This window comes from Daldinia loculata, assembly GCF_022478755.1.
Source record: "Daldinia loculata strain CBS 113971 unplaced genomic scaffold F4817scaffold_23, whole genome shotgun sequence".
Classification (NCBI taxonomy): domain Eukaryota; kingdom Fungi; phylum Ascomycota; class Sordariomycetes; order Xylariales; family Hypoxylaceae; genus Daldinia; species Daldinia loculata.
Genome location: NW_026054877.1, coordinates 1 through 238,190, shown reverse-complemented (window position 1 = coordinate 238,190; position 238,190 = coordinate 1). Strand labels below are relative to the sequence as shown.

General features: G+C 46.1%; 69 protein-coding genes across 69 annotated transcripts; 38 read left to right on the top strand and 31 right to left on the bottom strand.

Annotated features, from left to right (window-relative positions):
* Positions 1 to 2,469: 2,469 nt before the first annotated feature.
* Positions 2,470 to 4,004, top strand: F4817DRAFT_101782 (uncharacterized protein). Its single transcript, XM_049297346.1, has 2 exons — positions 2,470 to 3,240; positions 3,298 to 4,004. Exons 1-2 carry the CDS (start codon positions 2,737 to 2,739, stop codon positions 3,892 to 3,894), a joined length of 1,101 nt encoding a protein of 366 aa, XP_049159270.1. The 5' UTR covers positions 2,470 to 2,736; the 3' UTR covers positions 3,895 to 4,004.
* An 847-nt stretch (positions 4,005 to 4,851) lies between these two features.
* Positions 4,852 to 8,703, bottom strand: F4817DRAFT_336957 (uncharacterized protein). The gene has a single exon (XM_049303233.1). It carries the CDS (start codon positions 8,409 to 8,411, stop codon positions 5,211 to 5,213), a length of 3,201 nt encoding a protein of 1,066 aa, XP_049159269.1. The 5' UTR covers positions 8,412 to 8,703; the 3' UTR covers positions 4,852 to 5,210.
* Positions 8,663 to 10,214, bottom strand: F4817DRAFT_101841 (putative oxidoreductase). Its single transcript, XM_049297348.1, has one exon. The coding sequence runs from the start codon at positions 9,815 to 9,817 to the stop codon at positions 8,915 to 8,917; it is 903 nt and encodes a 300-aa protein (XP_049159268.1). The 5' UTR covers positions 9,818 to 10,214; the 3' UTR covers positions 8,663 to 8,914.
* A 2,157-nt stretch (positions 10,215 to 12,371) lies between these two features.
* Positions 12,372 to 13,756, bottom strand: F4817DRAFT_101839 (uncharacterized protein). Its single transcript, XM_049297347.1, has 3 exons — positions 13,686 to 13,756; positions 13,536 to 13,604; positions 12,372 to 13,412 (listed from the first exon to the last, which is right to left on the bottom strand). The coding sequence occupies exon 3, from the start codon at positions 13,307 to 13,309 to the stop codon at positions 12,743 to 12,745; it is 567 nt and encodes a 188-aa protein (XP_049159267.1). The 5' UTR covers positions 13,310 to 13,412; positions 13,536 to 13,604; positions 13,686 to 13,756; the 3' UTR covers positions 12,372 to 12,742.
* A 7,012-nt stretch (positions 13,757 to 20,768) lies between these two features.
* Positions 20,769 to 23,635, top strand: F4817DRAFT_315709 (ARM repeat-containing protein; the record flags this gene model as incomplete). Its single annotated transcript, XM_049300575.1, has 5 exons — positions 20,769 to 20,907; positions 20,974 to 22,292; positions 22,347 to 22,625; positions 22,681 to 23,236; positions 23,292 to 23,635. 5 exons carry the CDS (start codon positions 20,769 to 20,771, stop codon positions 23,633 to 23,635), a joined length of 2,637 nt encoding a protein of 878 aa, XP_049159266.1.
* A 4,502-nt stretch (positions 23,636 to 28,137) lies between these two features.
* Positions 28,138 to 29,488, top strand: F4817DRAFT_336943 (NAD(P)-binding protein). Its single transcript, XM_049303232.1, has 3 exons — positions 28,138 to 28,647; positions 28,726 to 28,839; positions 28,944 to 29,488. Exons 1-3 carry the CDS (start codon positions 28,212 to 28,214, stop codon positions 29,348 to 29,350), a joined length of 957 nt encoding a protein of 318 aa, XP_049159265.1. The 5' UTR covers positions 28,138 to 28,211; the 3' UTR covers positions 29,351 to 29,488.
* Positions 29,489 to 29,776: 288 nt separating this feature from the next.
* Positions 29,777 to 31,990, bottom strand: F4817DRAFT_101368 (protein serine/threonine phosphatase 2C). The gene is made up of 3 exons (XM_049297345.1): positions 31,912 to 31,990; positions 31,758 to 31,831; positions 29,777 to 31,701 (listed from the first exon to the last, which is right to left on the bottom strand). The coding sequence occupies exon 3, from the start codon at positions 31,428 to 31,430 to the stop codon at positions 29,904 to 29,906; it is 1,527 nt and encodes a 508-aa protein (XP_049159264.1). The 5' UTR covers positions 31,431 to 31,701; positions 31,758 to 31,831; positions 31,912 to 31,990; the 3' UTR covers positions 29,777 to 29,903.
* Positions 31,991 to 32,337: 347 nt separating this feature from the next.
* F4817DRAFT_315706 (ClpP/crotonase) lies at positions 32,338 to 33,231 on the top strand (the record flags this gene model as incomplete). The annotated part of the gene is made up of 2 exons (XM_049300574.1): positions 32,338 to 32,522; positions 32,589 to 33,231. The coding sequence occupies 2 exons, from the start codon at positions 32,338 to 32,340 to the stop codon at positions 33,229 to 33,231; spliced, it is 828 nt and encodes a 275-aa protein (XP_049159263.1).
* A 39-nt stretch (positions 33,232 to 33,270) lies between these two features.
* On the bottom strand, positions 33,271 to 35,807 carry F4817DRAFT_101365 (uncharacterized protein). The gene has a single exon (XM_049297344.1). The coding sequence runs from the start codon at positions 35,712 to 35,714 to the stop codon at positions 33,309 to 33,311; it is 2,406 nt and encodes an 801-aa protein (XP_049159262.1). The 5' UTR covers positions 35,715 to 35,807; the 3' UTR covers positions 33,271 to 33,308.
* A 4,473-nt stretch (positions 35,808 to 40,280) lies between these two features.
* Positions 40,281 to 41,882, top strand: F4817DRAFT_315704 (uncharacterized protein; the record flags this gene model as incomplete). Its single annotated transcript, XM_049300573.1, has 1 exon — positions 40,281 to 41,882. The coding sequence occupies one exon, from the start codon at positions 40,281 to 40,283 to the stop codon at positions 41,880 to 41,882; it is 1,602 nt and encodes a 533-aa protein (XP_049159261.1).
* Positions 41,883 to 44,063: 2,181 nt separating this feature from the next.
* On the bottom strand, positions 44,064 to 45,083 carry F4817DRAFT_358600 (glycoside hydrolase family 18 protein; the record flags this gene model as incomplete). The annotated part of the gene is made up of 1 exon (XM_049306052.1): positions 44,064 to 45,083. The coding sequence occupies one exon, from the start codon at positions 45,081 to 45,083 to the stop codon at positions 44,064 to 44,066; it is 1,020 nt and encodes a 339-aa protein (XP_049159260.1).
* Positions 45,084 to 47,175: 2,092 nt separating this feature from the next.
* On the top strand, positions 47,176 to 51,261 carry F4817DRAFT_336927 (SNF2 family N-terminal domain-containing protein). Its single transcript, XM_049303231.1, has one exon. The coding sequence runs from the start codon at positions 47,527 to 47,529 to the stop codon at positions 51,052 to 51,054; it is 3,528 nt and encodes a 1,175-aa protein (XP_049159259.1). The 5' UTR covers positions 47,176 to 47,526; the 3' UTR covers positions 51,055 to 51,261.
* F4817DRAFT_336926 (40S ribosomal protein S14-like protein) lies at positions 51,262 to 52,432 on the bottom strand. Its single transcript, XM_049303230.1, has 3 exons — positions 52,229 to 52,432; positions 52,090 to 52,162; positions 51,262 to 51,903 (listed from the first exon to the last, which is right to left on the bottom strand). The coding sequence occupies exons 1-3, from the start codon at positions 52,293 to 52,295 to the stop codon at positions 51,591 to 51,593; spliced, it is 453 nt and encodes a 150-aa protein (XP_049159258.1). The 5' UTR covers positions 52,296 to 52,432; the 3' UTR covers positions 51,262 to 51,590.
* Positions 52,433 to 52,549: 117 nt separating this feature from the next.
* F4817DRAFT_101189 (60S ribosomal protein L7) lies at positions 52,550 to 54,545 on the top strand. Its single transcript, XM_049297342.1, has 4 exons — positions 52,550 to 52,737; positions 53,299 to 53,410; positions 53,590 to 53,756; positions 53,812 to 54,545. The coding sequence occupies exons 1-4, from the start codon at positions 52,724 to 52,726 to the stop codon at positions 54,269 to 54,271; spliced, it is 753 nt and encodes a 250-aa protein (XP_049159257.1). The 5' UTR covers positions 52,550 to 52,723; the 3' UTR covers positions 54,272 to 54,545.
* A 147-nt stretch (positions 54,546 to 54,692) lies between these two features.
* On the bottom strand, positions 54,693 to 56,219 carry F4817DRAFT_336920 (uncharacterized protein). The gene is made up of 2 exons (XM_049303229.1): positions 55,618 to 56,219; positions 54,693 to 55,521 (listed from the first exon to the last, which is right to left on the bottom strand). The coding sequence occupies exons 1-2, from the start codon at positions 55,993 to 55,995 to the stop codon at positions 54,940 to 54,942; spliced, it is 960 nt and encodes a 319-aa protein (XP_049159256.1). The 5' UTR covers positions 55,996 to 56,219; the 3' UTR covers positions 54,693 to 54,939.
* Positions 56,220 to 57,252: 1,033 nt separating this feature from the next.
* F4817DRAFT_101155 (uncharacterized protein) lies at positions 57,253 to 58,338 on the top strand. The gene is made up of 2 exons (XM_049297341.1): positions 57,253 to 58,023; positions 58,094 to 58,338. The coding sequence occupies exons 1-2, from the start codon at positions 57,511 to 57,513 to the stop codon at positions 58,163 to 58,165; spliced, it is 585 nt and encodes a 194-aa protein (XP_049159255.1). The 5' UTR covers positions 57,253 to 57,510; the 3' UTR covers positions 58,166 to 58,338.
* Positions 58,339 to 58,633: 295 nt separating this feature from the next.
* Positions 58,634 to 59,825, bottom strand: F4817DRAFT_101106 (uncharacterized protein). The gene is made up of 3 exons (XM_049297340.1): positions 59,477 to 59,825; positions 59,124 to 59,399; positions 58,634 to 59,067 (listed from the first exon to the last, which is right to left on the bottom strand). Exons 1-3 carry the CDS (start codon positions 59,657 to 59,659, stop codon positions 58,699 to 58,701), a joined length of 828 nt encoding a protein of 275 aa, XP_049159254.1. The 5' UTR covers positions 59,660 to 59,825; the 3' UTR covers positions 58,634 to 58,698.
* Positions 59,826 to 61,523: 1,698 nt separating this feature from the next.
* On the top strand, positions 61,524 to 63,306 carry F4817DRAFT_101062 (uncharacterized protein). The gene is made up of 4 exons (XM_049297339.1): positions 61,524 to 61,811; positions 61,874 to 62,044; positions 62,101 to 62,391; positions 62,445 to 63,306. The coding sequence occupies exons 2-4, from the start codon at positions 61,910 to 61,912 to the stop codon at positions 63,057 to 63,059; spliced, it is 1,041 nt and encodes a 346-aa protein (XP_049159253.1). The 5' UTR covers positions 61,524 to 61,811; positions 61,874 to 61,909; the 3' UTR covers positions 63,060 to 63,306.
* Positions 63,307 to 63,604: 298 nt separating this feature from the next.
* F4817DRAFT_336910 (6-phosphogluconate dehydrogenase C-terminal domain-like protein) lies at positions 63,605 to 65,437 on the top strand. Its single transcript, XM_049303228.1, has one exon. The coding sequence runs from the start codon at positions 63,762 to 63,764 to the stop codon at positions 65,175 to 65,177; it is 1,416 nt and encodes a 471-aa protein (XP_049159252.1). The 5' UTR covers positions 63,605 to 63,761; the 3' UTR covers positions 65,178 to 65,437.
* A 6,984-nt stretch (positions 65,438 to 72,421) lies between these two features.
* F4817DRAFT_101042 (uncharacterized protein) lies at positions 72,422 to 72,807 on the top strand. The gene has a single exon (XM_049297338.1). It carries the CDS (start codon positions 72,518 to 72,520, stop codon positions 72,773 to 72,775), a length of 258 nt encoding a protein of 85 aa, XP_049159251.1. The 5' UTR covers positions 72,422 to 72,517; the 3' UTR covers positions 72,776 to 72,807.
* A 465-nt stretch (positions 72,808 to 73,272) lies between these two features.
* On the top strand, positions 73,273 to 73,892 carry F4817DRAFT_336906 (uncharacterized protein). The gene has a single exon (XM_049303227.1). The coding sequence runs from the start codon at positions 73,327 to 73,329 to the stop codon at positions 73,765 to 73,767; it is 441 nt and encodes a 146-aa protein (XP_049159250.1). The 5' UTR covers positions 73,273 to 73,326; the 3' UTR covers positions 73,768 to 73,892.
* Positions 73,893 to 73,911: 19 nt separating this feature from the next.
* On the bottom strand, positions 73,912 to 77,887 carry F4817DRAFT_336905 (uncharacterized protein). Its single transcript, XM_049303226.1, has 3 exons — positions 77,137 to 77,887; positions 74,661 to 76,998; positions 73,912 to 74,586 (listed from the first exon to the last, which is right to left on the bottom strand). The coding sequence occupies exons 2-3, from the start codon at positions 75,354 to 75,356 to the stop codon at positions 74,431 to 74,433; spliced, it is 852 nt and encodes a 283-aa protein (XP_049159249.1). The 5' UTR covers positions 75,357 to 76,998; positions 77,137 to 77,887; the 3' UTR covers positions 73,912 to 74,430.
* A 3,048-nt stretch (positions 77,888 to 80,935) lies between these two features.
* On the bottom strand, positions 80,936 to 90,012 carry F4817DRAFT_336903 (pre-mRNA-splicing factor spp42). The gene has a single exon (XM_049303225.1). The coding sequence runs from the start codon at positions 89,731 to 89,733 to the stop codon at positions 81,358 to 81,360; it is 8,376 nt and encodes a 2,791-aa protein (XP_049159248.1). The 5' UTR covers positions 89,734 to 90,012; the 3' UTR covers positions 80,936 to 81,357.
* Positions 90,013 to 90,201: 189 nt separating this feature from the next.
* On the top strand, positions 90,202 to 91,678 carry F4817DRAFT_336902 (ribosomal protein L34Ae). The gene is made up of 3 exons (XM_049303224.1): positions 90,202 to 90,327; positions 90,415 to 90,538; positions 90,804 to 91,678. Exons 1-3 carry the CDS (start codon positions 90,290 to 90,292, stop codon positions 90,990 to 90,992), a joined length of 351 nt encoding a protein of 116 aa, XP_049159247.1. The 5' UTR covers positions 90,202 to 90,289; the 3' UTR covers positions 90,993 to 91,678.
* Positions 91,679 to 91,781: 103 nt separating this feature from the next.
* On the top strand, positions 91,782 to 93,289 carry F4817DRAFT_336900 (uncharacterized protein). The gene is made up of 2 exons (XM_049303223.1): positions 91,782 to 92,403; positions 92,466 to 93,289. The coding sequence occupies exons 1-2, from the start codon at positions 91,950 to 91,952 to the stop codon at positions 92,672 to 92,674; spliced, it is 663 nt and encodes a 220-aa protein (XP_049159246.1). The 5' UTR covers positions 91,782 to 91,949; the 3' UTR covers positions 92,675 to 93,289.
* Positions 93,290 to 94,330: 1,041 nt separating this feature from the next.
* F4817DRAFT_358594 (alpha/beta-hydrolase) lies at positions 94,331 to 96,290 on the top strand (the record flags this gene model as incomplete). Its single annotated transcript, XM_049306051.1, has 3 exons — positions 94,331 to 95,619; positions 95,678 to 95,848; positions 95,897 to 96,290. 3 exons carry the CDS (start codon positions 94,331 to 94,333, stop codon positions 96,288 to 96,290), a joined length of 1,854 nt encoding a protein of 617 aa, XP_049159245.1.
* An 801-nt stretch (positions 96,291 to 97,091) lies between these two features.
* Positions 97,092 to 97,871, bottom strand: F4817DRAFT_365232 (uncharacterized protein). Its single transcript, XM_049306846.1, has 2 exons — positions 97,700 to 97,871; positions 97,092 to 97,641 (listed from the first exon to the last, which is right to left on the bottom strand). Exons 1-2 carry the CDS (start codon positions 97,757 to 97,759, stop codon positions 97,228 to 97,230), a joined length of 474 nt encoding a protein of 157 aa, XP_049159244.1. The 5' UTR covers positions 97,760 to 97,871; the 3' UTR covers positions 97,092 to 97,227.
* Positions 97,872 to 98,961: 1,090 nt separating this feature from the next.
* Positions 98,962 to 100,751, top strand: F4817DRAFT_336894 (uncharacterized protein). Its single transcript, XM_049303222.1, has one exon. It carries the CDS (start codon positions 99,439 to 99,441, stop codon positions 100,468 to 100,470), a length of 1,032 nt encoding a protein of 343 aa, XP_049159243.1. The 5' UTR covers positions 98,962 to 99,438; the 3' UTR covers positions 100,471 to 100,751.
* Positions 100,752 to 101,417: 666 nt separating this feature from the next.
* F4817DRAFT_336891 (glycoside hydrolase family 105 protein) lies at positions 101,418 to 103,326 on the top strand. The gene is made up of 2 exons (XM_049303221.1): positions 101,418 to 102,582; positions 102,657 to 103,326. The coding sequence occupies exons 1-2, from the start codon at positions 101,539 to 101,541 to the stop codon at positions 102,741 to 102,743; spliced, it is 1,131 nt and encodes a 376-aa protein (XP_049159242.1). The 5' UTR covers positions 101,418 to 101,538; the 3' UTR covers positions 102,744 to 103,326.
* Positions 103,327 to 103,512: 186 nt separating this feature from the next.
* Positions 103,513 to 104,577, bottom strand: F4817DRAFT_365228 (uncharacterized protein; the record flags this gene model as incomplete). The annotated part of the gene is made up of 3 exons (XM_049306845.1): positions 103,513 to 104,029; positions 104,082 to 104,232; positions 104,562 to 104,577. The coding sequence occupies 3 exons, from the start codon at positions 104,575 to 104,577 to the stop codon at positions 103,594 to 103,596; spliced, it is 603 nt and encodes a 200-aa protein (XP_049159241.1). The 3' UTR covers positions 103,513 to 103,593.
* F4817DRAFT_336889 (kinase-like domain-containing protein) lies at positions 104,545 to 106,047 on the bottom strand. Its single transcript, XM_049303220.1, has 2 exons — positions 105,281 to 106,047; positions 104,545 to 105,214 (listed from the first exon to the last, which is right to left on the bottom strand). Exons 1-2 carry the CDS (start codon positions 105,789 to 105,791, stop codon positions 104,655 to 104,657), a joined length of 1,071 nt encoding a protein of 356 aa, XP_049159240.1. The 5' UTR covers positions 105,792 to 106,047; the 3' UTR covers positions 104,545 to 104,654.
* A 1,647-nt stretch (positions 106,048 to 107,694) lies between these two features.
* Positions 107,695 to 109,410, top strand: F4817DRAFT_336888 (C2H2 type zinc-finger-domain-containing protein). Its single transcript, XM_049303219.1, has 2 exons — positions 107,695 to 108,135; positions 108,192 to 109,410. The coding sequence occupies exons 1-2, from the start codon at positions 107,975 to 107,977 to the stop codon at positions 109,150 to 109,152; spliced, it is 1,122 nt and encodes a 373-aa protein (XP_049159239.1). The 5' UTR covers positions 107,695 to 107,974; the 3' UTR covers positions 109,153 to 109,410.
* Positions 109,411 to 112,213: 2,803 nt separating this feature from the next.
* Positions 112,214 to 120,226, bottom strand: F4817DRAFT_315683 (polyketide synthase; the record flags this gene model as incomplete). The annotated part of the gene is made up of 4 exons (XM_049300572.1): positions 112,214 to 119,474; positions 119,534 to 119,771; positions 119,850 to 120,083; positions 120,136 to 120,226. 4 exons carry the CDS (start codon positions 120,224 to 120,226, stop codon positions 112,214 to 112,216), a joined length of 7,824 nt encoding a protein of 2,607 aa, XP_049159238.1.
* Positions 120,227 to 122,984: 2,758 nt separating this feature from the next.
* On the bottom strand, positions 122,985 to 124,684 carry F4817DRAFT_336862 (NAD(P)-binding protein). Its single transcript, XM_049303218.1, has 3 exons — positions 124,016 to 124,684; positions 123,499 to 123,956; positions 122,985 to 123,441 (listed from the first exon to the last, which is right to left on the bottom strand). The coding sequence occupies exons 1-3, from the start codon at positions 124,412 to 124,414 to the stop codon at positions 123,318 to 123,320; spliced, it is 981 nt and encodes a 326-aa protein (XP_049159237.1). The 5' UTR covers positions 124,415 to 124,684; the 3' UTR covers positions 122,985 to 123,317.
* Positions 124,685 to 124,848: 164 nt separating this feature from the next.
* Positions 124,849 to 127,411, top strand: F4817DRAFT_100828 (uncharacterized protein). Its single transcript, XM_049297337.1, has 4 exons — positions 124,849 to 125,107; positions 125,168 to 125,464; positions 125,571 to 126,193; positions 126,267 to 127,411. Exons 1-4 carry the CDS (start codon positions 125,033 to 125,035, stop codon positions 127,324 to 127,326), a joined length of 2,055 nt encoding a protein of 684 aa, XP_049159236.1. The 5' UTR covers positions 124,849 to 125,032; the 3' UTR covers positions 127,327 to 127,411.
* A 2,255-nt stretch (positions 127,412 to 129,666) lies between these two features.
* On the top strand, positions 129,667 to 131,492 carry F4817DRAFT_358587 (cytochrome P450; the record flags this gene model as incomplete). The annotated part of the gene is made up of 2 exons (XM_049306050.1): positions 129,667 to 130,731; positions 130,800 to 131,492. 2 exons carry the CDS (start codon positions 129,667 to 129,669, stop codon positions 131,490 to 131,492), a joined length of 1,758 nt encoding a protein of 585 aa, XP_049159235.1.
* A 790-nt stretch (positions 131,493 to 132,282) lies between these two features.
* On the bottom strand, positions 132,283 to 134,760 carry F4817DRAFT_100807 (cytochrome P450). The gene is made up of 7 exons (XM_049297335.1): positions 134,125 to 134,760; positions 133,536 to 134,068; positions 133,116 to 133,481; positions 132,944 to 133,054; positions 132,719 to 132,879; positions 132,540 to 132,653; positions 132,283 to 132,484 (listed from the first exon to the last, which is right to left on the bottom strand). The coding sequence occupies exons 1-7, from the start codon at positions 134,327 to 134,329 to the stop codon at positions 132,439 to 132,441; spliced, it is 1,536 nt and encodes a 511-aa protein (XP_049159234.1). The 5' UTR covers positions 134,330 to 134,760; the 3' UTR covers positions 132,283 to 132,438.
* On the top strand, positions 134,761 to 137,125 carry F4817DRAFT_100810 (oxidase/Diels-Alderase). Its single transcript, XM_049297336.1, has 2 exons — positions 134,761 to 136,488; positions 136,545 to 137,125. The coding sequence occupies exons 1-2, from the start codon at positions 135,192 to 135,194 to the stop codon at positions 136,808 to 136,810; spliced, it is 1,563 nt and encodes a 520-aa protein (XP_049159233.1). The 5' UTR covers positions 134,761 to 135,191; the 3' UTR covers positions 136,811 to 137,125.
* Positions 137,126 to 142,743: 5,618 nt separating this feature from the next.
* F4817DRAFT_365226 (uncharacterized protein) lies at positions 142,744 to 144,203 on the bottom strand (the record flags this gene model as incomplete). Its single annotated transcript, XM_049306844.1, has 3 exons — positions 142,744 to 143,245; positions 143,297 to 143,740; positions 143,806 to 144,203. The coding sequence occupies 3 exons, from the start codon at positions 144,201 to 144,203 to the stop codon at positions 143,134 to 143,136; spliced, it is 954 nt and encodes a 317-aa protein (XP_049159232.1). The 3' UTR covers positions 142,744 to 143,133.
* An 816-nt stretch (positions 144,204 to 145,019) lies between these two features.
* F4817DRAFT_358583 (uncharacterized protein) lies at positions 145,020 to 146,172 on the top strand (the record flags this gene model as incomplete). The annotated part of the gene is made up of 4 exons (XM_049306049.1): positions 145,020 to 145,715; positions 145,796 to 145,869; positions 145,925 to 146,097; positions 146,147 to 146,172. 4 exons carry the CDS (start codon positions 145,020 to 145,022, stop codon positions 146,170 to 146,172), a joined length of 969 nt encoding a protein of 322 aa, XP_049159231.1.
* Positions 146,173 to 146,429: 257 nt separating this feature from the next.
* On the top strand, positions 146,430 to 147,629 carry F4817DRAFT_100789 (uncharacterized protein). Its single transcript, XM_049297334.1, has 2 exons — positions 146,430 to 147,369; positions 147,430 to 147,629. The coding sequence occupies exons 1-2, from the start codon at positions 147,176 to 147,178 to the stop codon at positions 147,614 to 147,616; spliced, it is 381 nt and encodes a 126-aa protein (XP_049159230.1). The 5' UTR covers positions 146,430 to 147,175; the 3' UTR covers positions 147,617 to 147,629.
* Positions 147,630 to 147,828: 199 nt separating this feature from the next.
* Positions 147,829 to 150,091, top strand: F4817DRAFT_100777 (S-adenosyl-L-methionine-dependent methyltransferase). Its single transcript, XM_049297333.1, has 2 exons — positions 147,829 to 149,871; positions 149,953 to 150,091. The coding sequence occupies exon 1, from the start codon at positions 148,010 to 148,012 to the stop codon at positions 149,828 to 149,830; it is 1,821 nt and encodes a 606-aa protein (XP_049159229.1). The 5' UTR covers positions 147,829 to 148,009; the 3' UTR covers positions 149,831 to 149,871; positions 149,953 to 150,091.
* A 2,401-nt stretch (positions 150,092 to 152,492) lies between these two features.
* Positions 152,493 to 154,932, top strand: F4817DRAFT_100745 (glycosyltransferase family 90 protein). Its single transcript, XM_049297332.1, has 2 exons — positions 152,493 to 153,734; positions 153,810 to 154,932. Exons 1-2 carry the CDS (start codon positions 152,795 to 152,797, stop codon positions 154,907 to 154,909), a joined length of 2,040 nt encoding a protein of 679 aa, XP_049159228.1. The 5' UTR covers positions 152,493 to 152,794; the 3' UTR covers positions 154,910 to 154,932.
* A 952-nt stretch (positions 154,933 to 155,884) lies between these two features.
* Positions 155,885 to 156,572, top strand: F4817DRAFT_100708 (uncharacterized protein). The gene is made up of 3 exons (XM_049297331.1): positions 155,885 to 156,074; positions 156,145 to 156,244; positions 156,309 to 156,572. Exons 1-3 carry the CDS (start codon positions 155,978 to 155,980, stop codon positions 156,337 to 156,339), a joined length of 228 nt encoding a protein of 75 aa, XP_049159227.1. The 5' UTR covers positions 155,885 to 155,977; the 3' UTR covers positions 156,340 to 156,572.
* A 168-nt stretch (positions 156,573 to 156,740) lies between these two features.
* On the bottom strand, positions 156,741 to 157,481 carry F4817DRAFT_315671 (uncharacterized protein; the record flags this gene model as incomplete). The annotated part of the gene is made up of 3 exons (XM_049300571.1): positions 156,741 to 156,841; positions 156,934 to 157,208; positions 157,288 to 157,481. 3 exons carry the CDS (start codon positions 157,479 to 157,481, stop codon positions 156,741 to 156,743), a joined length of 570 nt encoding a protein of 189 aa, XP_049159226.1.
* A 1,232-nt stretch (positions 157,482 to 158,713) lies between these two features.
* On the bottom strand, positions 158,714 to 160,592 carry F4817DRAFT_336839 (arginase). Its single transcript, XM_049303217.1, has 3 exons — positions 160,238 to 160,592; positions 159,575 to 160,158; positions 158,714 to 159,503 (listed from the first exon to the last, which is right to left on the bottom strand). Exons 1-3 carry the CDS (start codon positions 160,319 to 160,321, stop codon positions 159,191 to 159,193), a joined length of 981 nt encoding a protein of 326 aa, XP_049159225.1. The 5' UTR covers positions 160,322 to 160,592; the 3' UTR covers positions 158,714 to 159,190.
* A 1,659-nt stretch (positions 160,593 to 162,251) lies between these two features.
* F4817DRAFT_358579 (ankyrin) lies at positions 162,252 to 163,917 on the top strand (the record flags this gene model as incomplete). The annotated part of the gene is made up of 2 exons (XM_049306048.1): positions 162,252 to 162,286; positions 163,212 to 163,917. The coding sequence occupies 2 exons, from the start codon at positions 162,252 to 162,254 to the stop codon at positions 163,915 to 163,917; spliced, it is 741 nt and encodes a 246-aa protein (XP_049159224.1).
* Positions 163,918 to 164,786: 869 nt separating this feature from the next.
* Positions 164,787 to 166,204, top strand: F4817DRAFT_358578 (uncharacterized protein; the record flags this gene model as incomplete). The annotated part of the gene is made up of 3 exons (XM_049306047.1): positions 164,787 to 164,823; positions 165,045 to 165,254; positions 165,327 to 166,204. 3 exons carry the CDS (start codon positions 164,787 to 164,789, stop codon positions 166,202 to 166,204), a joined length of 1,125 nt encoding a protein of 374 aa, XP_049159223.1.
* Positions 166,205 to 166,850: 646 nt separating this feature from the next.
* Positions 166,851 to 167,630, top strand: F4817DRAFT_100610 (uncharacterized protein). Its single transcript, XM_049297329.1, has 3 exons — positions 166,851 to 166,946; positions 167,018 to 167,418; positions 167,588 to 167,630. Coding segments are annotated over exons 2-3 (393 nt in total). The 5' UTR covers positions 166,851 to 166,946; positions 167,018 to 167,026; the 3' UTR covers positions 167,589 to 167,630.
* A 501-nt stretch (positions 167,631 to 168,131) lies between these two features.
* F4817DRAFT_315667 (deoxyribose-phosphate aldolase) lies at positions 168,132 to 168,908 on the bottom strand (the record flags this gene model as incomplete). The annotated part of the gene is made up of 1 exon (XM_049300570.1): positions 168,132 to 168,908. One exon carries the CDS (start codon positions 168,906 to 168,908, stop codon positions 168,132 to 168,134), a length of 777 nt encoding a protein of 258 aa, XP_049159221.1.
* A 662-nt stretch (positions 168,909 to 169,570) lies between these two features.
* Positions 169,571 to 171,489, bottom strand: F4817DRAFT_315666 (uncharacterized protein; the record flags this gene model as incomplete). The annotated part of the gene is made up of 2 exons (XM_049300569.1): positions 169,571 to 170,226; positions 170,277 to 171,489. 2 exons carry the CDS (start codon positions 171,487 to 171,489, stop codon positions 169,571 to 169,573), a joined length of 1,869 nt encoding a protein of 622 aa, XP_049159220.1.
* A 941-nt stretch (positions 171,490 to 172,430) lies between these two features.
* On the top strand, positions 172,431 to 173,969 carry F4817DRAFT_358575 (DUF1479-domain-containing protein; the record flags this gene model as incomplete). The annotated part of the gene is made up of 3 exons (XM_049306046.1): positions 172,431 to 172,818; positions 172,870 to 173,592; positions 173,647 to 173,969. 3 exons carry the CDS (start codon positions 172,431 to 172,433, stop codon positions 173,967 to 173,969), a joined length of 1,434 nt encoding a protein of 477 aa, XP_049159219.1.
* A 2,950-nt stretch (positions 173,970 to 176,919) lies between these two features.
* F4817DRAFT_336788 (transmembrane amino acid transporter protein-domain-containing protein) lies at positions 176,920 to 179,190 on the top strand. The gene is made up of 5 exons (XM_049303216.1): positions 176,920 to 177,562; positions 177,613 to 177,684; positions 177,746 to 178,099; positions 178,153 to 178,365; positions 178,430 to 179,190. Exons 1-5 carry the CDS (start codon positions 177,084 to 177,086, stop codon positions 179,124 to 179,126), a joined length of 1,815 nt encoding a protein of 604 aa, XP_049159218.1. The 5' UTR covers positions 176,920 to 177,083; the 3' UTR covers positions 179,127 to 179,190.
* On the bottom strand, positions 179,191 to 180,389 carry F4817DRAFT_336785 (uncharacterized protein). Its single transcript, XM_049303215.1, has 4 exons — positions 180,197 to 180,389; positions 180,126 to 180,143; positions 179,936 to 180,047; positions 179,191 to 179,879 (listed from the first exon to the last, which is right to left on the bottom strand). The coding sequence occupies exons 1-4, from the start codon at positions 180,227 to 180,229 to the stop codon at positions 179,779 to 179,781; spliced, it is 264 nt and encodes an 87-aa protein (XP_049159217.1). The 5' UTR covers positions 180,230 to 180,389; the 3' UTR covers positions 179,191 to 179,778.
* Positions 180,390 to 187,800: 7,411 nt separating this feature from the next.
* F4817DRAFT_100446 (uncharacterized protein) lies at positions 187,801 to 191,122 on the top strand. Its single transcript, XM_049297328.1, has 3 exons — positions 187,801 to 187,863; positions 187,940 to 188,989; positions 189,041 to 191,122. Exons 2-3 carry the CDS (start codon positions 188,005 to 188,007, stop codon positions 190,735 to 190,737), a joined length of 2,682 nt encoding a protein of 893 aa, XP_049159216.1. The 5' UTR covers positions 187,801 to 187,863; positions 187,940 to 188,004; the 3' UTR covers positions 190,738 to 191,122.
* F4817DRAFT_100412 (uncharacterized protein) lies at positions 190,750 to 193,004 on the bottom strand. The gene is made up of 2 exons (XM_049297327.1): positions 191,674 to 193,004; positions 190,750 to 191,620 (listed from the first exon to the last, which is right to left on the bottom strand). Exons 1-2 carry the CDS (start codon positions 192,828 to 192,830, stop codon positions 190,762 to 190,764), a joined length of 2,016 nt encoding a protein of 671 aa, XP_049159215.1. The 5' UTR covers positions 192,831 to 193,004; the 3' UTR covers positions 190,750 to 190,761.
* A 292-nt stretch (positions 193,005 to 193,296) lies between these two features.
* F4817DRAFT_100402 (ribosomal protein S1) lies at positions 193,297 to 194,035 on the top strand. Its single transcript, XM_049297326.1, has 2 exons — positions 193,297 to 193,690; positions 193,762 to 194,035. The coding sequence occupies exons 1-2, from the start codon at positions 193,422 to 193,424 to the stop codon at positions 193,844 to 193,846; spliced, it is 354 nt and encodes a 117-aa protein (XP_049159214.1). The 5' UTR covers positions 193,297 to 193,421; the 3' UTR covers positions 193,847 to 194,035.
* A 189-nt stretch (positions 194,036 to 194,224) lies between these two features.
* Positions 194,225 to 195,990, bottom strand: F4817DRAFT_358569 (uncharacterized protein; the record flags this gene model as incomplete). The annotated part of the gene is made up of 3 exons (XM_049306045.1): positions 194,225 to 195,523; positions 195,574 to 195,881; positions 195,939 to 195,990. The coding sequence occupies 3 exons, from the start codon at positions 195,988 to 195,990 to the stop codon at positions 194,225 to 194,227; spliced, it is 1,659 nt and encodes a 552-aa protein (XP_049159213.1).
* A 571-nt stretch (positions 195,991 to 196,561) lies between these two features.
* On the bottom strand, positions 196,562 to 198,224 carry F4817DRAFT_100374 (glycoside hydrolase family 5 protein). Its single transcript, XM_049297325.1, has 2 exons — positions 197,382 to 198,224; positions 196,562 to 197,279 (listed from the first exon to the last, which is right to left on the bottom strand). Exons 1-2 carry the CDS (start codon positions 197,974 to 197,976, stop codon positions 196,570 to 196,572), a joined length of 1,305 nt encoding a protein of 434 aa, XP_049159212.1. The 5' UTR covers positions 197,977 to 198,224; the 3' UTR covers positions 196,562 to 196,569.
* Positions 198,225 to 198,627: 403 nt separating this feature from the next.
* On the bottom strand, positions 198,628 to 200,756 carry F4817DRAFT_100331 (cytochrome P450). The gene is made up of 4 exons (XM_049297324.1): positions 200,503 to 200,756; positions 199,839 to 200,438; positions 199,542 to 199,774; positions 198,628 to 199,483 (listed from the first exon to the last, which is right to left on the bottom strand). The coding sequence occupies exons 1-4, from the start codon at positions 200,566 to 200,568 to the stop codon at positions 198,799 to 198,801; spliced, it is 1,584 nt and encodes a 527-aa protein (XP_049159211.1). The 5' UTR covers positions 200,569 to 200,756; the 3' UTR covers positions 198,628 to 198,798.
* Positions 200,757 to 202,878: 2,122 nt separating this feature from the next.
* Positions 202,879 to 204,276, top strand: F4817DRAFT_336773 (uncharacterized protein). The gene is made up of 2 exons (XM_049303214.1): positions 202,879 to 203,499; positions 203,604 to 204,276. Exons 1-2 carry the CDS (start codon positions 203,303 to 203,305, stop codon positions 203,962 to 203,964), a joined length of 558 nt encoding a protein of 185 aa, XP_049159210.1. The 5' UTR covers positions 202,879 to 203,302; the 3' UTR covers positions 203,965 to 204,276.
* Positions 204,277 to 204,284: 8 nt separating this feature from the next.
* F4817DRAFT_336772 (uncharacterized protein) lies at positions 204,285 to 208,285 on the bottom strand. The gene has a single exon (XM_049303213.1). The coding sequence runs from the start codon at positions 208,036 to 208,038 to the stop codon at positions 204,814 to 204,816; it is 3,225 nt and encodes a 1,074-aa protein (XP_049159209.1). The 5' UTR covers positions 208,039 to 208,285; the 3' UTR covers positions 204,285 to 204,813.
* A 4,398-nt stretch (positions 208,286 to 212,683) lies between these two features.
* On the top strand, positions 212,684 to 213,728 carry F4817DRAFT_336762 (uncharacterized protein). Its single transcript, XM_049303212.1, has one exon. It carries the CDS (start codon positions 213,178 to 213,180, stop codon positions 213,529 to 213,531), a length of 354 nt encoding a protein of 117 aa, XP_049159208.1. The 5' UTR covers positions 212,684 to 213,177; the 3' UTR covers positions 213,532 to 213,728.
* A 2,314-nt stretch (positions 213,729 to 216,042) lies between these two features.
* Positions 216,043 to 216,654, top strand: F4817DRAFT_315653 (uncharacterized protein; the record flags this gene model as incomplete). The annotated part of the gene is made up of 1 exon (XM_049300568.1): positions 216,043 to 216,654. The coding sequence occupies one exon, from the start codon at positions 216,043 to 216,045 to the stop codon at positions 216,652 to 216,654; it is 612 nt and encodes a 203-aa protein (XP_049159207.1).
* Positions 216,655 to 217,244: 590 nt separating this feature from the next.
* On the bottom strand, positions 217,245 to 218,334 carry F4817DRAFT_365216 (uncharacterized protein; the record flags this gene model as incomplete). Its single annotated transcript, XM_049306843.1, has 2 exons — positions 217,245 to 218,140; positions 218,208 to 218,334. The coding sequence occupies 2 exons, from the start codon at positions 218,332 to 218,334 to the stop codon at positions 217,245 to 217,247; spliced, it is 1,023 nt and encodes a 340-aa protein (XP_049159206.1).
* Positions 218,335 to 219,991: 1,657 nt separating this feature from the next.
* On the bottom strand, positions 219,992 to 221,096 carry F4817DRAFT_365214 (GroES-like protein; the record flags this gene model as incomplete). The annotated part of the gene is made up of 1 exon (XM_049306842.1): positions 219,992 to 221,096. The coding sequence occupies exon 1, from the start codon at positions 220,997 to 220,999 to the stop codon at positions 219,992 to 219,994; it is 1,008 nt and encodes a 335-aa protein (XP_049159205.1). The 5' UTR covers positions 221,000 to 221,096.
* A 4,295-nt stretch (positions 221,097 to 225,391) lies between these two features.
* Positions 225,392 to 229,252, bottom strand: F4817DRAFT_365203 (AAA domain-containing protein; the record flags this gene model as incomplete). Its single annotated transcript, XM_049306841.1, has 3 exons — positions 225,392 to 227,564; positions 227,682 to 229,141; positions 229,202 to 229,252. 3 exons carry the CDS (start codon positions 229,250 to 229,252, stop codon positions 225,392 to 225,394), a joined length of 3,684 nt encoding a protein of 1,227 aa, XP_049159204.1.
* Positions 229,253 to 230,838: 1,586 nt separating this feature from the next.
* F4817DRAFT_336756 (uncharacterized protein) lies at positions 230,839 to 233,021 on the top strand. The gene is made up of 2 exons (XM_049303211.1): positions 230,839 to 231,525; positions 231,604 to 233,021. The coding sequence occupies exons 1-2, from the start codon at positions 230,979 to 230,981 to the stop codon at positions 232,422 to 232,424; spliced, it is 1,368 nt and encodes a 455-aa protein (XP_049159203.1). The 5' UTR covers positions 230,839 to 230,978; the 3' UTR covers positions 232,425 to 233,021.
* Positions 233,022 to 233,799: 778 nt separating this feature from the next.
* F4817DRAFT_100153 (glycoside hydrolase family 3 protein) lies at positions 233,800 to 237,826 on the top strand. The gene is made up of 5 exons (XM_049297323.1): positions 233,800 to 234,496; positions 234,799 to 234,953; positions 235,008 to 235,396; positions 235,450 to 235,636; positions 235,701 to 237,826. Exons 1-5 carry the CDS (start codon positions 234,425 to 234,427, stop codon positions 237,514 to 237,516), a joined length of 2,619 nt encoding a protein of 872 aa, XP_049159202.1. The 5' UTR covers positions 233,800 to 234,424; the 3' UTR covers positions 237,517 to 237,826.
* Positions 237,827 to 238,190: the final 364 nt, after the last annotated feature.

Sequence of the window (238,190 nt, the reverse complement as noted above, 5' to 3'; positions counted from 1 at the left end):
TGTTAGACTTTTGGTGGTATGTTCGGATATTGGTTTATGCTGACGGGATGAGAAGCCACAAGGCATGTTCATATACCGTGTAAGTTAAGTGGTCTAAGCAGTGATGCGATGTTGGCTTAGCATTTACTATGGAGCAGAATCGCAGATGTAGATCACGATGTAGGGCTAGATCGTTTTTAACTTTAAGTAACAATCTCCGTCGATCACTTACTACTAAAGGGGTATGAGAGATTGACGATCGATCTGCCTGAAGTTATTTCACGTTTTATATGCTTTATGTTAGCCTTACCTTTTTCTCATTCTCAATATCCTCGGCTGTGACAACATGAGACTGCATTGATTTTGGGTATAATGTTGCGAATAATAAGCCGCAATACGAGTCGGTGAAGATATAAATGAAGTACACAGCGGTGCCTCGGAAAGCCGCGTGCTTGCATCAGTCACGCATATGACTTATATTAAGCTTACATAAAATTGTTCATCTCAACACTTTTGAGGGTCTAATCTGCATATCGTGATATATTCCGAGGCCTCTCTGTACTACAGTCTACATGGTCCCAGCGGGCAGTCGAGCTGCAGTCCGCTTCTTCAAGTGTCTCGAAGGGACGACCAAGTTAATAAGACCTCGTTAATATACCTACCCTAGAGCGAGGGGGGCATAAGTCTTACATAGAATCTCATTGGTAAGAAGGAACCCGGGATCCTGGGTTCTAATATGTATGTATGTACGAAATGAAGAGAAATCTTGGGTAAGCGAAACCAATCAACGGAGCGTCTTGGCTCGAGGCAAGGAAGGAATATGGACCTACCTAGGTATGTATGTACCTGGGTATGTATGTACGTACGCGTCTAGCCTTGCAATATTGCGACCCGATGCTACCTTGCACTACCGATCGTGATGATCCGGGCGGATGAACCGGAGCTGAAAAAGAAAGCTATGGTTTGTAGCACCCTGTTGTCTTTGAAGATCTAGGTATATGATTGTTTATTTAATAGGTACGGTGCTTGCCGGCTGCGTAGTATAGATATGATGTGGTCATCTAAAGAGTTGAAAATAGTAACAACTAGTCGACTTATTATTGCGTGTAAGTGATAAGAACTAGGCTGGACTTGGCATTTATGGTCTGGTACGATGGCAGGATGGTTAACAAGAACAGGGGCAGGTATCCGCTACGCTAGAGAAAAATAACCCTAATGGCTGTTAGCGGTCCAGGTCCAGGTAGACACGAGGAGCTGCAGAGTTGCAGCTGTGCCTGGCATTAGTGTTGAATAATGCAGTACTAGCACGTTTTAAGTACAATTTCTCTAGTGTAATGAACACAAGCGTGGTAGGTACATAAGGTACCACAGTTTAAACCGGAAACTTTATGTACCTATCTAGGTAAGCTTTATGATTCGTTAGAAATTACACTCATGCCGTGTTCAGCCATGTCCAGCCATGTCTAGCAACTAAGAGCGAAGTTGACGAATTTGCATTAAACAGTAAGATTTCGCTTATGCAAACCCCGTCCAATCCCATTAACCAACTTCCCAACTCCATCAACAACACCTCATGCATCCTCAATCGGGATCGAGTCGAATCGGAGAAAAAGACTTGGTTCTAGACTACTTGCGTACTAGCCCTTCTCGAAAACTCCTAAAAGCCAAGATCCCCCCTAGGTAATCTTCTGCTTACAATCTTACTCGTCGGACGCTTGGGTAAGTAAACATTTCATCAAGCAAGGAAGTCCTTGTCCTTGTCCAATTGCTAGCTTCACCTCCTGAGATGTGCCGATGTGATGGAATCCGGCACCTTTCTAAAGAAATGACATGTCGCCTGTGTTATGTTACTCATGACTGTGTGGTCATATTGGCTATGCCTATCGAGGCAGGCTAAGCGGCACACAAGAATATGACAAGAATATGACACCACGACGGCGGGACTTATTATGGCTTATTTGGGGTCGGTTCTTTTACTGTACCAAGGGCGGCCAAGGGCTATAGGCCACGTCTTATTACGCTACGAACCCCGATTGCGATATCTTCTCCGCTGCATTTTGACAGGCGCCCGGTCTAGACTAGCGTTTTGTCTTCTTGGATCTTGGGAAACACTGGATAGGCCAACCGGCCTGAAGACCCAAAATGGGAACGCTCGGGACCACTCGTACATACGCCGTCGCCCCATGGCCAGTGTCATTTCGAACATAATTTCATTTCATTGAAAAAGCTCGGGCGTGCTGCTTGTGCTTATGAACGAGATCCTCCTGCTCTTTTCGTCGTTGGGTCTCCATAGCCATTATCTATCCCCAATACTCTGATAGTGACCAACACATCACATATCACGGGGTGGATTTCCCAGCTTCAACATTTACCCCCGCACGCTGCTTTGGATTTGCTACGGCATTTTCGTTGCATAGAAGCGCACTATCTCATTGGTATTCTGCTCTTCGCTACGGGACGCATTCATTTACCCGTCAGTTTTTTATATTGGCCAACTCGTCCCCGCAACGGAGACATTTGTTTTCACCGTCCGCAGGATCATACCGGGTTCGGGTGGCCAAGGATCTGTTGAATATAATAAGAGCAAACGGTGGGAACGGCCAGAATTTTCCTACCGCAACTTCACTTGAGGCCTCGAACTCGAACCGCCATTAGCTATCGTAGTATTCGCCGGGCCACTACCGGCCGGAGGCTCTAGCATCACCAAGTAATGTACGAACAAGCCGCTGATCGGTTGCCTGCTTCGGGGACATAATAATGCATTCAAATCGCTCCTTCAGGTCCCAGTGGCAGTGGTCACTGCGCCGCGGGTGCCCGCCCTACCCTGCTGCCGTTTCACCATACCACAAACAATGGATATATATGGCAGTGATCATCCTAATCATTTCCTCTTGGATCCCCCTAGCTGCTGCTATTTCACTGGAGGACACCCCACGATCGACTGAGACAAATCTGCTAATTGATACGCGGATACCGGTTTTCGTCAACGGTCACTGGCAGATCATGTCCGAAGACGAGCATCGCCAGCTCGTCCCTCGGCAGGCAGAGACGTTTACAGTCGACGTCTCGACAGCTACAGCCACTGGAGACGTATCTGCTCAGACAACCGTCGCGACAGGCCCTCTTCCCACACCCTTCGACGGCGCACTCGCTGCGAACTTCTCGGGCGAAGATGGGGAAGGATCTTGCCTCGATTTTATCAATACCTTTTTAGAGGACCCGACATTCCAAGCTTGTTATCCTCTTTCGCTACTTTTGAAGGTTAGTCTTAAATGTCGATCGTGTCGTCGGATTGCAATTAACTAACAAGGTTTTTAGAATTCCAATTCATTCTTCCAGGCTATGAAATCCGTGGTCAAAATTACGCAGGTCATCGAAACATCGTGCAAAGCTGACAAGCAGTCTTGCACGGCCTATCTCAATGATCTCGCTGAGAAGCTCAAATCCGATCAGAATTGCGGAGAGGATTACGACAAGCGAAATGACCTAGTGATCCAGGCCTACAAGGGAATGAAGTCGTACGAAGAGATATACGGCGCAACGTGTTTATATAATGTGGACACTTCGACGTATTGCTTTGTCAATGCGGTTACAAACCAGACGACTGCTTCCAACGTCTACCTATACACATTACCTTTCAATTCATCCCTCCCCGAAACAGCTGTACCCGCATGCGATACTTGCACAAGCGAAACGATGAAGATATATCAAGCAGCGGCGGCTGACCGAACGAAATGGATATCGAGCACGTACGTAAAAGCAGCCGAGCAAATAGACGCAAACTGCGGTGGGAATTTTGTCAGCGCAACACTTCCCGAACCACTTCCGGACAGCGCCGCGACATCTATAGCGCAAGCACCGTCTCTACTTATGCTGTCATTCTTATGCGTATTCGTTTCACGCTTGCTTCGGTAGCATTCTATAGGCCTACGGTCGGTACTTCCATCCGACAGTAATTCACTTCTTGGGCGTCTTTGGAACGGGGTCAGGCATACAATATGCTTGTTTTGGATACAGGCTTCGGATACTGGATTGGGACGACTGCTTTTACGAATCGGTAACACTACATATATACCGGCGCTTTTTTTGATACCCAACTCGATATTCTCGGCCTTCTTTTCTCGTAACATAAAACTATTTTCTATTTCTATTTCTATTGCTAATTAACGCCAACTTCCTTGTTACTATTATGGAATAATGGATGGAGGGGGGACACCACACGATCACATACGAGGTACATCTTGAGGCTTGAATTAGGTAGACAGGCGTGTTAAACTCATGGTGGCGGTTGTCGTCGACCTGTATGTGTGTCTGAGACATGGGGCGAAGCATGCTCACCCAACGCCATCCTACGACGAAAATAGGATTCCTGTACATAATTGCAGCCGACATATATAAGTACTTGGTACTCGACATGTGGATAGGCTAGCTAAATAGTAAAAATACAATTGAATATCTGTATATACTTCATCATGACCTAACACTATATACTACGTTGCCGTATATTCGACCACTAATTATATATATGTACATGTATGAGAGAAGACTACCTAGGTTTGAATACTGAAAAAAACTACTAAATCGCAGTATGTCAGAAAATTCCCTCGCTTAACCTCTGGGTTGACGTATACGGTATATTAACTTTGTAATTAAATGTCTCGTGTAGGTACATAGATCACGGGTATTCGCGGATTAGTCGGGAGGATTCATTCATTCACATTTTCTGTCAATCCGCTTAGCTCACTAATATCGTACTTTAAATCGATCGATACATGATCTATTCGCGACATGTTCCTATGGTGGATAGCTAGGCAGGTGGGGTTTGAAGGATCGTGAATGCGTGGATAGACTAGAGGTAAGTACATGTAGATAGGCAGTATATGGTCAATATATACAACATTACGGGTACTTACATAGGTAGGTACCCAACTAATGTGCTCTCTGACGGGGCCTCGCCTTGAGGTCTCGTTAAGACTCTATGTAGGTATCTACTATTGTGACGTACACCAAAAAAGAAAAATGAAGATGAAAGATCTTTTTTTTTTCATCTATTTCCTTAGTTAAGTTAGGTACCTAGGTGTTTCCTATCCTATCCCATCATCCACAAACCTACTACATCACACGCGCGCATACCAATGCGCGCCATCTACACCGACTCCCATGAACATCCACCACCGGTACTCTACCGGCATCATAAACGCCACCCCGGTCTCCGGCGAGTACGCGACGTCCTAGTCCGCGAACCCGAAAACCTCGCCGATGGCGAGGACATTCGTCCTAACGCCTAGCAGCGCGACCCCGATAGCAACTAAATCCACTACCAGCAACACCGTAGCCGCCATCATGAACCGCGGGTTAAACACGCGGTACAGCATGAGATGTCTTCGGAGGTGGCCCGCCCACGCCATGGTCGCAAGGCTCTGCACGGCATAATACGCGACTAGCGCGGCGAGCGCGCGGCTAGCAGTCTCTAGGGCGCCGCGACGCTTAGGCGAGGTTTTCCATAGGGCTAGCAGGGGGGCGGAGGTCACAGCTAGGATTTGCCCGGCGAAGGTGTTGAGGGCGACGGCGAGGGGGCTCCAGGGGTAGCGCAGGGTAAGGAGGGGGATGAATGCGCTGTCCCATTGGATGGATGCTAGGACGGCTTGGTGGCCCGTCTTGAAGTAGTAGAAATTGCCGAGTAGCGCTAATGTTACGGGTCCGATGGTTTCGGCGGAGAGGTCGTTAAGGTCGATAATCTCAGCTAGGGAGAGGATTTGCCAGAGCATGATGGCGAGGGCGCCGCCTCCCATGGGTTTCGAGAGGAGGATGCAGGCGGCGGCGATGTTGATCGGAAGGAAGAGGTAGCGCGCGCCGTTGGCATTGCCGAAACCGAGGACGGTGATCTGTGCTCTGCTGCTGTTGGGTGCGGTTGTGAAGATCTTGACGCAAGGAGGAGCCCAGATGAAAGCTGTAGTGCCGGCTACGATGGCTACGGCTAGAACTAGTTGGGCGATGGAGACGTGGATGGTCTTCAGCATCTTCTCCGGGATCGAGGTGAGCCAATTTGCATTATCCGCCGCATCCAGAGTCCAGTATACGGCGGCTAGGAAAAGGCCTGTTCGGAAGACGGTGCCGATCCACATAGGTGCGAGGCCCTCATATGACCGCGAGCTTTGCAGGTATGATTTGATGATAGACGGGAGGATGAGGAACACGAGGAATGGGATAATCAATTGCCAAGGGGCTGAGGTTGATGAGTTGGCGGATGCGTAGTACGTCGACGTGCAGTATGGCATCTGCTCGTCTCTACATAGTTTCGAGAAAGACGCTACCCGTCCAAGGATGACAAACAAGATGGAGTGATAAACGCCTAGAGTTCGATCGCGTACTGATAGTAGTTGAAGCGAGGCGACTGCGCTTGCGAAACCAAATGTCGAGAGGAAAAATAGTGAGATTGAATCTTCCCAGATAGTGTACGAGTTAGATGCAAAGCCGATAGATTGGCTTAACGTGAAGACGACGGATAGCCATCCCCAGGGTGTATTCGGTAGTAGGTTGAGTATGCGTATCCCACGAATCTGTAATAGAACACCAGTCACAGCGAGCATGCTTCCAATTGCCGTTGCGGCAGCTGCTAATATCCATTCGTCAGATCCGGTGATCTGAATAAATCCTAAGCTTAGAACTCCTATTATGCCACCGCTTAGAAGTCCAGTCTTAGCGAGCGACTTGCTGAAACTTTTGTAAGATGTACCCTCCGGCTCTGCCAATGAACTCTGTAATTCCAGGCTCCTCTCGGCAAAGTCTAGCTCGGCGTTATCCAGGACTGCAAAGTCATCGTCTTCATCCCTCGAAACGTAGAGTAATAATACGATCACTCCAAATGCCATGGTTACGATGCCTAGTATCATCTTCGGGACATCGAAGCTAGCCCATAGCTCTTTGCAGATTCTTAGCGTCTCCTGCTGATACGTAGTATAAGCATCGTATAGAGCTTGCCACGATCTAGATTTAGTGTCTGCTTGGACGAGGGCCTCGGCATCCTTCCAGAGTGTTGCAGGAGACCCAGGCTTCGTGCTCTGCTCGATACCACGGGCTTTGAAGTATGATGCTTGATACCTCCTGATTCCGGCCGACGTTATACTAGAGGCGGCTGCAAGAACATCCCAGGCACTTCCTTTAAGACCAATGAATGCTTCTTCGATCGGTCGACCAAGATTATTATATGGTATAGGAATACCCAAGAGAAGAGCCAAGGTTGGGACCAGATCGATCTGGTTTACGGGCCGGATCTTGGCCGTTGCTGGTGGAGTTTTGAACTCGGGTTGAGTACGACCGAATACTGGCTTCTTTGAATACATCCATAGCGCAGCCTCAACCTCATCATCACTTTCACCACCGTGATCGCCCTTGCTGTCCATTCCATGATCACCCATAACGACCAATAACGTATTATCATCGATTTCCTTCGTAAGGTTTTGAATGAAACCATTCATCTGCTGAAGCTTGGCAGTCATCGCAGCATGATTGGGTCCGTACCGATGGCCAGCATGGTCTACGCCAAGAAGATGCCCTATGAGAACGTCCCATTTTTGTGTCTGATCGGGCTTTAATAACGGGATTATGTGGTCCAAGACTCCATTGTCAACAGTGTGTAAATCCCAAACATTAAAGCTGTCGTAGGCCCTGCTGATGTTAGGTTGGAAATAATCGGGGAATAGTGCGGTCCAAGTGTCGTCTCCTAAATGAACTATTCGCTTTCCTTGAGCCCTCCACTGCATTAATAGATTATCCTCCTCTATGGCCGTCCCCGCAAAACTGGAACCTATGTCCATGAACGTGGGCAAAGTGCCCGTGGTTAGACCTTTCAGTCTTTGAAGAGTAGAAGTCGGAGGGTCCGCAATAAATGGTCGTAGAAAAGCATTTCCTGGCGATTTAACGGAAGTTTCGTAGAGGAAAGGAAGCGCATTGTGGTAAACTTCAGCATGGTCGTCCTCCTCAACCGGGACCGTGAAATCGTATCGCAAAGCATCCACCAATACAATAACAGCTTTGTCGAAGGTCTTGGGGTGCCAACAGCCACCATCCACAGTGCCCTTCCCCTTCCATTCCAATAACGGTTCCATAGGTGGGTTATCGCATTCTGACTGTTCATCCAAGACCAATCTGGTCAAAAGGAAACCGCTGGTAAAGAGTAATATGCCAATGATGTGGATACAGAGCAGCCAGCACCAAAAGCCTATAGTCCAAAAACAGCGGCGCTCAAAAGCCTTCTTTCGATGAGCTTCGAGAGCTACACGCCGCGCATCATCAGAGGTAGAAGATTCTGGCTTCTTCTGTATAGCATCTTCAAGCTCTTTTAATTGTTTTGCGCGGGCCCATTCTGCCGCAATGGCCTTGAATTCGTTCGCGGGGGGTTTTGATTTTGGGCGGGCATTGCGGGAGGGCATCGTGGGTCGGAGGGTAAGGTAGGTAAGTAAGGTAATTAACGCGTCGTGCAAGGATCAATCGCGGCCATTGGCTTCCCTATAAAACATCTACGGTGAAAATATGGACAAAAGGAAGGCTAGAAGAAAGTTGCAATTAGCCCAGCTTCAGTTGCGAAAAGAATTAGGTATCATAATGTTAAAAACACCGCAAGTTTTAAAAACACATATCTGAAGCTGTCAATGAGAAAAAGAGCTTGCGGATACTTATGGGGACCCTTAAAGTTTACTAGTGATACCTAAGTCTGCAGCTAGCAGGTGCACGTAACTGTCCACTAGGTATGACGAACCCCAGCAACGTCAAGTGGATAACCTGGATAACCCTATTATCAGTTACATAAACACTCCACTAACTAATGAGTCTTGTTACGAACTTTATAGCTTCTAGTTACTTCTTTACTATGTATAGGTAGGTATTGACAAAGACGATAACCAACAACTTAGCAACAACATAGGAGGTAAAGAAATTAAGCTGAAATCGTCAACCTAAACTTCAACAAATCCCCCTTAACTATCTCGTCTTTTTTAGCCTCGAGCTCTTTCATATCCCACTTGACACTAATAAATCTCCCATTAAGCCAAGGTCGCCTCTCAGCTCCCAGCCATGCAAGCGTATCTGCCGGAAGCGCTGGTTCGTCAATCAGGACCTGATCATGTACATCCTTGGGCATGTGAGTCGCCAGCTCCGTCTTGACGCCACCGGGATGCAGGGAGTAGCAGACTAGGCCTTGGTCCGCGTACTCGGCTACTATGTGTTCCGCAATTCGGCAGATAGCGAACTTGCTGGTTTGATAGGCCGAAGCGGTAGGATAAACCGCAACAGCGCCCATGCTCGATATGAAGATATTGGTCTTGGTCTCGCTTGCGAGGAGCAGCGGGATGAAATACTTGCTACATAGGAAGACTCCCTTCACGTTGACTTCGTACGTCTGCCACCAGTGGTACGTGTTCGCCTCGGCAATGGGTGCCCAACCGTCGAGGTAGCCAGCGTTGCTAATCAATATATCCAGCTTTCCTCCGAATGTGGCCGAAACAGCGTCTGCAGCAGCCTTAACGCTGTCTTCCGATGTGACATCGAGCTTCAGGGAGAGGACCGTCGGTTCGGTCTTGCGACCGGCTTTTTTTGCTGCTTCTTTGATTTCGGTCACTAAACTTGACAAGTCCGACCGAGCCCCGATAATGATTCCGGAAGCGCCGGCCTTAGCATAGCTAAGTGCTGTCTCCCTCCCAACGCCCTTGGAAGCTCCAGTGATGAAGACCGATTTTCCACTGAGGTCTAATTTCTTTGGAGAAATATACTCGTACGTATCAGTGTATCTTGTGTTAATGAATGAGGCAACTGCCGCTAGATTCGCTCCTAGTGTCATCATAGTGATAGATTTAATAATATCGCTCGAGTTTCGAATATGTAGGATAGCAAAGTCTATCTAGAACACATTGAAGCAGAATGGTCCGTACTAGGCTTTATAGTAAGTGATGGATTAGATCTCATTACAGTGGAACGACACACAGCAGCACACTACATAGCCATTACTACATAACTACTCCACCATTCGCTCAACAGCAGAAAGGATATGCTATACCCTAGACACTATAGCGTGCTACACGGGAGATGCCGGTGCTAGTACAATGGCTGAGATTTCTTGTCTAAAAGTCCTCCGAAGAGGAAACCCGGGTATAAGAAATCGGTTTTAGGTCCAACTAATGTTACCTTGGTACTATTCCAATTAACTAGGGCTATTCATACATCCGCTAATGCCTATATCCGCAGGAACATTGATATCTCTAGATACGACTTCATGGCATTTATAAGCCAAGCCTATTGCAAAGGATTTATTACGCTACATCCACGTATAGTATGAAGTTCGGCTTGGAACTACTCGGCGAATGATGCCCGACCCGGACCTTCTACCGGTTGGGCTTAACCATGTGTCGGCTACTTGGTGCTGTATGCGGCTATACGGACTATATATCGCTATGTCCGCCGCCCTCCCTCTTCGGATTTGGGATAATACGGAGCAACTATACGTCACCTATCACCACGATTCGGTAGAATATATTGTGGGTAAAGGAAGATCCTTTTCGCGAGCTGTTGCATTGACCTAACCTAGAACTTAAGACCGAGACACGACATCCATTAGCTCTTTTCGCAACTACTCGCTAGCCGAGTAGCTTGTAGAAATATTAAACACTGTGTGCTTGCCGAAGACGTAGTTATATTTCTAAACGCCCTTATCTCCTATTTCCTATAAGATCGTTCGCTGTCATAGTTGGGAATTCATGGATCGCAACTAGTCTTATGATGCTTTGCGGGGATTCACTGCTATTTCCGCCTCATTAGACATCCGGGTCGAGCACTTGGTAACGTCCCAATACCGGGCCTTGAATTTGCCATACTACATATATCATTCCCTCCATATTCGCTTTTCATCCGCTGGCCTCTCTCCCTTTTTCTTTTTGCCAGGTACACTCCGAATATCGGTGAGGTTAGTATATTACATCAGCATCGAAATAGAAAAGAAATGCCGCTCGGGTTTCACAACATCGAGATTAAGGCTTCGGTTGTACTACGATTAGTACATATTCCTACGGAGATTCTTGGATGCCGAGAAAAGTGGCTGAGATATTAAAAGCAGCTTGCATATATGTATGCGTAATCAGGCAACTATCTAATATTTAGGTAATTAAAAATATACGTCATGACAGTATGGTTCGAGGTCGAATATGGTGATATTGAGATTAGGTACCTACCAGTTATTTAAATGCTTTAGATATCTTAACGGTGAATCTGTTCGGACGTACGGTTTTACCGTTAATGAGGGAGATGGCCTGAGATCCGCAGATTTTTCGAGTGGCTTTCCGCCCCAAGTACTCTGTTCTAATATTATCCCCCAAAGTGAGTTGACCAGTGTATGGGACGTTATTCGAAATTCCAAAGTAGTTCGTATAGAAGTATAGCGATGAGATTAATGAAGCATTGTGAGCTACTCTCACGCTCGGACAATGATATGTATGGGAGGGTTTTTATATTTTTATAGCAGCACATCGTCATTTCCGTCTGCGAAGCAAACGAAGTGGGATTGTAGACAGATGAAGCATTATATAGGTCGTAGCAACCTTCGAAGGCCATGATTATAAACGCTCTTGTCTTGAATTCATTCAACGACGCCTAATAGAAGATGTGAGTGAAATATATCTCAACGAATAGTCTGCAGACGCGTGTTTCGGATAACTTCTCCATGAGAACGCCATGACATGTCACCGGCCGACAGCGGCAACCGAGAAATCGTCATGCCCGCATGAAACGTATCTACCGCTACTTAACAAGCCACATGTATGCACGACAAAAAGCCTCGTCGACGCGCAAGTATATCATTTGTTTCTGGACTGTCTAAGAATGACATGTGCGGAGAGGCGGAGGATAATGGTTCTTCATCTTAATTTCTCCGAACTTCATTGGTTTACACGCCGTACCTTCAGCGGACTGACTAACTAGCTCTGCGGGCATTAGTGCTACGGCCTTATATAGTATGGATATAGGTAATCGCTACGTGTGGGCGTCGTGTGGCTGTCGTCTCTGACTGGTCGCAGCAGTCTGAGATTGAATGCTCGCGGTATTATGCTAGTAGTGATCGACTAGTATGTGATAAGTCCTGGTGAGCCACCCAAAGAAGAGAGATACGTCTCGATTCTGTAGGCACTGTCTCATTTCGGTTTATATGTCCGATGACCTCGTGAAGCTGTATGTCCTAATAGTTATGTATAAGCTTAAAGTTCGAGTTACTGAGCGCTCAAGATACCACCAACACTGTGAACGTGGACGCGCCCAAGTAGAATTAGCTATTTTCAGTAGAAATAAGTATTGCTGAGTTGGATGACGGAATTAATTTAGCTATACAACTGAGAATATATCTCGTGACTGGCGGTCTCGTCTATATTACTCGCACTGGAAGGCTTAGTTGTCCGTGGTGGCCCCGGAAAAGTGAAGACAAAAAAGCAAAGGGGTATCGTTATATACAGGACCGAATGTACCTAGAGCGCCGGATGGTAAACATATGGCCATCCAGACTCGCCTTCCACCGCGGTCCGTCCTTCCGCATCCCCGCCTCCTCCTAGAGGTACTTATAGAAGGGTAATATAGACATTTGCTTTGTAATAGGTACACCATTATTCATGCATATGTATATATATCGTTCAAACTCCCCCATCATGTTAAATTAAGTCGGTTTAGTGGCGATTAAGTAGCGTTTCTGAACTTTGAGAAATTTTGGCAGGAAGGCCAGGCTAATCGTAGCTCAGGAGAACTGGCTTCGATCCTTCTCCTTCAGTCCACCGATTTGATCCATATCGATCGAGTAGAAACCGGCGCTGTTCTCCTTGGAATACGCTGGTAGTTGCTCCTCCTTTACAGGCTCAAGACCAACAGTGGTCTCGCCGACTCGGACAACCACAACACGGCCGCCCTTGTTGCGACCTTGCTCATCTTGCTCGTCGGGGAAGGTGATGTGAATCTCGGGAATGTTGTTGGGCGAGTAGGGTGGCGAGCTCGGGTCATTTAGCATTGGACGACCATTCAGAACTAGAATACTTGATCGCCCATCAGAGGTCTGGATGGTGAGATGACGAGTGGTATCATCGTGTTTGATGTCGTTATACTGCGGTAGGCCATCCTTCTGGAGCTGTCGCTCGCGCTTCGCACGCCGCATCATGAATAATAAGGCTACCAGAACAAGAGCGAAGAAAGCGATGCCAAGAAAGGCAATCATAAGGTCTATGACCCCGTCCGGCTCGCCTCCCATCTCAAGGTCCCGCCTGGAAAGGACAGCATTGCCACGGGCAATAAGGTTGCTGAAAGTAGACATATTGACGATAACTGCTGATCTGACGATATGAGTATTGTCGTTGTTTAATGCCGGGTGTCAAGGGATTATGTCGGTTCAGTTGAATAATCAATGAATGGCACGGCTATATTGAGACATGAGTTAGATATTTGACTCAATACGGTCTAGAACATAGAAAGCCAGATAGCAGACGGATGGATATGACCATCTTGCCTCCTAGACTGGTTCAAGACATCGATGAACATACGTAAGGGAGAGTAAAGGTCTCGAGACTTCGGAAGGCTTCGGAAAACTCCAGAAGAAAAAAAGACCGGACGGAATCAACCCAAAAAAGAGTGAAGTCGAAACCAAATAATGAGTGAATGAGAGGGAGGGGCTCAAAGCCAAAGGAATGGACTCTCTGAACCGACAGAGCAACAACAGGACGGCAACGACAACGACGACGAAGATCGTGAAGAGAAAGGAAAGAAAGGGAGGGGGGGGACACGGAGAGTTGAAGAGGATGAGCGAGATCAACAGATTGTGGAGCTCATCTTAGGAGAGCCGTGAAAAATGATTGGCCATAGATGAATCTCATTAGCAAGGGGGTACGGATCCGTAGTTGCTATCATTCACGCGTTGCGGGAAGGGGCTCGACAGGCACAGGCTTCTGATTCGGTGCATTCATCGAGAAGCTCCAAGCTAAACGCTGCTTAATTTCAAGATCGACCAATGAGACTTGAAGCGGCTCCAGTAAAAGCGGGTAACACAACACAAAAACGGTCAAGACCCAATGACGCTAGGAATTGTACATGGATAAACTACCTAAAACAGGACGAAATCATATCTCGAAGTGAGCTTCTAGACTTCTTTAGGAATCTAGCCAATCACGCATACCTGCACTTTCTTCTAAGCTCCCCAGCAGCAAGTAAATGGGTTAAATGGGTTAAATGGGTCCCCACATACTATTTCAACACTTCAATGCAACACCCACAGTGGGAAGATATTTTTAAGGTCGTTTAATGGTTGGGATCAGTTCCGTCCCCCCATCTGACGAACATTGCAGATAATTCTACGAGATCGAGCACTTGGCACTAATTCCAGAAATATTTATGCAGATCTAATGTAGCTTTAAGAAACAAAGCTATCGATAAGTCAGCTTGAGTTCGAAGATAGGTGGATTAACAAACTACAGCGAATCAGCTTGCCTCATTCTATTCTTAGTTTCAAGTTAGAGATATATGAAGAGGAGCCAACCCGCCTGCCTGCGTGGCACAAGCCTTTACGTCGGATAACCACCTACCTATCTGCCTACCTGTCACTCGATGTTGAGTATATTTACTCACAAATAGCAACTCGGCCCGTTCAAACTAGAGCCATGTACAAAAGGATCAAGTAACGTAGGAAGAAAATACTCACGGGACCACCTCTTAGTCTTAATCAAGTAAATCAAGTTCAAACACACATACAAAATGGGTTGCGTATGCACTAGTGGAGAGGACCCTAAGAGTACTAAGAGTACTAAGAGTATCACAGTCAGAACTTGTGATCATTAAATGTCAGTTTGTCAGTTTGAGTTCCCTAACTCGGTTCAGGATGCTCCGCTGTCTGCTATACACAAGCTTACCGTATCTAGGATAATTTCGACGGAGAATGATACTCTCAAGGTAGCAAGGTTGACCATCAAGTACGAATCCTCTTGCATAGCTTCACCGGTGAACATCCACTAATCTGTACATCGGCGATGTCAATATGCGCATCTGCTTGTATAATTCAGAACGCTCTCAATATTCCCCGCAATGGCGTCGGTACTTGATTGCAGCTAAGACATGGCAGAGGTCGTGCCGAACGATGTACCCGGTGCCATATTTTGTGTTGGGCCGCTATTTCCCCGTCTGTGGCAATCTCCCAGCCCGGAAATCCAAGCATGCAATCTGTGGGTTGCTGGATCGTCCCAGGTATTCATCACTACGAAGCCTTTCTGTGTTACTAGGGGACCTGCTCGATAATCAGGTTTGCTAGTCAACTAGTCAATCTTCTCCGTCAAGTTCTTCGTCGGTCCGGAGAGCAGCTCTGTGCATAAACCAGGCCACCCCACGTCAAATGTCTCACAGAGATCGGCTAGAGACGCCTTCTCTATGGCTCGAAAGCCTGCAACTATCCGTGGAAGGGGTCCTGCGGTCTGCGCTTGTGCAATACGTTTCATTGCTAGGCGCGCGTCGGATACACGAGAATCGTAAGCAACAAACAAGAGCCCAAGGCTACCGGTATGAAGCCGCTACGGGACTCACGCCTCGGATCTTCGATCGGGAAGCCACATTCAAATCAACCACAATTATATCTTGCTACGAGTGGCTACATCCTAACCCCGCACCTACTCACTGTGATATAGGTTGTGAATAAACGAGGTAAGGCGGTTATAAACGCTGTCGCTATGGTGTAGCGTCGAATAATTCGACGAGTAGTTTCAGGGGCGCATATATTATTACTCATCCTAGCATACTAGCATACCTCAGACAGCCTTACTCCTATTACTCCTACTACTAGGGCATCACTGCCCTAAGTCCTAACTATTAGAGAGGGATAGACTACCTAGACACGTATGACTTTGAAGCGTGGGACTTGTGTTACACTAAAAGGGAACGTAAGGCAAAATCGTCAGGCTCTCACTATTGACGATAATTGACACTACGACTTCAGTAGACTTACTCCCTCCTCTAATAGGAGACGGCGAGCCAACGAATTTGTTCGTCGAGGCGAGTGTTCGCTGCGGTGTGACTGTTTAAGAGTGACAATGAAGTCGACAAGAGCTCGTCATGCCGAAACTAACGGGGAACACGGTGTCACGAGGAGGCGGACGAAGAATCACATAGGTGATGTAAGACCGCGACACGTCGTTCCATAACGGGAGATTGGCATCGGGCTACATTCCCCAAGGTAGTCATCTTCATTCCTGCGGCATATGATGAAGATTACGACATTCCTAAGTCACCGGCGGTCGGCTAGGTGGGGTCTGGAACTGGCATCCCTTTGCTCTACCTCTACGGTTGCGTGGAAGAGGACATCACACGTCTCAGGGCGAAACTACAAGGTAGAGCGACTGGCGCACATACCAAAAGTTTGATTTATCGTAGTTTTCACCGTATTGTTTTTGCATCGTACACATACAGATATTTCGAGAATGCAGATACGGGTAGCGAGTAAAGAAGAGTAGCTTAGGCAAGCTTTGTCAACGAGCCTCCCAATGAGCCAGGCTGTAAGTTATTACGTGATACATATCTCTAACGAGTTCCTGATCTTGCTGTGAGGAGCGTGCGATAGGGCACCGGTTAATGCTACTACGACTCATGATTCGAAGAGAATGCCGTTCTCCCAGACTGTTGGGCTCGTGAAGTCGGTCCAATTGGGTGGACAACAAGCAAGCGGTTGTCTCCAAGACATGTAGGAGAGCCACATAAGTGATCTGCCCCGTACATCCGCAGTCGCCCCTGTACCACCAGCTTTTATTATACATGCTTTGCTGGTAACTGCGGCAATAGTGTATCTTGGCCATAGCAACTAGGACCTGATAGGACTTGATAGATAGAATATTAGTATCGTGGGCCGTCTACCCATCTCCCCTCTCCCCAATCCTCCCTTCAAGTTGAATATATCACTTTTTGTTTCCTTCGCCCTTGGCCAGTCGAAGTCATTAATCCGCAAAAGGGAGCGCGGCTCGAGGACGGTAACGCTCAAGTGTCGATAAAAGGATATTTCGCATCGTATAAAACAACCACCCGTTCCTTACAGTTTTTTTTTGCCCCTGTTGATTTGTGCCTTTCATCCTGCACGACCATTTTCTATTGTATCAAATTCGAGGCGATGTCAATGTAAAACAAGTTCGAGGACATATACCAAAAACATCGATAGCCCCCAAACGCACATATCAGACGGCGCAGCAACAAAAACTCTGCATGTTACTATTCGCATATACATAACCGCCACCTCTTATATATTAACGTTACGACATCACGGAGTTTGAGAGTATTTCGATAGCCAGTAGTAGGCTAACGCCGCCACCAACGGCCCCCGATTCTTGATTTCAGAGGTTGCAGACATTGTTCGTAACCCGGCAACTAATATATTACGCATTGGTATTACGCATTGGTATTCTCACGTTCAAACACGATATAGAACCGTGGAAACAGACAGCTTACTCATTTAATATACTCGCTGCAGAGCTTAGAAGTTGTCTCTGTTAACTCCAAAAATACCATAATACCACAGTTCCACAATTCGGTCGAGACGGAGCAACAACTAGCTAGCCGGCACAGAGGGCTTGGCTGCAGTGAGGCGTCGCCTATCATATTCAACCTGGGATCTCGTCGAGAAAGGAACATCCCGCCATCGACTTGAACGAATTAAACGCTAGTTTTCCAACGAAGTATACCGCGCGACACTTAGTATATTCCGACTCGGTGGACAAGCACCCGCCCGTACCTTGTCGAAAAAAAAGCACCCTAGTATTTTAAACGGGGAAAAGCTATTATCTCAACCAGTTTGCATCTCTCGTCGAATAACATAAGAGTGCTAAGTTGGTTTAAGTGGTTTTAAGTGGTTTTAAGTGGTTTTAAGTGGTGGGTGTCGCGCGACCATCGGGATAAGCATCTTGGAAACCACGCCACTAAAAAGAAGATACCTACTTAAGTGTACCTACCTTGGAAGTACATACCTAAACTAGGTACCTAACCTAGAGAAGGACACGGCAAGACGACGGGAACGGGAGTCCCATTCAAGACCCATAGCCCCATCTGCACCCGCGCCTCACAGATTCGCACCTGCATTTTGGCCCTTCAAAAACCGAAAACCCGAAGAAATAGAGAAATTTAACCTTGGATCCAAGCTTTTTGCTCCATTGGGGAAAAGGGAAGGAGTCAAGCTACTGAAGCAGGCAAGGCAAAGCAAAGCAAAGCAAAGCAATTACAGAACTTAAGACACTTGCACTTGCACTTGCACTTGCACTAACTCCGCGGAGCTCCCTCAGCTCCCTCAGCTTGTCTTAAGCTCGACAAGTTTAGCTTCTTTTATCGATCAGACCGGTCTATTTTTCCTCTACCTACCTGTCTTCCCTAAGCTGGCGCCAGCTCTCTTCCTCCTTGTAACAGGTTAAGTACTACAAGAGAGAAACTGGGTTAACTGCACGCTCATTACCTGCAGCCTGCAAACGCTAAAGGTTTAGTCACAGTGGAGGATTGGACCCAGATTCAAGTCTATACACTATCTCTGCGTCTTTGCACTTCTGCATTCTCTGCCTGCTTTGCGTAGCTCGCACCCGTCAAAGTTCAGAATCCTCACCCAACATATTACTATTTCGAATAACCTGGGGGTTTGCTGCGTGAAGCACCTACAGAGAAGCTTGGATGGTACATGTACCAAGTTGTCCAGTTGCAGGTACTAATCGAGGTACATACTGGAATACATTCACCCACAAGCCATATTGAGGGGAAGTCGCACTTGAAAGTGCTTGCCTGTCGCCGAACTATTTAGGTACACATGTACCCCCGCTGTACACTGGAGCCAGGTCGTCGCACAAAGCACGAGCAAGAGCAAGAGCGAGAGCGCATTAGGACCCGTAACTGATAATACCTTACAGCCCAACCTGAATCGCTGCAGCATTTACATTTGCATTTGCATTGCCCGCGTCGCCTACATAATAAAAAATAACAACATACCTACATATAATCCACAATCCACAATCCACAATACACAATATACAACAAGTACCTACCTTCACTTAGGTACTTCTCGTTTTAACGCCTACCATACCTCCCCTGCCCTGCCATTACCGTCAAGTTGGCTGCAACCCTCCCCCCGAACATCTTTTCCCCCAGATCTATCAGATTCACACACTGCCAACTCTGTGAATCGTCTCTTTTGGGGGCCCACCCCCCTACCGATTCTAGCATCTTACCGTATTCTAAGTTTGGCCCTAGACCAGACTCGAGACCTTCTACTACCTCTGGGCACTGTTGGTTTAGGACTGATTTCTTTTTTGGGGCTTGATACATCCCTGTCTAGCTCTTAGGCCGGTCAGAACTGGGCAAGTCTCGCAAGACTGTGACTCGAAGCCGTTTTTGACTTTTACGAAAGAGTCCAACTCCATTTCGTAAGCCAATAAGCCAACCAATCCAAAGCACAAAATCCGTCCTCTGGCTTTGCGCAAAACACGCCCCAAAAGAGCGTGGGGCTCATTGCTCGTTCAAATAAGGCGCTCTCACGTTCTCATTGAAACTTAACACTTTTAGTACAACGGCCTGACCTACTTGTCTACGCTCAGTTGAGGCCAGCCCTCACGGGGTAACCTAACGATCCTTAGGCTGTACAGCTAGCTATATTCTTAAAACATTTCAGACCTTTGCGAAAGAGACACCGTGCCGCATCTGCATATAATAACTTTCGCTACCTGCCCCGTCAACTTCGAAGGAACAACTTCTACCTATAGTTACCTACGTAGTAGTTTATACGCTCGCAGCCGAGAACGTCTCTTGTTATTCCTCTCGGACCAATCCACGCCTACCCGCGCACAACCTACGTACGTACATTAAGGTACATCAACCCTTCCTTCGACTGCCTACCTGCCTGCACTTGACTAATTCATTTACTCCAGTTCTCTCGCTCCTCCTCATCGACCCTTCTCCCTCTTGTCCTGGCCTATTACCTCGCCATCTTGCCAACATATAACGGCAGTCGACTTACACGGTCCATTTTACCCTTGGGATACATGTATACAGAGACGTCATTATATCAGAATTTAAGTCGAGCTTCAGCTTACCGGCTTCTAGCGATATAGAAAGATAACAGAAGAGCAATCTAGGTAGGCACACCTCTCCTTCATAGCCTCGTCTGATTTATGCCCTATCTTGCCTGGTGTTGGAACGTCCCTCGTAGCATTCCGTCAGCCTTAGCATACTACTTGACTCTCCCCTCTCTTCAAACCCCGAACATATAGGCCGGCAATCTAATTTGTTCTTTGTCTCATAGTTCCGTATAACTAGAAGAATATTCTCGCATACATTTAGCGTATATAATAGATTTCGTCAAGCGGCCGGACATCACGATCGTTTCACCACGAGTATCACATTTCGAGCGTTATAGAGCCCGACAGATATAGAGCCCGACAGAGACGGCGCGGCACGCCGCTTCCTCCAACATACGGAATCCTTCTATAGGATACAAACAGACACCGCGGGACAACGTGGAGCTATGACTACAGCGGTAAGTGTTCATTTCCTTTACCGTTCCCTAAGGAGATGCAGCTTGGCACAACTGCCGTCTAGCGTCCCATAAACCAAAGTGTAGACGATGGATTCTCCAAGGCTGTTCTGGCCGCATGAGTGGTCGGTTGACTTCCAGATCATGCATGGCCACTTCTTTCACCCCGTTTGAGCTGTCACGAACCTCTGTTGCCAAGCTGACATGTGGCTGCATATAGACACGGCCCAACGGCTTTCCTAATCTCACCATGGCAAATCCCTCGAACGACAAGGCTGCGCAGCCTATTGGATCGACTTTCACCCAACCAACCTGGCAACCACATGGTATTTGGGGAAATGGCATTGGTGGTTCGTTGAATCCACGTCGGGATGTGACAGGCGCAAGAGGTATGTAGTGTGATACAGGAAGAAAGCAGAGGTATACTCCAAGGATAGACCTAATAAGTGTTATAGAATTAGATGAATTCTCGCCCGGCGCCACCTCTAGTTCTGGACAACTAAATCCAAACTCTCAAGCAGGTCCCTGGGGTCCTCGGCCTGGTATATGGACCCAGGGAAATGGTGCACATCAGGGTCCATCGTCTTCTGGAAGCATTTCTCCAACGCGCACGAGAGACGGCCTTCAACTCAGCTTTTCGGAAGCTCCAAACAACCCCCTTCTCTACCCGCCCCGAGCGCCAGGAGGCCAGAACGGGTCAGTTCCGACCAGAACATTACCACCTGGCCCTACAGATCACCCAACGTCATCTTTGAAGTACCCCACAGGCTTTGGAGATTCGGTTGGCGACGAGAGGGGGAACTCCAACAGATATGGATCAAACACCAACGGACAACTAGATTTTGAAACTGCTGTGCCCTATCGGCATAATTCAAATGACCCGTCCTTCCTCAACCTTGGGCATAATCGAAGCCTCAGCTCACGGCAGCCCGAGCCCGATGTACAGACCTCCCATCGTTACGGTGATAGCTCCCACTACTTTCCAAAGGCGCCTGGCTATTCTAAAACGCAGCCCCAACGTCCTTCTATTTCTGGAGCTTCAGTCACATTGCCATCGGAAACAAGCCGATCCATCTCTTTCCCTTTCGGGACAGTGGGAGCAGTAGATACTCCTAGTCATGACTTTGAAGAGAATTTCAACCGAGTTACCTTGGAAGATAGCTCTGATGCCGTCACTGGCACTTACAACGGACAATACAATCCCACCAATCAACACTCCCAACTGAACCCCGGATCTCAGACCTGGCAGCACGACCTAGGAAATAATTCGAGGGCATTCGGCCAGAACCTACAAGAGTCTTGGACGGACAATCTTACTGCTTCGCCCTATACCGCTAGGAGGGGTCCAGACGAAAGAGGGTCATCTGCCGAAAGACCGTATCGCCCTAGCGTCAATAGTCCGAGGGCTCTCTCAGGTACTCCAAACCCGAGGGCTGACCCATGGAACAGACCAGGTTCGCGGGATCCGAGGGTGCTTCAAGATCTCGAGCGGGCACCGCAGGGCTCCCAATACGTACACCCCCAACCCTTATTTCAGACATCTTTCTACAGTAGCAACCTCCCTCCGTTCTCAGCCCCTTACGAACAATATGCACAGAACCCAGGTTTCCGTCCTCAAATGCAGGTTCCGGCATATAATTTCCAAATGAATTTCCCCAGCCTTTCGGTCCCAGTGAGACCTAGCAGGGACCAGGATCCTGGCAAAGGTGTTCGTAGCGTGCTTCTCGAGGAGTTTCGGGGCAACGGTAAGTCTAACAAGCGCTACGAACTGAAGGTATGTTGCAGTATGCCTAAACGATAGCAGATTCAGGAATTAACCAAGGCGTAGGATATCTACGACCACATCGTCGAGTTTAGCGGCGACCAGCATGGCTCGCGGTTCATACAGGAAAAACTTCAGACTGCAAACAGCGATGAGAAAGATCAAGTCTTTCGAGAAATCGAACCTAATACACTTCAACTTATGAAGGACGTATTCGGCAATTACGTCATACAGAAATTCTTCGAGCACGGAAACCAAGTCCAGAAGAAGATAATTGCAGCACAGATGAAAGGGAAGGTCGCAGAGCTTTCGACCCAGATGTATGCGTGCCGTGTTGTACAGAAGGTAAGGCCAAGGCGAACAATATTACATTAGGAGCAAGCTGCTAACTGGCTATCAGGCGCTTGAACACGTGCTTGTCGAGCAGCAGCACGAGATCGTGGAAGAGCTTAAACCTGACATTATGCGGATCGTCAAAGACCAGAATGGGAATCATGTGATCCAAAAGATTATCCAGATGGTACCGCAGCAATGCATTCCTTTCATCATGGATGCTTTCCAAAACCAAATTGAATCCTTAGCATCCCACAACTACGGGTGCAGAGTCATCCAGCGAATCCTCGAGTATGGGACCGAAGCAGAGAAGAAAAGTCTCATGACGGATCTCCATGCTTGCGCGGCCAAGCTTATAACGGACCAGTACGGAAATTATGTTACCCAACATATCATCGCCCAGGGCGAACCGGAAGACCGGCAGCAAATAATTCAACTGGTGCTTCAAAGGTTGATAGTATTCTCGAAGCACAAATTCGCATCGAATGTGGTTGAGAAGTCGATTGAGTACGGGACGACGGAGGACCGGAGGGCAATCAGGTGCCAAATTACGGCTCTGCACAGTGACGGTACTAGCCCGCTCCAGCTCATGATGAAGGATCAATTTGGAAACTACGTAATCCGTAAGTTCGAAGTCGTACTCTGTTCAGTAGCACGTCATGACTAACCGATAGACAGAGAAGCTTATGCAGCACCTGGAAGGTCCGGACCGCGAGTCGTTTATAGAGGAGATGAGGCCTCACTTTGCGAACTTGAAGAAGTACAGCACCGGGCGACAAATCACAGCTCTTGATAGGCTGATGTCCGCAAGCTCGGCCGCTACCAGCCCCACTACGCCGAATCTATTAGTCGATGTTAATTCAGCTGCGCCTACTCCGTCGCTCACCATGGAGCAGAATAGCCCGCAGAGTAGCAGCCCGCCTAGCACCAATGCGAGCGTAGAGGAGTCTATGGATGAGAAGAATGGCAAGGCCTCGCCCCTCAAACAAGCTTGCCGGCCAGTTGAGGTTAGCGAACCGTAAGGCACCAGACGCGTTTTCGCCACGAACCAGCAGAATGTTACAGTCTTTCACCTCTTCGGACAAGGTCATCTAGCCATCTTGTAGGTCACGCATGAACCTATCGCCTGCAAACCCCCTTTCGTCTGTCATTTTTTCTTCGACGAGTCGAGATTAGCCCTGGTTCGTAAAAATATCATAGCACTGCAAATAACGCGAGAGATGGGAAGATCTCGGGTCGGTCGACACGACACTCTACGACATACAACATAGTAGCACATAATATCTGGTTTTAATGGTCTCATTCCGCATCAACGGATTCCCTTCTTGCGTGTCTTTTTTTCTCTCTCGCAAATTGGTTTATTGGTGCCTGCGGCTGGCTTGGGAGACGGCCATCGGCTCCCATTTGTGCGGGTTTAGGCGTACGGTGTTTGGGGGTGAAGGTTGGGAAATGTGGGCAAATCATAAGGCATTTTGGCGCGAGGTCTCGGAAGGAAATAAAGAGTGGCGAGCCGCCCTGGGGAACAGACCGACGGCCAGACGAGCACACAAAAAGCGAAAATTCACAGAGCAGCGTTTGTATTTTTCTATCTACTCGACAGCATGTGTTTCTCCCTTGTCGGTGTTGAAACGTAGATGAGCCTAGATATGACACATAGAATCGAATGCCTTACTCAATAGGTTAAAAGTTAGGGTAGCTATTCTGTTTGTTCTGGTGAAGTGGTTGTGGTGGTTGTGGTGGTTGTGACTTGAGAAGAGGTGGTGGCTTTTTGGGTAATAAATTGAGAAGTCCGGCCGTACCGCCGGTAGCCAGACGCCAAGGCGATAGGGCAAGATAGGGCAAGACAGGGCTGGTACTGTACATTATTCATTATTTCTATTATCGTTGGGCTCTAGGCTGGGGGAGGCCGTATGAGGATCGGAAGGATCTAGGTGAAACAGAGGCGTACGGCCACAAACGTCACTACCTCTTATCGATGGAGAAATGATGTGCTCGGTTGGCTAGTTGGGTAGCCTGCCGCGATAGATATTGAGGAGGCGTCGTATTGGGGGGATTGTGCTACTTAGTTAGTATCACGTCGCGCAACGGTACATAGGTAGATAGAGAAATGTATGTCTAAGCCTGAGGTAACCCATTTAATATATACACTACCTAAAGTATAAGTGCTTTTTTTCAGCCCTACGTTGGAGATTGATTCACTAGACTTGGTAAAACAAGACTAGATTAAGCTAAATTTACAATACGTAGTGTACATTACATATATGTATATACCTACCTAGGTATGTATGTATCTTGGTTGATGCCATGCATGTACAGTCCGAGACCCGGAAATAGAATCGGGAGGTTTTACATACCTTAGCCTACCTAAGGTACCTAAGCTAAAGTTAGGAGGTACATGAAGGGCGCTGTGCTTGTTGTTGGGGCTCAAAGTCTTACTATCTAATGCAATGTAGGTGAGTGGATGGGGCTTATGTACATATGTAGTTACCAATGCAGTATACATTAGGTACGTACATGCATGTAACCCTAAGGTACCGAGCCCCCGTCTCGGATCCTTCCTCCAATTCCTCGGAATCGTGTTTAGTAGGTATGTTGGCTGGTTGGTTGGTTACGTTGAAGTTCCAGGCGGGTCGTTAAAACGCCTATAAAATACGGGTATAATGTTTTAGTGAATGCGCGGGTGGAAGACCTACATAGGTAGGTAGGTATGCGTATGTGTATGTGTATATGTAGGCGCGCCTCTTATATTCGTATTCTAGACTTTTACGATGATGGGGAAATTAGAGGGAATAAGTAGGTAGTCAGTGGCTAGCTTGATACGTACTCATTCTTCGACCTCCGTGAAAACAAGTACCGGACAAGCAATCGGCCTGGCTAGGCATACTCGTGGCGAATAGTGGCGATGGAGAAAGGAGATTACTAACTTGTTCTAGTCAGATATATCGAAAGTCTAGACTTTCTTCCAACCGACCTCGTCATCGTGCTGCTTATGTATATACATACATATGTATGTCCTATTCGTCTTCGATGATCTGGTTTAACATACTAGGTTAAGTGGTGGGAGAGTCATCACTGCCTGGCATACTGCATATTTGCATCACTTGATATGTGAGATATCACGGCGCACGACGGGACGTTGGTGAGCGATGCAGTGAGGTGATATACATCGGATGCGGTGCCGCCTTCAATTGTCTACATTTTATGTCGTGCTACCACTTCCCAGGTCGTGTAACATAGGTAGTCATCATATCTGCCTAAGGTGTACGTATCACAGCCATCGAGGTAATGTGTCTATATTTAGTTCTTCAACACTTATGCGTTATTGTTGCTTTCGGGGACAGACCCCTCCCGAGCGTACCGAGCCGCTGCAGTGTTGTATTCGGCGGATGACGGATGTAGACTCGGGTATAAGATGAGGGTATACGCAGGCAGCAACGCTATCAATACTAGACATGTCTTTCGGGGCTAGGAGTGAGTAGATAGGATAAGATACGGAGATGTCGGGGTTAGTGTAGGAAATATTCAATAAATGGCGAGGATAAAGCTGGCAACACCTGCAAGCTAATATATAACTAGCTGTACTTCAATTAACTTAGATCATAGCTATAAGTCAAACGCTATATACTTCTATAGACGTAGACTTTGTTGAGTCCTAAACCTGAAAGTTAATCTGCTGCTGTTTATTAATCTTAAACAGCTCTGTGCCTTCTAGTTATTAGAAAAGTTAAATAGTCAAATCTCCCGAGTTGTAAAGGGGTTGGTTGCCTTATACTACGAATGGCGGTATCAATAGTTTTTTTTTTTTGAAAGTCATGATAACGTTTAAACCTATAAGTCAATACTAATAATGCTCTGATATCATAGAATATATACCAGTTCTTGCCAATCGTCGTTTTTACTTGCGTGTCTTGACTATTCGCCAAGTCGACTCTATTCTTCTGGGTCTCAGACAATTTAAACCCCTAATTAATTCGTAAGCTCTCTTTAAGATAAAAATTATAGTAATCTATGCTATATAAAACCGAGTATTTCATCCTCATCTTTGCCCTCAAAGACCATCTAGTTAGTAACCGGTTCTTAGCCGCTACTGCTATGATCTAGAAGGGTTAAAGCCTAACTGGTCTTTCCTCTTATTAGGGTAGTCTCTACAACAAATTGATTTTTCCGATCACCTATATGAGCCTACTCTAGCAGATTAGTTAATCATTCATGCTTTCCTCAGCTTTGGAGGTGGCCTCTGGAAGAGAAGAGTGAATTTCATCTTTAGGGTGTATCTCTACTAGACAACCCTTTGAATATAATAGGAATGATGCTATAGACGATGATGACGACGATTTGTTGACGGTTATGTGTGAATACTCATGTACTTTAGAAACTGCTATAGACCTTAATCCTCAAGACAATCCTAACTTCAGTTCAAGGAGCCCCCTTAGTTGAAAGGAATAACAGGGTTCCTGATCTCTCCCCCTAATGGTCATCTTGATGGGATAGAACTAGCTATTAGATGGCTAGCCTAACTGCTCTTCTCCCAGATTCCGACCCCCAACTTCAAGACGCTACCGAGAAAGCCTTCTTGGAGACGACTCGCCTTCGTATATGTACCTAATCCCAGAAGGTATTTAGTGTTATGCGATATTTGATTCTATCCGACAACATATTCATAGACAAGACTTCCACTATAAGTTGTCTACATAGAAAGGATGTCTTACGAAACCGCGACATGGCCATTAACGCAGCAAAGAGAAAACACTAGCAGGTGAGTTTTCGTAAAGATAATGTTTTGTCAGCTTTTTATCGTTTATACATAGCTCCACGATAAATCTTAAAAGGATGCAATGACCTTTAACTCCCGAACATGGCGCTCGCAAGCCTTTCTTCTTCCGGCATGAAGCGTTTTGCATGTCGCGATCCAGGCTAACAAGTTCCAAACAGTAATGGTTGAACCGTAGAAGATGAAGTTGTACATGTCCCTTGTCCGAAGCTGAGATGTAAAACGAGAAAAATTACGTAGTAAGATAGAAGTGGGCTTATGTTGTCTGCAGCCAATCATATAATAGCTACCCCGGACTCGGATGGTCTTCAAGAGCGAGCGATCCAAATGAAGCCTAGACCAACGACATAGTTGTCGTAGTAGTGGCACTTCCTATCCGGGATTCGGACTCGCCGTCAAACCGCTCTGGCGGATTCTGATGGTTCTTTCGAAACTATGAACGGTTGACAGGCTACCTAGGACCTAGGGGGTCACGAGGCGATGTATCTTTCGTCACTAACAAGCGAGGAATGTTATATGAAATCCGCCTTGAGCACGACTCCTGAGCGTAGGTATGGCGAGCTCGATGTAAGGCAACAGGATAGGGATGTATATGTATGTATGTATATCCATATAAACATAGACAGGAGTGGAAAACATATATAGATCTCAGACTGCTGCTATTCTCTACCATCACCATCTCTCAATTCATTCTCAGAAACACTTAGACACACAACTCAACAAATAGGGGCATATATACAAGTCCCATCTCAACACCACCACCACCACCACCACCACCACCACCACCACCACCAAACCAAACCAAAACACCCCCAACCCCAACCAAAATGGTCAAAGTCCTCGTCCTAGCCGCAACAGGCAAACAAGGCGGCGCCACCGTCCGCGCGCTCCTCGCCTCCAAAAGCCAACTCCACTCACACTCACACTCAGTGCGCGCGCTAGTCCGAGACGCCTCGTCCGCCAAGGCCCAAGCCCTCGCCGCGCTAGGCGCCGAGGTCGTCGTCGGCGGCGACTGGGCGACGGACGTGGCCGCGCTAGACGGGGCGTTCGCGGGGGGCGTCGAGGCCGTCTTCTTCCCGTCGGTCCCGTCGTTCACGGACTTCGAGGCCGAGCTCAGGGGCGCGACTAACGTCGTCGAGGCGGCGAGGCGCGCGCGCACCGTGCGCCATGTCCTGTATAGTAGCGTGGGCGGGCTGGACAGGTACCAGACGTTTAAGGGGTGGGATAGCACGCCTTTCTTTGCGAATTATTGGACCGCTAAGGGTATGCATACCCCCCCTTTTTTTACTTCCTGGGTTACTGTTATGGGATGGATGATGCTAATGTGAATAATGAATGTAGCCAAGAGCGAAGACCTCGTCAAGAAGGGCGGCTTCGAGCACTATACCATTCTGCGCCCGACTGAGTTCATGTCCAACTACACCGGTGAAACGGCGCACTTCCAGGTCCCCGATCGTAAGTCATCTCATCTCATCTCATCTACCTACCCTTCCTTCCATCCCCACCTCGCTCAAAACAGCAGCCGATAAAAAACAGCACATACTTACACCTCCCCCCAGTAATCAAACAAGGCATCCTCCACACCGCGCTCCCCCCATCCTTCCCCCTCAGCGAGATCGACGTCGACGACATCGGGCGCGTAGCCGCCGCAGCCATCGCCTCGCCCGCCATCTTCGCACGCGGCCGGCGGGAGCTGCACGTCACCGGCGAGGTGCTCACCCTGGGCGAGATCGTCGCGCAGCTCGGCGAGGTCCTGGGCAAGAAGCTTAGCGTCAGCACGTGGACGCGGGAGGAGGCTCTCGAGGCGCTGAGGACGAGGGAGGTCGTCGCGGGCCAGCTGATGCGCCTGGATTCCGACTGGCCGAACCCGCCGGCGGATGACTTCGGCCTTGGGTTTAAGACGTTTAGGCAGCATTTGGAGGAGCATAAGGAGGAGATTAGGGAGTTGTATAAGGCGGTGCCTTAGGTTGCTGGTGCGGTGTTGCTTGGATGTGGGGAGAGTGAGATTGTTGATTATTTAAGGGGTATGGGAAGTAAGGGTCCCGACGGAGAATAGTGCTATAGATTGGACATTTGATACTATTATCATATTAATTTCCTTTCGGGGTTATAATATATTTGGTTAAGTAACTGAATTATGTTTCTTTTCTTTCCGTGATACCCCGTGGGGAATATAAATATTTCCTTGAATTCATAGAGGGATCTCTCTGACTGATAGGCGCAGTTAAGATGATAGTGCTTTACCACCACCAGTCCTACCTTCATGGTTCCTCAAACTAAACTCTAGGTAATAACATATACACGAGCCACAACATCCCAAAATCCACAAGACACGGCACAACGGTCCAAGATTTCGTATCCGTCATTCATGGCTATTCTAATGCATCCTCCTTTTCATACATGCCATCTACCACATCCAAGAAATCAACAAACGCCAGTGGGTATACACAACGCCCGCTATGAGCATGTACTGTATCATCACCAACCCCCCCTTCCCCTACGTCTCCCTTTACTTTACTTTACTTCCCCCCCTTCCCGCTAGCAGGCGCAAAGAAGACAACCTGAACGGTAATATCGTCCCTAATATCCCTCGAGTTCGGGTACCTAAACGTCAGCGCGCCCTGCACCATTTTCTCGTCGCCGCCTCCTAAGCCGTTGCGCACGAGATGCACAGCCGCGTTGTTATCCTGCAGCGTAAGCTTTTGCTCCTCGAATCGGCACTGCTGCTTGCGCCCAAGAACTACCTCGCCAAAACCGTCTGACTTCGGTTTCACCGGCTTTCCTTGCCCCTGAGCCTGCCACTCGACCCACTTCCCTACTAAGTCAACAGCCTGTTCGCTTGTCATCGCGTCCCACAAGCCATCTGTCGCTAAGATTAGAAACGAGGGTCCAGATTCTGGGATCTTGGTCGTAGTGACCAACGGCTCGGCAGTCAGGTACGGCCCTTCCTTGTAAGCGCCATACCGTATAGCAGACGGCAAGCTTAGCCCGTTGTAGTAGTTACGAAGGGTCTCCTTCAGCGCCGCGGGCCACTTCCACATGCCGTCGCCGAAAGTCCGGGACGGCTGCATACCCCACACCCGGCCACCTTTGACTATCTCGGGCTCGTCGGGGAACTGCGCCTGGATGCGGGCGACTTCGCTCGGGGTAGCACCTGTGCAGTCCGTCGTAAGTTCCGTAGCAGCCCATTTGCCGTCCGCGGTCTTCTGGCCGAGGACCGCCCGACAGTCTCCCGTCGACGCTACCGTGAGTTTTCTACTCTGCGGATCGAGGAGAGCTAGGAGGGCGCATGAGCCTGCGTACGCGGCCTCTAGTCTTCTAACTTTCTCTGCAAAAGAAAGACCGCTCTCGATAGTTGCTGCGGCGGACTTGACCAGGGTGTCATCGAGGGTTGTAAAAGCCGATTTTATGGCTTCTTGGATGTCCTCGTCGCTGAGTTGATTTCCGTCCTTGGGCTTGGCATTACCGAGAGCATTCCGGACGTACGGGATTAGTTGTTTGGTTAAGAGATTTGATAGTTGCCAGCCGCAATGGCCGTCGAAAACACCCCATGCGAGCCAGTCCTCGTTGTTTTTATCAAGGGGATTAGAGAAGCTGCCGTGTATGAAGGCATCTTCGCAAGGACTATTAGAAGCCAACTGAGCACCGTCGTATCTCCTCACCGGATTCCCTCCCCCGGGTACGGAGAAGGCATGCTCGTTCAACTGGCGCGTGACGTCCTCCGAAGTGGGAGTGGGGCTATAAGCAATCTGATCGGACAAGCCCAGCTTATTTAGGTCTGGAATACCATTGCCCTTGTCGTTTAAAGCACTAGATGCTTCTGCAGGACCTGGTGTTTGGGTCTGGCTGCTACGAGAGGTAAACCAGTACACAGTTGTAGCTGATGCTAGTCCTGCGGCGAAGGAAATAGCCACGGTACCGGTTGAGAAGGGCTTGGAATGTGCTCCGTTACTTGCAAAGCGTGCTAGGGGTCTCGGTGCGAGATGAGACAGACGTGTTATCGTAGTGAGACGAGGCCGTTGACGAAGTAGCTGGGGGAAGAACATGTTTGCAGATAATGCATGTAGCTGAGCTTAATATGCCGTAGGAATTAGCTTGTAAGAATAGGACACCTTTCTACCTTTAGTTCTACTGCCTCAAACTAAATCTTGGAGTTGGCTAACAGAACAGAAGATGGTATTGGTGAGGCTGCTTTGAATATCGGTGAGCGAATGCATGTACTGTGCGTCCTCGATACGGTTTTATTCTCCGATGTAATTCCTTAGACATATGTCTTTTATGGCTTATAATAAATATGTCGGCTTACCAATCTAGAATCTAATAAATGTCAATTTCAATTGTAGAACTTCTCAGAGTGAACCATCATTTTATACATTGAAGAATATAACAATATAACAAACACGCCGTTTGCTGGGGTCAGAATATCTAACCTAGAATATTTGTACACCTGAGCTAAGCTTTAGCTTGATGTTGTGTACCCTTCAATTACTATAAACAAAAAGGAAATCTTAATAGAAACGTACGTACCTTAGTCACCCAAGTAGCCAAGATCCAAGATAGTAACGCTCTAACCGACAGTACCGAGTCTGGAGTAGGTAAATCATGGGGAAGCTGGGAAGTTGGCGGGATGGGATACAAGGGCGGGTCAGTGTCACTAACAAACAACCGAGGTACCCACTTAATATAGTTGGACAATAGCCCTTGGAATATATGGGGCGCGGGGACCTTAGCTGCTTAGGAATCTCTCTTACACCTATCAAAAGGAAGCCATTCCACTGAGCCAAGGCAATAACACCGTCCGCCGTCTTAGAGGTATTTATATATAGGAATTCCAATTCCCTGGGTTGATATAGATAAGACTTTAATATTTTTATATAATTGGTATATGGTATATATGTATATATTGGTAGATTAATAACAGCGTAAGAGGCGGGAGAAGATACAGCTACAGCAATGGCCGACGTAATCAAACTCCAATACGCCGGCCGCATCGCTACCATCACCATCGATAACGACAAGAAGCTCAACGCTCTCGGCTTCCAAGGTTACTACGCGATAGCCAAAGCATTACGCGAGATTGCCGCGCGCGACGACATATACATCACAGTACTAACAGGCAAGGGCCGATACTTTTCCGCGTAAGTCCACCTCGTCCATAGGTATATCTACCCGATACACGATCACACGACTCACAGTTACTCCAGCGGCGCGGACGTCTCCATCCGCGCCAAAAAGCCCGATGCCAACTCAGGCCCCTCCGAGGCCGACGTCTACATGCGCTGGCTGCGGGACTTCGCAGCCAACAACCTGAACCTAACACGGGCGCTGTACACGCACCCCAAGATCCTAATCGCCGCGCTTAACGGGCCGGCCGTCGGGCTCTCAGCAGCGATTACCGCGCATGCCGACTTCGTGTACTGCGCGCCGCACACATTTCTGCTAATGCCGTTCTCGTCCTTGGGTCTCGTCGCCGAAGGAGGCGCTTCGCATGCCATGGTGCAACGGTTAGGGATAAGCAAAGCCAACGAGGCGCTTATCCAATCCAAAAGGATCACGTGTGAGGACCTCGTGCGCACTGGGTTTGTGAACAAGGTGTTTGATTGCGCGAAGGGGGATAGCGAAGGCTTTTTGAAGCAGGTTATGAAGGAGATTGACGATACGATGGGCGATCATTTGAATAGCGATAGTCTGCTGGGTATCAAGGCGCTGATACAGAAGCCGCATAGAGATACCCTAGAGAAGCAGAATGTGGCTGAGGTTTTCGCCGGCCTGGACAGGTTCGTCAGTGGAATTCCGGAGCAGGAGTTTGAGAAAATCGCGTCGGGAAAGAAGAGGCATAAGTTATGAATATTGGAGACGAGTTTTGGGTGTATTAGATGTTTCCATTTTCTGTAACTATAGCTGTTCGGTTCTTTTTATGGGTATCATGCAAGCAGCCCGAATAGCAAGCTTGTCCTCTTCCAATATTCTTGAGATGCTTTTTTCAGCCTGTCTTTAGCACTACTCTCTAGTCCGGTCCTATTAAATACTTCCTCCGTGAATTCCTTAAACGAGTCTTCCGAGTAGACGTCGGTGCCAAGACATTGTTGGAGAAGGTGAATATCGTATAGCCACTGAATGAGAACCTCCTTGCTCTTCTCAGGCCTCCCCTCACTAGACTCTTCCTTCGCTGATGGACCCTCATTGGGTTCTGTAGTGGTTTCTGTAGGGTCCTCCTCTGTCCCGTCTGTCTCTTCCGTTGACTGCTTTTCCTTGCTCGCCTCGTCCATTTCTTGGCTGTTTACTGTTTCCGAATTACCAAGTTCCTTGCGCCATACTTTGACAAGCTGTCTGCCGAAGATTCGCTTCAGAACGTTTACAGCGGTTGGCGTCCAGAGGTCCAAACCGGCGTCTCCCATGGCCATGATGAGATTGCGTAAGAGTTTAAACGTGCCGGGGGATGGTTGAGCCGGTAAGGCAGGTTCCCCTTCCCATAGAGCTCGTCCAGCCACTCGTTTGCGCGTTAGAACTGTTAAAGCGAATTCTTCAAGGGGTGAGATTGAAACATGGGCTGCGAGCTTCTCATGTAGGGATGGAACGCTTTCCAAGCCAAAAGACTTGACACCTTCAAGCTTAGGCAATCCGCCACGAATATCCCTGAGAATCCTTAAAATGTACATGGAAATAGGGCCATTGTCTGTGCCCTCCCGTTTGGACTTCCAGGCGGTTGCGAGGTGCTCATTGAGGTCTTGAAACGCGGCAGTGATGGCTCCATTAAGCTTGTTTTGTAATAACTCGGGATCGTCCTTGCTCAATAGCTTTTGGCGTTCTGTAATAACATCTTCGTCCTCTATCTCATCCACGTCGTTATCCCAGCGTTGACGTTTAAGCTGCTCGATCGAATCACCAACATTGTCTATAAGATGGTGCCACGATTCGTAGCTTGTGACTACTCGTGCCACTGCATCGTTTCGTCCGTATAGGCGAGAGGTAACTTCGTGAGCGATCTGATTAGCACTGCTCGAGGCGTCCATTTCCAACGTCTCTTCATCCCATAAGCTGCGACGCTGGTCGGTAGTACCAGGCTGCCATGCGTCGAGCGTCGCAGTGACCTCGGATCCAACAAGCTTGAGCTTAGCCACTTTGTTCTCTAGAATTTGTAAAAGTCGATCGTCAATAACCTCCCGTAGTCCGTTGAGCAAAACTGATGGATCGAAACCCCTGGCTTTTCCACCATCCTTGATCCAGTGCTGAAGAACGCTTGTTCGCAGATCCACAATGGTCTTGAACTCGGAAACATGTTCGAGGGTTCTCTTTAGACCCCGGAGGAGAGTCTCTCCACCTTTAGTCGCCCAATTCGTGAGCATTTCTCTGGCCTGTTTACCCTCCAAGTCGTCATGCCGGATGAATGGGGTGAAATATTGTATTTCATCTCCGCACCACTTCTCGAATATATCCAGCCGGAGACCCTCTAGCCCCTGAAGTGACTCATCTGCCAACAAATGCTGCTTCTTAAGTTGGAGCAATGCGTCCGAGAGCTTATTTGGTATCAAGGCTTGGACGTCTAGTAAAGTCCTCGTATACAAGTCAAGACCTTTTAAGACGTTCTTAGCGTCTCTTTCCTTCTCGTGGTCCCCGAGATCGAATTCGCATGTTATAGCTTCCACTCTGACACTTAAAAAATGACGCAGAATGTCCCTCGCACCAGAGCTGGAGGCCAAGCTATACGCAGTCAAAGCTTTCAGAATATCACCTCGATCGACCTCATCACTGATCTTCTCCAATACCTTCTCGACTACTCTGAGTAACCTCCTCCGCAAGCTACTCAGACTCTTCTTCGATCCCTCAACTATGGCTCGAATATCCTCGCCAACATCGTTGTCGGTCCCGAAGCTTGAGACTAGCAACCGTTTCAAGACGAGGACCTTAGCTGCTAGAACCAACCGATCTCCTCTGCCCTCTCCACTCTGCTTCAATAGGCGCCCGACAGCAAGTCCGCACGCATTCAACAACTTAACCCTCGCGATCTGGCTTAATTGCGCCTCGGTATCCTCCCTGCCGCGAAACTTACTTAGCCCCGAGACCTTTGCGCCGACAATGGTGCGCCCACATATACCACCCATATGGTTTAGGATATCCTGGGCGGCCAGCATGTCCCCCCGCATCTGCACGATAGTGTCTGCCGTTCCTAGCAACTCCCTATAGCTGTTTCCGACCTGGGTGCGCAGGCGCGCTGATTTCTCGTCGATCTGAACATGGAGGCTTTTGTGGATGGCGCGGATCTGAGGTAAGGTGTGCGCGGCGAAGACCTGGGCCGAGTCGGTAAACGAAGAAGTGTCTAGGGCCGCCATTGTACGTCTGAAGGAGGGTTCGCAGGGTAGCGGGGGTTGGAGAGTTATTTATCGCATTGGATTCCTGGGGTTTACCAGGTTGGATTTTCTGGGTCGATGTTGCCTGCGTTTCGCATTTAGGTTTAAACTTTGCGGTGCTGGCGTTTTGACAGCGTGACAGCTTGACAGCTTTGTGCTTGCTCAGGATGCACAAGTACATAGGTACCTTTCTTAGGTACGTACTCTTAGCAGCTGACAGGATTTACGTCTGTTGCTCAACTCACTCTACCAATTCTATTATAAACATTCAACACATCTCGCATTTAATAACTACAAAACATAAAGAAAATGAGAGAAATTATATATAATCTCATAAATGTAATCTTAGATACTAATAATAGTCTCACTATATATATACCTCTATCATCACTCTCGATACTACATAAATATTAAATGTTATAAAACAGTGAGATGAAATAAAGAGAGTAAACTATGTTAATATAGATCAGATATTTCATTTATATATATATATATATATATATATATTACTATCGTAAAAGCTGCATTTCTTATAGAGTCTTCTCTTAGATTAGTTTTCTTGATGAAACACTCTAATGACAGCCAACTCAAGAAACAAGTGTAACGAGCGCGAGCAACATCTTGCTTAACCATGGCAATTAATGCCCAATGTACGTTGCTTTCACATGTCTTCCATTGACTTAAATCTCCATATACTGTGTGTATCTGCATCGGTAACTGTACCTGGTTTATAAAGACTTTGGGAGCACCTCCGATAGGATCGACGAGGCTATCGCATAATAAACCCACGGCGCCACAATAGCTGCAATACTACGGACCCAGTATTGATAGAGTTTTGAACCCGAGAACCTGAATAAAGGTGAGTATTAGATGTTGAAATCTGTCAACTTTTATGAGTGAAAGTGTTATCTATGTCATGTTCCACGCGACATCAAACGATCTTGGCAGTCTGGGCAATATATAGAAAGAGCTTGCTCAGAGGTCTAACAAACAGAAACGTTGCAATTTGTGATAGTGGCGCTCGAAATGGCTTGCTTGATCTTGACGCATGCTCCCCCAGTTATACATACTATTATAGTATATCCAGCCATTTGGAAACACCGCGTGTGGAAATTAAATGTCCTACCTTTATGCTGTACTACCACCCCTCCGATAAATACAATCGTGGCATAGATAAGCCAAACTCGAAGGCGCCTTTGTGCTGCATTTGAGTTTTAGATTAATTTTCCTTTGGCGATCGATGTAGGTATGATCTACAGGGCAGAGTCTACACCGACGTCAGAATATAAGCATCTGGTCTCAGGAGTCCGGATACTGGTCCGATGCCTGGAGTAGACTCTAGGTATCTAGCGTCCCACGGAGAAGCGCCCCTACCAGCTTAAGCTAACAACGTCATCTCGCGCTATAGGGCCTCCTGATTTGGTAACGGGACCTTGCTAATGCGTTAGTCGTCGAATCTGTCCTAAAGGCTCGTGATGTCTAAAGGCATCGTGAACGATGGCGTCTTACAGTAGCGAGGAGGGATCAGCTCGACGAATTCCGGGGTCCCCAGATCGGTAAGTTATTTACGAAGTAGAGTTATTAGTTATTATCTATGTTCATCAGCTCATTCGCAACCCCCCCGCACTATTGGTAAAGTCTCAGACAAAGACAATCACAAGTCCAAGATCCAAGGCGTGGGCGCTGATTAATGCTAAATTTGGCGATGAGGGTCCACCTACGCTACTATGGCGTATGGGTGTTGCATATGAAGGTTGGTTTGCTAGTATGCGGGGGAACGAATCAGGATGTCTTGATAAGAATACGGCTGAAAGGGTTGTTGAATTGCACTATGCAATATGGAGTTTGAGATGCATTAGGCCAATTCCTCTTTGACCAGTTAGTCTTATAAAGACCCCTTTGTTCGTGCGTATGATGTAAAATCGTGTCTAGAATGCTGCAGCTAGGTAGTCTTCTACTTACAGCAAAGTGTTAGCATTGGGTAGGTAGGGTTACAGGTATGCAAGATACAGTTAGAGCATCAAACTCTGGATTTCCCAGAATGAAGTAAAGATAGCGCGCAGTGTCGAACTGCTACGAATTGGTACGCTCAGGGACGCGGTAGTTCGGCATGTCTGCGCAATCATATTAGATGGATGAGTTGGCGGGATGCGACTCGCGACACTTTGGCACCAATCGCAATATATAGCTCAAAGTCTTCGGCGAGAAGGTAGAATAGAGTAAGCTCTTATTCATAGAATCGCAATCTGTCTTGCCGGAAGATGAGTTTGATACGTAGGTATAACATTCCGGTATCTACCGCAGACATGACTCATGATGCTCTTCAAAGCCCGACACCCTTCGACGATGATTTCTATGAGAATGCTCAGGGTTCCCCACAGAATCTTGTAATAAATTGACTTACAAGTAATGGTTGCATGGAGTATCCGTACGATGCTACCCAAACGTAGCATGTAGCATGGGCTAGACTGACTTACTATTAAGGTAACCTGATAGCTAACGTAGCTTCGAGTAGCTTGTAGGTAGGCATTTGTCCTACAGCCTGATTTCCGCATTCCCGTCAATGGGAAATTTGATGTATATTGAACCTACAAAGTAGGAATAGCGCTTTCGGGCTTTGGCTCCGAATACGACTTGGCCTTCTCTCAACTTGACAAATTGTAGTCTCCATGGTTGGAAATAGCCTCACTAATGATGATCTGTGAGCAAGCCTGGTGGTCAATATTCAGGGTCCTACCCCCAACAAACCCCCAAGCCCACCGTTCTGCAAGGGCGGAGAGTGGCGATGGCAAGACATGCTGTGGTTCCCCGTATGTGGGAGGCGGGAAGGGCGGCTTGAAATACGGTGAAGTTGATTTGTGGGGGGTACTTGGGTGCTTAGGTGCCTTGATGCCTTGGGTACCACGCCTGGGCATCCGGTATCCCACGAGGCAAAGGTGTAAATAAGTTAAGGGGTATCAGATCAGCCGATCAGCTACCACACCCGCACTCTTTCAGCAACGTAAGTCCAGTGACAACGCATACATAAAGACAAGCCCTGGCTTGGTATTTGTATTTGGGATACGGAATATAGCCTAGATCATCAGAGATCATTTAAAAAGGAGTTTCTTTCCTTTTTGGGCACATTAATCGGAGTTGAGTTTTTTCAACGACTGTGATGTTTAAGCGCATGTAAAAATGTAAAAGGTGACGAAGTGACCGAATGTGCGTCGATTCAATATCGAAAAAGATGGAAGTTCTGGATCTGAGCCACTTCTAGTCGATTTTAGGTACATACCAAGGTACTTCGGTAGCATTGCCTTATCAGCAAGCATCTACATTCCAGTGGTTACAGCACCTCAGCTCCAGTGTGTTGGACGTCAACGGACCCCACCTTTAAAAAGATACATAATACTTGTACCTGTATTCCGTACGAAATAGGTACATGGTACGAGATGTCCCTGAGCTGGCGTGAGTCTACCTTGTAAGAATGTCTAGAGGAAGGAACTATGAAATACCTGACTCAAGTTAGAACAAGCGACTATCTTACTTGTTCCCTTTTATCTTTCCCCCGAATCAGGCAGGCCACATTTTATTCTCTTACATACATAGTACAAGTCCCTAAGTCACTAAATCACGATGAGAGGGTCAGTCGGAATCCTGTTCGACAAGTCAGAACGATAGATATGTCACCCCCCGTGTTATCTGCTTGGCTCGCTTGCAAGGTAGTCCGTTCTGGTCTTGGCTGTCATCAATATCCGTTGTTCCCGTCCTCTTAGATCATTATTATTACTTGGGCATTCAGATAGCTGTATAATAATATTAATAATATATTCTCCCTACCTCGCCTCCTTCATCATTGTAATCTTCTACACGTTCCCTTCGATAATACCTAATAAACACCGCAGGACCTGTCTGATCCCGAGGTATTCAAGGAGAGAAGACGTATACATCATATACATCATCTGGAATTACGAGTTAATCGGTCGTCACAATACGCGTTGTCATCATCATCATCCATCCATCTCAGCTTGGCCCCCAGAGCGTTCGTGTTGCATGTCTTCGTCGTACTTCCTGTAATGCCTCGTTATTCTCACCAGATCCGGCTACTCGAAGAGCTGATGCGCCTAAGAGAGGACAGGTGGTAACAGTTGAAAACCCGAGAGCTGCAAAGATCTGCAAAAGCGACATCATTACTTTATATTCAGTTTCCACGTCTCTGGGTTCCTGCCGTGCATCTGGGCTGCATCCCGCGTTCGACGAGAGATTTCGCTATTACGTACGAGAATCGTGAACCCCTGGCGGAGCCTGCACACGACCACCAGTACTGCACGACCACCAATCCCATACTCACTTAGCGTACGATTCCAGTTACGGTAGCTTGTTTCCGATTCGGTGGACGCGACGGGAGAAAAAAAAGAACTACAGCGAACTACATCACACTTAGATCCACCGTTCCTTGCCGCCCCGCTAGACTGACTAGTAATTGCTTTAATAGGGTGACGGATATTTCCTTTTAGTAACGGGAACCGTTTAAAAAGTCGGGCTCTAGCTCGACCCTGAGTAATGATGATGGTCCCGAGATCCTTTTTATACTCACAAAAACAAACCGTGCCCCCAACCTCTCTAACGGCTACGACACCGAAGGTATCTTCACCTAAGAGAAAGGATGCACTATCGACGGAGAAGGACGTCGCCTCTTCTAAGTCCGTCGACGCTAGAATAAACTCAAAAGAGCGAACCATGGGTAAGCGGAAAGGTTTACAACCAGACAGGTTGTCTCCGCCAAGCGGCAGCCCGCCAAGTGCGACAACGACAAATGCTGTCGCGCGACCAAATACTCCTTCGAGCGCCGTACAGATCCCCATTAGATCAAAGCATGACACCGCGCACTCGCACAGACCGCGACCCCATGCGCACGCGCATCGAGCTAACTCTTCCCCAAATCGAAACTCTCGAGATGTGCACTCACCTGATGCTATCCCGCCGTCGGTGGCGGCATTGCTCGCCATCACCACTATTCCCCCACCTAAAAGGCGTGGGGGATCGCGACAAAGGCAATCTAGGGACTCGTCTAGAGACTCGCGGATGACGGTAAACTCGATTGTACCTCGGTCTCAAGTATCAGAGAAAGAGTTAAGCCGGGAACTGAGTGAAGAATTCGCACAAGATTTGAGCGATATCAGCTTCACATCCTATGATCGCAGCCCGATGGAAGTTCTGCTCAGCCCGCCGGACGAGCTCGACGAGGATGAGGCATCTTCAAATAGCGATAGCGCATTCGCATCACCATTCTCAACCCGCGCAGCATCGTTTGACAGTATACCCTCCCTAGGCGATTCGGTTGGAACTAGTCTAGTTACTTCTATCGACTCTCCCGTTACCCCACGCGGGAGAAGGATACGACCACCGAGGCGTTTGCTAGAGCCGGTGTCTTCGCCTCCCGGTCAACATTTAGAACATCCGCTTTCTACTATGAATAATCTAGACGTTGACGAGCTTGATTTCAGAGTTTTCACCCCAAAACCAAGCCCAACAGAGCAGAAACAGACTACTGGGCTCATGCCACTTAAATCCGTCTTCAAATCGAATTTGACGGCGTCGCTTCGTGCACTACGCTCTGCCGCCCGATCATTATCTAATTTTACTTCTTCGTCGATACCCCCAGATGATTTCCTTACTAGATCTATACTCACAATCGACCCGCGAGTCCCATTCACCGACGAGAGAATGCCTCCTGTCTTAGGAGAAGAACCCAGCGAAGCCATGCGTCGTTATCTAAATCCGACCAGCGTACGCCCAGAATCGCGTGTACGGTCAACATTTCGCAGTTATACAGCGTCTATTCAGATGCAAACCTATAAGGTGCAACGATCAAGGAGTGCCCCGGCAGCTAGTCGTTCAGGCGGTCAAGCGGGCAATTCTAACAAATCACCGAACGCGTATGTCCTTCCACCGGGTCCTCGCCAGCGGGAAATTCGGGAGAACTCGGATTTCATTCGAATTGCTGTCTTGGAACACCTAATGCGCAAGCGCGGTAAATTAGACGACCAACGCGAAGGACACGCACGGTGGCTTCTACCGCCAAGGAAGTCTACAACAAAACCCTACGAGATTAGACCCGATGGTGTCCCCGCGAGATGGGTTGCAATTTCACAGGACGTCATCTAAATTCGGATGGAATAGGCATTGTCCGTCATCAGCATACCGCTACGAGGTACATTACGATCATCGAGACTGCAAAATTTATGACTACGCTCGAGCACGCTCGTGGAGATGATTGTAAATAAAATTTTGAGGGTTCAATATTGTGGGTTACCAATTTTGGCTAACAAGTGGTCGAGACTAGATGGAGGTGAAAGGAAAGGCCTTTGTCCCACATCCTACGTCAACGGCGAATACCGACAAACACATTAGCTTCGACTTCCACGAATCCGAGCCATTTTATTACTCCGTCTTGCCGACATCGCCAGTCTAACGGGATCCACAATGGCATCCTGGAATGTGCAAGCTCAACAACGCTATGATACATAGTTAACGGCTTGTGGGGTGTATTCCCTGCCTCTTTCTTCTCCCTAGTCAAGGGCACTGCCGAGGAATACTTCGACATGCGACCTAAGCGACTTGATTAATTTTTTACGACCGGGTTAGGATGTCGAATCGTGTATCCCTTGGGTTGTCGCATGCACAGCACACAGAGTGCATTATCTCGCAGGGTCTTCCAATGAATCAAGTCTATGACGACCGTGAAGCCCCGCAACATCAATTTGGCGGGCACGAGATAGATCTTTCGCAGGTTTAGATTTCTTCTAGACCCACGAAAGATGGAACGTATCAGCGGTCAGAACAAAAATTGCGCATCCGACATGCCATCCCGCGCTCCTTGACATTTATGTCGAAACAGAGTACACTATGCATATGGCCAGTCTGGTTTTCATCGCGTAGCTGTTGCTACGTTGATATTGAATTTATTTCTATACTGTGTACCATTACCAAAATACCCTTGACAATTTTCTTTCCCTTCTCATGTTACGATTTGGTACGGGTTCATGTTTGTTTCTTAACACTTCACTTACAGCATCAGGCGAGCGAATTTTTGATACGCATTTGGGAGGAGTAGAACAGCTTCTATTCTCGAACGCATTGAGGAGGCATTATTCGGATAGGTTGGGTAGCCATTGCATTGCCCGGCGTTGGACTTGAAGGTCATTTTTTTTAATACATTAGGCAGCTTGGAGCGGCATAAATGGGGGGGGGGGGGGGGGGGGGTCAGACATCTGAGACGTACGATTGTGCGCACATTGCGGGAATTTAGATCCGCCCTAGAAGACGCAGGGACTTTTGGGCCACTTTGGACCCTAAAGAGGGTTTGGGACTACTCATCCTGCATGAGTGCCCAACTAGGAAGGAGATTGGAACGGTTATAGCACGACGAGGAATTTGGTAGAGCCTATAAATCAGAGGCAGATACACTCAGGTGCTCTAGACGGGGCGTGAGCCCTAGAGCAAAGCAAGCGATTTGCAAAAAAATATAGGTAGCGAAACTCGGAATTTGAGTGTGCTATTTCACACGAATTACTATATGAGTTAAATATATATATAAGTCTTAAACCCCTATTGAGTGATGTTGATCTAAGTCAAGTCTCATGGAAAGTGGACACTCACTCATAAGTCTATAATGAAATATACACGTGTTTATCCCACTACGGTTAATATTGTCTCAGATTAGATTCTTATAAGTGACGTAGTGAAAATACTACCCACTATATACTATAGCTTTTGAGTGAAGGGAGAGTATACTAAGGAATTCCTCAGGTCTACCGTCTAGGTAGCATATTGGTTTTATAGATTAGGTAGGTACCTATCTAATGTATTTCTCCTCAATGATATTCTGTATTCTCTTATCACAAACCCTTTGCTAGATTAACTATATTTTTATTTTCGTTAAGACTAATTTCCTTGACACGCGACAATTCGGCACGTTATCTAATCGAATAAGATCTCGAGTAAAAAGTAAGACATTAGTGTTATGTCTCACTGCGTATGTACGCAGTATGTCCCCTTAATACCAACCATAATATACAAACCCGAAGCTTTCACAACAGGAACGCTTATGCGCTTTGGGCAATCACTCACGAGACCTTCTAAACGCGGGGTGAATACGAGTGAGAAATTCAAAACACAAATCTCATATGTGAGTGCTTTCATCAAGCTAGATATCAAATATATGAGTGAGTATATACACGCGTATTCAAGCCGGAAAATATCACTTCCCAAGCAAACTTATACTAGCTAATAACGCCCACCCAACGGACCACACGCGTCAACGCTATCCACCGCGCGCGCAAGCCCTTAAGCAATGTAATCCCGATACACCTTCTTAGCATCACGGCGCACCCGCCGCCCAGCCTTACGAATACCCCTCCAGACCTTCTCCGTCGTCGCAATCTCGCGCTTCTCGCCGGTAGTCGCAGCAGCAGATCTAACGTGGTCCGCCATCCAAGCAGCCCACTCCCAGGGGGAACTCGAGCCGCCGGGCAGCGAGTTGAAGTACTCCCAGCCTGCCACGCCGCCGAACGTCGGGTTCTCGCTTGTAAGCTCCTGGAGAACCGGGGCCTCGTTGTCCAAGCTGACGAAGCCGTACCCGTTGGACGGGTCGGTGACTAAGCCCAGTACTACTTTTTCGGCGGGGAAACCGTCGTCGAGGATGGCTTCGTAGTCGCCGGCGCTACTGGCGTCGCCCCACCCGTAGTAGAACTGCGCGTTGTAGAAGGCGATGGAGCTACCGCGTTGGTTTTCTAGGTCGAAGTAGTTGAAGCCGCTGAGGTTGCCGCCGCCTTCGGTCAATGCAGAAGCTACGGGAGCAAGAGAAATGATGAAATCATTACCGAAGTCCTTCTTGAGCCTGTCGATCAGCCGGATGACGCCGTCTAATGAAAAGGCCTCCTCAACATCCAGGTCCAGACCCTGCAGGTTGTAGGTGCCGATCATGTCGTGTAGTGGGGCGTAGAACTTCTCAAACGAGGCGTCGTCGCCGTCAAGACGCTGGTAAGAACCTGCGGCGGCACCGCCTAGCATGCCCATTACAGTAACGCCCTTAGCTTGTAGCTGTGCCGCGTCGGTCCAGACTGCGTCGAACATGGCGTTGTCAGGGGGCTCGTTGTTAAGGTGGACGGTGGCGTCATCTTGGATGTGGATGGCGGCGATCAGGACATGGGTGACAGAAACCTCAGGGGCACTGTCGACGAGCGGTAGCAGCGAGATATGCGCTGTGGCACTATTGTTGGCTTGGGTCGTCTGGTAGTAGACTACGACGCGGTGGTCGTTGGCTACTGCTGCCGAGGCACATGCCACTGGGACGAGGAGCGGCATGAACCTCGCCATCCAGTTGGACACTTTGCAAAACAGCATCTTGGGCAGCTGTTATCACCACTCTTTCTTATCGAAGGCTGTAAGGTAAGCTGCTGGGTGCCTACAAGAGATGAGGGGCCTGTAGATGTTGATTGACTATGGCAGAGCTTCCTTTAGTCTGAGCTGCCTGGGACTCGTCTCTCTAAGTACCTGAGGTTTAACTCGCAGTTCGAATAAGCTCTCGCTGCGCGGATCCTCTAGGATAGGGCTATGCACCGAGGGAGCGCAGCAAGCTACCTTAAGTAGCTCCTAGAGAGGCGGTATGGCGGCTGCTCCGTTCCATGGGATCTGCATAGTATAATTAAGCAGACATGGGTAATGCCGGACGATCAGTTGAAACATTTTGTCAGCACGGGGGAGAGTTTGTCATGGCTGGCGTCGGTATGCAGGTAACCTATTTCCTGCGAACAGCTCGACGGCTACTTGCCATGATGCCTGTCATGAAATCCACTTTGACGCGGGAGTCTTTGAAGTCGACCAATAGAACGAGGTGCCTCGCGCCCAGCTAACGAGAAGGGCAGGTAGTTCATTTGGGGATCGATTGACCCCGTCACATATGCATCCCGCGATAGGAAAATACATATAGTCGAGGGTACTATTTGTTTCTTGGTCGTACCAGGCGATGGGTGCATGGCCGTCGAGGGGTTCTGTTATATCAATCAGAAGCACTCGAGTCGGGCCTTTCTGACCTTGCTCTGTAGTAATTCAGTACTGCTGCCTGTTGCCTACTGCATTTGCGGAAGTCCGGATGCTTCCCACCTATACTACTGCCGTAATGGTGGGATATCTCGACCTAGGTAGGTATATACCTATGTATATATCTCCGAACATAGACTTCGGTCAGCATCACGTCTTTCACCGCATATGACATGTTACTGTTCTGATCATATCGGGTATCATTATTGGCATGAGGAGAAGGTGATAAAATCGGTGGAGGTGACGTAGCATTGTATTAGCCCGACAGCTTTGAAACTGAAAATAACTAGTTCATTCCCTTGTATACTGTTTATTATCCACGGCTGGGATCGATATATTCAGATTAACAAAACCAAGCAGGAGACGGGATTTCGTTAATGATCGGGTAAGAACTAAAAATCCTCCAGGGGCGACGCTAAGTCATCTATTCTTAGATACACTAGTCTAGCAGCCCTAGGAATATTATGTAATATCATTGGTTCATGCTTATTTAAGGTGGGTTTTCGTGTGATCCATCTGGGGAAATCCTAAGTTCTGGTGTAACGACTAATTCCATCATGTAACCTCTCACCTGCACTTTCGAGTCCCTTGAATTTAGAATTTATCAAACAAACTATCACGAGAATAAACCAGATTCAGATACCCTTAACGATACTGATTAAGCGAGATGAAGAGGTTTGATATAAGTTGCTTCACTGTAAATATTAATCGACTAGCTTCTCGGCCCATTAATGCTAAATCTAACTTGACTCAAAAATATCGTATGCTCTAACCTAGGGAAATAATAGGAGTCTCAGTCTCTTATAGAGCGCTTAAACTATCTCAGTAATTCAGAATTACCAGATAATCTTTCACAGACTCTATTAACTTATCTTACTTGACTGCCTACGCATCTACGTACAGCTAATGGCACGGAATTCTAATAATTATCTTATATTCCGACTTGCGATACCTTTGATTATCCCAGTATCTGAATGGACTTGACTGTGGGAAGGCTATACTACGGACTCGTAACATTACATTTTGCAATACTCACCACTACAAAGGGCACCTAGTGCATCAGCTTTTTGTCTCCTAGATTATACTTATACCTCTAGTAGATTACATATAATTGAGGACTATCCTATAAATACTTAACTAGGTAGTATCTGAAATATGTTTAATCATGTAAAGGCGGGTTTTTATATTCCTCAACAGGAACTTCAGCACGGCTCTTGTAATTGGCAACCAACATCTCATAGTGCAGTGACCTTCAAGCAACGTAAGATCTGGGTGGCACTTGCTATGTAGATTTGGTCAATCTTTATCGATAAGATGCGTTAGCTTCTAACGCTAATTTCATTGACTCACCGGGCATGCGTCATTCGTAATTCCAGAGCTTCCTTGCATATCCCAACCAATAGTGGCGTCGGGTGGTTTACAAAGAGCCTCAATCTCTATCATCTCAATTTTTATCTACGCTGGTGCCTATTTCATCTTACCTAACTGTTTTTTACTCTGCGCATGGTTTTTTATTTTCCAAGTTGTTTTCTGCCGTTCAAGTCCCTATGCGCCTTCTTTTGCGCTAATAATCATCTATCTAAGTTCCCCAATCCCCCTTCTTTGTTCTCTTACGCCGGCACATATCGAAGCTTTCACGTGGCCCATCCCTTATTTTCTGGATTCACGTTTTCAGCTCTATGGCCGTTTCATTTTACCAGATCTCACCATGACGCCTAATCCTACTAATGAGGATAGACCGAAGGCAGAGTCGGACAATGAGCGGCAGTCCGACGGGTCAATTACTGAACAGATAACTACGATCGCACAGGAAGCCTCCGCTGCCGACCCTGTCTTAGAAAATGATACTATCGATATTACAGACGAGGACTCCGCCCTGAGGAATCTTACAGCAGGCGTGCGCGATCAGGATGACCTCGAGCGAGACATTACCTATAAAGCGAACCTTGCCTTGATCGATGTCGAAGATAAGCGAGACGAAAAACGTATAGAGAAGGTGCAGGCTACTATACAGAAGCTCAACGCCCAGAAGAAGACGCAAGAGGAGCAGTTCCGTAAAGCAATTGGTAGACCTCAACTAAAGCAGACTATACGAGAGAAGATCGCACGAATAGACGCAGAAATTGAACTAGCAAATAAAGACATAGTAGATCTCCGCGCTCGCATCGAGGGACGACATCAAGATAGTGAACATGCCGAGCACATTCAGGGTGGGAACAAGAAGTTGCCGAATGAGACTCATCGTGAATTCTTGATTCGTACCGGCAAAATTACGCCCTTTGCGGATTTCGGAGGACCTCGGCCCCAGGGCGTTGAGGGAGAGTTAGCGGACGCCTTGATCGACGCGGAGGACGAGGCTGCGGCAGAGCAATTGGAGGAGCAAGATAGCTATGAGCCACAATCTCACCAAAATCTACGTGCGCCTGGATTTGACGAGAATCCCAGTCTGGCCATAGCAGCGGCAGAGACCGAGTTCTCGCTGCGCCCACGAAAGAAGCGGAGAGTGCAGCGTGATGTCGTATCATCAGATGAATTCGCACCGCACGCTTCTTCTGATGCGCTTGATGTGGATTCTACTGTTGGCCAAGAGTCGGAAGACTCCGAGCTCGAACGACCTCGTAAAAAGTCTAAGAAGGTAACAAAGGACGACGGTAAGGTAGATCTCAGTCAGATTGACGATGGAAACGAGGCCAGCTATCAGGCTCGACTTGCAGACTGGGTGAACAGGCGTGGCAAAGCCAGACGCCAAAGACGACAAGAAAGAAGGGAGGAAGACCATGATGAAGTTGATAGCGGAGATGAAGAAGAGTGGTTCAAACCTTCTCCAGACCATACCGACCATCACTTCGAAAACGACTTAAAGTTACCCGGCGATATATACCCTGCTCTGTTTGACTATCAGAAGACCGGGGTGAAGTGGCTAGCCGAGCTTTATTATCAAAAAGTAGGGGGCATTGTTGGTGACGAGATGGGCCTCGGAAAGACTATCCAACTCATCTCGTTTGTCGCCACTCTGCATCATAGCAAGCAGCTTGACAAACCAGTCATCGTTGTGGCACCAGCTACTGTCTTGAGACAGTGGGTAAACGAATTCCATCGCTGGTGGCCTCCTCTTCGCGTGTCAATTCTCCATTCGTCTGGTAGTGGTATGCTCAATATGAGAGCTGAGGGTAAGATTGAGGATGAAGAAGAGATGTGGGATGAAAGAGAAAACAAGAGGGTTAACCAAGCTGCTAAGAGGATTGTGGATCGGGTGGTCAAACACGGTCATGTTCTAGTCACCACCTACGCTGGCTTGCAGACGTACGGACAAATCCTAACTCCTATCGAATGGGGCTACGCAGTCTTAGACGAAGGCCACAAGATCCGGAATCCGAATAGCGCGGTCACGGTATATTGCAAGGAGTTGCGGACGCCAAATCGAGTCATTCTTTCCGGTACTCCGATGCAAAACAATCTTATGGAATTGTGGTCATTGTTTGACTTCATCTTCCCAATGCGACTAGGGACACTTGTGGATTTCCGTAACCAATTCGAAATACCTATACGATTAGGAGGTTATGCCAATGCTACGAATCTCCAAATCATGACAGCTCAGAAATGTGCCGAAATATTGAAGGATACAATAAGCCCGTTTCTACTTCAGCGATTGAAAGTCGATGTTGCAGCCGACCTCCCGAAGAAGAAGGAACAGGTTCTCTTTTGTAACCTTACAAGACCTCAGCGCGATGCCTACGAGTTCTTCATCCAGTCAAAAGAAATGGGCGCCATTCTCGTCGGATCAAGGAACTCACTTTATGGAATTGATGTCCTCCGAAAGATTTGCAACCACCCTGACCTAGTTGATCCTGGATTAAAGACGAAAGAAGGGTATGAATGGGGAGCCTCTAAGAAATCGGGCAAGATGCAGATCGTAAAAGCGCTTCTCCAAATGTGGAAACGATTCGGACATAAGACTCTTCTATTCAGCCAAGGTATTCAAATGCTTGATATTCTTGAGGCATTTGTAAGGCGCCTAGGGTACATCAATTACCTGCGAATGGATGGCGGCACTGCTATCAAAGATAGACAAAGCCTCGTTGACCAATTCAATAACACCCCAGAAATCGACCTCTTTTTACTAACCACAAAGGTTGGTGGCCTAGGAGTGAATTTGACTGGCGCAAATCGGGTTATTATCTTTGACCCTGATTGGAATCCTTCAACAGATGTTCAGGCTCGGGAACGAGCATGGCGTCTTGGCCAGAAAAAAGAAGTCACAATTTACCGACTTATGACTGCTGGTACGATTGAAGAGAAGATGTACCATCGTCAGATCTTTAAACAATTCTTAAGCAACAAGGTATTAAAAGACCCGAAACAGCGTACTACTTTTCAGCTTCAGGATCTCCATGACCTCTTTACGCTAGGATCTTCTGGAGATAAGGTGACAGAAACAGGGAAGTTATTCGAAGGCTCGGAAGTTCAGTTTAGTAACACTTCAACTAAAAATATCCCGAGCCAGAAGGCTGGCGAGGCAGCAGAGCCTACGGAGATACAAAGTAAATCAGCTAGTGAAGACGGTGATCGTGATCTCCATACTATAGCAGGTGTAGCTGCTCTCGAGGACTATGAGCCTGACCCCGATACAAAGCCGGCGCCGACAGAAGAAGACCGGATCATGGAAGGTCTTTTTGCCCGCTCTGGTGTACACTCGGCACTCGAACATGATAAAATAGTCAATGGTAAGAAACAACTAAGAGCCGATCCAAGACTACTTCAGCAAGAAGCAGATCGCGTGGCGGCACAGGCAGCTGCATCCCTTCGACGAGCAGGTGAGCAGACGCACTCGGTGCCTATTGGCACTGTTACCTGGACCGGTGAAGTGGGCGAGGCCGGTAGACCATCTAACATCCGTAGGGGTCGCGGCGGCCCCGGTTCAGCTAGTATCTTGGCCGGGTTAGCCGATAGGCAAGGACTGAGCTCACCCGCAGGCAGTTCTCGCTCAGGATCAGCAACGCCTACACCAGCCAGAGGAACAAACTTAGGGGCTAAGGATTTCGCGAAGATGATTCCGGAGTTCATCAAAGCCCACGGAGGCAAGGTCCCCACGAAACTACTGGTTGACCATTTCAACCAATTCTGTATTACGAAGAAGCAGTCTGGCGACTTCAAGACCGCCCTGGACCGGGTTGCTCAGATGGAGAAAAGGGGGTCTACTATGAGGGGTATCTGGGCCCTTAAACCAGGACACTGATTGATCGGCGTTGACGTAATCATTGATCTAAGAATAGCTTCGTTTTAGATAGGGGACTTCGAGGGCGAGTCTTCATGATCGGTTTAGCAAGGTGTTGCGGTACGGTCTATATACTTCAGCATAGCACAGGTGCATATATGTTCACTAGAGTTTAGGAATGATTGCTTCAATTAGCGTTATGAATTAATCTTAATCGAAACTACAATTACGAGCTTTTCGTGACAATGCTATGCGAGTTTTAATAAATCACGTAGGGAGATGATATAAGAGTAGGATTTTAGTTGGATCAATGTTTTCTCATTTCTGTAGCCGTGCCAAAAGGCATCATGTGACAATAAGCATAGCTACCCGAAGTATCATGGAGACCAGGCATGTCTTATTCCTTTCTAGATGCACGCCGTTCTCCTCGTAATTGTCAACGCCACAGAGATGAAGAAGTCCTCGTGCCAACCCTTGATTCCGCCGATCATTGCTTCTGGATCGCCCCCCAAAACCACCAGCCGCAGCCGGTTGATATATAGGTAAATATGGCGCGATCACAGACGACGACCACGGCGACCACCCTTTCTGCGGGTGCTGTCGGAGGGAGTGGGGGTCACATCCTCGATACGGCCGATCTTCATGCCGGAACGGGCAAGAGCACGGAGAGCAGACTGGGCACCGGGGCCGGGAGTCTTGGTACCGTTACCACCGGTGGCACGGATCTTGATGTGGAGGGCGTTGATGCCGAGCTCCTTGCAGCGGGCGGCGACGTCCTGAGCTGCCAACATGGCGGCGTAGGGGGAGGACTCGTCACGGTCGGCCTTGACCTTCATACCACCAGTAACTCGGGTGATGGTTTCGCGGCCACTGGAATCACCCAGAATGTTAGCCTATGAACCACACACAAGAAATTTTTTAAAGAGGAGATATATAGAAGTCATATGTATCTAAGTATAGCGAGAGAAAGACGTAGAATTCGTTCCTCCTCATTCGCTTATACCTCATAACCTCGAGACAATAGGGATTGATTTCGGGAAATTTGTTTAGACGAACCTGAGATCGGTGACATGGACGAAAGTGTCGTTGAAAGAGGCGAAGATACGGGCAACGCCAAAGACGAGCTCACCTGTGAACGCGGGGCACGTTAGCAAACCTGACGATGTCTTACACTTTCAAGAAGATCTTGACTCACCTTCACGGACCTGAGGTCCGAGGGAGATGTTCTCCTGAGCGGGACGGGTGGTCTTCTTGGGAGGCATTGTGAATGATCTTTTGGTGTTGGTGGTGGGGGTTGGACTTCGGGGTTGACGGTTGTTGAAATGAAGCTTGACCGCGGGTTTTTTTCCCTTCGAGAGAAATCGATCGTTCACAATAATTCAGTGTGTTTATTTGTGGGGTGGGAGAGAAGCGCAGAAAAGGCGGCGGTGGGAGACGGCAGAAATAATTAAAAAGTGGATTAACCCTAACACCTTTCCGCTTCTCGCTTGGGGCGGTGTACTAAGTAACAGCGCAGCGCACAGCTTTGACCAACCCCCGCCTAAACCCTTTTTGGTCACACCAACTAAAGAGTCCCGCACTAAACTTTACCAAATTTTCTCGTGCCTTTTTTGAATTTTTCTAACCTTTCCATATCCCAAATCCGAGTCGACAACCCACGACCAAACGGCCATCACCCAATTCGACAACAATGGCTGCTACTACGTATGATATATCTTCCTAGTTCCTTGTTCTTGAACGAGCGAATCGATATCCGGTCCAATGGATTTTGCAGATTGTCGTGGTCTTCTCGGCTGGGTTGCCTTGTTCTCCTGAACATCTGAAAATGGTGCGAAGAGGCATCGCAAGTCAGCTCGATCTTTCCCAGGCTTCTCCCTCTGTTTTTCATGCTTGATATAAAGCTTGGATACAGAGAGATGTTGTTCTGGGGTGTTGGAGATGAAGGCCTGGCCCTTCTCTCTTAAATTCATCTGCCGCTTTCACTATCAGCAGACGGTCAAGAAATTGCTGTCAATCTAGCTGGTATAGAGCGAGCATATCTCCTGGACTTATGTTCAAGGCGTTGTCGGATGAGAGGGAATGCTATGAATACAGTCGCACTTTCTCGAAAGAGGTTACGGGCTCTAGCATCTCACCGATCAAAATTTTCCCACCGAGTTAGCTACCGCTGAGAATGTCGCGTGCAGTCGGCAATTCTCCAACCGGCGCTCTATTCATGCATTCATGTATGATTGTGGACTACGTACTAATCTAATTTGACAACAGTTCCGTCCCTACCAAGGACCAGGTCCTCGTCCCCGAGACCCTCCTCAAGAAGCGCAAGAGCCAGGAGAAGGCTCGCGCTGAGAAGTCCGCCGAGCTTGAGCAGCGCAAGAAGGTTAGTCATTTCTATTAAATAAATAAAATAAAATAACGACGTGATGCATAAAACCACTTGCAACTAGACAAAGTCAATGCTGTTGCAAAATACCATCTTTCGGGTCTGATCGACAAATCTATACATATATTGTCATATGCTTCTATGTACATGGGCTTCAAGCTGACATTGATATATAGCTCAACAAGGAGAAGCGCTCCGTTATCTTCAAGCGTGCTGAGAAGTACGTCAAGGAGTACCGCGATGCCGAGCGTGAGAAGGTCCGCCTCAACCGCCTCGCCAAGCAGGAGGGCAGCTTCCACGTCCCTGCCGAGGAGAAGTTGATCTTCGTCATCCGAATCAAGGGGTATGTTCATTCTAACATTCCCAATACAATCAAACATTTTCTAACGAACGAGTAGTATCAACAAGATTGCCCCCAAGCCCCGCAAGATCCTCCAGCTCCTCCGTCTCCTCCAGATCAACAACGGTATCTTCGTCCGTATCACCAAGGCCACCGCCGAAATGATCAAGATTGTCGAGCCGTGGGTTGCTTACGGTTACCCCAACCTAAAGAGCGTCAAGGAGCTCATCTACAAGCGCGGATACGGCAAGATCAACAAGCAGCGCATTCCCCTCACCGACAACTCCATCATCGAGGCGAACCTCGGCCAATACGGCATTGTCTGCATTGAGGATCTCGTCCACGAGATCTACACTGTCGGCCCCAACTTCAAGCAGGCCTCCAACTTCCTATGGCCCTTCAAGCTCAGCAACCCCAACGGCGGTTTCCGAACGCGCAAGTTCAAGCACTTCATCGAGGGTGGTGACCTTGGCAACCGAGAGGACAAGATCAACGGCCTCATCCGACAGATGAACTAAGTTAAGGGTTATGGGTTAAATGGGTCTGGTATTAGGGGGTTTGCTTCTGTGCATGGTTCACGGCGTTCATAAAAGCTTCGGATGCTACCAATGAATTGAGACTTTATGATCATGGCAACCCCATACTTTCGTCTGTCCCTGGCTGTCTAGTCGTGAATAGTAGCATGAATAGTAGTATACTTCTCTTGAAGCCTTACCAGGATATTGCTGCCAGTCTTCAAATACCTTTTAATCCTTAATTCATAATAAGTCGCCGACATCTAAGTCACCATGATAAGGCTTATGATGGTAGGTACATAGTGTGCATTATACTAGAGAAGTGCTTATTAAACCTAGCGTAAGTTCTTGCTTATATGGGTTCATTTGTACGAATACCTACAGTAATAAAAAACCTTGGACCGCTTAGGAGAAGTCGAGATTGTAATTTATATAATTAATGTATTCTATGTTCATATCTACGGCACTAACCTCGTTATATGCCGTGACAGTAGAATATACAGTTGTCTCCCAATGAAAAATATGATACCACCGCCAATTTCCGCGGATCTCATCCCCCCCTTCTTTCCTCTTTCATGCAAATATTCTAATATAAACTGTGAATGGTAGACAAATATACACAAGAACCCTCGGCCAAACAGGGAAACATCCAAGGCCCCAAGGCGGAAATGTTATATCTTGATGTCGAAGCTAGTGCCGCAGCCGCAACTGCTTGTAGCAAGCGGGTTATCCACGATCTTGAACTGGCTCCCAATCAGCTCCATCGTGTAGTCCACCTTACTCCCCTTCAGCAGCTCTAAACTCGGCGAGTCTAGGATGATCTTGGGCGTTGCGGTGCTTGTTAAGTCTTTTGCTTCGGCGCCGACAGATGGAGACGGCTCGGATGAAGATGACGGGGTTGATGACGAGGGCGGCGCGGAAGCTTCGGTAGAAGATGGGGGATCATCTTTTACAAACGCGAAGATGGTATCGTCCTCGCCGATGCTGGGCGCGGAAGGCGCGGCGCTGGTGGTTGTCGAGGGCGCGATTTCGGCGGTGGTTTTTTGCCCCTCTTGGTTGGCGGGGGTGGGAGGGGTAGATGAGGTTTCGGGGGGCGGATGCGCGGATGTTGTCGACTCGGGGGTGGAGGGCAAGGAGGGCGGGAGAGAGGTTAGGGACATTAGGTATTGGAATCCGTGGCACCCGCCGGATTCGACGGAGATGCGCAGCGCTAAGTTTGGGTTTTTGTCTTTGACCATGATTTGCGAAAGTTTCTGGAGTGGGGGGAATGAGGGGTTCGTGTTAGTTGGTGTTGCTGAGAGTCGCGACGGAGGGAATAAGAAGGGTGAAAAGAGATGTGCAAGACTCACGTTGGCGGCGCGCGGTGTAATCTCTAAGACCATGTCGTTACCGTCCTCGTCCTTCTGCGGGTTATACACGACTTGGGTCTTGCGCCAGGGCGCCGTGGCGCTAAAATGTCGTCGAGCAGTACCATACGGGACATGCGATATAGCGTTCCTATCATTCCGGACCCGGAGGTTTCGCGCCCGACCGCGGATGTCCCGTGCGAGGTGGAAAGCTCGGGTGCGCGGCGGCAACAACACATCGAGGATAGGAGTGCTGCTGCTATTATTACTACTACTACTACTACCTATAGGCGACGACGATGCGCATAGCAAGCGCACGAATAATCTCGCAGCCGAGGGCGAGGACCCGTGGGTGCAGCGTACGGCGAGCGGAGGCGGCATTTTCGGGGCTGGAGGTTAAAGCGTTGGCCGGAGAAGATGTGGGCGTTTCTAAGCAAGAGATATTAAATTATTTTTTTTTGGAGGTGGGATGATGTCAAGGGTCAGTTTAAGCTCGGCGAAAAGCGGCACAGAAGCCAATTGTGTTGGTGCAGGTTGAATGGCAGGACGGGTATAGTTTGCGGCATTAGTAATAGGATAGCCAATTATGTAACCGCGATTGTAAATGCAGGAACGTTGATTATATATACCTAGTACATAGTTCATAGAATTGGAAGTGACAACGGAAGGTTCACCTCGAGCAAGGTGAGAATTCGGTTAAGAGAGTATATGCATTGGGAGGGACATTATACAAGTAACATGATTAATCAAAATATACGTTTTTCATCCCTTCAACCTTTAGAAGTGTGTTCTGACTTCAGTCTTCACCACGATTAAAGGTGTTGAAGAGTTATACTCATGAGCAGCAACCATCAAGACAGTATGAATGAACAAGCCTTTCTCTAACTCATCCACAATCTCAATTCGCCTCATTGGAGATAAGTTATCGAGCCCCATTTTCATATGAGGCGATATGATGTTCAGTCGCAGAGAAAGAGGAGAACCCGCGATTGAAGTTGAAGCGGAGGATGCTCTCCAAATCCCCATACTCGCTGAGGTAAAGAGGAGAAGCAAACCCCCATCCCTACCATCGATAAACATCATCAAGTAATATATTAACGCTTACTTTAGTCTCCTAAAATAAGAAAAGACCCCCTTCTCTCGCATCTGGACCCCTAAATGATCATATCTCAATCCGGCATCCCGTCGTGGCTATTATCAAACTTTACTCCGACGTCAAGGACCTAGATATCATCCATCCCACGCCTAGCAGACAGAGAGATATTGAGGCATCTCGGCGTTTGCTGTCGGCGATTACGTGCTGGCGAGGAACAAGCTCATCGAGCACGTCTAGTTTAGATGCTAGGAATGTAATGTTGTCTGCGTTATTGACCCTCTAGCGTGCATCGCTCCCGCCGGGAACAGGTCGCTCCGCGGGAGTACTCGTTCCCTTAGGTTAGGTACCATGCAGGCACGGATACCTCGACGGGGCGCGGCCTACGTGCCGGACATGATTGAATTGGGGACTTCTGGCCGTCGATTTCGCATATCCTTCTTTTTACCCGCGATCCAGTACGACGACGTCCTTATTTTACCGGCTATATGGGCGACGGATTCCCAGCACCCAGCACCCCCCACGAGCAGGGCCCGCCTCTTCAAATATATTGTCTGCCGGGCGAAATGGAAACACCCTGCACGCTGAAATATTTTTTTGATTAAATCTCCTACTAGAGACAGGGTTCCGAGCGGAGGTATTTGGAATCAGAGGTAGAGGCTAAGGGGTTACAAAAAGAGCACCTACGCCCAGCTAGCTTAGCCGTCGTGTGAGACACACGGACTGGATATAAGCGCTTCGATAATTTCTCCCTTACGACTAGAATAGACTCTTTACTTCTAATCACCACCAGCACTGTCAGAATGTATGCGCAACTTCTCCCTCTCGCCGCCCTGGCCGCTACCGTCTCTGGCCACGGTCTAATAACGACGCCTACTCCCCGCGGCCCAGGAGACGCATCCTCCGCTGCATGCGGGTCCTCCGTTGTCGCCAACATCAAGGGCGACCTGACCTCGCACGTCGAAGGCTTACCCGAGCTCGCCGCCAAGGACACGGGATACCACGGCGAGCTCTGCAACCTCTGGCTATGCCGTGGCCTGCAATACGCCGACAACGCAGCCAACGTCCAAGCCTACAAGCCCGGCCAAAAGGTCACCATCGAGGTGGATCTGACGATCCCGCACGTCGGCTCTGCCAACGTGTCTGTCGTCGATACCAAGACTAACACCATCATCGGCGAACCTCTGCTTAACTGGCCCTCCGGCTATGCCGACGAGCGCCAGTTCTACGCTCACCAGACCCCTGCCAACCAGACCAAGTTCGACGTTACTATCCCCGAGGACCTCGGCTCCAAGTGCGCTGATGCTGGTTCTTGCGTAAGTTAACCTTGGGGTTTGGGGTGTTGTATTGTGCTATGTTACAGTGTGGCTAATAGAGCGTGTATAGGTTCTTCAGTGGTGGTGGTACGGAACGGGAGCGAAGCAGACCTACGAGAGCTGCATCGACTTCACCGCGTAAGGGCCGCCGCATCGACGATACCAGTGAGATATGAAAGGGTATTTGGACCGAAACAATACATATAGGAATAGATGTGAATAGATATCTCTTCAAAGAAATATTGAATACCAGAGTCAACCATAACTACCTACCTCGGATGAACCAGTGTCATATGAGCATGAAGGACCATATCGTTGAAAGCTTATACAAATATCATCCATACTATGAAGACTGAAGGAGCTTATGATTTCAATATTTTATTCTGTTTATGAACTACTCGAGGAAATATTTTGGTACTGCAAATAACAGGACGAAAGCAAATTATATAAAAGCGCGGATACTCCTGAACACATCACGGATCGTCCCAAGATATAACCCCAAACCTCCCTATTTTCCCTCGTTACTTGTATACCACGTTACGTGAAATAGCGTCCCCGATATTAAGTCGAGTGAGCCGGCCCCGGTCATCCTCAATACCTACAGATTTCCACATTCCGTCCCACACAACACCCCATCCCCATCCCCATCCCCTATCCCGACAGTTAATTCACAAGTTAGTATGGTGGGTTAGGCCCACCGATTGAGGAAGGAGGGGGATAGTCCTGCTCGGGTCGTCCACCCGCCACGGAGCCCGATCGTCCGTCGCCGAAGTGCTTCTTGCGCAGGGCAGCAAGACGCTTCTTCTTAGTCATGGTGTTAATATACGTGCCGATGGTGAAGGCGACGACGTTAAAGAAGGGAACCCAGGCGGCCTCGGGTAGGAAGGCCTGTGCGAAAGCAAGACACAGCGGCGAGCTAATCCAAGATACCTTCATGACTTTCATAAAGCTGACGCGTACCGTTGCTCGGACCTGGTGATAGGTTCGGGCACCGGCGATGAGAGCCATAGCGACGAGGTAGACAGAGTTTTGGATCGGAGCAACCTAGTTGATGCACGTCAGTTATGCAGTTAGTTTAGGTGGCGGTCTGGGGAACACACTATAAGGTTGCTGATAAGAATCTGGAGAATCTTGGCACGGAGACTCGTGCGACCCTTGAAGGCCTTTTGAAGACACCAGATCAGGAAGTGGCCTAGGGGCGCGCTGACCAAGGCGCCGTATGCCGCCATCTTGGGGACACGGGCCGTGAAATAGTTTCCATGCTTATTACGGTCTCTAGCTAGCCACGACGCAAGAAGTTCTTGTAGACCGGCGAGGGTTCCAGCCGTGAGCATCTTAGTCCGCAGAGGGTTTCTCTCCAGCTGATTGATGTAGGCCTAGTAGAAAGCCGAGGTCAGCTCGGTTGCGACTCGACACATCTTAAAGTTAATAGCGACAAAAAAAACCGACGTACCATTAAGTAGCCCCTCGTGCCGGCGTTTCGTTTGCCTCCAGTGATCGCGGTACCGATCGCCTCTGCGATAGGATGCTTGCCGGTCGTGCCTGGGAGAGGGCCGTCACGAGGAATGTGCGCGAGAGGGCCGGGCACGATCTCGGTCGCATGGCGGATCGTTTCTTTCTCGATCTTAAGCGACATGATCGCCTGAGTTTAATCGATAACAGATGGTCTAGTCCAGAAAGTCTAAGTAAGAATCGAGTTAGTGATGAAAGTGCGGTCGGGAAAGAAAGGTGTTCGAGTGTGGACGGCGGGTACTTGGGACTTTGTTGGTGTCAATTGATTTGTTTACCTTGAGCTGACGGGGGGGCCTCGGTAGGATTATTTCGGATTTCGGACGTGAATTTACAGGCTTTCGCGTATCTATCAATCAAAGCATAAGAATATTCTCGCATGTGGAAGAAATGATAGCTAGCATTCTACATGAGGGCAGAAGTCACCGGGAGGGAATTGCGGGTCTTTGGAAACTCATCCGTATCGGTCGGGTTTGAAAGATGAACAATAGGATGTAGATTTGGTGGCAGATTGTGGAAGATGTGGAGGAGGTTGGTGAGGATGAGGTTGGACAAGGTTGGACAACAGGTCGGGCAAGTCTGGGGCCGCCAGCACCTGCTGAACCTTGCTGGGACCTGGCTAAGACCTGGCTGGGTACCTTCCTCTCCTTGCGCTTTCATTCGCCATAGTCCCCTCTCATTCGTTCGTAAAGTCGCGACCAGGAGATGACCACGCCCTGGTGGGTCCCTTGCTTTTTTAGCAACCTCGAACCAAGGGGGATCAAGGGGGGGGCCATTACTGCACGACAGCTGCGACCCACAAAATCCACAAAATCCACAAAACACTCGGGCTCGATCTACATAGTATCTTGACCTTGAACGTGCCCCGTTCCTCATTGGTTCGATTAGCCGGTTTGTTCGTTCTTCCGTGGTCTGGGCTACTGCTTCAGTACGAGTGCACATGTAAGTATCTTCCTTTTTCGGTACGCAGCGAGAACCACAAGAACCACTAAGACCCAAAATCGCTTTACATGCACACCTTTGAGAGTATCCTCTAATTGGTAGCTAATAGGATATGGAGAGTTATTAGGTACAACTACAGTGTCTATCACGCCACTAATGCATCTTGTGTGCCGAGGTACGTAAGGGTATGATATGACAAGTGATACCGTAAAATAGGGTTTAACCACGCAGCACAACCCACGAGCTCGGAAGCCAAAAGGAAACTCGGGGGAGGACGATATCGTTGGGAATAGCTTCAAGCGTGTAAGCTGCTCGACACTAGTAAGTACCTAGGTAGGTGCCTATATCTAATGCTACCTAATGGGGAATGAGCGAGTTTAGCCTGCACTGCCTATAGTGTAGTGTAATTCGTAGTTTCTATCCTAGCCTCTAGGTACCTAATCTAAGGCAGCACCTACCTAAACTTTACCCACATAGTTTCATCGCCTACATGCACGGAAGTACCTAGTAGATGTACACTATGTTAGGCACCCAGAAGGCCCGTACGCACCCAGTCGAACTAGCAATCGGAATAAACATTCGTAATTATTTCATCACTAGTTCTCCAGAGAGTCCAAGCAACCTTGCGTCCTTGCGTCCTTGCCCCTCCATCTATCCACAAATTCACATCTCCGTCCGTGGGTCTCGAGTCGTAACATTCATTTCAGATAATTTTGACTTATAAAGTCTTGCATATCAAGCACAGAATTTCTTGAAAGCCACTTTCATTTTTACTTTTGCTCTACGAAACATAGTAGCGTATTTCTCCTCCGTCAATACGTCAATACCACTTTCGTTAGTATTGATAGTAGTGGGGGAAATATTGGTCATTTTGACCGCTCTACGGAATATTGCTAGAATACTTTCGTTACTAGACGCATTCAACCCAGGTATTCTTTTCGCAGTGAACCAGCATCTACCTTTTTCATCTCGACACAAAACACTACACAGCAACTTCTATCCAGCATCATCTCTCTTTTGGTATATCATCACGCATTAATACCCAAGCCATGGAAAGAGGACATCGACAGGGTCTAGGGGCACAGGAGGCCCAGGAGGCCCAGGAGGCCCAGGGAGCCTCGTCGCCTGTACCACGACTCGACCGTTTAACACAAGCTACGCGACAGCCTCAGCAATCACGTCTTCACACCTTGTGTTCTCACCTAACTATGACGCGTACTTTCGATCCCGTTTTGACTTGTGCTCTGTGCGGTAAACCAGGCCAATAGGGATGGCTCTGGAGATGCACCGATGACCAAGAACTTCTCATCGAAGACGCCATAGAGAAGCAACAGTCGGTAAGTTCTCCCTTCCTTATAATATTTTCTATAGCACGCGTAATAGCTGACTACCTTTTTAGGTGTGTTTCGATACCTCTGGGTTGGAATTCGTTAAGATGTTGAAGAAGGTTCGGCCTGGAAGTCCTCGAAGCAGATCAGAGAGGTTTAGCGTACTCAAGGAGATGACGAGCGAGCAGTTAAAGAGCTACACGCCTAGCCAGATCCTCACCATCATCTCGCAAAGGGACCACGTATGTGCTCTTTTGCCGGTATACAAGGACAATATATATACTAATATATAAAATAGGTCCGTAATCTTGCGCAGGCAGCATCATCCACAATCGACCCGCCACCAGGATTCCAGTTTAGCGAAAGTACAGAACCCTGGGTTCCCAGTTTGGATGAGGAATGTCGTTTCGTATGCTGTCAAAGTTGTCGTCCTTCATGCGAACTGAGATCCTATCTGAGTCTGGATGGTATTGCGAACGGCGATATACCACCTACTGCAGCCGTTGGTTTCGGCTTCCATTCTTGTTCATTTAGGCCAATTATCCACCCAGACAGGCTGAAAAATATTGGCCTGAGGGCTGTACCTTTGGTATGACAACTTCACTTTTATTCTCCCCTATCCATTACTAACCTCAGTATCAGCCATTGGCTCATGGTAGCTCGACATCCTCGGTGGGTTCATGGCGCAGTTCATGGAACAATTCATGGGAAAATTTGTCCCTTGCTGACGATCAAGTGGACGAGACCGAGCACGTCGAACATGTTGAGGATGTTGAACACGTTGAACGTGTTGAGTCTGTCCAATCCCAGTCCCCGGGAATCGGCCTAACCACCAAACGTACAACCTCGGGCAAATTTACAAATCCCGGTACCAACGGTGCCAACGGTGTCAACAGTACCAACGGTGCCAAATATACCAACGGTATCAACGATATCAGCAATATCAACGGTGTTAGCGGTGTCAACGGTGTTAGCGGTGTCAACGATGTCAACGGTGCCAACGGTACCAACGGTAATATCCCGTCAGTCCGACCCGTTACTCGCTATTCATTTGAGGAGAATGCTGAGTCTGCGGTATCTGTTGGACATTCGATATCGCTCCTTCCTCCCATACAAGAAGACCATGCGTCTCTCTGCAAGCGCCCCTCCCAAAAAATGGGAGAGGAGGTGAAGAAATCTTCAGGAGTTGACCATGGAGTGACAGTCTCGAAGAAGGGTGTTAGCTTAGAACTGTCTGATATTATCACTCAGCTATAGTCGGAAGTATGTCAGAGTTGGAACTATGCTCGGTTGGTCCCCAGCCCCATGCGCTGGCTTCGCCGGAAGAGCGTTTGCCTGGTACTACAGGATATGGACAGTGTTCTTGACTAGCCATTAGGCTTTGCGTGCAAAACGCTTGGTTTCAATAATTCGACAGCAGGTTTAATTCCTAGCGCCAGTTAGTAGTTTTTAATTGATATGATTTTCATAAATATTATTGTCTTATTATTATTATTTCTCTGGCCTATGAATTCCTTGTCTTAGGTTTACAATGTTATGACCTTATTACATGGGCCATATGCGACTAGCCGGAGAATTGTTGATAATCGCACGTGATGGCCTGAGGCTTACATACATGTAGGTACATACTTGCCTAAGACCTACCTAAGTACCTAAGGCAAGATCCGGGGTTTGTTAGGTACCTAAGGTACCTGTTAGTGCTCTTGAGACGCTAGAATGTTTCACAAGCTTTACCAAATCAAAACGATGGATCGGTGGTTGGGGTATACCCTTGCATCCAATCGATATTTAATTGGCCCTCACCAGTGGAGATTTTTCGTAAAGCCTATTCGAATCTTAAAAGGGAATAGTAGATCCGCATCTAGACGCAATTCGGTACATCGTAATATCTCGGAAAGCTCTAGTGTAAAGGTTACAAGGCTACGAAAACTGTCATAAGTTGTTAGATGCTGATGGATCATGAACAGCTTCAAGGCTAGTTGGTGTAGACACTCTTTACGCATGGTGCCGTCTTCTACGGGCTCGCGACAGGTTCCGACAGAATGGCTACGACGAGTTACGGAAGACCAATCGGAACCACCGAGACTTTATGCTTGGCGGCTTACAAACTTACCTGATGGCGCAAATTACGCCCGTAAACCGCTTGAGGTGGGAGAAATACCGAACCCAGACAACGAGCGCCGTCGCATATACATCCTAGGCGTCGGAAACATCGGTCGGCTGTATGCGAGCTTTCTTGCTAAGAATGACTCCCGGCCGCCGATTACCTTAGTCGTTCATCGGAGGGAACTCCTAGACCAGTGGAAAGCCCATCCGGGTATCGAGCTGGTGCGCGACGGTAAGACAGAGCGAAACCCCGCGTTCCGCATCGAATGGTGGGCCGACGCTCAGCCGATGCACGGCCCTGTTAGGGAACCGGGCTCGGGCTGCGGTATCAGCAATCTAATCGTAGCCACCAAAGCCCCGGATGCTATCCCGCAGGTCGACCGCGTGAGACGGTATCTCGACAGCCGGTCGACCGTCGCGTTTGCGCAAAACGGCATGTGTAAGCTCTGGCCGCCGCTGGGAGAAGCATACGTCGCGGCGCGGTTTGGCCAAGGTAAAGGTCCGCGCTGGCTTGCGTGTGTGACGACCCATGGCGTCACGTCGCTCGGGCCATTTCAAAGCGTCCATGCGTCACCTGCGGACGTGCGCGTAGGGTCTGTAATGGTGCGTGGTGGAGACGGCTGGGATGGTAATGATAATGACGGAGATAAAGATGACTACCTGGCCGAGCAGATCGTCGGTGCGCCGGGGTTAGCTGCGCGGAGAGTCGCGACGCGGGAGTTATGGGTGGCGCAGCTGGAGAAGCTGGTGGTTAATGCGGTTATTAATCCGCTGACGGCGGTGCTGAGGTGTAAGAATGGGGAGGTTTTTGAGGAGCGCGGGGATGGGTTGGGGGGTGTGGTTGAGATGTTGGTGGAGGAGGCGAGTCGCACGCTGAGAGCGCTGGTGGGACATCGAAGTAGTGAGGGTATATTATTTGCGCAAGATAAAGATGGGAAGAGTGGTGTAGTGACAAGGGCAGCTGCGGAAGAGCGTCTCGAAAGAACACGAGAAGAACTTCTAGAGAGATTCTCTTCCGCGCGATTGCGGACAATGCTCTACAGTGTTGGCGAGAAGGTGGCGGCGAACACAAGCTCGATGCTGCAGGACGTGCAGGCCGGCAAGAAGACCGAGATCGAGGACTTCAACGGCTGGCTCGTGGAGACGGCGCAGTATCTTGGCGATGAGGGCGGACTGCCTGTCAACAAGAAGTTGATTTCCCTGATTGAAGACGGGGCGGCGCGGACGAGAGATGAGTTGGTTAAAGAACTTCAAAGTAGTCGGGGCTAGGTTGGGTTGTATGTGTGTGTCTGTGCACATGAGGTTATATATCATAATAACAGACAAACTTTCATGAATTAGGGCTGGTCAAGGGTAATGGCGGTAGATGATGAGGTACTTTCGGCACTTCTCATCCCCTTTTACCTAGCTAAACTTAAGAAGACGACGAATACTAGGGGCTGTGTTTAGTTAACCATAATCATATACACTATTCTTCTGGTAGATTAGGTAGAGATTTAAGCCCTTGACTTCTGCTGTCAAGAAAACTATTTGAGGCTATCAGATGAGCCAATTCGTATATGAGGTTGACGGTCAGCAGCTATTCCCTTGGAGCTTCATCCGCAAAAACACCGTGATGTTTAGTGGGTATAAAGCTAACTAAGAGCTTTAATCCTGTCTTGATTATGTTGTGATATGAAGTTTCCATATTTTACCTAGGTACATGCCGTTAATGTTTATCGAGAACGTTTACCTCAACCATTTTGTCTAACCTACTTAATAGATCCATGTTTTATATAAGTGTGATTTTTATATATTTAGCGTTTAATGGTAGTGGATTGTCTTGGTTTGAGGTGCTGCCTCTTTGACTTATAAAGCTATTAGGACTAGTCGTTGAATAGTATTTGGTTTTATTAAAAGGAAGTAAAACGGACCAACACACCGGTTCAACTATTCATTGATAGGGATATAGATATAGCATATCATACGTTATAATAGAGTTGTCCCGGGGTAATATACTATTTAATACGGTATAATTTGCTTTTAAGGCTAAACGGTTTGAGAAAGTCATAATATTGAGATAGTGAAGTTGGAATTTTTGAGGGTCAAAAATACGCAGTAAAGTACCATAAAATAATTATATGCTCGACTAGTATAGTTAGGGAAGTAGGTATATCGATGCTAGTATAAAATGTTAGTTAGTAGTTCGAACTATTACAACTTAACAAGTTCTATATCATAGAGAGATACATATCTCTTTCGAAAGGGAAAGATAAGTATTCATATATCGCGCTTTGGAGAGCTTTTATGCTAGCCCAATGCTGTTAATTAGTGATATGAGTCCCCTTTGTAATGTGTTCCTACGGTGTTCGTGTTCTTGAAGAGACTTACTGTTACTGTGACTTACTCCGGGGCTACTGGGGTATCAATGTTGAAGATTTTGCTTGTATATCAGTATTAATACTTTTCTGGATGATTCAGGTAGTGCCGTAGCTATTCGCGCGGCGACGCATTCCCTCCTTTCCTTGCTCGGCTCATAGATAAAAGGCACTTTATACTCCATCCTATAATTTAGAATAGGTTCCTGTTGTATAAAATATCAATATTTGAGAACATACCTGACCATGAGTATATGACATAGCAGAATGTTAGGTATATGCATACACTTATAAGTCAGTAGTTTTATGGTGCATTTAACATTTCTATTAAGTTCCGGGAAGAAACGATAAAAGTTATGATTCAATACTGTTGTCTGCCTTATTAGATTCGGTATGCAACTCTCTTCAAGTTAATACATCGGCGACTATTAGGAGAGTAGTATAGCTTATTGATAGAGATGTTAAATAACCTACAGCTGAGACTATATATCCGTGATCTTGTGAAGAAAGGCTTATTTCTCTCCGTTTATAAACTAAGGTCTTATATTACTAGGTACATTTAAACTAAGAAAAACGAAGTAGTTAAAACTTACCCTTAGCTTTGAAGTTTATACACTGGCTGTTTATGTCACGAGGTGGAACTAGAAAGCATGAAAATAACTTTGCTATCCCGCAAAAAACCCTGAACTAACCTATATAATCTCATAGCTATATTAGGTATACTGTGTTAAGATTTTAGATATCTCGTTTAATATGCCAATGATTAATTGAGTGTTATATGTACATGTAGTAGTTGCCTGTTGCCTGTTGCTGATTCAAGAAAGGGGTCGATTTAAAAAGGTTCGAAATCTAACCTAATTATTGTCTATTATAACAGTAGTTCGTCTTGGATGCTGACCTGGGCTATTAATAAATAGTTTCGTGGAACTAGTCAGTATATAGCTACTGTTGTCGTATATCTAAAATAGTAAAGTTGGCATTAGAAAAGATCAACATAGTTAATCTGATGCCTATTTAAAATCTTGAAGATGGTGTATTTAAAACATTACATTAACCAACAGTGAATTTGATTCGAATATAAGAAACAAGGAAGTAAATAAGGATTAAACTGCTGTGGGCTTTGTACCTGTATTAAAATGGGAGCCTGGGAATTGGTGATATTCTCTGCTTGGTAGTGTAATAGTTGTAGTTTATTTTACGTTACTATGTGTCGCAAAATGATAGAGGCCTTCGACTTCAGTTACAAGGAAGACTGGGTCTTAAAATTGATTAATTAAGCAAGATAGGCCTTAAGTACGGAATCAATGCGACAGACTTTGATATAATATTTTATGAGTTCTGATCTTCCTTTCTTTACCTCTTTCTGCCGTTCTTACATTTGAACAGGAATTATGTAATGGGTAATGATGAGTAGACTTATTGTACATAAAAAAAGAGAAATTATAACTGTTTTGTCATGAAGCTTCGAAGTGAATAAGGTTAGAAGAATATTGCTCACCGAGTTAAGAGTATAAGTCAAGTAGCTCCTATACCTTAGGTACTGAGAGACAAGTTGCTCATTATTAAATTACTTTAGGTTTAAGCTCTTATAGACTGAACAATCATTTTCATAGGCAGGCACAACTTATTATTCACCAATTACAATGTGGAAGGAACGAAAATACTAGGTAACAATTTATAAGGTTTAGCTAAAGGCCAAACCTTAACATACGCTAGAGAAGAACTATTTTTTTTTAAACAGACGAAACTTCTGTTCGAATACTTTTTTCTTAATACAACTTCGTACTGATCTCAATTGTAAGGCTTACCACTACAACTCTGGGCCAATTCTTGATACATCAGCCTAGGCTCTATAACAGAGATCGGCACTATTATCACTCAGAAAACCCGGGGAAGCTAATAAGGGGTGTGAGAATGTACTATGTAATCGTGGCATGACGCTGCCTTCTCGCACACGACAATAAGCCCCCAAACGAAGAGACCCACAGCTTTTGTCGAATTTGGCAGGTCATCCCCGAGACAATTATGCGATGGAAGTACTCCGGTGTGGAACTGATGCCCGGCAGAAGTTGTGGCCTGGCAAGGAAGTCTTAGGCTTGATCCCATTCGCCTTCTGCCCATGCACCCATACTTCTACCTCGTCAACCAAACCTGTTTGGCTGTATCTGACAATGGGGTCGACCACTGTTCACTGCATGGTGTCGCATAAACTCGGAAATGCGAATTTGTCAGGTCGCAGCTGCAGAGGATCACATCCTTCTACGACTGATAGTTTCTAAGTCGCCGAGAATCCTCTCGTTGCCTGCAAGCTGTCAGGGAAGTGAGCTTTCGTGAGTATTTCGTGGAGCCGGGCGAGCTACCTCGGCCGCGGGCTATTGAACCTAGACAGCCTGCCTTTTGGTGAGGCGTGGAGGTTTCATTAATACGAGATCGATATAGGCCGTCGACGACAGGGTCGAGAACTTAACATGCGTATTATATCCCCCCCGTTCCCTGGCACGGTTCTTTCCATCAGCCTAGGACTCTTCACTACAGAGAGAAGTACAAGTACGAATAGGTACTAATAAAACGCTTAGGCTAGGCAAACAAATACTACGCCTCGTCTTACCTCGCACACCATCACCCTTTTCGCTCGTTAGGCCTCAAGAGTCAGATAGGGCCTGTCGCCCTTTCAGCCCGACGAACACTAATGCACAAGCTTGTCCAAGGGGCTGACCCTGTCACGGCCTTGTAATATTCTCTTCTACACTAAAGTCTGAGATCTTCGTTGCGCGAACGCTGTAAAACACTGCGCAAACTCTCAGGTTGACGGTTGACCGCTTTTAGACGCGTACAAGTTATACAGCGATCACGTCCCGAGGGACTTCAGAGCATATGTCAGCTTGCAATGGTTTTTTTTTAATGCTAAAGAAACTTGCATCCTCTTATGTCCTTACACTGACTCTACGCAGCCCCGATGGAGCCTACACGTTTCGGCCTGCTAAAGTGAGGGTCTAAACACGGTATCAGGTAAATTTTTTTTATAACATTCTAGATCTCTTGTGGAATCGGGATAATCTACGTCTACGACATTCATCTAGATGCGCTAGTTAAACATACACCTAAGCCAGCCTAAGCACGCCTGCGGAAATCGAGCCTCGTGTAAATTGAATTTTATAGAAGCTTCCTAATCTCTATAGCAAGCTCTATGCTGCATTTGCGTTGTGGATATGAAGTCGGAGATTTCGATTGAGCTAAGTCTCCACGGGTCTCATCGCGATAACCACATACAATCAGATCTGAGCATTGCAACACGATATTGGTGTCTTGCATATGACGATGTCAAATGGAAATCTCCGATTGGTTGTGCAGATCGGAGCGGATACTGTCGTTCAACGTCTTATCTGTTCTTATGAGCACAATTAAACAATGTCTAGCCGGGCCTTTCAATCTAAGAGGAGATTGAACGGTTTGTCTTGAAGTATCTCTATGGCCAGCCGGGCTCTCGCTAGGAGCCGCGAGCGGATCACCATCCAATCAAACGGAAAAGACTTCCTTATGAGGAGATCCGATTTTCAGCCTCAACTCGCCAAAGCACTTACAGCAACTTTAGATAAAGAATTGGGCGGTATTCAGACGCGCTATGCAAACATACATAGCAATTATCTCATTTCCGTAGCTCGGCTCCCTTTCAAGTTAGGACTTCAACTACCTATCAAACAGCATTGCCAATTATACATGCATGGCGTGGCGCATAAAGCAAGCCCAAAAGCGGTCGAAAAGCTCGGTCTTTAGACTCGCGCCGATCATGGAGACATTGCTCAGCCTTTTTAATCTCGAAAGCCGTCGATGGGACCATGACAGCTAGATGCTAAGGCTACTAGGTAGGTCCTAGGAGACCTCCGTGCGCCGCGATTTGACATGACAGATCCGGATCGATCGGAATCTGCTGTGCGCTACTAAATCGGATTCTGTCATATTGGCCCCAAGAGATCCGAGCTTTCAACTCTAATCTAACTTGTGAATAGAGACGATGCCGGAAGCGATAAGCCCCATATGGTCCCCTAATGTTATTTATCCCCTAGCATACCCAAGCACGTCCCAGCATTGTCCTCTAAGGTAGGTGTGATAGTCAATTGACACGGCGGGAATGCGTCGCATACTGCAGCCTGCATTGCCGAGACCTTACTGGCTGGTAATCGCAGGCTAGATGGAATGGCAGGCTAGACCTAGCCATCATCCATGCTCACATTGCAGCATGGCTTTCGTGCAGCCAAATTCCCCTAAACGTGTAAATGATGGCTTGTTATGAGCTGCAGCAACAGGGGCGCTCGTTAAGGACCCCTCACTATAAGGCCGGCGGCAGTTGAAACGAGATCCCACACCGCTGGAATATATTACTAGGTAGCGTATATCGCTTGTGCAGAACCTGTGCAGAACCTGTGCAGAACCACGTCAGCATTGACAACAGGGGCGGCACGGTACGCGACGGGTAAATCAGCCATCCATCGTGGTCGCCATGCTTAAGTTACTGCAAAGCCTGCAAAGGTCTTGGAGATCCTGCAACGACAATGGCAGCAGTAGCAGGGATCTACTGACCCTGTTGCGTCTACACGTCTTGGAGAGATAAACGCCGACCGAACTTATCAACATATTACACCAACTATGGCTTCGCAGAGCTTCCTAAAAGTCATACCCATTTCGTCTTTTACTTTATCATGCATGATACGATCCGACCCGACTCAAATTATAAACCATTAAAAACATGGCATAACGTCTCTTTTCCCGAGATGGATTTCTGGGCATGGATATTTATCCCAAATGACAGTTGGTGGGTTAATGCTACGGGAATCTTGATGGCGTACCCTCGTAGATAGCTTCTAGGATACCACGTGCGTATCAGAACAAGCGATGAAGCACGGTACAACCGGTACAACATGTCACTGGGCATGGCGGACGAATAATATGCCAATGTCTCCGCCAACAGAGGAAAATGGGCGGCGCTATATGCAAAAGAGACATAATCTCACCGCAAGACGAGACAGCTGTTACTTGAGTCAACAAACACCTGGAGACTTGTCAGTACCTGACTAGCCGTCTGCCGGGATTCTAGATCAGGAGGTCCCGGCCGAATCTAGCTGACGGGCATTACCTCAAGTTAAGGCTAAGGCAACAACAACAGCCTAACGGCGGAAGGATATATTACCGCGTTGGTAGTATTGCTTGTAGATGTCAGAGTAGCACCGCCATACACAGCTTCTCCAAGAGGCATCTTTCTTTGAGAGGGAAAAGACGGATGTGAGGTCGAGTTGCATGTCATCGGTAGCGTGTAAGAGCCTTCCGTAATGCTTTCTGTGCGAGTACGTGTAAGTTTCGAATCTATATGAGACCATGCACACCACGGCCGGCCAACGGCATGAACGAATTCGAACATCTCGACTCCCCGCGGTCTCCGCAATCGTTGCGCGCCAGGGGCAGCCGAAAGCCAGGAAGCTGAACCATTGGAGGGTGGGAGAACAGCAGCTATACTCGCAGGGAAGACTAGGAATAGTGGATTTGGGGGTTATATCGCAGCCATGTTATATGTGACAATGACAGCGCACACACCACACACTACGCACACCATAAACCATAGGCACACGGACACACACAAGACAATTAACACAACTGCTGCTCAGGACCAATCCGCTGTCTCGGTGGCGAACCTCGGAACCAACCCTCTAACACCCATCCCAGAAGCAACAAGAGCCGGCGTGATTAGCGTGCAGCTCTCTTGAAGGGTACTGTAGATCGAAGTTCCCAGATCAAGAGAACGTGGTACCTAGCTTTCTTTCTTTTTTGCACGTTTTCTCTTCCTTGTTGTTGGCTGTTGGCTGTTGGCTGCTGGCTGCTACTGTTACTGTTACTGTATCTCCGGTTCGAAGGTACTGTACATGGTGTGTCTACCGGTCTACCGTACTTAGGTATGCTATACATGTGAAAGCAAGTCGAGACTTTTTGCACGCACGACTGCGCGTATATATGTGTAATACATATGTGGTATGTGTGTATGTGTGTATGTATATATGTACATACATACATACAATGCCGGACCGCAAGGCGGTGAATCCGGTTTCCGGAATCAGGCCATAGCGCCCATCTAAGGAGGCGTGCTCTTTGAGTTTCGAAACCCGAGGCTACTTGTATGTACGTATGTACGTATGTACGTATGTATGCGTGTAGGTAAGTATTTCTGCGTTATCTGGCAAGCTGGCGGAAAAAACAGGTAAAGCCATGCTATGCCATGGCATGCGCCGCCTCATCTTCCCGCTCCGCTTTGCTCTGGCTTTACTTCCCTTTTTCATGCACAGTATCAACTTGTCGCCGGGGTACCTACGGAGAAACCGCATGGCCCTGGAGCACAGCACAGCCTGTGTGAATTATGAGCCTATTGCAATGCGTATACTGCGTATAATGTCATGTATGTATGTAGATTTTAGGCATCTATCAGCTTTGCTTGTAAGTGGTAGGGGGTTACTTTTGCGGAGTTAGGGGAAGGGAGAGAGACGAAAAGGAACAGTAAGAGAGAAAGATAGAGAAAGAGAGAGAGAGAGCCACAACACGCTTCATGTTTCACGCCCGAAAACTTTCCAGGGGGGGTCTCCAGAGAGGGGGGGGGCAAAAAAATCTCGTGCCCACAAATAAGTGGCTGGTATTATAGACAACAATGACAACAATTCATCGCCTGGACTCTCTCGTTCCTTATCGGGACGGGATTCGATGGGCAAGCTCCGCAGTAAGCTCGTCGCGATGTAACACGAGTCGGTACGAAATCTACTACGTGCTGCTTCGTGGCCTTGTCGAGATTAATACTAACAATACTAACGATACTAATAACGATACTAAAACATAGTACCTGATATGCGGGCCGTTTCAACACCAGCACCACCTCTACCACCACCGCCGCCGCCGCCACTGCATGTCATTGTTAGAACGTTTCAAACATGGCAAACGTGACCTTCGCAGTGGGAATATCGCGAAGACCTTACGGCCAATTGGCAATTATTATTAAGGTACTAAGTATATCAGAAGGTAGTTTAGTCATGAAATATCGTATACGGATTGCCTTTCCTCGGTGGCGTCTCATTGGCTTTCGCCCACGATCTCCTAGCTGTTCTCTTTCACCGGTGTCCAAACCTTTCATGCTGCTCCTACGCACTCGAATGGGGCCGAAAAGTCTTTTGGCCGAAACGTTTTACCTAGCATGGCTAGGCGTGCTTCTCGAAAAGTACGGTGAGGCACATCTTTCTCTCCCTCTCCCTCTCTCTCTCGTGCCCTGTTGTACTTTTGGTATGGTTTTTTTTTTATCCGTGGGTATCTTCTGCCAACTCCTCAATCCGTTGTTCTTCTCTCGGATCCCCGTTTCCCAATCTGCCCGAGCCTGCCGCCAAGTTGCGGTCAACGTAAAAATAATCTGTAGTGTCTTCCTTCCGTTAGGTATGATCCTCGTACCCCCTGCTTCGGTTAGGGTACTGTCGTCGTAGTCATGTGGCGATGGTGATCGAAAAAAAGACAAAGTAGAGTAGAAGCGTTCGTCGTCTCGAAGCGCATGCGTAGTAAATGTATTGACTTGAGTTATTTTGTAAAATCAAACGTGCTTCAAAGCAACACCCCCCCAACCCCCTTCCCCTTTCCCCATGATTTCTAGATTTTAGTCGTCAATGTGTCAATATTACGAATAAAAGGCATGCCTGTCGTAGTTTGGTATCTCTAGTATTAAGCAAGTATCCGCCCCGGAGACCAGGAGAAGGTAAAACCCTGGCCTATTACTATTTGTTGTACAGTATTCCATTGGTGATAATAGTAAATATGTGTTTGTAAACATGCTTGATGCGTCGCGCGTTTTAGATCGGTAATTCCGCAAGGCTAATTAGTCGTAGAGGCATGGTAGAATTCCCCTCTCTTCGTTACTTTTGCCGAGTCGACAACATTTCATGGCCAATTCCTAACTCACGGCTTCCGATGTAAGGTAACGTATTATGGTATTCGACGACGGTGCTGAGTCGTGTCCGTCTTATTGTCACTCTGATCCCAGAGTGTCGGTGATGGTGGCGTCCGCTTCTGGTTACACCTCAACCCTGAAGCTGCTGCGGATAGATGGTGTCCCCAGCCCCAGGAGCTGAAACTCCTGGCGGGGACGCTGATTGCTATAAGTTTTCCTCCCCAACATCCGCCACCTCTCCAGAAAGCTGCGCGGCCCGCTCTCGGCAAGCCTGAGGAGTAAACCCGGGGCCAACTTTGTTGGAAACGAAGCGCCACTTCTCGTTTTCGTAGTCTTGAAGCGCCGTCCGAAGCTTTTGGTCCTGTAAATTTGTAATTAACATCCGCATGCCGGCAAACCCGCGTAAATTGTGCACGTTAGTCAAGGTGAACTTACTGTCTCGTCTGTCCATTGAGTCGTCTTTGCTTTGAGCTTCGTACAATACCGGACTTGGAGTGTACCCGAGGAACGCCCCGGGAAGAAGTCGGCAATCTGTTTCCACGTCAAGCTTTTGTTTTCCTTCAGATCGATAAGTAGTGCGTCATCTTCCGGCGTAAACTTTAGCTTCGGCCCTCTTGGCCTCGGTGCCGGCGGTGGCATTCCGGCTTGTCCTACTACGCTCGGAGCGCCACCCCCAGCGGCCCCCATGCTTCCGTCACCTTCGCGTCTCATCATCTTCGAAGGCGGCCCTTGATCTGGTAAACGGTGATGATGGTGAGTTGGAGCTGCGCCGGAAGACTGCGCATATGGAGCTCCCATAGACTGCTGCATGTTATCTAGATCGCCTGATTCAAGTTCAGACATCCCGCCGGATAAGTCAAGGTCGTCTGGACGACTGCGTTTCGTCCCAGCGCTATGCGGCTGAGTAGGCGTCATAGCCGGGTATAACGGCGGACCAACCACGGAGTGAGGCGACTGTGTTGGGCCGTAGTGTGAAGGCTGATGAGCCATATGGCGAGCGGCCGGATGGCCGCCGAGATGCGCCGGATCCATTAGGATCTGGTGGTGATGGGTGGGGTGATGCTGCGACATGGTGTGGTGAGAGTGCGACTGCGCTGATTCATGTAAACTCCCGTGTCCCGCGTGCTGCATTGGATTTCCTCTGTGGTGATGCGTGTCGTATGCGTGTTGAGACTGACTCTGCTCGCCCGGATGCGATTCTTGTGGAGAGTAATCGACATTGTAGTCCGGTCCTACTCGATAGTTGCCCGCCAGCGTGCCGTCGATGCATGGGTTCCGCCAGAGCGAACCGCTCTGGACGGTCGCCGGAGTCTGTATGGAAAGAATTTGATGGACTGGAGCCCCTCGGGGCTGCTGATGTGCGGGCGGTTGTAAGTTGGGAGGGCGAGTCTCGCGCGTGGGATCGATGATGATGCCCGTCCTGTCGGATTGGGGTTGAATAATTAGTAGGCTGAGCACTTACTTGCCCAGCAGCCGAGTACATATGCTGGTGCAGTAGTAGTCGTCGGTGAGTTGGTCAGGTGCGGGACGTTGTAGGATTGTGTGGTGTTAAGGTAAGATCGTCTTGCAGGGCGGCGAATATCCGTAAGCCAAAGAAATAAAAATCAAGTTCGGGGCAGCCCGCGTAGACTCTTTAACAGCTCACTGGCACCCAAGCTTGGCCGAGAGTATGGGGATCCGTCCTTTTTCTTGGATTCCTTAGCTGGGTCTATTATATGGTAACAAAACGTCAAAGTGGAAAATGAACAGCAGCGGGCAAGGGATGCATTATATCGTCTGATCTTCTTTTCTCGTTTCTGTCCAGGCATGGACGAGCTAGGGAACGACCCGCAAGTACTATGACAACCTAGAACTACCTCTCTTTTTTCATCCACAAGTTAAAGCACTTGGCCTGATTTGCCATGTGCGAGACAAGTATCGTTCCTGAACGGGTGTGGAGATTCGGTTACCTCGCCCGGCGATGACGGTAGCATAATTTGGTGATCTTATGCCATGGTCAGCTTGCCGGATATAGAAGATACCCCAGCCGGAGGTTATGATGCAACTGGGGCAACGATAAACCCACAACGGGTGAGGTACTCGGACACTGACAGGGTGAGAAAGTACCAGTTGTCTTCTTGTGACCCTGGTCGAGTTCTTCCCCAAATAAGATTGCCAAAGGTCTAAGTAATTCCAAAGAGAGGAACGTCTGGAAAACGCATAGAAGCTTACAAAACGAGACGGCCGAATAGAGAAATGAACAGCTGAAACGGGACCTACCGCGCAGTTGGGCAGTGTCTGTAGAGCATGACAAGCGAATTATCGAGGTGGGCCGCACCCAGGCTCACGACAGAATGGGCCCCTGTTCAACCTTTTTTTTTTCAACCAGGGAAGCCAAGGCAGTGGGCAATCCCCGGAGGGTCAGAATGCCGGTTGACTGGATGTACTGGATGTGTATTTACGTGTATTAAGTGGCGCGCCCAAGCTCGGCTGCTAGGGCAGTTAGAAAGGAATGGGTCACTCTCTCCCTCGTCCGCTTGGAGGGGATATATTGGAACTGGGGTGGGCTATAATAAGAATTAAGAGAGCTCTGATCCCTGACACGCCATAGGGCGAGTGAAATTGGCAAGGTAGCAAGTAGCCACAGAACGCGTTTGACAGATTGCCGAGCAAAAAACAAGGGAAAGTATGACACTAGAGCCACTAACGGTCTGCTCCCAGGGTAATCTGGCAGCGCAGCAGGCGACCTGGCGACCTCGAAGTCGCAACACCCATGTATACTGGGACCTGGTTTCTATGTGGTTTCTATGTCAGCAGATTTATCGAGCTATGCTGGGACGTGTAGGGATATGTTAGAGGTAGGGGTAAAGGGGGGTCGTAGATGGAGATGGGAACAGAAATAACAACAGCCAACAGAGATTAGCAGACTCACGTTTCGGGAGATACTATGATGATGATGATGCTTGGATCACCAAGCGGGAGCGATGGGGCTTGAGATACTTGGCGGGATAGCTAAGCAGGGTCATGTTGGACACGATTCTCTCTCCTAGTCCTCTCTCGTCTAAGGTACATGTCAAGCGACTAAAAGTCGTCATCGTACCGTTAATCTAGAAATGGTACCTCGCCGAATGCTAGCGGACGGTCCAGAGATTGGGGGCAAGTGGTTCCAATTCTCTGGATCCCGGTTCTAGGGCATCGTAATATTGCGCGATTCAATGCGATTGACGTGGGAGGTCCAATAGGCGGTGGGACGTCGAGGCTGGTTAGGCTAGGCCATTTGAACAACGGTGTAGAGCTGAGGAACCTATGTAGAAGGACAGGAGCTTCGGGGATGGAGCTCTCGCATGAACAAAACACGTTTCAATACTTCCAAGCAATCAAAAGATCAATTATGCAATTTGACCATCATGTCGGCTTCTAGAAGAATGGAAATTGCTTCTAGGGCGTGACCAGGAGTGTTTCAGACGTCTGAGCCGCCTCGTCTGGTACTAGTCCGTGCGGAGTTGCGATGTCGAACGAGAAGCGCATAGATGGAAGTTTGACAATTGGCAATTGATAATTGATAATTGATAATTGAGGAATAGAAGCAAAAGTGGAATCACAGCTAAGAGAAATGATGTCAAGGAAGTCGTAGAGAAAGAACTGCAAGATCGGAAATTGCGAGCGATCTGCGTATAGGCAGGTACGGAAAGTAAAGTTTAGCTAGACATGTACATAATACGTAAAGTTCGGGCCTAATCCGAGGGTAAGGTACAGAACTGTGCTCAACCGGGCTATTATTAGAAATCCCCTAGTGTATAGCTACCTAGCTCTAGCTCTAGCTCTCAGCTCGATAGCTACCCATACCTTGCTTTGTGCACGGAAGGAAAGAATTAAGATCCCAGCACTATCAAACATTTTGAATCTTTTTTGTTTGTTTGTTTGTTCTTTTGGAGAATAGGAAAGCGCATACGGAGATGGAGGCGCCTGTAGTTTCTGAACGAATAGAACAAAATGTAGGTTCCCCTTACCCCTGAGACCCAACTCCGTCCTTTCTTACAAGTTACAACTACCGACGCATTACACATAAACGAAGACAAATAGAGCATTATCTCCATTTTCGGATAAAGCGCAAGCATTGGCATGTTAATTATAGGACGCATTGTCAATTACGGTCTTCTCGGCCTTTCTTCTAGAAGAATTCTATTTCAAGAGCCCTGTCATTATGTCTCATCCCCCCCCTCGGCCCCCTACCTGCATCCGACCGCTTGGGTGGACCGCTGCGGCCCATAGCATGTCCTGCTTTGCATGCACGCAAGGGACAATGCAGCCAATTTAAAGCTCTCTTGTCTGTCGTGTAGCGTCGCGGGGCTGGAGATAGCTTCAAGTTGAAGTAAATTTATTTACGCAGCTCATTTGATAGGTATTTACGAGTAGGACATTTGTCTTGGTTTATGCATTACTTCCTTATCATAGCGTAATGCTGTAGCGCGATGCGATGCGATGCGATGCGATACGATGCTGCATTCGGTTCTCTAAGCGCTTAGCTCCGACAGGAGTCCATCTACCTGTCGGTGAGGAGTTGGCATTGTTCATCAATGCTCTATCTTCTAACGCTCGCAAGTTGTTACCACCAACATCCGTGTCTCCTGATCTGCACAACCGGGTAGCTGGTCATCAGACAACAATCCTTTTACGGAATGCCTGTAATCAAGATTCAATTAATTTTTTTTTTACGGAGATTCTAAGGTTGTAGTTTTCTATTCTTGAGACGCGTAATGGATACAATGTTCTCCGTCTCCGTCTCCCTTCATGTTTTGGACCGTTTCAAGCTCCACTTTCACATTGGAGCTCCGTGTTATACCAAAGACCCACTTCTCTATACCGCTGGTTTACATAGCATCGAGTATCGGCACTTACAGCTGAAGCTCAACTGTGGTTAGGAGAGATTGTATCGGACTGGCCGCTATTACACGGAGCATCGCTGGATATCTCAACAAATTTTAGTATGCAGATGAGTTGCATGACTCTGATATTACGTCCAAAGTAACTCGACGTTAGGTTTTAACCAAAGCAAACTGGCAACTCTTTACTTTATCGGTATTATTGCCTTTCTATAAGAACCGGGAAGCTCCGTTTGTTACTTGAATCGTTAATGGTTATACAGCGTCAGGTATTCAGCATCAGGTCAGCCTCACTCCAGATGGTTGCGTGCCGAATAACCATGTCGATAATGCACATCCCACTGGGGAAACACTCCTTGACAGGCTAGGTACATTGTGGGGATCACAGACCTTAACTGTCAGACTGTTGCGCATGGACAGCGGGTATGAAGTACAGAAGTACAGAAGTACACACAGCCTGCAGCGCTATCTATGTAGCCCTGGCTAGAAAATCTCCGCAACGTTCACGACCCTCGCTCGCCCAGAGATCCGGTTAGATATTGTATTCCGTACTGGTACATACGATGACAGGACTACATACGTAACCTTTCCCCAGCTTGTCAGTATATACGACGTTACAAAGTGGACTCTCTAGAACGACTAACTAGCCTAAGCTAGCAATAGATCAAATGTCTAATAAGATCCATAAGAGGATCTAACCTGATCTACACGAGAGTCCAGGTATGAGCGCATGAACGCATAAAGAAGAGCAATTTGCTTTCTTATACCCTCTTCGCTCGATTTAGTATGCCCATTTCGGCGGCGCCATAACTTCGGCACCAACGTGTGTCCCAAGCTCCTTGCTTAAACTGGCAGCTCTCATCTCAGCTCTTCATCTCCATTGCGGCGAGAAGAGAATGAATCCCTCCCAATCAGTCACTGATCTCCAATTATGCATTTCGTTCCAAAGCCCGCCCCCCTTGTAAACTCACCCAACCTATCATCCCCCCACTCGTCTTTCCCTCCCGCCGATTATTAAGCTACTAACTAACCCGTCCCATAGTATAAGTACATGTGCGTGCTCATCCCGCGCTAGGACGACGAGCTAGTTGCCAGGCTCGGAGAACTTGCCAGCCCAGCGCGGAGGATTTACCGGTTCTACGATTAGGGATTACGGGCGGCTGGGGGGTTATCAAGTTCCATCTATCGCGCTTAAGTGAGCGAGCTCGTAGGATTTTAGGTACACATCGCTACGGGATTGGGCAGCGATCGAGACCTCTAGTTTTGCTTTTTTTCCCTCTTGCTCGCCGCCGAGCCCCCGCTGCGTTCATCAGCGCGAAAGTTGGGGGTAGGAAGTAGGATACCTAGAGCTTGGCTTTCATGCGAAGTGCCTGCATACGGTAGTAGACTATATGCGACCAACCGGCCCAGGGACGGCCTCTATGTAACCAACTTCCTGCGGCCGCTTTCTTAACCACTTTGCGCCGCATCTACATTCCCCATCCGGGTTTGGCCTGAGCTAATAACGTCGTCCATCAAGAAAAATCTATGATATACCGAACTAACTTGGTCGCTAAAACTCCGCTACTCCACCCCAGAGTCGGGTGTGCAATCCAGATCGATGCTCGAGCGGGCAACCTGTCAAAATCGTGCAGGCTATCATCAGCCTTGATCTCCACATCCGCCTCATTTGATAATTGACGGGCGGGCACGAGCTCGGCGTGGTACATGCCTTATAGGTACCTGGGCCGAACCTGGGTAGCATTCAGCCCTCGAGGATTCTGGGGAGGGGAAAGAGGGCCCAAGCTTCTTTTAGAACAAAATTATATCGCAATGCGGAATAATGGTGATCGCAAAGTCACGCACACGCACTTTCGGTTCCGAGTCCATGGTTGTGGGGGTATTATCACATTCTCGTATACATAAGGTACTACATATAATAAGATGTAGCTGATGTAGCTGATGTTACAATGAGGTACGTACCGACCCGGCATAATACCTTTAAGGTAAGCAGATAGAAATAGCAATATGGGAAAAGAAAAAAAAAATTACATCAATGCTCTCTTAGGTCAGAGCTGAGCCTTTATCCCCGAACTTCGTAATTCAATCCATTTTTCTTAAACGCCATAGAAAAATACTAGCAAGCACACCACCACCAATCACATCGCCGGTTTTGGAAATGCTATTGTAATGCATCATTTCATCTCATCCCTATTCCTATTATCATCTCCCATTCATAGATGGCGGTTTGTTCTTCCCTCCATAGCCACCCCTCAAAATAGCCAAGGTAATTAAGCAAAGTTGTCGCTTCTGTCAACACCCGGGTCTTCCATCTCCGTGAAGTCGTGGAAGTGCTCGGGGCGGTGCTGATCGCTATAGAACGGCAGCGGTGTGTCAAGCTTGACGTGTACCGGCTTCTTCTCTAGGCCGATGAAGTTACTGCCCATAAAATTATAGTTCCACTTTCCGTCCTCCGGTACGAGGAAGAATCCTCTGTACCGCGGGCTGAGCAGAAGCTTGCGCTTGACTCCCATAGAAGTTGCAAATCCTGCCGGCGAGTCGCTGCCGAGATCCTTATTTTCGACACCCCATCGGTATCCCGCGGGGGTCAACGCCCAAGCAGATAGGGAGACGGAGCCGGGCGTGAAGGATACGTCAATCGTCACGGTCTTTTCCTTGTCCCACTTTTGATGCCGGTCGAGGTTCTGGGCGTGCATCGTGACGTCAACCGCAGACATGTACGGAAGTTCGTTGCCGGCCATAGTGTGGATCACACCGAGAGGTTCCATATTCGCGAGATATTCGTGCTGCGGCAGTTGGTGGGGCGCTTGGGTATAGCGCAGGTTACCTATTTGAGGAACCATGACAATACAACGGATCTCCTTGACTTGGTCATTATCTGGCGCAGAAACACCATATAGGTACCCTGCAATTTGTACACGAAGATCGGCAATAGTAATAAACTTTTTCAGGATGTTGTTAGGCATGACGTAAGTGATGTCGTCCAAATCATTGTCAACGGACGAGACGTAGATATTGTTGGCTCGGGTTCGTAGGTTCGAGGTAGCAATGGCTCTGGTACGCCATTCCGTCTTGGACGAAAACTTCTCTTGTTCAAATCTTGAAGTGGTGGTAACGATAAGCTCTTCACCATGGACGTTTTGAGTCTTCGTAGTAACGGCAGTAATTTGCTGCTGCTCCTGCTGTTGCTTCTCAATCTCCGCAGCCTGCTGTCGTTGCATCGACGGCGCAGAAATCTCCATACCTAAGATAATATCTCGGACTTCGCTGCTCGTCAAGCTGGAGACGTTGACATTGTTCTTCTTTCCATAGTCATGCAGAATCAAATCTCGTAGTTGTGTTTCAACCTTGATCCAGTCTTCATCCGACAACGTGGGCCAAATATGGTGCACTTGAGTTATAACAGTCTTGTCGGGTCGTAGAATGAGTTTTGTCTTGTCCGGGTTAACGTGAAGTGCACGTAGGATGAGAACAAGACGAGAGAACGCCGTGTATGACGAGATGCTCTTAAGCCATTCATCGTAGAGGTTGAACAGAACCATCTGAGGTTCCGTAGCACGGAGAATCATATCACCTAATTTCTCGACCTTCATTGCCGCCTGGAAGGGCAACTGCAGTTCTGACGCTCGAATGGAGATGTTCGGGAAATCTAACAAGTGAACTTCGAGAGGATCTAGCAGGCCTTTACGAGTAACAATAAGCTCCTTCGGCTGTTCTTCAACTGGTAGCGATCGGATGAGAGCTGCAACTTCTTCAGCCGTCTTCCACTTGGCTAGCTGACCGAGACGCTTTTGTCCAGCCCAGACGCTAGTATGAATGATCTTCAGGAACAATTGACCAGTTCGGGGGTTGAAGATGAAAATTGCTCCGTTGATTGGCTTCGTGGTCAAGTTACCTTCGAAGGTCTTGTGGATGGTAACTCGGTACACGTTGGTATCGTCGATGAAGAGCTTTGTCTGATTGCTGAATAATTCGGAGTAGTTCTGAGAGTTGAGGAACTCTTGATTGCTCTCCGAAGCATAGAGTTGGAGACCCTTCCTGATACGCTCGCGGAGAACGTAGAGTGCCGGGTTAGCTTTCATGATTTTAGCCATAGCCTGTTGTACCAGGACCTTTAGACCTGGGAAATATTGTCCGTAGGCGGAGTAAAGGTTGTAAGCAAGATCGATGCCAATCATTAGACCCGTTGCTGAAGGATATATACTCATGCTGTCCTGAGTGTAATCTAAATACTTCGCACGAGTATAGCGCTCAATGTCGTGAGAATCATAGTCACCATACCGAAGCTGGATATCAAGCCAGAACTTGTTGGTTGTGGTAGGCTCGATTATGTCCTTAGTGTCGTGCAGAAGAGACGGGCGAGTGACGTTCCATTTATTGCTAGCGAAAAGCAGGATATCTGCGCAGGAGCTGTTCATCTTATACGACTTTCGAGGATGGATGGTTTCCTTCTGGACCGTTTCGATTCCAAGAGACTCTAGCTCCTGGTCGAACACCTGGCAGAAATCCATTACGACGGACTCGTGAATCTTCTGCCACAAGTGGGCACGGAAAATCTGAATGAGGGAAATTTTCAAGGTAGGAATCTTACCGTGTAAGAAGATACCTGTGAGATCTAGTTGGACCTGGAAACCGACATAAACGTTTGCTCGGTTGATGGTAGGCGACCACCAAAGCGTAAATCGACGGTTGGGGATCTGGTTTAGACCGGATCTCTGAGCGTTGGTTAACTTCTTGAATTTCATGGATTCTTCAAAACCACTGTTGTGGAGCACGAGATAGTCATGCCGCAAATAGAGCTGATCTTTATCGACTCGGAAACCTGCCCATTCGGTAGCTTCTGTTTCAAGAGTGATGTCCTTGACAGCAAAGCTATGGGTTTGAGGGATGAACTGTGTAGCCCCTATCTTCCGCAGGAGGAGGCATGGGATTTCACTCAGGTCTCCAGATATCTCAGCAAGCAATTGAGAGTGTTGCTGCTTAGTGAAGACACTAAAACCTAGCGAACGTGCAAGGGAAACAGTATCCCAAAACTGAGCCGACTGCCCGGGACTGTTTTGACAGAAAGCAAACACGTTCTCAGGAGAAACATACCAGCCGTTGGTGTCGAGTAGGCCAGCAAGAACAGCGAGACGAACGGATCGTGAGTTCCTCATAAATAGAGAAGGGATGCATCTTTGGTCGACGCCAAATTTGCCGAGGGCTTGGAGGAGTGCATCGATGCTTGATGTATCCGTAGTATCGTTAACAATTCGACTAGCTAACTGCTCTGCTTCTTCTTGTTGCAGACTTCCATACGTTCGCTGGCCAGTCTGTAGACGAATAATATGCTGGTGGTTATGATCCTCAGAGTCGTCTTCTTCTCCGGAGCTAATCTCCTCTTCCTCACTAATTATATCTAGGAGGTCTAAGTCGGCGTCGGAATTTTCATAAAGGTCGAGCTCAACCGCGAATCTAACCAAGAATTTTCGTATCTCTGCTTCATAGTTGGCCTGTTTTGTGGTGCTGGCACGTGTTTTATCTCCAAGCCAGAGGCCAAGGAAATACGGGTCAACTGGTACAGCCTTTTCGGGTAATTCGAAGCCAGAAGATCTAAAGAGCTTGTATTGATTCCTCTCCTTTGGCTCTAGGGCTGCAAACTCTGCGGCGGTCATCTCGACGGTTTCGTAGTGCCTGGCTGCTGGAACGGTAGATTTTTGTAATGGCGATGCATGGTAACGACCGAATTTCTTGTGTTCATGAGAATTATACACTCGTCTATGTCCTTGAGTATTAGATTCCCCACCCTCGTTAGTAAGACCCTTCTTATAGAAGACTAGAATATGGTTTGGCGTGACAACGAGGTCCTCCTGACGGCCTCCGACCTTAATACGATAGAGACGATCCTTGCCATTGACTATATTGAAAGCGCGTCGTGGTGTTCCGTCGGGACCTAGAAGCAGATCTCCCTCCTTGACGTCCTCAACAGCGATCTGAGTGTGATCGTATCGTAGTAGCTTTGTCCCTTTAGCAAGACAGGCCTTCTCCCAGAACAGGCCTTCCCAAGAGGGGAAGCCCGTGGCTTTAAACAAGGTGTGCTCAAGGATCGTTTCGACACCGCCAAGGGCCTGGATGACATCTGAACGGTATGCGTTTAGGTTCCAAAGCTTTCCGTCGTGACGCTGGCTCGTCCACCAGAAGGGATTGCTCTTCATGAGCTGGTAAATCTTGAATTCGCTTCTAGTTCGGAAGCCCTTGTCGAAACTGAGTGTACTTCTGTCCTTTTGGAACAGAGTGTTAATACGAGGCAATCCACGGTCCCAGCTATCCTCCAAGTCTTCCAAGGTCAAACGTCTGTTTTGCTGGTTTGCCTCTAATCGCTTCTGAGAGTACTCAGTCCAAACTCTCTGCGAATCAATAAACTCAGCTTCCCACGGGATGATATATCTAAAAATATTTGGAATAAGTGTCTCCTCGTCATGTGTCATGCCAGCTCTGAAGTGACTGACTCCAACATCCGTCTGTTGCGAATAGCGCTTGTCGCTAGCTGGGATAAGAATGTGCGAACCAGAAATCATTCCGAGACCACCCAGCTCCTTTGGCGTATAGAAAACAGCGGGAGGGAAACGTGACGGCATCTTTGAGTTTAATCCGATCTTTACTCGGGTTTGGATTTTGGTCTCACACTTTACGATGGTATCCAACAAATTGACCGTCGATACAGCAGCCTCACGGTAGTATGTGAAGAGCGCAATGAGGGCTGTGTTCCACTTATTGGCGATCTTAGTGAAGGTTGTTGATCCTGAAGACATAAGAATCTGACGAATCCTGTTGTTGAATTTCTGAATGTCTTCCTCCGTAACTTGTAAAAAGGCGTGCGCCGTCCTCTCCTTCGTGGTATTGTCCACGAGAGACCAAACGCTATCCTTGATAGGGAACTCGTCATTCTGATTCCTGATCTTCGGCAGAATGCGAACCTCGAATCCACACATGGAGAAGAGCAAGTTTGGATTATCACGGCTATAGACGCTGGCGAAGGTATCGTCCCACTCAATTGTAGTAACAGATCGAGGGAGACGGTTCTTCAAATCCCAAAAGACGGCCCGGCCAAGGTTGACGTCGTGCCTCATCAACCGCATGCGGGAATCCCTCGGCCAGCATTTCTTGCTCTTGTAACCGATGACGTTCTCAAAATTTGGATCGGGCTGCTCTGTCAGGAACCGTTGGATGAGATCTCGCGACTCCTCCGCCGAGAAACGCAAGAAGACCCATATCTTGTCGATATATCTTGTATATAAGCGGATAGGATGCTTGGTCTCCGTCTCACGGTCGCGGAACTGAAGGAAATCATTAGGGGCGGACGGTGGGCCGGCAATTTCGCTAGCTCGGTTCAAGCCAAGGAGCAAGAGGTCGAGAACAAGCCCGTAGTATTGGAATACAAAACCAGAGAACTGAAGACCGCGTATCATGCCGTAACTATTAACATGATTCATGTCCTTGTAAGTTAGCTGGACGTTGTTCTTCGAGCTGATGTAATCTGCCAGGTTGTGGTCCATGATTAATCTCAGGAGTCTGTTAAGGAGGGTGAGGTCTATCTTCTCATAGACCTTCGAGAGCTCGGTTTCAATCATCACGTTGCACTCGCCATCCGCACTCTCCCAAACCTTTTCTAAGTTGTTGATGCCCTGGGCCCACTTGTACACCAGTAAGGGCGGCACCTCAGAATCCGAAGGCTTGATCCAGGCGGGGAAGAGGTGTCGCTGGTCGGCCTGGTACCAAAGATACTGGTCAAGGTAGGCATCGCTGATCTTTTCTATCGGCTCTATGTCGTAAACAGGATTGATAGTGCTATAATTATCGTTCATGTCAATTTGCACTTCTTTGAAGGCTCGTTGCGTGAGCAGGAACCGCTTAATCCTCTCTAGAGTAGTACCCGGGCTGTCATAAGCTTGCTCAATCAAAGCTAACTCTTCTCGCTGGCTTTGGTTGAGGCGGCCTTTCACGGAGTACGCCTCTCGTAATCTTTCGAGAGCAAGGATTAATATTTTCGTATCGTGTTTGTACGATACACTTGGGAAGGGAATCGGGGTAAACTTTCGTGATTCAAGCCAGTGTACCGTGGTTGTGTAGATCGCCACGGCTTCCTCAGACGATACATAAGGTCCATCCTTCATGTAGTTATGTTGCCTCTCTTGTTCGGCCTTAAGCCAAAGACGTGTCAAACGACCTACGTTCTTCTTCGCGACCGTCTTATCGACAGTAGCACCTCGCCGGATACGCTCACGGTTGTAGTGAGCGACGGAAATCCACCAGTCTGCCTTCGACTTGACGTAGCGGAGAATGATATTTTCAATGGGTGCAGGTAAGCCGGGGACTTTCCATGGAATGTTACTCTTCCAACACCTCCAGGCTTCGGATAAGTGTTGAAGAACAGTGTTAACCTTATTCTGTTTGATACCCTCGGGCATCATGTCCATTAGATCGGCCATTACGGAGGCTCGGAGTTCAAGATCGAAGTGCGATTCAACGCGTTGCTTGGTCACGGTCTTGGCTACACCCTTACTGTGGCGTCCTTCGAATTGACGCGATAGCAAGTTTCCAAGCCACCGCTCAAGAAGAGGAATAATGCCTCGCATGAAGAAGAGCCAGACACGCCAGGCAGGCGCCCAGAAACCACACCCAGGGCCCTTACCAACGGGCCCGCTGTTGAACCGATAATAGATAAGATGCTTCAGATCTTTGCACGACCGGATCTGATGCATGAGCTTATACTTGTAACGGTACATACCAGTCAGCTGGCCAACGTGGTTGAAGGCGTAGAGAATACCATCCGCCAATTGGAAAGCATCAATGTTACCCAAACGATATTGTACCTGCGCGTCGACGATGAGCTTCGTCAGGCGTAATATTTCACGCATTAAATGGAAAGCATTTCCGAATCGCGACTTCTTTCGCTCCTTCGTCGTTAGTGTTTTCACGGGCTTAAGATTAAAGTTGTAATCTAGATGGAGGTATGTAAGATTCTTCCGGTGAATTAGGAGGTTCAGCATGTTAAATCCCTGCCGGCAAACTTGAAGACCAGCTTCAACCCAGTCAATCGTCGTCTGCTGGAAGAACTTGGTCTGCTTCAAGCTCTTCAAGAGACTTTGGCGATTGAGCGCCTTCGGCTTCTTCTTGTGAAGCTCGTTGAGGACGTACGTCTTGAGAAGCTTCTGATACGATACTCGGACTTTAACGGGCTGCTTCGGAGGACAGTGCTCGAGGTACCATTGCTTCACAAGCGGGACATCTTGCGCACGAACCATACGACCAGACCGACGATTGAATGGGAACGGAGCCCACCAGAGGGCAATAGCAGATGACGTGTCTTCGGTGTAGAGATCCTCATCGGCTAAGAAAGGCTCAACGCCGGCTGGCAGCTCGAAAGTTTCCTCTTCGGGCTCTTCGAGATTCCCGGCGCCAAATATCTCGTCCTCGTGGCTAATGGTGATGTTCTTCGGCGCAACCGAGCGGGAGGAGATGGGATTAATCATAGGGTCGAAATGGAATGCGGGTAGATTAGGGTCTTCAGACTTAGTGTACACGATTTGGGGGTGAGAGTACCAGTTAAACTGGACGCTTCGGGGAAGGGAGTTATAAAGGTAGGGATAGGCGACCCGGTACTCGGTTCGGATGGGAAAGCGGAAAATGATTCTGTCAATGGCGTTGAACTCCCCGAAGTCCTCATCGTTCGGATCAATATCCTTGTACAACGGTTCGAACCGAGGACCGCCGGGTAATGCAACATTTAACGCTTTGGCGGTAAGAAAACTCTTCAAATCAAAGAGGTAGAAATAGTTCTGGTCGACAATCTCACTTAGTAACGGGCGACTCAGTCGGTGAAGCGCTGCCATCTGCGGCAATGTGAGATTCCACTGCTTGTAACTCGGTCCATTGACGTGCTCGGTATCAACTAAGGGTCGATGGTCATAAAACCATTCATAAACGGCACCGTCTTCTTCCTCGTCGAGCTCCATCTGAATCGGTTCTAACGGTTCTACGTCCTCAATATTCTCCGACCAAGACAGCGGAGGTTCTTCGTCATCAAACGGCGGGAATCTCATCCTCTTGAAGAGTCTTCGATCACTCTTCTCCTTTCTCATGGTCAACCACATCGTGGCCCATTGCGCGTGGAATACGGGCGGAATAACTCGAGGAATCTCGTTTACGAGCGTGAGGCACCCGTTGACGTGGTATAACACCTTAACTTCCCTTGCCGATTCCCACGGCATAGGCATATTCTCCAGCAACTTCATGACCGCGTGCGGCATGAATTTTAGCGCACCAAGATAGCTTCGTTTGTCGCTGGTGTACTTTTTCTGAGAAACATCACCAATATCCTTCACGATCTTACGTAGATGCTCAGGAGGCATATCAGCCTTCTGGGTCTCCACGAAGCCTCCCTTACGCTTCTCGCCAAAGCGATTTCGCTGATTTCGAAGCCATTCCTTCTTCTTCTGCGCAAACTTCGCGGTCTGCAGGTCGGTTGGAGGCCGGTATCCAGGGGGGGGAGGAGCTGGAGCTCCAGGCGGTGGAGGAAGAAAATCTGATGGGGGACCTGGTGGAGGAGGAGGCGGCGGAGGAGGTCCCCATCCGGGAGGAGGTGGAGGAGGTTGGAAAGACGACATCTCCAAGTTGATGAATATCGAAATTACGCGACTTTTTTAGATGCTGTCGCTAACGCGGCGCGATCTATCGCGCGAGGATGCTAGGGACGCCAAATACAGCCAGACACAAGCGTTGGCTCCTAGCAATCCTGAAATGGGAAATTAAAGTTAAGGTCGTAGTCGGGCGCGTCGTCTCCCTGATTGACCGACGCGAAAAGAAGATTAAAGTTGTTAAAGTGATGGAATCCCTCAAAGGTTAAACTATGTAGGGGCAATTTTTCCTATGACCTTTTAGTCCCCACCCAGACTTTGGCAAGCCGGGGATTAGACTTGAAATGATTACATAACAAGCTTTATCGGCAGGTGGTCACGTGGATTGAACCAGGTGGCTTTTGGGGAGGCTAGTGCTTGTGGCTAAATCCGAATCCCCACATCATAATTTCAATTGGTTCAATCAGTAAGCGGGCTAAAGATCCATCCCACACATCTCTTCCGTAAAAAACACCAAAATTCATCCCTCACAAAAAAAAGTTGCAAAGGAAGAAGTCAAACCATTCCACCAGCAACATCAGTCAAAATGGCCAACAACCGAGTCACCTACCGCCGTCGCAACCCGTACGTCTCCCAATTCGATTAAAATATTCATAAAATCCGAATAATTCCTACTCCTAGGAACGCGCAAAGCTAACGTGTCGCTTAAAGGTACAACACCACCTCCAACAAGACCCGTGTCGTCAAGACTCCCGGTGGTCAGTTGCGAGCTCTTCACATCAAGAAGCGAGGAACAGCCCCGAAATGTGGTGACTGTGGTGTCAAGCTCCCCGGCGTAAGTAAATTCAGTTATTTTTGGTTATATTTTAGGGGGGAAACCGAGAAGGGAACCTAGGAATATTCGAATCAACACCGACTCCTGCGACAACAGCCATCATGTTTCTCTTCGGCTGAAACAATTCAGTATTACCAGCACAGGATCGAATTTGCGCAACTCTTTTCCACTTGAGACATAGATTCTACGTTCGACAAACAACCTACAAAGACCACCATTCGAACAAGCGCGAGTCTATCAAACCAATACTAACTATCCATATTAGGTTCCTGCCCTCCGACCCCGTGAATACTCTCAGATCTCCCACCCCAAGAAGACCGTCCAGCGAGCGTACGGTGGTTCAAGATGCGGTAACTGCGTGCGAGACAGGATCGTGCGCGCTTTCCTGATCGAAGAGCAGAAGATCGTCAAGAAGGTGCTGAAGGAGCAGAGCGAGGGTTCCAAGAAGAAATAAACTACCGAATGACTCTGGGATGGAATGGTTCGGCCTTCATTGATTTGGTGTTCAGAGGGACAGGGCTGCATGTCATGCGAACGGCTACCGAATAGCCCGTATCTGTTTCTAGGGCTTCTAGGGCTTCTTCTCATGGTCTAGATGATCGGAATGGTATAAACGACATCAGGACTACCACTGTTCATATCGTTCCTCACATCTGCTATGCTGTGACACGAATACTACGACTTAATGGACATAGGCTATTTTCTAGTCTAACTTGGATGGTGTTGTTGCAACTCTCGGGGCATGTCCGTATTACTTTACTGTGCTCTCCTTATGCTTCAGAGGTAGGGAGAACACATGCATCCTTCCCGAGTCGTAGTATTTCCAACACACAAGAGCTCTGTTACTCTAGTTTACTAGTAGTTCCTATTGCGAGACCGTGTGTGCCGCTCAACTTAATACGTAAATAATATTTTCTGAAGTTTCCAAAATAACCTGTCCATAAATAAGTATACCCTTTGAGATAAATATGAAAGGATACCATCGCTACTCGATGAGTTTAATATTTCTTCAAGTACTACTCTCAGATACGTTACAGAATATGTACCAAATTGGAGAGTTGCTTCTTTATACCTTCATTATAATTCAGCAAGATATCCTAGCTGGTATGAAAATTGAAGAACATCTAATATAGACTTATCCGAAACTATCACAATAGAGAATGAAGCAGGAACTAAAATAAACGTCTATCTACCAGTTACAATGCTACGATTTGTGCTTATGTATATATAACACAGTGTAAATTTCATAAACATATACTATACAAGCTTCTCCAAAATGATGACGTTCAACCCACCATCTTTTTTACGCAAGCTCTAGCTCCTCCGAATGAAAAAGAGAAAATTCCAAGTTGTTCAAGGAGTAGAGCGCGATGGAATTTCCTGCTAGAAGCTAGCAAAATTAATTACGGCCATGGTTTCTGCAACACGAGCTTGTCGGCCTTTGAATCGACTTACTGCGATTTTACGACAGCCGAGTCTTCAAAGCCGCTGGCCACTACCAACAGCAAATACCCTCCGTACTACAACGAGCCACAGAGTTTTCCCGTACACGACATCGCAGTTCCACACAACCGCATCGCGCCGTGCAGATGAGGAGCCGTCCCGTGCCGACCTTTCAGACCTAGATGTGCTAGGCAATACACCCGTGCCCTCCACTTCCGTAGACGTCTGCACGTCGAACGGCTTCCACCTCAACAGCGGCGCAAGAGTCACCGACGGCTCCGGCGTCCTCTTAATTAACGGCGAAGCCTTCACATGGCGCCCGTGGGCACCTCGCGGCGAGAAACGACTGCTGAATAAGAAGGGGCAATGGGAGGTGCCGAATGAAACCTTCGGATTGTTTGGATTGCTGTGGCCCCGACCAGGTAAGAGGCGAGGGAAATATAGTCATATGTTGGTGAGCTTGTTGCTGATCAGTAACCTATAGATTTATTAATACTGGGCCTCGGCCCGGATATCCGCCCCATGAGTCCGGAACTGAGGAGGCATATTAGCAGCTTGGGCATGAGGGTAGAGATTTTAGACACGCGGAATGCGGCTGCGCAGTACAACTTGCTGGCTACGGAGAGAGGGGTTAAGGATGTCGCGGCTGCGTTGATACCCATTGGCTGGAGAGAGGGCGTGGGCGCTGCTTGAGCGGTGTATATGGTCGTTCACCATAATTGTCACACCTATACGGTTCACTTAGACATAGAGGTGAGAGCACACATAAAGAATTATGCGGTTAGCAGTATCATCACTTCATATGATGATCTTATTCTATTACTAGTTATAGGTTGGACCGGTGCTTTAGTCTCATCCTAGGCTATAGCATTGCCCGTGTCTAAGGGATACGTAAAGGTGAAAGTCTAGCTAGCAGAGACTACATATGTACCCAGACAGGAGGTTGAGGCAAGAATGTACTATATTAGACCATGGGGCATGTATATTATACGAAAACTCAAATGCGACTCGGATGTACGCGTTAGCACGACTTGAGTCGGGAGACAGGTTTAAGTAAATCGTCAACGCTGTTGCTTCTCGATACACTTAGAAAACCCAATAATTACTGTACAACCAACCATATTCTATTTGAATATGAATATTAAGAAAACTCATATGGAATTTTGTTAATTGTACCATTATTTTGTGTGAAGATGATTCAGACGAATAGCTCGTCGCCGTCTTGACGAAAAAGTCGGGGAGTACTAAAAATTTTAAGCTTGAGTCATTTAATATTCTAGAAGAGCACAGCTTTCAAATCTAATCCACAAATACCTCTTTTCGTCTCATCTAAGCCAAACCTGGACTTACTAATAGTAGATATTTAATCAATCCTAGCTCAGCCTTGCATATTGTGGCTGATCTAGCAATTCCTTAAAGTTCTAATTGGTCAATGGCGACAGTCCAATGACAGCCTTCTTGGGGAACACGTTGAGGCGCTATGACGATTCAGTGGCTGAAGGGGAATATCGAGTTCTCGTCCGATATAATTGGTCTTGGCTCTTCGGGTGGTAAAAGCTAAAAGTTTAGCTTAGCTTCAAAGGTAAAAGGTATTCCGTACCGTATCAGTCGGATCACTTCAATGTTCCATCGAATCGCTCACAAGGTTCACATGTATGCTGTACAACTATAACCAAACGGGCGATATCTTATTATTAGATTTCGCAGTTATCTGACAATTAATGGTTTTTTATTTGTCTCGCATCGCACCACCGTATATATATTTCTCCAAGGGGGCCGGCGTCGTTATCTTACTTTTATTATCTTCTTTGTTGGTTGCAGCCCAACGAGTGAATCATCTCAAGACGATATTGCGATCCATCGTGGAAACATTAAAATATTGCATGAGTCGCATGCGATTTCCTCTCTCCTAGAGTAGAGGGAGGGACTGATAAACTTGGATCATCACTTACAACATACATACGATACCCTCAAGCATTACTTACAGTATTTACAGTACGCACTAAAGTCGTGGTTTCCTATTATTTCCTACGTGCTCATCGTTTTGACCGCAGAAACTTTTAAGTGGTAAGTCATATTCGCGTACCTATTCAATCTCCTTACGTCTCTCCCTAAAATGGTGCGCGACTCGGTCAAGGTCCACCACTATTGCCACTTTAAGCGCATCGCGTCTTCCATTAATAATTGCTTCATCTCGTACATTTTCATTATCGCAGGATTGAGTTGTTCCCAATGACTTATTCCCACGCAGCCCACGCAGCCCACGCTTTCGTCCGAGACGGGCGAAACGCCCCCGGCCTCATTTTCATCTTAGTGGGGAGTGCATGGTTTCTGTATCTACGAAATCGAATGGCCAAGACCCGGGCCAACGGGGCCGAATCGAAAGATGCGAACGCCACAGACCCCCCGCTGCTCCGGAATCACTCTAAGATAGCCTCATATACTGCACACCGGAGCGGTATAACTTACCCCGGCATTCGTGTTTTCTATCGACGTCATCCCAAAGCGGATGAGCTCCCTCGGCATCCAGCTCCGTTACCTCTCGTGGTATTTATTCACGGCCTTGGAGGTTGCATCGCCCAATTCCACCCCCTTCTCACCAGTCTCGTCAACTCCGCATCTTGCCTGGCTGTAGATCTACCCGGATGTGGTCTATCCCAGTTTGCCCCAAAATCATGGAATGCGTACACAACAGATGCACTGACCGACTTACTCGAGACCGTCATCGATGGCTATCGAGAGAAGGACCAAGGGCTTGTCCTAATCGCCCATAGCATGGGGACCGCAATTGCGGCAAGAATTGCTAACAAGCAGTCGGCCTTCTACTTACGGCCTCCTTCCCACGTGATGGGACTAATCGCAGTATGCCCCGTGTCCGGACCACCACCGCCGCGAGCTGTGCGTAACATTCGCATGCTACTCTCGCTTCCTGATTGCATCTTCAACCTCTGGCGGGCTTGGGATAGATGGGGCGGCCCCGAGAGTGCCAGCGTTAAGCGTTTCGTCGGCCCCAAGGCAGATCTCGAGGCGCGGCAGCTTCAAGACAAATTTAATACTATGAGTCGGACTCCGGTGTTCCGTCGAATGGCATGGGGCGCATTGCCGACATATTCTAAAGACGGTAAAATCGTCGGGGGTTTGTTTGGCGAACCCACTTGGGCCGGCCTTGATATTCCGGTCTACCTTATTGGTGGCGACTATGATACCGTCACGCCGCCCACAGAAATAGAAAAGATTCGCAGCCTTCTCGAATCAGCAACCTCCGAAGGTAGTTCCCCTGATGATCTATCTAACACTAGCGAGGTGGGTGCAATTGTGGACGCCGCAGCCCCAGTGAACACTACATCGGCACCACGAGCACACATACCGGAATCGATCGAGGCAATTACCGACGATGATTTTACACGGAAACAGCAGCAGACGTCAAACGTAGAAGAGCATTATGAAGACCCTACTACGCCTAGGGATCAAGACACCATTGGCGGTATTCCTCCACAGCCCCAGCACCCGGCCAAGATTGTTAAAGTCACATTGTTGCCAGCTGGACACGCTATGCTTTACATGCCAACCACGGTTCGCACTTTAGCAGGGCTAATAGGCGACTTTATGAATGATCACATCACCGGTCGATTTTCGCTGTAGGTTTGCTCTTTACATCAGTCTAATATTCTCACCCACTTAACTTATCACGAATAGGGGGTGGCAACTACAATATCTCTCGCGCGACGGCAAGTGGGACGTTAAAAATCTTGCCAAGTGGAAAAGCGTCCAACCCGTTTCTAAGCCCATTGGAGGAATCTTTCGCGCAATGAAGACACTCCGCGAGGTCGACGAAGAGCATTCCCCTAAAGTCTTCACGGCTAAATGGTAAGTATCGCAAACTATGACAGATGGATTCTTATTAACTCTCTTCAGGGGCCACATAATTAAAGATATTATTGATATAAGTCATGCGGATCCGGTGTACGACCCCAAAGGTTTCGGAGAAGGGATCAGGTACCACAAGTTCCCGACAGTATCTAAAATCCCACCGACAGACGCGGAGGTGGCCAGTTTTATCAAATTGGTGGACCAGATCCGAGCGGAACAAGCGGAGCGTGCGGCGAATGAGCAGACATTTATCGGCGTCCATTGTCACTACGGATTCAATCGTACCGGCTACTTCGTCGTGTGTTATCTCGTCGAACGTTGCGGATACGGAGTCCAGCAGGCCATCGAAGAGTTCGCGGTTAAACGGCCAAATGGTATCAGACATTCCCACTTTCTCGATCGCTTGTACGTTCGCTACGCTCCCGCCATGCGGAAGTGATGGCATGGATTTATCTCATCGCATCTCTGGGTCTAGCAGGCACTCTTCTTCATTGGAGTTGGTTCGTTTGGTATTTGAGGATATTTTAAGGCTCGGGTTTAGAACTAGGAACTACGGATATCAGTGTTAGGGTGAGGGTTTACTACTATACCTTTTTATCTTTTCTCCTTCTTTCTCAGAGCCCACCCTGTACGACTACCGGAGTGTTTTTATCGGGGATTTATTTGTTAGGCTATACGTGTGAGGCTATGAATTGGAAGGTAAAGAGATGGATGTGCCTACAGCGGATGGTGTAGATTCCAGTTGCGACAAGTGTGAATACCAGCAACATAGTGTAGGTACCTACCTAATTAAGTCTCCTTGGCCGTAGTTTATTACAATGCGGGCCAAATTAATTCTAGTCGTTCCTAAAGATTGTCCTACCTTATTATTTTCGTTTTAGAGATGCGAGATAGAAAATACCTGTCACATCACTTTACATATTTAGACTTGCTTATGGTTCATGCGCCAAAGAAAGCGCTGCTTATTATTTTGCCATAGACTAAAACAGAGGGGTATCATAAAGTGATTAAACCTACACGATGCAATGAGATTCCAGAAGGAACCATTGTGTCCTCTCCGGGAAATCCAACCTGAGAGTAATGCGGAAAGCCTACTCAGGGGTAAATACCCCCCACTTCCCCCCCCTTTATCTTTCTTCTTATCGCATCATCCTAATGTCTCCCCACGGGTAGGTCAAGTCTCGCAATACTGGACACCGTTTATGTACTTGCGGATGACCTGATCGAAGCTAACAGCAGAGTACGATATGTGAGCGTTTTCCTTCAGAGCCCGTATTCCGAAAGCGACACTCGATGCGTCACCGAAGCCTTAGCCCGATTTCTCGCCAGTGCCGAGACGCTCTAAAATATTCCGGATTTGAGGTTACGCGACTCCTTCATGTAGTTAGAGGACTTTCATTCTCGTGGAAACCAGTATACGGATGTTTGGGCGTCTCGCCCGGCCAGGTGGCAGGAACGCCGGGGATGCGTAAGAGGGTGGTAGGAAGCAGCGGTGTGCTCTCGGATTGAGTCTGGATAGAGCGCGTCTGGGAGCAGGGGATACGGCTGGCGCCTGCTTGGATAGACGAAGGGGCTATTTTTTCCGACGTGGATATTTCCCGGCTGCCCGTCACGATCGTAGCAGTTTCTGGTGCAGCGCCGGTCTCTCCGACATTGCGTGGGCCCTGGGAGTTGCTGGCTGCTTGCCGGCTCTCACTGCTTGGGGGCGCATGAGGTGGTGTGTAGAGAGCAGGATTGGGCTGCTCCCATGCGACCCACGAGGTAGATCTGTGCTGATACGCCTGGGGAGCCTGGGGGATAGTTAGTAGCTGCGCTAATAGAAGGACTTGGATGTTGATATGGGCTTACTAGAATAGTGGTAACGAGTCGCCAACCGCGTTGGCGGGGGGTAAGAGTCGCGATGCTCATTGTGCTAGGTTAGTAGATATAGGTTATTGATGGTGATGTGAAAGAGCAACCGAGGAATTAAAATACGGATTGATATATTATGAACATACGGCCCTCCTTTGAAATCCCGAGATACACGTAGAAGATGCTGGGCGTGTTTGCTTTAAAGGAGGAGGCAGAATCAACAATCAACTCGGTGGAAACTTTAAATATTTACCAGTGAAGAAGAATTGGCTACTAGAGGTACGTAAGTTATCGACATGCATCGTCGAGATACGACATGGAATACATGTAATAGACGAACAAATGCGTGGCAACCTAGAAGTCTTATAGCGAGTGGGTTCATGTCTCCTGTGAGACCATTGTGTTACCATATCCATGGTGTTATTATTGTAAAAGCCTAGGCGCTATAGTACGTTTAAACAAACCCGTGGATGTCCCTCGGGCATAAAAGCATTGTATGGTTGTTAAACTACTTTTCTTTGTTCCTAAACTAAACAAGCGATACGAATATCCCCCAATTGCTCATCCGAGATAGCTCGTAAACTGATAGGTAAGAGCAGCTAGTTACCTAATTTATGTTAAGTTTAAACGATAAAGCTTTAAGACATCGATGTTGGCCATAGACTCTTCTAAAAGTCTTGCCGTAGAGAGGGAAATCTTGTGATCGTTATCAGTTGTATAAAGACTTCAAGACCGATGAGCAGAACATTGTCCTGTAACAGTATAAGCGAAGGTATAAGTTTTCAATGGGCTCTCTTTCCAAAATCCAGCTTCATGTAAGGTTCGATGGTGCTTGTAAAGGGCCGAAAGTTCTTTACACAACTATATTAAAGCATGAAGAACTATGAAATTAGGGAAGTTTCTCGGAGATCAAGCAGTTCTTTCACTTGCTAGGCAATAGCTTAGTTCATAATGAGACTTAGATTTCTCGGCTTTCCAGCTTCAACCCTCTTCCTACCCCCCTTACCCTCTAGAAAGTCTACATTAATATAGTTATTTATAAGTGGGTAAGACATGATAAGAAGAGTACTTAGGTTAGATGAAGAGGATGGCACGGTATACTACGGTCGCGACCCCGTTACTTAACTATTTTCTTGAATCAATTATAAATATGCGACTTTGTAGATTTTGTATGGGAAATGGAGTGACCCCTACTAGGGTGGCCCCAGTAACGGGGTCGCGACTCAACAATTCTCCTTTGTAAATCGTATCAGAGAAGTCATACACATTCAACATCACTACACTCTGAACATCCCAGACAACCATGTCGTATATTGTATAATACACTTCCAGTAACTTTAGTAATCGGGCTCTAGTGCAGATCGAGCTGGCTTTCATATTCTCCCCTGATTCTGATAGTCTTCGAAGCAATAGGACTGAATTCTTCCCAATGAGCGCTTGGTAAATTACTGGTAGGAATTGGCCACTAAGTATATAATACGTGGTATATGTCGCGCGATACTTGCGTGATTACCTCTCTTTTCCAGGACTTTTTATACATTGCAGTTATGTTTATCCTAGCAAGCTCAGACCAGGATTCACACTAGGTACCTATTATAGGTGTTTTTACCCCTGGCTTTACCGCTTTACCGTACCCCACGAACTTCGAATCTCTAACCTAGCAACAAACAAAACATTCAACTACAAATATCGACATTCATATTAACAACGCCCCTACGATATAGGATTATCTTATCATGGAAAATACAGAAACCATGGATGCCATGGATACCTCGTCGTTATCATCTGCCCCTCCATCTTCCCCTCCCCAGCTTCCTCAAGACCATCCGTTACATGACGAAAGCACAGCCGTACCGCCTCCCACGTCTGAGTTATCCGAGTTGTCTGACCTTCCCGACACTATACCAGATGTTTCTGACTCCGAAGAAGAGGATGACCTTGAGAGCGACCTTACACAAACCTGTGACCCGAGGTCAGAAAGGGTCGCGGCTGATACGCTGAGCTTTTGGCGGAGAAAGCGGAGCCGTGAGCGTACCTTCAAACGCTTTATGGAAGGATGGCTTTTAGGAAAGACAGCAGATAATAAGGCCTCAGGGGCAAGGCTACGTGAAATGGTTCGAGCATTTAAAGACCCAAAAATCCGAGAGCGCTTAGGGACGGTTGGTATCCGAATACAGTTCGTAGGTGAAGAGGATAAAGAAGAGGATAAAGGAGGGGATAAAGATATTGTTCCCGACCTCCGCGACGAGCTTTCTGCTTTGGTACTTCAACCCGCCTTTAGTAAACTCGAGCCCAAGTCATCCAATAAGCCAGGTGATACGCCCTGTGCCGTCAAAGATATCTACAACGCAGACTGGATTAATAGCGCTATCCAGTCCTCCTGGACTGAAATACAAGCCACGTCACCTAAGCTTAGTGCGTTTTTAACAACTATCCTCTCCAATCAACGAGCCGGCCAGAAGTCGTATCATGATGCCAAAATCGACACTACTTTCTCAAACGAGGCTAGGGCATATTTAATCGTTACGTTGTTCTTAGGCGCCTATGCGCCTAAACAGTCTAATTTCTTACCTTTATCTATGGGCATATATCTTCATAGCAATAAGGTGCCACGCCGAGTAATAGATACGTTGGCTCGGTTCGGTATATGCTCTGGGTATAAGAGTATTATGAGGCAGCTAGGTCAGAAGCCAGAGATCTCTGGTGACGCTAACAATGTGTCCGCCGCTGGCTCCGGCATCGGGGAGCACCAACCAGTCGATCTCTAGTAGTGGTCGCACCTCCTTTATAAGGTTCCGGCTATTAGGATTCTAGAGGGGATAGATATTTGGAAGAAGAAGGGGTACCCTCAGTACCTATGTATAGTAACTAGCCCATCATTGTATTTACTATAGTAGACATTTCCATAAGGGAAATTTTCGATAGACGGGTCTACAGCATATTCTCGCTAGAGGACGGTAAACTCACTCTGGCTTGTAGATTGGGACGTGGAGCTTGCGTCTATTAGTCTTAAGTAGAATAACAAGATCTTTATCGAGGTTAAAATAAATGACTTATTTAACCCCGCTGGAAGCATCTAAATTAAAGGTTACCGTGCTATTCAGGATAACTATATCATCAATAGCAGCAACCGTGGTAATTGTGATCTTATTAGTCTTAGGTCTCCGGATGGGACAGCAACCTCGGACTGGTCTAAGTAGCAAATGGTGAAAGCAGATGATAGGAAAATAACTTCGTTGTTATGCGAGGAACTATCAACCTATATCAGGTATTCCGTCTTAAGAGGCTGTCGCTGGCGCCGTATCCTTCCCGCGATGAATGATAAGTCGAGCAGCGGCTGAATACTGCGTGTACGACTACGGTGAGTTTCCCACGGGGCGCCGCATGCGTTTTACGGGAGCCATCGACGTGCTGCCTGGAAAAGCATCCGTCTCCTGCATTATATCAACTTCTGGTAACATCATCACCATGATCCGACGGTGCATAGGCGCTCATGACTCTAGGTTGAATATTTAGAATAATAAAGGTCATTACCGTAATGATGCTCCGAATAATACTAATTTTCCCACCTATAGAGTATGTCAACCCACAAGACGCTGCTAGTTATCTCCATAAATAGCAAGCCGACAGGTGGGAACTGCATAGTTGGGGTAGGCAACTAGGCCATTTGGTGAATGCTACCTCATAGTTCGACACGAAATTATGTCGATAAATAGTTGTCTTGGTATTACTCTATGGCATAAAACCTGATCATTTAGAAAATGAAAAAGCTTGGAATAATGCTGTTTCTTATATAGTGATATATAGCACTACATCTCTAGTAGAGATCTGTTAATATGAGATCTTTATTCCTTACTTTTGTTACCGGGGCTACGGCCTCGGCGTCGTATCTGGCGTGGACGGCGGACTCGTTTATCCAACATGGCGTAAAACCGACCCAAGGCTATAGCGAAGCAACTCTATATTCAGGGTACGAAGCCGCATACACGCTTACTCGGAACGAGACGTACGTAGAGTGGTACCGGGGGCAGATCGATGGCGCAGTTGTCCTAGAAAACGGCACAATCAAGGACTGGAAAAGCGAATTCTATTCTTTGGATAACTATCGGATCGGCAACAACATCTTATGGTGGTACGAGCGTACGGGGCTCGAAAAATATAAGAACGCTGCAGATGTCATCCGCGCGCAGTTAGATAGGCACCCGCGGACTGCTACCGGCGGCTTCTGGCATCGCCAGCCCAACTACCCTAACCAGATGTGGCTCGACGGCATCTTCATGGCAGATAGCTTCTACGGGAAGTGGACGCGCCTGTTTGACGCGGAGAACGAGACTGCATGGGACGATATCGCGCGCCAATTCGATAATATTGACGCACACACGCGGAATCAGACATCGAATCTCTTGGTTCACGGGTACGACGAGAGCAAGCAAGCAGTATGGGCAGACCCCGTGACGGGTGCCGCGCCGTTGGTATGGAATAGAGCTGTCGGTTGGTATTTCATGAGTCTGCTTGAAGTTATTCCTTTATTTCCACCGCGCCATCCTGGTCGCGAACGGCTCACCCGCTACTTCACGACGCTCGCGGCGGGTCTGAAGAAAGCGCAGGACGAGGATTCTGGTAACTGGTGGCTCATCATGAGCGAGCCGTACCCAGGAGCACCAGGGAACTACATCGAGAGTAGCGCTTCGGCCATGTTCACCTTTGGTTGGCTGAAGGGTATCCGGTTGGGCTTACTTGACGAGAACGAGTATCTCGAGCCGGCGCTCAAGGCGTACCATGGACTTATAGAGAAGTTCGTGAAAGCAGATGACGAGGGCACTCTGAATTGGGAGGGGACCGTAGAAGTTGGTTCCCTGGGCAGTAATGGAACTTACGAGGTGAGTTCTGATATTATTTACCTGCCTAAGTGTCTATGAGACTGGTGTATGTATGCTAATCGTGACTGGTGAAGTATTATATCTCGATACCCCTGGTTGAAAACGACCACAGGGGAGCTGGAGCTTTCATGCTTGCGGCTTATGAGATGGAAAGACGTTAGATGTTAATAACTATTCAATAGGTTGACGGCATGACTGCTAGGTTAGTTACATTAGTCTTATTCTAGAAACCTACACCATAACTGAAGGTATAGATAGTACTCGGAGGTATGTAATAAGACTTAATGGATAGAGAAGATCTTGTCGCGCAATATCATTGTTATCCCAATAAGAGGTAGGTACCTAATGGATTAATGGTTACCTCTAGTGTTTTTGTTTTCGAGCCGTCGCTGTGATGTACTTTCGGTAATTTGCTTTTTAAACTTCATAATAGCGTCTTCCCGGCCAAGTTACGTAGAAGGCAAGCATATCGTAGTTGTATATAAACTTCGAAACTTCGGCACGTCTGAAAGGACAGGGGTAAATCAAGGCATCCAGGTCTTGCGTGCACCAAGCCTGAAGGATTTCTGGCTCGATGCTACGCTGCCGGTGCCAGAGTTGAAAACCCAAGTTATTCGCGCGCAGGGGTTGAAAAGGAAAAGGAAAAGGAAAAGAAAATGATATGGTCGTGCTAACAGTCGGTACTATGTAAGTTAATATCGTATCGCAGAGCTAAATACCTAAATTCTTGAGCTGGGAGATTCGCTGTCTACTAGACGGTGTCTTAGGTGTATGAAAAGAAGAAAAGAAAACTGGAGACGCGACCGGAGATATCCGATCATGAAGACCCACCAATGGTTGTGGGGAAAGGGCCCATACGGTAGATCATGTACCTAAGTACCTAAGTACCTAGGTACCTAGCATACATGTAGCGTTTGTAAATCTTGACAACTTCAATAATGGAAACTTCTTCAGTCAATCTTCAGCTGCAAGAATGTATTAAATTAGGTGGTCATTAAACACATACAATGTTCAGGCATCCTTCTCCTCATCGGCATCATCATCACTAATCGTACTAGTGCCTCCTCCTTGTGCCTCGGCGACAACTTGTGTCTTCACCACCTTTCCCTCAGGCGTCACATAAATATTTGCGACGGCGTCCAGACCCGGAAAGGGTTTGTATTCATAAGATAGCTCGTATTCCGTTTTTCCATAAATGGTGATAGTTCGATTATGACCGGTAAATGTCATATCTCTGCTATAGTAGCCTACTACCTGGCGGCTGTGCTCGTCACCGTTGTTGTCGAGCAAGGAATCATAGATGCTACCGCTCTGTGCCAGAATACGGTTAGTGTGTGTCTGACCGGAATAGTCGTTGACAGAGTAGAGGATATTGTAGGCTAGGTTATAATCGAGTATGTCTCGCTTGGAGTTGGTTGCGGCGGCCGTACTTCGAGCAGAACATGACCTATACCGGCGCGCAGAAAATCTTGGACGGCGGCCTCATCCAGAAGACATACAAATACGACCCGTTATCTGCGCTCGTTGGTATCGTGTTCAATGCTGCTGGGCAAGTAGTCCAGGCTGTTGTTTTGAAGGGCAACGGGGGCAGTGGGGGTAGTAGTACATCGACCACTACGGCTGCACCTACAGGCGGAGCCAGGAGATGATCTGAGTAAGATATTAACTAATATATCATAGTAATGGAAGAAATATTGTAGTTATACGTTATACTATAACTTTTTCAAGTATTTACTGTGCTAGCTAAGCGATTGTGTGGTTACCTGCTATAATATGCTAGGTCGTTAACCCCTATGCGAGGTATGATATTACCCCTTATCAATATGCAAGTACGTTTTCATCTACGAAGGCTGGGACTAAAAGTCTTGGACGTATAGCACCGTATTAAAACGACTTCTAATTCTTCGACGCTGTATCAACTACCTACTAAGCTAAAGGTCAGATGGTGGCCTGTACACTTGACCTGGGTAGCTCGTCACTAGATATGCGAGACATTTGGTCCCAACCTTCGCTATAGATAGAATCTGGTAAAGCTAATGTACCTAAGGTCTAATATTATTCCTATACTACGTCTATGGCTCGGCTTCAACAACTTCAAGAACTTTATGGTCCACCCATGCGGCGATTGTCCGCTCGGCAAAGACGTCCACAGTAGTTTTAGGTTGTAAAATATACCCGCAGACGGGCCATACCAAATTCGTCAAGTACGACTTTTTATACTCAATCATCAGCTCCTCGTCATTCCTGTCAAGCTTTGGTCCACCCAGACTGTGCAGAGTTGACAGGTAGTAATCCAATATTTCCATCTCATGGGTCCGCCGATCCTCGACAGTCATCATAGTTGACACAAAGTACACAAGATCGTGGAAGCACGAGGCAAAATGAAACGCCGACCAGTCTAAGAAGCGTATGTGCCCATCAGCCGTGAAATAGGTATTTCCCATGTGCGTATCGCCGTGGAGTAGCGTGCGGAACTTGGGATTCCTTCGGGAATAGTACTTCTTCTGTGCTTTTCTAACACGTGCGCCGTCCATTAGATACTCCGGTAGCTTGGGTCGCCCAGGCTCTCGCACGACGCTGTCCCAGGTCTCCGTAATGGCCAACATAGCCGGGTCGTAATTGTTATCAATCCCTTGATATTCGTCAGTTATTTCATGCGTCAATCCGAGCCCTCGAAGCCGCTCGGCATTACACTTACAAGGATAGTCCTCCTGACTCTTGCCCCAGAACTGGGCATGCAATCCAGCTATCTGGTAAACACCTTCAAGCACCGTTTCGAGAGGGTAGGACCCAGCCTCGGATGGAAACGTGCACCCTTCATGCACTAAATCTGACATGATGGCGATACCTTGCTGGTCGCTTCTTCCTCCCCACCAGCCCCTTGGATACCTCATATGCTTGATAGCCGGCGCAATCTTCGCGAAGAAATCAGCTTCGCGCTGCGCTAGACTCAGAGTCCACGACTGAGATTTAAGCATGACAGGATCAAACACCCCCTTAACACAGACGTGCGACGGCCGTGAGCTTGGGTCGGCTACTTCATTTTCGTACTCGATGAAGTAGAATAGTTTGGTACCCGTGCCGAATTTGGTCCGTGTCAACGAAACTGACTTGACCTTGTGTCCCAATTTAGACCCCAGCCACTGAGCTGCAACATCGTCAGGAAGTAAAGGGAGCTTTTCGGTAGACATCTCACTCTCATGTGCCATATTTACAGTCCTTGACGAGAGAAAAGGAGAAATCTGAAGGGGTACTAATTACAAGATGCATCCGATATAAATATGAGTGAGTTACAAGTTCGAACGAAATACACTCCGGCTGGGGTCGGTGATTGTCGACTACTCGACCCATAATGGCTTGAATCAGCGGTGTAAGCAACTAGGTTAGGCTTTAACCCGACTCATATTCATATAGGTAGGTGCATCAAAAACTACCTAATTTTTGACATATTTAGGTAGGGTTATGGAAGGGGAGCGCGATCAATACTGGCCCCGCTTGTAAGCATGATTCTACACACTTCGAATTATAGTGCTTACTTGATCTCAACTAAGCCTATCATCATTTAAATATAGGACATGATTCTAGAAGGGCGGTAATATAGTCATTTCATTACGTAACAATATTTCTTAGTGTTCTCGGGTAAATTATTTCTCGCCCTTATGAGGATATGTTTCTCATCTCAAACTTCATACTATCATCTTAGGGGGGTGGTGGTGTGTCAGCATCTATTCTATTAGGGAGTTCATTCCTCATTTCACTACCACACACCTTTTCTGTCTCATCAAGGGACTATCCAAGGTTATACTATCCAAAAGGCTACTCAGGACTCACCCAGGATACTATTAGGGATTGGCGAGAGTGGCGTTAAGAGCCTATTACAGGAGAGGAGGTTATCCAAGAGACTACCCAAGAGACTATCGGGAGATTATCCGAGAGATTATACACAAGATCATCCAGAAGAATATTTAAGAGGTTATTTCAAGAGATCATATAAGGGGTTACCAGTGAAAGAAAGATTATATGAGGGAGATCTGTTACCTATCGAGAAGCCTTAGGCACCTAGCTACTTAGCTGAGATATAATTCAGTTTGTGTCTAAATAATTGGCCTTGATGTTCCACAATTCGAAGTTCGTACGAAGAGGCTTTGGTTTATCGTCTTGATCCGTACTAATACCCAAGTAGGACTACGACTTAAATAGGGGGAACACGACAAGTCTAAGGTGAACTCGCTTTCTAAGAAGACTGTTTTCATCTTTGTTTATAAAGCCTTGGGGTTGTCTTATGGCAGGCCTCCTGACACTATTTTATTTCGTCTCCTGTTTGTGCTACCGGGACAAATCTCACCTTTAGCTCTGGCTTGACTAGAAAACCATAATGAAGTAAAGTTCTCTCTAAGTCGAATTGCTGTCCTGGTAATTTGGCCATATCAAACGTCTATAACACTTTAGCCACGAATAACTTCACTTGCATCCACGTCATTTCCCCAAGTCTTTGCTACGGTTCTGAGAGGGGTGGAAGTAGAGTAGGTATAGGCATCGTGTTGTTGCGTAGATAGAAATCTAGCTGAGAATGGACTAAGGGGTAGCGAGACATACGATGCCAAGAACTACACCTATGAGAGACTGGGCTGCAAACCAGTCGTAAAGGATGGGGTAAAGAGCCATCATCCGTAATGGGCTTGAGGTTGCTATGAGGACGTCTCGGGATAGTTGCTAAGTTGAATACTTAATGGCTTGGTTATTAACTAGACGTAAGAATTCGCTAGAGCTCTATAGTATATGGAATATGCATATACTCATATTGGTCCAGGAGAGTTGCATGTGACACTCCATTGTCGAATACGCAAGTCTACCAAAGCTATAAACTGCCTGATTCCAAACACAACTATACTAAAGTATGGGACTAGTATACGCTCTATGCTCTACCTTAAATGCGGTTTAACAGGAAGAGAATATTGTTAACTAGTGGCATATCCCAAGTAGTAACATCTTATCAGTAGAAAGGTATTGTTCAAAGCGTCATATTAGTCAGCTAGTTAAGCTAGCCAATAATACTCGGTGGGTCCAAATATGATTCATAGTTGTTCATTCTCAAGTCACTTCTCGTCTTGTCTTGATCATATATATCATCAGCACAATGGAGGTTTTGCGCCTACACGAAAACCTATACGAAAACCGCCTCGCTATGGCTAGATGTAGAATAGTATGCCGAAAGGCCGGCTGTAAATCAATCTGTTTATTTAATTTTCTGTCGCGCTCTCCTATGATAGAGTTGACTTGAACATTCGTATATTAATCTTGCCAACAACGATCACGATACTCCATTACGATACTCAATTTGACAAGCTTTGAAACTAACAGCGCCACGCGCATAAAAGGACTAATAGTCAGCATGGTGGACACAACAACAACGAGCACAACGACAACGAACACAAGCTCTGTGTCAGATCAGCAGCCCCTAAATATTGCGAAATCCCCTTCCTTCTGTAGACTCTGTAACGCAGAATTGAGTGACCAACAAACGTGGAAAGCCCATCTCAAAAGCGATGAGCAGTAAGTCAATCCTCACACCGTGCCTAAAAACTATTAACCTAATACTTCGATCGCAGTGTTTACAAGCTTCGATTAAAAGTAGCAGAGCCCGGCAGTGTTACATCCCCGCCGCCACCCCCTTCAACAGACGCCGGTCAACCGAAAAGCATAGCGCCTTCGCGCGCTCGAAGGAGATATGAACCTGATGTTGGTGCTGACCAAGACCAAGACCAAGATCAAGATGTTGCTAGCGACACGGAAGACGAAACAGACGATGAACTGGAAGACGAACTAGAAGAACCATCGGCACTAGATTTCGATCCTGGCAGTTGTCTCTTCTGCGCGCAAGAGTCCGACATATTAGACGACAACATGACACACATGGCCGCCGCACATGGCTTCAACGTACCATTCCAAGAATTCCTAGCCGTCGATCTCGAGACGGTCGTCGAGTACCTACATTTTGTCATCTTCGGCTACCGAGAATGCATATGCTGCGGCACGCGGCGGAGTACCGTCGAGGGCGTCCAGCAGCACATGGTGGCCAAGGGCTATTGCCGATTTGACATATCCATAGAGACCGATGAATTCTACGAAATGCCACAATCCGAAAACGCCGTGGTCGAGCAGGCGCAACACGACGGTTGCATGCCGATGCGCTTACCATCGGGAAAGCTCATCTCGCATCGGAAGAATCCCGAGAACCAAGATCCTCAAGCCAAGCCCCGACCCGCCCGCCGAGAAACACCAGACCGACATCCAAACCGTCCTCTAGACTCATTTGCCCCACACACGGGGACTTCCCCGACTCCCAGTCTCGAGGTTGCCCAACGGGGAGGGAGCGGAAGCGGTGAAATCGTGCGTAGTAGTGAGGCTATACTTGCCGCGCAGCTGTCCAAGCTGAGAATAGCGGGCGATAGAATACAGCACAAGGAAGAGAAGCGGAAGCGATGGAGGCTGGAACGAGCGCAGAACATCATTTCGCTCAAGCGTTTCAAGCTAGATAGTGCTGATGGTCGGATGGGTCGCCAGTTCTAGGGCGAAGCTAGCTTTCCTATTCACGCCTAGCCAGGACCGATTTTAGGTGTTGGCGGTAGTGTTGGTCCAGTGCCAGGAGGACTTGGAACTTTTGATTATAGCTTAATCGCTTCAATTGAACTGGTGTAACACCTTTCTACGTCTATACTGTATTCTTGATCCTAATGTGACGCTAGTTAGCTAGCGAGAATAGAGAAACGATTGCTTAAAATATGTTCAACTTGAAGGTTTGAATTGCGCTCCTTGGTAATACTCCATGTCATGCGAAAGGGTATACTGATGTCGAACTCCTAGGTACATTAGATACCTACGTGTATGGGGCCAATTGTAAGTCCTTATCTATAATAATTGCCACTCCCAGAAAATGCAATGCCCTCATTGCATGGTAACGATGATTTGTTTAAACAATATGATCGTCTTTGACAAAAAGGCGACGTGATAGCTTCGTCAAAAAACCATAATTAATCCAAGTCCTATTTCTTCGTCTATAATCTGCTAGAAGCTCTTCCAAGTCTTCTCCTATTTCTCTCGCAGATAACCATCTCGTATACTCGTCGCTAAGGCCGATATACTCTATAATATATTTATTCCTATTCGCATCTTCGTTAATGATTTTTCGATGGTGCGTTTCCAATGATATTTCTATATATGCGTTTAAGCATCATAGCTTCCCACACAAGGCCAAACTCCCTGGTCGAGTTGCCATACCACAACTCGGCCACACAAACATATAACTTCCATCTCTCTCATCTCAATCGCATCCATATATATCTCAGCAGAAGAAGGTCTTCCTCGATGGGAAACCGCGCAGGTTCGAATCCTGCAGCTCTCACCATGTGGAATGATAGGTACCCCACTTCCAATTGGGACCAAAAAATTATTTTGTTAACTACAAAGTCTATGATTTCGTCAAGGTGCGTGTGGTGTTGTGCCTCCGCATGTTGTCCAGAACGTTGACCAGAATTCAGATAGGAATTTGGGATCTTTGTCCAAGATGATGATCTTAGGCAATCTCCATCCAACGTTAAGTACCTAATTTGTGAGGACTTGTATGATGTGAAACTTGATGAATTGAAAAGGAAGAGAGAAGATCTCTCTCGTCGGCTATTCTACCTAATGATATGAATAGCGTACAGATAAGATAAGTGTGGTAGCTTATCTAATAGCTTATGTAAGCTTATGTAATAATGATGTCTATCATATGCCCCCTCACAAAAAATTCCCAACGTCCTCGTTGGTTTTTAATTCATTTTGTAAGTCCATCGCATTCATTCAATCCATCGCTAATCCATCGCATTCCAAAGCTATCCTTTCGTCGAGTCCCATCAGGGTGAGAGTGTGTTGGATTGTCGTGGAAAGATTCGTGAATATTTCTTGGGTGTGTTTGCAGGTGTCGTCTGCATTTTCGCATCCTCCGCCTCATTCTCTTCGATCGTGGACTCGTAACTTCTAAACTTTTTCGGAGGTGGCTTTGATTTCTTTGATGTAGTTGTTGATGCGATCGATGCTCTTTTTCTTTTCGATCCTTCGAGGTTGTGTATTGCTTGCTTTAAGGTAAGTAAGAAGTGATGACGACCAAGCAGTTTTGCGTCTTGCCTAGGACGGCCGTCGTTATTAAGCGTCGACGAGAACGCAGGCCGAGGATAAGTCGTGCCGGGCAATACCGGTGGCGGAAGATAGATAATGTTCCTCTAACATACCGCTGCTCAGCTCGTAGGCCTCGCAGCCAAGATGCTTGTTAGAGAGCGATGAATTGTTCGTGTTAAGTTATAAATAATTTAGACGTGTAGTGAAAGTAATTAAAATGATTAAAATGTGTGTGGGAAATGAAGATGTCTGCCCGTGTTGGGATTCTAATAAATCTTCCAGCTGTCTGTTGCTACTGCCGGCGCGGTCAATAATGTTCTTGCTTCACCTCGCAATGGCCTGTTCGTCGCAAATGCCAATACTTCTCGCATGTATGCCTTGTGCCTACCTCGTAATAACCTGCTTGGTAGAACAAGGTTTAAAATGGATTGTAACTACTAGAAAAAGTAGAATTGTATGTCTGTACCTACCTAAGGTAAGGTATAGCACTTGCTCACTGTGGCTATACCTACCTCCTTGCAATAGAAGTCATTCGATAGGCCGTCGCGTGATTCCCTAAACATTAGCATCTACATCATTGCGCGGGTTTTACTATAATGCATGTCGTTTGGCACCTACCTTACGAGGCGTTAAGATTACAAGTTTACGTAACTACCTACACATGTAAGAAGGTTAGCTATTGTCTTATATAAGGTATATTAGAGAACTTACTCCTTCCGAGTCAGCCAAAGTGCCTCAATATCTCAGGGGCTATTATACTGATGAGGCCTACTTACTACTTATTGGCGTCATCAGATAAGTAAGGGTATTCTTGACTACCTGATCTATTTAAATTCAACGTACTAAGGCAGGTGCAATAGCCGTACTTATTATACAAGCAACGGCCACCTACTATCGACGGTAACAGTATCTTATCTCTGTAAACATTATGTATCTCCTCGCAACAGTATAACGCTGACGATTACCTAATATTTAAAAGGGAGGCCTTTAAATTCAACAAGATAATCGTTTAATTACATATACTCGCCAATATTATATACGGGTGACCAATGGTGTATGTATTCTCACAGGAAGGATGGGAAGTAACATTAACATTATTCTATATAATTCTAGTATAGCTCTGTTAACAGACTTTCCGAATTGATAGTATAGTACATTCCAACATCCTAGAGTTATACTGCACTCTTAAGACCTCCTACCCGTATAGGTACCTAGTTATGTACTTTAAATGTATATCACAATAAACGAACCATGCGATTGAACTTAAGAGGTATAACTTAGAACTGATTGACTGTCATAGAAAATCTAACAAATAAAATAAAAAATCTGCCATAAAACCCTTCCCATATTGTAACCTTTAACTCCTATATCTCGGTCCTCATATACAAGTTCACCCAATCTGACAATAAGAAAATCTTTATTCTTTCGTACACATTTCTCGTTATTTGCACCACTCCCTTAGCTCTCAGCCTCTTTAAGCTAGAGCGCCATCCACAATCATTCCTGCCAAGTCCTTCATGGATGTCCTGGTATCTAGCAGGTCGAGCATGCTAATGTCGGCTCCGAAAGCAGTGTTAAACCAGTTGCGTAGCTCTGCTGCGATCAAGCTGTCTACACCGTAGTCGGCAACAGTGCGGTTTGCGTCCACTCCCGACACGTCGATAAATAAGACTTGCGCAACTGTTGCTACGACGGCAGACGTGACCAAGGCTTGAGTCTTGTTGCGCTCCTCGGGGCCCTTCGCGATAGCCTCTTCGAAGCTTTGTCGGAGCTCTGCGGTGGCCGAGTTGCCGTGACCCTTGTTCTTGCCTTGCGTGCCGTCGTCGTCATGATGTCTCTGCGCATCTTCAAATGCTCGCATCACCTGTGCCACTCGCGCATCGCTGTACCAGCGGGGAGTAGGGCCGACGTTGCCGTTGTTAGCAGCCATCTCCTCTAGTCTCTTATCCGCCATCTCGCGGGGGTCAAGGCAGGTGATAATGGTAGAGCCCGATAGAGGGTCTTCTTGAATGCCATTCCAAGACTCGGCCTCTCCGTCAATCTTGTTGTTGAGGAAGGCAATCTCGAGGTACTTCAGGAACTCGTGTTCAGTCACGCCGAGAGCCTTGTTACGCGCCATCAGGTTGAGAGTAGTAGTGCTCGTGCTGAGGAATCCCACGTCCGTAATAAGACCGAAAGAAGCAGTGGAAGCGGGGAGGCCTTGGCTTCTACGGTGTCGTGCGAACATCTCTTGGAAGTTGTTGGCAGCCGTGTAAGCGCTCTGGGTAGCAAGAGCTAGGACGGATTCTAGGGAGGTGGTCATGACGAAGAAGTCAAGAGGCAACGACTTGGTAGCCTCGTGTAGGTTGCGGGTTCCGTGAACCTTGGCGGCGAGACCTGAAGTCCACTGCTCCGTGCTAAGCTTATCGAATGATAGATCCTGGTAGGAAACGGCAGCGTGCACAACACCCTTGATAGTCTTGTCTTGAGAGTATTTCACGAAGACGCGGCGGACATCGTCGGCTTTGCTGACGTCGCATCGCACCGAGCTCACCTTGATACCGCGAGTGTCTAGCTGGGCCACAAGAGCCTGGGCTTCACTGGACTGGGTTCCGCTCCTAGAAAGGATGACAAAGTCGCAAGCACCGCGCTCAACCATCCATCGGACGATGCTCCTTCCAAGACCTCCGAGACCACCAGTGATGATGTATCGCGCCTCGGGATCGAACTTGGCACGAGGGACAGGCGGTACCATCTTGACGAGGGCGTCGGGGTTCTGGAAGGTGACAACCAGCTTACCGATATGGGTACCCTTAGAGAAACCGAGGAGGACTTGGTCGAGCTGGGACACGTCTGAGGATGTGACAGGCTTGATAGGTCCGATGTGTCCAGCGCGGTAGTGCTTGTCAACAGATTCCATCAGTAGACGGGCCATCTCGGCACTGGCATCCATGACGACACCCAAGTCGAAAGACGAGAAAGTGGCGCTCTTCTGGAAAAGCTCCAGAGCCATGGTCATCGAGTTCTGTACGTCGACACGTCCCACATCTACATACCTTCCTAGAGGTGCGATAAGCTTGAGCGACTCGTGTAGCATGTCTCCAGTTGAAGTGCCGAGGATTACGTCGAATCCCTTGCCGCCGCTAGCTTCGATGAGTCTGGGAATATCCTTAGGGTCGCGCGAAGAGAAGATGTGCGACGCGGGGATTCCTGCCTTCTCTGTTAGGTAGCGGGCCTTGTCGGCGGTACCAGCCGTAGCAAAAATTTGGGCTCCCTTGGAGCGGGCTAGCTGGATAGCGCAAAGACCTAGACCACCGGTGGCTGACTGGATGAGAACCTTCTCGTTCTTCTTGAGCTGGGTAGCGTGCTCGAATGCGTATATAGCAGTCATATAGACTAGAGGCATCGTGGCTACCCCAACAAAGTCGTCTCCCGCTTGCATTCGCTGAGCGTGCCTAGCTGGCGTGCGTACGTAGTTGCCAAAGTGGCCCTTACCCATACCGTAGACCTTGTCGCCAGGGCGGAAGTCGACGACGTCAGCGCCTACCTTGTCAACAACTCCCGAGAATTCTGAAGAGAAGTTGTTCATGTCGAAGCGACCTGCCGAGATGGCAAGGTCCTTCCAGTTAAGGCCGACAGCGGCAACCTTAACTTGAATCCAGTCCTCGGGAAGAGGCTTCCACATCTCCTCGTATGGCTTGAAGTATAGAGAAGTCAGGATACCGGGAGTCTCGAATGCGGCGCGGACGGGTCCGTGGCGACCAAAGGGCAGCATCTCGGCGCGACTCGGCGACATCTCTAGCTTCTCGTAAAACTCACCGAGCGCGGTGTCTGGTGCCACTCTGCTTACCCAGAGGCAGCCATCCTGCCACACGAATTCGTGGTCCTCGCTCTCGCCGGTAGACTTGCCCTGGAGCGCAAACTCCTGGTCGATGATCGACTTGGCAAGGTTGGGGTCTCGGATATCGCTAGCGGGATCCACGTCGACAAACAAGAACTTGGATGTCGGGTTCTCCGTTCCGATGGTGCGCAGAAGACCTGCGGCAACACCGGCGTCGGGGTTGGTTCCCTTGACGATACCAGTGCTGGTGATGGATACCGTGCTCGAAGCATTGCGGACGATATTCTTAATCGTCTGGAGGTGGTGCTCGTTGGCCTCGATCATCAAGAAGTCGTCTTCCAAAGAAGCGATGACGCGCGAGTTGGGAGGTAGGTAAGCGCTCTGAGAGATGGGAAGAATCTCGGAAGTAATCTGGCGACGCTCTAGCTCAGCACCAAGCTGGGTTAGAATCTCGGGCTGCTCGTTAGAGTACAGAAGATACACGTTGGATTCAGTAGTCGGGAGGGAAAGCTTGGGGCTGTCGGTCTCGACGGCAGTAGCTACAATAGTAGAAGCCGTCGTGTAGGGGGCGGGGTAATCATCTAAGGAAAGGTCTGTTCCTGAGAAGCCAGCAGCCTTGAGGGCAGAGTTCCACTGGTCTAAAGTCAAGAAAGGACTTTCAACACGACCGTCGGGGATACCGCTCCAGTAACCAGTAAGGTTACCCAGCACTAGACCGTGTCCAATGATGGTCCTGGTGTTCTCAATCACGATGAGCTTGCCACCGGGCTTAAGGAGTCTGCGGCAGTTGGTGAGAGTCTCAGAGATGCTAGCCGTGGCGTGCAAGCACTCAGAAGCAATCACAACATCGTATACGGATTCGAATCCCTGGGTCATCGGGTCGTTCTCGATGTTTAAGACGGAGAAGTTCATGTCCCTGTACTTAGCCATAGCCTCGCGCGCAGAGGATAAGAAACCGCTTGACACATCAGTGTAAGTGTACTCCTTGTAGCGCTTGATGCCGTTGTCGTTGGCAAGCGCCTTCATGATGATACGGGTAGCACCACCAGTTCCGGCACCAACCTCAAGAATGTTAAGACTGGGCTCGATGTGACCAAGAGACTCGAATAGCTTCAAGACTTGCGGGTAAGCACCAGTCATAGTAATACCTTCCTCGTACAAGGATGTAAGCATGCCGTTGGGAACAACGACATCGAGACCAGACCTGCGCTCAAACAGGATATCGTCAATGTTGTTGAAAAGCTCCCTGGCAATTCGGACATCAGAGCAGTGCTGGTTTTCTTCGACTAGCTGGCTGATGAGCTTCTGACGTTCGGCGCTCGATAGCTGCTTAGCCTCCTTGACGTAGTCGTTGTCGTCGTCCATGCGCTTGCGCACCCACTTCATGAATTCCCGCTGGTTTTCGGCCGCGGTTGCCAGTTCTACCTTGTCACCGTAGCGCTCGAATATGTCTACGACCATCAGAGTAGCCAACCTGTCAAAGACGTCAAACAGGTAACACTTGTCGATGTTCTCCTGCGGCGGAGGGAAAAGCTTTCCTGCCTGCGAAGTCTTGAGGCTGCGGACGTCAGGCTTCCAGGAGAGGCGCATCACGGGGGCGCTGAACTCCTTGCCATTCTCTTGCGAGCTTTGCTTCTCGGTGTAGCTGATGCAGCGAAGCTGAGGCAAGTCCATGACGACCTCGCCAGACTGGTTTACCAACTGCATCTTGGCGTAGGCTCCTCGCAAGCCCTTAAGCTCACCGCCGGCGATGGCGGTGCCCCAGCTCTCGGTGTTACCATTCTTCAGGTAAAGCTTGTCAATGTGAGTCGGGACATACGCGGTACGAGTAACGTTAGTCTGTCCTCCGTGGCAGGCGATGAGACCTAGCTGGAAGATAGCGTCAAGAGAAGCGGGGTGGAGCGGGTAGCTCGACTCGCCGCCCTTAATTGTACCGGCCGTCGTGTCAAGAGCGACCTTGGCTACAGCTAACTTTTGAGCAGGGTCGGCTTGGATCTCGCGCAGACCCTGGAATGCGGGTCCGTAGCCCAGGCCGATCTCCTTGAACGTCTTGTACCAGGCGCGAGTGCTGACGGCCCTGGCATCCATCTCGGTAGACATCTTCTTTGAGGAGACGGGACCGCCAATTTCAACCTTGACGAGACCAGAGCAGTGCTTAGTCCATTGGTCCGAGTCTTTCACGACGGAGCTAATAGAGAAGCTCGTCCAGGCGGGAGTCTTTGCGGTGGCTGTATCGACGAGTTCCAAGCTGATGACAACTTCAACTCCGTAGTCATCATCCGGAATGCGCAGCGCGTTGTTGATGGAGACGTTGCGCAGGGAGAATCCGGTGATGGGGAAAGGCTCGGGGAATTCGTTATAAGCCCGAGAGGCTACTTCGACAGCCATGGCAATGTAGCCAGCACCAGGGAAGACTGGGTGAGGCAAAAGCCTATGGTCACCGAGCCATGGCAAGTCTTTGAGGCGTAGGATGTTGCGCCACTGAGGCCTGAGCTTAGCGTTTCCGGGAAGCTTAGATCCAACCAGGTCGTGGCTTTGAATGTTACGGGATCGGAGCTCCTGGCTAAATCGGCTCTCGTAATAGTGGATTGGTCCGTAAGCATATTTGTAGGGCGGCAGGTTTACGGCCGTGCTACCGTGGACGAGGGTTAGCTTGTTTTCGGCGGCATCAATCTCGTCCACTGAGTTAACAAGGCCGAGATCGATACGGGCGTTCAGACAGAACAGGGTGCCGGCGAGGTTAAGCATAGAAACCTGGGCGTCTTCCTTGCGCTTCAAAGTCGAGAAGTAAGGCTTGGTTTCGTCAACGCTCTTCAGGATCTGGGCAACGGGGCCCTTGAGAGCAGGGTGCGGGCCAACTTCGACAAGGACGTCGATAGGGTTAGACTCTGAGTTAGCCATGCGCAGCACAGCGTCGGAGAATCTGACAGGAGACTCAAGGTTGGCTCTCCAGTATCGCGGGTTAACCTCGATACCTGGCGCAGCCTTCTCGGGGTAGACAGACGACGTCCAGGCCGTTGCCGGGTATCTCTGCTTGAGATCGGCAAGTCCCAAGTCAGCCACGCGAGCGAGGCCCTTGGAAAGGCTGCTCTCGTAGTCTTCACCCAAAGGTCGCATGTGGTGCGAGTGGTAAGCATTACCGCCGGTCTGGAGTAGACGGTTGAATTTCCTGTCCTGTTCCAGAAGCTTAGAAAGCTCGTGGATCGCGTCGACATCACCACTGAGGGTAAGACTGTTAGGGGAGTTAACGGCAGCAATCTTGATCTTCTCCTCTAAACCAATCAAGTACTCCTGTGCCTCTTCACGTCCTAAGCCGACAGCAAGCATAGCACCCTGTCGCTTGTTCTTGGCAACGGCCTGACCGCGGAAGTACGCAGCGGCAATGGCCTCGGCAGCTGTGATACGACCGGCGGCATAAGTAGCAGCCATCTCGCCTGAAGAGTGACCGACAACACCGGAGGGGTGCACATTCCAAGAGGATAGTAGATCTAGCAATGCAACCTGCACCGCAGTGCAGACAGTCTGGGAGATCTCGGGATGCTGGATGCGGTCAGGCTCGCAGTTACCGGTAATGATGTCCTCGATCTTCCACGAGGGCTTCTCCGGGAGCGCACTGAGAACGTAGTCCATGTACTCGATTGACTTCCTGAATACGGCATATTGGCGCAGTTCACGTCCCATAGCGGGCCACTGAGCACCCTGACCCGTGAAGACGAAGCCGAGCTTTGCAGTCTTGGCAGAACTCGAGATGACTGCGAGCTTGTCAAGGCTCTCCTTAAGAGACTGCCCCGGGCCATCCTTGTTGACGATGCTGAAAGTTCGCTGCATCAGCTTAGTGCGCTTGGTTGAGAGAGTGTACGCGACATCTGCCAAAGGGTGAGTGTCAATAGTGTCGGCCAAGGTAGCGACGTTAAGCTTGAGAGACGCTTCGTTGTGGGCTGAGAATGGGAGCACCACCAAGTCGCGGGTGGTGGCGTCAGCCTTCCGTACCGACTTAACTTCGGCCGCGAGGGGATAATGCGGTGGCACCGAGACGGTCTCGAGGGGGCCGTCAATCTCGACCACATCGGCCAGGGCCTTTTGAGGTGCCGCATACACACCAGGCTTGACGTAGTTGGGGATGACATTGTTGACATGATCAATGATGCAGTGGCCGTTAGCGCCTCCGTATCCGAAGGAGTTGATGCTAGCGCGGCGGATCTTGCCAGCGGGCCACGGGGTCATCTCCCGCAGCACAACGGCCTTGGCCTTTTCGAGATCAATCTTGGGGTTGAGCTTATTGACACCAACGCTAGGCGGGATGACACCGTGCTCTAACGCGAGTACGACCTTCATGATTCCGGCGATGGCGCTCGCGGATTCAGTGTGGCCCAAGTTGGTCTTGATGGAACCAAGATACAGCGGGTCGTCTGCCGACTTCTCGGAAGAGAAAACGTCGCTGATAGTAGAGACTTCGATCGGGTCACCGACAGGCGTTCCGGTGCCGTGGCATTCGAAATAGGTTGTGTCGCCTAGAGGAAGGTTTCCGGCGTTCTGGTACGCTTGGCGGATGACAGCTTCCTGACCCACGTTGCTGGGATGGGTAATACCAGCGGTACGACCGTTGGCGTTGATAGCAGTACCCCTGACTACGGCACGGATGGGGAACTCGCCCTTGACCGCGTCCGATACCTTTTTCAGGTAAAGTGCGGCGAAACCCTCACCACGAGCGTAGCCGTCCGCCGAGGCGTCAAAGGTGTGGCAAGTAGATGTCGCTGACAAGACACCGAGCTTTGTCATCATGAGCTGCGCGCTCGGGTCCATGATGCAGTTGGAAGCGGCTACGATGGCCGAATCGCAGTCGCCGCTCCTGATAGCCGTGACGGCAAGGTGGAGCGCATACATGGAAGATGAGCAAGCGGTGTCAAGAGTAACACTAGAAAAGTCACGTCTCAGCATGTGATACCGCGCGGAACAATTAGTAGGGAGTCTTACCTGGGACCTAGAAGGTTGAGAATGTAGTTGACGCGGTTGCTAAGAATGCTGATAGAGCTTCCGGTGCTAGCGTAAGGCCGAGGGTGGTCAGGGTCTCGTCCCGCAATGAGGGTGTGATCAGTGCTGAAGTTGCCGACGAAGACGCCGGTGCGCGATCCGGAGAAGCTCTCCCATGGCTCTCCGGCGTTTTCGAAGGCCTCGTATACAACTTCGAGGAGCTTCCTCTGAGAGGGGTCCACTGTAATATTCAGTCAGCGACAATTCTCTTATGGCTTCTCGGGTTCTTAACCCCTTTCCGAAGGCTCATGTCACTTACTCGTTTCTACTTCCAAGGGTGTCATGCCAAAGAAGGATGGGTCGAACAGGCGGGGATCCTCCGCCAGCAAGAATCCTCCGCGAGTTGCTATGCTCCCCGGGCGATCGGGGTTGGGATGGTGGAAACCGCTAAGGGGGAAGCGGTGATCGCCAAATTCTCGGTAGCCGGTCTGCTTGTTTTTCAAAAGCTCCCACAAGCCCGAGGCATCTTGGATGTCTCCCGGCCATCGGCAACCTAGTATACTTCGTCAGCAACGCCGTTAATAAAGCTTTGAAGTTGTACTCACCCATGCCGACGATGGCGATCGGCTCTGGGTTATGACCGCTGAAGTCATTCTGCATTTCAGGTGCCCCGTTGTTAGTCGACTTAGAAGACATGGCTGGCTGATTTTGTGGTGTGTTGAACAATGAAGAGCTAATGATAATCTAAAAGTTGAAAAAAAGACGCGGCGAAATCTATCCCAAATACCCAAGTGATGCTGTGTTTTGTTTGTCTAAAGAATCTAATCAACCTCATCTCGAGTCGCGGAGGCCATGATATTAGTAGTTCATCTTGAAGTCGAGACGATATCGCTTTGCTGACATAATTCTCCTATCTAGGATCTGACTTCTGTAGTCCTAAGCCTCTGTATTCCTTCGATATACTCAAGCCGATGAAAGTCGGCCGAAGATTGTAAGATTCTGGCCAGAGTTAGTAAGACGCTTCGTTGCCGAATGCTGCGCCTCTCGCATCCGCCTTCAGCTCCAATCCATCAACCATTCCCGACGGGTCGTCACTCTACTCGCCTTGCGTCGCGAAGGTTTCTAGAAGCTATAGGCAATCCTATTTTTGCTAGCTTGCAAGGGAGATAAGCAGTATTTTCTCACTGAGATATCTCCCCTGCCATACCCCTTGCCCCGGGTCGAGGAGTCGTCCATCTGATTACTCATTAAATCCTAACTCTTGTTTACGATATCCGCTTGGACTCGGGTCCAATTGTTAATCATTCCTTCGAAACCTGAAGTTGATGGGGAATGACAGGCCACCCCGAACAACACTGCGGAAACCATCAATATCTCCGAACTTAGCAGCTCATGTTCATCGCGGACCGCGATCATTACCGCCGGCGCAGTTATCTGTGCCTCAAACCCCACAGTCGACCCCAGCTTGTCAGCTTTATTAGGTGTCTCACGGCATCTTGCCTTCATGTCTGGAGGATCGCTAGCACTTACATGGGTTCCTTATCAGTAACAGACACGAGCTCGTCTAACCTCTTATTTTGATTACAACATCTTTTCGGAAGAATGAGAGATTGATTTCAGTATCGTTACAGGAGGATAACATAATAACTTCAATATCGTCACAGAAAAATGAAAACATTACCTCCCTACTCCCTAGGAGGTAGTGCTAACATAATCACAGGAATAATATGTTAGCCTCAAAATCGGTTAAAAAGGAGAAGATATTAACGCCAGCATAGTCGCAAAGGAAATAAACTCAAATTGAATATTGCCACGGATGTTTACCTTGGTATCGTCAAGTTATGATATTGACTTCATTATCGTCATGGAAGGCCTCAAGGTGGGTGAACTACTAGCCTGTACGCCAATAAGGCTGCTGCTGTATGCTTATATCCCGCGTATGACGACCTGTTGCATCTTCCAAGAAAGGGACAAGTAGCTACAGATAAAGATACGCGGGATATTGTATGATTGTCATCCTACCTGATACCATAGTCCGGCGTCGTTCGCGATGAGACTGCGATGGCAACGACTTCACCCTGCGAGAATAACAGTGCATGCCCGTTGTTCTATTTGATTTGGCACACCCAATGATGGAATCTCACACAGAAACCCCAGTATATGCACTGCTAGACTTAGCAAAGCAGCGGCCGGGAGTAACCAGGCTATTACTCCCGGTGCTTAAGTGACTTATCACCAAACAATAAAACTTCAAATGAGCTTTCCGTGGAGGGAGCTTGAGAAACAAGGTGTCGGTGTAAGGGGGGTGAAATGGGTGCATCTCGATCGCCTTGGCTCGGCCCGCTGGCGGCAAAGCTGTTGGTGCACTCATAACTGGGATGGTCGCAACGTGTTAGCGACCCTAAAGCGCCAGATACGCCACTGTAGATTATCAAAAAGCTAAGGCAGCTAGAAATGGTACGATTTCGGTTATTGGCGCCAAGTTATGTGCTGAAAAGAATTCGGGGTCCTAACGAAAGACGAAATTGGCAGCGTTGATGGTGAGTGGGCTGTAAAATGGTTGCACGACGAATAAGATGTTGTTGCTATTGTAAGAAGTCGTCTAACGACCCTCAGCACAGTTTTAGTTGCTGATCTTAAACACCTTCAGTTAATACCTTAGGTAATAAGTACCTAACCTTAGGTACATAACCTAATACCTACCTATATGTAGTAGGCTTGGTCTTGCAATTTCCTCATTTCTTCATTTTCTCATCTCCTCACAAATAACTTCAAGGTGTTGCTTCAGGACTGCACAAATATTAAGCAAGTTAGCAGTAAAATTATGCGTCTTACAACGGCCCCCGAGTTTGTGGTTTCACAACCTAAATGATTTGTGACCCATGCCCTGCATACGGCAAGGGTGTTCGTTCGGCAAAAGTCCAGTTCCGCTTATGCCCTTATCTTAGCCACTCAGAATTCTAACAGGTAGCCCAGTGGCTTAATGTTGCATCTCCCCGCAATATTCGTAAATGTACCTAGGTATATATATCTTATCTAAGCGATATGTCATGTACTTTTACCCCCCTGGCAGTTACGCTAAATAGCAGGGTAAGATCGAGGCAACCATTCGGATGCCAAGTTTGGGTGCCGATTGATTGATATGAGGCCAGAACCCGTAAGATCTGAGACAGGGCTTTACATAATACCCAAGCTATGTACCTGACGAACGTACGTAATCACTCAACGTCTTTGCCGTGCCGAATATCCATTTCCGAGACTGTAATAATTCAACGATAGTATCAATTCAAAAATCAGTTCTTTGATCAAACACATTAGAAACCTTGAAAGCTAGTTTCTTTTTGGATTATACCTATTCAATATTCAAGACTTAATAGTGACTGCATAAAGATTGTAAGACCTTATAGTTGACGTCAGAAAATAAACTCTAAGTTCTGACCAATTGGCTAAATGAAAAGGGTCTCCAAGTACCAAGTATACCTTAGTCTATTTAGTCTAGGACTTTCAATTTTCAATTTTCAATACCCCCACACCAATTTTGACTAGGAATAAACACTACACCTTTGCATAACATGACACTTGAAAACAGAAAACACACATAGAGCTTTGACAGTCTCGACAAATATTCAATGGTATTGGTGAATCTATATGGGTAATAATCGGGTACAGAAAGCTAAACTACTAGACTTGAAACAATTTTGTCCAGATACTCCTCCCGGCTACCAGCCGCGCTTGCTAATAATACGAACAATATGCGATTTTGATCATGGTACAAAACTGTGTGGCCTCAAGACTGGAGGTTCGCAAGTAGGTCGACGCCGGGCGCTTCGTCCTTGAGAAGTTGGATGGTCTCGTTCCAGATCTTGGTTTGCGCGCTTCGTCCGGCCGGCGAGAGCACGAAAGGAGAAGGACTAATAAGTATATTTGGTTAGCATCTATCATCTTGTGAATACAGTTGGGCTTCTTACCTCTTAACGCTCTGTTCGCTCATGTACGCGCCGTTGCCGTCTTCCTCGTGCTGCGTCGCGGCGTCAGTCAGGCAGTGTCCGCCCTGCGCGGCAGTCCAGCCGATCAAGTTGGCAAAAGAAGATCCGCTAGAATCCGTGCGGTGCAGGGTGCTCTGGCAGAAGCCGGGGTTCACGGCATCGATGATAACGTTGGAACCCGCAGCCTTGGCGCTCAGCTCGCGCATCCATAGCACATTTAGTAGCTTGGTTGCGTTGTAGCGATCCATGCCCTTTCCGAAAGTCTCCGGCTTGTCCATGGTCGCTAGCGTGTCGGGACCTTTAATCTCCTTGAGCTTCACCCAGAAGTGGTTCTCCGAGCTGACGATTGTCAGGCGCGACGGCGAACCCGTTGCCGCGGCTGTCCTCTTGAGAGGTCCGAGGATGAGAAGGGAGAGGAGAGCAGTGCCTAAGTGGTTAACCTGTTACAAAATCCCGATTAGATGCGCGCGATCGTCTGAGTGTTCGGATTGTTCCATACCTGGACATTTAACTCATGGCCCGTTTTCGACTTGACGTACTCCATGCTCTTAACACCGGCGTTGAGGATGGCGATGTCTAGCCTGTCGAGACTCGCCGCCTGGTCGGCGAAGTTCTTGATGCTCTCGAAAGACTCCTGGTCGATCGCCCATACTTGGACGTCGATCTGGGGGTTCAGCGTGAGAAGAGTCTTCTTTGCTTCTTCGCCCTTGGCTACGCTGCGCACTCCCAGGATGATTCGAGACAGTCCGTGAGAAGTCAACTCTTTGGCAGCCTCGAAACCGAGACCGGCATTTCCACCCGTAACCAGAGCCGTCTTGCCGCTGAGGTTTAGGCTCTTAGGCAGCGGCTTAGGCTTGAAGGTAACTTGTCGATACAGAAATCCAGGAAAGGTGCCCATGATTGTAAACTTGACGAAGCTACTAAGAAATATATCGTACGTTATCAAGCTAAGCTATGGGACGTCTCGTAAAGTTATACTAGGACTTTGTTCGTGAGGGGGGGGAGAGCTTCTTGGAGTTAAGGGACTATGCAAGGTAAGATTGGAGAAAGGGAGAGGGGGGGAGCTTAAATGACTTGGGAATGAACATAAGCGCGTATGAAAATGTAAAGGAATTATACATTTGTCGAATATCGACGCTTCTCTACTATTGGCTCGACCTCTTTAAGCGCTAGTATCTGACAAATATTCAGGTGCCGCATGACGGCATTAGTTCCTTAAAAATAACCGGCCAACTGAAACGAAGAGGCTGATCAACGATAGCCTTAGTAAACTGTGTGGCTCATTATTTCCGTAGGATTCCTCGATAACATACTTGTACTTCTAAGTTAATATGAATACTAATATGAATATAAGGGCATCGCATCGAAAGGGGGGGGTTCGAGCATGCGCACGTTTTTTATAGCTTGTAATGCCAATCTCATATTCAAGATTCGACTTATGGTCCTTCTTATGTAGTTTACGCCGATCATTTCTAAACCACCGATCTCGATCTTTAACGATCTTTAATACTCTATCATGATGATACCAACACCAAAGCGTAAACAGCGTGTCGTTTCGTCCTGCATTCCGTGCTATTCGAAAAAGCAAAAGGTACCTAATAACTATCCCGTAGTCTTTCTTATACATGTAACCAGATATTAATTAGAGTAGTGTAACCGACAATATCCTTGCAACCACTGCACTCGGCGTCGTCGACCAGAAGAATGCACTTACATCTCCAACCCTCGCCTAAGTCCCTCGAGACAAAGCGTAGGTTCGAATGCAGGACAAGATGGCATGGCGTCGTCCAACCAGAGATTGTTGGAAGCACTACCGGTAGAGTCAAACCAGCAGTTGGCAGCCATGTCAGAGAGGGAGAGATTCGAGAGCAACAAACAAGCTTCTCTAGCAGATCTCTTTGGATATTTCGATGACAGTGACTCTAATACGCTTGGATTATTACGACAAGTAAGTATTAACCCGTATTCTTTATCTTTATTTTATTTTCACTTCTTTTTTTTATTTTTATAAAGAGAATATTCTTATTCTAAGTCAGCAACCTAACAAGAAGTAGTTGAAAGTAGAAGAGACAAGACCATGGCAATCGAATTATACAAACTTGCCTGGAGAAATCTTGGATGCTGCCCAACATGAGATGGGAAAGATACCAGCGAGGCCGATTTTGGACTTTCTTCTTCAATATTTCATCCATGAGGTCAACTGGATGAATCAGCTCGTGCATCCGCCAAGTTTCTTGGCCGAGTATGAAGATTGGTGGACAAGGAGACCTGTAACTCGTCTAGTAGATGTCGAGTTTGCCGTTCTCGTCTTGCGTATCAGCGCATACTGTTCGCAATTCCTCCCCTCGCCAGCCCACACAGCCGATATGATTCGTGGAGTCTCTTTAACTGAGATACGATACCAATGCACCCGGACGGCCCAAGTACTAGAGAAGATATGTGCACAAGCAGACACGACGGGTTCTCTAATCCGGGTGCAACATCTTTGTTTCGCCGCGCTCAACCAGCAGTGCGAAGGCAATATAAAGCTCTCGTGGGCGACGTTCGGTTCGGCTATTGGGGTAGCGCAGATGATAGGGATTCATAGAGAACCTACGGGCGCTGCATCGCAAGGGATGGATGAATTCGAGCGCGAGATGAGGCGGCGGATATTTTGCAATCTTTATATTTGGGATGCGTAAGTACCTAATACATATCTTATTCTCTAATATCTGTACAAAGATTAAGCATTGCTAACTATTGATTCAAAGACGTCTATCTAGCTCCCTCGAACGCCTTCCGTTCCTTTCTGACGGATTTTGTACCACGAGCTTACCAAAGGTACACCAAATCGCAGATCTTGAAAAGAGTGGCGCTCCGGAGGCGTTCATGGAACGGATTCTACAAGCTCGATTAGCCCGGTTCTGGAACAGCTTCATCGGCAGTCGTAACACTTCGGTATCTTACGATCCCAGCGCTGCAGAGGAGCGTTACGAAAGATTCTGCGCCGAGTTTATCACGAATATTCCCGCTCCGTTTGGCTTGGACCCGAATAAAGAATGGGACCTCGGCGTTCCTAATCTAGCGCGGCAGCGACAACTATTTCACGTTGCCATATATAATTCCGTCTGCAATAATTTCAAGCCGCTGCTTCGGCTAGAGCCTGACCAGATCTCTGCTCTTCCAAGGTATAAGCAGGCCATTCTCCAACACCAAAGGAGAAGTTTAGCACGGGCAGCACTAAATATGCTGGAGGCTATTACAACACTTCATAGATTGTTAGGCGCCACTCATACACGCCTATTCGACATAATATTTCACACTTTTGAGGCGGCGGTGCTCCTCTCTTGTCTCTGCTTAGTTGGCGGGTCCGACTACGGTGACGATGGGGAGCCCACGCAAATAGGCCTCGACGATGACAGCTCGGGGTTCCCAGCTTTCTTCCGCTTAGTTGATCCCCTAGCGACGAGGTCTATGGATATTAGTCAGGCTCGGTGCGTGGAAGCTATACGAGAAGCACACGAGAGGTTACAGATGCTAGCCGACCTCAACGCGATGGCAGAAGCGGGGGCAAAAACACTGGGCAGGCTTCTGGGACGGATAGGAGAGTGCGGCACGCCGGAGGACGACATATTAGATACCCCGTCCTCGTCGTCGATGTCGCACGTTATAACAGCAAGCAGCGGTCCGATGATCGCAAAATTTCAGATGTCGCACACAGACATCGATTTGATGAGCGAGGACATGAACTGGTCATCAATCATAGGAATGTCTGATTCGGATCTCCAACTATCGCTAAGCAATGTCGATATAGAACTTAGCCACTTTTGATTGTATATTACCCAGTATCTAGAATCTAGAATCTAGATTAGACTTGGACTCTCTAGAGTTACAAGTTAGATAGTAAAGAGATGCGACAATGATATCTTTTTATTCACAATATTTTCTTTAATTGTTCCCTTCTCTTTCCCCTTTATTGCTTATTATTTCTAATGTAGTATTGAGTCTCACATCAAACTATCTAGGTTAGGTAGGTCAATGCGAGTAGACTGCACCTCAACCTCAATACTACAGAGATAAAAAGTCCGATTGGATTAAACACAGGACGATCTTTACCGGCCATGCATCTGATCTATTAAGCTTTATCTGGCTGAAAACCATGACCTCATACTCTATATTTCTTGGGACGTTCAAGATAGTATCCAATATTACTTGCGTTGCAATGGGACTTACATCTTATCCCGGTATGACGATCATCCCGATAAACGCAACTATATAAACCCCCGTTCAGTGCATCCATCTTTCAAGTACCAGTCTAGAATGGCTTTCCCTTACGACTGCCGGATAGATTCGTCTCGGGATCTTCCATCGAGCTAGGTATTCCCTTCTACGTCAGCTTACTAAGTTATCATTTCGCTTTATTCCTTCGTGGCTATAGCCTGCCTATAGCCTATCCACACCCATTGTCCCCGATATGATTGATTACTCATTTAATGCTACTGTAACACTGCCCCCACCCCCGCGTGCTCCTTGCATATGCGAATACACGTGGGAACAGACCGACTCATCATACCCACCCCACTGTTCAAGGTTATGCCAAGCTCGCGCTAGCAAGCTGGGGCCACCGGCAAGGTACAGGTAGGCTTGACAGGGGTCTGGACTCTGGAGGAGCCGCATTACGCGCTAGCCCCATCTTAAATTCAGCTAGGACATTTGATCCAATAAGGTGCTTACTCCACACAACGTTCAGCTAGCACAAATATGCCTGCTTACCTATGTACCTCTGCAGCCTGCAACGTGTATGCAGGTTGTCAGGTAGGTTGGTCCTACCTGAGGATTGGTTCCTTGGCGGAATCTATCAGAACGTTTAGAACGTTTAGGACCCGTGCTGCCTGGAAAGTGCGTTCGTGGCGCGTTCCAGAACGCAGCCTGCCCAAGGAAAGGGTCCACCCTATTCCTATAGTCGGAATTGGCTGGAGAGGAGCCTGCATTAAATGCACCTAATACATGCTTATAAAATACATGACCAGATTAACATCGGTATACTATGCGCATGTCCTACGTAAGATGTACGTACATCCTACATCCGTCGTACATGTACATATGTATGTATGCACCAGTACCAGCTGAGTGGGGTGTTATAGATCTAGTGCTACAAAGGTGCACGATTGCCAACCTTGGAACCTTAGAAGATTGATCCTTTCGACGTTGTTGTGTAAATTTACAAGGCACCCGGGCCGGTTACGACGGAGGCAAGAAACAGGCACAGAAATCGGAGGATTTATAGCAGGAACCGCGTACTAGGCACTTAGTAAGGCAGGGCGCGGAGGATGATAAGATCGTCAAAGAAAAGCCTCTTTACCAAATTGTTGGTCGTACCTCATACGAAGCGCTAGGATTGATGTGCACCTGGGTAGTGTCGCATGTTGATTTTAACTTGGTTCCCTGTTTTTATCTTATCACGGAAATACGTGGAGATATCGGGACTTTTGTAATATACCTAAGGTATGCTATTGTTGTAGTGGTGTAGCAAGTTGATTTCACTGCTCTAGTTCTGACTAATATCATGGGTACCTAGGTAAGTTAAACCTCTCTGCTGAGGGTTCTAGGCAAATCTGCTTACTTATTATTTGTGATAGAGGCTTCCGGGGATGGGTCAATACTGGGTTATAAACCCGGCGAGGCGGCTAATACCTATACCTAGGTACCTAACCTTAGGTACCGTACATATGTGGTATGTATCCTTAGCGAGCTCCTGCTACGCGTATACCTATACCCACCTACCAGGCTTATCACCTCCTTGGCCTATCACCTACAGGAGCTAAATCCTACAAGTCCAAGAAATAATATTTCTAGACATCCTTCAAAGTCAAAGTCATATTTTAGTGTCTTGCCCATTAGCCTGAATCCCAATGCCTCGAAGAGTTTCGGCCGAACAATTCGGTCAGCTAAATCGCTAAATCTAGAATCGTATCACTAGAATCTTACGATTGGGTCTTGGTTCGATGAATCTTGAAGGAAAATTAGAAAGACAAATCTCCTTGAAATGATAGCCTGTAGCTCCCTGTCAGTCGTTGTCTGTATACTTAGTATTCTCTACCCTTACAATTTCAAAAATATTGGGCTCGTACAATTTTCTTTGTATTGGTTCTCTTTTCGACATTGACCACCATGTTGTCTCAAGCCCAAGGTGTGTTAGACGTCCTCGCCAACGTCCACCTTTCGCCGGCTGTTGGTTTCCTTCTTGCTGGCGCTGCTGTGATTCTCTATGGAGTTTACCTTAGACTTCTACCCAAGCCTATTCCTGGGATTCCGTACAATCCTGAGGCTACGCGCTCCCTTTTCGGCGATGCGCCTAGCATGTTAAAGGAGACGGTGAAGACGGGCGAGTTTATGGCATGGATGCGAAAACAGTCAGAAAACATGAACGCGCCCCTCTGCCAGATATTTCTGCGGCCGTTATCTAACCCTACGCTCGTTCTCGCGGACTGGAGAGAGGCCCAGGATGTTCTAATGAAGCGGAAGGACTTTGACCGGTCAAGCTTCACAAGGGACTTGATGGCCCCGATCGCGCATCATCATATTCGCATGAGTACCGGCAGCGAGTGGAAGGACGCCCGCAAGCTTACTCAAGATTTGATGATTCCCGCATTTCTGCACAGAGTCGCCGCCCCTGCTATCTATTCCAAGGTCCTAGATTTCTTACACCTTTGGGAGCTCAAAGAGAATCTCTCGGAAGGCAGGCCTTTTCACGCGCAGACGGATATCTACCACACTATCCTCGACTCCGTCTGCGCGTTTTCGTTTGGAGCTAGCTTTGAATACGCAGCTGTGCGCCCGCAGTCGGATCTTCTTGAGAGTCTAACACCCGAGCAGAAGTCGGCTCTAAAGGGAGACATCGACGATCCCGTTCGATTCCCCGAGGCTGCCCTCCACGAGAATCTCGAGGTTAGCTTGACTGCGGGACACGTCCTTGAAAAGCTGATGAACTCTGCTGCTCCTAAGTTTACGCTGTGGTGGGAGAATATGCGGCCTTCTTTCAGGAAGACCCTCGCTGCTAAAGATCGGTTCGTCGTGGGTCAAATTGATAAGTCTGTAAAGAAGATGAATGCGAACGGCACCGCGGACGATTCCTGGGTACGCTCAGCCGTTGACCATATGATTCTGCGCGAGACGGTTCTGGCCGAAAAGAGCGGCCGAGAACCGCAGTTCTTCAGCCCCAGCATGAACGACGAGGTAAGAAAAATCGAAACTTGTTTAAAGATTTTGGTGTGTCCATATCCGCTTATAATTATATAAAACAGATTATTTTCAACGTTGTCGGAGGTCATGAGACCACTGCTAATACTTTAGTATGGGGTTTGAAGTTCCTAACGGATAATCCCGCGGCACAGTCACGTCTTCGCTCCGCGCTTCACGCCGCCCACCCTGCGGCGCTGGCGGAGAAGCGTCTTCCCACCCTAGATGAGATCACCCACACTACCATACCTTACTTGGACGCCACTATGGATGAGATGTTGCGTCTTAGTGCCATGCCCATAACTAGGGAAGCAACCTGCGACACCGAACTCCTAGGACATCGCATACCCAAAGGAACCGTCGTTCTTCTACTGTCCAACGGGCCAAGCTTCCTCTCCCCATCTTTCGAGGTACCCGAAAGCAAGCGCAGCAAGACCTCCCAGGCGACTAGGGTGAGGCAGTGGAACGAAGCCGAAGACATGCGCGCGTATCGTCCCGAGCGCTGGCTGGCGAGGGGCGAAGACGGCGAGGTCAGGTTTGACGCCACCGCCGGGCCGCAGTTAGCTTTCGGCCTTGGCCAGCGGGGGTGTTCCGGCCGTAGGCTCGCCTACACCAAGATGAGAATCGTCCTTACTCTGATGCTGTGGGAATTCGAACTCCTCTCGGTTCCCCCCTCGCTGTCGAGCTATGCTGCTAAGGATGGGCTTGCGCATACGCCGCGACAATGCTTTATCCGTCTGGGAAAAGTGAAGTATTAGATCCTGTTGTTCCCTAGCTCTGCTTGGAAAGGAGGGGGGGGTTCGGTGTTTGGTTTTGGCGCAAGGTGGTAGGATAGACCTGTATTGAAGTGAAGCATGTATAGTGACAGTTAGATTATATACCTATCCCGAATTGGGGTTTGTTACTCCTTGGCTACATTTATGTTGTACAATACGAAGAATATCTAGCTGGTTAAGCTGTACTGTCTTTTTAAGTATCTACCGTTTCGTTTAAGAATACCTGGTGTGATTGTAGTTTTTGAGTGATGTTTGTTTTTATATTCCATGGTTTGGAATGAGTAATAGATGAAAGGAAGATGAGCCCGTGTAAGTGGTTATACTGGGAGATGGTTCAGTCTGAAGCTTTTAAGTTAAAACTTTGATAGTTATAGGCTCGTGTAATAACCGTGTTCCTTTTCATGTTTTGGTTGGTTACAGTTGGTATCGTGTTTCGGAACCTTGTGTATTTCACTCAAGTAATTCATTAAATCGATCGATTACATCAGTTCCAACACTTTTAAACCTTGTTAAATCGATTTTTAAATATAGATGTTTATTGATTCAACTTCGTATTTTTCTTCTTCTCCTTTTGTGAAAGGGGCAGAGAACCAAAAACAAAATGCATAAAAGTCCAACATCTACTACACCAATACGTAGGATATTAAAGAGATAAGTGATACACGAATCTGCAAGACCATTACTTTACAAATTTCTGTGGCATTATATTTTGCGTTCATTATGATAACCTAGTTGCTCAAATCACTGCCACGGAATATTTATATAGTAAGGAGTCAGCTTCAATTCCTTTAAGCGGGGTTGAATTGGTTTACGATAGATGGTACATTTTTCCATATACGCCCTCTATTCCCCAATCTATACCTGTGATAATGTCGCTATATACCCATACCTACTCCTATATCAACTGAACCTCCCATATAACTACACTTTATACCGAATGCTTCTCAACTGTAGCGTAGAATTTATTCTTATATCTATACGACACGACGGTTAGAGAAAATCTAAAGTTAGGTTTAATGAGTTACTCACGCTACGAGAATCAAATCCTTCCACTCCATGTCCTTGTCGGTTGTGTTGTGCGGCGTAATCTGGAAGCGTCGGAAGATGTTTCCGAAAACAACCCACATCTCACACCAGGCTAGTCTGTATCCTTGTTAGCAACCATGTTTACCCGACAATGCGTTAGGGAGGGATGGCAAATCTCTTACTCTTTGCCCAGACATTGGCGAGCCCCCTTATTGAAGGTGGCTAGATACCTGTCGAGCCTAGCAGCGTCGTCGGCCAACCATCGCTCGGGAAGGAATTCGTTCGGCTGGTCCCAGACGTCTGGGTGACGGTTAAGGATATAGGGGGACATTTGGATGTTGACCTGAGAAGCGCATGGCGCAATGTTAGAAAATATGCTATATCATACAGATGGTTTCTTCACTTACGCCTGGCTGCAAATATTTACCGTAGAGCTGGTATCCTTCTTCGGGTACGGTTCTAGGAAGACGTCCGGGTAGAGGGCTTCCAGCTCTCAGTATTTCCTTAATGGTGGCAGTCTGTCAAATGTGCATGTTAGAAAATCATTCTTTATCCGCAACAGGTTTGCAAATCTCTTACCAGATAAGGTAGCTTCCTAACACGCTCGTATGTGATCTCTTCTTCGAGCGACGGGAACTCCTCCGAAAGCTCACGGAATATCTTCGCGTAGACTGCGGGCTTGGTGTATACTTGGTAAAGACCGTAAATTAAAGCAGTTGAAGTGGTGTCGTTTCCAGCAGTCAGAAGCATGACGAGTTCGTCGTTCAGCTCCTCGAGGTTGGGGACTTGGTGATCCTTGGCGGCTTTTGGATCCATAAGCATATCTATAACAGCCGATCGCTCGCCGTAGCTCTTTTGCAACTGACGGGCTGCATTGCTCAGAGGACCTCCGGCCTGGTGCGGGTTGAAAGTTTCAAGATATCTCCCGGTAATGTTAAGACAAGCCTACACATAAAGTCAGATAAGCTAAACGACTATAGGTAAAATCCAGGCACTTACACGCTTGAAGCTGAATAGGGGCATGGGGAAAATGATATATGTGGTCATGGATGCGGCTTTCAGCGCGATGGCTGAAATCGTGGGGAACGAAGTGCCAACCCATCCTACCTTGAAAGCCGCTTCAAGGTATTCCGTGAGCTGGTTGCGAAAGTTGGGTTCCGTAACGCAGCCTAACTCTTGACCGAGGATGATCTTGGAGATGATATCCATCGTAAAGGCTTTTGCGGCAGAAGTGACGCATATCGTCGATGAATTCTCTGCCGCTTCCTCGAACCTCTTAACCAGCTGCTTCGTCTTCGCCAAAATCGCGGGAGCAAGTTCTTGCACCCTAGAGCCCGATAAAGCCGGAGCCAAGACCTTTCTCCGGACGCGGTGCCTGGCCGGGTTTGTCTCGCCGATCAAAGTCCCCGGAAACGAGATGTTCAGATAGAAGTGAGGGTCCTTGGTGAAAGTCGAGTTGGTTCTCACTAGATCTTGGTACACCTCCGGGTCGCTAATGTGTATAGTGTTCACGCCGACCCTAATTACAGGCCCTAGCATGCGCATAAGCTTGTGGCGCACGATAATTAAACCGGGGGCGTTAACTTACCGTGGAGCTTGTGAAGCCTGTCGATCTCGAACAGCAGCTCTCCATTTCGATAATAATTCCAGTATAACTCCCACCACGAATCCGATACGGCAGCGATCTTAGACCCTGGGTATTTTGACAGGGGATGGAAGTATATTCTGTATATCGCTAGGAATACCCAGCATACTAGTGCCCAGGGAGCAAGAAGCAAAGCTCGGTCCAGCATGTTGAAGATGGTTTACTCGTGCTACGAGTAAATGTAATCTCCAAGAGTTGAGCTTTCCGAGGCCACAATTTCCCGCGTAGACTTACTATTTCTTTCATATATCTATCTCACAAATTTCTCAGTCTTTCGATTCATAATCCTGCTATCTCAAAATCTCACGACCCGATTACATGTAAGCCCTACGGCGGAGTACGAGCCCCGATAAATTTCGGGCCATGTTTGTCGTCGGCCGATAAATTTCGGTCGGTAGGCTACCGTGTGTAATGTAGGATCTAGGCCGCTCACATTAGCTCAGCCTCATTAGCTGAAGGATCAGCTGTTGTGAGTAAGCCAATCGCACGCCTCGACCCATTTCAGCTGATTTTGGTGCGTTTCAGTAGCTGTAGATATTCGAGATTGCCGTCAAAGCTGCAGTCAGTTCTAAAAAAAAGAACCACGCGAAGGATCTATGCAAAGTCCATCTTACTACTCTGGCTTCTCGCGTGGAGCGGAAGCGTCCGCGGCGAACCTAACCGTCGCCATGAGGCTCGTACGATCCGGGTCCGAAGGAGTGAGAGAGCGCTGGCGTGGCTGCGCGATACCTACCTAGCTCATTTTCTATCTACCTATTCTAAGAGGCGTAATTCCGGGGCCATGAGGGTCCATGATATTAGCAATCTCAGAAGTAGCCCGTATAAGTATGGACGTCACCGTAGCACGGCTTGTAGATTTGGAAGAAGAGAAGCATAGAGTTCGGTTTCCTCAGTCTCTTTCCTCCTAGTTTCTTTTCATAGTCTATTTCCTCATAGTCTATTTTCCTCATCGTCTTTCATATAGTCGATCTTTTATTCCCTTACCATTTCTCTCTTGTCATCATTTCACCATGCGCGTGTCTTGGCTTCCTCTCTTGGGTTTACCCCTTATTCCCTCAGTATTGGCTGCTCCCAATCCGGCAGCGGTCGATAGCTTCTTGCAATCTATCGACGTAAACCCAAACTCGGTACCTGCGAGCTTCAAGAGCCGGAGCGGTATTGACTTCACCTGCGCCGTCCTCTCCATTCTCGGCAACAACGGTAGCAGCAGCGGCAATGAGACTCAATACGTCGCTCGCTCGAACAGCGATCTTTACACTCAGGAGGCACACGCTCATTGGTCGGCAACGGCATGGAAGTCTCCTTCTTGCATCTTCTCACCTAACAACCTCCAAGATCTAAGACGCGCCGTTCTTCTCGCTGGTTTCACAAACACCAAATTTGCCGTCCGCAGCGGTGGTCACTCGCCTCTTTCCAACTGGGCCAGCATCGACGGTAGCCTGCTGATTTCTATGACTAACATTAACGATTTGGAATACGATGAGGCTACTCAAACCCAGCGATCTGGAATGGGCAACCGCTGGGGCGCCGTCTACGGGCATCTTGTTCCTTACGGACGGATCGTTGTCGGTGGCCGTCTAAACGTAGTCGGACTTGGCTTATCCACGGGAGGCGGTCTCTCTCACTTCTCAAACGAATGGGGATGGGTTGGTCAGAACGTTGTTGCATACGAAGTCATGCTTTCCAACGGTTCTCACGTCAAGGCCAGCGCTACCGAGAACCCGGACCTGTACTATGCCATCAAGGCCGGATCCAACAACTTTGGTATTATCACTCACATCGTCCAGCGCACTTACCCCATGGGCAAGATCTGGGGTGGTCTCGTTCAGTTCCCTGGTAACTCCTCGAAGCAGTTCATGGCTGCTATGGCTGAGTACCAGGCTAAGGGCCAACTTGACACCAAGTCTGCCATCCTCCCTTACATCGGCATCAACAACGACACCATCATCGCTACCTTTGTATACTTAGATGGTGTAGTCCGTCCTGATGCTTTCAAGCCTTTCTTCGAGATCCCCGTTATCGCAGACTATACCCAGGTTTTCGACAGCTTCTACCAGTTTGCCCAAGTCGACCTCCCCTACGCGGTACCCAGGTGGACTTACGCTGCCACGACCCTAGCCTTTGACAACAGCAGCAAGGAGACCTACGAAGGATTGATCGACGTGTTCTCTCAATTCACGTCGCGCATCCAGAAGGTTACCGGTGGTTCCTTTGCCCCTATGGTTCAGCCCATCTCCAAGAGCATGGTTGACAAGTCGCGAGCCCTTGGCGAGGATCCCATGAACGTGGAGGCCAAGGCGCAACTATGTAAGTAACAGGATTCCCGAGTATCCCCGCACGTGGATCAATGCTGATAATTTCAGGGGTCGGTATCAACATTGGTTGGTCGTTGGAGAAGGACGATGCAGCTGTCTACAAGATCCTCCAGGACAGTTTGGCGGCAGTAGAGAGCTACACCAAGGCCCGCAATGTTCACCTGCCTTTCGTCTTCCTAAACGACGCCTGGGCTGGACAGAAGCCTTTCGTCAGCTACGGGCAGCAGTCCCACAACAAGCTCAAGGCCGCCAGCACGAAGTACGACAGAAGCCAGATGTTCCAGCGTCTGGTCACGGGCGGATTCAAGCTATAGTCGATAGATCATCTCTACTTGGCTACCACTTCTGGATAACGATTTTTTTTTATAGATTACTGTTGGGATATAGATGGGTGCATAACCTTGTAAAGTAGCTGTATAGACAGAAAGGGATCGCATCGAGTGTTGGGCGTTGTACAAGGCGATGAGGGGTCATTTCTTTTTGGCTACTATTCGATTCGTTACGATAAGATATTATCAGATTAGTCAACCCTGTCAGGTGACCTGAAAACTCTGTATTCTATATAATTACACGCGTTTTATACGCTTTTACGATTTTTACAATATATAATTAAATTATTAATAATTATATTAATATTGCTTTAATTATTATTTAATTATATATATTAGCTATTTAATAATTAAAAGTTTTATATGTTTAAACGTAAAAGTTTTAAAGATATAATTTTAACTAACGTTATTTAACCGTATATATATTTTATTATAATAAAATTTATATAAAATTATTAATAAAATAACATTTATTATAAATATTATCGTATTTGTTAGTAAGTTTAATCTAGCTTTTTTTAATAATTAAAAAGCTTAAAATAAAAGTTTTATTATTTTTGTAATAAATTATAAACTGTAAAATTAAATTAATTTTAATAATATTAATAAAAACAATAATTTAATATTTATCTTTTTAATTTAATTAAAAGTATTTAATATTAAATAATATAATAAATAAATCGAAATAATAATAAAAATAATTATAAAATTAACTTTAATAAAAATCAAATTTAATTTATAAAAATTAACCTTTAAAAAATCTTTTTAATTAATTAAAAAAATAATTTAAAAAAATTAAAAACATTATATTAACGATTATATTATATATATAAAAATGTTAATATTTTATAACAATTAAAAAATTAAAATATTTTAATTTAAATAATTCATTATTAAAATTATATTAAGAAATTATATTAAAATAATAGTTAAAGTTATAAACTTTTTTTATAATATATATATTACTTTTAAAAATTATTTAAAAATATACGTATTAAAATATAAAGTTTAAAAAAAATATAATAAAGTAATAATATCGTTTTTTAAACCTTTTAAAAATTAAAATATTTAAATATTTATATAAAAAATTACCTTTTTATAAATAAAATAATAAGGTTTAATAATAATTAATAACCTTTAAAAATAATTTTAAACATTTGTTTAAACTTTAAAACTTATAATTTTTAAATAAATAATTATTTAAAATATTATTTTTAAAAAAAGTACTTTCGATAAAACCTTATAATATAATAAATTATTAATAACGTTAAAATATTATATATAAATTTTTAAATATAATAAATAAAAAAGTAAAGTATATAAAAAGGCTTTTAACTTAATATATAATATTAATAAAGGTAAAAATTCAAATTAAAAAAATAATTTAAATTGCTAAAAAAGGTTTTTATAGCCTTTTAAATACTTTAAAAAAAAAAAAAATAACTTTAATAAACGTAAAAAGGTTAAAACTAACCCGAAATAATTATTAAAAATAAATCTTAACGTATATAATAATAAAAAATATAAAGTATATTAAAAACGTTATAATTTTAATAAATATTTTTATATTTTTAAATTAAAATAATTTAATTATTTTAAAAATAATAAAAAATTTACCACTTTTATAAATATTAACTTTAAAAATAATTTTAATTTAATAGTTAAAGTTAAAATTTTAAAAAAAAAAAACTAATGTTAAATTATTAAAAATAAAAATAGTTAATTAAACTATTAAATAATAAATTTATAAGTTGGCGTTTTATTTATAATATTAATATTAAACGTTATTTTTAACGTAAATTAATATTTTTTAAAAAATTTAACAATATTAAATTTGGGAATTATTATATATATATTTAATTAAATTTTTTAATTTATTAATTTTAAGGTTATTTTATTAAATAATTATATCGTTATTAATAAAAAGTGCGTTAAAATAATAAGTTATAAAAATGTAAATATATATATTAAATATATTAAAAACGTTATTTAAATTAAATTTATAAATATTATTTATTATAAAAATTTTATTTATAACTTTATATTATTAAAACTATTATAAAAACAAAACTATTAATAAAATAATTGCAATAAATTTATTTATTTAAAATATTTAAATAAAGTAATTATTAATAAATTTATTAATTATTATAATTAATTTATATTAAAAAATATATTTTATAAAATTTTAAAAACCGCTTTTTATATATGCCGTAACAATTTAAATTTAAAGTTTATAAAACCATTTAATATAATTAACGTTTTAAAATAATATTTAAAATTAAAATATCCAAAATTTTAAATCTTAAAATATTTAATTAATATTAATAAAAGGATATATATTAAAAAATTAATAATAATTAAATATAAAATATATAATATAATTAAAATTAAATAATAAATAAATTGTATATTATAACATATTAATAAATTTTCTGGCATAAAATTAATGCTAAATTTTTACTTAATAAAAGTATTTAATAAAAGATTTATAAACTTTATATTAATTATAAACTATTAAATTAAAATAATTTTCGATTATTATTTATATAATAAAAAGTTATAAATAATTATTATAATATTAAAAAACCTAATTAAATTATTAAAAATTTAATATAATATAATATTATATATATAAAAATCAAATCGAAAAATTATTTAAATAAAATTAATAATTAAAGATTATTTTAAATTATTATATATAAAGTTAAAACTTTTAATAAATTATATTTAAACATAAAATAACACTATTAAATGTTTAAAAAATATAATAAAAAATAAAATTTATATAATAAAAATAAATTTAAAATTATTTTATTTATTATAACCTAAAATTTATAAAATTATTATATATTTATATAACCGCATATTTTAATATATATATAATTAACGTATATTATATAACCGCTTTTACACCTTTATAATAATAAATAATAATATTACAATTTAAAAAAAAAAACTTTAATAAATATATTTAAAAATTTATAATTATAAAGCTTACGTTTTAATAACTAATACATTAAAAAAAACTAATAAAAAGTAACGATTAAATTTAAAAACTTAAATAAATTATTTTATAAACTACATATTAATAAACATTTATAAAATTTAAAACTTTTATACTAATAAAATAATAAAAATTAAAAACGTTATTTTTAATAAAAATAATTTATTTAACGGTAATTTCAAAAGTTTAAAAAAAAGATTATATAATAATTTTATATATATAAACGTTAAATAATACTGCAATATATTATAATTTATTTAATATTTTTAATTAAATATTACCTTAATTATTATAAACGGCGTAAGTAATAATAAACCTAAATAAAATAAAAATATAAATATATTAAAGTTAAATTTAACGTTATTAATAAATAATATATTAAAAAAATTTAAAATAATAAACATATTATTAAAAACTAATTATTTTTATATAACTATTAAATTTACCCTTTTATTTATTCTAAACTTATTACCGTTAATAACGTTATTTATAACAATAATATATACTAAAATGTTAAACTATTTTAATATTTTACTTAATAAATAATATTTATATACTAAAATTTAATAAGTTTTATTTAATATAAATAAATTAAATAATTAAATAAAAATATATAATAAACAAATAATTAATAAAATAGTAAAAATTAAATTATTTTAAAATTTTTTTTAATATAAACCAATTATTTAAATAATACATTTTAAAACAATATTTTAATAAATTAATAAACTTAAAAAAATATATTAAAAAAACTTCTTAAAACCTTTTAAAAAATATAATAATATTTAAAATTATTTCTATAAAATAATATTTAAAAAAGTAAAAAAAATACATTTTAAAAATTACTGTTAAATAAATATATAAAAAAAATTTTTTATAATAATATTAAATATTTTAAGTAATAAATCTTTAATTATATATAAATATATATATATAAATTTAATAAATATAAATATTTATAAAAATATAAAATAAAATTAATAGTTTAAAATAATTAATAAATTTTAAATAATAAAAAAATATACGTTTTAACGTTAATAAAGAAATTTTTTAAAACTTTTATAATAATAATAGTAAAATTTAATTTTAAATTAATATAATATAATATAATTAACGCCTTTATTAATATTAAATTAAAAAAAAATATATTTATAAAAATATTTTTAAATTATTAACGTTTAAGTTATATATTAAAATTATTAAAAGTATTATATAATTTTAAAAAAAATTTTTTACTTTAATAATAAAAACTTATAATAAAGTTAAAAGTTTTTGGTTTTAAACCAATATTTAAAAAATTATATATATTTATTAATAATAAGATATTATTATTTATTTACGTTAATAATATAATAATTGTATATTTAAAATTATATAAATTATATATAATTTACTTTATATAACAATTAAAATAATATTATTAATTTATAAAAAATAATAAATTATAATAATTTTTAAAAATTAAAATAATAAAAAATTGTAAAAAATAATTAATTTAATTAAATTAATTTATTTATATTAATAAAATAATTAACTTTATAAGATTTTTAATTTAAATATTTATAACGTTAATAATAAAAAAAAAATTATTATTGTATAATAAAATAACTTTAAAAAAAACTACGCGCTATTATTAGCAAAAAATAAGGTTTATTTTATACGTTGCGGTAATTATACGCTTTAATATTGTTTTTATAATTTTAAAATTATTAAAATTTAATAATAATTTTAACCTAAAATATTATAAAATTGTTAATTATATATTAAATTACTTTAAATATATATAATTATATGTATTATAATTAAAAGATAATAATTTTTTTAAAGTTATTAATAATATTTTATTTATTAATAATATTTTTAATTAAAAAAGTTTTTAAATATATATAATAAAATTATTTAATAATATAATAAATTAAAAAGTAAATAAATAAAATATAATAATAACGTTTATAATAAAAATTAAATTATTAACTTTATTATAAATAATTAAAAAAGTTATGTTTATTATATAATTAATTTAAAATTTTAAAATTAATTTAAATTAATTTATAATAATTATTAATTATAATAATAAATAAATAATTAAATTAATTAATAAAGATATTAAAAAATTAAAAATAAAACTAAAATATGTTAATATATATAATTATTAACTGTAATAAAAAGTTAAAAAAAATCATATATAAGTTAATTACGTAAAATTAAAAAATATAATTATAAATAAATTTATAAAAACCTTAATTAAGAAATTATATAAAAAATTTAAATATTAATTAAAATTAATAAATATTATAAAACGTTTAAAAATTAAAAAATTATAAAAATTAAATAAAAAAATAGTTTTAAAATAAAAAATATAAACAATTAACAATTAAAAGCCTAAAAATACGTTAAATAAAATAAAATCAAATTGTTAATAACTTAAAAATAAAGTTATTTTTAAAAATATAAGATTAAATTAACTTTACGGTTACATTTAAAAAGATATATTAAATTAATTAACTTTATTAAATAACTTAAAAACTCTGCATTTTATATAATTACATACGTTTTATACACTTTTACAATCTTTATAATATACAATTAAATCATTAATAATTATATTAATATTGCCTTAATCATCACCTAATTATATATATCGGCTGTTTGACAGATGTTTTAATAATATCAAGATTCTCATTACAATATACGTACGACTAAACTTGAATGGAGTGTTACACCTGACTGCCCAGCTGCCCTGAGTGATCCTAACTAAACCCGGTGTCTGATCTAGCTAAGATGGGTTTAGTCGACTTTAATTCTCCATGATGACAACCTTCTGCGGGTGAATGCTACGCTGTTCTTATTTGCCGGCTTGGAGTCTGAAAATAGTAACCTACGTCACGTAGGGTAAGGATGGATCTGTGTACTCAGCCACGAGATCGTCGAGATGCGTCGTGGCAGGGGTGAAGCTGTATTGTATTTACCTAATGACTACCTAAAGTATTTATCTAAGTCACCAGTCCGGTTTTCCCAAGTTCTTATATGAGTCCTTAATGGGTTTCCGCACGAGCCGACCTATCACTAAAAATAATGAGAATAATGTGGAAATTGGGAGAGACATTGTACATAGGGCGTATTTCATTCAGATCCAGGGAACTAGTGTTTTCCCAATACAACATCCTTTTAATTTAGAGTATCGGGAGTGTCGATAAGTGGTGCGCGAATATTCAAGTAAATACCCGAGTAGTTATTTTCCTAGCCTGTAGTAAACTGGTTGAAATAATATATCATTGATGATTTCCATGTAGAGGCATCATCATACAGTCTTCGTACCAATCCAGAGCGGAGTTGAAGTACAGGTGAGGAAATTTCCTTGCCGACTACACGTCGCTTGGACATAACCAACACCAATAGCATCAAACGACGATCTACAGCGTTGTTAGTGACATGATTTCTCGGAAAATGAATTTTTCACTTACGAGTCGCTACAGTTCCAATGCTGCTTAATAGCCAACACGTTTATTTGCCGGTCGAAGCTGAACGTTGCCGTCGTCGTGGAACTCTCCTCGGTATCCGACTCGCAAGACCCAGTCAGAGTATTATTCTGGCTTCCCGAAGTCGTACAGTTGAAAACATCCGTATTGGCCATATTTTTCAAGATGAAGGACGGACCAGTATCAGACGAGGGCGCGCTCGAGGACGGCGAGCCGGGAACTTGTTCGTAGCGACGTAGCCAGTTCTCGAGCTGCCACGATTGGTACCTCTCTGCGTTATCCGCGCAAGAATCTGCTGCTAAACGAGCCGGGCTTCCTGTAGTAGTAATATCCAAACCTTCACCCTTTAACATGCAGCTGGTGCCGTCCTCTTCGCTCGTCGTGCAATCTAGATCTAGATGGAAGGATCCTATAGCTAAGGCGTCGGATCTGTCCCCGTGATGTCAGTTTCGTTTTATGTCTGAAGACCGTAGCAAGTGTAGGACGATACTTACCCTTCTTTATCTGAGCAGGCAAACGTATGAGATATATACATTGTCCGATTATTCTTCCAGTCCAGGGCAAATGCGACGGCGGTATCTGAAGTCCTGCCGTTGCCAGCCCAGATACAATCGCTCCAAATGATATTCCCGTCTTCGTACCAACCTTCCCACGATTCGGGCCACTCTGCAACACACTCGAAAAAGGTGCCCATAGTGAGGTTTCCAGGCACTATGCTCACGGCTATCGTTGCGGCACCCTTCTTCCCAGGTTCTGCGCCATCATACCTTGCGGCACCCACATGCCACTGATACTCCGAGGACGCGTTCGTGCCGGTGCCGCATACTCTAGAAGCAACTACTCCGTGAGTAAGCGGCAGCGCCGCTACAAAAGCTAACACACCGTTTCGCATCTTGACTTTTTTTTTTTTCCTGGACTACTCGAAGCGTACTAAGGAATATAGATGGCGATTAAAACTTCTCTGCCGGCATGGTTGCTATGTAATAAAGGGGTGTCTATAGTTCAGTACGGGTGATGTTGTCTGGCTTTTAGTTATACCGGCTTGATTAAATGCCGGGACGTCTAGGCCGTTGCATTGCAATCTGGAAGAGTATGTGGAAGATTAATCCTATTTTGCCGTAGAAGGAGAAAGTCTCCAATCACCCATATATTAAGTACCTCTTATCTTGAACAGATTATAACATTGGGTGAAGATTCGAAAGTAAGCGAGTGTGCAGAAGTGGCGTACTTTATTATTATCTTTAATTCCAAAGATCATACAGCATCAGCATGATTTGAAATACCCCTTTATATCATCTTGAAGTTTCACTATCAGAAATCAAATATGTCCTGATACATGCCATCGATCGAAAACAGGGCTCTGCCAAGAGTAATGAGTGAGTGATAAGGGTTTGTTATGTGAGATACTCCCGGGTAAATTCGTTAGGATTGGCAATTTTCCTTAGCTCAATATACCTCGATATTGTTTTGGTTAGAAAACCAAGTCTGAGAATCGGTATCTCGGCATTGATTTGGAAAGAGGGTAAGTCTCTCGTATATAGGAATTAGGGTCCAGAATATATGCGCCTGCAATAGTCTGGCTTCGCTCCGTCTGAGGCTTTCCCATCGCCGCAACCCCTTTTTGTAGACTGGTTAGATAGTTCTGCCCAAGATGCAGTGGAAGACTTTAGCCCTGGCGCTTCTCGCGGGGGATGTTGCCGCCCAGCAGATGATACGCTTTGGTTGCTCCCAGCTTGTTATTGAGCGTCTAGACCCTCTCGTCAACCCCGGTACGTTGCCGTCGCCGCACGTCCATCAGATCGTGGGTGGGAACTCGTTCAACTCGAGCATGGACCCAGCAGTGCACGATCTCGTCAGAGACTCTACCTGTACTAGCTGTACGTTCTCCGAAGATTTCTCTAATTACTGGACGGCGGTTCTATACTTCAGGGCCCGCAATGGGACATATATGCGCGTACCACAATTTGCGAATGTAGGGCTCCGACAAGATGGCGGAATCACAGTTTACTATATCCCGCCTTACGATGGAAAGACGAAGGTGACGGCTTTCAAGCCGGGTTTCCGTATGCTCGTTGGAGACGCCGCGCTTCGCAAGGCCGATAGTATGCAGCGCCAGCTATGTCACCGCTGTTATACAACCGCGGATGGCGCCGGCCCCGCTGGAGACACGGGTGGCGCGCCGTGTACCGGTTCAGATACACAGAGTTTACCCCCTAAGCCCTGCGCTGGCGGTATTCGCACGACGATTACATTCCCTACCTGCTGGGACGGAAAGAATCTAGACAGCCCAGATCACAAGAGTCACGTTGCCTATCCCAGCGAGGGTTCCTTCGAATCGGTAGGCAACTGTCCGGAGAGTCACCCCGTCAGGCTACCGCAGTTGATGTACGAAGTTATGTGGGATGTAAGTACCAACTTCGCCATCTTGATATATCGGGTGACAGGCTGCGTTGAAGGACTATTGCTAATTCGTATATTTCATAGACAACACCTTTCAACGACCCGGAGCTATGGCCCGAGGATGGCTCGCAGCCATTCTTCTGGAGCACAAATGATGAGTGAGTCTTCCAAGAAATATTAGAACTTTGTCATGTACTAAATTGGCACGTACAGAACTGGATATTCGCAGCACGGCGATTACGTCTTCGGCTGGAAAGGCGATACCCTCCAACGTGCTCTTGATGCTCGATGCAACAACGCTGTCTGCAGTGAGCTCAAGGTTCAGACGTCGGAAGAGGCCCTAAAGTGCACCAAGGCTCAAACAGCAGTGGAGGATGTTGATGGATGTGAGTCATATTTACTACAGATGTGCGAACATAGCTAACATATTGCTAGGGCTGGAAAGTATCCCGGGTAGTTAGAGTAGCTTGTCTGGTTGTACCATGATCTCCCTCTACATTATTGTTTTAAGACGTCTTATTATATTGTACATGGAGTCTAATCCAGTCGCGATACTACTTACATCCAGTATCTTTATATAGAAGCATACTCAAATACGAATCGTATCCCCAATCAAATAAAGCGACGTGAATCTTCCTATTTTAGGTAGGTGGTCAAGCTGTGAGGAATTCCAGTGTTTGCCTATTACTATTAGTGCATGCTTCATGTATCTCAGGGGCTGTAGGTGAATAGGGGTATGGATGGTATAAGTCGCATGACGAGAAGCATTTAAAGTAGTCGGAACTAAGAGTCCACCAACTATTTAAAGTACCACATCATTGTATTAGTAAATTACCGGCAACGCTCGACAATTCCCAAGAGGTACTTGGTCCTGTAGATCCTGTAGCCATGCTGACCGCCTCAAGACTTGAATTAACTTTAATATGAACCAGATATTTGTACACTTTGGTCTTGTTCGTCCTATCGCCTAAACTGTCACGTCGCTATATACCTCTTGATATGGCTATGTTGATGTCAGCCATGTGGCATCATCTGGGGGGTTATGGTAGGGGCAATGTGCCCACTAGTCCCATCAAACCAGGAACTGCTGGAGACCAAGATTAGGTAGTCAGATATAACCACCAGCTGGACGAATGGTCGAAGAGTATCTATCCATGGTCTAAATTGTAGTGAATATCTCAGTCGCACAAGAATACCAACTTAGGTAAAACTATATTCGTCACGTAGTATACTATGCTACTCCACGTCAGGGCCATGTCAAGGTAGGCGAACATGCTTATATTGTTCGCCTCTGATTCCTATATTTAGGGTTGATTCTGCTCTGGCACACTTCAGCACTGTTCATATAAATGGTTAGTATAAATCATTTACCTCCATGTTAGAATCGAATCTCTCGTTTCTACCTGCTCTAGCTGGCTGATTGCGATTAGATATCATATCGTCATATATAATATCGTCATAAAAATGATTGCAAATTGGTCTATCCTCCAGGTATTGCTGGCCTCGACTTGCCTATTGTCAACCGGGTTGGGAGAAGCCCAAGTCAACAGAATCGCATGGCTGGATAACGTCAAGACACACGATCCGACCTCTTCAAAACCAGTGGCCGCCCATGTTGCCTCGCATGAAGCCGAACATATTGTTCTCGTCGAAGATAGGTAGGTTATACTCCTTCTAATATCGTCGTCGCTAGACCCAACTATTAACATGCAATTCAGCGCCGAATCACAGGTTAACGTTTGGGTCTTGTCCGGGGTAGAAAAGAGAGAACCAAGGAGGAAGTCTAATAATAATCACTCCGGCAATGACACGCGAACTGACGATTCGGGTGTTGGGAAAATTGATATCTCTGTACCGCTATCCATCGGTGCGAGTCTTATGATTATAGTAGATGTATTCTTTTAACTTTTAATACTAGAGTATACTTCTTTAATAAAGCCCTGATGCGCTCGACACGCTTGTGTTAAGCCCTAAAACTAGGTACATTACCTAACAGCCTTACAGGGAGTTACAGGGATATATCCTACAGGGGGTATATGCTACTGACGTAACTAACATTATGTAATGCGCCAGGGGTTGAGAGTGGACACCCAATTACATAAATCTCGAGACGATAAAAAAAAAGGCGACTGGCCCTTCACTTACATCACCAAATCACTAACCTCACTTACATATAACTGGAAGCTTACGATAACTTACATACCTCCTATGGATGAATGCTAGGAGTCCGCATTATAAGATTTCTCATTTAGAACGACCTTAGAACTGTCTGCCCTATTAACATTCCACACATCTCACATGTTTAATTTCCGTGGTAATGCGCGGTACACCTTCAATCCCCGCTCTATCTTCTATCGACCGCCCACTACCGCCCTAGCGAGGCGCACGCTCGCCTCAAAATCTCTCGACAGGTCAGCAGTAATACCATCAGGCCCTCTCGCTGAGGAGCTCGCTGCTACGGAGCTATGGATACCAAAGAGCCTGCGAGGGAAACATGACAAGGCCTCGCGATCCCAGCCAAATGGTGACAAGACCAGGGTTAACATCGTCAGCGAAAAGTTATGCGACAATATCATCTCATACGTCGGAAAGTCCCTTAAGCGACATAGAGGATGCGACCTTATCGATATATACCCCGGCGCCGGGCTTTGGAGCCGAAAGCTACACGAGTTTCTCGAGCCGCGCTCTCACATCCTGATGGAACCCGATGAAGAATTATACAAACCCTTTCTCAAACCTCTCCTCGACCGGCCCAACACTACGCTCGTTCCGGCGTCCGGGCTCGTCTGGCGGGAGCTCAACTCTATCCTAACCCCAGAATACCTACCGCACCAAACCATACCTGACGCGGCTAAGTTGAGTCGACGCAACGATACTCTGCTAGTCACTGCAAATATTGCTTTCCACCCTCAGAGACGCTTTCTCTCCTTCGCGTCCATGGCGCATTTGGTTCTCTACCAGTTTATCGAAGCTATCCGAACTAGCGGCCTATTTCAACGCTACGGGCTCGTCCGCATGCTAATATGGACTCGGCACGACGACAAGTACGGAATGCTCCCTAAGGTGATGCAGAAGCGGAAGAAGCTGGCGTTAGATACCGAGCTCTGCTGCGAATGGGTGCACGAGGTGTGCGGTCGCGAAGGTCCCGATAATTCTTGGTACGTCCGCGATAGCATCATAGACGAGAGTAGTAACTTTGCCACCTGGAAGAGGATGCAAGCTGCCAAGATTCAGATACCTGAGGGGAGGTCTTCCGAAGGTCTGAAGGAGGCTCGACTAAATGCGAGGTCAAAGAAAAATATCGCACCCGGAAAAAAGCCCCCCGTATTTAAGAGACCATACAAGGATGTATTGGATAAGCTCGAGACAGCACATATGGAAGAAATATTTACTCGAAACTCGGATAATTACAAGAGCATGCGGAGCTATCAGTGGAGGGCCAACTGGGAGGAAAGAAAGCACCAGCGCATGTTTGAACTAATAAAGAGCTACGATGCTATCAATACTCTCTACAAGTCGGGCAAGGCGGCGCCCGGGGAAATCGAAGCCCTTGAAAGGGAATTACAGGCCAACCTGGAGGACAATCCCAAGGGGTTTATTAGTGAATTCGTCACCTACAAGGACAATCTCCACTATTATAGGCAAGACCCGCCCCTGCTCCATTGGGATCGCAGACCATACGAACCGATGGTTATAGAGCCCGAAGAATTCTTCCCGAATATTGAATGCAGCTTGCTAGATATCCAACCGAAAAGGGTCCATCCGTTACTCCGCCAGACCGGCCCAGCTTCGAATAGGGCGGGTGATAACTTCGAACTAATTTTAAGCTCGCTGTTGAGCCACGGCACCATTCCCATCAGCCAAGCTTTGGATGCCCTCATGCCAGGGGCCGCCGATTACATCATACCCCGTTGGAGGAGCGCTAGAGACTTGAAACACGGCGGAGTGGCTACTAAGATAAAAGCTACAGAGCTGACACCGAGGTTACTGAATGCGCGGCAGTGGGAAGAACTTATAGAGCTCTGGATGGAGTGGCCTTTCCGCCCCGAGTTTCACGAACTCATCGCTCGCACCCACGACGAGTTAGCCATAGAAGATAACCTTATGAGTTCCGACTGATTCCAACGAGAGATGACGTTTCACAATCTAGGCTCCCTGCGGTAAGTGATGGAATTATCGTACGGCGAGACCAAATAATGTATGATTGTAAGAATCTAGAGGCGTTAATACGTGTTGACAAGATGGGTTACGGCCAACTTCTCTGCGCCGCCTGGCCATATTATATTTTACTATGATTCGAAGACCCGCAATACGTGCGCAATCATAATTGGTGTCTGGGGGCTTCTAGGCTGACCTTGGGTTGACAAGCTTGCTGGTTCTATATACATATTTGCATACCTGGTAAGGTATTCGTATTCTGAGCGAGATCATGACATTATGGCGAGATGACGGAGCAGAAGAGAACGTGACCCTCATAATATGCGTTTATCTATTTCGTATGGGCTTTACAGCTCTATACAATTGGGATTGTAATAATGCGAGCTCAATTATTGATACTAGATGCGTAAGGTAGCCACTGAAAGCGTAGTGCGTTTTCATATGACAATCCGAAGTAATGTCACGGACAGGTGCCGTTCAAACATAGGTACCTATTTATCTTGTCCGACATCTCGCTCATTGCAAACGAGCGGTGTTATATTCCAAGTCCTAAAGCTTTAATTTTACCAAGTAACAGCCAAGCCGTTTCCGTGCCGTTCTAGTTTCATAAATGCCGTTGTCGAAAGGACGCGACGGGATGTTTGGCGAGGTGCTGCTATAGGGTTCATAAACCACCTGAGATATAATTCCAGAGCCCTTCTTTTCAACGCGAAAAAATAATACAGAGTCGCCCCTTTTCTTACTTTTACGAACTAGCACCCTAGAGCTACCCGAAGCAAAATAAGCCCACTCAACAAGCTGACGATGTCGGCTTGGCTTTGTATAACCCTAGTCTAAGTCGTTGCGATACGATATCTCATCGTAAAATGGGTTAATAAGAGGTCCTGTTTGCCTTAGCAGGCTAGATGGTGTCGGCGAGGTTACTATTTATCTAGTTTCTTTCTTAACGTTGTTTATAGCATTTTGCTCATAAGTAGTTAAAGTCGGCACTTCTATCACACAGACATAATTACGAGCTTTGCAACGTATACCACATTCATCTTACACCTAACTTAACACCAATTAGATAAATACGCTCAATGCAGGTTTATATATGTAGTATATATATGCGAGCGGAATGTTACCTTTACCCCAAGCTGCTAAGAATACTTCACAATTAACTAGGTACATTAAAAGCAGACTCTTATTAGGTAATTTATCGGTACGACACCGCCAATGACAAGATATAATTCGGACTTGGTTAATTTATAATACCCCAGGGAACGTCGCGTTTTTATATATAGAATTATACCCAGGTAAATCGAAACTCTATCTTGATGAATAACGAGCCGTTCTATCGAGTTTCTGGAACATTGATGCTGTCTGTTACTTGGAAGATTAGAATTGGGGTGCATCTGAAATTGAGGTTAGCGCGGGGTTAGCTCGGCGCTAGTTCTATCGAAGAACGTTAAGCTTGGGAGGCACATAAGGTACATGTATGTACTTAACCTTATGTAACCTTTTGTCTGGGGTAGTATGTACATGTACTTCAGGTCTATTATATCTCTCCTCCTCCTATATGTCTGTGAACATGAAGACGAAAGGAGATCGAGCTCCGTGAGAAGTGATCTCCAATGATCGGCTCGGTCCCGTGATAATAAGGTGTTGCAGGCAAGTTGGATTAACGGAAATATGGGGACTTAGGAATGTTGCACGTTTTTTACTAGTAATATGGTGTTGGCCCCTGTTTATGTTTGCTATTAGGTGAGCGCGCGGAGCTGTGCCGCTTTCAGCTATTATGGTAGAGATTAGAAGAACCACATATGCGTGCGATGCGCCAAGGGGGCTTCTGAGATAAGATGAAGAATAATTATAAGTTTGCGCCGTTACAGATTGATATATATCTGTATATGTGTTTATATGAAAATATATATAGGTTAAGTACTTGACTTATGTTATATCCAATGTATAAGGACACGTAGGTACTTAACCTATTATTATCTTCCCGGGATTATTATAATATATACGTATTTGTGACGCTACAGATTTCGGTCACCCGCCCGGCATATCTGTAAAGACATCATTTATCTGTAAGGCCCGGGGAGCTGGTATTCAATTTTACTGCGTTCCTTAGCCCCACGGTCCGTAACATGTACAGTACGGTAAGACCCGTATTGTGCGACATACACACTATGTACAGTACATATCTAACTGTAGGTATCGTACTTTGTACCAATGTGGGTGAGCTTACATGCAGTATCGAACGTACTAACCCACCTTTGCCTAGAAGCGTCTTCGCTCGCGAGTTTATCAAATTTCCCCCAATAAGCCAGCTCATCTGAACCCATGGACAAAGTCTTTTTTATTATTTTACTTTTTCACAAACTTAACAAACTTAGCAAACTTTACGAAACTTTGTTCCAACTGTTTCACCGTCCAATGTTCAACGACAAGCCAAAGCGCAATTTGTACCTGTCAATGAGATACATGTAGTCAAGTTACATGGTTAGTAAAACCTGTCACCCAGATCTACCCACTGAATTACACCACTCCGCCTCAATAATTGTATCATATTGTCTCCTCATAATATTTTCCCTCGAGTCCTGCTATCTCTCCTACATATTCAAGGATTGAATCCGTCTACTCCTAGTTTATTCTCGTCTGTCTTTTACGTCTACTATCTTTTTTTTTTCTTGGCCTTTCCTTGTAAACATTTCACATCCAATCGTTTGTTGCCAAAACAAAGTTTTGATATCGTTCTACCGATTCTTCCTTCTATCGTTGCCGACACATTTGACTTTTAAGCCAGACCGGGAGCCTCCCCATTTTACTCTACTCGAACCGTGCCACCATATTCGAGCGCGCTACGAAACGTTTCATCTCATCTTCGAAGCAGTGTCGACGTACCGGCGCCGTCTTTAGGGCGGCCGACGTCTCTCCCTTGCCATGCGCTCGCCTGCTTTTCCCCCGAGGAGGCCCTCTCACCTCGTCCGATATATTTTCCCGGCCGTGCTCCTGCTCGGTATCTTCTACTACCTCTCTAATAAGCCCCAAGAGTCTCAAACATCTAATACCTATTTAACTTCCGATCGCGACTCCTTTAAATCCTCATCATCATCTTCCCCCGCTTACAACCATGGGACACCTGACGTTGTTGATCAACCCGCCAAGAATCCGTCTACCGATCAGAAACCTGTCCACGGAGATCTAGACGACGGAAATCAAGACGACGAAGACAAGCCAGTACACGAATCGAAACCTGTCCAACCCGTCCAACCTGTCCAACCCGCCCCGCCGAAACCCCCTACGGACCACCCTATCGACCAGCTAATCAAGGTTGCTGATAAAGATTTCGAAGACCTGCTAGCTAAGGAGTCGAACACGCTGGCCGAAGCTGCCCAAGCTTATCGTAAACGTCGCGGGCGGCATCCGCCTCCAGGTTTCGATAAGTGGTACGAGTTCGCGAAGGAGAATGATGCAGTCATAGTCGAAGATTTCTTTGATCAGATTTATCACGACCTAAATCCATTTTGGGGGCTAGAACCTTCCAGCATTCGCGATGAGGCGGCGGGCTACGAGATGGTTATTAGCATACGCAACGGCAATGCGAGTGCCGAGAGCGATTGGTTTTGGACTCAGATCTGGTTAGATATGATTCAGACTATCGAGCACTTGCTACCTGATATGGATATCGCTCTAAACGCAATGGACGAGCCGCGACTTGTAGTACCGTGGGAGGATATCAATGCCTACATGAAGAAGGAAAAGCAGAGCCGAATTTTGAATCCCGCTAAAAGCATCGTCAACGAGTTCCAGAAGTTGCCACCCCCAGTTAAACACGAGGACAAGTCCATTCATACTGTCGATAAGGACTGGGAAGACACAAGTAGGACCAACCATTCATTGTCACCCCAGGGTAGACATGGTGAATATTCCGAATGTATATGCTAACAGTTTGTAGACCCGTACTGGTTAATCGCTCGCCGAGGTTGTCCTCCCGACAGCCCTGCCCGCAAACAGCCCGCCCTTAGTTCGTTCGACGGTAAACCCAGCTTCTCCCCGGAGTGGGCAACACCCCATCAATACCAAGGATATGTGGCCAACTCGACGCTCTCGTCCGAATTTTGCCATCAGCCCGATCTACAAGGACTTGAAGGTATCTTCATACGGCCCTTAACAACGTCTGCGACCAAGGTTCTCTTCCCGATGTTTGGAGGAAGCAAGCTGGCCACTAACAACGAGATCCTTCTTCCGGCTCCCATGTATTGGAACGAGGAAGAAAGGTTTACCGGAGGAGATGACCATGGGCCGTCGTGGGATAGCAAGATCGGCCCTCTCATCTGGCGCGGCGTGGCTACCGGGGGCCGCAACACTGAATCGAACTGGAAGGGCTTTCAGCGGCATCGATTCGTCTCGATGAACAACGGAACCAAACTCCAGCGCGCCGAGGAGGATATCGAGGCGCCAATCAATTTTGAACTGCCTAGCACGACCTACAATCTAGCGGCGCAAAAGGAGAGGCGGCTGGGTGCGTGGGTATCGCAGTGGTCTGATGTTGGCTTCACCGACCTGTTCTGCGATCCTGACATAGAACCCGAGCAGAAAGACGGGCACTGTATATATACTGACGAGCACTACGAAACGGTACTCGGCCAGAAGCTAGCGATTCAGTTTTACTACAAGTATCTTCCCGACATTGATGGCAACTCATTCTCGGGGCGTTACCTAGGCTTCCTACGAAGTACGAGTTTGCCCATAAAGAGCACGCTCTGGCGCGAGTGGCACGACAGCCGCCTAGTGGCCTGGAAGCACTTCGTGCCGATGGATAACCGATTCAGCGATTACTATGGTATCATGGAATATTTCCTCGGCTACAACGACGGCGTTCCTGGACACGACGAAGTAGCCGAGAAGATCGCGACGGACGGAAAGGCCTGGGCCGAAAAGGTGCTCAGGAAAGAAGATATGCAGATCTACGTGCTGCGGTTGCTGTTGGAGTACGCGCGAATCGCGGACGACCGAAGAGAAATCATGGGCTGGGTTGACGATTTGCGGTCGTGAAGGGGAGATACGAAGGACGAAAGTAACTAATCATGACACATACCCTTTAGATGACGAGCTTTAGTGTATAACATCGTCGATATACCAATACGAGGACGGCGTTAGGGTGGGTTAAGGCATTGAAATGTTGGCATGCCAGCATGGAGCAGATGAGCTCGAGCATATGGCCAATTGGTCTGGGTAACTGGCGTTGGATGGTGTATATAAAGATGAACATGGAAGTCTCTAGGTGGCTACCTGCGGTAGCGAAATTAGGAAAGTACTACAATATTTTATTTTATCTTCGATTACTCGGTCCATAGCTTGGATGATTGAGAGTATTTTTGTTTTGCATTCACGTAGACTTAGTATAACATTGGAGAGCTTGATATGATGGGCTCCGTTTACCCCTGGACAATGGCAACGGGATCTCCCGCTTGGAACGACTATAATAATCTTAGACTAATGCATGCACTTGGAACGATGGCATCTTAGCGGTGCTAAAACTTGTATATTCACTTTTATAGTCAGGGGTCTTCTTGTTATATGATATATTTACTTCGTATAGTTGGGATATAGGTGCATGTGAATATACCTAGGTAGTTATGTTATAAGTATGACGTAGCGGCAATGTTCTACAACTTTACGACAATTACATAAAATACCTACCAATTTTGGTAATCAGGACTTTGTGCAAGTTTAGAGCAACATAGCAATGGTAAGACAAATGATGTCTCTCCGATGATCCTTCTATGCCATTTTATCCGATCAAACCGAGACAATGCAAAACAAGAAAAAAAAATTTGGTAGCCCTTTCGGGGAAAATATATAGATCGAGATCGGCATGTTCCTTGAATTACGTACCTTGGCGTCTGGTGGACGTCATCACACATGTCAGACATACCGGACGCGGTGAGCTTTGTAAAAGAGTCGAAGCTACGGCGGTATAAAGCTGAGGATATCTTCTCGAGTATTCAATATTTGTCTCTCATATCTACTCAATACAACTACAAATATTTATTCTAAAGATTCTTAAATATCTATATTACTTACACCAAGTACTCAGCTTTTATCACATATTCAACAACAATGGATGCCCTCAAGAACTTCGCCAGCGGTAACTCGCAAAACACCGGCAACACCAATGCCCAACAGACTGGCGAGAAGAAGGATTTCGGAGATAAAAGTATGTTGTCCCATTTGCGCGCAAGTTATCTCTTTAAGTTAGATAGACGTCTAACATATTATTTTCCTAGTCGCCGGATTCATGAACAAGAAGCAGGGAGGTAAACTCTCCGACTCGCAACTGGAGAGCGGCACAGATAAGGCTCGCAATCTGTACGAGAAGGCGACTGGGTGCGTTAAGGCCATTCAACCCCCCAAATTTCTTCCCGGGAAACTAACATTTGTTGGCACGTAGAAACAAAATCAACTCTAAGATTTCCAACTAGGTGCGAACATTGCGCTGTCGAATTATGAGGGAGGATATGCACTTTGGATATAACAATTAATCAATCCTTCACATGGAAAAGCTACCAACAAATAGCTACAGAGGGTTATAACTGACATCTGAATTGTCCAGTAATTCGTCGCTCCTTAATCGAAGAAAGGGTATAGAGCAATGGGCTATTAGTTAACCTATCCAGGAAAGATGGGCATATCTCTCATATCTCTCATATTTAAATAAAATAAAAAGTTCAAACTCAACATCTGTACGCCGAGACGCCGGAAACTTTCGTCGTATAGCCAATCATCTTGCTCTAATAAATAATCAGACTCTACCCGTAAGTAGAGTTAGTCCATGAGACATAACACATAAACCCGTACGTTGAACCGTACATCTCGTAAAAAATTAAGCGTCATCGTAAAACACTTGTATTGCCATCACGATAATCCATAGTAAAAATATGCATCCGATCAGAGCGAAAGCAAAAACTGCTTGCCACGATTGGCCTTCCGACGAAGTGTTAGCAAATAACCAAGCAAAAATGGGTAGACATGCCGTAAATGAATGTTAGAAGGGATCAAACACGGGAATTGCTCACATATAGATCTTTGCTCTAGCCACGCCAATGTTCCTTGGTTATTTCCCGTCGGCGACGTGCTCCATACCAAAAGGTTACAATTCGAGCTGACGGAACCGACGGGGCCCCACAATTCAATACTGACGACGATGAGCCCTACCATCCAGAGCACGAAGAACATGAAGGAGCCGAGTATGACTATGGAAGGGAGGAGCCGTCGTTGGGCTATGAGCCATAGCAGCGTAGCGATGTAGACGATTGTTAATGCTGAGACGGTGATAAAATAAGGAAAGTACCTGCGTGAGAACAGACTTGGGTTAGAAAACAATACACCCCATTGCAATTAAGAGGGCGAGTAGTATAAGATCTGCTCACCAGGGAACATAGAGTTCCAGCTGTTGTTGGACGCCGATAAAGGTAGCGAAGATGCCAATGATGCAGCACGACGCGGCCAGCATTATGAGCATCCACACGTTAAGTTGGATGGCGGGCCAGTGGTATCTATGAATACGGGCTATCCGGCGCTCGTAGACGACCGAGTCGGAGCCGGTTACTATTGATGCGGCCATTATAGATTTGGGGTTGCGTTTGCTTGCGTTTGCGCGTTTGACTCTAAGGAATACAAGTAATGCGAGGCTGGAGCTCTATCGAAGTCGAGTTCGTCTCCTCCCACGTCGAAGGCTTGTAATGCGGAGGTTAGTAATTCGCTCGTCCTAGTTTTTCTAAGGTAAAGTCGAATTGACGCTCTTCTCTAAGAGGACTCGAGATATTCGACCTAATAATAATAATATCCAACCGCGTTTTCGTCCTTCCCGGTCCCGTCCCGTCCCGCGTTTGTGTCTTCGATCGTTACAAGGAATAATATTTATTTATATCTCCTTAAGACGTCGTTTTTCCAAACAGGAATTGTGTTCGCGACGGCGGTTCTGACGGCAACAGCTCTAAGAGTCGAGGGACGTCGTCATATGGTTTAATTGCGATTGTAATTGTAATTGTATTAATTTCCCGAATCGCCTAACTCGCAGAAGCCTGACGAAGTAGAGCCACGGCGAACTGCCAGCTCAGAGCTGCTTCGCACGCGGTCGATCGATGTGCTAGAGGGCTGATTGGGTCGCCTTTTCTGAGCAAATGCAGGTGCCGGAGCCCCGCGAGACTGGGCGCATCCGCTTTCGATCGTGCGCTGTCAGACAGTCAGACAGGCTCGCGCAGAAAAGAACTACGTGGTACGGCCTCGAGTCGTTGTCGTCGTGTGAGGGATAGACTGTTGAATTGGGGCTAGGTACAGCTACACGGGCTAATATGAAATATTCGTAATAGTCAACAAGGCGCTGGGCGCTTTTTCTTTTTTTCTTCGGCAGCGCACCGAGACACCGAGCGGGATGAGCGGGACCTGTTGGCGTATCGTAGTGCAGGTACCTTAGTTTAGGTACTGATACCTATTTGGTTGAGAGGTATGTACTATTGAGACCAGGATAAAAGATCGGCAATGCTAGAGATTTGATATGAATAGTTGATAAATATTATAGTTACAATCATAGAAACATAGAGGTATAGCATGAAATTTGAAAGACTTGTTTGTTCAAGCAAGATTGAGGAGACAACAATTTAGCGCTTATAGATTTGCATTAGAAATAAGTAGGTAAATAACTAAATTCCACCTTACGTGACCCCGATGTGTGCGAGGTAATTACCTGTATGAGGAGCATTGTAACGCTCTTTCTCTTTAGCACCTATCAAATCGCAGAGGGGGAAAAATGTGATAAGAAACTGTGGTGGCTGGTAATTTGTAAGGCGCAAAACCGTGCTGTGATGTTATTCCTATAAAATACAAGATCATCTGCCAAGACCATGCTACCTAGGTACCTTAAAGTTGGGGACAACCCCTGTATATGTACCTATAGATGTACCATATAGATGTACTTCGTACTTATACAGGTATTAAGGCGTTGCCCGACCTCGCATGTTTTATTCTACATGTGATGATTCGATGCCTAACTTCACTTCAGCTACTTAAATCACCCATCGACCAATATACTTTTCAATGTTGGAGTTCATGCTTCATTTCGTCGTCTTTGCTAAGGCATGTTTCCCATTTCCTCTATGAGTAGACGCCGTCTAGTCTAGCTTAACCAATCCCCAGAACATGTGTTAACATATGTATCCCGTATATATACTAAACCGCCGCCGTGATGATCCCAGTATCATACCTAATGGACCGACATACTCATTTCTGCTGTGGTGTGAACAGACTCTAATCGCATTCGTGATTTTAATCAATTTATAGCAAAGATTCACCCAGAGCGCATCGTACCAGCGAACATCCTGCACGAACCGTTTCGTGAGCTCCCAGCTCGACTTCCGGTGCCAAACTCGGATTAACTTCAACGAGATCTACGGCGACGAGGCTTCCTGTTAGATGAACGCTCTCGCAGATGTAGTCTCCTTCGCGCAGCGTTAATCCTCCCCTGACTGGCGTTCCCGTGCTAGGTGCCCACATCGGATCGAGCGCGTCGACGTCGAAGGATAAGTGGATTGGCGTGTCTGCACCGATATGCGCAAGCGCCATCTCCACGACGCGACCGATACCATATCTATACCAAGGCGCAGCCGCATGTTAGCACGTTTCTATACAACATATAACTACGAAGGGGGAGGTCTATACCGATCTATATCAAACATGCTGAATGCCTTGATGCCGTTCTCGCGAAGGATCCGCTTCTCGCCCGGATCTACGTCTCGCAGTCCGATATATACGAGCTTCTTCACGCTGATGAGATGCTCAGGCTTTAGCCAGCCAAAGTACTCGGGTTTTTCTTCCTTGGCGAGGCCGGTGATGAAGCTCACGGGCATCCCGTGGACATTACCGGAATCGCTCGTCTCGGGTGTGTTAATGTCGGCATGTGCGTCTACCCAGATAACCGCGATCTCGCGGCCGAGCCGTTCCCGCGTGGCCTTAGCTGAACCGGCGATGGTGCCGATTGCGATAGAATGGTCGCCACCTAAGGTCAAAACCATCCTTCCTTCTTTGGCGTGTTCGTAGACTTGATCGCAGAGACGCTCAGTGACGCTGCTTACAGCCTTGGGGTTCTTCATATTCCGGAAAGGAGGGTCTTCTTTCGGGACAAGATCGGTGTACGAGTGTACAGTGTCGTGACCGTGTAGCTTATAGTTGAGCTCGTCTCGAAGCTGGCTAAGTAGTCCAGACTCGATCAGAGCCGAAGGAGCGGCGTCAACTCCAGGTTTACACTGCAAGTGAATAATAGCCATCTCGTAAGCTGCTGCGATATTCCGAGGGGATAGTTATAGCAATTGCGGTTCATCATACCTGTCCACCCGAGAAACCGACGGCTACGACGCCGAGGTCCTCAGGGTGGGAAAGAAACTTGGACTTGACCATGGAGGTGTTCATTGTTGGTAGCCTTGTTTCCTATATGGGTTTGAAGAAGGGAGCAGTGCTGGTGATATACAATCGAGTCGGGAGATGGTTATTATAACTAGTCCGCCGGTCTACAAATCTAAATTGTCTGTCTAATGGTAGCAATTGGAGAGTATGTTAGAGTGTACGTGTTAAAAGTGTAAGAGTCTTTATAAATACAAGAATCTCAAGCGAGGAATTGTTGGAAGCTTGAAAATTCGGTCCTACCCTCCCGATATCTCATAAATTTTCTGGCACATGACAGCGGTACTACTTGTTTCTTCCCACTACGCCTTCGTGTCCCTCTTCAGTGCATATACGTTCTAAGCTTTTAAAGGCTAAGTGTACCGAGCGGTGGGGGTTAAGATGGAAAGTACCGGCAACTACCTTGATAGGTATCGCATATTGGTGGCCTATGTACGGATTACAGGTAAGAACTGCGCCTATATGCACTGTAATCTAATCAATCCGGGTAGCCACATGGAGATATGCTCCTAGACCTACCTAAATAAGCCACTACAACGCCCTAAAACCTTAGGTGCATTATCCCATGTTTAGTACCGAGAATGCAGTACGTAAAATGGTAGAAATAATCCCCTACAATGGTAAAGATTCCAACCACCACCGGCATCGGCGTACAAGAAGAATACCAAATTCTATTAGGTCAATACTACCGTTTTCCCCTGTATTTTCCTCTATTAGAAGACCTCTTACGTACATAGATCCCCACGATGATCTTGCATTCTGCCTTGGCTGCTTGGTCGAGCAAAGCCGTTTCAACCCGGCGCTTTCCTTTTAACGGCTACAGCTTAGCCGACGTACCGTCAGCGATTCTCAACTCATGACACACATTTCCTCTCTCCCATGACCTCTTTCTTTAGTTTCTGTTATATTACTGCAATCCGATATCATCTTAAGTAATAGCGTCGACAAACCCTCAATCAACGTACCGTTTCCCTGTGTAAAAGATAGATCTAGATATTTCCCCGACAATCTAGATCCGGAAGCCCAGTAGTAGATACGATTACCGCCCACCTCATGTGGACGGTCCAATTTATTTCAGCCGTTCAATCGACACCACCTTATCGATGCCGTTCAATAAGTTGTTCTAGATAAGCCAATTCTGCTTCGGGGTGCGGGAAGGGGAAGGTCCTTAGGAAAGCTACTGTATCTTTATTTCCGTTGTCTCTCCAAAACGCAACCCACGCCTTGATTCTAAGCCTTGTTATACAGAAGTGAATTCTGAGGGGCATAAACCAACAGAGTCATTTTATCTACAGTATTAGGCGAATAGCCACAACACCGCCCTGCGTATTCTACTGGTGTATATGATTGCTCTAATACTTGGAATTAAAATTGAATATTTAATTAGTGGTGAGCTTGAAGAGGGTTTACCCGGGTTAAACTTAGACGTATGATGCTTAATATGCTCATTTTTACCCGCATAGACTTATACTTGACGTGTCAACAGCATACTCACAATGCCGTTTGGACACCGATCCAGTCTGCTATAGAACTTTACTTAGTCAATTCCTAAAGATTAGCTTTCAGATGGTAGGGTTATCTTTATATTAGTACAACTGCGCGAAAGTGTACTGGTTATATTTGAATTGCGTCTTTTCGATCAAAGGTAACAAAACAACACATGGCCAATGCTGAATTTAAGACACCAAATATTGTGTTAACGTCGATGAACTTATGACATTATACTCATAGTCGTAGGGTTTACCATTTTCGAAGTCTTGGCTATAGAGGTTACATCTATAGTAGCTAGAGAACTCTCTCACCAAGCAATATTTACCTAAGTATGATAGAGTATTTTATGAAGAACCGTAGAGACCTCTTGAAGAAATATAACTATTGTTGAAGGCACCCGAGTACGTTGACGCTATAATTGGCCCTTCGGAGTTCTGCCGTTGTCCTAATGCCTTTACACAATTTAGGTCTTATATATATCTCGTTATTGCCTAGCTAGATTATTTCGGCGTCAAGGCAGGGTTCTAAATAGATACCTATTAGGCCTGTCAAGAGTACCTTGACTGGGAATTTGTTTACTTGTAGGCGACTAAGATAGTTTGCTCTAGCCAGGATCTGCAGTTATTAGAATCAAGCTGACCTGAGACTGTCTGACGCCTGACGGTCTAAATTATTTAGCTCGCATTTCTTATCATTCCAATCAACAATGCTGAGAATCGGGTAAAGAACAATTCGGAGACGCAGCATCTAATTAATATTTGTGCTCTATCCGAGAAACGCTCTTACAAACGACGAATAAAGTATGGCATGGCATAGCAAGACAGGAACATCAAAGACTTCACAAATTCGGGGTGCATAATCTCCAGGTACCTAAGGTACATATATCCTAGCAGGTGCGCGGGAAGCAAGGATAAACACCTCAAACCTGAAACGATGCTACGTAGGTGGGGTAGATAGAGGTACCTAGATACCTAAGTACCTGCGCTTACCTCTGCGGGGGATCTATCAATTAGGTACCTAATTGGACATACAGGACGACGTCAGCTCCTGCTTGCTTATGTTTGTCTAAGACTGTCTGACTGTACCTTGAATAAGCGTCGTGATAATCATCGAATTCTTCATCAGTTCTTGTCTCTAAAATTTCGGTATCTCGTAGTTAGCAGGTAAGTATACAAAATTCTGGGTCACGAGTGTTTGCTTGTTGGAGGTTAGGTTCGGTTGCCGTATGCGCCGGCATCCGCGCGGTGCCATAGACTGACCCGTCGACTGCGCATCACCACGTCCTCCGTCCTCGCATCTCTAGTGGATATCCGTTCCCATACTAAAACATCATGTAAGTAACAGCTCTTCTAGCGGTTCTACATCCCAATAATTACCCGCAAAATCTAATACGTATCACGGACCTTAGGATCGAGCCATCCGAAAGACTACGACGAGCAGTCCATAGCAACGACGCCTCCCTTGTTCGTCGCATTGTGAAATCTCACCTAGGTCTAATTCATAACCCAGACCATTCCGCAACCGGCCTCTCTAATTCGAGCCTCCACCTTGCCGCCAGCCTTGGCCACCTCCAGGTATGCAAGGTCTTAGTTGCTCTCGGTCACGAGCTTCCTACGCCGGCTTTGAACGATGACCATCAGACGGCCTTGATGCTAGCCGCCGCCGCGGGTCATACGGAAGTCGTCTTGTTTCTTGCCGAGAGCGATCCCACATCCATCCTCCGACGGGATATTCGAGGTAGGGATGCTATCATGGAGGCTAGCATGGGAGGTCATGATACGGTACTACAGATTCTTCTCACGTACGTGCCTGGAGGGGCGCAAAATGCCGTCCAGAATGCGGATCTCGACGGGAATACTGCTCTACATTTCGCCAGCAGCAACGGTAACCTCCTCGTTCTACGGACATTGCTTGCTGCAGGAGCCGACCCCGAGAAGAGAAATGTATGGAGTTGGACCGCCATCGCATACAGCGCAACCGTACAGGCTGAAGTCTACCTCAAAGGACTTGTCTCTGAGGTTGAGAAGCGAAGGCGGATTAAAAATGAGGTAGAGGAAGGGAGAAAGGGAGGCGCCGTCCGAATGGTCGAAGAAGAAATCAACGTGGTAAACTGAAGCTAATATTTGGTACGACTACCTACATATTGACGAAGTATCTACTCGCGCGGCCCGTCGGTACTATTCCTCACGATGTTCCACGATACTTATCTGGGGAACCGAGTTTCCCGCCTCTACAAGCGCTATGGAGCCGCCTTCCTCCACTGTTTATGTACGCATTTTGGGCGAGTTGGCAAACTTCTAATAAGTCCTAAGCTCGTGCTACCACCGGATCTGGTGTTCAAATTAAATTCCGACAAGGTCCGCGAAAATGGTGCTTGTGGCACGAAGATGATATCATTCAAACGACCTTGTCCCTAACGACCAACCCTCGCAGTGGTGTTGCGGTCATATCCCACGTCCATCGCAAGTGACTACTCTGAACACTCACTGTATCACTTGCTGGAAATGCGTCAATACTTGGCACTGGCTTTGGGTGACTAGACAACACGGCCTATCACCGCTACTTACGAAATAGAGATCAGTCTGATTTAGGGTTTGCCGCCTTTTCGTACACCGGTAGTGCCATTGAATGGTTTGCCGCTTTTAGGCTTCCGAATTATAGTGTCAATGTCGGGCGCTACATTGACTTACTCTCTTACAGTACGTGACGACCATTACCTAATCCAAAAGGCAACTATACATCAAATCTCCATGGTGTCTTTCTATCTACGCTATAATCTTGGACGCGGGATTATTCAGACTGGTTTGGTACATGTACTACAATCTTCCATCCCAAGAAGAGCGGCGATCACATGAGATGAGTTGGGTAGGGGGGTGACCGAGCAGATGATGAATCTACCGGACGATTCACTTCCCGCCTCTACCACCGAGTCTGTTCGTGGAATGCCTTTAACCATTGAAGCCCCCCTATTCATCTGGTAATGATGACTATGATCTACCATCTCACGCTTGAGTCTCTTAGTAGCTGGATGTACTGTGATAAAAGCAAACACGACACTATCTCAACAGTTCAGTAGCCGTGACACTGTCCTGGGCGGAAAGCTGCACAGTCTTCACTACAAATTCCTGCTGCTCTCCGCACAGGTTCTTGCTTCCAGCATACTACTTAACTCTCAGGTTCCAAACTATTTAGGCGGACACGTTCTGCTCGTCTTTCAAGCTGGATCCTCTACAGACTCTAGTTGAATTGCCCCACCCGGCTACGAAGCTCATCGTCGGCCAATACTTCTGGATTCATCCATCTCGACGCTCCTGGGCTTGGCTGGTTGTCGGTTCGTTCTACGACTCCGAGGCCCGTGAGCTCTGGCATATCGAGATTTTCATCGGCTACAGGGATAACGCTACCACCGAGTTTGCCGAATCCTTAACATCTGACGCATCTAACGCGACTGGTAGGTTATTACCCCTGTTATGATCTTTCCCTGTATCCGTACTGACTTTTATGACAGAGACCTTTGCAACAGACGAAGGAGACGAATATTTTAGAGATAACATAGAAGCACAACTTAACCTTAATAACTTCCCTAACGAATACAACGGTACTGAATTGCAAGGGGAGGTCCTTGACAACTTCTTTACTCACATTGTCCATTATTCCGGGGACTACACGGATTATACTCCGGCCTTTACACCGATCATGGCCGCCCAGACGTTTGGAAATGGGTGGCATCCGCAGTTCGGCCCGGACCAGACTGCGAACGCAAATGCCAACCCGTCCTTCGGTAACGTCGTCCCTGGCGTCGTCTATACCGGCTCTAGTGGGTATAGCTACCTCCCGAACCAGGGCATCTCTGGTCTACCCGGCGGCGTCGTCCCCGGACCGAATAACCAGGCCCCGGTGTATGTTATACCTCAGAATGGATATAACCACCCGGTCCCTGTGTTTCCTAGCCAGGGACCCCGCCTGCCGAACCCTCATCCCGTTGTCAATCTCGACGCCCCGGCTTTGAACCTGAACAACTCGACTGGTGGTGTCGGTTGCGAGCCTGGATATAACTACTTTTTTCCGCCCGAACACACGAAGCTTCATGTGGTCAAATCGTCGACTGCCCCCTGGCGACTCCCTGAAGGCATGTCGATGAACTTTGGTGCTTACCATGTGCCTGTCAACACGACGTTGGCGGAGCTCCTAGTGGGCTTTGGCGCTCTCAACCCCTGTCCAAAGAAGAACAAGGTCACCGAAGTGATTCAGGGAGGTAACGGAAAGTGGTATAGGGGAGTCACATTTTCTGGTGATAGTGAATCTATGACCAAGACGCTAAGAGATCTAGGCTGGGACCGTTCGCGGACAGGACGGACGGGAGAGAAGCCGGTCATCTGGCTTTGGATTACAAAGGATTAATATCCAGCATTCGTATCCAGATGCTGATTTATAACTAAGACCATCGCGACCGCTTTTATTTTTTTTTCGTTCGGGATTTATATTCACCTCATAGGGGTTACATCGCACAGTCATTTTAAAATGGTTTTAACCAGCGCGCCAATAAGCGGTATATGTTTCTAGTCTAGCCAGGTATTCGGTAGTTGCGCTGCTTATAAAATAGGTAGTCTTATTTCAAAATATCGCACCGTGTCGTTAGCCTTGAACGCCAACTAGCTTTACTACTTCGGGTTGCAAATTGTCTAATTGCACCGTGCCAAATATTTACTTCTGGAATTTATTACCCGCCAATGACCATTTGCTACATAATTATGATTTTCGGCCGTGAAACGGAAATTTGTCATGTAATCTAGAAGAATAGAAAGAAGAATAGAAGAATATTAATAATTAAGACGCTTAATGGGGGAATTAGTAAGCGGTAGCTTAGAAATGGTACTTTTGATACAGTTTCATAGCAGCTTCACGACGACGACGTTTCATTCGGTTGTCGGATCAGGGGCGAGACTGTAGCGACTAATGTTATTGATGTTTATGCATGACGTATGTACTGAAGCCGTAGCTGATATATAGAAGTACTGGTATAAAAGTATAAAGTTATAAATGGCCAGCTAGATCTAGAATAATTTGCAATTCAGCCTAAACACATTCAATACACTTCATCTTGACAGACCAACATATTTCACTACCTACTCTTTCCATCGGGGTAAGATATTTGACGTAGCCTCGAATATCTCTGTCTCATTAATCCTCAGCGATAACTTATAACTTCCTCAGTACTCCATCATGGCATCCCTTTACGAGCTGACCATCCCCGTCCTAACTCGGGTCCTCCGAACCGAGGAGACTCTTCTCAAGAAAGCCGAGGAGTACTCCAAAAGCACCGGCACGCCCGTACAAGAACTAGTCGCTGCTCGCCTGGCCCCGGATATGTTCTCGCTTTCGAAGCAGGTCGGGGTCACGGTGTTGTTTGCGAGGATCGCATCCCACTTGTTGGCAGGCAGGGAATTGGTGCCTACGCAGGTAGACGAATGGTCGCTCGAGGAAAACTATAGCATCATCGCCGACGTGCTCAAGTTGCTGGCGGATATCAAGCCCGAGGATGTCGACGGGAAGGAATCTGAAATCATCTCGTTTAACGTGGGCCCGCGGAAAACTAGCGCAAAGGCTGTAGATTGGTAAGTATAGTATAGTATAGTCTTGCATCTATTGTGTTTTTAGAGACAAATAAAGCTAATCATACTTGCAGTACGTGAACGAAAGAAAATCCTCTTATTATTTCAATGCTTCCGTTCTTGCTTCGATGAGACTCTAAAATTCGGGTTGGCAATGCTAACAACTTCGCAGATGTAACCAAGTTTCTAGTGCCGACGGTCTACTTCCATTTAACCACCCTCTACGATATTCTAAGGCATAAAGGCGTGCCGTTGGTTAAGGCCGACTACTTGGGGCACCAACTTGCAGAATGGGAGTTCTCGTAATGGTAAATACGATATACAGTCGAGACGTATTAGTAGGAGCGTGGGAGAGCGAGATGTGATTAGACTTGGCGTAAATAGCGAAAATGGAATAAAATTTAATAGTCATCTCTCTGACGTCTTGTTACCTGCGTCGGAATGTTTATTGAATACTCCACAGCTTCGTCTCGATTGGAGTATTCATCTTACCATATATAGCTCTGAGACGAAAGCTACACGGGGAGCCCATAGGGTATCGAGATGATTCTGGATAGCCTACCCCATGTATATATCACATCTGGGCGTAGTAGCGATCGTATTAAGGAGTAACCTAAATCGTCTGATGTGTTGCTGAATCAGACCAGGCCAGTTGGATGCACGATAGTCTATAGACAATACCATCCTTAAATTTATAACTATCAAAATTGACGCGCTCAGCCATGAGAATCTACCGGAGACACCAACGCGAAGCCCGGGGGATTGTTGATTCCCCGACGGATAGCTTCATCGATAATAGCAGCAGTAGCTGACGTACCAATTCGAGTAATACCTAACGATATAGCCCCCATTACCTCGTCCAGCGTTCGTATCCCGCCGGCGGCCTTGATCTGTACGTTAGGTCCGATGTTGGCCTTCATCAACCGTAGACGCGGTACGGTAGCACCTTTGGATGTGTACGAGCCGTTGGGCTGTTTTACAAATCCGAAGCCAGTCGACGTCTTTATAAAAGCCACAGTTAGAGCCGTACAGATCTTGCACAGATGCGCAACGTGCTCGTCCTGGAGGAAGTCGTTCTCGAATATGAGCTTGAGAATGGCGCCGTGCTTCACAACGGTATCGTTAACAGCGCGGATCTCATTAGTCACGTATTCCCAGTCGCCCCCGAGGACCTTGCCGATATTGGCCACCATGTCAATCTCGTGGGCTCCCGTCTTAACGGCATCTTCGGCTTCGAGCACCTTTATAGCCGTGGTGCTGTTCCCGTGAGGAAATCCAACGACGGCGCATATGAGAACTCCCGATCCGTCAAGGACGTCCCTCGCCGCGGAAATGCTGTAAGGCTTGACGCATGCCGCTGCGACCTTGTTCCTTTTAGCTATCTCGAGGCCGGCAAGGATCTCTTTATCGGTCATGGCAGGGTGTAGCAAGGAATGGTCGATGACTTTGGCGATCTGCGCGAGACTCACGGCCACGGCTGTACGCGTTGCCATTTTTTGGGTAGGGGCTGAGCTGGTGAGGCTCGAATATGATGCCATCCTCGTGGATGAGCTTCACGAGAGACGAGATTGAACGTCTCGGAGCGATATCTGTTGTAAATTCACCCTTGTCAATAAGCTACCTCTACCTACCTTAGATAGATAATCACTTTGAGCAACGGTAGATACCAGGAACTTGGATATATTAGGAGATGCCCTAATAACTCTGGGTCTCCGTTACAGGACCCAAGATCTGTGGGCGATGCGGGGTTTGTCGCATCACATTGCGATTAGAGTACAGATTTTCCATCATCGCCACTTCATAGTGTAGTGTTAGCTCAATTTACCCCTTGTTCCGCGCGTGTTCTTAGATACTTGGGTAGGCATGGATGCAATATATGCTAGACTCGAGTTAGTTCCCATGCAGCACACACTTAATATGGCAGTGATTCGTTGCCACGATGGTACCTACATATGCAAGGAACATGAAGGTAAGAATCAGGGGGTGTGATACGAAAGTACCTACAGGCAAGTAAACTCATACGAACCTCGTGTTATATTATATATATTTGTGTGCGTGTATGTATATATGGATACCTTAGGAGGTATGTTTAGTAGTAATAGAAGCGCATCATGCTAGAGGAAACCTGCTCTCCCGATACGCGTCCACTCGGAATTTAACCCCATAGTTGCTGCCAGTCAAACCAGTTGGAGGAGGTTCCGAAATCGAGATTTCCTTCGAGGGCGGCGTCTACTGCGCCCAAGTCGAAGGTTGGGTCAAAATGACCGAAAACATCAAGGTCCGAGACTTCTTCGAGAATCGGAAACTCAGCACCGTGAGTATTATAATTGTTAAGAGCATCGTCCGCGCTCGGAGGAGGCAGTTCTCGGTCTCGTGGTGCCGACTCGCCCTTCTTTGAAGCATCTACCAAACCGGTTTCCTGTGTTATCGACGCAACCGCCTTGTCCATTTCCTGGAGAACCTGTTCAGCCATTGCCACTGTAGTCTTCGCGGTCCAGAAAGTGTCGTCCATTGATTTTAGTAGCGACGTGTTTGCCATAAAGGATTGCTTGCCCCTACTTCTAAACATGGGGATATTGCTATGACGCATTTTCCGATACGACACACTAAGCGACAAGGAGACGCCGTACGGAATTATAGGCAAGTATGATAGCTGCCCTAGAAACTCACGTCCGACGATGGAAGTGATTCGGTCGGCCGCCAAAGATCGACGGCTGTTTGTTGCAGGCGCCGGGAGGGCAGTAGAGCGATTTTCAGATGGTGACTGGCTTGAAAGTATGGCAACTGAATGGTAGAATATTTCAAGCGAAGCTAACTAGACATGAGTACAACTTCTTTTAGTCGTCAAGACATTTACTTACCTAGACATGAGCTTGAAGCCCGAACCGCTCCGGCGTCGATGATCATTTGCTCAAAGATGGGTAGCTCAATAATGAATTCCTTTTCTCTCCGGCTTCCGGGGCGGTATAAACCGATAACCTTGTCGAGGAGGCCGATGATCATCAGAAATAGTCGGAAGAGTGGTGCTTGCGTTGCAATACAATCGTCCAGGTTCCAACCGATATCTCTTTCGTGAATGAGACAAGCTCGCCCGTAAAATGCGCTATTAAGGCGGTCCAAGGCCCAGAGACAACATAACAAGGAACGAGTAGCTTGGCTATTCGTATGGCTTTCTTCCGAAGCCATCTGTAATCCTAGAGTATGCATTTGATGAACCGCACGACCATTAAGCAACGCCGGGATGTCGGCTTCGTCAGGACTGCGAGGTTGCATATATAATGACAAAGCGGCTAGTATGCGAGTTAGGAAGATACGGTCCGTGATGAGGCCGGCGTCGATAGTCGTTTGGATTGCATCCGATAGAAGAGTGCAGAAGTCATGCCGAGAAAGGACAGGACCCTCGGGGTTCAAACGAAGATGACGCGAAGCTTCAGGGTCGGAAGCAGCCGCAAGGCTAACTATTTGCTTTAACACTTTCTCTTTTATCTCTTCATCGGACTGAATTGTCGAGTGGCCGAGGATAGGGAAGATAGTATCCAGCTTGTCAAAGTAGATACGGCGGAGAACCACATAGTCTGAAGGCGGAGGGCAGCAAGGAAGGCAATGACTCCTTACGTATACTCTAAGTATGTCCTGAACGGCTTGTCGCGATGGTGATCTCAAGGAAAGGGGACTAGCCGCTTTATCTACATCGAGTGCTCGAGGTTGCCATATCCCCAAGCCACCTCTCACCGATACATCGCGAGTTGAGCAGAGACTCGTAGCCTCCATAAGAATTGCTTCGGGGCTCAGGTCGCCAACAAATCTAGAAGCATGTCGCTCCGGACTCTGAGCGTCGTTGGGACTACGGAGAGGCTCGCATCGTGGAGGAATAGGGTGGCCAGTTGGATTACGGGTCGTAGCATCCCCTTCCCCGGATGTCAAACTAGGCGGACTACCTTTAGAGATATCGCCATCGTGACTATGAAAGCATCTCTTCTTCCGGCGTCGGCACCTAGCACAGGCCTGGGCGACCTGCTTCCTCTTAAGGGGTAAACCTGTCGAGTCGGACTCGATGAATCTAACCATGGCCATGAACCGCGGCGATACCCCAGAAACGTCAACTCCGACGCTGATCACAAGTAGTATTAACTTCTAAGAGAGGAAAACTCTTAGCATGGCATTCTCAGTACGGCGGGACCGAGAAAGCAAACGCGAACCAGGATGTCGGCGAATAACCTAAGAAGGTAATGACCGAAAGGATCCCGAGAGATATCGCTATTTAAGCGAGGTACTCACATATAAAGCAAGCACCGTCTGCGCTATTCGTGTGGTAAATATTACGAAGCTCTTGTGAACAAACCGATCAGCAGGTTTGTACACGCGTTGTGCTGCTGGTAGACATCGTATGAACATTAGGAGAGGCGGAGTCGGATTTACTAAATATGGCAACTCCGTATCTAGACCCGAACGGCCCCCGCTCAAGAATCTTAGTAATTAACTACCTAACTAGGCAGTAATAATGGGAACTCCGACGTTATGTGATTGGATAGTTGACAAGGAGACTTATACCGGCTCTTCTACTCTAATACTCTAAAACTTGACTAGTAATTAGGACCGCGGCAATACAATAAATACCAAATTACCTACGTAGTATGATGTGTGATACCCGTTCTTGGTGCGTTACACTAAAACCGCCGCGCTGCTGTCGGAATTCAAGAAACCTAAATAGGAAATTCCGGCAACTCTCCTCCCCTAGATGTAGGTAAGATGTTCAAGTAGAATCGATGATTGAGATACCATATATAGCATTACCTAAACAGTATGATAAAACTCATCTTCCTTCGTGACTTTCCATGCCTTGTCTCAATAAGGACTATAAGGTTAGGTAGATGTTGTCAACCTGCTCCTTATATCCTCTAGCTTAAGAAGAAGTTAATCAAATACTTACCAATCTACTCTTTACTATCACCGATATCATGTTGCGCACTATTCCGAGGCGGTTATCAATAAACACTCACCAGATAAGATCAGTCATGGGGACAGCGACCCAAACCCAGACTAAAAGGGAGGGTGATATTTCCGACGCCTTTGTCTCATTATCCGGCGCCGCTAGACCACCTCTTCCTCGGCGGTTTCTTGACCTCAAGAAGACTTTGGTTAGCGGTCATGAGGATCGTGTAATTGATAGCTGGAATCGACTTCTCGCCGAGCTGAAACGTGAGAATAAGATAATCGCCAGAGGAGGTCCCGGGATCATTCCTAGTCTCGACTTTCAGGACTTAGACACAGATCTTACTAAACTCCGCGGCGAGCTTGAGAAGAGAGGTGTCGCTGTCATTAGGGGGGTGCTCCCGGAAGACGAAGCTCGGTCCTTCAAGGGTGAAATCGAGGAGTATGTGAGACAGAATCCCCAAGCAAAAGGTACCACCATAGTAATAGCCAAGCATGTTCTGTTATCTGACTCTAAACCAGCCTTCCCGCCGCATGATCCTCAAGTATACGAGCTATATTGGTCTGCACCGCAACTCCGCGCTCGGGCGCATCCGAACATGCTAAAAGTCCAAGCGGCGCTCATGAAACTGTGGCGCACATCGAATCCCGAAAGCCCTATTTCTATATCGCAGCCATTATCATATGCCGACCGTCTTCGTATCAGGCAACCTGGCGATGCAAACTTTGCTTTGGGCCCGCATATTGACGGGGGCAGCGTTGAAAGGTGGGAGTTGAACGGGTACGGGCGTGGTGGTGTGTATAATAAGATATTTGAAGGTTCCTGGGAAGAGTACGACCCGTGGGATGCTAGCACACGAGTGTCCGCCGTTGTTGATAACTATAACGGGTTGGGCGCCTGCTCCATGTTCCGAATGTTTCAAGGCTGGCTAAGTATGAGCACCACACAGCCGTTCGAGGGAACCCTTATGGTGAATCCGGCAATCAAACTCTCAACGGCATACTTACTGCTTCGTCCGTTCTTCCGGCCCATTAAGGATCTCGATCAAGCGTCCCCAGAAAGGTATCTCGCCGCCGAGAACTGGGAATATGCCGGCGCTGATATGACGAGTGAACTCCACGGCGCGACTCCTGGACATGGGCAAGAGTTAGATAACACTCTCCACCCACACTTAGACCTCGAAAATACTATGGTGCACGTCCCACGTATCAAGCCGGGCGACTACGTGGTGTGGCATTGTGATTGTAAGCAAAAAAGCCTGCACCCTTCCGCATTATGGAAACTGATAATTTGGTTAGCCATCCACGCCGTCGACAAAGTGCACAAGGGAAATTCGGACTCCAGCGTGTTGTATATACCGGTCTGCCCATTAACCGAGATAAATGCTAGGTTTCTCGCACGACAGAAGAACGCTTTCTTAAACGGCACCCCAGGCCCTGATTTTCCAGGCGGGCGAGGCGAAGCCGACCACGTCAATAGGCAGACCGAATCGCATCTTCGTTCGTATGCCGCCGCTGACGGGCTACGAGCTTTCGGGTTTGAAAAACTCGACCCGGCTCCAACGGACACTAGCGGAGCAAAGACAGTTACGTCGCTGGCGAATGAGATCCTGGGATTTTAGGAGCCTGTTTGGATGACTCGCAGCTGAGATTTTTTTTTCTTTCAATGCCGTCGGACTGTGGTGAATATAGGGGAGGATATATCTTGCGGGCTTCGACCGGGGGCTAAGCTACCACAAAGCCTGAAGCCTGAGAAGCAAAAAGAAGCTACATGAGTAGTGTTTTGAGAAAGTATTATAACTAACCGTTACACATGCATTGTATATAAATGTTGATACCAAATTATAGTATATAAGGTGCCAGGTATGTTAACAAATGAGATTTTATTATTTGCCTAGTTAAATGCCACCGTACGAGGATAAATAACAGCGTGAATTGACATGTAAGTGATATGTACCCAACTAAGGTAGAAACAGAAGGTTTCATTGGAACCCCGGAATTGGCCGTTTTGGATAATGATATCTATAAACCCGTATCCAGACTAGTAAGAGAAGCATACGCTGTATCGCACCCTAGACCATTTACCTCTGGTCAGCCAATATAATGATTGGGCATTTCCGTGAGATTTTACGCTATAGAAGGGTTACGCGGAATTTTAGATGTCTCATATAATGAAGATTTTTAGTAATCGTTGCTGATAAAGGAGTGTAAAAAAAGAAGCGTGGGGTATGGTGGACGGTTAAGACATTTGTGCCAAAATCAAGAAAATGGGTCGGAACTTTTTAAAAAAGGTAATATAACAGGTGCATAGTATATTATACGGATATATATAAAGTAAAATATATAATTTTTTCATTATTTTATATTAAATAAGCATAATTCGGCTAATTAAATTAAAAGATGTAATTATTAATTTAATTTTTAATTATTTTATATACATTATATATAATATATTTAAATAATTTTTTAAAAATAATAATTTTAACGTTATAATTAATATTATTTTATAATTTTAATTAATATAAAAACAATAATTTAAATTATATTTAAATCGGCTTTTTAATTATTATATTATAATAAAATTAAATAACGTTTATTTAAAAAAATAAACACGTAATATTTTTTAAAAACATTTTAATTATTTTAAATAAACTTTAAATATTTTAATAATAATATAATATTTAATATATATCGTATAAACATATAATTTAATTTATTATTTTTACATTAATTAAAGTTATAAAATAATATTAATTATAACGTTTAAATTATTATTTTTAAAAAGTTATTTAAATATATTATATATAATATATATAAAATAATTAAATAATAAAATCTTTTAATTAATTTAATTAATTTACTTTAAAAATTAATAATAAAAATAATTTAAATAATAAAACTTATATAATTACATATATATAATTATATAACTTTTTAATATTTTTATTAATATTAAATTAAATTATATATAATTTAAATTATAAATTTCGTTATTTTTTAATTAAAATAATAACATTTTTTAAAAAACATTTAAATAAATATTTATAAAATTATTATAATATAAAGTTAAAAAAAAATATATATTATTTTAATTATATATATAAAACAAATAATTAAGTTTATATTATACTTTTAATATTATTATTACCGTATTAAACATAATGCCACCGACTTTTTCGATTTTAACACAAATGTTTTAACCGTCCATTATATAAGGTTTAAATTAACGATGTAATTTTATACTTATCGCGATCGTCGTTTATTTTAGTTTTTAAACTTAAATTTATTAAAACGGGTTACGCCCGTTTACGCCACGAAACGTATGGCTTATATGTTTATATTTATAAAACATATATATAAATTTTAATAAATTTAAGTTTAAAACTTGTTTAAACCTAAATATTACTTATTTTTTAATTTAATAATAAATAATAAAAAATTATATTTATAATAATTTAATATATTATAAAAATATATAAAATAATTTTAATTAAAATAATTTAAAGTTAATAATATATTTAATTTATTTTTTTAGTTTTTTTATATATACGTACGACGTTATATTTTTATATATTAAATTAAAATGTTAAAAAAAACTTAATTTTTAAAATATTATAATTAATATTATATATATAAAATAATATTTTTTATTTTAATTATAATTTTATAATATTATTATTTAAACTTTTTTACTTTTTTATTTTATATATTTATATAATATTACTTTTTTATATATTATAACCGATATTATATCCGGTATTATAATTAATATTAACCATTTTTATTAATATTATAATAACATTTATAATTACGTATAAAATATTTTAAAAGTTATTATTTAATTATTTAAACTTTTTTAACTTTTTTTATATTTATATAATTTTATTATATATTATAATTACCGCGTTATAATTAATATTATAACCGGTGTTATAACCGGTATTATAACTATTTTTAACGCTTTAAAAAATTTAAAACGCGTAAATTTAATTAATAAATTTAATAATAAAATTAATATAATTATATAATTAATTATTATTTATTATATAAATATAAAAACGCGTTAATATTATTATTTTTAATAATTTTATTAATTTAATAATATTTTTCGAAAATAAAATCGATTTTTAATAAAAATATGTTTAAAATGACCTTAAACCAAAGTTTTGATATTTTTTAAAAGGGGTTGTACGGGTTGTAATTGGTTAAAGGGGTGGTGTGGCTGGGGGGGTATAACCTTACGAACCAAAAAAAATCGAAACTCTGGTCTGAGGTCACCTGAGATAAATCGTCGCTGTAGTCTCCCGTTTTTTTAATGCAGCATGCAGTAAACAAGATTTGGAATTTTCTAATCGGGATTTCACAGTTATTCTTTGCGCGATTGCACAATTCCTCCGAAATGAAATGTCGCACGAGATAAATCGGCGCATAATACTAATACAAGAAGGTTGCAGAGGCTCGCACGACTCTATCTGCATTATATCTGCCGGGCTGTACAGGTTACTATACTATTGTAGTATAGCTTAGCTCGCGTAATATATCTATACCTAGCTCTATTATGCAGCATGTAGGTATCTATCTGGGGTACCAAGGTAGGATAGACTGTCTCTGTGTGACCACCCTTATCCTTCAATGATCGTCTGGAAAGATAAAGTAAATACATATGAGTCGCTTCGACCGGAAAGCTCAAACTTAATTCTTCTCTACGGTTTAGATCCGTATAGTAACCCATCATAATGGCCACTAACCCCCCAGCAAATCTTGCCCTCGACGGCGGCGACCCTCGAAAGCCATCCTTACAGGTAGGAGACGGCATAAGCGGCACCGCAAGTATAGAGTACACCAATAATCAAGAAGTCAGCTTCGAAGAATATATGTACCATGCCGCGATCACGCGGGCCCAGGAAAAAGAAGCCAATGCTAGATATATAGCCGCTCGTGGTCCGCAGACATTCAAAAGCGTGATTAAGGGAAGATTCTCTAAAGGCCACATGGAACAAGACGCATACGCCGAAGTAGTTGGGTCGATTTCCAGAGAAACTGACGAGAAAGGCCATGGCAATGATGCGCTCCAAGTTACCGGAAACGGTAGCACCGAAAATTACGGGATCACGGAAGCTCAACGCCAGACTGCTAATCGAGCATTGAGGACGGCAAGTTGGGGTACCGTCTTCTATCTTATTACGACCGACATATTGGGTCCAGCGGGAGCCCCGTGAGTTACTACGCATTGCATGATGGGAATCGAAGCTGAGTTCCTTCCAGCTGGGCGTTTGCGCAACTAGGCTACGGCCCGGGTGTTGCGCTGTATACTGTATTCGGCGCCATGTCGTATTAGTGAGTTGAAACATATTAGAACTCGCTACACTTCACCGTGTCTGACGCTTTGGTACTTCAGCTCTGGTTGGATCCTTTGGAAGGTCTTCTGCGGGTTAGACTCTGACAGATATCCCATCAGAGGATACGGCGACTTCTTCTTTCGCATGTTCGGGTCCTGGGCCCGTCACTTCGTCAACCTCGCTCAGGCGCTTCAACTGCTGCTAACCGTATCGGTTATCATTCTGAGCAACGGGCAGAGTATCTCGCAAATTAGCCGCGGCTCATCTGGAGAGAGCCTGGGGATTTGCTTTGTGGCGTGTATGATTATATTTATGGCTGCTGGCTTCGTCTTGGGTCAGATCAGAACTCTCCAACGGCTCGGTTGGCTTGCGAATCTTTCCGTCTGGCTAAACGTCACACTTGTATTACTATGGTAAGAAGCACTTGAAACTAGTATGGCATTGCCCCTACTCACCAGACTGAAAGCATGGCATCCGTGGTATACGGTCCGAACTATGCCGCAGTGGAAGCGAGCTTCGGCTTGTCGCCGGGTATGCCGATTCGAACGTATGCCGGGACGCCACCTCCGGGAATGGCTACAGGTGGCGTAGGATTCGTCGCTTCTTTAAACGGTTTAAATGTAGCCGTGTATGCATACGGGGGAGCATTGCTGTTTGCAGCTCTCTTAGCCGAGATGAGGTATCTCCCTTTTATAAATCAGGCAGCAGCCCAGAATTACGATGGTTATGCTAACGCCGGCTAGACACCCCTTGGATTTCTGGAAGAGTCTGCTCGTCGCTGAGATATTCATCTACGGGATGTATATCTTCTTTGGGATTTTCATATATTCGTACCAGGGTCAGTATACATATAACCCATCAGTCCAAGGTATTGCGGCGTACGGCATGCAGACGGCTGGAAATGTATTGAGCTTGGTTAGCAACCTTATCGCGGCCGTGCTATACAGCAATATCGGTCTCAAGGTTGTCTATATAGAAGTGTTCCATGAGCTCCTAGGATTTCCAGAGTTGACAACTAGGACGGGTAAGATATGGTGGGCCGCACTAATTCCGTTATACTGGGCGATTGCATTTATCGTAGCAGCGGCCGTACCGCAGTTTTCGTACATCGTCGGTCTGGTCGGCGCGCTCTTCATCCTATCCTTCACTTACACCTTCCCAGCCTGGCTAGCCGTCGGTTATTGGGTTAAAAAGGACGCAATGATCGAGGGCGAGGAACGATTCGACCCAGCGACTGGTACGTACAACTACGTGGATCATGGGTTGAAGCGATGGAGACGAGGATTTATGAGAAAACCTTTCTTCAACGCATTCAACATATTTTACTTCCTCGGCGCGTTGGTAACATGTGCACTGGGCTGCTATAGCAGCATTGAGAGTCTGCGCCAGGCATTCCAGAGCAACATTGCCACCAGTTTATCATGTACACCTCCGCTTTAAAGGCACACGCGAGTAGAAGCTGGTGTTCTTATGTCACAATTGGGGGGGACAAGGGATGCGTCATGATAAAGTGATGCCGTTAATAAATGCCTGCCGTGTATCATAACTTCATATCTTCTCTAAATGTATTCTGAGTTCAACATACCAAACAACTCCTGGTTACATGTATGAAATATCAACCATCCTTTCTAATGAGTTAGGCGTTTGAGAACTGGCTTCACCGGTGGCTAGGCTGAAGCGACTCACTAAGTTTGATATCTCCTAATATACTACCGGAGTATGCGTGGCGAAAAACTCTGCTGGAAGGCAGTCCTGTACTATAGTATCGGCAAGTAATAAGGAATCTATGGAACCCCCTAAGGTCATACTATCGGGTTAGATATGCTGCGAAGTGGCTTTAGCGATCGTATCATAGGCTCCAGCAAGCCAAACACAGACGATTTCCGCCGTGACAGAGTAGCTTTATGTCAGTTGCCGAACGTCCTTGTAATGTGACAATTCCGGCAACCGAAACGAGCCACAAGTCCTCCTAAACTGAGTTTCCGGCGCTGCCCACTGGATTCTAGTCGACTGGCGTATCTTTCACCGCCTAGTTGTGCACGATATATTTTTTCATGGCCATCAATATGGTCATTGCCGTTCTCAATGCTGTTCACTTCTTAGGACGGCGAATTGTCGTATCGCGAATTTGATTACGGAGTTCGTCGGTGAAGTGGGACATAAACCCGCTCAACCTGGAGTTCGTAGGGCGCCCTACTCGTATCCTATCAGATCATGTAATGCCGCTATTGAGCTATAATAACACTTACGAGTAGCTTCTCCTTCTCGCATGGGCTCACTCGGGTCTCGTCCGTATTTATAGTCCTCTACGGTTTTGTGGATGCGTCGAACGCCTCGCTGGAACGTTGAGGACCGTAGAAGCTAGGAAACGAGGTATGTTAGGATGCTAGGTGTCTAGCCTAACTAATTCTATTATTACATGGACCGGCTAGAGTATACCTTTCCGACAATATAGTCCTGTAGACAGATATCAGTGCTGCTCATTAGTGTCACGGAACATATTGACTTGCCTCCATGACGAACAGCCAAGACGCCCACCCCATTGTTGAAATTTAATGAGGAGAAGTTTTATAAAATGGAAATATGGATCTAGCAACTACCTAGGGTAGGCATTAGATAGGTGATGGGTAATGTGGGAATAGTACTGTAATTGTTGTAATAATTGGGAAGTTGAGGTAGCACCTAATTTCATTAATAATAAAGAGATACAGTACGAAGTACCTAGAAAGTTAGATCTTGCGGATCTTGAGAAACCACCGAGATTCAACCCCACTTGCTAATTAGGGCAATCCATAAGTCCGTAATCTATGGCGAACGAATTGTTATCTGCATGTGCTATTCCAATCTTATGCTGCAAATCAACTTGGAGCCAATGTACCTGGGTTAGAGTCTTTAGAATTGGTGTTCAATTCTTAAAACTTCATAAACACCCTCACTAGATTATCTTTAGTCAGTTAAGTAGGTAGGTACTTAAATTTAGAAACGAGGTAGAACGTTAGATCCATAACATCTAATGCCTGGCCTGTCTAATCCTTCTTTATACCTATGCGCTTGTTGACATATCAAAGGATAAATCACTAGCATACTATACTAATACATCGTAGATAATTTGTAGATTAGTACCTGACCTATCCGTAAATATTTCCGAATTGATGGTTTACCCAACCTCTGGCACTTGGTAGCCAATGAGATGAATAGTCCAGAAAGACTAGAATTTCGGGTAAATACTTTAAGCACTTATCCAATAATGAAGAGCTATAAGATATGAGTCCTACTGTTATTATAGCTAGGAATCTCTCATCTTACATGTTAATACTGAGCAGGTTGAAAATGTAAGTAAAAGGAATCAAGTAATAAAGTCGGCAGTTTCTACTGCTATATGCACTACATATCATCTGATATATTTCCAGGAGATCCATTAGTTAGTACGCACACTGACCTTTTACTACATGTATTCAAACTTCATAATTTATTATAATTGGCCTGCCGGCCCGTAACTTTAATATTCGTATCAAGCTCGAGATTTGTTTCCTACATGTATGTAGCAAACTCCTTGGCGTATAAGTGAAGTGTACATGCATGCCGTACCAAGCTAATGTAAAGGCGGAACATCTAAGACGTCGGGGGTTAGCCACATGTAGGAGTACTTACGTCCTTAGGGATTATTGGGCAATTGAAATGTACACCGGATACCTGTGGATCCTCCCGCTGGTGTCCTAGCAACGCAGGACAGGGGACATTTAAGCGCTAAGATAACGGTCCAACCGACGTACGGTGTATGTACCATGGCAAGAGAGGACCGAGCGGTGACTTCTGAGCGTCAGTGTAACTTGTAAGAGGTATGTAAGAAGGGGGAAGGACAAAAGAAGAAGAGAAAAAAAAAAAGCTATGAAATTGGAACTTTCAAGTTGAAAGGCCCCATTGTGATTTTTACTTTTGCATCCCACTCCTGAATCTGTCTGACACTTTTAAAAGGTACCCCTTAGTTGAAAGTAGAAGTAGAGGAAAGAAACAAGCAGTAGCGACAGCAATAGCATCCCTCTAGTTTTTTTTTGGTTACTTATCGATATCAGAAGATTTCGGCCTCGCAGTTTATTCTGAACCTGTCATCTTTAAACGCTTTCGCATCTCCTTAACTCAAAACCTACCTCATACATAGGTTAGGTACATATGTCTATACTGTCAACACCACCCATGTGACATTGCTCCGAGCCGCCAGCGTGTTATCCTTACACTGTATGCTGACGGCATTGGCTAACCATAATTACAATATTACATATCCCCATTTTACCTACTCCTAGGTCGATGGTACCGCTATCGGGTTTGGACTTGGATGTGCCCGCCCTGAGACCGAATCCCAGCCGAGTCTCTAGCTGCTGAAACCAAGTCGCTGAAACCATGGCCGAAGACTATAGTCGCATTGACCCGACCTCTGTCGACGCGACCGACGACGCGACCGGAGCACTTCCCGAGTCTAACCCTCAGGATCCCGTCACCGCTTCCGTAGACATTTCCACAGACACCCCCTTGTCTAAGAAGGAAAATCTCCCGCCTGTACTCCTTCGCACGCCACCAGATGATAGTAGCTTTGTCGATACTACACGGCTTGACCACGACGATAAGCATCTCGACTCGGTCACCGAAGAGCTGCAAGTCAGAGCTCATCTAGAAGATGTCGAATCTAGTTTTTTACCTCCTTTTTCGCCAACCCAACTCGCTAGCCCCGAGAAAGGTATCGACGACACATATCTATTCGATGCTACAAAGAAGAATCCTCCGGCATCCGCGCCTTTCTTGTCGCCTTCTTTTACTCCCGCCCCCGCATCCAACACAGTATCTCGACCCTCTCCACCCTCCGATTTGCACGACCAGCCCGATTCGCATCCTAATATACGCGCCGACTCGACCCCCGTTAAGATCGACCCTGACATAACAAGTCAGACACCAGACCACAGCCCCCTTCCCTTACGCGACCACGACGATTCCAATGCCGTCGAAATTGGCAATACTACCTCTGCGCTGGAGAACCTATCCTCTCCTACGACTGCTGCCGCGGCTCGCAGCGTATCGAGAGCTATATCCGTAGCTAGCAGACGTACCAACGAGGAGACACCGAGCGAAAATGACGATCGCGATGCTTTATCACACGGTAACTTGGCCCTTGGCGTACCGAGAGACAGCTCGCTTTCCAGAGCTTCGAGTCTCCACCAGCAAACCTCTGATCAGGACCTGAGTAAACTACCGGGCGACAATGGCAGTACACCGTCGATTTCTCTTCAGGTTGGCACACGTCCCAGGTTTCTTCGCAGTAGGCACGGTAGCCAGCGTTCTTCAACTTCGTCCTTCCTCAGTAATGAAGATATCGAAAGCGATGCTACGGTCGGATTAGGTGCTGACTATGCCCTCCAGTCCGGAGGTGCTTTGCCTGCTTTTGGCTTAACGCGGAGCGCCAGCAACACTCTATCTCGCTCCGTAAGTATCGGTAGTATGGCGTCCGGGTTTGACGAGTCTCCGGATCCCATTCGACCGGATGCTCTAGAGCCTCTGGAAGAAGTTGAGAGCCCTATGCCTGACCGTCGTATCGATCTGCTTGCAACTCCGAAGCCGAGGAAGGGCGCTCTAATGGCACCTACTGACACGGTCATTGCTAGACACGTCCGCAACGTGGAGGTACCCGAATCTCTAGCCAAGGAATATAAGACGAAAGGTGGCCTGGCAACACCGATACAACAGCCCTATAGGAAGGTGTCGAGTCTGTCTAGCTATACGCCCGCAAATACTACCACTACCACTACCACCAACACTCGTGGCGGCAAAAATCTTACTCTTAAAGAACAGTCTAGCACGATTGAGCGCCTGTCTAAGGAAAACTTTGATCTTAAACTCAAGGTCATGTTCCTTTCTGATCGTCTTGACAAACTCTCCGAAGAAGGTGTTAAGGAAATGATCTCGGAGAATGTTGAGCTCAGGACGTCATTAGCCGTTATTCAGCGAGACAATAAGATCCTTAGGCGGCGGGTAAAAGAGTTAGAAAAGCGTCTTCGCGACGAGGAGGACCGACCAAGCACTGCGAGGAGCGGATATTCCTCGGACGGGCCAACGACCCCGGCTTTCGATCCTGATGCTCAAGAACGGGAAGAGGAGCTATTGTATCTGAGGGAGCGCGTCGAGGAATATGTAACCGAGATAGAGAGGCTCAGAAATGAGAACATGGCTAGCCAGGCCGAAAAAAGGAAACTAGCCGAAACGGTTAAGTCTATGGGAGATCGCGCCGGCGAGCGCGTCGGCGAAAGTCTGGGTCGCCAGGAGGAAGCTGACGTATACAAGGATCTCCTCGAACAAGAAACGGCTCGTCGCGAGCAGGCAGACGATGATAACCGGAGACTGCGAGATGAGTTATTCCGGATAAAACAGGAGATTAATGGAACGGCTGCCCCAGGCGGTGGCATGCACCACACAACAAATATATATAATATCACGCGGAAGGCTAAGCCAACATCGCCATCAAGATCGCGTCCCGTCTCTGGCCTGTCCGGGGAGATAGATCCTACCACCGCGTCTAGCCAGTCAGCAACCCTGGTCGATGAACTTCGCAGAGAAAGTGAACAGCTACGTCACGAGAACGCTGAGCTGCGGAGAGAAGTCGGCGCGCAGACTTCCATGTTGACATCCCGTAACCGCGAGAAGGAGAGGCTTTACCAGGAGATCGAAGACCTCAAGCTAGCTCAACGTCGCGGAGGTCCAGCAACTTCAACTATCGATAGCCTCCTTGACCGATCGGCGTCGCGTGTGGGCGGTCATGAACGCTCGGCTTCCCGGGGGAGTGGCCGTACGAGACTCACTATGACGGTAGAAGAGGATCCCGATCGTGAAGAATTAGAAAATAAGCTTGCCGAGCACCGCGACAGGATTAACGAGCTCAAGTTTGAAAAGCAAGAGCTCCAGCGCGAATTACAGACGTGTATGCAGGAGTTGGATAATATCAGCGAGTCTAAGAGACAGCTTGAAGACCACAATGGGGCTCTAGAAGAGGAACTCCAAAACACGACGAATGATTTGTTACAGATACAAGGGGAGCGGGATGAAGTTCTACAGGAGCACTCTGACCTCCAAGCTGAATTTGACATTCTACGGAAAGAGGCCCAAGAGGAAATCGATTCCTTGGAGGCCGAGAGTGACCAGAAGACCGAAGAGATCCAGCGGTTGCAGATTGAGCTGCAAGACCGATCAGAGAATTTCGACGCCCTTCAGGAGGAGATGCGCCAGATGAGCGAGGCATTGATAAGACTAGAGGATGAGCAGGAGAAGAAACTAAGAAGAATAGAACAGCTAGAGCAGGAACTTGCCGAGTCTAACAGGGAATCCGAAGATCTCGAGGTTAAACTTCTCGAGTCGAACGATAAGGCGCAGCGTCTCGGGGTTCAGCAGGAATCTAGCCAGGGCGAGATCGCATTTTTACGCGAGGAGCAAGAAGCGGATAAGATTCGAATAGGCGATCTCGAAGCAGCGCTTGCTAATGCCGAGCAGGGTCTTAGAGAGGAGCGCGATCGGACTAAGGAGTTGGAGCAGCGGCTGGCCAACGAGCGGAAGCAGCGCGAGATCGTAGCGGGACGCGAGAAGGAAGAGGTTCAGCAATTCGTTAACGAGCTTAATCGCGAAGTTTCAACCGCTAAAGACGAGGCTAGGCGGCTCCGTAAGAGCTTGACAAGTAGGGAGGTTGAGGCTACAGAATGGAAAGAGAGGCTTATGGAGCTAGAGAACAATCTTCGGGAGGCTTTGGGCGACCTGAATGGAACTAGGTCTAGCCTTCTGAAGGTAAGTCGTATTCACGAGATGCGGTGTAGGTTTCTGGAATATCTAGCTAACCACCTATTTAATAGTCCATCGCCAAGCTCCAAAGAGAGCTCGAAAACACGGTTCGGGAGCTTGACGCTGCGAAGAATTCTATGCTGGAAAAGGATCGCATAATTAAGCAGCGTGATGCCCTTCTCGAGTCTCACGGACTCGAATCCCGGAGGCTAGGCGAGATGCTCGATAAGGAGCGCCAAGCTCACCGTAATACAAAGAATCAATTCGAAACATTTCAGCGCACGCACCAGCACGTATCACGGACCGTCACGAGCCAGGATTCACGTATCTTAGAGCTCGAGACCAACCGTGCGGCAGACAAGAAGAAGATAGCGCAGCTCGAAGTTTCGTTTAAGGAACAGCTAAACGAGCGCAATAATCTACTGCTGGTCTTGTGGACGCGCCTCTCAGCGCTCTGCGGTACCGATTGGGCCCATGATAACAGCCTCATCAACGGACGCGCTTTGCCCTCACTAGAGTCTGTATCTACAATGCTCCCTGGCTTTGCTAAGAACCTGATGAGCGCCGTTAAGACTATCGAGGGCATAGTAGGCAATTTCCAATCCCGCATAAAATCCGTCGAGCGTGAACTGTGGAAAGAGTACCAGTCTCTTGAAAGCAGCCTCGACGCTAAGTCTAAGAAGCTTGAACGTCTCGAGACTATCGTTCGCACCGGAATTGCAGCCGGTCACTTCGATGCGCACGCTAAAATATCTCAGTTAGAGACCGCATACCGGGCTCTCAAAATCGAGAATGCCACTCTACAGCGTGCCAACGACGCGCGCACTCGCGGGGCCGGTTGGACGGGGTCTAAGAAGGCCAGTAGCAAAAGCTCACGCGAGGACCTGATTGACGGAGGTAGCCCTTCACCGTCTGTGCCGACTGGGCCGCATCACCGAGAATCAAAACTCCCGCGCAGCAAGACAACTCACCTAGAAACGCCTAGCTCGAGCGCTAAGAGCGGATCGGGCAGCATGTCTCGGAGCGCCTCTACTATGGGTGCGTCCGAGATAGAGCGGCTAGGTACTTCCAACGGCGATAGCTCTTCCGGAAAGAACAGCGACGACAACCGGTGGATGTTTAGGCTGCGGGAGCTCGAGTACAAGCTCAAGCAGGAGAGAGAAGCCAGGCATATGGACCGAGCGGCGGCCAGACAGAGAATACAGGATAGCGAGCGGCAGAATAACGAGCTTGCTGCCGAATTAGTCCGAGCGAAGAGGAGAGGTAACGGAGAGTAGAACACGCATGCCAGAACCCGAGATTACCCAATATTACGTGGGTCGGTGTTCTGGCTAATACATATCGCGAGAGGGAGCAATTCTTCTTCCTCAGGGAAGCGTGAAGGAAGTTGAACGTACGATACGAATTACTAGTACCTTGTATCAATATCGACGAATGGGCGCTTGGCGTTCCTAGGAGTGCGTTTAGCGGGCATACGCATCTAAGGCGTTCTTTTGTCTGGTGGTTATACAAAAAAGCACATTTACTTTGTTATGGGACTTGAAGGAGATGGGTGGACCGGGTAAAGTCCATAGCCGCGTGTTCATTAGGACGGTTTGGAGAGGATTAGTGATATACTGCAGTTCTACGCTGCCAATTCATACGAATGGTAGCTCTTTTTTTTTGCTCGTCTTCTAGCGTTTTATGTAGGTGCATTTCGATGTGATCAAGTGTTTTCTTGTAAGGACTGTCGTCATTTACAGCTAAAGCCATTAGATAGAGGTGGTGGCTAGAGAAGACGTAAAGGCGCAGGATAGGTAACATGAAGCTATAAAATTATTAATACAAACCAAAGGGATAGACATTTGTTCACTAAGATATAACTAGTTACAGGTTAACTAGAAGTAGCCCTTCCTGGATTAATCTCTGCTTAGATAATTATCCTGGGAACTTTTCTATCAAAATAATATATGATTAGAATATACATAGTTTATGCCATTATACTAGTTAGTTAGATACGATTTAGATTGACTATAAAATAAATCTTCATATGTAGGTAGTTTGCGAAAACTCTCCGATAGGTATGCGTAAAGCTGCTTTTATACAGGCAGTTTAATTTTTGACAATAGTACCTATGTAAAATAGTTGATTTTTCCACAAACCCATGCAAGGCAACCAGATTACCCCAACTCGGCATAGGTACCTAAGGTGGTGAAGATGGTTCGCGAACTACATATAAGCTGCTGCGCCTCGGTACTACCCTGCTGCCTCAATGCAAGGGAGGCCTCTTCGTCCATTCGAAGATGGATAGGTAATTCCGAATGGCTCGCATTCAGCATAGTCTCCAAGCTACAGTGGAATCAGGAACGGTGAATTAATACGACACGAGGTATCTTCCTTTCTTGTTTACTCGTATAGGGGAGCTATAGGAGCTATACGGTCTTAGCAACTAGCTTCATTTCTAGGTACTCTGCTTTTCTCCTTTTAGCGATCTTACCAGTAGCGGCGGCGCTCTCGCCCGCTGCCCGGTATGGGTGCTAATCGGAAACCTGCGCCTGGGGCCGCATCCACACCCGGAGGTATGAGGCATTCCGGGTGGGCTGGGCAGGCGGCTTCACGTGCGAGTGGGATTTCCCAATGTGGCAATATCGAGCCGGCCGTGTTTGGAGGTTATGATACCGATTTTCATTTGGAAGACACGGCATTGTTCTACGCCATTAAGCGACGAGATCCGTCGTGGGCGGAGGGTAGTAATGGGGCGATACCTCTAGGAACGGGGAATCTATACGGCGCTGGCGGCAAGTTTACCGAGACTGGATTCATCGACGTTTCGCAGGGAGTGCTATCACAATGTGTCCCAGACACTGCCAGTACCCTGACGTATTCACCCCCTTCTTCATACCAGGGATCGGTATTGTCATCTATCCAGACAGACTTCATATCCGACATCTTTTCCACAGGAACGCCAAAGTCGCGTGATCATAGCCCCCTACAGGTTAAGGATAAGATATCTACTGAGATAGATGGTTACCATGTCTGTCCAAGGGATCAGTGCAGAGCCAAGTTCATCAGCAAAAGAGATCTTGAAATCCACTCTAGCGTTGGGCATAGACATATCTGCCTTTGGGGTAATAAGGGGCCATGCTCCAGTGCAGGATTCGCAACGACAGAAGAGCTTAATTGGCATGTGAAGCGCGAACACCTACTACTGTGTCCAGTCCCCGGCTGTGCAGAAGACACATTTGTTTCTAAAGATATCCTCGATTGTCACCTAAAATATGCCCACGGCAATGCGACGGTGGTCCCGAACGCCGCACTTAAGCCGGTCAACCTTCTCGAAACCGCGCCGTCGCCGTCAGAACCAGCAGTGAGTAGCCAAACTCAAACTTCGATTAAGAACCCCAATGCCATAGAAGAGAAGACACTCGGAATGAAGATGTCTCTCGATGTTTCGAAGAAGCACTGCAGAGACCGGCTGGAAGCTGTGCTCGAGAAGAGGATGAGGAAAGCTAACGGTGAGTTACGGACTTTATAAGCTTGGTAAAAGCGATAGCTAATAATATTAGGCGGCACACCGAAAACTGGTGAAGATTCTAAGTATCACATTTCCAAGTTGCTAGAATCAGCTAGTTTCCCCATTATTTGGGAACACGGCGTCCTCCCATTTCTCGTCGAAAACATCCCGAAATGGTGTGGCCATGGTAATGTCATTTCCGTCATGCGTGGGAGGAAGCCCGATTCCAGACGAATCTGTATCATGACGAGGCAAAACGTCTCTAGAGCTCGGAGGCTGGTCATTGCAAGCCACGTACGAGACCTGCTGCCAAAGAATCACCATAATTTAGTCACATTCATATTCTCTGTTGGCGAAGTAAGCCGCGTATGGTCGCGAGGTTTAAGTAAGGATATGCCGGATGAGATTTGCCTCCCGCGTAATCCTTTCTGCTATACGAACCCGTGTATGGGGGATAGTATTGGAGCGATATCAGAGGATGGCGATGAGATTACAGCAACGTTAGGACCCTGCCTAGCAGTTGGCGGCGGGAATTTTTGGTTGGTTAATTTTCACCCGTTTATCGACGTGAGTAAAGGAACCCAGCCAGTACCTATCGAGCACCCGTCTCCGGCGGACCGTACAAGATGCTTAGATGAGAAGCATGAAGCTCTAAATGAAAGCAACCTCAACTTCTTTATTGGCAATTTGACGGCAACTTCCGGGTTCGACTTGGAGACTACTCGGGTTTCCCACGATCCGTATTGGGAAGAATGTGACAAGGAACCTCCATTGGTCGTTACAGATTGGGCATTGGTCTCTACGAAGTGTCAACAGGCCAACATGCTGCGAAAGTTCCCCGCCACCAACCAAAAGCAGGAGACTCCAGTAATTTCGATGAGCTCGGTTGTGCCTGGCGCAGCAGTGTGCTCTACAGGACGTACTTCGGGGTTTCAACGAGGTCAGGTTTGCGAGATACCTGCGTATGTCGATGGTTTAGGAAACGGCACAGGAAAGGCATCTCGGGAGTGGTACGTAGAGGAACCTTACCCCTACGACGACGAAGAAGCTTGGATTTGCGGTGGTATAGGGGTTGAAGGCGATAGCGGTGCTGCCATCATCGATTCTGGGACCAACGCTATGATCGGTCAACTTTGGGGGCGAAACAAGTACTACGGCCCTGGGCCGAGGCACACTTTCTTTACGCCCGTATATGACATTTTAGACGATATTCGAGAGAAGTGTGGCGAGGAGCGACAGCCCCAGCTGCCATCATACCGCGACGAAGCAGAATGTTGGCCTGTCTATCCGGTCTGTGAACAATGTTTTAAACTTCGCGAATATCTCGAAAGTCGGCGTAGCTCTCGAGAGTCATTGCTATCTATGATCGGGGTGCACGATGGAAGAGCCGGGGATACTGACAACGAAGTCACATCCGTATCAGAGTTGGCAACACCAAGAGATGCCTCGAACTTACTTCGTCACGTAGGACTTGAAGCAACGAGCCCGTCATTCAGTGGCATGGTATCACCAGCGCCGATCCACGCTTTCTATCCAATTTCACAAACCCTCTCCCCAGGTAATCCCGAGTTGAGAAGTCCCTATGCGCACGCTTTAAAAGATGATGACCTCTACGAAAGATGTCCGGAAACCAATGAGGCCGCAGCGGGTATATTGCCGACACCAATGGCACGTACTAACAGCCGACCGCCAACCAAAAGGCGAAAAGTAATGCCTGTCAGCACCAACCCCTTTTTAGGATCTAGTTAGATATCTCTGAACAGTGTCAACTGGCTATCCGGCCAAGCCCCCACGTGCCATCTTTCTTGCGCGCTGGTCTCGACGGTTGTGATTAGCCCTGGACCCCTTGTTCGCTTCCTTACGCCTCCTAGCGCTTTCGGTATCTTTATCACCGGCTGGTCCGGCAACATTTCCTCCACGACCACCGCCTCTACCTCGTCCTCGACCACCACGGCCGCGGCCACGATTTCCAGATCCGCCTCGGGGATTGTTGGGATTATTTCCTCCACCGTCAATCTCTGAGTCTTCTGCTGCCGATTCTGCTGGGCTCGCACGCCAAGCAGTTGGGGCTAAAGCAGGCTGGTCGCCACTAAACGCGCTGTATTTCATCTCCAACTGTCTCATCTGATGCGGCGTTCTCGTCAGCATCAAGGCCCAACCCTCAATGGCCTCGTCAGTCATTCCCGTCTGCTGTTTTAGTTTTGATCTGCTTTGGCCTCGTCTCGTAGCTGCGTCTCTGCCGAACACCTTTGAATCTGACTGGTAAGCTCTGAAAAGAGCTTCCTCACTTGCGTCCTTTCGTTTTTGGTCATCCGCGTCTTCTGGGTTTCCGTCGTTCACTACCAATCCAGCGTCTGCAACGTCGTACGTATCATCACGTTCGTCATCGTCTGCGTCAAATGCAGAAAGCGCAGAGAGGATAGCAGCTTTGTTAGGAGCGGATGATCTATCATTCAAAATATCATCTGCTGATTTCTCTGGATATCGTTTTCCGAAATGAATATTAGACATATCTACTGCTAGCTTGTCAAATTCGTCATCATCAAATACATTGTGGCGCGTAGAAGGTGAGAGCGGCGGTGTCGGCCGGGGTGCAATATCGCGACTTTTCCTCCTACTTCTTTCTTGAGATCTATAGATAAATTAGCATATACGATGAAGATGGAATATTCCATGTAGACGAACAGCTCCTCCGTGCGGTCTGCAGCGGCTAAGTGAGCCGGTAGGGAATCTTCAAGTAGGTGCGCAATAACTTGTTCGGTATCATCTTCGTATTCATCTAGCAGCTTCGAAACGAAGCCAGAACCTAGATTTGGGAACAGGTCTTGTATTTGGGATATCTGGCTCATGCGATGTATTTTCATCTCTCCCAGGACATCATCGTCCTCGGTCATAATTCCCTTTCCTTTGTCGATCTTCCGTTTAACTATTTTCTTCGGTCTAGCATTACCACCGGGTTTTCGGAAGCCTTCTAGCGCAACAATAATTGACTTCCATCGTGTCGCGCTCGAGCCAGACTGCTCAAATCGGTGCTGAACCTGCTTGAGGATGGGTGTAACTGTAACCAATTCAGCCACCATAGAGTCGTTCACATTCAACGGCCCTGCTTTATGGCTGTCGGCAGCGGCTTTAAGGGAGTAAAGTTGGTCGGTCAGCATGGAAAAATTAGGATGATTACCCTCAGTCAACCCAATTAGACATAGATAAGCCGTTGTCACAATCGCTTTTCTCAAAGGAGGGTTCATGATCTTGTAGCAACTGATGAGCCCATCAAGAAAATCACTCCCGGCCAAGAAGAATGCAGCTATGTCAGGAGATGCGTGGATGAGGTGATTAAGTCTTTTCAACCGAGACTCTAAGGTTCTGAGGTCACCCTTGAGGCCCGAATCAAGATCTACGATCAATGATTTCTTAAGGACGGTCAACGAGTTTGTCACTTGTAGCTTCTGGGAGATCTGGCTGATCAGAGCGGATGTTCTCTTTTTTGAAAATAGGCGGCTAAAGTCGGAAAGGAACTCCCACCGAAGCAGTGAAGGAGGGGGAGAATGCATTCGTAGTAGTCTAGCAACTAGAAGGAAACATTGGCGGAATAGAAGCTTTGCGAATTGTGAGGTGCCCAGCACGGTAGCACCGTTTGCTGAGGCTTCTGCCAGAAGAGAGACGAGAAACGATAGTAATGTTCCATCACCGGCGGACAAGCTAGTAAACTGGTCCTTGGACAAAGAAAGATGAGCCTCTACCAGTGCGAGCCAGTTAGCTAGGCAGGTTTCCCACTCATCGGGGACAATATGATTCCTCCACGGCGCCTCCGGGAAAGGCGCAAACGGAGGGAGAGCGGCCATGACATTCGGAGTGAACAAAACGTTTCGACTGGCGTCTTCAGGGGAACATATTGTGTTGTGTAACTTCTAACGCTTCTTAAACTTGTTCGAGGTATTAAATAATAGTGTCAGGTCCACATTAAGGATGTTCACCGGATGACTCTTTGCAGATGTTGGCCTTTAGATGAGATCAACCATAAGGTATCAATAAAATAAATGTATAACGTATTAAGTACCTAAGTACCTTACTTAGACCCAGGAGCTACTGCTGCACGTACATCCTACATCCTGGATACATTATGTAAGCAGCTGTATGCACTGTGTATCACTAACTCTTATCCTTATCGACTTGAAAGTATAAGGTTAGACCCACTCTAGCCCTTATCCGAACCCACATTGGGGAATTCCAAGCCCATTATCTTTTCGTAAAATATCGCGAACTTTTTTTTCTTTTTGAGATTCCCCTCTACAAACCAACACCCAAAGGTCGCCTTCATCACTTTGCCGAAACGTCATACCGTTCGAGTCGTGAGGGCAATTTCATAGCGCCAACCGAAGCAAATAACCAACATCTTCCCTTTGACGAAGAAAAGATTAAACCCCAACGCCAAGATGTCGTACAACAAGCCCGAGAAGGACTACGCCGGCGAGCAGGCCAAGACTCACAAGATCCGCATCACCCTCAGCTCCCGCAAGGTGGCCGCGCTCGAGAAGGTATGCAGCGAGCTCATCGAGCGTGCCAAGAGCAAGGACCTCCGCGTCAAGGGCCCCGTCCGCCTTCCCACCAAGACCCTCAAGGTTACCACCCGAAAGACTCCTTGTGGTGAGGGTTCCAAGACCTGGGACTGCTACGAGCTGCGCATCCACAAGCGCCTGATTGAGTACGTCGATTGCCTCCACAAGATTTCCGCTTCTATCGTGCCTTGGCAAGAAATACTAACTGGTCTGATAGTCTGAACGCTCCCACCGAGACCGTCAAGCAGATCATCGTTAACATCGAAGCCGGTGTCGAAGTCGAAGTCACCATTGCTGCTTAAAACAGGATGCGGAAATGAGAAAAGGCGAAACGGCGGATGGGTATTGGGGAAGGATTACCTAGACTCAAAGATACCCGTGTTATTTCAGCTGCGTTCTAGAGATCGCCTGCAACTACACATGCCTGCGGAAACTACGCTGCAGCAGAATCCAAGCCTAAGCCAATTTACGAGACCGATATTCTAACTGATCGCTTCCTGTCATTTGTGAACAAGTCTGTTATTCGTGATCCATTTTAATGTAACTCCAGGGTATCTAATTACCACCTCTCAAGACCGCAAACCTTGTAGCCTATTCCTGTCAGACCAGTCGATAAATGCCACTCCTTTCTAGATAATGCATGCCAGTCGCCCTCGAACGCTTTAAAAATAGCCCTACTCTCAAAAGTTCCAGACGCAATCTTCCCTCAGAGGTGGTACTTCGGGCATGTCTCCTTCAAACTTGCCAGTAGCCATCATGGAAGCATACGCTGCTTTGACACTCGCGGTGTACATCGCGAGGTCGGGCTCTGTGTCCTTGTTGTAGCCGGGCGGACCAGCAGGGAAGAAGATTTTACGCCACGACCCATCCGCGTTCCGTACGCCTGGTACCGGATAATACGTGCCACCGTCCTGGGGCATCTCGTCTTGGTATTTATCATCCACCTTCCACTTATATATCACCGGCTGCCCGTTGAACGACACGATACGCCCGTTCGCAGCCTTGGAAATATAGCTTTCAGGGGGTGGGTGCTGCCTGGTACTATCTGGTGCATATGGGCCTGTCGATGCTGCAGACGTAGCCTGTCCCTGCGTTTGCGGTTGTATTTGCGGCTGCGGTTGGGCTTGGGCGAAAGGGTTACTTGATGGTGGTGCGAATGCGGACGGCTTCTGTGCCGTGAATGGGTTGGTAGTCGGCGGCGCGAAGGCGTTGGAAGATGGTTGATTAAAGGGATTGCTGATAGCTGGAGTAGGAGCCGAGGTGTCCATCTGTTGATCAGAAGATGACGCGTTCGTCGGTTGGAGAAAAGGATTGGCGACCGGTTGCTGGCCGAATGGATTAGGCCCCGAGGTCGATGGTCCCGAGGAAAAAGGGTTGGGTGCGGAAGAAGGTGCTGGCGCGCCAAAAGGGTTCGGTTTCTGCCCTAAGGTTGACGGTTGCCCGAAGGCGTTCTGAGTGGTTTGGCTGAACCCGGTTGGCCCTGAGGTGTTGCTTGCAAAGGGATTTGGCTTCTGGCCCAAAGACGAGGTTTGTCCAAATGCGGGAGCGCCTGGTCCCATCTGTGAGGACTGTCCAAACGTAGGTTTCAGAGCCCCCATCGTAGAGGGTTGGCCGAATGCTGGGGCAGATGGCGCGGATGGCGCTGCACCAAAAGGGTTGGGTTTTTGTCCCAACGCCGACGGCTGGCCAAATGAAGTTGTGCCGCCAGTAAACGGATTCGATTGGGGATTTGACTGGGGAGCTGCCGAGAAGGGATTGGAAGCGAGAGGATTGGGGAATCCCGTCTGGGGGCCAGACACTGCATCTCTTGCAAATATGCCACTGGTATTACCTTGTGGACTGCTCTGCTTGCATATATCTATACGGTTGGGATGCTTATTCTCGGCAGAGAGGATGAAATCGATTGCACCATCGAGGTTGCTCAGCGCCGTCTGGTTCTGCTGTTCAGCTTGTTGGATAAGAGCTGCGATCTCCGACATCTGGCTCAAAGGTCAGCAATGCGAAAAGAAACAATATCACCAAATCATACCGCCTGTTGCTGATTACTGGATCCCCTAACATATAACATGACTTCCTCAGGGCTTTGCTCCCGTGGGTATCCTCCGAATAATTGCTCCGGGGCATCCCTCCCGGGGCCATAACATGACAACATCCATGATGGCCTCTCAATTCCCAAATCCGTTCGTATAATATCTTTAGTGATCTTGTAGGGGTTCTCTTGGTTCCTATTTCCTCCTGTGCTTAGGGCGCTGAAACGGTTCGTACTGGAGCTAGGAGCTCCGAACGGATTCGAATTCGCGTTAGTGTTGGCGCCCGGGTGCTCAAAGCGGCAGGCGGCTGCGTTCACAAACGTTAGTTTTGATACCTGGAAATAAAAAGGGGAATATATCATACTATCATTTTTACAATAGCCTCGTTGCCAGAATTTGCAGATGCGCCCCGCCATGTCGATAGGATGGGTGAGGTGATGATGTGGTTGTGTTAATGGACAAGCTCGAAAAGCTAACCTAGAGGATTTTATCAGCCTTTTCAGCCTTGCAGGAGACTAATGTAGGTCCCCGTGTTCCCTACATGTAGTGGGGCTTTAATATCTTAATACCTATGCGTTTAAAGATGCGATTAGATCATCTTTAAGCGCATATGTACCTTTGGAGAGTTGGAATGTTTTCTGAACGTGGAAGCTTCAATTTAGTTGAAGCTGATGAACATTCTTCTTTACCTCTTTCCTCACGAAATAGACAGATCCACTAACCACATTCATAAAGCTAATGTCAAATACGTACATGTATCTATGTACGTATCTTTAAGCATCACGTGGTTCTACACTCTTTTCGTTACATGTAAGTACCGATTGATTGATCCACGGCTTCATCAAATCACCAGACAGAAAATATGTCACCAAAAAGAATTTATTCACGTAATCTTCAAATTTCTATATACTTGTCGAAAACTACTACCAAAAATGTCAGGCTCGCGGCATACCTATAAGTATTTGTTTACATATAACTAGCCCATCTCAACTATCTCATCCTTGCGCAGTCGCCTTCACAAGAGGCTTCAATCCTCCCTCAATATAGGCAGACGATCTCCAATCCGACCAGTCATGCTTCAGGAGACCCCAAGTCTCTTCAAAGTCCTGTGTTCCCGAGCGGACATAGTAGCTACCCGAGACGACCCAGATAAACCATCCAGCCTTCTGCTCAGCCAGGTAGCTGGCGATGCAAGTAGCATACGTTCCCTGCCACGCGTTGCCCGACATATCGAAGCCAAACTCGGTTAGCAGCACCGGGAACACGTTAACCGCCTTGGAGTCGTCTGCGTGCAACGCCTGGAAGCCGCTGTTGTATAGCGAGCTCTTGAGACTGTTGCAGTTGCTCGCGCTGTTCTGGTAGTTATGAATCTCCAGCACTAGCTTGTTGGCATAGCCCTGGAAGTCTGCCGTACTGAACTTGGCGGTTCCCGGTGTGAATGCCGTGCCCTGAACTACTGGCGTCACGTAAGTATCGAAATCGAGACCCGAAATGAAGATAAGCAAATTCGGGTTTGCTGAGTTGATCGCACTTGTTCCTTTCTTGATGTTTGTATACCAATCCCGCCAGTTGTATGATTGGCTGCTAAGCGTCGGGTTGCTGTCGGGTTTGCGAAGCTCGTTGCGTAGCGACATCGACGTCAGCGCCGGCCAGTTTTTCCCGTGATTTGCCATATACGAGAGACCTCTAGTCCAGTTTTCCACGTCTACATCTATGTCAGCTGCGCGTGCGAAGACTAAGGAGTTCAATGCCGCGTTACTTGCGGATTAAGATAGCCCCAATTCGCATATATAGGTCGTGTACATACTATAATCTGTGTCTCCGAACCAAGAGTTGCCGTCGTTGGTAGAGCAGCACCAAGCAGCCTTGGACATATGGTTATCTAAGTGGACAAAAACCTTTTGCTTTGCACACTCGGCGGCGACGGCGTCAAAAACTTGAAGGCGGGTAGTACTATCGTTGAAAGAAGGGTTCTTCGCAAGAAATTGGCTATAGACTTTGGGTCCGTTTGTCTGGCCGAGCGCCTTGGTAAACGAGTCCTTCACGGTCGTATCCTTGCCATTGTTGCTATAGATCTCGTCTATCATTTGGATGGCGTACGTCAGGCGAATCGCATTCATGCCCACACTCTTGATCTTGGAGACTATGCTCTCGATAGACTGATAGCGAAGTCCGTCTGGAATCATTACTTCTCCGTGACCCGGCCAATTAGTGCCTGCATAGACGACATTTTCACCTCGCGCATTTTTCATGTCGCGGCCAGATGTGACAAGCGGTCCGTAGGGCCAACTATCGGCACGAGCATCAATATCCACCTTCAATGGTGAAGCCCAAGAGAAGGATGGGATGCCGCCCAAGGCAAGCAAAGACACAAGAGAACGACGCAATCCCGAGCTCATCATCGTGATAGAATGGCGTATTTCCTGCAGTGATCATCATATCACCGCGAGGGACCGTTTCCCACGGGGTGTTGTAGATTATATGCTATTTGCCAAGAAGAGCTTCACAACATACGAGAATATTGTTAGTGCCCTAGATGCCCTAGAACACCTAAGCAAGCTAGGGTATACCACCTATACGAGAGTGTTGTCTGAGGAAGTTCCAAGATTCGGGAGCTCGTAGGAACATCTTCCCGAGCGGCCGACTTTTCACCACCTCTCATGTTACGACTACGGTATAATCACAGCTTATGTAGTATTTACCCAGGGACGAAGAGGATTTGGATGCCTATTGAAGATCAGAAAGTGTGGGGGACAGGGGCCGCCGATGGGCAAAACAAGATAGGAATAAATATTTCCGTCGTCATTCATCCAGATTGCCGGCATATCATCTCCACATTCACGTTCTCGGCCAGCGGAAGTATAGAACTTATCCTAGGCTAGATCCAGCCGGCCCGTCCAATATTAAACTAGGTACCGGTATTTATGTATCTAGCTACTCTTGGATAAGGGGCCGTCGCCGACTGCTGGACTTAATTAATCCCGGCCAGTTCCATAAGGGGAAAGCAACAAGGGTTCTTTAACATGAATGAATACGAGACAGGGGATGCCCACCGCCAGGTTTTCTAAATATAATTTAGGCTGGGCAATTCAGATCGCCTACCTTGCCGGCTTCGAGCTTGCATAGGTACCTAGTTTCAATCTCATCGGTTGGCGACCGCATACATCATCCATTTCGTAGGTATCACTCCTTTTTATCATATCTGATCGAGAACACCCAAAGTTTTAAATACGCTTCCTAAACTCAACCATAGGACCATCTTTTAAGCTCGTGAATTGGTCGATCAGCTGGAACTCATCCACGCGTCGCCGACCCCATTCAAGATCAGGATTGCCCTCTGCCGGATCAAAGCCGGCTGACTTACGCAAATCGTACATGTATAGCGTTCTAGCCAACGTCGTCATCATCTCAATATATGCAAGGCCCTTTCCTATACATCCTCGAGGTCCGATGGAGAAGGGGCAGAAAGCGCTCTGCGCCAGCGATATGTCTTGCGCTGTCACATTGCTTCCGCTTAATTCCCCAAAGGTCTTACGCGAGCCCTCGATCCAGCGCTCTGGGACGTACGAGAACGGATGCGGGTAGTACGCTGGATTGTGATGAATAGTATAGTGAGGAGTGCCAACGACGATCCCTTCGGGTATAGACTCGCCGTCAATCGTGATACCGCCTTTCAGGACTTCGCGAGGCAAGATTCCGCCTACCGAGGGAGACATACGCATAGCTTCGTCGATGCACGCCCGGAGGTAGGTACACGAGTTTAGCGCTGGGCCTTGACAGATCTCTTCTACGTCGCTAAATTTCGCCCGCACTTCTTGGCTCGCTTTTTGCAATGCCACTTGATTACGGACCAGATAGAACAACGTTGCCGCCATCGCGGTCGACGTCGTGTCGCTTCCTGCGATGATCCTTACAGTACTGTTAGCCAACGCAGCCTACACACGGGGTTGCCTACTCGGATACATACAGCAGATTTGATTCTCCCCATAACTCGCTCGTCGCAAATCCCTGCCCGGTTTCGGGGTCCCGTGCTTTAAGCAGATGGTAGAAGAAATCGCGACGGTCCGAATCATCGCCTAAATTGGTGCGTTCCGCAAGCTGGGCTTTGCTGTATGCCATGTACTTCGCGCGACCAGTCGCAATTCTGCGGAACAAGATCTTATCAAGGTGAAGCTTGCCGACGGCAGACATGGTTCCGCACTTCCATAGTTAATAAATGGATAGGTACCTTTCAAAAAGAAAACGATAGGCTCTGGATACTCACGATAAGGTGCCTCGTGGTAGCAAGCGATACCAACTCGAGCGCGTACCGATTATCGGGCTTTTCCAGCATGTGGAAGGCTTTCCCAAAGCACAAATCACCGAGTATGTCCATGGCAAGGTAATTACACCAGTCAGCCATGTTCTTAGCTACGGTCCATCCCTTTTTCTCGTCGCTCGCACCGAGGCCGATCTGCTCGCAGAAGGATCGCACGTTGGATAGGATGTACCTCTCCATCTCCTTGACGGCTCCATCCGAGAACGCCTGCGAGAGGACCCTCCTCTTCCGGGCATGCAGGGCTTTATCTCTCGTATTGTGAGTATTGGATGCCGGGTGTACGAACGCATCGTAGAACTCGGCCTTCCGCACGTTAGATTTAAATCCGTAGATATCCTTTAGGGCCGTGTTTGAGTTGAAGGAGACGCTGTTAGGTCCAAACCGCACGACCTTTCCATATTTCTCGTGTAATCGCCAGAACTCCAGGTGTCGGTCTCCTTTCCAGGCGTGATATAATTGGTAGGCGTCTGTGATCTTGGCTATAAACGGACCCGGATACTTAGCTAGAGGGTGAAAGAATAATCGATAGATAACAAGTCCAACAACCTAGGGCATACACCGGTCAGTGTGCTCGAGCTTGATTTATATACAATTGCTGTAGGCTTCTTACGTAAATTGATGCTAACGCAGCCGTAACAGTGACGAAATATATTAAGTCGACGAATATCATCGTCATATTCTGTACTATGTAGGAAGGATACCTAGAGAGGTATCCTTTCTATGATAAGGTAAATGATGAATTTATTTCTGTCTCTCAAGTTTGTCGTCGCCGGAAGGTTAACAAAATTTGCTTATCATGGCCTCGTGTTTATGCTCACTACGTGTTCGTGTAGTAGCTACCATCTCTATCTCTTATACAATATCTATCACCAGACAGTTTAAATATATCCAAGATAGAGGATCTCGGCTTTTCACGGTAGCAAAACTGCAATAGCAAGCCGAAAGTACGGAACCCAGACGGAACTGACGTCGTCCATTTTACCCAATGAAGTTTAAGGCCGACGCGGTTACCAGCGGAAACCTCAGAGCCGCGTCTCCAATTCGAAGTTACTATGCTTCTAGCTTACCATCTTTCCTACCTATCACACTTTCACAGATGTAATCATTCTGTCACGAGGTCCAGATTGGTTGAGTACTTGGTCGTATATGCCGATCTGTGGAATTTGTCAACCGTTTTATGCCGCTGCATTTGATGTTAGAGTGCATACTCACCACCCTCACCTACCTATTAGAACCCGTAACCTAGCTCGTTTATCATTGTGTTGCTATCTTGTCGGTAGGTATGATGAGGGGAGGGTTACTACAGATGGGTTAATTCCGTGCTCTAAGATAGACTGACGACATACCTGCAAGGCCCTTCGTCTTAACTGTTTTAGTAGTTAGTTAATCTTAGAGCAAACTTTGTTATAAACTCTAATAATTCGAGTACTTACATGTAGGAAGTAAATTCGAGAGAGCATTTTGTTATGGTTTTATATACCAATAATACCTGAAATATACCCGGTAAAACAATTAAAGTTTAGAACCTTAAACACCGTACGGATCCGTAAAAAACGCAGCCGGATAAAACAATTATAACTGTGCATAAAATACGAAAATACGAGGTACATAGTATTATTTATTTCATTATTTTACCGTTTTGTTAAAAGTTAATTAAACGGTATATATTTAGCTTAATATTTTAAGCCATACATATACCGTTTAATATAATAAAAACTTAAATTTATGTACGTATTTTTTATTATACCATTTATTTAATTAAATAATATATATACGGTTTTTTTACCGCACGTGTTAATTTTTTAAAACGTATATAAATTTAAGCCATATTTATACCGTTTAATGCAATAAGCGGTATAAATACCGTTTAATTAAAATAAACCGTTTAAAAATTAAACCGTTTAAAAATTTAAGCCGTATACGTATAACGTAATACATATATGTATAATATAATAAATATAATTAATTAAATATAATTAAATAAATTAAATTAAATAAATTTAATTAAATAAATTTAATTAAATAAATTAAATTAAATAAATTTAATTAAATAAATTAAATTAAATAAATTTAATTAAATAAATTTAATTAAATAAATTAAATTAAATAAATTTAATTGATTTAATATGCGTGGTTTTATATGGTTTTATATGTGGTTTTATATATGGCTTTATTTAATATGTGGTATGTGCGGCGTGGGTGGTGTATACGCACTTGCCTTGTTAAATACATATATATTACATTAAAAATATTATCGTACGCGCGTAACGTAACTGTTTATATTAATTAATTTATTTAAATAATGTGTATATTTTAACCAATTGAAAAATTAAATCTTGTAATTTTATAACTGTAACATTTAAATAAAAAATATATAACATGTAAAAAATAAAAATATAACATTATATAATTAATATAACAATATTATATAATTAATATAATGTTATACTTTCTTTTTACACATATGTTTATATACCATATAAACCGCTCGAAATTTTAAACCGTTTAAACTTTTAAACGGTTTAATTATAATAAACCATATTTATACCGTATAAATATAATTTATTATATAAATAATTTGTTTTAATTTAACGGTTTTTTTTTAAAACGTTTAAAAAATTTTAAACTGTTTAATTAAGCTTAACGTTTAAAAATTATAACTAAAACCTTTTTTTTTATAAATCAAAGCGGTTTAATTTTTTAAACAGTATATATACGGTATATATACCGTTTAGTATACCCCCCTATGTACGGTAAGGTAGTGTCCCCCATGCGTACCCCGGCACGTCACCTAATCATGCATATGATACTAACTTTAAATAGCGAGGTATGTAACCTAATGTACCTAGATGCATTAGGTACATACATGTAGGTAGTAAAGTCACCTGAGGTACAATGCCTAACATACCACCTGTATGTACCTATCAAAAGTGTAACGTCGAAAGACCCCTAACTTTCGGTTTCAATTGGATCTTCAGGGGTCTTCGTTGGTTCCTCCAGTTAAGCCAGTGGCCTCACCAGCGCTTTCACCCTTCCCCCCCTTGGTCGGTGAAACATTGCGTATCATGGCCTGTATTTCCGTGTAGGAAGGTGTGCCTTCGTTCATCTTTGGTATTTATTTTCCGTCCTTTCCTCTTATACGAAACATCATTATTCATCCCATCCATTCTTTTCTGCCCTTGCAATTTCCAACTATTATACTTTCTTTTTTTCCTCTTTCAGCTTCGCTTTAGCACATGCGAAACCTCAAACTACACCGAGGTCACAGTCATTCTTACTAGCGTTACCTGTCACTTGGTATTCGGAAGCACCCGAACTTGCAAATCAGCCATTTGGGTAATGAAGAAGACGATCGTGAAGTACAGCACCGAACACGCCCCGAAACCCAATTATTGCCTATCTCCTACGTAATGAGTCCTCTCCCGATTAACCAGTCGATACCATCGGCGGCATCGCTGGCGTCGCACTTTGCTCGAGCCATCTCCCACGTCTTGACGACGCGCGACGAGGACGAGGATGCAAAGTGCCACCCGCGACCTGACATAGACCTTTGCGAAAAGCCCCAAGCATCCAATCACACGATCGAAATCTTAATCGGGGTATTAGGGTAAGTCTATATTCTGGTTGCGAAAGCTGAAGAAAAAGAAAGGAAGAAGATAAGACCTATAATTTGCAAGGAGAATACCCGTTGACGAGACCCTTTAATAATAGCGGCCTCCTCGTTGTCTCAACAGTCAGCATTCTTCTTGTGCTGCACATCCGGCGCCAGCGGCAAGACAGGCGAGAGTTTCCCAAGAGCAGCCAAGAACTTGATGATTACGGTGTCGGCCCTATGCCCCCTACTACTACTACTGCTGCTGCTGCCAAGCCTCCCAGACCCACCAAACCTCAGAACGCGTATCGCCAGCCGCGCGCGGAACCAGACGATGGCGACGACCTCAAACCGCCCGGGCGGCGGGATTCCCTAAACTCTCTTGCGCGCTCCATCCGCGGTAACCCAGATGCTTACAGATCAAGGCCAGATGACACATCGCTCGATATGAAACCCGTAGAGCCGGCAAGTCAGCTGTAAGGGGGAAGAGGAAGAAGAGAAAGGGAAGAGAAGGGTGAGAAGGAGAATGTGATACCCATCGTCAAGCCCTGATTTATGAAGATCAATAAGTAAAATGAGTAGATCTAGCGATAGGTCAATTTGTAGTGGAACTGTAGTTTTCGTCTTCAACTACCTAAGCTCTCGCCCAAAATGATTGTGGATTTTGCTTCGCTTCTGTCTACCATGTACATATGATCTTGCATCATTCTTGCTAAAACTAGCTTGTTTAGCTTCGAGCTATACGGAATAGATAGAGATGACTATATTCAATATAATAGATATGACAGCCAAGACCAGCTATTACATTCGCATTCGACAATAACATGATTAAGCAGCTAGCCCAGGAGATCCCAGGAGATCCCTATAGGAGGTATTGGGCTTTCACTCCAGGGTATTATCAGGTAGTCAGACTCGTCAAAATAACTTAAAATCGAGACATTTGATCGTCTCACTCTCAATTCGATACGTCGTCGCTAAGCAAGTCTCGATACCCCTAAAAAGCACACTCATAAGCTCCGGGACGGAACGCCTCTCGCAGAGGTGGCCTGTCTTGCCTGTATAACTCGCGACGCATAATCTACACGTTTATACATCCCTGTACGCTGGGCTACTTTGTACATATGATGCCAATTATCTAATTCCTAAACGCCACGCTCCCATGAGGGTCCGATTGCTTCAACCTAGTCTCCAAACCACAGGTACGACACCCGCAAGCCACGTTTCGTCGACAACCGCTTCGCCATTGTATGAGCTACCTTGTTCGAATTACTCCAAACCCCCAATCATTAAGCTGCTATAAACATGGTCCATCATGTAGGCCCAAGTAGCTCAACTTTCCAACCCAGCATATGTACTTAATTGATTCAGTAAGAATGCCCACTTGGGGCTCTTGAGGCTTTGTAATGCCCCAAAGAGACTGTCTCTCGTGGGGAGAGCATTTGCTGGAATGCTAGTCGGGTTGTTTGGATCTCTCGCCTTCTCGCTTAGTTTCCTAAGGGTGGAGACACCGCAGGTAATGATATAAAGAATATCCACGTCTTCGCGTGGTTGAGACCTGGGATTGCCGCTTATACGGGGAGTCGGTTCTGCTTGTGTGCAGAGAGTACGAATAAGACGGAAAAGATTCTGCGCGAAGCCTTCCCCGGATGACAGCCAAGCGCGCGTTACCCCGGACTCATATCCCGGCGCTAGCTGGGCAACGATGTCGGCGGCAAGTAAACCTTGCATTAGCAGTGCTTTGCGCGCCTCGACAAATGATGGTAAATTTGCTGGGCGGCTCTCTTTGTTTTGATCCGGAATGGGAGAGACAGCGAGACCGAAAGTCCGCGTGAGAAGCTCGTAAGGAGGTGAGGCGGCCGCGTCGGCTGCGAAGATAATCTTATAGTACGTTCTGTTCGGCTCGTCGCGCGCCAGAAGTTTAGCTAATGAGTCGACAGCGTGTGGGAGATACGGGTGAACTGAGGGCTCGAATGGCGAGAAAACCACCCGCTCTGTCGTTAGGGAAGGCCCCGGCGACGGAGCGAAAGCAAGAAGAAATTGTAGGAGACAAAGTGCTTGTTCGCGACCGGGTATCTCGACGGAGCTAGTAATATTGGACAGCAAAATTATAACATCCTTCATGAAGTCGAGCGTATTCCTTGGGGCTCGTAGCAGGTTATCATGCGTACCTAGAGTTCGTATCACGCCACAAAGGAACTTGACTACGATCTCGTCAGCAAGGACTGCTTGGTTAACTTCCATAAATGAAAAGTTTCGTAGTATCGTGGTGATTGCTAACAGACGATCGGCAGCATGTTCAAGCTCGTACTCCGCGTCTCCAAATACGTGAGGTTTACGAAGGCTTATGGCTTCGAGGCGGCAGCTTCTCATAACATCTTCATACGAAGTAAGATCTATTTCGTCTGAAACCGGATCTGCCTTGTCCGCGAGTAGGTCAACCTGCTCTTCTGCGCAATCTATAAGAGACTCCACCAAGTCATCGCAAGCTCTCAAGTCGATTGATAAGTTCGGTATATACTCGGCTGCGCGCGATATAGATCCGAGAACATCAAGAGCGAGCCGTACTTCTCCATGTATGCCACACTGGAGGCTTTTTGTGAGAGCGTGGAGATCAATATTGCCGAGCTCCTGAGGTGGTGGAACATCTGGCCGCCACTTTTCTAAATCGTTCCCTAGCTTTCGTATTGACTCGAGATCAAAGCCGCCATAGAGATCAGGGAGCATCTCTCGAGAACACGGTGAATATTCGTCGGGATCTGACGAGAATGGTCCTGGAAAGGGCAAGCTGGCGGTGGTACCATTCGTATGTGCTCCATCCGCCTGCTGAGCTGGGGGCTGCACCGAAATACTCCCACCCTTACCGGTAGATGCGGGAGATTGTACGGAAAAGTCGCTACTCGCCTGTCTGGCGTCAATACTTCTTGACATACTATTTCTTACGTGTCCTTGGTTTGCATTAGGCTGCTGCTGACTTATTCGCGGCTGCTGTGGTGTTGAGAAGCCGTTGGCGCTAGCTTGCTGCATAGCAGGTGTTATCTGCTTGATGGGTGTCTGTACATGTGGCTGTTGCATCTGAGGGACCTGTCCGGGCTGCATGGGCTGTCCGTGCGGTAACTGACCCATTCTCTGTGGTACGCCTGGACCTGGTACACCAGGCATACCCGCCGGTCCGCCCGCCTGCTGCTTCATATGCTGGGTTCGTTGTTGCATCGTCCAAACCTCCTCGAACTTTAATAGATTCTGCTCATATATACCCCGTACTTGAGCCGGGGCCGAGGGAATTTGCTGTGGATTAAAGCCAACCGACGCGGCAACCTGCGTCCAGAGGTTACGGCCCGTTACATTCCTATAGCCACCGTACTTGGAAACGTTCTGGAAAAGTTGAAGAAGGTGTAAAGGTCGGCCTTCAATAATAGGATTTGTTTCCAGGGGAAGTTGCCTCATGGCCATAAACGTCGTGAGGTTTTTTAAGAATGCTTCGGGATTGTTAGCTCGTGGCATCTGCGAGGCTTGCTGAGGGTGCATGACGCCGGGTGGCATCTGGCCATTTTGCATCGGCATTCCTTGCTTGGGCATCATGCCTCGGCCTTGAGCCATGGTCTGAGCTTGTATCTGCGCTGCCATCGGCATGCCGCCTTGCTGAAGCTGTTGTTGCAGGCGCATTTGATATAACATCTTTTGCTGGTCCATCGCGCCGCGCCCTTGCGCTGCCTGCATCTGTTGCATCTGCTGCATTTGTTGGGTAAGCATCTGGCTAGGGTGGACCTGCGACATCTGCTGAGGCATCTGGCCCATCGACGGAGGCATCATATGTTGCGCCATGGGATTCTGGGCCGAGGGCGGCCTGGCAGGCGACGCGCCGGGCGTGTAACCCGGATTGAAACCTTGCGGGAAATTTTGCGGGTTCATGAACATGCCTGGTTGAGGTGTGCCGCCGTGGTCTGATGGGACCGGCGAAGCCTGAGGGCCAAACTGTTGGGAGGCCGGAGAGAAAGGATGCGGTGACGCGGTATTGACGCGTTGCGGCACGCTTCCCGGACGCAGCTGATTACCGGCCATTACAGGCGATGGAGACGCGTTTGTCGAGCCATTGGGTTGCAAGTGGGGATAATGCTGCGGTTGATTAGGATTTTGCGGCTGCATCGCATTTGGCTGGAAGCCCGGGAAGGGCGATTGCTGAGGCGTGTCGGCGCGCGACGTCGGGAGCATGCCCGGGTTTTGTCGGGGAGACGCGCCAATGCTATCCTCCCTAGGTCGAGGTCGTTTCGAGGGGATGACAGGGTTGGTCTGATATGCGGGATTCGAGAAGGAGGGCGAGGCGTTGCGCATCGGGCTATTCTGCATAGCAGCGGCCATCTGTTGAGGATTAAACTGGCCAGCAGCCATATGATTGAACTGAGCAGTATTTGCCATGAAGGCCGAGGGATCCATCATGCCTCCCGGCCCGGCACCCATTCCTCCGCCTGCTCCCATGTTATTCGGGTCGTTCATGTGTGGGAAGCCGTTGCCATTGTGGTTTTGGACGGCAGCGGCCTCGTTAATCCAAGAACTCATGACGGATGTAATCGCGAATGGGAACCCATCTGACTGTAATTTAAATAAAGTTAGCGATTACAATGGATTATGACGAGTGCATTGAGATGGAATAATGATAAATTAAAGCCGGTAGTGTCACGGGCGACGACTGTCGCGATGGAATAGAAAAAAAGTCGCGTCGCGAGTCGATTAAGGAATTTTGGGGGGTGAACGGCCACGGTGCGATCGGGGAAAATAAGTTGGTACGGTCGCAGGTTTTCGGTGGTTGGGGGGAGATAGGTTTGCTTGGGAAGGGCACTCTAGCAGAGCTACCTAAGTCTAGTGCTGCGACTTGCTGCAGTCGCTTGTAGCGCTGTGAATTGGGGCGGGGATTGAGCATTCGCCAGCGAAGAGTTCCCTAAACGCAGCGCTATGCTAAGCTGTATCATAGGTATCACAGGTACCATATGTACCTTAATAGTAGTGGTCGGTACTTTGGCATGCACATAAACAGGTACGTACAGTATGAGTAGACTGTATATACCGTGCTACATATGCCTTACGAAAATAGAAGGGAAGTGATAGTGATAGCGATAACAACAACCTGGGCAGAAATGTACGGAAACGGGGACGGGAACGGGAATGGGACATGAACGGCCACCGGCGAAAGGGCGGCGCCCACTTTCGTAATTGGCAGATCCGAGCCTGAGTACGGAGGTTGGTTCTATAATAGTGATAATACGGAATTGACGGATGGGGTCGTATGTACGGCCGTGCCAGGTGTGTCAGTCGCCCACCTTGTCACCCTTATCGCTATTATGTGCCTGTGCCAGTGCCAGTGACAGCGACCGATCGTTTCAATGCAGCACTGCGCATCAACCCATCAACACCATCCGACACTTGAAGGGTGCTGACCGAGATTGTGACGGGGATAAGGTTATCCTTCTTTTTCAGTAGTGGTGTTCATTATATTTGGACACAGTACATACGGAACACCCGAATGCCACTCGAACAAGGACCAGTGGATTTAGGACGGACAGGATAGATACCTAGGTAGGCGGGTAGACTAGAGGAGACGACGATAACGAAAATAATATGAGAGACAAGAGGCAGATAACAAGGTTTTACCTACCTAAGCTAAAAACTAACGGTGGTGAGTGACGACACCTCAATCACACGCTTTCTCTTTCTCGTCTCTCCGTGCGTGTTTGCTAGGCGCGAAAGGATGGGAAGGGCGGTAAGTAGGTAAGGAAGAGGCACTTGTCTTTTTGGCGAGCTGGCCCGGTCCTGTTTGGGCTGCGGGCTAAGAGACTCTCTGGCTGGAACTTTGGCTCTGGGGGGGGGAGCTGAGTGATGGGATTGAAGGTCTGGGTAGGTCAAGAAATTTTCTGACTGCTGGCACCACCTTCCATCCGAGAGAAGCAAGGAACGGACAGTACTACTTAGCCCACCTGCGCTAACCCTAGATAGGTTTAGAGGGGAAACGATGAGAAATCATGCGTCGATGCGCGATTAGAATTATTTAGGCTGTTAGGGTGGTCAGGGAAGAGGGAGAGAAAAAAAAATAAAAATAAAAAGGAGGCGGCTTAGTGGTGAAAGGAAACGCAGGAGCTGTGTGGCCTGCGAGAAAGAATGGTACATAGGTGATTGGCTCAAGAGTCGCAGCTTAACGTTCCACTCCGTTACTCCGTGAGGTCACACCATTGGTGGGATAACAAAGGACCCAATAGATAAAACGAGATGTACTTACAAGATGTACCTAAGCCTGCGAGGATGATAAATCGGTAACCCGAATATTACCCGGCAGGTTAAGGCCGAAACAACTGTCATTTTTCAGTTGCTTTGACGAAATTGCTTTAGGAACACGACATATCTAACATAAAAAAAAAAAATTTTAAAAAAAAAAAAAAAAAAAAAAGGGCTTACCTACCAAAATTGCGAAACCGACAACTATTCGATCTAACAGAATGGCAATGTAAGAGACAGAGAAAGAAAAAAAAAAAAAAGAGAAAAAAAACCTTTGCTGCCCAGGACGAGAAATCGGCACCGTTTCTCTGCAGATGAATGAGGAGCGACCAATTATCAGGCACAGAATATAATCATAGGACTAGATCGTCTATATCGAAAATGCGCTGACTTCTATCCGGTAGAAGCCTCACTCTTGCCGCCAACTCCTGGTATCCAAGGGAGGCCTTTCGTTTTCTTGTTGTCGAGCACACGGAAAGTTCTCAGTACAGATCGTGTCCGTAGAGATCCCGCCTCATCTTTCGAGTATCCGATCAGACTACTCCCCCGCACCATAAGTTTGTTTCAACTTCATCATGCTCTCTGGATATCCCTTGGCATTAAGCTGGGAAACTGGGGTAGCTGTTCATTTTGTAATGATAGGTGGCCTCGTAGGAAGTAAGTGTTAGGTCCAATAATCCCAGATTCAATGGTTTTCACGGGAGTGGTCGACAGTTTCAGCTTCAACAGACGAGGCAACGAAAGCCAGTTTGGCAAGGTTACACTTCTGTTAGACTTGACAACTGACCGATATGATATCCCAATCTCGAAGCTCGAATTTCCATGGCAGCTCAAAGTCTTCGTTAGGTAGGCACCTATATTGGTTGAGACATGTCAGTTCAGTATCCCGACAGTCCCAGCCAGCCTCGAATGTCTCCAAAATTATCAAGCGTGCCATGGGTGACCTTTGTACTCAGGGCTTCCTATCATAAAGGAAGCGGACACTCAAACGTGGCTGTCGGCCTGAAATGCTGATGCTAAACAGGTACATATGCATACGGTATAGTATATATACTGCATAGTATATGCATGCTGACATCCGACTCTGCAGATGCATGTATAAATGTAATGTACCTCGGAGTGTACATAGAACCAATAGGAATTTCCCAGCAATCCAATGCTATGGACTGCAAGGATGAACAACAAATGTGGCGGTCCTCATGTGCCGGTCAAACGACGAAAGTACTTTTCCGGTAGGTAAATGTACGCGAGGGCATCGGCCTGTAATTTTGCCTGCCGATCACGAGGACTTCTCTTTCAAGCCCCTCTTCATCCCTATCACTCATTCTGAAGAGCCGGCATCTTCCAACAATTGGCTGTTGCTAATAGTTTCGGGTGCTTCGTGTTACAAGTGACAGACCTCGAAACGGAAATGCGTATGCCGTACGGTAGACGTAGGTAGTGTCATTTTGACTCGGACCTACTCACTCGTGACAGTATTGATGAGTCGTCGAAAATCAACTCCAAGCGAATAATTTGGGAGATTGGTAGGAACTTAGACAAGGAGAAAACATCATTGATTTATACGAATCTCCATCAAGTTCCATAAAGCCGAATTGAGGTGGTCGTCGCTGAATGTCTGATGAACTGATGAACTGATCCCTGTAATCATGGGCAATTATGGCGGAGACTAACCATCCCGGTCGAAATTCCATTGTTGGTTGTGGGCCGTTTTGCGCGACGTTGGTGCCCATACGTACGCTGTACACTCCAGTTCTCGACCAGTTTTCCTCGGATGGGATCGAGTAGACGATAGAAGCAAGCTTCGTGAGCCTAGCTCTTCAGTTATATAGAATAGAGCTAGATTTTACTGTATCGCTGACGCTGAGGATTTCTTCCGGTTAAGAAACCCACCCCTCCGCAGTACGCACGTACAATATACTCAATCCGCCCCGATACCGTTTTAGGTAGGGTAAATCCATGTAAGTGGGAAGCAAGCTTGTCGTTCAGGACAGAACAATGACAACTGCACGGCTTAGAGAGACGACACGCAGGACAAAAAGAAGATTCGGGAGAGAAGGTATGTGTGAGTAGGAAAGAAGAGCGATGGGAGAATCCGGAGAAGACAGAAGATAAACGGTCACAAGGGAACGAGCAAGGGTGGCAGATGGGCCTTCTGAGTACGGTAGGGCGAGAGGGAAAACGGAGAGCCTGTGGGAAAATCGGTTACAATACCTGCTTCTTCCATGTACCGTCCCGCGATCATTATTATTATTATTATTACTATATTACTTACACGCTTTTCCAATCGAGTTGTCGAACTCAGCTAGATAATTGACACTTCCCAGTCTAGTCAGCTGGTTTTCTTATACTGCTCTTTTTGTTTGGAGCTTTTCATCGCTAGATGCCATGTTTTGAGCTTCTCTGCTAGTGTGCCCAATTTGCCAACGAGAATACCATGTAGATGCGCTTTGTGAAAGCTTAAGAGGCGGCCAAATCCGTCAAACTCCCCCCGACGAGTCGTCTTTAATTTTCCCCACCGAACGCAAGCTTCGCTCGTAATGCTGCTCTATTAGCCAAAGGCCTGTTAAATCTTGAACCAAATCTCAGCCACATTCTGCAAGTCATCCCACGGACCATAGAATATTAAAAGTTTGTTCCAGACCGCTCAAGCGGTGTTCATCTTGTCACTTCTTCGTATCTCCAACGGCAGACTTATTATCGTCGTCGAGAATCTAGAGGATCTTACCCCCACAAAGAGCCTACGAATAACCTAACCTAGACAAAGGCAGGCTACCACTAGGCTAGAGATATGGCGGCATTAGAAACAGAGGGGTCCGAGAGATCAGGGGTTCATAAAGTTCTTGCAGCACACTAGCCCTAATGAAGGAGAGAGGACGAGCACGGTCATCGATGAATAACATCTAGGTAACCTGCACATGCGAACACACATTGCTGCTTAATTATAGTCATAGTTATAGGCATAAGTAATACTCATTTTCTACTTCAACTTATTATTCTAGAGTTCTATACAGACTGCTGGAGCTGTGAAAGCCTCGGCAATGGGGCAAAACGCCGCAATGCAAGGGATGGACGATTCCTTTGTGCTTGTCAAGTAGAAGGAGGTTAATATTTGAGGTTAGCAAACACATTCATAAACCAGGTAACTAGGCCTTATTTCCTTCTTCCTTTCATTAGAGCACAGGTTTCATTATATAGTTCTCATTATGAAGCTAGTCGTCGGTGGCTCAACTGGCTTTGTGGTGGGGGGGACTTATCCGTCAAGCTCTCTTATGTCCAGCTATCACGTCTATTGTTGCCCTCGGCCGGCGCGAGAGCCTAGCTCTACGGAGCTAAGGCTTGTTATTTGCGATAACTTCGAAAGTTACGCCGATAGCGTCAAACGCGAGCTAGAGGATACGGACGCTTGTATCTGGTACACACCTATGACCCATGCTTTTGTTACCTTGCACGTTTCCGAGCATCTTTTCTATCACGTTTAGTGAGTTGATTTCGACCAGGACCATCGCCGTGACACCGTCTAAACTTAAGACGGTCCCTTTCGAAGACGCCTGCGGGATCTCCCTCGACTATGCGGTAACAGCGATCCGGGCTCTCGCGGATCTACGTCACAACCAAGACTGGCCGCTCCGTTTCATCTACATCAGCGGTCATTTTGCCCCGCGCAGCCCGGCAGAGATGCCGAAACAGCTCGCTGATAATGGTCTAACCTTAATCAACTACGGTCTAATGCGAGGACGTATGGATACGATGCTATTTATCAACTTCCACTCCGCATTCCAATGAAGCCACTTCATCGCGCCCCCACAGGGTGAAGCCGAGGTATGGTGGACCATTAGTGCAACTGTGCCAAAATCAATAAAATAGGTTGGAATTTTCCAAAAAGGATAATATAGCAAAGAACGCTAAATATACAATACACTATGCGGGATATATATAAGGTAAAATCCGGGCTATTTTTTTTATTAAAACTTAAATTTAACCAATTAAATTAAATTATTAATTTAACGTTTAATTACTTTATATATATATATATATATATATATATATATATATAATATATTTAAATAATTTTATAAAAATAATAATTTAAACGTTATAATTAATGTAAAAATAATGGATTAAAATGTATGTTTATACGATATATATTAAATATTATATTATTATTAAAATATTTAAAATTTGTTTAAAATAATTTTATTAAAATATTTTTAAAAAATATTACGTGTTTGTTTTTTTAAATAAATAAACATTATTTAATTTTATTATAATATAATAATTAAAAAATTAATTTAAATGTAATTTAAATTATTATTTTTACATTAATTAAAACTTTAAAATAATATTAATTATAACGTTTAAATTATTATTTTTATAAAATTATTTAAATATATTATATATGTATATAAAATAATTAAAAAGTTTAAAATTAAAATAATTAAAAGTTAAATTTAATTGGTTAATTTTTTAAACTTTTTAAAAAAGTGGTTTATATAATTACATTTATAACTTTTTTAATATTTTTACCAATATTAAATTAAATAATATATAATTTAAATTATAATTTTTATTATTTATTAATTAAAATTTTAATATTTTTTAAAAAAAATTTAAATAAATATTAATAAAGTTATTATATTATTAAGTTTAAAAAAAATATATATTATTTTATAAATTATATATATAAAGCAAATAATCGAGTTTATATTATATTTTTAACGTTATTATTATTTTATTAAATATAATGTTACCAATTTTTTTGATTTTAACACAGTTGTATTAATGGTTTATTATACGAGGCACGGATTTTTGCATACGCGGAACAGTTTAAAAGTTTCGTACAATCTTATTATAATGGACGGTTAAAACATTTGTGTTAAAATTAAAAAAATGGGTTAAAGCTTTTTAAAAAAAGTAATATAACAAGTGTATAATATATTATGCGGGGTATATATAAAGTAAAATATAAAAGATTAATTTAATTTTTAATTATTTTATATATATAATACATTTAAATAACTTTATAATAATAACAATTTAAACATTATAATTAATATTATTTTATAATTTTAATTAATGCGAAAATAATAAATTAAATTACATGTTTATACGATGTATATTAAATATTATATAAGTTATTATTAAAATATTTAAAATTTGTTTAAAATGATTTTATTAAAATGTTTTTAAAAAGTATTACGTGTTTATTTTTCCAAATAAACGCGATTTAATTTTATTATAATATAATAATTAAAAAGCCGATTTAAATGTAATTTAAATTATTATTTTTACATTAATTAAAATTATAAAATAATACCAATTATAATGTTTAAATTATTGTTTTTATAAAATTATTTAAATGTATTATATGTATAAAATAATTAAAAATTAAATTAATAATAAAATTTTTAATTTAATTAATTTAATTTAAATTTTAAAATGTTTATTTTTTAAATTTTTAAAAAAAATGGCTTATATAATTACGTTTATAACTTTTTTAATATTTTTACTAATATTAAATTAAATTATATATAACTTATATTATAATTTTTGTTATTTATTAATTAAAATATTAATGTTTTTTAAAAAGAATTTAAATGAATATTTGTAAAGTTATTGTATTATTAGATTCAAAAGGGGGTATGTGTTACCTTGTAAATTGTGTATATAAGACAAATAATCGAGTCTATACTATACCCTTAGCGTTACTATTACCGTATTAAACATAGTGCCACCGACTTTTTCGATTTTGGCACAAATGTCCTAACCGTCCACCATACCTGTGTCACTAAGCCCGGGCTTATTGAAGCTCCGGGCAGGGAGAGGCGGATAATCCCTGGGCTCCCAATCATCAACTTGCGCGAATTCGCAGCGGCACTAGATCAAGTTGACAATGGACTCGAGAAGGATACGCTGCTAAACGATGATATGGTCCGGATTGGGCAACGAGCTTTGGGCGGATGAAGAAAAAAAAAAGCTCGACGCTATATGCCCACGGACCTATCCGATCGATTCAAAATTGTTGTTCTGTATCTGTCGTGCTAATACCTGGCTAGATACTATGTCCTATAACACAGTCTGCGATTCTGTATAGACCTCATGTAATTATTGTCGCATGTTATCTATATATACTGAGAGGAAATTGATGTAGTTAGCTAATATTTTTCCTCATTCACAAGAACACTATCACACCAGATATATCCTTCTTTGAACATATCTTGCAATAACTTCTTAGACTATCAGATCTTAAATCTTACCATCGGAAACTACAGTCTTGGTGACTAACCAACTAACAAAATGTGGTCTACAAACATCTTTGTGTCGGCTATCTCATTGGTAGCCGCTGTGTGTCATGGCCATACTCAAATCGCCGAACGCCACGGAAGCGTACCAAGTGGCTATTCGCTATCCAACCTCACTTGGGTTGGCAAAGCTTTCAAACACGGCTCTGATATTTCTATCACCGGTTCTAGCATGCGGAATATCGAAGCGCAAATTCGTGAAGTTAACCCCAATTTCTCGTGGGACGACCAAGACAACGTCGATTCCGCAGTTTCATTCCGGAATAGCAAAACACATTTGACGTGCGATCCAAATAACATCTGGTGGGCTCAAGTTTTTAGGATCGAGGAGGGGATAGACTACCTAAAAGGCATCAAGGGGAGATGCCACATGGTCCCTGGTCCTCGGGTGTGCACTCGCGTGAGTTGCAGTTATAAGTCGGCAATTTGGTGGTGCAATGATAACGACCATGATATCTATATCGACTGCTCGCTCTGGAGCCAGTACGCTCAAGATATCGTGGATGCTTGCCAGACGCACGATGCGAGCGCCCGTGTGAGGGGCCAAAAGTTTCATAACGAGCAGAACTGGAATGTGATGGTAGGGTTCGACAATGACCATTGTTAGAGGGTGTAGCTTGAGCGGAGTATTCGACTTCTAAAATAGTCGCCTTCGAATCTCCCAATACGCCTACCATTAGTAGATCATAACATTAGCCGTATTTCGCGCCGCTGCTTTAAGTAAGTACTTAGGTAGGTAGTAAGTATTTGTACAATAACTTTATATCTTAGTATCTACTTATGAACTGTGCAAGTTGAAAGTGTATGTGTCATGAGGTGGAACTAAACAGCATGGAAACAACGAAGTTGTTCTGCGAAGAACTTTAACCTGACTATGGGAGCCTGTGGCTATACGTATTAAACATGTCCTTTGTCTTAGATGTCTCATCTAGAATCCTGATAATATGTGATCGTAGTAATAAGACTAACTTAATGTCTAGGTATCTAGGCGCTTAAAACAATACTTGTACGATGCGCGAGGAGAGCAAGATGTGCTTTTTTCTATCAGAAGTCCATGATCGCGAAGGTTCTTGACAAGTTGTCTTACTAGTACAATTACAAATTACCTAACAAAACCAATTAGAGTCCCTAATTGTCTTCCGACTACTCAACCCAATATTCTTTCCAGTTATGCATAGGGATAGCCCCCTCTCTATTTTATTCCTCAATTCTATCTAGGGCACCCTTATCCCCTGATTCCAAGGCCGATGAGGTTTTATGCTGCACCCTGTCAATTTGGCTTTGAAGCTTTTGGTGCCTTGATTGTTCTTTCTCCTTCGACTCTGCGGCCATAATCATTTCCATGATTTCACGTCCCTGTTCTCTGTCGGCGCCCCTAGTAACGTGGAGACCCCACGCCTTCAAGAACGTAGCTTCGCCCCTGTAGTTTTGATGCAGCCATAGTACCTGTTCCGCTGTGAATCTCATCACACTCTCTTGGTTTCCTGCATCTAAGCTTAACGGATTTATAGACGTGGTATCCTCATTCCTATCCTCGTTCGTAGTCAGCTGGGGCTTCATAGTCGGTCGCTCTTTTCTCTCGGAATTTTCTTCAGTTGACGTCCTCTTTCTAACCACAGGAACTGAGGAGGAGGATCTTTCGGATAGCGAGAGCTTTTGGTTACCCTTTATACTCGCTGGAGGACTCTCTGTTGGTGGTCGCGTTGGTCGAGAACTCCTTTGCTTTGCCTTATCTGCTTCCCTCTGTCGTTTATTTTTGCAATCTAGTGGTCTAGCCGGCAGCGGCTTCCATTGGGCAGGATTTCGAATGTCAGCCGCAGATTGGGTACGGCGGATAGTATGAGCTGATATTTCGGCGAATTCGCCATTGCTGTTTCTTTGAAGGTCTTCCGCGGACGAGGATGTGGGTGGGGCTACGGAGGAGTAAGGGGGTAGGCTGGGGGAACGGAGAGTACCAGCTGGTTTTGACGGTGGCAGGGGAAACATGAACTCTAGAGAACCACTAGAAGGCAAAATTTGCCTCGTAGTTCTCATTGGGCTGGACTGTTTCTCGGGTGGAAGCTTAAATGGCTCTTGGTTTAGTTGTGGCCATTCTATCCGCTCATTGCGAGTTAGCGTGTTTACTACATTCCTGCATGTTGATTAGAAAGAAGCACTAACTGATATCATTCGTAGATGTTGGTATGGGGCTATCTTTTTTAAGTAGTTGTTCAACTGACGTATGCATCTTCGCATTCGAGATGTCGAGGTTCCGCAACTGAGACTTGGTTGAACGTATATTTGGCATTTTGTGATCAATAGAAAGATATGACGAAAGATGCCGGGTATTACTCAAGAAAGTAAAGGAGTATACTTATTGGCCCCTGAAAGAAGTGAACGGGCAGTTGGAAGGGATCCTTTTCCTTGCTACGTAGACAATATGAAGAAGAGCGCTGAGATAATTATTCAATATTCCGATTACCCTTTATCATACGATGCTAGGGTAGTAACTTAACCCGTATATGAAGACATATTTGATTACTGACTAGTCAAAGGCAGATCAATATATATCAAACTGCTCTAATATTATTGACCATCTTACACGCAAGGCCTGTGCGGCATCTAGATGCTGCTCCTCGAGTATTGCACAATCTCCGTGGGTTTAAAAGACGTTTGAAATAGGATTTACAAGGACTAGGGTGTTACCGACTGGATGGGAAGGACAAGGTGTGCCCTGTTTCCTTGGGGCCCCCTTTATCCCAAGAGATGTGATCTGAGGAAAATAAACAACTCCGTTTAGGACCCTTAATATGTTTTATATTTCCAGCGGTATTTTATGTGTCATCTTCATGCAAGCCCCGACGTATCTTTTGGGCCATCTATAACTAGGTTTCTCACAATACATTCGGTTCTTTAAGGAAGTATGGGATAGGGCACTACTATGGAGTAAGTAACTGGAAGAACTTCGTAAGGGAGTTAGAAGAAGGCAGTAAGATGGGTGATTTCGATCTCCTTGAACCAGTACGTGTAACTACGTTGTCTACTATGGTTACTAAATACTCTCTCGCACATCAGCGACTACCTAGGTATTTAAGCAGTTCCTTTCATCAAACTAGCTGAAACTCCTGTGCTTCATTCAAATCATCCAAATCAATCTTCTAGGTTGCGGTGGGCTTTTGATAGATATCATTTCATAAAGGTCCACACCTTAGATCCAATAGGCATAGTAACTTTCGCCTGGATACATCCGCGACCCAAACACTCATAAAGTTAAATGTCCGAAGTTGACGATCAAGCTCAGACTTACTCGGAGTTTAGACTCGGAGGTTAGGTAGGCTGGAAACTACCAATCGGATGCCGCCGTTAGTGCCGAAATTTCCAAAACAGGTAAAATGCCGATGTAAGCTCAAGCGGCTCATGTCATCTTCCAGGGAATGGGGAGTTATCGGACAATACGGACAATGCGAACATATGCTCCTCATCAGTTCAAGTTCAAGTCCGACTCTGTACTATGGAAGTTGGTAACCGGGTACCTCCTTTTCCTCCGCTGATAATGAAATAAAAGGTTCCATTTAGGCCGAACGATAAGATGAAAACACACTGAACACTGATCTTATACACGAAGGTCTCGTCACTCTTTTCGCAGTATCCTGATAGTGTTAGTATTTGAATTTGATTAGTTCACTTGATTTGAACGTTCTGTCTATATCTCACTGTGTTCCGTCAATCACGAAGCCGATAAATTAACCTATTAAGGGATGAATAAAAAGTGTAATTGCTTAATCTCAAACAAGTTCTTGACTACTCGATAGTTAGAGCCTTAATCGAAGCTCAGGTCTTCACAGTGTAGACTAAGACTGCTTAAAATGCCAAGCTAGCGGAATTAACCACCTAGGTCTAGGTACTTATAGGTACCTAATCTAAGTTAACTCAACCGGATATCATATAGGTAAATACGGGCGATTTTATTCGGCTTCCACAACCAACTTTTTTGATGAGACTCCCTTCTTAAAGATATCTAATGCACCCTGGATGCCGTCAAGGCCCTTCCTCGAAACTACCTCCGGTGCTGGGGCAACCTTGTATACCCCTTTATGTAACGCATCCCGAAAGTATCCGCCGAAAGTGACGGGGCGCGTCTCTGCAAAAGGGTCATCGCCCCCGGTACCAAAGGTGAACTTGGCTGTGACACCCTCTGGGACGTCTTCAGGTACTACGGGGTTGGTAGAAGCGACAAATGGCTTCTGCTTGGACTTATACGCGACTTGGCAGGCTTCGGCGACGTTTCCGGCAGCCATGTATATTCCGACGCACGCACCCTTATCGAGCTCGGCGGCAACATCATCGACGATAGTGGGGCTATTACGATCGAAGACTTTGTCGGCTCCGAGGCTTTTCACATAGTCGAAGTTGCGAGCGGAGCAGGTGGTGATTACTCGGAAACCCGCGCCTTTGGCTAACTGGATACCATTGCTGCCACAGGCTGAGCTTCCCCCCCAGACCAAGAGTGATTTATCAGTGGAAGCAGAACTTAGAGTCGGGAAAGGTAAACCAAGATAGTCTTTGCTGAAGAGCGAGAAAGAACAGGTAGTGAGGCACAGAGGAAAGACGGCAACTTGGGCGTAGGATAACGAGTCTGGAATCTTTGCAGTGACTCTTTGATCGAGTATCACATAGTCCTGGAAGCCGTTATTTACGGTAAAGCCAAAAACGCGATCCCCGACCTTGAAATCAGCCGCGACACCAGAACCAACGGCTTCGACAGTGCCAGAAACATCCTGACCAAGAATGATAGGGTACTTGAAGAAAGGCAACGCCTTGTCCTGGATGATGGCGTCGCAAGGATTGATAGCCCAAGCGCGGACTTTAATTAGAAGCTGATGTTCCTCGAGTTTAGAAGGAATCGGGCTTTCGCGGATGACCCCTGGCACGCCGGGCTTGTCCTGCCAGAGTGAGCGGTTCGTAGCGGGCATCTTTGCAACTATAATCGCCTTGCAAATGTTGAGAGTCGATATTGTAGATGTAAATAGGAGTTGGAGCCAGTGGGCTTAGGAGAAGATAGAAGTCGGATACTAGGGAAAGATTAATCTAAGGTGTAATGAATAGGAGCTTCGGGGCTTCTAAGGCTTCTATAGTACGAAGCTGAATATATATTATACTACGACTTGATAGATGATACATCGAACTCGATAACAAAGAGAGTAGTAAATAGAGAAGATACGGAGATTGCGGGCGGACTTTAGTGCGTAATTACGCTATACTAATGTGACTTGCCTACCTACCTAGTTGCCTATGTATGTAGAGTGTAACAGTGTGTTTATTATTATTTTATATTCCTTTTCAGTTATACTAACTTTCGAGTAATATACCTATTTTCTTATATCAGGCGAAACACTGGCTCTATTCCGACATTCCTGTCGCCCCTTATGCCATTGTTGTGTTAAGCGTTTATAAGTGTACTCTGCAACTCTAGGTAGTCTGCACGCACATTGGGCGTTAACGAATTCATCATTTGGAGTGTCATAAGTGATTCCGGTGTAATTATCTCTCTTTACGTAGCTGAGAATAATTATAATAACTCATCAAACTTGCTACAAGAAATAATTTCATTACTAGGTGGTCATAGAGGAGAGAGTACCTATGCTACGAGAATATGCTGATTAAGATACCTAATATCCTCGGAGAAAGGGGGTGGCTAGTTCTGTGGCATATGCTTGTGGCGCTGTAAACTTAATTACGTTCTTTAGGTACCTAATATCTATCCCCGTCGATCTTCTCTATAGGTTAGGTACCTAGCACTTTACTCCTATACCATCATGGACTTTTACTATCGCTCTTTGTATCACATCTACGGGAGTGGTATCAAGAGCGTAGGTTGATCCTTCATCTAAACAGTTTTCGCATACCTTAGGTACCTAGGTAGGTGCGAATAAACAAATTGAAATGACTCAATCTTAGAAAACCTTGAAGCTTAAAGCAGTTGCGTAATACTTGGAAAGAAGCTCCATTCTGACATGGTTATGAGTAAAGAGGAAGAAATTACCCAAGGTAGTTGCATAGGTATGTACCTAATATAAGAGAATAAGAGAAGGTGTTAGTTGTTAAATGGAAGTTACTGCGGTTGTTGTAGTTACTGTAGTTGCTCAAGTTGTTGCAGTTGCTAGTTGCTGCAGTTGCTAGAGTAATATTAAAGATACTACATACCTAGGTACATAGTATTGTCGTACTTTCCTTACGTATAATCACATTAGCAAACATGCGCAATGGGCAATATACTTACACACCGCCCTCTACTTCTTTTTCCAAGACTATATAAACATGGCCCCTCCCACCAGGTTTCCAAAAAATCTAATACCAACACTTCATCATCATCATCATCATCATCATCATCACACTAAGTCTTCAATACTAGGTCTTCGGTACAATACTGCCTAACTACCTACATATACCTAACTACCTACATATACCTAAATACTACTACTACTATACCTACCTCATAGAAAGTGGTTCAATCCGAGAAAAGTGGTCGACATACTGGTAAGATTCAATCCCTACGGCCAACCAAGCAGCGGTCTGCCATATCGCGAGGCGATGGCAGGTCTAGCAAAAGTATACTCAATGGGATCGCAAGGGAACTGGGACCCAAAGCAATGCGAAGGAAAGGTACCTTATCACTACTACGCATCAGTACCTAACAGGGCTGGCCACGGTTACAAAGCTAGTTATAGGATTAGCCACGATATTTAGTCTGTCGTTGCGGGTGTACGTTGCGCTAAAGCAACATGCGATCAAGCTATTCTTCGTGCGCCTACCACTATTACCATCATTAACACTAAATTCGATAAGACGAAATTCCTTAAAGCCTTCTCGGTCGGAAGTTCATGGTACGTTTCAATCCCATTGCTGTTTTATGCGTGTTTATATTGACAATATATGCTAGGTCGTCACTAAGAAATATGATGGACATGTATCGAGAGATCAACATTGATCCGATTACCGAAATGGCCAATGCTGCCGGTTCTGTCCTTGGCCAGTTCAATCGAGCTTGGTTCTGGCCTACCTCCGAAGAAGTCTTTGATGTCGATAAAGCTACTGAAAGACTTAACCATGGTGGTTCCCACCTCGCCAGCATGCCTCTCACCTCGGATATGATGGCATCTCTACTTCGAGCCGTGTGGGTTTAAAATTTACGGTAGGTAACTATTACTTTACATCATTATTACTATACATGTCAACATTATTATACATGATAACACCTTGTACATACCACATTATAACATCACAACTAGTCTAATACTCCCAAGGTAAGTGAATACGATCATCTAGCATCTGATTGAATGGTTTACCTCATCTTTACTTGTCAGTTTATTCATTTATTGGAGCTTGAAGCTGACGTGTGATTTCTACAAGACCACGAGACCACGAGACCACAATGGCTGACCTATCTCGAAAGTCAGCCAGATGAGGCGATCTTCTCGCCTCGAATCTGCAGCATCACTACCACAGTCGAATCCATCCTCGAAAAGCCTAACGACAAAATCATGATTGTCTCGAATTATATCATGGCACGGATTAAATATTACTGGAGCAAACCAGTGAACACTTTAGTCTCCGGGCCAAGAGAAACAGATCAAAGGTCGAATTTATCGTATAGGTCAGGGAAAGGTACGAGTCTCTACCGGAGAAAAGACGTAACCCTCCGGTGGCTATGGGCTGTATAAAAACGCCCGACCTCGTCGCATCTCACATATTCATGAGACATCCCAAGTTTCCTTATCAGACAAAGCTACTCGCGTTCATAAGTATCCTGGAGCATAGTTTAGGGCCTCAGCTTTTTAGAAGCTAGTTCCGAGATGACGACGAGGTCGACGAGGCACTGTATAGGTCAGGGAAAACCAGTGACGATTTACCTGTATGCCCAAGATTCCCGGATTGACACAGTTATCAGATCGGCCAACGGTGAAAAATCTGTCAAACCCAAATGGTAGATAAAACATTAGGAGGATACTAGGAGCTTTAGGAGGTTTAGAGCTAGTGTATGGTACATCGGCAAACTATTCACAGACGCAAGGGACAGCATGATTCGGAATACTCGCGACGGAGGACGGATTGTAATTAGCAGGCATTCTCATTACTGATAGGTTTTTGATTTCTCATTCATTGCACAGCAGCGTATTGCATGTACGTTGGTAGAAAGGACTCGTGATACCAACACTTCTGTCAGGATTCCAGATGAGACATTTAGAACAAAGGACATGTTCAGTATGTATAGGTACCTACCTAAGTTACAGACTTCCTTACGGAACAACGAAGTTATTTCCATGCTGTTTGGTTCCACCTCATGAAAACCTCTTCATCACCATCACACTTGGTCTTCAATACTGAGTCTTGCACGCATACCTATTGTTACTATGCATCATCATTACTATACACCCTATACATACCACACTATAACATCACAACTAATCCAATACACCTTAAGGTATTAAATTACCGATGTTATAACCATGACAAAGAAGGCGCATCGTGGATATCTACAACTCGAACGCGCATCGCTGCACCACAACAACAAAACATTACTAAACAACACTTTTTCCCACTTTCGCGTGGTGAGAAAAGAACCCGAGGGACGTCGAATAGTCGTGACAATGAGGAAACTTATAACGAGCTAAATGATGTAGGCACAGTGTTTAGGACTCTAGGTACCTACATAAGTAGATAAGACATCTAGAGCAAAGAATACTTTTTAGTACCTTATGTATAGGTATCTACAGGCTCCCATAGTTACCTAGGTAGCTTAGAGTTCCTCGAGGAATAATAAAGTTGTTCCCATGTTTCTTACTCCAACGGGTGACAGGTAGTTCGACCGACAGTAGAAGATGTCAGCCCTCACTGCCCTCACGGTCGAACAATACAACAAAACAAGGACTCTTGTAAGTAATGCAAGAACCGAAAGTCGCGTAGACTGTGGACCGTATGCTAATTCTCGAGATTGTATATTGTATATTGTAAGAGGAAGCTACCTAAGAGGGAGTTGCTAGGCACCTATGAAAGTATTTAAACCCCCCGAGGGAGCTACCCCTATATTAGTACTCCTATACAATACAATATCCTTTACGCCTAAGCATCTCATCATCTCTGTGAACTGATCGAATTACTCAGTAGCTTATGGGTATTATTCCTTGCAGCTGCCTAAAGACAACATCTTACTACTTCTTTTTCTATAATTCGGATCCATTCCACAACGTATTCGGAAGGTGTTTTTGATGCAGAGCAAGGTGTACATGAATTATTAGCAAATATTCGTGCAACTAGGTACCTACGAATCTGCGAACGCTCATCTCCAAATTTTGCGTACATCATCCCTACCATTCTTCCGAATCCCACTCATGATCATTCTCTGTATAATCACCCCACGACACGTCTTGCTGCTGCTGTGAAAGTCGCCGGGTGGTTCGGCAAAGGTCCCTTCCGGGGAAGTGTCCTGGGTTGTTGCAGTCGGTGCAGTAGACTTCCGGGCTCTCGGTGCAGTTTACCTGAAGATGGTCCCCTCCGCAGCGGGAGCAGGCCTTGGCTGGTTCAAGGTTATCGCAGTCTATAAGGAGATGTCCTAGCTCGCCGCACTGTAGGCACCTGACCTCGAGGCACGACGACATGAGGTGGTCAATCTCAAAGCACCTGCTACACCTCACCCTTTCGTCGCAATGTCTACCTTCGTGGCCCCAACCAAGGCAGCGGTCGCAGAAGACTATCTTCAAGACGCAGCGTTCGTTCTCGAGATGGCTATACATCTTGTGAATATTCTTCGTTAGCGAATTCCTGGCGCTGTTTTTCTGACTTGCGAAACTTGATTGGTTCATCAGTATGATCTCCCCTTGAATACTGCGTGTATGCGCAGTCGCGTTGAGATGTCTGTCTCCGGTAAAGCCTGGGCGTTCGGTACGCGTGTAATCGATTATCACCAGGTCTGCTCCTTCGCCGTGGAAGCGGTCTACTGTGCCAACGCGGACTCTCTTGGCTATAATCTCAGCAGTGACGTAAAGGCGAGACTCTAGCACTTCTCGACGACGGAGAACGAGATCTATCTCGGCGGCTTGGGCCTTGTAGTAAGATATAACGGCGATGGTTCCGGGTCGTTTGCCGTCTACCGATGTAAAGGCAGGGTTGTTAAGGAATAGTTCGAGAATTTTGAGTACATAATAGATATGATAGTCGTTCTTGAATGACGTGTCTACACTCTGCTCGTTAGAGTTGGTAACGTCGACGATGACACGGACGCTCTTGCGGAGGCCGGTTAACTCGGCGATCATGCTTTGAACGACTTCGACAGGCGGTGGGAAATGACCCTCGACGCCGGACTTCATCAGACTTTCGTAAAACCAGTCACTTGGGTTCTTCTGCAAGTCTCCGTGTTGACGGTGGTTATAGAGCAGTCCGGGGAGAGCGGCGCCGCCGCGCTTGATCCTGTCCAAGCACGATAGGCCGATTTGCTTGTCGAAAGCTTGGGGCGCGTCCGAACGGTAGTTCGTTGCCGGGAGAAGCTGCTGAGGGTCGCCGAGTAGCATGAATAGTTTTGCTGAGGGGAATGAGGAGATGGCCATGATCGTCGTCAGCTCTCTCGTGCGCGTATTCTCGTCCATGATGACTAGGGTCGGATGAAATTCCCGTCTGAAAAGGATACCGCGGGCAGTATGGGGAGTGGCCAGGACGATATCGGCTTCTCGCAGCTTGGCCTTGTAGATACTATTGACTGGCTCGTCAACACGTCTGTCCGAGGGATTGAACAGACTGTATTCCTCTGAGCGGTTCTGGACGTATAGCAAAGTAGAATTAAAATTCTTGGAGGCTCCTCTCTTCGAGTCCTGCTCCGCAAGCTGATGGAATTCATCCAAGATTGACTTGGTGAGATGTTGGTCTATGGTATCGAGCTTGTTAGGCATCTGGCCGGAAGCTGGGTGACTCAGGGTGTCAACCGCCACTCTAATATCCGTAGACGTTGTATAGACCCTTTCTATACGGGGAAATGTATGGGGTGGTGCCCTGTACTCCTCGAGGGAGCGCCTAAAGCTTAGTTCATAATTGTCGAGAACCCGGTGCTGCTCTGCTAAGATCAAGACTTGGTTGCGGGAACCAGGGGGAGACTGCTCCGCTAGGTGCATCAGGGTGTAAAACTTGACGAAGGTTGACCTGCCAGATGCGGCTACCCCTGGAATTACTGCTAGCCCACAGGGAAGATGCTTCATATGTTCGCTAAACAACTGCTTCTTACATTCGTCAAAGTCGTCGTACATCGATTGTAAGTGGGCTGGCGCCGTACCGTCCAGAGCACGCAGCATCCCTGGAAATATGTCGAAGTGGTTGACCACAGAGTCGCGTTTGGGACTTTCTAAGCTGGGCAACCATCTGTAGATATCCAGTGCTAACGGACTAGGCGCCAGATTCCCGCGTCGTGTGGAAGCGGGGTATTGAATCTCCCCGTGAGCTTCCATCTCCTGCTCGAACGTCTTCGGGACGAGCTTAAGCGTAACATTACAGGTTCTGATTTTATCGTTCGTTAGCATCCTTTGGATGTAGTCGCCGTAGCTCTCACCCTCTGCTGCGCGCTGGAGGTTGAAGTTGGCCCTCCTCTCAAGTCCACCGCACGATTCGTACTACGGCTCGAGCGGGATCCTTGCGAGGAAGACCCTGAATCTACTGCCAAGGAGAGGGAAGATGGTGTCGGTTGCTCTGGCATTCCACGTTGCAAGCTTGCGTTCTAGAGTCTTGTCCTTGACTTGGGGCATACGAAAATAGTCCTTGTGCTTCGCGACGAATTCTCTAAGACCCGGGACGTTTACCATACGCCCAGACACCAAGAATCCTGAAAGAATTTCTTCCAGCTTGGCGCCTATCCATCCTGCATCGTTGATCACATTGCAATAATTGACAAAGTCTTCGGGATTCATTGCCCACGGCTCTTCGAGATATTCACTCGCCATTCTGCCCAGTACTTCGGGCAATTCTTTGGCTATGTCAACGTTGTATGGTAGGTTCTTGGTGCGCTCGATCCCTAGGACCCGAATTTCGCATTCCGTAGCTGAGCTTGGGAGGCAAGTAGAGCCAGGAGGTACGCGGACGACGACGGCAACTGTTGAAGGGTTGCCTAGGTCGTTGAAGCTCTCTGGCAAAACGAGTATGTGACATTGAAACTCTTGCGACGTCTTATCGCTAAGAATTTGAGCACGAGTTGCATTGTCGACGGTACCGTAGGCCTGGGCAATCTTAAACTGGCGGTCGTCGAAGAATTTTGTAATGTGTCCTATGACTGGAATAGGGGGTCTTACGACATTTCGGATGCCATTGGGGGCATATTCTTCACCTGCCTCGAGGATATTCCGGATGTTTATAAGCTCTTTCTCCGGAGAACGGGCAAACCAGCGAGCGAGCGGATCTGATACTATGCCCGAAACTAGGGAGATAGCTTTGAAGATATTGAGGTGGTTTGATCCTTTCGCGAAGTAGTTGCTGGGCTGAATTGTGACGATCTCTTGCAGAGGATCGGGAAATTGCTCTCTGGCAGCACCTCGGTCTTCGCTAACCAAGAATGTAATCTCGCGAGGAGTGTCGGTACTGATCGAATCAGCAAACTCCTGGAGCTGTTGGATTTGCTGTCTTTCTGTCTCGTCTACTAGTCGAGCCTCTTCGTAATACAAGAGTGCTCCAGAGGATCGAAATGATAGGCGAAGTGAGCCCGATGACGCTTCTAGAGGACTTTCGTAGAGATTAAAGGGGTCGAAACTTCGGTTGAGATAGGACGTGGTAGCATCCTGTGACAGTCTTGTGCAAGACACGTGCGAGATAGATTGGAAGTAAAAGTCCATCCCAGCAACCCAGGGAGTTTTCTTCTCATTCTTTCCGAGTTTAACATTGCGGTACATACTCAGTTTGATTAAGCGGTATATGGACGGATGCGCAATGAGCTTGAGTTTGAGCTCAAGTTGGTCAGTCGAGAGTTTACCGAACTTGAAGACATTGTTCGAGGTGTGTCGGCTCAGGGGGATGCCTTCGAGAATAACAAGGCATGAAAGGAGACTAGAGGGCATCGACTCTTCAAGGTCCGTTCTGTCATTATAAGTCTTGGATGCCATTGTTAGCAATATGTTACCTACAAAGTCTTAGAACGTAGGGATACTTACACCACCCGAGTCATTATGACCGGTAGAGCCTGGGTGTTGAGAGACATCCATGCTGCTTAGAGGAGGGCTGAGTAGAGAACTCCCTGAATACGATTAGCCGTCTGCAAGAGAAACAGCACCAACATTCACGAGTTCTCGGGATATCTCTATGGATATATGCGAGAGGATAGTATGGTAAAGAGAATGTTAGAGCGGACGTCTGAGATGACGAAGGCTTACCTCAAGTTCAGTTTGATTAAGTGTAGATGTGCTTAATGCCTCAGTCTACAAAGTTGTTAACGAGTGTGACTTGGTGTAGATAGGTGATGCGAGCTTACCTACCTCTAGGTACCTAACCTAGACACGCTTTCGAACTATGTCGTCGGTAAAGTAGGTAGAAATGTTGAGAGGTATGTGTTGTGTGGTGAATAAGTTGGTGGGGGATTCTTTGTAAATCTAAAGGAATAGAAGGGGATGGATAACTTGAACAGGCCCGTAAAAGTCTTTTAAGGGGACGCCTTAGGTGCTTTAGGTACTATGTAGGTATTGAAAGAATAAAAAACAACACGAGAGGTACCTCCTCGATCGTGCCAGCGGCGATTTAACCTTGTGCCCAGGAGAGTGTTAGATAGTTCCGTAGGTAAGACAGTTAGACAGTTGGCTTCTGATATCTTCACAGCTGCGCTCTCATTCAAGGGGCGGAATCTACCCTACTGTTCCGGACATGTCATTCATACACATCTTGTCCTCATCTCCATCGACTGTGTTCAGTACGTCTTAGCCCGGAATACCCTCGACATGATTCTCATATTGTCCTGCAAATCTCGTATACTACCTACAAACGGATATATCTCGCAACATTGATCCGTTTACGTAGGTACCTATATACACTTATAGACGTCAATGCCTAGGTAGTCTACGGGCATTTCCCCGATGTTCGTCTAAGATCAAGATACATGAGATCTCACATCGAGAATAATATGTATAACTACCTCCAGCTACAATCTCATTTGATTATTTTGGTTAAGGTATCAGCAAGTAGTTATAAAACCTTAGCAGAAAAGTATGAGGTGTTATCCTTCTCTATTTTCTGCATCAATATAAACTAGAAAATCTGGCCTATCGAGTTTAACCGGTTGCTCACTTCACAAAGGTCCCATCTAGAACGACTCCATGCTGAAATAAACCAACAGTATTGCTCTACTACAACGTTGTGCCTTAAGGTTACAAAGGAGTTCGACAGCTGCAGTTCTTATAATAAGGTAAATGGATCAAGGATCATAGATCAAGGTCCGTTTTATGGTTATGTACTTGTTAAGAAGGCGTTTTAAGAAGAGCTTGGACTAGCATCATGGTTTATAAATTATAGCGTCTAATCCCCAGCTTACCTATTCAACTAGTATAATCTAAGTTAGTGCTATATAGGTAGCTTATACGGTGCGAGAGGAATTAATCTGAAGTATTTACCACAACAAGTATCGTGTTCTGATCGAGATTGAGGGAAAGATATAAAAGACCAAGAATGTAAGAATACTGACACTCGTTAAGATCTGTTGCTATAAATATACGTTCAGCTGCGGCTGACGTATCATTTCCTTTAGAGTACCTAAACGAGAAGATTGGCTCGGAGTAGCCGGGAATTCCCCACCTAAGTTGAACTGCACGGTACATCTTATATCTACCTCCTTGCTAGGCAGCAGGCGGATGCCTTAATATCTTGTTGAAGATAAAACTGATCCACAAGTGTATAGGTTCATTAACTTTTGTTCAAATAGCTTCCCGAAATATTGAATCAATCATGGTACGAGGAGTCGGCCAGTTTCTGAAGTTTTCCCGGAAGAGGACGCTGGACGAAACGCCACCGCCACCGCCAGCGTCCGTGCTAATTGATCCTGCGCGCCGCAAGACGGAGCAGAGGGTACCGCTCGCTCACGAGATTCTAGACCACCCGGACTCGATTGACTCTCAGTTGCAATCCCCTCTCTTCGGAAAGCTCCCCAGAGAGCTGCGCGACCTGATTTGGCGCTTCTCTCTAACGCGATACGAAGATCTCGACCGCCTCTACGATATCCGGAAGCCCTATGCTAGGCCCGGGCAAGCTGCCCCGCTACGGGTAGCTGTCCAGCTGCTTCGAACGTGCCGGGCTGTATACGTCGAAGCCTTTCTTACGCCCTTCCAAGTCAACCCGATAATGATATTCCACGGCGACGATAACGATATTCCTCCGGGTATCCCGCTCATGCGCACGACGGAGAATCAATTTCTATGCAGGAAGCTAAGATTCTGGCAATTTGCAAATATATCATCCGTCGAGACGACACTGCAGCAGATACACTTGGAAGGTGGTGAGTTTAGTCCTGGATACCTCGATATCGTCCGTTGAAGAATGCGTACTCTAACTCAGTTGCTGACGCGAATATCAGGCGGACTCGAGCGAGTGTCTCGTCTGGTCGGAACGATAGGTCGGCACCACGGGCATGAGAGTAGAGGCTACGCGGTTACAGGTTACGCGTGTTTTGTGTCGCCTACTGAGCCTGGCAGAAGCACTAGCGCGGTCGACTCGAAGGAAGAATATAATAGCCAACTGTCATCTCTACCGAACCCACTTATCGGTAGAAAAATTACTCGTTTATCTATCCGCATGTCTCGCACCGACTGGTGGGGTTGGGAGAGTAGGCCCGAGGAGAGTGAAGTATCTCCTTCGGAGAGACTCCGTCTAGAACCTATGATCAACGTCACAGACCTCTGGAAGAGACCTGCCAACTACTTAGCCATGACGAGAGGATACGAGGCGCGGAAGGCAGGTGACGAGCCTGACTTCCAACTGGACGATTTTGAAAAGCAGGGGCGCTGGGGTTCTCAGATAAGAGAGTATTGGCCAGACCTCACAACGCTCGAGCTTGTTCTGGAGACGTTTTCGTGCAAGAAGAATCAGCTGGATCATGTCGTGCAGTGTGCTAAACTGTGGACGTTTCCAGTAGAGGACGGATTCCACCTTGTGTGGGATGGTAAAGAAGAACTAATCCGATGGCGCGGTGCCCAGTCTTACAAGTACGAGCATCGAGACTGGTTTAGGGTCCATAACGTACCTCGAGATACCGAAGCGCAGAGTTCACCAGCGATTCAATGGAGGCCCTCTCGAGGCAATGGCGGGGGTGATACCAATAGCCAGGAATTCATTATCCAGACATTGACTTTTGAGCGGAAAAGAGTTGGGGACCATGTCGACGCGGACAGAGCTTAAACGTTGTGTGAGAGTAGGGGAATTTGGGTTGAGCTCAGGGGCTGAGGTGAAATTTCTATCCAACTTTGATCGCCGGTGTCTAAAATCCAGTAGACATAATATGTCATTTATGAAGCTTTAGTGGCGTTATTCGTTTGCTACTCTTTTACGGCCTGGTGTTATTCTATGTATAGTGTTACGATACTAATACTCAGGCAATTCGACACATCTAGCCTTACTAAGTGTGCTCTCTATAGACTATAGTGTAGTGCCTAATCAGCTAAGTTAGGTGTCTACCTAGGTACCTAGGTATAAGGTGATTTCTCCAATTACCTAATCATAACTCGTACTTATGTACTACCTTAAGTGATCCACACACTGTTAGGTATACACACTTACATCGTTGATATCGGGGTATACATGACCGATCGTATATACATAGTACGTAACACAATTTATATTATTTCTACTCCAAGATGTCGCCTATTAAAATACGTAAGCAAGCCTTAATACCGAATTAAGCATGACCTCATGAAGCAACACAGCAATGATACAAAATTCAAAGACTGCCGTACCTGATCTGGCTTATTCCGCCGAGGCTGCGAGGGTAACTATCACGATATGTGTTGTATTCAGTAAGTTATTAGAGGGAAGATCTAGTGTTTATATACATGTGGGGTCCCCACATGTCATATGATATGACAGTAACCCTGCCTACCCCGCATAATTACCTAAAAAGACTGGGGCATTCCCCGCACACAGGCACATAACCTCGAGTTTCCCCAGAAGAGACACCGTCACCCGGCTGGGGAAGAGAAGCAGGCTGCATACTGGCTAAGAGAAGGGCCGATAGAGAACGAGAGACTAGAGTACGAATTGATTGTTGTCAATGAGGGAGACCTTTTGGATTGAGAGATTGGTAGGTATTCGAGTATTGTAGGGATGAAATAGAGTTGAATTACTTGTCGTCATAAGAGCTTTTTGTTCTTTTTGTTGTATGTAGAGGTGCTTCCAACTATTTGCTATATCTAAAGAGTTAAAGAAAGCAGTACAACTTGGAGATAGTGTTTAAGTTACGACACAACGGCAGAACATCTGGTATGTGGAGCAGCGCTGCAAGGGGGTGTCCAGTAGTCCCGGCACCTTGGCACCCTAAATTACAGTGCAATTTACCTGATTAACATGTATAATAGCTCAAGAATATATATAGGAGGTACAAACGACTTCATTTCATAGTGTTTTTCAATACATTTTCATAGAATAATACATCTTCTACGCGAGACTATCCGTACGCGTTTATCCTATGGTAGATGCTATAAGAGACATCAATTATGCTGAAATTATGTTGATAACTCGACTTCCCCTGAAGATCTTTCCTTGACGCTTTATATGTATTTAAAGATGTACCTACCTCATGTCTCTAATAGGAGGTAGTCAATGCGTCATCCTTCGGGGCGAGAGCTGTAGGGATTTCTCAATATGCATGGTCTTCCTTGTCTTTTAACTGCCCATTAATGCTTTGTTTAAATGTACTACTACTACCCGTTCTTGGGAAGTCTCGCCGATTGTTATGACGCCACAGGACGCGTACGGAATTTCTTAATGATCGACAGCTACATAACGTCTGTTATGTTAACGACGTCTTTTCTCGTCTAATATATAATATACGCCAGTAGTAACTCGATTTGTCTCGTCCAGTTTAGCTTCCCATCTCGAATCGAAGCCTTAGCTAGCCCTCCAAGCGGAGAACCCTGCTCTTCGTGGGTTCGCCGTAACCTTGCAGCGTGGAGAATTGTGCTGACTACCGTAGGAATCTTGAAAGTCCAATCTCTCACCTTGATTAGTCGCATGAAAATTGCTGATCAAGTGATCAGCAGCTTTACAGGGGTAGCAACAACTTTCAAAGTTATTAATAGGGAGACATATGCTCGATTTTATTGTCCTTTGGTAGTCTATTCCTCTCGGACATTACCTTGTCTTCTCATCGGATAGAACGAACTTCATACGAACGTTACTACCGTATGATAGTCGCGATGCGTTGCGCTCCGTGGATCGCCTTATTGGCGGTGACCAGGTATACAGCAGCAAATGCGGTTAGTCATCCCATCCATGCATTCTCCTGTATTTCTCTCAGGCGTCTTCGCACATTCCTCTTCATATCATCCATAGTATCGAGAAGACTGTCGTGGAGTGAATCCCCATCAATTTAGCATCGAGATCTAGATTCTTTCGCGCTAGTCGTATCGTATACGAAGCAGCTTGAATTTAAAATCTTATGTTCTCTGATGTCGTGGTCTGATCACAGTTCAGCCAAGGCTTTTTCACCATGCAGCTTCACAGATCTTTGGCGTAAATATTGCCGATTTCGCAGTTCGTAATATCTGACAATTCGCAGGTCGAAAAGCGAGATCTCGCCTACTCTGAGCCGCACTATCCTTCGCCTTGGATGAACCCTACTGCGCAAGGATGGGAAGATGCTTATGTCAAAGCTAGGGAATTTGTCTCCCAGCTTACGCTAGCAGAGAAGGTCAATTTAACAACCGGTGTCGGGTGAGTATCTGCATTCTGAGTATTCACAGAGCCGTATCGGCTGACGAAATCTAGTTGGCAAGGGGAACAATGTGTTGGCCAAGTTGGTGCTATTCCTAGACTGGGTTTTCGTAGTCTTTGTATGCAAGACTCTCCGTTGGGCATTCGTTTTGCCGACTACGTCTCAGCTTTCACGTCTGGTCAAACTGTGGCGGCTTCGTTTGACAGAGACCTCATCTACCGACGGGGCAAGGCAATGGGCGAAGAGAATAAAATTAAAGGCGTCGACGTACTTCTAGGGCCAGTAGCTGGACCTATCGGGCGAGCGCCGGTAGGCGGACGTAACTGGGAAGGATTTTCTCCCGATCCATATCTGACCGGCGTCGCAATAGCCGAGACCGTCAAGGGAATTCAAGATGCCGGCGTGATTGCTTGCGCTAAGCACTATGTCGGTAACGAGCAAGGTTAGAAGGATTAGATGACCCCTTTTGAAGTGTAATTGCTAATACAGGTGCAGAGCATTTTAGACAAGTCGGCGAGTCCCAGGACCGTGGATATAACATTTCCGACACTCTATCGTCAAACATTGACGACAAGACAATGCATGAATTGTATTTATGGCCATTCGCGGACGCGATCCGGGCCGGCGTCGGTTCTATTATGTGCGCGTACACGCAAATCAATAATTCATATTCTTGTCAAAAGTAGGTGCCAGGTGGTTGGTTGCGATTTTATTTCCCGTGCTAACGCGCTTTTCCCGTTCTATAGCTCCAAGGCCTTAAATGGCCTCCTCAAGAGCGAATTGGGATTCCAAGGATTTGTCATGTCAGACTGGCAGGCGCAGCACTCTGGCGCGGCCAGCGCCGTAGCCGGGCTTGACATGACGATGCCCGGAGACACCGTCTTCAACTCCGGATTTAGTTTCTGGGGCACTAATCTTACTCTTGCGGTGCTAAATGGAACAGTACCTCAGTACCGAATTGACGATATGGCGATGAGGATTATGGCGGCTTACTTCAAGGTCGGTAGGACATTAGACCAGACCCCAATCAACTTTGATTCGTGGACTCGGGATACCTTCGGGCCTATCCATTACGCCGCCAACGAGGGTCATCAGCAAATCAACTGGCACGTAGACGCCCAAGAAGATCACGGAGATCTTATCCGGGAGATAGCTGCCAAGTCAGCCGTGCTGCTCAAGAACAACGGTGCTCTCCCGCTAAAGAAGCCCAAGTTTCTCGCCGTCATCGGGGAGGATGCCGGTCCTAACCCGTTAGGTCCGAACGGCTGCGCTGATCGAGGCTGTGATAAAGGAACTCTCGCAATGGGATGGGGTTCGGGAACCGCCGACTTCCCTTACCTCGTCACCCCTATCGATGCGTTGCAGGTACAAGCTCTCGAAGACCGTACCCGTATCGAAGCTGTTTTGGATAATTCCGCATCGACGACGATTGAAACCTTGGTCAAGCAAGAAGGGGCTACCGCCCTAGTATTTGTCAATGCCGATTCCGGCGAAGGTTATATTAGTGTTGATGGTAATGAAGGGGATCGTCGCAACCTAACACTTTGGGGCAACGGCGATGAGCTCATTAAAAACGTTTCTTCTTTGTGCAACAACACGATAGTTGTCATACACTCGGTTGGGCCTACGCTTGTATCGGACTGGTACGATTCACCCAATGTTACGGCTATCTTATGGGCTGGTTTACCCGGTCAAGAAAGCGGCCGCTCAATTGTAGACGTACTATACGGAAAAGTCAATCCTGCTGGCCGAACCCCCTTCACGTGGGCTACGAGTCGAGAAGACTACGGTGCTGATGTTCTATATGAGCCTAACAACGGCAACGGCGCACCGCAGCAAGACTTTACCGAGGGTATATTTATCGACTATCGGGCCTTAGATCGTGCCAAGATCGATCCTATCTTCGAGTTCGGATTTGGACTGTCGTACACGACGTTCGAGTATTCGGATATCCAAGTCGAGAAGGCCAACGTCGAGGAGTATAAACCCACAACAGGCAAAAGTGCCGAAGCCCCAACCTTCGGCAACTACTCAACAGAGCTTGAAGACTACCTCTTCCCAGAATCCTCTTTCCCTTATATATGGCAGTACATCTATCCGTACGTGAACACGACGTCATCGCTCGAGGATGCATCCATGGATCCTGAGTTCGGCAAGACTGCAGAAGAGTTCCTCCCTCCGGGAGCGCTAGAATCCACCGCACAAAAGCTCGACCCTGCCGGACCAGGCCTTACGGATCAGCCAGGTGGTAACACTGGATTATTCGATATCTTGTATACGGTAACCGCTAAAATTACCAACACTGGCGACGTGGTGGGCGACGAGATCCCGCAGCTCTATATTTCCCTTGGCGGAGAGGATGATCCGCCAGTAGTCCTCCGCGGTTTTGATCGGATTCAAATTGACCCGGGCTGCACCGAGGTTTTTACGGCAACCTTAACACGACGTGATGTTAGCAACTGGGATGTCGAATCTCAGAACTGGGTCATTACCAGCTCCGCCAAGACCGTATTCGTCGGTCCCAGCAGTCGCAAGTTGCCCTTAAGCGCTCCATTATCGTAGGATATATAATGACATATATTGAATATAATTTCTAGCCAAGCGAAGTCGACAAGGGATTAAATACCTGGGTACTTATTAACGTAATTAATAGTTGGCCAGATGTAAATATGCTTGTATATAATCTATAATATTAATTTTTGGACTATTGGTTATAGATTACGATCCTCGATAAATCAGTGTAATATGTGAGGCTTATTATGTATTGAAATGTAAGAGAAAAGATTCCCATTGGCAGGCGGTTAGTTCCAGTTAAAATAAAGCCAAGTGCCCGAGTTTACGAGGGATGCCCGAATTTATGAGGGTGCCCAAGTTTACGAGGGATATTGTCAGACAATCTTTTTGCCTGGCCATTTTTCGAGATAAGAAGTTCGTCCGTGCGCAGCTTTAGAGCGTTTTTATTGGGTACATCTTCCCAAAATAACGGGTCTTACCAGATTCCCCACTTTCGAGAAAAAAATCAAAATACGTATCTTTTTATACAAAAGCGTGGGTTTAAATCCCACCCGTATTTTATTTTTAAAAACCCTTTTTTTTCCCCAAAAACCCTTTTATATAAAAAATAATAAAAACATAATTTAATATTTTATTTTATTTTATTTTATTTTATTTTATTTTATTTTATTTTATTTTATTTTATTTTATTTTATTTTATTTTATTTTATTTTATTTTATTT

Bases quoted from the DNA above. Each gene is read 5' to 3' on its own strand.
- F4817DRAFT_101782 (XM_049297346.1), top strand. From the start codon at position 2,737: ATGCATTCAAATCGCTCCTTCAGGTCCCAGTGGCAGTGGTCACTGCGC. The intron at 3,241-3,297 runs GTTAGTCTTAAA...CAAGGTTTTTAG, and splicing joins CTCTTTCGCTACTTTTGAAG to AATTCCAATTCATTCTTCCA.
- F4817DRAFT_336957 (XM_049303233.1), bottom strand. From the start codon at position 8,411: ATGCCCTCCCGCAATGCCCGCCCAAAATCAAAACCCCCCGCGAACGAA.
- F4817DRAFT_101841 (XM_049297348.1), bottom strand. From the start codon at position 9,817: ATGATGACACTAGGAGCGAATCTAGCGGCAGTTGCCTCATTCATTAAC.
- F4817DRAFT_101839 (XM_049297347.1), bottom strand. From the start codon at position 13,309: ATGTCTACTTTCAGCAACCTTATTGCCCGTGGCAATGCTGTCCTTTCC.
- F4817DRAFT_336943 (XM_049303232.1), top strand. From the start codon at position 28,212: ATGGTCAAAGTCCTCGTCCTAGCCGCAACAGGCAAACAAGGCGGCGCC. The intron at 28,648-28,725 runs GTATGCATACCC...TAATGAATGTAG, and splicing joins GAATTATTGGACCGCTAAGG to CCAAGAGCGAAGACCTCGTC. The intron at 28,840-28,943 runs GTAAGTCATCTC...ACCTCCCCCCAG, and splicing joins GCACTTCCAGGTCCCCGATC to TAATCAAACAAGGCATCCTC.
- F4817DRAFT_101368 (XM_049297345.1), bottom strand. From the start codon at position 31,430: ATGTTCTTCCCCCAGCTACTTCGTCAACGGCCTCGTCTCACTACGATA.
- F4817DRAFT_101365 (XM_049297344.1), bottom strand. From the start codon at position 35,714: ATGGCGGCCCTAGACACTTCTTCGTTTACCGACTCGGCCCAGGTCTTC.
- F4817DRAFT_336927 (XM_049303231.1), top strand. From the start codon at position 47,527: ATGACGCCTAATCCTACTAATGAGGATAGACCGAAGGCAGAGTCGGAC.
- F4817DRAFT_336926 (XM_049303230.1), bottom strand. From the start codon at position 52,295: ATGCCTCCCAAGAAGACCACCCGTCCCGCTCAGGAGAACATCTCCCTC. The intron at 52,163-52,228 runs GTGAGTCAAGAT...CCGCGTTCACAG, and splicing joins CGGACCTCAGGTCCGTGAAG to GTGAGCTCGTCTTTGGCGTT. The intron at 51,904-52,089 runs GTTCGTCTAAAC...GGGTGATTCCAG, and splicing joins GTCCATGTCACCGATCTCAG to TGGCCGCGAAACCATCACCC.
- F4817DRAFT_101189 (XM_049297342.1), top strand. The intron at 53,411-53,589 runs GTTAGTCATTTC...ATTGATATATAG, and splicing joins AGCTTGAGCAGCGCAAGAAG to CTCAACAAGGAGAAGCGCTC. The intron at 53,757-53,811 runs GTATGTTCATTC...ACGAACGAGTAG, and splicing joins TTCGTCATCCGAATCAAGGG to TATCAACAAGATTGCCCCCA.
- F4817DRAFT_336920 (XM_049303229.1), bottom strand. From the start codon at position 55,995: ATGCCGCCTCCGCTCGCCGTACGCTGCACCCACGGGTCCTCGCCCTCG. The intron at 55,522-55,617 runs GTGAGTCTTGCA...CCCCCACTCCAG, and splicing joins TTACACCGCGCGCCGCCAAC to AAACTTTCGCAAATCATGGT.
- F4817DRAFT_101155 (XM_049297341.1), top strand. From the start codon at position 57,511: ATGTATGCGCAACTTCTCCCTCTCGCCGCCCTGGCCGCTACCGTCTCT. The intron at 58,024-58,093 runs GTAAGTTAACCT...GAGCGTGTATAG, and splicing joins GCGCTGATGCTGGTTCTTGC to GTTCTTCAGTGGTGGTGGTA.
- F4817DRAFT_101106 (XM_049297340.1), bottom strand. From the start codon at position 59,659: ATGTCGCTTAAGATCGAGAAAGAAACGATCCGCCATGCGACCGAGATC. The intron at 59,400-59,476 runs GTACGTCGGTTT...GCTTTCTACTAG, and splicing joins GCACGAGGGGCTACTTAATG to GCCTACATCAATCAGCTGGA. The intron at 59,068-59,123 runs GTGTGTTCCCCA...TGCATCAACTAG, and splicing joins TTCTTATCAGCAACCTTATA to GTTGCTCCGATCCAAAACTC.
- F4817DRAFT_101062 (XM_049297339.1), top strand. From the start codon at position 61,910: ATGTTGAAGAAGGTTCGGCCTGGAAGTCCTCGAAGCAGATCAGAGAGG. The intron at 62,045-62,100 runs GTATGTGCTCTT...TATATAAAATAG, and splicing joins TCATCTCGCAAAGGGACCAC to GTCCGTAATCTTGCGCAGGC. The intron at 62,392-62,444 runs GTATGACAACTT...CCTCAGTATCAG, and splicing joins GCCTGAGGGCTGTACCTTTG to CCATTGGCTCATGGTAGCTC.
- F4817DRAFT_336910 (XM_049303228.1), top strand. From the start codon at position 63,762: ATGAACAGCTTCAAGGCTAGTTGGTGTAGACACTCTTTACGCATGGTG.
- F4817DRAFT_101042 (XM_049297338.1), top strand. From the start codon at position 72,518: ATGCTATGCCATGGCATGCGCCGCCTCATCTTCCCGCTCCGCTTTGCT.
- F4817DRAFT_336906 (XM_049303227.1), top strand. From the start codon at position 73,327: ATGAAATATCGTATACGGATTGCCTTTCCTCGGTGGCGTCTCATTGGC.
- F4817DRAFT_336905 (XM_049303226.1), bottom strand. From the start codon at position 75,356: ATGCAGCACGCGGGACACGGGAGTTTACATGAATCAGCGCAGTCGCAC. The intron at 74,587-74,660 runs GTAAGTTCACCT...ACAAATTTACAG, and splicing joins CTCAATGGACAGACGAGACA to GACCAAAAGCTTCGGACGGC.
- F4817DRAFT_336903 (XM_049303225.1), bottom strand. From the start codon at position 89,733: ATGTCGTCTTTCCAACCTCCTCCACCTCCTCCCGGATGGGGACCTCCT.
- F4817DRAFT_336902 (XM_049303224.1), top strand. From the start codon at position 90,290: ATGGCCAACAACCGAGTCACCTACCGCCGTCGCAACCC. The intron at 90,328-90,414 runs GTACGTCTCCCA...TGTCGCTTAAAG, and splicing joins ACCTACCGCCGTCGCAACCC to GTACAACACCACCTCCAACA. The intron at 90,539-90,803 runs GTAAGTAAATTC...TATCCATATTAG, and splicing joins GTGGTGTCAAGCTCCCCGGC to GTTCCTGCCCTCCGACCCCG.
- F4817DRAFT_336900 (XM_049303223.1), top strand. From the start codon at position 91,950: ATGGTTTCTGCAACACGAGCTTGTCGGCCTTTGAATCGACTTACTGCG. The intron at 92,404-92,465 runs GTAAGAGGCGAG...AGTAACCTATAG, and splicing joins ATTGCTGTGGCCCCGACCAG to ATTTATTAATACTGGGCCTC.
- F4817DRAFT_365232 (XM_049306846.1), bottom strand. From the start codon at position 97,759: ATGAGCATCGCGACTCTTACCCCCCGCCAACGCGGTTGGCGACTCGTT. The intron at 97,642-97,699 runs GTAAGCCCATAT...ACTATCCCCCAG, and splicing joins GACTCGTTACCACTATTCTA to GCTCCCCAGGCGTATCAGCA.
- F4817DRAFT_336894 (XM_049303222.1), top strand. From the start codon at position 99,439: ATGGAAAATACAGAAACCATGGATGCCATGGATACCTCGTCGTTATCA.
- F4817DRAFT_336891 (XM_049303221.1), top strand. From the start codon at position 101,539: ATGAGATCTTTATTCCTTACTTTTGTTACCGGGGCTACGGCCTCGGCG. The intron at 102,583-102,656 runs GTGAGTTCTGAT...TGACTGGTGAAG, and splicing joins GCAGTAATGGAACTTACGAG to TATTATATCTCGATACCCCT.
- F4817DRAFT_336889 (XM_049303220.1), bottom strand. From the start codon at position 105,791: ATGGCACATGAGAGTGAGATGTCTACCGAAAAGCTCCCTTTACTTCCT. The intron at 105,215-105,280 runs GTAAGTGTAATG...ACGAATATCAAG, and splicing joins GAGTCAGGAGGACTATCCTT to GGATTGATAACAATTACGAC.
- F4817DRAFT_336888 (XM_049303219.1), top strand. From the start codon at position 107,975: ATGGTGGACACAACAACAACGAGCACAACGACAACGAACACAAGCTCT. The intron at 108,136-108,191 runs GTAAGTCAATCC...CTTCGATCGCAG, and splicing joins CATCTCAAAAGCGATGAGCA to TGTTTACAAGCTTCGATTAA.
- F4817DRAFT_336862 (XM_049303218.1), bottom strand. From the start codon at position 124,414: ATGGGCACCTTTCCTGGATTTCTGTATCGACAAGTTACCTTCAAGCCT. The intron at 123,957-124,015 runs GTATGGAACAAT...ATTTTGTAACAG, and splicing joins GCCATGAGTTAAATGTCCAG to GTTAACCACTTAGGCACTGC. The intron at 123,442-123,498 runs GTAAGAAGCCCA...TATACTTATTAG, and splicing joins AGCGAACAGAGCGTTAAGAG to TCCTTCTCCTTTCGTGCTCT.
- F4817DRAFT_100828 (XM_049297337.1), top strand. From the start codon at position 125,033: ATGATGATACCAACACCAAAGCGTAAACAGCGTGTCGTTTCGTCCTGC. The intron at 125,108-125,167 runs GTACCTAATAAC...TAATTAGAGTAG, and splicing joins GCTATTCGAAAAAGCAAAAG to TGTAACCGACAATATCCTTG. The intron at 125,465-125,570 runs GTAAGTATTAAC...AACAAGAAGTAG, and splicing joins CGCTTGGATTATTACGACAA to TTGAAAGTAGAAGAGACAAG.
- F4817DRAFT_100807 (XM_049297335.1), bottom strand. From the start codon at position 134,329: ATGCTGGACCGAGCTTTGCTTCTTGCTCCCTGGGCACTAGTATGCTGG. The intron at 132,880-132,943 runs GTAAGTGAAGAA...TGCGCTTCTCAG, and splicing joins GTAAATATTTGCAGCCAGGC to GTCAACATCCAAATGTCCCC. The intron at 132,485-132,539 runs GTGAGTAACTCA...CGTGTCGTATAG, and splicing joins AAGGATTTGATTCTCGTAGC to ATATAAGAATAAATTCTACG.
- F4817DRAFT_100810 (XM_049297336.1), top strand. From the start codon at position 135,192: ATGCGCGTGTCTTGGCTTCCTCTCTTGGGTTTACCCCTTATTCCCTCA. The intron at 136,489-136,544 runs GTAAGTAACAGG...TGATAATTTCAG, and splicing joins GGAGGCCAAGGCGCAACTAT to GGGTCGGTATCAACATTGGT.
- F4817DRAFT_100789 (XM_049297334.1), top strand. From the start codon at position 147,176: ATGATTGCAAATTGGTCTATCCTCCAGGTATTGCTGGCCTCGACTTGC. The intron at 147,370-147,429 runs GTAGGTTATACT...CATGCAATTCAG, and splicing joins ATTGTTCTCGTCGAAGATAG to CGCCGAATCACAGGTTAACG.
- F4817DRAFT_100777 (XM_049297333.1), top strand. From the start codon at position 148,010: ATGTTTAATTTCCGTGGTAATGCGCGGTACACCTTCAATCCCCGCTCT.
- F4817DRAFT_100745 (XM_049297332.1), top strand. From the start codon at position 152,795: ATGCGCTCGCCTGCTTTTCCCCCGAGGAGGCCCTCTCACCTCGTCCGA. The intron at 153,735-153,809 runs GTAGGACCAACC...AACAGTTTGTAG, and splicing joins TAAGGACTGGGAAGACACAA to ACCCGTACTGGTTAATCGCT.
- F4817DRAFT_100708 (XM_049297331.1), top strand. From the start codon at position 155,978: ATGGATGCCCTCAAGAACTTCGCCAGCGGTAACTCGCAAAACACCGGC. The intron at 156,075-156,144 runs GTATGTTGTCCC...TTATTTTCCTAG, and splicing joins GAAGGATTTCGGAGATAAAA to TCGCCGGATTCATGAACAAG. The intron at 156,245-156,308 runs GTGCGTTAAGGC...GTTGGCACGTAG, and splicing joins CTGTACGAGAAGGCGACTGG to AAACAAAATCAACTCTAAGA.
- F4817DRAFT_336839 (XM_049303217.1), bottom strand. From the start codon at position 160,321: ATGAACACCTCCATGGTCAAGTCCAAGTTTCTTTCCCACCCTGAGGAC. The intron at 160,159-160,237 runs GTATGATGAACC...ATTCACTTGCAG, and splicing joins TCGGTTTCTCGGGTGGACAG to TGTAAACCTGGAGTTGACGC. The intron at 159,504-159,574 runs GTATAGACCTCC...GCCTTGGTATAG, and splicing joins AGCATGTTTGATATAGATCG to ATATGGTATCGGTCGCGTCG.
- F4817DRAFT_100610 (XM_049297329.1), top strand. From the start codon at position 167,027: ATGGCATCCCTTTACGAGCTGACCATCCCCGTCCTAACTCGGGTCCTC.
- F4817DRAFT_336788 (XM_049303216.1), top strand. From the start codon at position 177,084: ATGGCCACTAACCCCCCAGCAAATCTTGCCCTCGACGGCGGCGACCCT. The intron at 177,563-177,612 runs GTGAGTTACTAC...AGTTCCTTCCAG, and splicing joins TTGGGTCCAGCGGGAGCCCC to CTGGGCGTTTGCGCAACTAG. The intron at 177,685-177,745 runs GTGAGTTGAAAC...TTGGTACTTCAG, and splicing joins TTCGGCGCCATGTCGTATTA to CTCTGGTTGGATCCTTTGGA.
- F4817DRAFT_336785 (XM_049303215.1), bottom strand. From the start codon at position 180,229: ATGGGGTGGGCGTCTTGGCTGTTCGTCATGGAG. The intron at 179,880-179,935 runs GTAAGTGTTATT...GGATACGAGTAG, and splicing joins GCGAGAAGGAGAAGCTACTC to GGCGCCCTACGAACTCCAGG.
- F4817DRAFT_100446 (XM_049297328.1), top strand. From the start codon at position 188,005: ATGGGTGCTAATCGGAAACCTGCGCCTGGGGCCGCATCCACACCCGGA. The intron at 188,990-189,040 runs GTGAGTTACGGA...TAATAATATTAG, and splicing joins GAGGATGAGGAAAGCTAACG to GCGGCACACCGAAAACTGGT.
- F4817DRAFT_100412 (XM_049297327.1), bottom strand. From the start codon at position 192,830: ATGGCCGCTCTCCCTCCGTTTGCGCCTTTCCCGGAGGCGCCGTGGAGG. The intron at 191,621-191,673 runs GTTCGTCTACAT...ATTTATCTATAG, and splicing joins GCAGACCGCACGGAGGAGCT to ATCTCAAGAAAGAAGTAGGA.
- F4817DRAFT_100402 (XM_049297326.1), top strand. From the start codon at position 193,422: ATGTCGTACAACAAGCCCGAGAAGGACTACGCCGGCGAGCAGGCCAAG. The intron at 193,691-193,761 runs GTACGTCGATTG...CTGGTCTGATAG, and splicing joins ATCCACAAGCGCCTGATTGA to TCTGAACGCTCCCACCGAGA.
- F4817DRAFT_100374 (XM_049297325.1), bottom strand. From the start codon at position 197,976: ATGATGAGCTCGGGATTGCGTCGTTCTCTTGTGTCTTTGCTTGCCTTG. The intron at 197,280-197,381 runs GTATGTACACGA...ACATAGATGTAG, and splicing joins GTTCGGAGACACAGATTATA to ACGTGGAAAACTGGACTAGA.
- F4817DRAFT_100331 (XM_049297324.1), bottom strand. From the start codon at position 200,568: ATGACGATGATATTCGTCGACTTAATATATTTCGTCACTGTTACGGCT. The intron at 199,775-199,838 runs GTGAGTATCCAG...TAACTATGGAAG, and splicing joins CTACCACGAGGCACCTTATC to TGCGGAACCATGTCTGCCGT. The intron at 199,484-199,541 runs GTATGTATCCGA...CAGTACTGTAAG, and splicing joins TGGGGAGAATCAAATCTGCT to GATCATCGCAGGAAGCGACA.
- F4817DRAFT_336773 (XM_049303214.1), top strand. From the start codon at position 203,303: ATGAGTCCTCTCCCGATTAACCAGTCGATACCATCGGCGGCATCGCTG. The intron at 203,500-203,603 runs GTAAGTCTATAT...CTTTAATAATAG, and splicing joins ATCTTAATCGGGGTATTAGG to CGGCCTCCTCGTTGTCTCAA.
- F4817DRAFT_336772 (XM_049303213.1), bottom strand. From the start codon at position 208,038: ATGAGTTCTTGGATTAACGAGGCCGCTGCCGTCCAAAACCACAATGGC.
- F4817DRAFT_336762 (XM_049303212.1), top strand. From the start codon at position 213,178: ATGCTTTTGTTACCTTGCACGTTTCCGAGCATCTTTTCTATCACGTTT.
- F4817DRAFT_336756 (XM_049303211.1), top strand. From the start codon at position 230,979: ATGGTACGAGGAGTCGGCCAGTTTCTGAAGTTTTCCCGGAAGAGGACG. The intron at 231,526-231,603 runs GTGAGTTTAGTC...CGCGAATATCAG, and splicing joins GCAGATACACTTGGAAGGTG to GCGGACTCGAGCGAGTGTCT.
- F4817DRAFT_100153 (XM_049297323.1), top strand. From the start codon at position 234,425: ATGATAGTCGCGATGCGTTGCGCTCCGTGGATCGCCTTATTGGCGGTG. The intron at 234,497-234,798 runs GTTAGTCATCCC...GACAATTCGCAG, and splicing joins GGTATACAGCAGCAAATGCG to GTCGAAAAGCGAGATCTCGC. The intron at 235,637-235,700 runs GTAGGTGCCAGG...CCCGTTCTATAG, and splicing joins AATTCATATTCTTGTCAAAA to CTCCAAGGCCTTAAATGGCC.